General features: G+C 44.7%; 2 protein-coding genes and 1 long non-coding RNA gene across 3 annotated transcripts; 2 read left to right on the top strand and 1 right to left on the bottom strand.

Moving 5' to 3' along the window:
• Positions 1 to 70,558: 70,558 nt before the first annotated feature.
• Positions 70,559 to 79,999, bottom strand: LOC144889870 (uncharacterized). Its single transcript, XM_078771073.1, has 3 exons — positions 79,872 to 79,999; positions 73,022 to 73,156; positions 70,559 to 72,890 (listed from the first exon to the last, which is right to left on the bottom strand). The coding sequence occupies exon 3, from the start codon at positions 72,871 to 72,873 to the stop codon at positions 72,109 to 72,111; it is 765 nt and encodes a 254-aa protein (XP_078627199.1). The 5' UTR covers positions 72,874 to 72,890; positions 73,022 to 73,156; positions 79,872 to 79,999; the 3' UTR covers positions 70,559 to 72,108.
• A 29,357-nt stretch (positions 80,000 to 109,356) lies between these two features.
• LOC137418207 (E3 ubiquitin/ISG15 ligase TRIM25-like) lies at positions 109,357 to 165,265 on the top strand. The gene is made up of 8 exons (XM_078770655.1): positions 109,357 to 109,415; positions 111,771 to 112,475; positions 116,054 to 116,149; positions 118,362 to 118,595; positions 119,554 to 119,576; positions 128,473 to 128,600; positions 159,050 to 159,109; positions 164,477 to 165,265. Exons 2-8 carry the CDS (start codon positions 111,816 to 111,818, stop codon positions 165,022 to 165,024), a joined length of 1,749 nt encoding a protein of 582 aa, XP_078626781.1. The 5' UTR covers positions 109,357 to 109,415; positions 111,771 to 111,815; the 3' UTR covers positions 165,025 to 165,265.
• A 15,856-nt stretch (positions 165,266 to 181,121) lies between these two features.
• Positions 181,122 to 192,270, top strand: LOC144889869 (uncharacterized). Its single transcript, XR_013622127.1, has 3 exons — positions 181,122 to 181,273; positions 182,222 to 182,244; positions 192,113 to 192,270. It is a non-coding gene; the product is annotated as an uncharacterized LOC144889869 (long non-coding RNA).
• The last annotated feature ends 96,088 nt before the right edge of the window (positions 192,271 to 288,358 follow it).

Here is a 288,358-nt window from a genome sequence, read left to right as displayed (position 1 = left end):
CAGTTCTGGGCCCCCTCCTCTTCATCCTTTACCTGTCCCCCCTCGGTCACTTAATCCGCCGTCATGGTCTCCAATTCCATGGCTTCGCCGATGACATCCAGCTTTTCATCTCCACCAAGTCCATCTCCACCGCCACCCACTCTATCCTGACAAACTGCATCGCTGAAATAAAATCCTGGCTTCAAATCAACTTCCTCAAACTTAACTGTGATAAATCTGAAATAATCATCATTGGCCCAAAAATGCCCATAAAATCCACCCATAACTTTTCCCTCAACATCGATGGTATCCCAGTATCCACCTCCCCTCACATCCGGAATCTTGGCATCATCTTTGACCAAACCCTCTCCTTCGACAAATGCAGTAAACAGATCACAAAGACAGCCTTCTTTCACATGAAAAACATCGCCCGTCTCCGTCCATCCCTCTCCTCAACGGCTGCAGAAACCCTCATCCACGCCTTCATCACCTCCCGTCTGGACTACTGCAACAGCCTCCTCTATGGTTCACCCTCAACAATCACCAATAAACTCCAATACATTCAGAACTCCGCTGCCCGTCTACACACCCATTCCCGGACCCATGACCACATCACCCCCGTCCTTTACAAGCTTCACTGGCTCCCAATCTCCCAGAGAATCCAGTACAAAATCCTCCTCTTGACCTACAAAGCCCTCCATAACCTGGCCCCATCCTACCTGGCTGACCTCCTCTCCAGACACCCTCCCACCCGCAACCTCCGCTCTGCTGGTACCAACCTCCTGACCACCCCCCATCCGGACCAAACTCAGATCCTGGGGGGACAGGGCCTTCTCCGTCGCTGCTCCCACCCTCTGGAACTCACTTCCTCACACCATCAGAGACTCCTCCTCACTCACCACATTCAAAACAGCACTCAAGACCCACCTGTTCAACACTGCATTCAACATTTAACCCACAGCATTTAACCCCTGACTATCGCTTCTCCTTCTCCCTCTTTTGTGCTTTGAATATTTCCCTATTGATTCTTGTCTTTTTGAAATTGTTTTTATGTTTTGCTATGCATTATGTTTTGCACTCTGTCAAAGCGTCTTTGGGCTTCCTGAAAAGCGCTATATAAAATAAATGAATTATTATTATTATTATAATAATCGATATAGGTATTCGGTTTTGTTTACGTGTTTCGCAATTACTCGCAATTAATTTCGGAGAACACAAATTATTCGGTGTCACCGATGGACTCAACAGATTGGAAGTGATCTGGTTGATGGGTGTTAAGCTTTGGGGGTGTAATGAAGTTGTGATCCGGTGCTTGGCTGATAGGGATTGGTAAGGATTCAGAACTGTGGGCAGGTGTGCACAGCTCATTGGGGGTATATGGGGGTCTGGTGGTTTTGATGCTTCTTGGAGGCAAGGGCTTGGGCTCTGTGGAAGGCAGCTTGCAACTCGTCAGTCCACAAAACCCTGTCCAGTGTGGCATCCAGTCACATCGTCATCCAAGGGTGATAGCAGCAATGTTGAGCAGCCAGAACCAAGGATAACAAGGATAACACGAGCCAGAACCTTTTATGCCCCAATAAAGGATCTCATTCCTCTGACCTTCTCAGGAGCCGAGCACGTGGAGAGTATCCACGCAATGTGAGCTGGCCTGGATAGTACTCTTCGACCAGATCCAGCCCAAGATGATAGTGCTCTTCTGGCATATAACAGTATTTGGAGCAGAAAGGCGGAGTCGATATTTATACAGGGCATTATGTGCAAGTGGGTAACTTATGTGCAAGTCTGGTTTCACCAACGATTTGAAGTGGGGAAGACCCATCTGCCTGATGAGCGTACTGTGCACTGTTCTAAATCTTGGCTCCTAAGTTGCTTGCAGTGGATGCGCGAATCAGGTTACCCGTGGCACCACTATCGATGGTATCTCGGGTTGTGTGGTGGCCATCGAAGGTGTCTAGATATGGAGATGGGCAGACCTGAGCACGTAGGGAAGTGCGCGGTTCTGGGTAACTTACGTCAACAACACCTTTGACCACATGGGCATTTGTTAGGTCTCCAAACTCGTTGTCTGACTCTTCCAATATGCCAGCCACTCGGCGTGCTCTTGCAATACACCGACAATCTCGTTCGGGGAGATGAGGACATTCACTGAGGAAATTACTATAATCAGCACGACGCACTTGTTTGCAAAGGGGACAGGACTTCACAACTTTGTTGGGGAGAGTCCCCGAAAGGACTTGCCTGGGATTTGGCGATGGGAATAATGTCTGGCGGGGGACTTGCGGTCGACACGTTGACATACGCATGGACTTTGCATCTTCAGCAGTGAGGAGCTCATTTAATAGTGAGTCGAGCACCTGTGATATCTCCAGCTTCATAACGTTGTTTGACAAGTCTGGGGAGCCCACTGTGGACAAGAGGAAGCCATGTGAGCACAACAAAGGTCTCTAATGAGGGAGATAGCTCCTCATCTTCAGATATGACCTTGTCATGGTGGGAAGTGCCACCATCCTCTCGGAGCAAGTTATCCTCCACAAATGCCATCAGGCACTGGTGCAAATCTTCATGGCACTCCTTGGGGTTATGGCATATCGCTGCAAAGTCAATAAAGTTTGCACCCGTCGACTGGAATCCAAAATATTGTCGAATCGACTGCCATGTGTTGGCTACAGATGTGGAGTTTCGGACTATAGTGTTACGGGATATCACAGAGCAGTAGTTTGCAATTTGACCAAGCATAAGTTCCAGAATGGTAGTTTTCTGCTGGGCAGTTCGACGCTGCTCAGCGGGGATATTGCCATCATCATCGTCGTCTACGAAAGGGGAACGCTCTGCTCTTCTTCTCCCAGGTGACACCCTCAGTGTTGAAGGAAGCAAAGGTGGGATCGAGCGATAAAATACAAAGAAAATTGTGTCTCCAATTTTCAAAATAAATCACCGTTTCAGTTTTGCTGATTGACCATTAAATAATGTCGATGTTCGTCAGTGTATGACTGCGGTTAACCTATAATGCACTGTAAACTGAATAACATTGACGTTCAGGCCCTTTGGGATACTCGTTCCCAAGTAAGCAAAGCAAGCAGAGACTGGCTACAAGATAACTTGCCACCGTTTTAACACGAGTCCTACAGAAATCCTACAGGATGGATTGTGATTAAAGGCTGAAAATGGAAGCCCCATTCCATTTGAAGGATGTTTTGAAGCAGAGTTTAAGCTTAAAAACGGTTTAAAAATAGACCCAATAATTGGATTAAACGTAATTTCAGAGTTGATGGTTAGATATAGTAGTACCAATGGAGTCATTTTTTTCTTTGTTTCCAGAACTGAGCCGATCACAAATATATACAGTCAACCAGACTGTGCAGAATCGATAGGAGGAACCAGTTTCCATATGTTCAGGCCGTCACCATACTCAAATTCTTCCTGGGAAAACAACAAATATCCCTCATGTTCGTTCTCATCCAGGAAAGAAATTGGAATTTGAAGGAGGTGGATTTAAGATAGATGAACGGGGGAAGAAAAGATTAAGGTTTTGGATGGGGAAAGATATGAGATGGTGCTGAACATCTGTTTTAAAGACGTGGAGGGAGGAGTGGGATTGAAAAGAGTGTGGAGTGTGGAAGTTTGTTCCACAGGTGGAAAAAGAGGCATGAAAGAGTGAAAGTGAGCAGAGAGTCTTGATTGTGGTAGTTTCACAAGAAGAGGCTTACTGCACGCAGACCTTGTGCAGCCTGCGGGAATATTTGGGATGCAGAGGGTGCAAAGCCGAAGAGGAGTCGAAAGAAGACAGAATGACCACCAACCTGCCTGTTGTGAGAGAGTGAAAGGCCCTCATAATCAGATTCATCATGGGAGGTACCAACAATCATAAAAGATTTGGTTTCCACAGCATGAAGCTGCACGAGGTATGACGCAGGAACACCAGCCAAAAGGGAAGAGCTGTACTCCCACAAACTGCAGATGAAAGCTTTGTCAGGGCAGCTCAGCAGTGTCAAGGCAGAACATTACAGGATGGAGAATGCCCAGTTGGCGACTGACTTTGGAGTTCAGCTTAGACATGTGGCTTTCTCAGGAAGGTCACAGCAGATAGTGAAACCCAAAAGCTTCAGTAACAGAACTTATTCAGAGGATTGTTGAGAAACTAGATGTAAGGGTCTTCCAGATGGTCTTTTCAGAGAGACAAGGTGAGAGTGTAAGATTTGTCATGATTGAAAGACATGTTCGATGTGAATGTCCAGCTAGTAATTATTGTCCAAGTGTGCAGAGAGTTAAGACGCTGCTTTTTGTCCGGAACCGTCGATCTGAGGGATGAGCGATGGAACGGCAGAAAGTGAAGTCATAAACAAAAAGATAAAGATTTTCCAGAGAGTCAGAAAGCTCACTGATGAAGATTAGAAAAAGCACATGTCCCAGAACACTGCCTTGAGGAACTCCAGCTTGGTCAGGAAAAGGAGATGAGAGAATTGATGAGAGAGAGATGAGGAGAGGGAGGGGGTGAGTTTCCCTCTTTGTTCATGTATTCCTTCCATTAACAATGCATTGCCATTGATGTTGAGAAAAATGTGGAAGCACCCAGCTGTGTGGCCTTCCACGTTGGGACATGTGCAACTGAGCTGCTTGGAAGCAATCAGTGATGGCATGCAGTGCAGTCATGCCATGATGGTAAATGTCATGCAAGGCTTTCAACTGTTTTGGTGAACAACTCTCGATTTGATCAGGATTACATATGAGGATATGGACAGCTCCAAACTCCCCAAAGACAGACAATAGATCATAATGTGCCATGTTATGTTCACAACTAGATGGTGTTCATAGAATACTTACCCTGTGCAGTCAACTTGGTATCAGCCAACTCTTCTATTTTTGAACGTTTCTTTTTTTTTTTATCCAATATGGCTGCCAGACCACGTGAGCGAAGACATCATAAATATATATTCTCTAAATAATTGTTGCATAGATCATGCTCAATTAAATTTCAAACTGATCAGACTAAGCATTGTCCCTGTCGAATTATGACGTCATAATTATGACACCAATGAGGTCATCGTTAACAACACCTATTCCCCATATGGAGTTATTGACAATGAGCCACGTTTAATTTTTTTAAATGTTGACACGTCACACACTTCACTTTACTGAATTGCAGACACAAATGTTATATTTTCGTCAAAAATCGTCAGAATTTCGCCAAATCCGTTCTGGTCATGTGTTAGTATCCCTCAGCGATTGACAAATCTGAAATCACAATTATATTTGAGGTCAAACTGACCCCATGAGGTCGCTTCGTACTTTGCCTGCTCGTCATGTGCAGTGTGATAATTAATTCCATGCCCAGTAGAGAGGACTCTTCTTCTTCAGGCAAAAAACAACTTCTGGCTTCCAGTCCGTCCAACCAATCATCTTGAAATTTTGCACACATGTTCCAATTCATTACCTCTACTATAATTAGTTTCACGTCGATCAATGAAGCGGTTCAAGAGTTATAATTTTTAAAATATTTTCGTTTAAGTATTTATGTATTTATATCTGCCAAACCACGTCACCTATCGCAAATTCCAAAAGGTCATTTTAGCAGACTGAGATGTTGAACACATCTGTGAAGTTTCCCCTCGATAGGATCAAAAGTGAGGGAGGAGCGAGGTTTTAAAAGTTTATTTTTAAAAACGTCATAACTCCGAAACCATGTGACGCATGACGTCATGCACGCTGACCTTTTTGTTCGTCATGGGTATGCCATTCTGCCTGCAAACTTTGGCCTCGATCTGTTCAGTCGTTTTGGAGAAAATTTAATTTTAATGGTTTTTCAGGCTTTTCACTCAAAACAATATGGCGTCCGAACTATGTGACCTACGTCATTATAATTTTATTTCTGCATAAATTTATACCGAGAAGATGCTTAAGAAATTTCATCCTGATCGGATAAAGTTTTTTTACTTGTCAAATTATGTCATAACAGCAGCACCGTTATCATGCACCGCTTCCCTGTCAAACGTTATCATTCACATATTATATTCCGCATGGAGAGTTCTTTACAATGAGACCTGTCTCAAATATTTATGTGCAGCGGTTTTTGAGATATGGAGGTGCAACGTTTTTTGGTTTTTCCAAGATGGCGCCCATACCACATGACCTGTGACATCATAATATACACTAAAATATTCTGCAGGAGGAATCCCTCCTTTCGCAACAATTTCATGTCAATCGGACCAACGGTTGCAAAGAAAATGAAATTTTAAAATGCAGACACGCACGTACGTATGTGACGTACCCGAATGCTTAACCCTGCCTTTCGCTTCGCGAGCACAGGGTAACAAGCATTCTGAGTATTGTGCTGCAATACATGTCCCCTACCGGCAGTATGTCATCCGGGAAACTGTTGGGGAAATTATCAAAGTTCAAAGTGCCATAACTTTGTCAAAAATGACCGAAACGTCGTGAATTTCGAACTTGATCTGTAACTTATCATGAGGAAACCATGTACCAAGTTTGAAATCATTAGCGTTAAGAGTTTAGAAAAAAAGTCCGGACAACTGTTATTTGCGTGACGGACTGACAGACTGACAGACTGACAGACTGACAGACGGAGGGACGGAGTGCAAACCTATAGTCCCGTCCGATGTACACCAGTAGGGGACAAATAACACAAACACTGCATTTGTGCTTTCAGGACCTCTCTTTATTGCGAAACCCTTCACAAATCCAAGTTTCATGACAAACATAAGCAGAAGTCTTCTTCTGATAAACAATTTTACAACAAGGGTGTTCTCCCCATATCATGACATGACAATGAAACATGGACTACAGCAAAGTTTGAGTAAAATTTGATGTAAAAACTGCGATGGAAAGATGCCATCTGAGCATAACCAGAAAGGGACAAGAAAAACAACAAAATCAGATTGAAAACAAAATTCCTAAACACTGGTCACAATCAAAAAACTCAAATGGAACTTGGCTGGAGACATGGCAAGGACAAATACAAGAATTACAAACTGGCAACCTCAGGATGATGCTGAAAGAAGCATGATGAGATGCAAGATCAGATTGAGAGATTAAGTTAAGTTACCATTTGAGTTCTTGGTTTCAAATTTTCAACAGTTCTCTATCATGAGAAAATGGAGAAGCAAATTAACAAATTTTACATATTTTTTAAGCTGTAATTTTCTTTAAACTTAGTTTGAGGACGCACAATGGGTTAGAATTTTGAGATTATTGTTGTCTTCTGGCACCAGTGTGCAGACATTCTGGTGACACCCAATGTAACGTTTGGGGTAACAGCTGGTTGTCAGGGGTTACAGATGGTTCTCTGAGACATTGTGCTGACAAGGTATATGCTGAAAGGAACTTATGCTTTCATGACAGCTTTCACCTTACTGGTTCACTGAATACCTTGCTGACTGCTGAGGATCCCTTACAAGGTGGGAACATATTGTAACGATTTTGAGAAGTGTGTAACGAATTTGAGAAGTGTAACGGTTTTGGAGGAGGTGTAACGAATGTGGAAACGTTACAATGTGAACGTTACAAAAGTATGGTAACATCCTCGTAATGTAAATAATGGTCGCAGCCGTCGTCCTAGTTAATTCCATGAAACTTACACGCAGGTCACGATATATCTTTTAAATAGTGTATTTCCTTATTCCATGTAGGCTAAATATGTGTTTCCCACTAGATTGACTTTGCATTGTATCAAACAAAATAAACGTAGGCCCTTCCAATTTCCCCAAAACCTCCCTTCCAATTGCCTTCCGCATTTTGGGCGGTTTTCTTCAACCGCCATTGCCCATGTGCTTTGAGTCGGAGAAGAAAGGCGTGTCTCCACCTCGTCATAAGAGGGAAGGAGTGAACCGGCCCTAAAAGCCAATCAGCACCGCGGTGAGCGACCCGGTAGGCGTGCCCTCGGAGCCGGTGGCTTGATTTCGCCCGAGGTGATAAAAGCGACTGTAAGGGACTGCTTTATGAGATGACTTGAGAGATGACCCTGGGAGATGAGCAAAGAGGCTGCAGAAGAGGAGCGGTGAGATGCGAAACGCTCCAAGCCAAAGAGGAGAGGTACTCGGCAAGGAAACCAGCTTTGTAGAGACGCGCTGAAAGGAGGGAGACGGCTCCACCCCAAGAAGAGGAGCAGGTGTGCCGAACCAGCGCGTGACGTCTACCGCAGCGGATACACGACGGAGGGTTTCCCGCCAAAACCGCGAGGAATTGCGAGCTGCGGCCTCCCGACTTTGCCTCCCTCTCAAGCAATCCACCTCAAGCCCTACCTGCCTGCATTATCCCCTGTGTAAGTGTGAACGTCCTGTCCTGCTCGTTGTCTTGGGGCTAAGTAAAAATGAATAGTGTAAGTTAACGATTCGCTGTGTTACTGCTTCTTCCATCCATTGCTGTGTGTGTATAATAAATCTGTTCTTCCTCCGTATTCTTCTTCTTCTTCTTTTTTCATTCTCTTTCGGTCGCTTTAGAGATTTCCCGATTGAATATCTGTGGGGCGATCTGGTCAACGTCGGGTGGAATCGGGTTTTAATCGGGGAGTAACTGTTCGGACACGGTTAAATACACCACCGCTCGGTCAATATAACATCTAAAACCCGCGTCTGTAACATTTGGTTGTCAGGAGTTGGATTCGAACCTGGGACTAAATTTATTTAGCCCAAATTTTGGACACCAATTGTGTTAGTACAGTAACAATTTGTGTCGAGGAGTTGGATTCGGACCTGGGACTATATTTGTTAGGCCCAAATTTTGGAACACCAATTGTACTATTAGAGTAACAATTGGTGTCGAGGAGGGAGATCGGACCCGAAATCGGACCCGAAGCGCGCTTAACGCGCTCAAAATTACAAGCTGCCGAAATTTATTTTGTTTTATAAAGCAAAGCCCGAATTTTGAGATCGCGCCATGGACAATCAAGGCGATCGGATGTGGGTGGGAGAGATAGACAGGGTGGAATCGACCCAGGACCTCGGGGAAATGTAAGTGGGGAAAATGGTGGAGGAGAGTAAAGAAGGTGTGGTTGAGGGGGTATCAGGTGCACAAAATGGCGCTCTCGCGCACGTGGTTACAGCGGCACCAAATTTTGCCGCGCCCGTGACCGTAGTATTGTTGGATTCGAACCTTGTGCTACAAATGGAGGCCCTCATGCTAAAAATGGAAAGCAGAATTATGGGGCAAATGGGGGTAATGGGAAACCAAATGGGGGTAATGAGGGACGAAAGGAGGGCTAACTGTGAGCGATGGGGAAACCAAATTGAAGCAATAACCAACAGAATGGGTGACCGCATGCAAAAATGTGGGGAGACCATGGATCGCATGGTGGGCGAAAGGGTCCCAGGGGTGCACAAGGAAGTAACGCGGGTCGAGAAGTGCCGGTTGAGCGAAGCGGAGGAAAGCACGGGTACAATGACGGGGGTAGAAATCGCGACACGGGGTTTGGAAAAGCCGGCGACCGCTGAGGTGGAGGAGGGTGTTTTTTTAAAGCCAACGGTCGCCGAGGTTAATAAAGAAAAAGCAGTGCTGGGAATTAAAATTGAAGAGATGACGGAGGTAGCCCGGGAATTGCAGGGAGAAATGGATTATGTACAAAGTCCCTGCTCACATCACGATGCTGTGCTTAACCCGAATGGAAGTTTGCAGGTTCGCGTGGAGAAAAGGATCCCCCAGGTGAGTCGTGCTGTTGTGTATTGTGCGGGGAGATTTTGTAAGAGGATGTTTGGCGACAAAAGAATTGTCGCGCGATTGGGATCGATATGGCACCCGGGCGTTGGTGAAGGGTCCCGTGTGAGTGGAAATGGCACGCGTGGGAGAAAAAAGTGTGCGTCGGCGAGTGGGTGTGCTATAAAGTGTGGGAGTGAAACCGAGTGCGAGCGAGAATGCACGTCGGGGTGTACGGAGTGTGACACGAATAGTGAGTTGGTGATGGCGCAGGTGCGAGAGGGCACATCGGAGCGCGAGTGTGAAACTGAGTGCGAGCAAGAATGCACGTCGGGGTGTACGGAGTGTGACACGAATAGTGAGTTGGTGATGGCACAGGTGCGAGAGGGCACATCGGAGCGCGAGTGTGAAAACGAGTGCGAGCGAGAATGCACGTGGGGGTGTACGGAGAGTGACACGAATAGTGAGTTGGTGATGGCGCAGGTGCGAGAGGGCACATCGGAGCGCGAGTGTGAAACCGAGTGCGAGCGAGAATGCACGTCGGGGTGTACGGAGTGTGACACGAATAGTGAGTTGGTGATGGCGCAGGTGCGAGAGGGCACATCGGAGCGCGAGTGTGAAACCGAGTGCGAGCGAGAATGCACGTCGGGGTGTACGGAGTGTGACACGAATAGTGAGTTGGTGATGGCGCAGGTGCGAGAGGGCACATCGGAGCGCGAGTGTGAAACCGAGTGTGAGCGAGAATGCACGTCGGGGTGTAAGGAGTGTGACACGAATAGTGAGTTGGTGATGGCGCAGGTGCGAGAGGGCACATCGGAGCGCGAGTGTGAAACCGAGTGCGAGCGAGAATGCACGTCGGGGTGTACGGAGTGTGACACGAATAGTGAGTTGGTGATGGCGCAGGTGCGAGAGGGCACATCGGAGCGCGAGTGTGAAACCGAGTGCGAGCGAGAATGCACGTCGGGGTGTACGAAGTGTGACACGGAGAGTAAGGTGGTGGTGGAACGTGTGCGAGGAAGCACACCTGAGTTGGTCATGGCGCGGGTGTGGGAGAGCCCATGTGAGCGCGTTAGTGGGTGGATGCAAGAGTGCACGCCCATGGTGAGTGTTACGGAGGACGTAACGGAGGAGAGGTGTGGACCAAAGTGTGCGCGAGAGGTGTGGTGTGTAACAGGGAGAGCGTTGGTGGAATGTACGGACGGCGTTGGAACGCCAGGTTTTGTGAGGGTGAAAGGGGTAGCGTATGCTTGTAAGCATGCAAGTAAAGCACCGATGGTAACCGGTTTAGTGGTTAGAGCGACGGATAGCCGATGCGAGCACTCGGTGCGAGGGGTGCTTGGTTGGGTGCAGGGCCCGGCGCGGATCGATGCTGCGTCGCTTCTCTTCGAAGCGTCATTGCCGATTCGGGCTTGGCCCCGCCCCGCACGGTCGAGTCCGGGCTTTGCCGGGTGAGGCGACCGGTCCGGTTCAAGGGCGAGTCGGAGGAGGCGGAACGGTGCCCCCTCGTGGGGACGGGGTTCCGACCGGGGGAGATTGAGCCATCGGGCCCGGGACCGCAAGGTGCCGTGCCGAGATGGTGCGTGGAGCCTCGGTCCAACCAAACCACCTCCCTTGAACCGAAAGCCGGACGGATTCAACCTGCAGGCAACCAAACCACCCGAATTCATTGCTCGGCTTTACGAAGCCGAGTTTAATGATGTCATGACGCACCGAGGCTAGGATATAGCGGACTGTGATGATGGTGATCGTGATAGTGATAGTGATTTAAAACGAAATTTAGAAAAGTGAGTAGAATTGGCAGTAAATGGAAAATTTTTGAATTGGTTGGAATCTGGACGAACAAAATTGATAGTGAGAGACCCCCGATGTGGAGGGATGGCAAATCCACCATCCCTCACAGACGTGGGGCAAAGGAGCTATAGTCTATGGGGTGTATGGCAGTGAAAACTAGCCCGGGTGGGTTAGGATATTGATAGGGCCCTAGCGAAGATGACATTAGGTAACGTTAAGTTTAGTTAGTGAGTGATACCTGTAGTGGGGACGCAGGTAGATTAGTGTGGATTATAATGACGTGGGAGCGCAATAGTTTAAAGGGACGACTGGGAAGCGCAAATTTCAGAGGGGTGTAGTTAGCTGAGATGATGCCGTGTGTGTGAGGATTGAACAGGTGAGAATGGAACAGGTGTGATTGCACAGGTGTGCAACTGAACAGGTGTGTGGAGCAGTGTATCAGGGAGTAGTGGTGATTGCGTGTTGTGTTGACCAAAAGGTCCAGGAAGAAAGGAGGGTGCAGGTGGCACCAGGTGTGAGGGCACAGGTGTGCAACAATAGGTGTATGTGGCTGTGTGGAATAAATGGTAGTGTGGAATATCTGGAGTATTGGAATGGATGGTCGTGGAGTGAGAATGGTGGAAATTGTGGAGTGGAGTGGATGGTGCGAAGGTGTGAATGGGGGAAGAGTGGACCCCAATCACGGATACCCGGGGCGGGTAGTGTGGAAGAGTAACTCAGCGTAACTTATTAATTGGCACTGGTAACTTATTAATTAACCTGGTAACAAAGCAAATACATTTTACATGCAAACTCTGTGAAGGACGAGTTTGTAAATGAGTTAGGAATGTGCACGAACATGATAATCTCTTGAAACACCTGGTCACAGCCCCAGGCTGGAGCACCCCCCTATTGTTTGATAAATGGAACTCACAACAGGGGGGGCTAGCTGGCGCCAGTAAGGCGACCAGAACGTCAGCGGAGAAGAGATTACGAGTTCAGCGGACAGAGGATTAAGTCGAGTTGGTCCATATAAGCGGGAGCTGCGGCTGGAGTCGAGAGGACTTGCTACGTGAAGCGCTGACCGAACGGGAGTGTCGGATGAACGAGAAGGACCAGCGAAAAGAGTTAACCTGATCCATTATATTATGCGGTATCATTTTGGTAATATGGAATGAAGTGAATAATAAACTAGACCTTTTGTAACCTGTGTCCGGTCATTGGAGTCCTGTGAGTCCCCCACTACAAATTCCCTGACAATCTTGGAGGCACCGCTGACATCAACTGGACACAAACAAGTCTTTAAAAGGTGAGTGTGTCTTGTTTGGTCCAATATGATTTACGAACTTGGAAGTTATGGGTACATACATGGGGGAGCAGGTGGTCTGGGGCTTCTTTGCGCACCGATGCCGCGATATAGGTGGCGTGAGCCATCACGAATGGGATTTCGATAAACGACTGTAGCAATTTATTCGTTTTTTTTTCTAAATGATTTCTGTAAATACGTATTTTTGCGCTGGTTATTAAAGGGCCTTGCTGTGACCTGGAAGCGGACGGAGCAAGTGTGCACCTTGCGACCGCTTGCTTCCAGGACGTGTAAGGCCGGTACACTCGTTTACCCACCCGCACACGGATAAAGTACTACTTTTTTTTTTGCACTTGTTCGAAGCACTTGACTTGATCGGCGCTCGGCGAGCGACAGGGAACCGGGAAACGGAATTATATTTATATATATATATATTTCCAATATGGTACACCGGCCACAACGATTTTAGCGATTATCCGAGTTTTTTTTAACGATTTCTGTAAATACGTATTTTTCCTGCGCTGTGTAATTCTTCTGACACGCGCCACGAAGAAACGCACCACTGATGTGCATGAAGCGACTTGTTTGCCGGTTCGGTAAGGTCCGTCCGTACACGTGTACAATCGTGTACACCCGTTTTAAATAAATATTTTTTTTCAGTTTTCCCGCCATGCCTATAAATTCATGACAGACAACCCCCCCTCATGCCGGTCCAGAATTATGATGAAAAATGGCGATTGAGAAAAAAAATTGCATCAAATTTTGTCCAGGTCCATCAAGAAGCCTTTGAGACATGCTTCACGGTTGAATAAAAAACCACCGTTTAGAGTACTTCTTTTTTTGTTCAAAGCACTCGACTTGGAGCCAGCGACTTGCTCGGCGGGGGATATAATTTTAGATATATATATAGTATGGGCATGCCCTAGTGAGAGATAATTACAGGAAATGGTGTTTGTGAGTAACAACCACCCTCTGGTCGAGGCTCATAGAAGGGGTGATGCTTACTGATTCGGCACGCTTACAATAGGTGTTAATGGTGGGATGTCAGAGGTTTTGGTGTGGGTTAATGTTCACACTGTTTTGGAACTTGCTGTTGGAACTTGTTGTTGGAACTTGCTGTTGGAACTTGCTGTTGGAACTTGTTGTTGGAACTTGCTGTTGGAACTTGTTGTTGGAACTTGTTGGAACTTGTTGTTGGAACTTGTTGTTGGAACTTGTTGTTGGAACTTGTTGTTGGAACTTGTTGGAACTTGTTGTTGGAACTTGTTGTTGGAACTTGTTGTTGGAACTTGCTGTTGGCACTTGTTGGAACTTGTTGGAACTTGTTGTTGGAACTTGTTGTTGGAACTTGCTGTTGGAACTTGTTGGAACTTGTTGGAACTTGTTGTTGGAACTTGTTGTTGGAACTTGTTGGAACTTGTTGTTGGAACTTGTTGTTGGAACTTGTTGTTGGAACTTGTTGTTGGAACTTGCTGTTGGAACTTGTTGTTGGAACTTGCTGTTGGAACTTGTTGTTGGAACTTGTTGGAACTTGTTGGAACTTGTTGTTGGAACTTGTTGTTGGAACTTGTTGGAACTTGTTGTTGGAACTTGTTGTTGGAACTTGTTGTTGGAACTTGTTGTTGGAACTTGCTGTTGGAACTTGTTGTTGGAACTTGCTGTTGGAACTTGCTGTTGGAACTTGTTGTTGGAACTTGTTGTTGGAACTTGCTGTTGGAACTTGCTGTTGGAACTTGTTGGAACTTGTTGTTGGAACTTGTTGTTGGAACTTGTTGGAACTTGTTGTTGGAACTTGTTGTTGGAACTTGTTGTTGGAACTTGCTGTTGGCACTTGTTGGAACTTGTTGGAACTTGTTGTTGGAACTTGTTGTTGGAACTTGCTGTTGGCACTTGTTGGAACTTGTTGGAACTTGTTGTTGGAACTTGCTGTTGGAACTTGCTGTTGGAACTTGTTGGAACTTGTTGTTGGAACTTGCTGTTGGAACTTGTTGGAACTTGTTGTTGGAACTTGTTGTTGGAACTTGCTGTTGGCACTTGTTGGAACTTGTTGGAACTTGTTGTTGGAACTTGTTGTTGGAACTTGCTGTTGGAACTTGCTGTTGGAACTTGTTGTTGGAACTTGCTGTTGGAACTTGTTGTTGGAACTTGTTGGAACTTGTTGGAACTTGTTGTTGGAACTTGTTGTTGGAACTTGTTGGAACTTGTTGTTGGAACTTGTTGTTGGAACTTGTTGTTGGAACTTGTTGTTGGAACTTGCTGTTGGAACTTGTTGTTGGAACTTGCTGTTGGAACTTGCTGTTGGAACTTGTTGTTGGAACTTGTTGTTGGAACTTGCTGTTGGAACTTGCTGTTGGAACTTGTTGGAACTTGTTGTTGGAACTTGCTGTTGGAACTTGTTGGAACTTGTTGTTGGAACTTGCTGTTGGAACTTGTTGTTGGAACTTGCTGTTGGAACTTGTTGTTGGAACTTGTTGGAACTTGTTGGAACTTGCTGTTGGAACTTGCTGTTGGAACTTGTTGGAACTTGTTGTTGGAACTTGCTGTTGGAACTTGTTGGAACTTGTTGTTGGAACTTGTTGTTGGAACTTGCTGTTGGCACTTGTTGGAACTTGTTGGAACTTGTTGTTGGAACTTGTTGTTGGAACTTGCTGTTGGAACTTGCTGTTGGAACTTGTTGTTGGAACTTGTTGTTGGAACTTGCTGTTGGAACTTGTTGTTGGAACTTGTTGGAACTTGTTGTTGGAACTTGCTGTTGGAACTTGTTGGAACTTGTTGTTGGAACTTGTTGTTGGAACTTGCTGTTGGCACTTGTTGGAACTTGTTGGAACTTGTTGTTGGAACTTGCTGTTGGAACTTGCTGTTGGAACTTGTTGGAACTTGTTGTTGGAACTTGCTGTTGGAACTTGTTGGAACTTGTTGTTGGAACTTGTTGTTGGAACTTGCTGTTGGCACTTGTTGGAACTTGTTGGAACTTGTTGTTGGAACTTGTTGTTGGAACTTGCTGTTGGAACTTGCTGTTGGAACTTGTTGTTGGAACTTGTTGTTGGAACTTGCTGTTGGAACTTGTTGTTGGAACTTGTTGGAACTTGTTGTTGGAACTTGTTGTTGGAACTTGCTGTTGGCACTTGTTGGAACTTGTTGGAACTTGTTGTTGGAACTTGTTGTTGGAACTTGCTGTTGGAACTTGCTGTTGGAACTTGTTGTTGGAACTTGTTGTTGGAACTTGCTGTTGGAACTTGTTGTTGGAACTTGTTGGAACTTGTTGTTGGAACTTGCTGTTGGAACTTGTTGGAACTTGTTGTTGGAACTTGTTGTTGGAACTTGCTGTTGGCACTTGTTGGAACTTGTTGGAACTTGTTGTTGGAACTTGCTGTTGGAACTTGCTGTTGGAACTTGTTGGAACTTGTTGTTGGAACTTGCTGTTGGAACTTGTTGGAACTTGTTGTTGGAACTTGTTGTTGGAACTTGCTGTTGGCACTTGTTGGAACTTGTTGGAACTTGTTGTTGGAACTTGTTGTTGGAACTTGCTGTTGGAACTTGCTGTTGGAACTTGTTGTTGGAACTTGTTGTTGGAACTTGCTGTTGGAACTTGTTGTTGGAACTTGTTGGAACTTGTTGTTGGAACTTGCTGTTGGAACTTGCTGTTGGAACTTGTTGGAACTTGTTGTTGGAACTTGCTGTTGGAACTTGTTGTTGGAACTTGTTGTTGGAACTTGTTGTTGGAACCCGTACTTATTTAATTAATTACATTTCTTATTACATTACAGTAATTACATTACAGTAATTACCTGAGGTAATTACAGTAATTACAGTTCCGGTAATTACAGTAATTACAGTAATCATTACAGTAATTGCAGTAATCTTATTACAGTAATTACATTACATTAACTCAGGCACCTTTTGAGTAAGGAAGCTGATATTTGGACATGACACTGACCAAGTGATGTGGCTGTCAAGGAAAATATTGATTTATTGATTAATCATTTAATAAATTAACTCGTTGATTTATAAATGACTTATTTAATTAAAATTCCTGAGAGATACATCTTCGGATGAAATACTTGCAGATTGGTTATGCTATGAGCCAATTCATTAAGGAAAATATTTTGTGATGGCCATATTGGCAATTTCGTGGCCATATTCGTGGCAACTCAGTTAGTGCCACTGCACCTTTAAAATGCATCCCTGCGTTCATTTTTCGATCGATTGAGTTGAAATTTTGAACAATCGGATCTGGACTGTCGTTGTTAACGACTCTAGCACGCACTCGTCCAATCAGGATGGAGCGGTATGGTCCCCGGATCATCACTGCCCGCAGTTTTAATTAATTTTACTTTTTCTCTTGGTCATATAATTTTGAAGACATGCGTGTCATGATAGAGGAAATGTTTGTTCTGTTGAACGGAATAAATGTTGTTTATTTGTGTGGGAGTGTATTTTTGTGTATTTCTTGTGTATTTTGGATATATTTTCACGACTAATTCCAGTTAACATCCTGCAACATTTGCTCGTTTGCTGGCCGAGTCGAAATTGCGTTGAGTTTCTATGGCATGCGCCATTAAAAGCGCTGTGTAATGGTTGAGCTCCTTTTATTTCGGTTTGGTCATGCGGATGAGCAAACAAAGTGACAAATGCTGTGGATGGAGCAGTAGAAGCGATGTTTTTTTAATGGAAACGATGTAATGAGTAATTAAAAGTGGGAGGGGGCAACACCACGCATACCTCTTTTAAGGTGTGTATAAACCCTGGAATATTTCAGCAATCAATACAATGCTGAAACTATGTAAGTTAAGTTAATGAGTAATTTACTGAGTAATTTAATGAGTAATTTAATGAGTAATTTAATGAGTAATTTAACGAATAATTTAATGAGTAATTTAATGAGTAATTTAATGAGTAATTTAACGAATAATTTAATGAGTAATTTAATGAGTAATTTAATGAGTAATTTAATAAGTAATTTAATAAGTAATTTAATGAGGAATTTAATGAGGAATTAAAAGTGGGAGGGGGCAACACCACGCATACCTCTTTTAAGGTGTGTATAAACCCTGGAATAAACGTGGGAGGGGGCAACACCACGCATACCTCTTTTAAGGTATGTATAAACCCTGGAATATTTCAGCAATCAATACGATGCTGAAATGATGTAATTTACTGTGTAAGAGGGTCGACCTTGGGTTTGTTTGGGTTTGTTGTTTATTTTGTGGATGTGTATTTTTTGTGTATTTTGGATATATTTTCACGACTAATTCCAGTTAACATCCTGCAAAATTTGCTCGTTTTCTGGCTGAGTCGAAATTGCGTTGAGTTTCTATGGCATGCGCCATTAAAAGCGCTGTGTAATGGTTGAGCTCCCTTTATTTCGTTTTGGTCATGCGGATGAGCAAACAAAATGACGAATGCTGCGGCTGGAGCAGTGGAAGCGATTTTTGAATTGTTCAATGATTATTCGATATTGTTATGACTTATTGTCAATAGGTATACTGAGTGGCCATGAGGTAGCCTGTTGCTATGTACAGTTTTATTCTATTGTTGATTATACCACATAATTGTGGTGATAAAGGAAATGTTCGTTTTAAATAGATGATTATGATATGACCATGACTATAAAATCATGATGATTATTATGAATGATATCATAGGGTTCAAATGCAGAATGATTGCATGAACTTGGGAAAGAACTTTCAAGCCCTATGGGATAAATTGGGTGTTACAAGCAATGGAGCTTCAAAATTTAGCATGATTGAAGGAATTTTACAGTCTTATTTCAGTAGTTTTACGAAATTTAAATTGCCAAGAGATTTTGGGTACTATTAAAGGAAAAAATGATGAGATATTTTTTCCAATGAACTTTAATATCTGCCATCCATTTTGGCTGTCTCACGAATGAAGGATGAGTTGCCTTTAGTGGTTGCAAAGAAAATTTGTGGAGACCAGGCAAAATGGGGAAATATGTCAGATATGACCCTAGGACAGGACGGTGATTCATCAATTGACATGAGGTACGAACCAGAGGTGACGACCGATGAGTCGATCTCAGTCAATGGATGGACCTGTCCTGACATCATTGGGGAAAGGGCTTATGCAAGGAGTCATTCAAAATGATTAATTTGATTTATTGATGAATATTGATGAATTAATTGAAATTGAATAATTGATTGAATTGTTAATTGATTGAATCTAATTGATTGAATTTAATTGCATAAATTGAACTGAATAAATTGAATTGAATATATTGATTGTTTGATTGATGAAAATGCGGTCTCAAGAAAGAAGCTTTGATATCTTTGCGAGATATTATCAATGTGGAGACAACCTGGGAAAATTGAGCAAGGTGGTGAGTTTATATACAGATATGTATGTGCGGTTACCATTGTGTGATTTCCCCATCAAACAGAGCGGACACCTGAGGATTCACCCACTTCATACTGACCCTCCGGCTCATCTGCAAATACTGATCTGTGAGATTGGATTGTGCAAAAGCCACAGCTGAGGGAGATTCTCTGGAAATCACCGTGCGAACAGGTGGAGAGATCCTTCCTGGAGGTACGAGTGAAGCTTTAGAGGAACCTGGAACAAGCTACAACACATCCAACGCTACTTTGATAAAAGGCAGAATGGGAAATGGAGCCTGCAAGAATACACAAGGACAACCAGAAATTCCACAAAAAGGTACTTGTACACATCATATGTACGACCGTTATGGTGCCGAAGCTATAAGGCAGGTCGAGAATTGGTATTTGTGGACAAAGGGACATGATGAGGAGTTTCCAAGAGATGGTACATTTGAGCGAAGTCGATTGGAAAGATTGGAACAAAGATTGAAAGCCAGGAAGAGACAGAATCTAACGGTAGACTGGCTTGCATTCCATCTTTGGGATGGTGAATCCAGACAACGGGAACAGCAAGAACGGATAACGGATCTAGAACTTAAAATAAAAAGGATACAGGATACAGTGGAGGAGACAAATGCACAACTGCCCTCGAAATTAGGAATGAAAGTGACAGTTGTCCCATCAGATTTCCAGTTGTCTCCCCAAAAAGGACGGTACAGAGAATTTTTTCGTGTTTCAGGAGATAACGAGAGATTGCAGTGGCAACTCAGGGATGTAGAGATGCAGCCCAGCAATACAAGTGCACAGGTGCACAGATCAGACAACGACAGAAACCGGTGTTTCAAGTGTGGACGGATGGGACATTGGAAAAGAGGATGTCCGTATACCAAAAGGAAGACAAGTTAATAGGGTAAACCAAGATCAAGGGTACCAGTGCTGACCGATACCTCAGACAATGATTAGGCCTTCATTGCGACAAATCCCAAATGACGATTGGCCTCAACAAATTAGATTACTGGACAAACATGAATAACTGTCGATGATTCTTGGGTCTGAAAAGTTTTCGGAGCAAGAATTATTCATTTTTCTTTTGCTTGTAAGCAAATTAGTAATTAATTGATCAAATGCCAAAATTGGATCTTCTATTTTGGGCACAGCAATTTTAAATTTACAAAGTTTGGAACAATTGCGTTGCAATTGTTGGCAAACCAAGTAACAAGAGTCACATGATGATCAGGTGGGAATTTCGGACTATTGTTCCGCACAATTGATAGGTCAATGGTCGACTGACATGCAAATGGGTGTGTAGTCAAAATTTGGATAGATTATTGTGAAGGCAGAAAGGGTAATTTCAATTTGACATCATAAAGGTTTTCTAAGAATGGACTTTTGGTTCATTTGTCTATAAGCATTTTGAATTTGATTGACAAATTTTATGAAATTGAAATAAAATTGACACCCATCTGATCTGTAAATAATGGTTCCAACGCAAACAAATATGCATAATGCATGTGTGTGTGTATTTTTGTGTATCAATCTTACAAGATTGTTGACACCGACAGTGTGCCTGTCTGGAAATGGATAGTTATATGTGGATGGGATTGGGATATGTGGATGGGATTGAATATCCAGAGAATCCGTAAAATAAAATAGAAATATAATTTGATTATGAACATTATCTCTTTTGTCAAGGGAAATGGAATATAAAAAATTTGATGTGCTGGGTTATGAGCAGCCATTAATTAATAGTAAAATTGTGAGTAATTTTGGGATTCCATTTTTGATAGAATGTATATGAGAATAACATCTATTTATGGATATGAGCTTCATAAAAGGAAATGAGGAAGTACAAAATCATCCAAATTTGGGAGAGGTCTTACACTGACTTCCCAGAATACTCTGCTCATGGATTTTATATATATAAACTTGAATTTTATCAGCATATAAATTGTGCTGTATGTATGGATGTGTTTTAGGCATAGATGATATGGGAAAAGAGTAAAGAAAATTTTGCTGGTTTGAACTATTGTGGGTTTTTCAGTTCTGGAGTTTAAACAAAGTCACTGGTTAACAGATGAGAAAGGATAGTAAATAAATTATTCTCTGCTGGGCAAATTAAGTACGATATTACTAAGACTTATGAGAGCTATTGTTCCGCCTTACAGCAGTGGAAAATTATTGGAAAAAATTAGATCCAACATAATGAATCTATAAAAGAATGTGATAGGGATAATATCCTCAATTTGTACTAATTATTTGATTGTGGGTAAAGGAATTAAGTCATCGTAGTGGATTGTTAACAGCAGCCTGAAAATGTCCTGAGAGTGTGCATCCATGTAATCAGAAATCCCAGATTTGTTTTTACAAACAACATTTTGGTAGAGGTCTTGTGTGGAACACTTCCTTGGTAGATAAAAACGGTACTGCATGCTGGCAGCCACTTTTGCGGCCAGTTAGGCCAAACAAATTGAGAGGAAATTGTAGTTAAATACGTAAGTTACACATGGCTATTTGTAAAAAAAGGAAATTTGTTGAGATGGGAAACATTTTTCGAAGGTTTATTAAAGTGTTATAATATGACATGTGGCAAGGCAAACTATTGGATGGGAAAATTAGATCTGGCTATAGAATAAATTTATTGACCCCTTGAAGTTAATCCTTCGAATCATTGTTTCACTGGCATTTTTGTTCAAATTGGAAATAGTTTGGTAGAGCTTTGGTTAAAACCTTTGGTTGCGGTATCTTGGAACGAATTGATAAACCATAGGAGATTGATAAGAATAGAAACAAATATGGACCCAAAATAGAAAGTTGGATTCATGCCTCTCATTGCAAGCAAGCACATGGGGCTAAGGTGGACGATCCCACAGAAAATGAGGCTGCACCTAGCAGCCCAGCAGAACATTCAGTGGTAGAAAAATGATAGTCATGCTTTACAGTCATTTGAATTACATTTTAACACCCCTTGCATTGATAAACATTACATTTTCAACATGTGATATTCCTACTTGGAATAGTGACATTTATTTGCCTACATGACATACAATTACCTGCTGATATTAATACAGCATGAGTGAAAAAATGTATCACAACTACACTCATGACCAGGGGATTGAGTTCAACCCCGGGAGATAGGGGGATCAGGGTAAGACAAATAATCTGATTATGTTACATATTAAGGGATTTTCTTTATTTACCTTTTAGGAAGCTTGTTAGTTTGGTATATAATGTTAAATGTCATCGACATATAACTATGTCATAGATATGAATATATACAAGGAGTAGCAGACTTGTTTGTTGGTTTAGTAGTTATATTGGCAATTGTTTTAGTGGTGGCTTGCTTGAAAGCCTTAGTGACGGTGTGTTTGAATAAGGTAACCAACAACACGATGATAACACATGAAGTGACAAATGAGGAAAGAAATGTGGAACCAGAAAAGGAAGACTTTTATGGCGACATAAACAGTAGAATTAAGATAATGGCATAACGACAATGTTATGAGTTGTGTCAATTACAATATCAATGAACTCATATCACCACGAGTGACACACTGTTAAAAAAAAAAAAAGAAAAAAAAAAGAGGGAAAATAAAAAGTGGAGAGGAATTATGGTAATAATACATTATGCTTAATTTGTTGGTTTGGGAAAATTGTTGTTGGGAATTAGGTATTCCCGTTTGTGATTGTAATCATATACAATGCTATTCTTAGTTTAGTAATAAAATACATACCTGATTGAATATTATTTGTGTGACGCATATAAATGAATATAACTTTTTGTGTGAAGGAAAAACAACAAATTGTTGAATGTGAAACTGTCGGAAGATATACATGATTATGCTGATTTCATGGTAAGATGTACCCTATCTGATTCAGTGTGTGCGGAAAGCAGATTCAGATATGACTGAGCATAAGGATAAGACGAGATCACATTTTGGAGGGATTGCTAACGGAATTGGGAAGAAGTTCGAGAAAGAAAATTTGTGGCTAAAAAAAAATGAAGTTAATCGTGGCATACACCCTCTTTCTCAAAGAATAATAATAATAATAATAATTCATTTATTTTGTATAGCGCTTTTCCAGAAGCCCAAAGGCGCTTTGACAGAGTGGCAAACATAATGCATTACAATACATAAAAACATAATGCATGCATGATGCATAATGCAAACATAATGCATAACAATACATGAAAACAACAATTGCAAAAATACAAGAATCAATAGGGAAATATTTAAAGCAAAAGGAGGGAGAAGGAGAAGAGATAGTCAGGGGTTAAATGCTGTGGGTTGAATGTTGAATGCAGTGTTGAACAGGTGGGTCTTTAGTGATGTTTTGAATGTGGTGAGTGAGGAGGAGTCTCTGATGGTGTGAGGTAGTGAGTTCCAGAGGGTGGGAGCAGCGATGGAGAAGGCCCTGTCCCCCCAGGATCTGAATTTGGTCCGGATGGAGGGGGTCAGGAGGTTGGTACCAGCAGAGCGGAGGTTGCGGGTGGGAGTGTGTCTGGAGAGGAGGTCAGCCAGGTAGGATGGGGCCAGGTTATGGAGGGCTTTGTATGTCAAGAGGAGGATTTTGTACTGGATTCTCTGGGGGATGGGGAGCCAGTGAAGCTTGTAAAGGACGGGGGTGATGTGGTCACGGGTCCGGGAATGGGTGAGTAGACGGGCAGCGGAGTTCTGAATGTATTGGAGTTTATTGGTGATTTTTGAGGGTGAACCATAGAGGAGGCTATTGCAGTAGTCCAGACGGGAGGTGATGAAGGCGTGGATGAGGGTTTCTGCAGCCGTGGAGGAGAGGGATGAGCGGAGACGGGCAATGTTTTTCAGGTGAAAGAAGGCTGACTTTGTGATCTGTTTAGTGTATTTGTCGAAGGAAAGGGTTTGGTCAAAGATGACGCCAAGATTCCGGATGTGAGGGGAGGTGGATACTGGGATACCGTCGATGTTGAGGGCAAAGTTATGGGTGGATTTTGTGAGCGTTTTTGGGCCAATGATGATTATTTCAGATTTATCACAGTTAAGCTTGAGGAAGTTGATTTGAAGCCAGGATTTTATTTCAGTGATGCAGTTTGTCAGGATAGAGTGGGTGTCGGTGGAGATGGACTTGGTGGAGATGAAAAGCTGGATGTCATCGGCGAAGCAGTGGAATTGGAGACCATGACGGCGGATTAAGTGACCGAGCGGGGACAGATAAAGGATGAAGAGGAGGGGGCCAAGAACTGAACCTTGGGGGACACCTTGGGGGAGGGGAGCAGTGGGGGATTTGCAGTTATTGATGGAGATGAACTGGCATCTGTCAGAGAGGTATGATTTAATCCAAGAGAGGGCAGTGCCGGTAACGTTAAAGGTGGATTCAAGTCGGGTGAGGAGGATAGTGTGATCGATGGTGTCAAAGGCAGCGCTGAGGTCGAGGAGGACGAGAATGTTGAGGTTGCCAGCGTCAGAGGAGAGGAGAAGGTCATTGGTGATTTTGAGGAGAGCAGTTTCAGTACTGTGGTTGGACCGGAATCCGGATTGGAATGTTTCATACAGGTTATTGGCAGAGAGATGATGTTTGAGTTGAGTGGCTACAGCGCGTTCCAAAACTTTTGACAGAAAGGGTAGGTTGGAGATGGGTCTGAAGTTGTTTAGGGTGTCAGGGTTTAGACCAGGTTTTTTTAGAATGGGGGTAACAGCAGCAATTTTGAGGGAAGGTGGGACGATGCCTGTAGACAGGGAGGAGTTTATTGTTGCAATGATAAGTGGAGAGAGAGCAGGGAGGGAGGCTTTGACAAAGCTGGAGGGGATGGGGTCAAGAGTGCAGGTGGCAGTTTTCATTCCTATGAGGAGTTCAGAGAGGTCAGTAGGGGAGATTGGGGAGAACCGAGACAGGGGATGGCAGGACAAGGGGGGGCAGGTGGTTGGAGGGGGAGCGGGTGCGGCGGTGGTCAAGCTGTTGTAGATGTTGTCAATTTTGCGTTGGAAGAAAGAGAGGAAGGAGATGCAGTTGTCTACTGTGAATGACTGGGTGGTGGGGTTCAGGGGGCGGAGGAGTTTGTTTATTGTCGAGAAGAGTGCTTTTGGGTTTCCGGAGCCAGAGTGGATAATTTGAGAGTAGTAGGCAGAGCGGGCGCGGGAGAGGGCATCTTTGTAGTGTTGTAGGTGGTCCTTGTAGGCTTGGGAGTGAACTGTGAGACCCGTTTTATTGCGGAGTCTTTCAAGTTGGCGAGCACGAGCTTTCATCAGGTGGAGTTCAGGGGTAAACCAGGGAGCAGAATGGGTGAAAGAAACTGTTTTGGTTTTTACAGGCGCAAGCTGGTCAAGGCAGGAGGAGAGAGTGTGGTTGTAGTAGTCAGTGAGGTCGGAAGGGGTGTGGAGGTCAATGAAGGGAGAAGTGGACATTTTTTCAGAGAGGGTGGATGAGAATGAGGTAGGTGAAAGAGCGTTTAGCTTACGGAAGTTGATTGTGCGATAATGCCTTGGTGTTGGGGCGGGGATGTTGATGGTCAGAGTGATGGCTAAGTGGTCAGAGAGGGTGAGGTCGGAGCCATAGAGATGGTGCAAATTTAATCCAGTGGAGCAGACAAGGTCCAAAATGTGACCACGGATATGGGTAGGAAAGTCGACATGTTGAGTGAGGTTAAAGCAGGTGAGTAAATCAGTGAAGTCAGTGGTTATTGTGGAGTCAGTGGAGTCCATGTGGATATTGAAATCACCAAGGAGGAGGATTGAGGGGGAGAGGGAACATAGCTGGGTCAGAAAGTAGGAGAAGTCAGACAGGAATGATGGGTGTGGTTTGGGAGGGCGGTAGACGACAGCCATGACTGACTGCGTGCGACCATAGAGTTTTAAAGCCAGGTGTTCAAATGATGGAGCAGATGAGATGGAGATGAGGTTGGTCTTGATGTCTTGACGGTGGATAACGGCAATTCCACCACCTCGGCCCTCCGAGCGTGGTTTATTGACGTAGGAATATCCATTGGGTGTGGTGAGGTTGAGCGTGTAGTAGTCCAGAGGTTGTTGCCAGGTTTCGGTGAGACAGAGAAAGTCCAGTTTGTTATCCAGGATGTATTCGTTCAGGATGAGGCATTTGTTGTTGAGGGACCGGGTGTTGAACAGGGTGAGCTTGATGTTGTTTTGAACAGCAGGGATGAATTCAGGTGATTTAGCCAGGGTTCGTAGGCAGGAGGTGCGATCGTGTGATGGTAGAATGATGAAGACATTCTCCCGTGTAACTTGGAGATGAATGCTTACCTTCACCAAGGAAATTTATGTGACCATTTGCCGGGATCACACTGCAACATATGAAAGAAAGGCGATCACTTACTCTTGTTCGAAGACTTCGAACATTCACCACATCAGAAGTTGCAGGACAACGACATTTTACCTGCAACCTCTGTGAAATGCGGGGACATATGTTAATTACTTCACCAACGTCCGGGGAACCAGCATGGAGCTGCAAAAACGGCTGTGCCCTTGTCACAACAGCTGTGCACGATTCTGCTGGTTGCTCCTGGTAAGGACCATGAATGACCTGAACACCATGGTCCCAACATCAGTGTGGATGCATCCGGCATCCCTGTTCCACATCTTGCTGGCCAATCATGGTTCACAGCAAAAAGTGGCAAGAATGCTACATGGAGAGAAGGGTCAGTCTATGACTCCGCAGTGTTACCACAACAGCGAAATCCTACACGAAGTAGTGCAGGAGCTATGAAGACATTAGGAGAAAATGTTTCATACCTGGATTCAAACACAAGTGATCAGCCCTTCCTTTCAAACAAAGTCAACATTTGTGTGGAGGCAAACGTTTTTGCCAGATGGTGCAGATGCTTTACAAAACTTGAAAATGAAGTGAAATTGTTGTATCTTGGTGATGGTGAAGTGTTGTTTTGAAAATATATTTGTGATGCAAATGCAATAGATTGAACAATATGGAAGGAGTCAATGACCAACGAAATGTTTTGTGATTCTTGCAGGATGACGGTGTATGCCTAAGAGAATTTGATTACCAAAGTTATGATTATTTACTTATACTTGTAATGATGTTTACTTGCAGTGATTGATTATTTACTTATACTTGTAATGATGTTTACTTGTAGTGATTGATTGTTTACTTATATTGATGTTTAGATTAATGGTTAATATAAACAAAAAAAACAAAAAGATGAGGGAATTGTGGAAGAGTAACTCAGCGTAACTTATTAATTGGCACTGGTAACTTATTAATTAACCTGGTAACAAAGCAAATACATTTTACATGCAAACTCTGTGAAGGACGAGTTTGTAAATGAGTTAGGAATGTGCACGAACATGATAATCTCTTGAAACACCTGGTCACAGCCCCAGGCTGGAGCACCCCCCTATTGTTTGATAAATGGAACTCACCACAGGGGGGGCTAGCTGGCGCCAGGAAGGCGACCAGAAACGTCAGCGGAGAAGAGATTACGAGTTCAGCGGACAGAGGATTAAGTCGAGTTGGTCCATATAAGCGGGAGCTGCGGCTGGAGTCGAGAGGACTTGCTACGTGAAGCGCTGACCGAACGGGAGTGTCGGATGAACGAGAAGGACCAGCGAAAAGAGTTAACCTGATCCATTATATTATGCGGTATCATTTTGGTAATATGGAATGAAGTGAATAATAAACTAGACCTTTTGTAACCTGTGTCCGGTCATTGGAGTCCTGTGAGTCCCCCACTACAAATTCCCTGACAGTAGTGTAAGTGTTAGGTAGAGGGTACAGGTAAATTGTGGTTGGATATTGGCATCTGTGGTGCGGGTGACAGAATGGTATTTGGATGGGTGCATTAGTGTTGTGGAAATGGCTGGGCGTGTAGCCTGTTAGTGTGTGTAGTTGTTTGGGCGCTCCACCACTGTGAGGATGTCGGCCAGGTGAGGCCGCAGGTGGGCTCTGGGAGCCGGTAGTAGTTGTTGTGGATGGGGCCCGAGGATCCGGAGGACGGACCCGGGTAGCCCAGTGCCCGAGGGCACCATGGGGTGACAGAGCCAGGAGAGGGGCTGTCCCCAGTTAGTTAGGTTAGGGTGAGGAGCTAGGTAAGCTCGGGTGGCAACTACAGTGGTGGAGGTGTGCAGGTGGGTAGACCTGTTGGGAGAGCTAGACGTCGCAGCCCAGAAATTGTGCGAGGGCACCGGGAGATGAATCGGGGGAGTGAGACCCCAAATTGAGAGGCACCACAGTTTGGTCAATGGGAATTGGTTTTTAGAACCCATAGTGTAAGTTGGCCAATGGATTGGCAGGGAGAGACCCCGGGTAGTGTAAAGTGTGTTAAAGTCATTTAGAGGATAGTTAGGATGAAGGATCTCCTCGCACCATCTGCATCCACTCACCTGAAGTGACAGGTACTCCACACCATGCCATGTTTTGATTATTTTTTATGATGCAAATGTTTGGATTGTGAGACGCATCATGACATGGGTGTGACATTGTGCGTAATTCCATCTCTCCCTCCTCATGAGTATTGATGATGAATTGGTGATGGCAAATTTTGAAGTAGAGGGATTGTGGTGACGAAGTTGGTATAGGGGAAATATGGGGAAGACGTGACAGTAGTGACGAATTGGTAATGTGTAAATTTTGTACATATGGGGTAAGGGCAAGGGCAAGGGCAAGGGTAGGGTAGGTGACCGGGGGGTGACGTATGGTAGGGACGAGCTTTCTCACTTCGCCCTCCGTACGCATTTCACCTTGCATTGCCTTATTGACGTGTACCCTTGTGACCTTACCCCTCGCTCAATTGTCTTTCTTTTGTCTCCCACATGACCTGTGCGCCATTGGGTGCCGATGGGAGCGTGCGTGAGGTGGCCATTGTGCGCCCGAGATTCCCAGAACCAGCATGCATTGCGTTGATGTACCACTGTATGGACCGCTGTTCTGCGGCCAAGTACCACTTGATGGACCCCAGGTTCTGGGGCAGGGCACCTCTGTTGGAGACCGGCCATAGTGGCCAGGGAATCTTGCTTGCGGACCTCGGTAAGGTGGCACCTATGCCAAACAGGTGGACCACCCTTAGTTGGCCCCTGAGGCCCTAAATAAAAACGAACACAAGTTGTGCTTTTTATTATGTCCAAATAGGCCGCATGAAGCCAGAAGACGTCGGGAAGAACATCGGCCCAGCAGAGAAAGAGAAGACCACCACCAGTTGTTTTGTTGTGTTTATTATGAACCATGGTGACTGCGCACCGAGTGGTGCTTTTGGTGCTTTGTGGTGCTTTTGGTGCTTTGTGGTGTTTGGTGCTTTTGGGTGCTTTGGTGGTATTGGTACTGGTGCATCGATGCAATGCGTGCTGTCTCCTCCCTCCCAACAGGAATTTCTTTCTCTTGTTCCCTAAAAAGAAGAAAAAAAACAAAAAGAACACAGGTCCTGGGTTGCGTTGTAAATAAGAAATCACGTCATTGTAAATAATGCTCCCCACCGTAAATGTATAGTTTGCGAATAATTCCGTAATTCGGTTAGCTGTGGGCTTGTGTCTGTTAGACAGGGTGCAATGCAATAGGGGGACATACTTATTTGTGTTTTAAAATTGTCACACTCAGGGTCAGGTTAATTGTAGAGGGAATTACACCTACGTGTCACACTAAGTTAAAGTTTAATAGGCCCGAGAACGGGCCTGAAGAAAGGAGGGTGCAGTGTAACGATTTTGAGAAGTGTGTAACGAATTTGAGAAGTGTAATGGTTTTGGAGGAGGTGTAACGAATGTGGAAACGTTACAATGTGAACGTTACAAAAGTATGGTAACATCCTCGTAATGTAAATAATGGTCGCAGCCGTCGTCCTAGTTAATTCCATGAAACTTACACGCAGGTCATGATATATCTTTTAAATAGTGTATTTCCTTATTCCATGTAGGCTAAATATGTGTTTCCCACTAGATTGACTTTGCATTGTATCAAACAAAATAAGCGTAGGCCCTTCCAATTTCCCCAAAACCTCCCTTCCAATTGCCTTCCGCATTTTGGGCGGTTTTCTTCAACCGCCATTGCCCATGTGCTTTGAGTCGGAGAAGAAAGGCGTGTCTCCACCTCGTCATAAGAGGGAAGGAGTGAACCGGCCCTAACAGCCAATCAGCACCGCGGTGAGCGACCCGGTAGGCGTGCCCTCGGAGCCGGCGGCTTAATTCCGCCCGAGGTGATAAAAGCGACTGTAAGGGACTGCTTTATGTGATGACTTGAGAGATGACCCTGGGAGATGAGCAAAGAGGCTGCAGAAGAGGAGCGGTGAGATGTGAAATGCTCCAAGCCAAAGAGGAGAGGTACTCGGCAAGGAAACCAGCTTTGGAGAGACGCGCTGAAAGGAGGGAGACGGCTCCACCCCAAGAAGAGGAGCAGGTGTGCCGAACCAGCGCGTGACGTCTACCGCAGCGGATACACGACAGAGGGTTTCCCGCCAAAACCGCGAGGAATTGCGAGCTGCGGCCTCCCGACTTTGCCTCTCTCTCAAGCAATCCACCTCAAGCCCTACCTGCCTGCATTATCCCCTGTGTAAGTGTGAACGTCCTGTCCTGCTCGTTGTCTTGGGGCTAAGTAAAAATGAATAGTGTAAGTTAACGATTCGCTGTGTTACTGCTTCTTCCATCCATTGCTGTGTGTGTATAATAAATCTGTTCTTCCTCCGTATTCTTCTTCTTCTTCTTTTTTCATTCTCTTTCGGTCGCTTTAGAGATTTCCCGATTGAATATCTGTGGGGCGATCTGGTCAACGTCGGGTGGAATCGGGTTTTAATCGGGGAGTAACTGTTCGGACGTGGTTAAATACACCACTGCTCAGTCAATATAACATCCAAAACCCGCGTCTGTAACAATATAATCAAGTATGGGTAAAAAAACTTTTCCCACAATATTTGTTTGGCATTTCAGATTTCAGTTCTTTTGCATGGATCTTCATATGCATTTTCAAACTGACTTTTTGAGAGAAACCTTTATCACATATCGAGCATTTGTGAGGACGCTCTCCTGTATGGATCATCATATGTAATTTCCAACTGTCTTTTTAAGAGAAACCTTTGTCACATATCGAGCATTTGTAAGGTTGTGCTCCTGTATGGATCCTCATATGTAATTTCAAATTGTTGCTATGAGAGAAACCTTTATCACATATCGAGCATTTGTAAGGTTGTGCTCCTGTGTGGATCCTCATATGTAATTTCAAATTGCCTTTATGAGAGAAACCTTTATCACATACCGAGCATTTGTAAGGTTGTTCTCCTGTATGGATCCTCATATGTGATTTCAAATTGTTGCTATGAGAGAAACCTTCATCACATATCGAGCATTTGTAAGGTTGTTCTCCTGTATGGATCCTCATATGTAATTTAAAATGGCCTTTTTGAGAGCAACCTTTATTACATATCGAGCATTTGTATGGTTGCTCTCCTGTATGGATATTCACATGTAATTTCAAATTGACGCTATGAGAGAAACATTTATCACATATCGAGCATTTGTAAGGACGTCCTCCTGTATGGATCCTCATATGTAATTTCAAACTGCCGCTACGAGAGAAACCTTTATCACATATTGAGCATTTGTAAGGTCGTCTGCTGTATGGATCCTCATAAGCAATTTAAAATCGCCTTTTTGAGAGAAAACTTCATCACATATCGAGCATTTGTAAGGTCGTTCTTCTGTATGGATCCTCATATGTAATCTCAATTGGCCTTTTTGAGAGAAACTTTTATCACACAGCAAGCATTTGTAAGGTCGCTCTCCTGTGTGGATCCGCATATGTGATTTGAAATGGCCTTTTCAAAAGAAACCTTTGTCACATATCGAGCATTTGTAAGGTTGTCCTCCTGTGTGGATCCTCATATGTAATTTAAAATTGCCTTTGTGAGAGAAACCTTTATCACATATCGAGCATTTGTAAGGTTGTTCTCCTGTATGGATCCTCATATGTAATTTCGAGAGAAACCTTCATCACATATCGAGCATTTGTAAGGTCGACTTCTGTATGGATCCTCATATGTAATCTCAATTGGCCTGTTTGAGAGAAACTTTTATCACACAGCAAGCATTTGTAAGGTCGCTCTCCTGTGTGGATCCGCATATGTGATTTGAAATGGCCTTTTCAAGAGAAACCTTTGTCACATATCGAGCATTTGTAAGGTTGTCCTCCTGTGTGGATCCTCATATGTAATTTCAAATTGCCTTTGTGAGAGAAACCTTTATCACATATCGAGCATTGGTAAGGTTGTTCTCCTGTATGGATCCTCATATGTTATTTCAAATTGTTGCTATGAGAGAAACCTTCATCACATATCGAGCATTTGTAAGGTTGTTCTCCTGTATGGGATCCTCATATGTAATATAAAATGGCCTTTTTGAGAGCAACCTTTATCACATATCGAGCATTTGTATGGTTGCTCTCCTGTATGGATCCTCATATGTAAATTCAATGTGCTTTTTTGAGAGAAACCTTTATCACATATCGAACATTTTTAAGGTTGTTCTCCTGTATGGATCCTCATATGCAATTTCAAACTGCTGCTAAAAGAGAAACCTTGATCACATATTGAGCATTTGTAAGGTCGCTCTCCTGTGTGGATCCTAATTTCAAATGCCTTTTTGAGAGAAACCTTTATCACATATCGAGCATTTGTGAGGACGCTCTCCTGTATGGATCTTCACATGTAATTTCAAATTGCCGCTATGAGAGAAACATTTATCACATATCGAGCATTTGTAAGGACGTCCTCCTGTATGGATCCTCATATGTAATTTCAAACTGCCGCTACGAGAGAAACCTTTATCACATATTGAGCATTTGTATTGTCGCTCTCTTGTATGGATCCTCATAAGCAATTTAAAATCGCCTTTTCGAGAGAAACCTTCATCACATATCGAGCATTTGTAAGGTCGTTCGTCTGTATGGATCCTCATTTGTAATTTCAATTGGCCTTTTTGAGAGAAACTTTTATCACACAGCAAGCATTTGTAAGGTCGCTCTCCTGTGTGGATCCGCATATGTGATTTGAAATAGCCTTTTCAAGAGAAACCTTTATCACATATCGAGCATTTGTGGGGTCGCTCTCCTGTATGGATCCTCATATGTGACTTCAAATGGCCTTTTCGAGAGAAACCTTTATCACATATCGCGCATTTGTGAGGTCACTTTCCTGTATGGATCTTCATATGTTTATTCAAATTGCTTTTTGTCAAGAAACCTTTATCACAGACAGAGTACTTGTGGTGGTGCTTTCAAGTGTGGATCCTCATGTGTATTTTGATGCAACTCATTGAAGCAAAATCCATTCTGCACACATTACACTGAAAACGTATTCCCCTTTCTACAACCTTTTTGTATTTGTTTAATTTAATATTAATCTTGGTGTTGTGAGGCCCAGACTTGCACTTGTATTTTATAGGAAGTGATTCTTGATTTCATGATTGTTTCTTCAAAAAAGGCTTCTTCCTCCCTGTCAAGCTGTGACTGGACCTTATTTGTCCCATATTACTTCTGGATTGTTCTACAGAAAGAAAAAACACATTTTTTTGGTCAAAATCAAAATGCTAAATATTTAACATTTCCGAAAATTATATATTTTTTCAACACAAAATATTTTATGTTAATTTTTTACATTTCCACTCACCAGTTGCAAAAAAGGAAGCACTTCCATTTGTCATGTGAATATCATCTGTACCTTCTTTCGCAGATGCAGATTTTAAATCTTCTGTGACAGATGAATTGTTGTTGTGTTGCCTGCCTTCCACACTTACAGGATAGACATCACCTGTGTACAAATAAGTCATTTTTTTAAGAGGAAAATGAGATATTATATAAAAAAAGAAAATAAAAAAGATATAAAAAAAGAAAGAACCATATTGAGATTTCATTGAACATGTTATACCTTGGAATTATGTATACTTAAATTAAAATATAATAATGAATTTACAGATTGTTAAAAAAAAAAATTCCGCATGTTAAGCGCTATCGAAACGGTCTTCTACATCACCAATATTACCACCCTATTTAACATGTCCAAGTACTGCTAAACTGGAGGTTAGTGGAAGTAACAAGAAGGCGATTTGTGTTTAACAGTGTTTAAGTATTTAATTCAATTAAAATATAATAAAGACTGTAAAATTCATCAAAAAGATTCTGTAATTGACTGGCATTAGAAGTGTCTCAAAATTTCCTTTCACAAAGCTCGGAACAAGTGTGTGTCTACCCTCAGGAGAGCCAGGAAATAATATCTATCGACTTTCAAGACTCTCAAGACCTGAAGGGACAAGATTGGGATTGAATAGAGTGTGGGAGTTTGTTCCAGAGGTGGGAGAAAAGAGGAATGAAAGAGCGAAGGTGAGCAGAGAGTCTTGCAGGACTTTTGATTTGTAGTTAACATGGGATGGGGAACATCGTACAGATGCGTTAGGAGTGCTTGAATAAGCTCAAGAGGAGGAAGAAGAGGACAGTGATAGGGCAGTTCACCGACGTGCATCGAGAATCTTCGAGAATAGATGTAATCCTCTAAAGAATTGAATTGAATGATGAATTTGAACATGTCTTTCAATCCTGAGAAATCTCACACTCTTACTCTGCCTCTCCGAAAATACGGAATGGACAACCCTCCCTTCTATTTCTCAACAATCCCCACCCATAAGTTCTGTCACTCAAGCTCTTGGGTCTCACAATCTGCCATGATATTTCCTGGGAACACCACATTTTCAAGCTGGCCTCCAAAGCCAGTGGCCGACTGAGCATCCTCCGTCGTGTGAAGTCCTTCCTTTGCACACCTCAGCTCCTCACGACATACAAGGCTTTCATCCGCAGCTCAATGGAATACTGTTCTCCCCTCTGCGATGGTGCTCGTGCCTCACGCCGAGCTCGGCTTCACGCTGTTGAAACCAAACCTTTCAGAATCAATGGAATCTCCCGTGATGAAGCCAACTCCGAGGGCCTTTCACTTACTCACCACAGGCAGGTTGGTGGTCTTTCTGTCTTCTACCAACTCCTCTCCGGCCTTGCACCCCCAGCTCTCTCTGGGCTCTGTCCCCCAAATATTCTTACAGGTTGGTCAAGATCTGCCAGCAACCCTCTTATGAGTAAACTGCCAAAACCAAGACTCTATATCCACCTTCACTCTTTCAATTCCTCTTTTCTCCTGCTTCTGGAACGAACTCCCTCACTCTCTTCAAAACCACTCCTCCCTCTCGGTCTTTAAAACAGCTGTTCATCACCATCTCTTATCTTTCCCCATCCAAAACCTTGATCTTTTCTATCCCCTTTAATTCACCCCAGATCCACTTTTTTGAAATACCAACTTCTTTCCTGGACGTCATAGCTCTCCCACCGCCCACCCTCCACATTCCCATGCCTCTCCCCCCCCCCCAAGCCCTCTCCCTCCTATAGATCTCCAGATGTCCCTGTTCTCTACTGTTGTATTTGTGTGCTTCCCTCTCTCTCCCAATCTTGTCTCCCGCTCCCTTTGTTATATGTTTCATGTGACAGTTTGTTTCTTTGTGATTAATGTTAGCTCTGACATGAGCCTCGATCTTGTACACAAAAAAAATAAAAAATAAAAATAATAATAATATGGCAAGATTTAATTTGTCCAGCATTACAGAATCTCAAAAGGAATCATTTTGCTCGCTGCTGAAACTTGTGTGATATCACCTGGATCAACCGACAGTCACGTGAAAAAGTAAGTACACCCCATGTAAAGTTTTGATTTTTTCAACATATTTCAACATACAGCTATTTGATCTTCATTTCAACAATATTGATAGATGAAGGTGATATAATAGAACAAATATCATGAAACATTTACATTTTGTAGTCCATTGTATAATTGAAATAAACATGAATTCAAATTTCACATGTGGAAAAAGTAAGTACACCCTTTGCTCTAATAGGTGATATTGCCCCCTTTGGCAGACAACCTCAAGCAGGCGTTTCTTATAACTGTCTACCAGTCTCTGATATCGAATGGGAGAAATTTTTGCCCACTCCTCCATGCAGAATTCTTTCAGCTGTGCGATGTTTGAGGGGTTTCTTGCATGCACAGCTCATTTCAAATCCCCCCACAACATCTCGATGGGATTTAGATCCGGGCTTTGACTTGGCCATTCCAGAACCCTCCATTTCTTTCTTTTCAGCCATTCCTTGGTGGATTTACTGGTATGTTTAGGGTCATTGTCATGTTGCTAGGTCCACCTTCGGTTGAGCTTCAACTTTCGGACAGATGGCCTCACATTATCCTCAAGCACCCTCTGGTACAATGAAGAATCTATAGTGGATTCTATGATGGTGAATGCCCAGGCCCTGATGCATCAAAGCTGCCCCAAACCATAATATTCCGACCACAATGCTTTACAGTTGGTATCAGGTTGTTGTGGTCAAATACTGTCTTTGGTTTTCCCAAAACATGTCTTCTGGTACTGTGGCCAAATAGCTCTACCTTTGACTCATCTGTCCAGAGCACATTGTTCCAGAAGTGCTGGTCTTTGCCGAGGTGTTCATTGGCAAACTTTAGTCGTGCACTGATGTTCTTTCTGGACAGCACAGGTTTCCTCCTGGCATACCTCCCATGTAGATCAAATTTGTGCAGCCTCTTTCTAATGGTCGACTCGTGTTCTTTGACATCAACAGTGGCAAGAGCTACCTGTAGGTCCCGTGTTGACATTCTGGGGTACTTAGAGAATTCTTTCAGCATCTTGCGGTCTGTTCTCGAGCTGAACCTGCTGGGGCGGCCTGGCCTGAACAAGTTGGCAGTTGTTTGGCATCTTCTCTACTTGTAGATGATCTTCCGGACAGTCGAATGATTGATTTCAAATTGTTTGGAGATCTTTTTAAACCCCTTCCCAGACTCGAAGGCATCTATAACCTTCTTTCTGAAGGCCTCAGAGAGCTCTTTTCATCTAGGCATGGTGACGCTGCACACTTCAACAACAAAGAGCAAACCAAACTAAATGTCTGGGGTTTAAATAAGACAGGCTCCTCCAGGATCCTCTCTAACGATGTTCTAATCATTTGCACCTGAGCTGGTGCACCTGATTCTAATTTTAGGTATTTGAAGTAGTGATAAATATAGGGGTGTACTTACTTTTTCCACATGCGAAATTTGCATTTGTTTATTTAAATTATACAATGGACTACAAAATGTAAATGTTTCATGATAGTTGTTATATTATATCACCTTTATCTATCAATATTGTTGAAATGAAGATCAAATAGCTGTATTTTTTTTTTTTTTTTTTTTGTATACTGAATCGAGGCTCGTGAAAGAGCTGACATTTACTTCACAAACAAATCAACCAGACAAACAAAATATATAAAAAGAGAGAGCGGAAGACAAGAGAAGGGCAAGCACACAAACACTTGAGAGCACACAACCTTTAAGAGCAGGGAGATGTGTGGGAGGGAGAGAACTTGGGGGGAGGAGGCGTGGGAAGTGGGGGGCGGGGGGGGGGTGGGAGAAGTATAAAACACAAGGACACCAAGGACTTCCAGGACAGAAGTTGGTATTTCAAAAAAGTGGAATTGGGGTGAAATTAGCCGGGATAGAAAAGATCAAGGTTTTGGATGGGTGAAGATATGAGATGGTGGTGAACAGCTGTTTTAAAGACCTGGAGGGTGGAGTGGGATTGAAGAGAGTGAGGGAGTTTGTTCCAGAGGCGGGAGAAAAGAGTAATGAAGGAGTGAAGGTGAGCAGAGAGTCTTGATTTTGGCAGTTTAACCATAGGAGGGTTGCAGGCAGATCTTGGGCGACCTGCAAGAATATTTGCGGGACAGAGCCCAGAGAGAGCTGGGGGGACAAGGCCAGAGAGGAGTCGGTAGAAGACGGAAAGACCACCAACCTGCCTGCGGTGAGTGAGTGAGAGGCCCTTGGAGTTATCTTCATCGCGGGAGATTCCAATGATCTGAATGCTTTGCTTTCAACAGCGTCAAGACGAGCTAGGTGTGAGGCAGGAGCACCAGCCCAGAGGGGAGAGCAGTATTCCATTGAGCTGCGGATGAAAGCCTTGTATGTGGTGAGGAGCTCAGGTGTGCCAAGGAAGGACTTCGCACGACGGAGGATGCCAAGTCGGCGACTGGCTTTGGAGGCCAGCTTGGAAATGTGGTTTTTGCAAGAACGATCATGGCAGATAGTGAGACCCAAAAGTTTGAGTGACAGAACTTCGTGGAGAGGATTATTCAGAAAGTGGATGGGAGGGTTGTCCAGTCGGTCTTTTCGGAGAGACATCGTAAGAGTGTGAGATTTGTCAGGATTGAAAGACATGTTCCACTTGTTTGCCCAGTCTGTGATTTTGTCCAGGTCTGCAGAGAATGCGGAGGCTGCAGACTGCCGATCTGAGGGATGTAGAATGGAGCGACAGAGAGTAGAGTCATCAGCAAAGAGATAGAGAGGATTTTCAAGAGAGTCAGAGAGATCATTGATGAAGACCAGAAAAAGCACAGGGCCCAGAACACTGCCTTGGGGAACTCCAGCCTGAACAGGAAGAGGAGATGAGAAACCCATTCAGGGCCACACGTTGACTACGACTAGAGAGGAAGTCTGCCAGCCATGCGTGGAGATTTCCATGGATACCAACAGAGGAGAGTTTGGTGAGCAGAGCGGGGTGCCAGACCGTATCGAAGGCACGTGATATGTCAAGGGACACAGCTCTAATTTCCTGTTTGGCATTGAGGACCTCCATCCATTGTTGAGAAAGCAGAAGCAGCATGTCCAGAGTAGAGTGACCAGGTCTGAAACCACATTGATGATCAGAGATCAAGCCATTGGAGAAGAGGTAAGATTTCATATCTGAAGCAATGATGGATTCCATGACTTTGCTGATAATTGGGAGAAGGCTGATTGGTCTGTAGTTGCTGGGATCTGTTTTTGCACCTTTTTTGTGCAAAGCGGTGATGTTGGCAGATTTCCAAGCAGATGGCAGATGACCTTGAGCAAAAGAGAGGGTGAAGAGAACAGAGAGAAGGAGTGAAAGAGCGGAAGAACAAGATTTTAGGACCCGTGGGCTGATGCGGTCAGGTCCAGTTGCAGAATCAGAGTCGAGGGTTGACAGAAACTTTTCCACCTTGTCAGGAGGAAAGGACACAGAGTCCAGTAGCAGCTGGGTACGACTGGGTACGGTGGGTACAGAGAGGGATGGGTTTGGGACACAAGATTTAGAGGCAAACACAGAGTTGAGGCATTCAGCTTTTTCACGTGCGGAGTCAGCCGTGTGGCCGTTTGAGGTGAGGGAGGGGATGGAGGGACTTCAATTGTCACCATGCCAGTATGTTGAAATATGTTGAAAAAGTCAAAACTTTACATGGGGTGTACTTACGTTTTCACGTGTCTGTATGACGAGGAGCAATGTGCTGAATCCCCTAATAATTGTCTGTGATGCTGCAATCCTATGCAAGTGCATCATTTGCATTGGATGATCGAGATATGTGCGGTGTGTCACAGGCTAATCAGATGTTTCGACACGAACAACTAATTGGCTATTTATCTCCATTCACTAATTGCTATATGGGCGGGCGGATTAGCTGTATGCGTTCAACGATATTTTTGACAGGGTTTAAGGTTTACACGTGTATTGGCAAGATGCTCACTTAGTGCTATTCATAAATTCAGCCCTAAATGGTAATTTTGTAGTTTTCTGCTCACCAGTTGCAGAACAGGCAGCACTGCCATTTGTCAAAGAAACATCTGACTCTTCCTTTGCAGAAGCACATCTCAAAGCTTCTGAGATGGAAGAATCGTTGTTGCTTTGTGTGCATTTCACTTTCACAGGATAGACATCACCTGCATGCAATTTAGTGTCAGTCTTTTGCAGGACACAAAGTTTAAAACTTCCAAATATAATTCATGTCAAGAAGACATTTATTCAGCCGAGGAAAAGGATGATCTAAATATCACAGAATCACTACACCATTACAGTATGTTTGGCCCACGTCTTTACTGCAACCTCTTCCCAGGACATGTATCAAAATAAGACATTGATAATTAGACAGCGAGCACCAAAACTTACGAGGAAGCTACTTTTCCAATGCCTTTTTTGAAAATACCCCATTTGATGTGGCATAGTCTGTTATATAGTGTTGGTGCTGCTGAAACAGTTTCTTGTTGAGGGCCAGTCTGGGTATTATGCCATCACCATGTCACCAACATTTAGCCAATCACAGCCATTATCTACTCAGGTTGAGATAATGACATGAGGGATAGATATCTGCAATATGAAAGCTAAATGTTTAATTCTTTTTGAAATATCGTGAACACAAAAATACATGGACAGATGATCGCTCATTCAGTTCATTATACAGTAATATAGTAACAAAATAATTACAGCATATATAATAAAAACAAAAATGCGTCGGTTGATGGTAAAAAACAATGAAACTTTTTTCTGCCTTTTTTTTCTGAACGTCTCCGATCTCCGATCTCCGTCTCCTCGACCTTGTCCGAGGGGCAGAAAAAAAATGTTTAATTGGTTTTTACCATCAACTGATGCCTTTTTTGTTTCTACTATATTGGCTACTAGCAAGAGTACCTGGCGTTGCTGGGGAGGGGGAGGGAGGAGGCAGGAGAGGCAGGAGGGTGTGGAAGGTAGTGGGGGGAGTGGAAGGGGGAGGGGTGCGAGAGGTGAGGGAAGAGGGAGGGGAGAGGGAGGTGAAAGATATACCACATATACATCTTTCAGGGGGGTGGGGGGGTGGCTTTGACAGGCACCTCCGTTTTGGGGGAGGGGAATGAGAAGGAGAAAAGTTTTACCCGTGCAAAGAGTGCTTTAACCTTAGTGTTGCCCAGGTAAAAAAAGGAATTTGTAATGCCCTCCAACCTCAGTGTTGCCCAGGTAAAAAAAAAAGAAAAGGAAATTGTAATACCCTCTGCCACCATCACCAGGTGGCGCTACACGGTACAAATTTACAAAGATAATTTACGCCCCTCTCCCGGTCTTTCACAACTCCACATGAGGCAGTGGCCACATAGCCTATGTTACCCCCAGACAAAGTTGTATTTGTATTTATACCCCGAGTAAAGTATATCAGCGTTTATAGCTGGAGTTCCTAGCATTGCTCAATGGAAAATGAAACATTAACATATTTGAAATGAGAGCAAACATAATGGAAAAGCAATTACATCAAAGTCAGAATCCATCACAAATATCAAATCATCATTTTGTAGCGGCTACCACTGGGTTTATACAATCGCCTTGCACCTACCAAGGACGCGGAGCGATCACCATGCCGGGCTCGTCCAGGACGCCCGGCCACGCCCCCTCTCGCCTTTCCCGGGCAAACGCTCCGGGATAATGTGTGTATATATATTGCTGCCCGATAAACGGGCTTTTCAGAGTACCCGAGTTGTTTGGTGACAATAAAGAAACTCGGACGAATTCCAGCTTTTTGTCGCGTCCATTCTTCCGACTACATGGGAGTACAGCTCCTTCATTGGTGACCTACTGACATGGACACGGCAGTTGCCCTTAAACTGCCTACCTTCTGGGAGGCTCACGCGGCGGTTTGGTTTGCCCAGGCGGACTCCCTGTTCGCCCTGCGAGGCATCACGGCCGACGACACCCGCTTCCACCATGTGGTAGCAGCGCTCGGTTCAGCCACCGCGGCCCGCGCCCTGAGCCTCCTCGGTTCCCGCCAGCCGCTGACAAATACGGCGCGATTAAAAAGCTCCTCCTCGACGCTTTCGCCCTCCCATCGGCGGAACGCGCATGGCGCCTGCTCAACCTGCCCGAGCTCGGCGACACGCGCCCGTCCGAGCGAATGGACTACATGCTTTCGCTGCTCAGCGAGCACTCTCCGGCATTCCTGTTCCGGGAGCTGTTCCTCCGTCAGCTGCCTAGCCCGGTACGCCTCGCCCTGGCAAGCACGACGATCACGGATCCCCGCGCCCTCGCCAGGGAAGCCGACAAGATCTCCGCGGCAGGCCAACGCATTGCAGCAGCGACCTGGGGCCCACCGCCGTCCGACGCAACACCCATGACGCCCGAGCACCTGGCACGGTCGACGACCGAACTGCCGACGCAATTGGCGGCCGCAACGCCTAGCCGACCACCTCCAGCACGATGACCGGGGCCTCCACCTGACCAAGCGTGGTGGTACTATCATGCCAGGTTCGGACAGAAGGCCTGGACATGCCGACCCGCATGCACCTTCGGCAGGCCGGGAAACGGCCGGGCCGGCATTCCTTACCAGCCATGAGCGCCGGCCACACGGGCAACTTACTTTTCATCATGGACAAAGCGTCCGGACGGCGCTTCCTGTGCGACACCGGCACCCAACTGAGCATCATACCTGCCTCTGATCAGGACAGGCAGTCCGCGGTTTGCGGCCCCTCCTTGGTTGCAGCCAACGGATCGGCCATCCGCACATTCGACCTGCGCAACGTCACCCTCTGCTTCGGCGGCCAACGCTTTACTTGGACGTTTGTAACCGCAAACGTGCCCATGGCTCGGCCAGGCGCCGACTTCCTCTGCGCACACGGACTGCTGGTGGACGTCCAATGGTGTCGCCTCATCAACGCCGAGACCTTCAGCTCCCTGGGATGCACATTGAGCAGCTCCGCTCCGACCGGGCTGGCATGCGCCCTCCCAGCGGCAAACGAGTTTGCTTGCCTGCTCACGGAGTTCCCGTCGCTCACGCGGCCGACGTTTTCGGCCATCGCAGTATGACATGGGATCGAGCACCACATACCAACCACGGGCCCGCCGGTCTATGCCAGAGCCCGCCGCCTCGACCCAGCCAAGCTCGCCATGGCCAAGCCGAGTTCGACGCTTTGGAACACCTCGGCATCGTGCGGCGCTCCGATAGTGCATGGGCTTCGCCACTACACATCGTCCCAAAGCCAGGGGGCGGCTGGCGCCCATGTGGCGACTACCGCCGCCTTAACGATGCTACCACCCCCGACAGGTATCCGATCCCGCACATCCAAGACTTCTCCACCCGTCTGGCAGGACGGGTCATTTTTTCAAAAATCGATCTCATACGGGCATATCACCAGGTACCTGTCAGGGCGGCCGACGTCCATAAAATGGCCGTCATCATGCCGTTCGGCTTATTCGAATTCCTACAGATGCCGTTTGGCCTCAAGAACGCGGCTCAGGCGTTCCAGCGCTTGATGGACGGCATGCTGCGTGACCTGCCGTTCCTCTTCGTTTACCTGGACGACATCCTCGTCGCCAGCACGTCCCGGGCCGAGCATCTCCTCCACCTCCGAACACTGTTCGGGCGCCTCAGCGAGCAAGGCCTCATCGTCAACCCAGCCAAATGCCACTTAGGCACGACGGCCGTTGATTTTTTGGGCCACCACATCACCAAGAACGGGGCCGTGCCGCTGCCAACCAAGGTCGAGGCCATCACCACGTTTCTACGTCCCCGCTCCATAAAGGCCCTGCAGGAATTACTGGGAATGGTGAATTTCTATCACCGCTTCGTGCCCCGCGCTGCTCAACTCATGCGGCCCCTCTATGAAGCCCTCCGGGGCAAGCCGGCCAAGCACGACATCGTCTGGTCCGCAGCAATGGACGCGGCCTTCCAAAGCTCAAAGCGGGCCCTCGCCGACGCAACACTGCTCGCTCACCCGGTGCTCAACGCTCCCATCGCCCTCACCATGGATGCCTCCGACTACGCGGTGGGCGCCGGACATGAGCAATGGGTGAACGGGGTTTGGCAGCCACTCGCTTTTTTCAGCCGGCAGCTCCGGCCGAACAAGCTCAAATGCAGCACGTTTGACCGTGAGCTCCTCGGTCTACACCTGGCCGTTCGCCATTTCCGCCACCTCCTGGAGGGCCGACCCTTCACGGCGTTCGTCGACCACAAGCCGTTGGTTTACGCAATGGCCAAGGTCACGGAGCCATGGTCAGCCCGCCAACAGCGCCACCACTCCGCCGTGTCGGAGTTTACCACGGACATCCGGCACGTCGCCGGCAAAAACAACGCCGTGGCCGACTGTCTTTCTCGGGCCAGCGCGAACGCGGTCCACCTTGGCGTGGACTTCGCGCTTATGGCGGCGGACCAAACCACCGACACCATGGTGCAAGCCCTCCGGGCGGCGGACATGGGCCTCCGCCTGGCCAACAGCCCCTTCGCGGACACTGTCCTGCTCTGTGACGTCTCCCAAGGCCAGCCACGCCCCATCGTGCCCTCATTACCTGGCAACGCCGCATCTTCACCTCACTCCATGGCCTTTCCCACCCAGGCCGGAAAGCTTCCCAGAAGCTGGTGTCGGCGCGATTCGTCTGGCACGGCCTTCGATGGGACGTCCGCGATTGGACCAGCACCTGCACAGCCTGCCAACAGGCCAAGGTCCACCGACACACCCAGGCCCCGCTGGCACCTTTCACCGTGCCCGAACGACGTTTCGACCACATCAGCGTGGATCTGGTGGGCCCCTCCCCCCATCACGGGGGTTCACACACCTGCTCACCATGGTGGACAGGACCACCAGGTGGACGGAGGCCGTTCCCCTAGTCTCCACCACCACCGCCGACGTGGCGCAGGCTTTCATTGCCACCTGGGTCGCCTGCTTCGGTGCACCGGCGGACATCTCATCGGACCGTGGACCGCAGTTCACCTCCGAGCTGCGGGGCGCAGTCACCCACAACCTGGGGGTCAAGCTCCACCGTACTACGGCCTACCACCCCCAAGCCAACGGGTTGTGTGAGCGATTCCACCGCTCCATGAAGGCCGCGCTCATGGCCGGCCTTCAAGACGGCGGTTGGGCCGACCGGCTGCCGTGGGTCCTTTTGGGCCTCCGCACGGCCCCCCAAGGAGGACCTCCGGGCATCCACCACCGAGCTTGTCTACGGCCAGGCGCTACGCGTCCCCGGCGAATTCGTGCCCGACGCTACCTATCCCTGGTCCGCAGCTCACCAGCGCTCAGACCTCCAGGAGGCCACCCGACGGTTTGCCCCCGTGCCAACATCCCACCACGGTGACCCCCAGTCTTACGTCCCCCCAGCGCTTCGCACAGCGGAGTACGTTTTTGTGCGTCATGACGCACATCGGGGGCCACTATGGCCACCGTACGACGGGCCCTTCCGTGTCCTGGGACGGGACGACAAGTCGTTCTTCAGCGACATCGGCGGCAGGTCGGACCAGATTGCGGTGGACCGCCTCAAGCCGGCGCACGTGGACATCGACCAACCGCCATGGTTGGCCCTTCCGCCACGGCGAGGCCGCCCCCCGTCCACGGTGCCCCCCACTCGACTGCCCACCACCACACCGGACCCCCCCCCCCCCCATGACCCGCCAGGGGTCACTTCGGCCGGGTCATCAGGACCCCCCTCAAATTGACCCTGCTGGTGCAAGTCGATTCTGGGGGGACGTGTGTAGCGGCTACCGCTGGGTTTACACAATCGCCTTGCACCTACCAAGGACGCGGAGCGATCACCATGCCGGGCTCGTCCAGGACACCCGGACAGGCCCGCGCTCAACTTGCCAGGCCTCGGCCGGGATGCCCGGGCATGCCTGGGCACGCCAGGCCACGCCCGCTCTCGCCTTTCCCAGGCAAACGCTCCGGGATAATGTGTGTATATATATTGCTGCCCGATAAACGGGCTTTTCAGAGTACCCGAGTTGTTTGGTGACAATAAAGAAACTCGGACGAATTCCAGCTTTTTGTCGCGTCCATTCTTCCGACTACGTGGGAGCACAGCTCCTTCAATTTCACCTTTTTGTTGAATATATGCTGGTGAATGTGCCGTCCATCACGTTTCTGATTTAAGTATGATACGGTTCAGGAAGAAGAAGAAGCCTTACTACCAACTTCGTACACTTCTGGAATTGTTTGATTTATTTGTGTTCAAATGTGTGCGAATTGTTTTGTATTTATTTATGGGAATGTGTACTTGTATATCATTATAACTGTCATTAAGCAAAAAGGCTTAGGCACTATTAGGCTATGAGCCGAGGGGTCGGCCATGCTCAATCAGAGGGAGGATGGCTAACAGTTATTTTTGGCAAGGCCAAGGTCCCTAGTGCTGAAAAAAAGTGATAGCAGTGTGAAACTCTTAGCCGTATCTGTGTTATCATCACATTTGTCAGATCACCCATTTATCGCTTTTCGGGTCATTTTTCCTGCTTAAGATTTAGGGGGTGGGGTTAGTTTTTTGGCTCTCAAATAATATCACGTGTATATATCAGCTAGTGTGGTATATCAGGTAAAAGGTTATTGAATTACCTTTCAAATGGTGTATAGAAAGTGCCTGTGTGATCTATAGTAACCTCTTTATGATTATTAAAACATAATTATTTCCACCAACTCTCAAAACTTCATCACAAAATCCCCAATTTTAGGAACAAAATAGGCAAAAATCAAAAGGTATGTAAAAGGTATGTTTCGATTTGAGACACACATACAGTATAATTAGAGTCAATATCCTCACACATATGATCATGATGTGCTATGAAATTCAATGCAATATGTGTAGACATGCTAATACGAATGTTGTCATCAATGTCAATATTTTCATTATATTTTATGTGATTTGCAACCATGACAGCGGTGCACGACATCTAATGTATTTCTCTTTGTAGATTTGTTGGTGCAGAATACATTTTTAAGCAACTATAGCAACTGATGCTAATTTGTAGTAGTGGTGGTGGTGGTGGTCTCATTCGATATTATGTGTCTTTCCAGGTGAGACGGTGGTGGTGATATTGGTGGTGGTGAAACAGAGTGTACTGCAGATAGACAATTGAACAAATACTTGCAATGGAGATTGCGATCACTCAGAAAGTTCCCAAGGACGTTTGTATCATTCATAAGCTATCGTTAGATGTCAAACCAGAAGATCCGCTCATAAGCCCTCAAACATTCGATTCGTGGACTACATTGCTGGATGCGGCCAAAATACGGAACCATGCACCCATTCTCGACCTTGCTCAGTCGCTGCCAGAGAAGGAGATTCCCCGAGTATTCTACCACAGGCAGTGCAGGAGCGTGTTCACCATGAAGCGAGATTTGGAAGCACTGAAACGAAAAGCTGAATCCAATTTAACCGACGATGCTGCTGCAACATGTTCAGCGAGCAAGAGACAAGCCAGAAGGGCATCTTCGGAATCATGCATCTATGAACCGGATTGTATATTCTGTGGAAAGACCAAGTGGTGCAAGGGAACGTCATCCCGTGAAAAGTTGAGCAAGGCTGTTGATCTGAGAGCAGATGAAACACTGCGAAACAGCGCCGTGCGTAAATGTGACACGAAAATCATGGCTGCCACAAGTAGAGACATTGTGGCAGCTGAAGCACGATACCATTTCTCTTGCTACAGAAGTTACACGAGACCAAGCACTAAAGATGCACATGACAGAAACACGGCCGCCACAAACGAATCTGACTACACTGAAGAAGAAGCATACAATGAGTTGCTAGTATACATCCGGAACCATATAATCCCGAATAAGGAAATTGTTAGGATGACAACGCTGATAGAGCACCTACAATCGATAATGACATCAAGAGGGTTGCATGGGATAAGAACTGCTACAAGAAAAAACCTCGCACGGAAACTGGAAACTGATCTTGGAAATAGCGTTCACATCTTTCAAGACAAAAGTGGTAAAACTGATTGTCGTACCTGATAATGTAACACTACAAGATGCTGTCAAAGAAATACAAACACTTAAACAACAACTGAGCATTTGGAAAGGGAAATCATCAAACATGTCCAAAGTCATTGATCAGACATCGACACACATCAGATCGATGATAAGGAAGGATAACAAACCAACTCCATGGCCCTATCATCCAGCCGACGTCGACAATGACTCTTTCGTCGTTCCCGTCTATCTCCAGCGCTTTATGCTTGGCCTCTTGACTGGAGATCCGGAAAACGAGCTTCCATCAAACAGGGTCATCATGCTGATGCAATCTTTCAGCCAGGACATTATCTATGCAGTGAGCTGTGGACAACAAAAGCCTCCGAAACACATGTTGCTCCCATATGCAGTTAAGACTCTCACAGGGAACGTAGAACTAATTCGCACATTGAACCATCTTGGACATGCAATATCCTACACTCAACTGGAGGAAAATGACACTGCACTATGTCTTCAAAAACTTGCAGCAAACCTAAATGAGCAAACAGTCCTACCAAGCAGCATCCAGCCGTATGTATTCACAAACTTGGCATTGGACAACATTGATAGACTGGAAGAGACGCTGACCGGGAAAGGAACAACACATCGAGTCAATGGCATTGCAGTGCAGGCCAAAATGTATGGACCACACCTTCCAAAGGAGCCACTTCTGAAGATCGAGAAGCTCAAGCAAAGAACAGTCTGCATAACAGAAGAAACACTGCCTGTCTACATTGCAGGTGAACGTGTTGGGCCTCATCCACTACAAACATTATCAACAGCTGCAGCGGAAAACAAGATGGCTATGGAAGTTGCTCAAATCAAGAATCTTCTTTGGGACATTGCCCGTCAGGTGGACCCAGTAACACAAAAAACACCAAGTTGGACAGGATTCAACATCACCGTCAGGGCATCTATCAGCGTCTCTCAGGATATTGTTAGATATATGCCTACAATAAATGCACCAGCTACAGAGATGTCCACAGTCGCAGAAATATTGAAGCAGTCTGAAAGCGTCCGACAGATCCTACACTTGCAGGATATCGTCGACGTCATGGATCAGGCCCTGTATGCTAAGGCTGCCGAGATCGTCTGGAAACACACAGACACATATGCTAACATCGTACTTCGCCTCGGCACGTTCCACACAATCTGCAATGTGATGTCGATTCTTGGTGCTCGTTTCCAAGATGCTGGTCTTAGAGACTTTTGCATGTTCGGCAGAAGACGATGAAGAAGACGACGACGATGACGAGGATAACTTCTGAATTGTAGAACTGTATGGAGAAAGATCATGTACCTATGTGTAACAAATATGGTGTACGCTGAATTGATAACTCGTGTACTTTATGGTATGATGTCTATAAATATATGTTGCTTAAATAGAAAGTACATTGTTTTCCTTTGGTTTACTTTATGTATAGCTGGTAATATAAGAGAACCATACAACACTACAAGACTAAAAACGTTTGCATGAATATGATGTAAATTATCTCGCCAAGTTAGGGTACATCAGGATACATACATATACATGGAGTAGGTTAATCATCACATGCATCATACGTCTGTGGTATATTCAAGAACACCACATACAGTTTGGTCATAATGCCTTCATATTTTTAGAATTAGACATTTCTGACACCAATTTCAGTACTTTTTGGCCTATATATGGCTGACATCCCAATATTATATATACTATTTTTAGACCAATAATGGTATAAAACTATATACATGCTGTCGGTCAAAAATCGTAAAATGTAAATCAATATATCATAAGAGCGGAAAGATATACATTTATGGATTTTAGGTCATGGTTACAGAAACTACTGTATATTGGATTTTCTCATCTTTATCAAGGTGTATGATATTTAAGGCCCAAATTTGACTTTAATCATACTGTGTGTTTCTCAAATTCAAAAATTCATTTAATATCCGCCAAACTGAATTTTTGCCTAATTTTGTTTTCATTGGGGATTTTGTGATAAATTTTTGAGGGTTGGCGGAAATAAATATGTTTTAATGATCATAAAGAGGTTACTATATATCACACAGGCACTTTCTATACATCATGTGAAAGATAATTCAATTACCTTTCACCTGGTATACAACACTAACTGATACATATAGGAGATATTATTTGAAAGCCCCAAAACGAACCCTACCCCCTAAATCTTAGGCGGAAAAATTACCGAAAGCGTTATTGGGGTGGTCTGACAAATGTGATGATAACACAGATACGGCTAAGAGTTTCACACTGCTATCACATTTTTTTCAGCACTAGGGTCCCTGGCCTTGCCAAAAATAACTGTTAGCCATCCTCTCTCTGATTGAGCATAATGTCGAAAATTTGAGGGTCTGGCTCATAGCCTAAAGGTATGCGGCTTTCTCTCTCTTAACGTTCATAATGTGCTGGAGTTCAGGAGAAATCGCCGGCGCAGTCCGATGCAGTTGGTCGCTCTCGGCGCAGCTCGTAATCTTGGCGGATCTCTCCGTATTTCTGCATATCTCTTATCTCGAGCTCTCTCCGTGCAGTCCTTTTTCAGGGCTTCGTGCTCGCGCTTATATCATGCGTGTTAAAAATCAAGCCACCTTCATAGGGCTACGCCCACTAGCGAGCTTACCTCAGCCCTGGTAGGTCGGCGAGTGCTCGCTGGCTCCACCTTTGATGATGAGCCGACGGGGGGGCCATACCTCCTCCCTGTGCTCTGCCCTTCTTCGCCAGCCTGACCGCGTGCGCAATGGCGATTTGATGCAGTGAACGCTGCTAGCAAGCAAAGTGCTAAGGCGTGTAACAGCATGAGAGAGACAACCCCCGCCTGTAGGTGCGCATGATGGAGAGAGAGAGAGAGAGAGAGAGAGAGAGAGAGAGACAGAGACAGAGAGAGAGGGGGAGAGAGAGAGAGGGGGAGAGAGAGAGAGGGGGAGAGAGGGAGAGAGGGAGAGAGGGAGAGAGGGAGAGAGGGAGAGAGGGAGAGAGGGAGAGAGAGAAAAAAAAAAATGGACCTATCTTAATTAATTAAATGCAACGCAGAGTCAAACTATTGGAAACAGAGCCTTGCCTGAAACACATACTAATGAAATAACTAGAGAAGTTCCTATGGTGCCCTAAGTGTTGTATATGGACTAATTATGGTGCGACCTTTAACCTATTGTAGATGGGAATATTTACAGGGAATTATTTACAATGGATTATTATTTACAAGTGCCAGTTATAAAAACCGTAACACGGCACCCTCCCTTTCTCCAGGTCCATCCCGGGCCATTTCACAAGGGATATCTTTTACAATTATGTGTGACACTTAGGTGTAGTTACCCTCTCGTATTAACCTCACCCTGAGTGTGACATTTTTAAAACTATATATGTCCTGCCTGCTGCATTGCATTCTACCTGGCAGACTCACGCCCACAGACTAACCGAATTGCGGAATTATTTTGAAACTAAACATACAGCTGGTGGGGAGCATTATTTACAAAGACACTACTATTAATTTGATTATTTACAAACTACACGCAGGACCTGTCTTTTGGGAAGGCAAAAGCAGATGTTTTTGATAGGAGGAAAGGTCATGCACTGCACTGTACCGATACACCATACCCACATGCACAGAAATGCACAATCAAATAATAAGGTGCACTAAAAAAAACACAAAAATCACCACCATGCACGAAAAGCACCAATAAGCACCACCATAAGTACAGTCATACATTTTTCAAAAATAAACTGGCGTCTTCTCAGCTGGGCCGATGGCTGCTGGGCCGATGTTTCTTGGCGCCTTGATGTTCTTTCTTGCGGCCTATTTAACCAATAAAAAAGGGCACAAACCGCATCCACTTTTTTTAAATTACGGCCAGCAGGGGCCAACTAAGGTGGTCCACATGCTTGGCATAGGTGCCACCTTGACCGTGGTCCACAAGCAAGTTGCTGGCAGCAATGGCTCGCGCCAGCAGAGGGGCCAGGCCACAGAACGTGTGGTCCATATATGGTGGGCTTGGCCACAGAACGTGTGGTCCATAGGTGGTGTACCAGTCCAGGCAGGCAAGCAGCAAGGGTGCATGCGCACAACTTCGGCACCTGCACACTTTCCCCTCGGCACACAAATACCACGGTCCATGAGTGGTGAAGGAAGACAAAGCACTTCCATTGAGGACTTCCATTTCCGTTTCTGTTGAGGACTTCCGTTTCCGGTCTAACTGGCGAGGTTTCGTTTATTCGCAGCTCTCCATGCTCTCCATCGAAATCGAAGTTAAGTAATTGGTCCCATTTGTATTTTCGTTATAACTGTATTTATTTTATGGTGTATGTACGACTGTACGTATATTGTGTCCCGACGAAGATTTTCGGTGCAAATCTTTCATACCTGTATTGAAAATCGTGTTAATTCGTGTCGTGTCTTGAGGCCTTGTACAGTGTACACTGTACAACCTTGAGGCTTTGATTTTCTCTCAGCGGTCCGTCGTTTGTGATCCAATAACTTTCGTTCTCTGTTTTCCCAGTCTTTTCACCCCATTAGGCTATGAGCCAGACCCTCAAATTTTCGACATTATGCTCAATCAGAGGGAGGATGGCTAACAGTTATTTTTGGCAAGGCCAGGGACCCTAGTGCTGAAAAAAATGTGATAGCAGTGTGAAACTCTTAGCCGTATCTGTGTTATCATCACATTTGTCAGACCACCCCAATAACGCTTTCGGTAATTTTTCCGCCTAAGATTTAGGGGGTAGGGTTCGTTTTGGGGCTTTCAAATAATATCTCCTATATGTATCAGTTAGTGTTGTATACCAGGTGAAAGGTAATTGAATTATCTTTCACATGATGTATAGAAAGTGCCTGTGTGATATATAGTAACCTCTTTATGATCATTAAAACATATTTATTTCCGCCAACCCTCAAAAATTTATCACAAAATCCCTAATGAAAACAAAATTAGGCAAAAATTCAGTTTGGCGGATATTAAATGAATTTTTGAATTTGAGAAACACACAGTATGATTAAAGTCAAATTTGGGCCTTAAATATCATACACCTTGATAAAGATGAGAAAATCCAATATACAGTAGTTTCTGTAACCATGACCTAAAATCCATAAATGTATATCTTTCCGCTCTTATGATATTGTTACAGACGCGGTTGTGGATGTTAGTTTACCTAGCGGTTTGGTATGACCGCGTCTGCACAGTTTACCCGATTATGCTCGAACGTTGACTAAGTCGCGCTATGCTAAATCAATGATGGAAAAGACACAACGGCTGGATTAAAATGACACGACACCAAGGGTTCAGTTCTCAAGACCTCCGGAGGAGGTTATATTAGGGCGGAAGGTCAGATTACAACGACAAGAGGGACAGCATAGAAAGGCAGGCACTTAGACACAGTCTTATCTAGCCCCGACAGACGACAGATAAACGGGACAAAACTGACTCACACGGGGATTGATGGCAAGGAGGGGCAGGTCTTCGATGGCTCAAGGTGCACCTTGGCTCAGGGGCAAAATCGACCCGGTCCAGTCCAAAGATACGGGAGGTCTCACTCAGCGCTGGAAGGTCACGTTCTTTCTCCAAGCTGGGGGCGCATCTGACCTCACATCCGGTAAGTGGCCGCGTATATCCGGCGGGGAGTGACACGCCCTCGGCTCGTTAGCTCCGCCCCAGATGGAATCGGCCCGTTGCTTCTCATTGGGTGCGTGCGGGGGGTTACCGGCTCCGCCCTTGACGAGGGGCTGACAGGGAGCCCCTTCGTGGTAACCCCGTCGGAGCGCATGGTCAATGGCGGCTAACCGAGCCGGTGTGAGGACGCACACTCCCCCGCGCCGCGCCGCCCCCATTCTCCTCTGTTGTTGTAGTTGTAGTTGTAGTTGTTGTTGTTGTTGTTGTTGTTTCATGGGGAAGATGGGAGGAGGTAAGGGGAGGTCCTAAACTCACTACTGGTGCCATACGATCACATTCTGGTGCAACGAAGAGTCAGAATTAATGGAAACGAGTCCTTAACTGACATAGACTAAGAATAACTAGCAAGATGTCCTATAGTTGTCTACGTGAGATGCGGTGAACCTGGGCACGACATTTAATGGGGGAAAAAGGGGAAGGTCGGTTCTACAGAGTGTTATTTACAGGCAATGGGACTAGGGAATGGGGGATTGGGGATAGTTGGGGAGTATTGGGGAAATAGGGGAGTATTTACAAGCGGATATTGAGGCCAAATGCCATATCCGCAACATTGCACCCTTCTCTACCCTCGGGGCGTCCCGACCCGATAAATTTTTACCTATTTTAGTGTGGCACTCAGATGTAGTTCCCTCTACTATTAACTCTACCCTGAGTGCGACAGTTTTACAGATGTTCACAAATGAGTAAATATGTCCCCCTGCGACGTTGCACCCTTCTCCTCACAGAAACACACCCACAGGATAACCGAATTGCGGAAAGAATTCGCAAACTAAACATACAGCTGGTAGGGAGCATTATTTACACAAGACTACGCTGATATTTACACTACGATCCAGGACCTGTTTTTGGAGGAACACATGCAGATGTTATGCATAGAGAGAGCACGCATGCCAGCATCGATAAACCAACCCACGAGTGCTCTGTGGCCTTATGGCCTTTAATAATGTGCAGAGCACCCCTTCCAAGCATCAAAAGCACCACCCCATAACACAGTCAGCACCATCCGGTGCACCAATAAAGTGTTTATAAATCACCGGTGGTGTCGCAGCCGGCCGATGTTCTGCCGCTGGTCTTGCCTTCGTGTGGTGCACTTGGTGTTCTTGCCTCTTTCAAAAAAATAAAGAAAGGCGCCAACCGCGTCCAATTCTGTATTGTGGCCATCAGGGGGCCAACTATAAGTGGTTCACCTTGTATGGCATAGGTGCCACGTTGACCCATAGGTCCATCAACGGGTGGTGCTTGCCCGCAAAAGAACTGCGGTCCATTGTGGGTGGCCACCAAAATTGCGGTCCATATGATGTATCGATCCAGGCAGCAAGCAGCGAAAGTGCAGGCCCACAACTGCGTAGCCAGCACCTCTCTCTCCTCTCTCTCTACCCCAAAGCCAGATCCTCGGAGGTGGGAGACAAAAGAAGCAGACAAGTGAGTAAGGTGGTAAGGGCTCAAAAGTGCACGCAATACAAGATGATGCACACTGGGGGCACATGGGAACCAGGTGAGACAGGTACGTTCCTATCGTACGCCCCCCCCCCACCAGGTAACCTACATGGCCCCTCCCTTACCCCTTACTGTATCCACAAAACACAACACTACCCATAAACATCTATTTTACTAATCAACAACCATCCCTACTGTCTTCCCCGTTCCTCCCATATACCAAATTCGTCTTCTCTCCCTCCTAACCAATCAAATTTGCCATTTTCAACTTTCATCAAAATTTGCCATCTCCAACTCAACATCATAATTTGCTATCACCAATTCATCATCAGTCCCTCCTAGGGAGGGAGAGATGGAATCACCCCAATGTCTCATCCACGTCGTGATGCGTCTCACAAATCCTCACAGCAATTCTCATTTCCTGCACCAAAACAAAGAAAACACAGGTGTGGAGTCATCATCATCACCACAGGTAAGTGGCTGCGTATGGTGCGACAGGTTCATCAATCCTAACTATTTCCTAAATGACTTTAACAACTTTACACTACCCGGGGTCTTTCTCCGGCCAAACCATTGGCCCTCTTACACTATGGCTTCTAAAAACCAATTCCCATTGGCCAAACTGTGGTGCTTTTCAATTTGGGGTCTCACTCCCCCGATTCATCTCCCGGTGCCCTCGCACAATTTCTGGGCTGTGGCGTGTACCTCTCCCAGTGGGTCTACCCACCTGCACACCTCCACCACTGCAGTTGCCTCCGAGCTTACCTGCTCCTTACCCTAACCTATCTACCTGGGGAAGGCCCTCTGGCGCTCTCCCCACTCGGTGCCCTCTCTGGCACTGGGCTACCCGGGTCCGTCCTCCGGATCCTCGGGCCCCATCCACAACTCTACCGGCTCCCAGAGCCCACCTGCGGCCTCACCTGGCCGACATCCTCACAGTGGTGGAGTGCCCAACCAACTACACACACTAACAGGCTACACGCCCAGCCATTTCCACAACACTAATGCACCCATCCACAATACCATTCTGCAACCGCACCACAAATGCCAATATCCAACCACAATTTACCTATACCCTCTATCTAACACTTACACTACCCGCCCCGGGTACTCGTGAAAGGGGTCCACTCTTCCCCCATTCACACCTTCGCACCATGCACACCACTCCATACCACTTACTCCCACTCTCTCCACACACCTGTACTTGCACACCTGTGCTCTCACTCTTGGTGCCGCCTGCACCCTTCTCTCCCCAAGCGCATTCGCGCTGATCCACAACACTCACTACTCACACACTGCTCCACACACCTGTTCAGTTCTCACACAGCATCATCTCATCTAACTACTCCCCTCTGAAACTTGCGCTTCCCTGTCGTCCCTTTAAACTATTGCGCTCCCCCGTCATTATCATCCATACTAATCTACCTGCGTCCCCACTACAGGTATCAGTCACTAACTAAACTTAACGTTACCTAATGTCATCTTCGCTAGATCCCTACCAATATCCTAACCCACCCGGGCTAGTTTTCACTGCCATCAACCCCATAAGCTATAGCGCATTTGCCCCACCATGGGCAGGGTGGCAGGGATGCCACCCTTACCCACCGGGCCCATCGCTCATCAATCCCCCAGTCCTCTGGCACTAATAAGCCCCCCTTATTCAGAGGTACTGGGTCCCGCCTCGGCATCTAAAGCCGAGGCAATCCACGGGGGCGCCTGCTCGCCGGTGTAAGGTCTTATCCGGTCGGCGTGGACGATCCGAGGGAGGGCTCATGGCCCCATTTTGATCTTAATGACCACGTCACAGATTTGCGACAGGACGACTCCTGGGCCTTGCCAGGGGGAGGTGAGCTTTGGGCACCTTCCCTTCCGCCTCCGGGGATTAAAGAACCAAATCTTCATCCCCGGAGCGTATTGACTCCCCTGGCTCCGGTCGTCGTACCTGCGCTTCATCTTTTCCTCCGCCAAATGGAGTTGGCGGCGGGCGAAGGCATGGACTAGCTCCATGCCTTCCTCTAGGTGACGTGCGTACCCCTCCCTCGGCGGGTTAACCACTGTGTCTGGCACGGGACCGCATAGCAAGTCGGCGGGAGCCCGTAACTCCCGCCCATACATAAGCAACGCTGGACTGCATGCGGTGGCCCCGTGCTGGCTGGTTCGGTAGGCCATAAGCAAATAAGGGAGATGTTCGTCCCAGTCATCCTGACGGGTGGCGGTGAACAGTGCCAGTTGTTGGATTAGAGTTCGGTTAAATCTTTCCACCATCCCGTCAGATTGAGGTCTTAAAGGCGTTGTTCTGGTTTTCCGAATTGACAGGAGACTGCACACATCTTTTAGCAATTTGCTCTCAAAATTTCGTCCCTGGTCGGTGTGCAACTCCTGTGGAATCCCATGCCGGCACACAAATCCTTCCACGAAGGCCTGCGCTACCACCCCTGCTTCTTGGTTGGGGAGGGCGTAGGCCTTCGTGGAAGGATTTGTGTGCCGGCATGGGATTCCACAGGATGCCGGCATGGGATTCCACAGATTTGTGTGCCGGCATGGGATTCCACATGGGATCCCACTCCTGACACCAATTGTTACAGACGCGGTTGTGGATGTTAGTTTACCGAGCGGTTTGGTATGACCGCGTCTGCACAGTTTACCCGATTATGCTCGAACGTTGACTAAGTCGCGCTATGCTAAATCAATGATGGAAAAGACACAACGGCTGGATTAAAATGACACGACACCAAGGGTTCAGTTCTCAAGACCTCCGGAGGAGGTTATATTAGGGTGGAAGGTCAGATTACAACGACAAGAGGGACAGCATAGAAAGGCAGGCACTTAGACACAGTCTTATCTAGCCCCGACAGACGACAGATAAACGGGACAAAACTGACTCACACGGGGATTGATGGCAAGGAGGGGCAGGTCTTCGATGGCTCAAGGTGCACCTTGGCTCAGGGGCAAAATCGACCCGGTCCAGTCCAAAGATACGGGAGGTCTCACTCAGCGCTGGAAGGTCACGTTCTTTCTCCAAGCTGGGGGCGCATCTGACCTCACATCCGGTAAGTGGCCGCGTATATCCGGCGGGGAGTGACACGCCCTCGGCTCGTTAGCTCCGCCCCAGATGGAATCGGCCCGTTCCTTCTCATTGGGTGCGTGCGGGGGGTTACCGGCTCCGCCCTTGACGAGGGGCTGACAGGGAGCCCCTTCGTGGTAACCCCGTCGGAGCGCATGGTCAATGGCGGCTAACCGAGCCGGTGTGAGGACGCACACTCCCCCGCGCCGCGCCGCCCCCATTCTCCTCTGTTGTTGTAGTTGTAGTTGTTGTTGTTGTTGTTGTTGTTTCATGGGGAAGATGGGAGGAGGTAAGGGGAGGTCCTAAACTCACTACTGGTGCCATACGATCACATTCTGGTGCAACGAAGAGTCAGAATTAATGGAAACGAGTCCTTAACTGACATAGACTAAGAATAACTAGCAAGATGTCCTATAGTTGTCTACGTGAGATGCGGTGAACCTGGGCACGACATTTAATGGGGGAAAAAGGGGAAGGTCGGTTCTACAGAGTGTTATTTACAGGCAATGGGACTAGGGAATGGGGGATTGGGGATAGTTGGGGAGTATTGGGGAAATAGGGGAGTATTTACAAGCGGATATTGAGGCCAAATGCCATATCCGCAACAATATATTGATTTACATTTTACGATTTTTGACCGACAACATGTATATAGTTTTATACCATTATTGGTCTAAAAATAGTATATATAATATTGGGATGTCAGCCATATATAGGCCAAAAAGTACTGAAATTGGTGTCAGAAATGTCTAATTCTAAAAATATGAAGGCATTATGACCAAACTGTATGTGGTGTTCTTGAATATACCACAGACGTATGATGCATGTGATGATTAACCTACTCCATGTACATGTATGTATCCTGATGTACCCTAACTTGGCGAGATAATTTACATCATATTCATGCAAACGTTTTTAGTCTTGTAGTGTTGTATGGTTCTCTTATATTACCAGCTATACATAAAGTAAACCAAAGGAAAACAATGTACTTTCTATTTAAGCAACATATATTTATAGACATCATACCATAAAGTACACGAGTTATCAATTCAGCGTACACCATATTTGTTACACATATGTACATGATCTTTCTCCATACAGTTCTACAATTCAGAAGTTATCCTCGTCATCGTCGTCGTCTTCTTCATCGTCTTCTGCCGAACATGCAAAAGTCTCTAAGACCAGCATCTTGGAAACGAGCACCAAGAATCGACATCACATTGCAGATTGTGTGGAACGTGCCGAGGCGAAGTACGATGTTAGCATATGTGTCTGTGTGTTTCCAGACGATCTCGGCAGCCTTAGCATACAGGGCCTGATCCATGACGACGACGATGTCCTGCAAGTGTAGGATCTGTCGGACGCTTTCAGACTGCTTCAATATTTCTGCGACTGTGGACATCTCTGTAGCTGGTGCATTTATTGTAGGCATATATCTAACAATATCCTGAGAGACGCTGATAGATGCCCTGACGGTGATGTTGAATCCTGTCCAACTTGGTGTTTTTTGTGTTACTGGGTCCACCTGATGGGCAATGACCCAAAGAAGATTCTTGATTTGAGCAACTTCCATAGCCATCTTGTTTTCCGCTGCAGCTGTTGATAATGTGTGTAGTGGATGAGTCCCAACACGTTCACCTGCAATGTAGACAGGCAGTGTTTCTTCTGTTATGCAGACTGTTCTTTGCTTGAGCTTCTCGATCTTCGGAAGTGGCTCCTTTGGAAGGTGTGGTCCATACATTTTGGCCTGCACTGCAATGCCATTGACTCGATGTGTTGTTCCTTTAGTCCTTGAGCCAGACCAAAAGTAATGCTCCGGCGGGGGGAGTAATTCTCATTATGATTTTCCATTAGACCAATGTCTCAAGTGTCAGAAAAGGTGTGATGGACATCTGAGAACGGTAGCTTAGTGCCCGGATGGACGCCATCTTTGAAACCACCCAGCTCGAAAATGCCCATTTGGTGGGGTACATTGTTGCACGTGTATCTGGACTTCTATACTAGCTATCGATGTGCGGTTGACGACTAAATATACGTCCGATGTGTACCGTCTAAATAAAAAATAATATGAAGCATTTTGTTTTAGATTAATTATTATAAAAATCAATTATCGAAAAAAAATCATATATTTTTCAATATTTTATTATTAGACTTGTACTTTTTTTAGTGAAACAACACTGGTATGATTTTCCAAATTATGCATTGTGCTACACCGTTTATCTGTCTATAAAAATAACTCAAAAACTAAAACATATCATCCACCACGAGTTTACAACAAATAAATGTAAAGAGGCATAAAATGACTTAGGCCGCCGCTGGCATTATCTATTCTGACGATAACGCAAGTTAGGAATGTCGTACGGAGAGGATTTTAACACCATACGATATCTAATAAGCAGGCGGAAATTGTTACATAGGAAATCTGCACTTTGGTGGCCATCTTGGATTTCAAAATGGCCGCCAATTATATTAATTATTCATTACTAGAGTTTGGAAAGACGTATGGAGCTGATTTTAACACCATACGATGTATATTCCTAATAAGCAAGCGGAGGTATCATTGAACATGTCATGTTTTAGTCAAATAACACCGGTATGATCTTCCAAATTATACATTTTGCTAAACCGTTTATCTGTCTATAAAGATTTTCAGGCAATTTGGCCTGCATTATAATAGAGAACAACATATGCTATACAATATACAGTGCACACAAAGTTAATCATCAGAGTCGCCATCAGAGTCATTGGCATCCTGAGCCATGATAGCATCATCCTGCACCATGTTGGAGCATCCCTGCAGCTTACACACAACAGTGCACTTCAACCCATTCAGTATGCAGGAGCAATCTGACGGTCGACACGTCCTTCTGCATGTGCATGAGATGAGATTCAAGACGACATCTGGAGCTGGTAGACCCGCCATCCATCGGATTGTGAGCGAACCGCCATCATCGAGTTCCCAACCATGTCCTGCTGATGGTGTTGGGACGTCTGGTAGGTTTTCAAGGCTGCGTCGCCAGATAGCCGCCTGATAGTTGGCCCTAAGCGTATGCTGCATCAAGGAGTCTTCACAAGGCGGCAATTGTCCAGATTCGATCTGGCCCTTCTTTGCACAGAACATGTGATAACGGAGCGAATTAACACCGACGATCTTCGTGTTCTTGGCGTACAGCTGACACGTGAAGGCCTGAATGCTATTGAAGACGTCTGTTGGTACATTCCACGAAGATCCCAGATCTGTGAATGCTTGAAGATACAGCTCATTCGCTTGCACAAGCTTCAAAGCCTTTATCTTTCCTTGGCTAGCCAGAGCACTCACAGTGTCACACCCGCTCCATGCATGAAGCCCTGGCAATGCACTGCAAACTCCAGACCCCAATACCGCAGCCAACTTTCCAACGTCGATCATTCTGACTCGAACCTTTGTTCCTCGTCTGATGAAGAGCTGACTATCGATGGTTCTGCTGAGATGAAGACTGATGATCAGAACGTCGGTGTCATCTGCCACTAAGATGATCGTCTTGTAGTGGGTAGCGGCGTGCTTTGCGTGGAGAAACATACGCGTGTCTGCTTCCTCGTGGCTACATTCGAGTGCTTGCACCAACTTCCACCTATCGCGGGTCAGTACCAGACATTTTTCACCACAGGTGACATACAGTGTTCTGTTGCCTAGCTTTTCGCGATTTGTTTCATGTTTCCACGACTCCGCCAGAAACACAACCAGTTTCTCCTTTGTCTGGCTGCAAGCAAGGAGACGCCGCCAGTTCATGATTTTGTGTGCGGGTCTGATCTCGCTGAAACTGATGCCTTCATTTGAACCGCGGTTCACACGCTCAGCTGCTTTGATGGATTCTTCTGTGTATGTGTCAAAGACAACATCGATGCACTCACTGCCTTGACCAGCGTGAAGCGCTGCAGCAAGGATGCGGTCAGATAGTTCTTCGAACGTGTCGTTCTCGCCATGCATCTTTTGTATGAGAGCCATCGCATCAATTATTGTTGCACTTCGCTTGTCAACGTTCTCGGCTGGTTCCACAAGACCTTCCATGTGTTTCGCAAGTGCAGCTTTGTTCGTTTTTTTCATTGACCCATCAACGTTTGCCAAAGACCATGGTAACGGCCCTAGTGGGTGACAAAGGACAAGTTGCATGTCGAGGTTCCTTGTCTTGGCGATGAGTATCATGGTGGCAAACAGTTGTCTGTCAGCTCTCGGGACGATCTCCTTGTTTGTGCCCTTCACAACTTTCTGCTTGATCTTACCAAAGGTCTTCAAGTTTAGCTTGTTCAATGTGTCATGAAAGCCTGTTCCCTCTTCAAGACGTTTCTGGAAGCTTTGATACGCCGCTTCCCCCTTTTGCAGGGCGTTGAGTAGGTCATTAGAAACGTCCTCCCTCGCAGCCGCTCCGGTAGATATACTGAGAAGACATGACGGATCATCGGCGAATGGATTGGTCCAGTCATTTTCCAGTAGATCACAGATAGCTGTGACGCCAGACTCATCACGTTTGATGCGAGAAGTAGACAAGTCAGGGTGCTTGGCGTGAGATGTGTCACTGCCATTCACAAGGATAGTTTCTCGTAGTTGCCTCAGTGCAGTAGCCCGATTTTCTGCAGTTAGATAGTATCGTGACACAGCCCCTTGTCGAAGACTAAAACCTCGTGTTCCTCCAGCTGTTTGCGTATCTTTGTTTACTGTTTCTTCTGTTGTCTGATCAACAGCGATTCTGGCAAATGGATTCCCTGGTCTAAGCTGTACGGAGAAGTAGCCTTGATTGAAATGCCTGTACAACTCGGGGCATGTTTCGTGGAGTTGCGTCATCTGTGCATAGTACACTGGTAGATATCTAGCATAGTTCACCTTGTTCATTGCGAAACACCAAGGGATCACTCTTCTGACACAAGCCAAGTGAAGCATCCAGTTGCCTTCTCTATCCGCACGAATCAACCCCAGCAGGGTCTCTACCATATCAATATACATCATCCAGAAGCGAGCCAGGTCTCCATGTTTGGTTCGCAGAAAATGTAGGTATTTCGCGAACATGTCAAAGCTCTGTACACATGAATCATCATCGAGAGCAGCAGCGAGAGTCTCGTGGCAAACATCCTCCTTGATGCTGCGAATTTTGAGGTCAGTGCTTCGAATCTGGGGTTCCTTGTCAGGATGATTGCTTTCTATCCACACCTGGAAGCCCTTCCAAATGATGCGCATTAGTGCCTCGTACATCAACTTGTGGAGTCGCACAGCACGGTTGTATTGCTTGCCTTCCAGAACCCTGTTGATGGAACCTTCAGCGATTACTCCTGACTCAACAGCTACATCCCGAAGGCCTGCATCTCCAAACATTTTCCCAATGCTCGACATGAAGTTACAGATGGTATGGAAGTTCCCCATCATGAGCACGATTCTTCCATATCGATCGACATCTTTCCATGCTATTTCGGTCGCCTTAGCAAATAGTGCCTGGTCTAGCACCACCGGTATACGCTCAAGCTGAAGTGATGACATGATGTTCAGAGCTTCTCTGAGGATTTCTTGCACTGTTGCCATATCTGTGGCAGGCGCGTTTATAGTCGGCAGGTAGCCAACTACATCTTCCGTCACCTGAACACGATCTCTAGTCATGATGTTGAAACCAGTCCACAAACTGATTGTCTGGTCGCATGGTTCCAGCATGCGAGTCATAATCCATACGTGATTTCGGCGCTGCGCAAGGGATGTTGCGCCTGCAAGAGTGTCAGAAAGATCTGCAGGCTTGATTGCAGGTGGGCCCTCGCGTTTCCCACCGCTGTATATTGGAAGTAAATCGCTGGATGACGGGATAGATCGCTTCTTATCTGCTTTGGATACTGCCGATGGAGGTTGGGGCGGCAAACACGACTGCGACTTCGGTTGGACGATGATACCGTTGACGCGATGCGATGTTCCGCCACCACTCAGCGATTCCTCTAGCCTGTCGATGTTATCGAATGCTAATACAGTCGGGACCGAAGGGTGCACATGTGACGGAAGTGGTACTGTATCTTTCTCCACACTTGCTAATTTGTCTATGCATAGCGCTGTCTCGATTTCTTCCAGAACTGTGTACGAACATCCGTGCCCGAGTCGATTCAATATTCTGATGACCTCTGTATTACCGGTGAGCGTTTTCATGACCCACGGAAGTAGGACATGCTTCGATGTTCTGATGGTACCCCGGTGTACAGCATTGATGATATCTTGAGCCATCGACCATACCAGTGTGTCGGCACGCGCAGAGCTACCCCCACTCCCGCAAATCAAAGTATGCAGAAATACACGAAGAGAATCTGGTATCTTCACGTAATCTGAAGTGAGTTCTGCTGGCTGAGGCAGCCAACGTTCATTGTAATGAGCATCTTTGATCTGGTGTCGCAGTGAAGTAGCTGCACGCACAATGTTACTTTCACCGTCCGTTCGTTCAAATGCTTTCACTTCTGCTTTCAGGTTTACGCACTCTGCAGCAATCTCTCGCTTTGTCAGATTATCGGGCATCAAGTATACACGGTGTTTCACATTGAAGAAGATGAGCGATTCTCCAAACTCTCTTTGTAATGTGCACTGCAGATTCTTCTTGATGGAGTCACGAACATCAACTGAAAATGTATCTGAAGACAGGATATCTGTTGCAACATCAACTATTGGAACAATCCTCGGGTTCAAGAACAAGTCAGTGCGAATGAAATTGAATATACATCGTATCATTTCTTTTTTCTCGATATTATCTTCAATGTCAGTTTCTACTTGAGGTTTTTGGGGCCGTGTGTAGTTTCTATAGCAGGAGAAGTGGTAGTGAGCCTCAGCTGCAACCATATCTCGTGTAGTCAATGCCAAAACTCTCTCATCATTGCGAGCTGTCGCAGCATCTCTTATTGTCTTATCTGCTCGAAGTTCAACAGCCAAGACAACTGTTTCACGGGTACGACTGCCTTTTATGAATTTTGAAGCACGCTGGCAAAAAATGCATTTATCATCGTAGACCGTTGAAGTTGATCCTGTCTCTTCCCGTGATGATCGCCGTCGCACCGCATCGCCAGTATCAACTGAAGAACTTCTAGCTGCATTGGTCAAAGTAGCAAGGTGGTTTTTGTGAGTGAAGTCTGATCTACAAGCCCTATGGTATAATATTGGAATATTAGGAAGTTCAACTGCGCCTTCTTGGACTAGCTTTAGAATTGGATAAAAGTTTCTAACTGCGGCTGCGTCACACAATGTCTTCCAAGAACTGTTGCCCGCTGCCTTGCTTAGTTCAGAGAGTGGCGACTTCTTGCTGCACAGGATGCACGTTCCGGACTCAGGTTCAATCTTCGCCCGTTTCGCCTCGACACCGGCCATCTCAGCTGAAAGAACAAAAAGACTGACGTTAGATTACTCCGATATCCGAAAAGCTCGCCAGCTTACATAGACATACTCATCCAAGTCAGTGAACATGTTAGATGGCGCCACAATACAACTCTATAATAGAGTTGTATGTGGCGCCATCTAACATGTTCACTTTTAGTTCTTAAGCCACCCACCTCCCCCCCCCCCCCCCCCCCCTCAGAAATTAATCAGGTCACCGCAACAAATCTCAGACTGAGATATAGAATATAGAATATAGATATAGAATAGACTGACGTCACTTTCGGCACTGGGTTCTGTGGGTTGATTATCGGCGGGAAATTCCAACTGACATAGTTTCGGTTTGTGGAAAGTGCATGCCTTTTCATATATTTTTTGTGTACACTCGTGGTGGATGATATGTTTTAGTTTTTGAGTTATTTTTATAGACAGATAAACGGTGTAGCACAATGCATAATTTGGAAAATCATACCAGTGTTGTTTCACTAAAAAAAGTACAAGTCTAATAATAAAATATTGAAAAATATATGATTTTTTTTCGATAATTGATTTTTATAATAATTAATCTAAAACAAAATGCTTCATATTATTTTTTATTTAGACGGTACACATCGGACGTATATTTAGTCGTCAACCGCACATCGATAGCTAGTATAGAAGTCCAGATACACGTGCAACAATGTACCCCACCAAATGGGCATTTTCGAGCTGGGTGGTTTTAAAGATGGCGTCCATCCGGGCACTAAGCTACCGTTCTCAGATGTCCATCACACCTTTTCTGACACTTGAGACATTGGTCTAATGGAAAATCATAATGAGAATTACTCCCCCCGCCGGAGCATTCACTTCAAAATATGGCCGGTTGGCTCAAGGACTACTTTCCCGGTCAGCGTCTCTTCCAGTCTATCAATGTTATCCCATGCCAAGTTTGTGAATACATACGGCTGGATGCTGCTTGGTAGGACTGTTTGCTCATTTAGGTTTGCTGCAAGTTTTTGAAGACATAGTGCAGTGTCATTTTCCTCCAGTTGAGTGTAGGATATTGCATGTCCAAGATGGTTCAATGTGCGAATTAGTTCTACGTTCCCTGTGAGAGTCTTAACTGCATATGGGAGCAACATGTGTTTCGGAGGCTTTTGTTGTCCACAGCTCACTGCATAGATAATGTCCTGGCTGAAAGATTGCATCAGCATGATGACCCTGTTTGATGGAAGCTCGTTTTCCGGATCTCCAGTCAAGAGGCCAAGCATAAAGCGCTGGAGATAGACGGGAACGACGAAAGAGTCATTGTCGACGTCGGCTGGATGATAGGGCCATGGAGTTGGTTTGTTATCCTTCCTTATCATCGATCTGATGTGTGTCGATGTCTGATCAATGACTTTGGACATGTTTGATGATTTCCCTTTCCAAATGCTCAGTTGTTGTTTAAGTGTTTGTATTTCTTTGACAGCATCTTGTAGTGTTACATTATCAGGTACGACAATCAGTTTTACCACTTTTGTCTTGAAAGATGTGAACGCTATTTCCAAGATCAGTTTCCAGTTTCCGTGCGAGGTTTTTTCTTGTAGCAGTTCTTATCCCATGCAACCCTCTTGATGTCATTATCGATTGTAGGTGCTCTACCAGCGTTGTCATCCTAACAATTTCCTTATTCGGGATTATATGGTTCCGGATGTATACTAGCAACTCATTGTATGCTTCTTCTTCAGTGTAGTCAGATTCGTTTGTGGCGGCCGTGTTTCTGTCATGTGCATCTTTAGTGCTTGGTCTCGTGTAACTTCTGTAGCAAGAGAAATGGTATCGTGCTTCAGCTGCCACAATGTCTCTACTTGTGGCAGCCATGATTTTCGTGTCACATTTACGCACGGCGCTGTTTCGCAGTGTTTCATCTGCTCTCAGATCAACAGCCTTGCTCAACTTTTCACGGGATGACGTTCCCTTGCACCACTTGGTCTTTCCACAGAATATACAATCCGGTTCATAGATGCGTGATTCCGAAGATGCCCTTCTGGCTTGTCTCTTGCTCGCTGAACATGTTGCAGCAGCATCGTCGGTTAAATTGGATTCAGCTTTTCGTTTCAGTGCTTCCAAATCTCGCTTCATGGTGAACACGCTCCTGCACTGCCTGTGGTAGAATACTCGGGGAATCTCCTTCTCTGGCAGCGACTGAGCAAGGTCGAGAATGGGTGCATGGTTCCGTATTTTGGCCGCATCCAGCAATGTAGTCCACGAATCGAATGTTTGAGGGCTTATGAGCGGATCTTCTGGTTTGACATCTAACGATAGCTTATGAATGATACAAACGTCCTTGGGAACTTTCTGAGTGATCGCAATCTCCATTGCAAGTATTTGTTCAATTGTCTATCTGCAGTACACTCTGTTTCACCACCACCAATATCACCACCACTGTCTCACCTGGAAAGACACATAATATCGAATGAGACCACCACCACCACCACTACTACAAATTAGCATCAGTTGCTATAGTTGCTTAAAAATGTATTCTGCACCAACAAATCTACAAAGAGAAATACATTAGATGTCGTGCACCGCTGTCATGGTTGCAAATCACATCTATCTATAATTCCAGTAATCTCTGTGTGTATGTGTGTGTGTCTGTGTGTGTGTGTGTGTGTGTGTCTGTGTGTGTGTGTGTGTGTTTGTCTGTGACCGCTGTTTCTCGACAACCACGGGTCCGATCTAATTGAAACTTGCCAGATATATTGCTGGGGACCCGAGGATGTGCCTTTTCAAGGTTTGAAATTAATCGGACAAGTGGTTCCCAAGGTATGGTCACCGTACTCGCAAGCCGTTCGCTTTGGCTTTGCGAATGGACCAAACCATTTCATGTAAATAGAGGGGGGGGGGGGGGTTCTGTGGTCGTTACTGCCACGTGGTTTCAAAGTTGCCAATGGACCAAACCATTTCATGTAAATAGAGGGGGGGGGGGGGTTCTGTGGTCGTTACTGCCACGTGGTTTCAAAGTTTTTTTTTGTTGTTGTTGTTTGCACGCATGTTTTTTTGCACGCACGTACGGGACCAAACCCGTATGGACCAAACCATTTAATGTAATTAGAGGAGGGGGATATAATTTTAGATATATATATAGTACGGGCACGCCCTAGTAAAATATAATGAAAATATTGACATTGATGACAACATTCGTATTAGCATGTCTACACATATTGCATTGAATTTCATAGCACATCATGATCATATGTGTGAGGATATTGACTCTAATTATACTGTATGTGTGTCTCAAATCGAAACATACCTTTTACATACCTTTTGTTTTTGCCTATTTTGTTCCTAAAATTGGGGATTTTGTGATGAAGTTTTGAGAGTTGGTGGAAATAATTATGTTTTAATAATCATAAAGAGGTTACTATAGATCACACAGGCACTTTCTATACATCATTTGAAAGGTAATTCAATAACCTTTTACCTGATATACCACACTAGCTGATATATACACGTGATATTATTTGAGAGCCAAAAACACTAACCCCACCCCCTAAATCTTAAGCGGGAAAAATGACCCGAAAAGCGATAAATGGGTGATCTGACAAATGTGATGATAACACAGATACGGCTAAGAGTTTCACACTGCTATCACTTTTTTTTCAGCACTAGGGACCTTGGCCTTGCCAAAAATAACTGTTAGCCATCCTCCCTCTGATTGAGCATGGTCGACCCCTCGGCTCATAGCCTACTTCCCCAACATATGAACCCCGCTAAGTAAGGTCCGCTCGCGTGCAACAATATAGGAGCAGCGCTATCTGCCGGGTTTTGCCGGGGAGCTGGAACGTGGATCGGGACCGGAGTGGAGCTTGGATCGGAGCCGGAGCCCAAGTCGTCCTTCTGCTTGGACCTTCCTTCCCTGACACCATTACTCCTTTTGTTTAAGTCTGTTTATGTTGTCCTGGGCGTGCTAATTAAGACTGTATAAGGTTGCCCTGTCTGCTTCTTCTTCTTCTTTGTACATTCCCTTCTTTCGTTTCCTCTTCTAATTGTACCAATTGTTAATAAATTGCCCTGTTCTTTCTGTTTTCTCCTTATTCGATCGTCTCCGTCTTTTCTCTCCATTGAGTACCTGTGGCCCGATTTGGAACCGCTTTAATCAGGTTTAGTCCTTTTATTAATGGCTCGGGCTGCGGCTTGCTAAACCGCTTGGCAATTACCATCATATCCGTGGTTCGAGAGGGAATTATCTCCCTGCTTTGCGGAGAGATTGGCACGCAGGTATTTGGGACCTCCATTGACCAATAACCCTGGCCAATCTTGACCGCAGAGGAGCGTTATAGTTTCCAGGATCGGGGGATGGCCAGCTTAAAGGACAAGGGGATTAACCCCCCCCCCCCTTGGTAACGGGAGTGCAGACCCCGAATCCGCAACAATATTTTTCCAGTTTCGGAAACAGCAGAACACATTTGAGATGGTAACTAATGATTGACATTCAATAATAATGTGAAGTGATGGGATTTACGTGTATGGCGAAGACTATATGTTAATTTTGCATATTTTTTCTCTAATTAGGTCATTTGCTTATTAATTTGCATATTGCAAACATCTGAGAGGCCAAATGACAAAACAAATGTCATAATCAATGTTCCTTGTGAAATTTGCCACGTTTTGGTGCCAAGGTCGATATACTTTGAATGAAGTATGGTCACTGTAAAGACGTTTGAATTTTGACCTTGAGTCAAGGTCACTAAAGGTCAACAGAAAAAAAACCATTTATAGTGGTTGCCCAAAATCAACATGAACTGCACACGAGCTTGAAAATGAGCACCCCCGCCCCCCCCCCCCCCCACTATATAGTTTCATTATTTTAATTCTGATTAGAATTAGAATTATTCCGATTACAATTATTCAAATAATATCTGACTCTACAGTGGCATGTAGCAAAGTATAGAAAAGAAGAGACATTCCATAGCTTGTGGAAAATGCTAAACAATAGAAAAGAAGAAAGATTCAAACAATATTGTATGCATGCCAGACTACCCTTGTGTTCTTCGGAGGATCCAATTAATGCTCTTGAAAGGTTCATATATCTGTTTCTGAAAATTTCTTTTTTAGTTTTTGGAATAATTATTACTACTTGGTCTGGTCAATGGCCAAATAGACTTGAATCTCAACCTTTTGGGGAGTGGAGGTGAGGGAAGGGTCCGTGCCCCTCTTCTTTTCTTTGTAAGTCTGTGTTCAAATGTATGCCCTCAATTGAAGAAGCTTCAACATTGATGTTGAGAAAAATGTGGCAGCAACCAGCTGTGTGGCCATCCACATTGGGACCTGTGTAACTGAGCTGCTTGGCAGCAATCATTGATGACATGAAGTGCAGTTATGTCATGGTGGTAAATCCATGCAAGGTTTTCAACTGGTTTGATGAGGATTACTTTTGGGGAATATGGACAACTCCAAACTCTCCACTGATTGATAAATTGATCATAATGTGCCATTATATATTCACAATAACACAGACAGTGCATTTGTGCTTTGAGGACTTCTCTTTATTGTGAAATTCTTCACAAATTCAAGTTTCATGAAAAATATAGGCAGGAGTCTTCTTCTGATAAACAATTTTACAACAAGGGTTTTCTCACCACATCACACATGGCAATGAAACATGGACTACCGCAAAGATTGAGTAAAAATTGATGTTCAAACTGCCATGGAAAGATGCCATCTGAGCACAACCAAAAGGGACAAGAAAAACAACTAAATCAGATAGAAAACAAAATTCCTAAACACTGGTAACAATCAAAAAACTCAAATGGAACTTGGCTGGATTCATGGCAAGGACAGACAAGAATTACAATCTAAGAATGAAAGGAAGACCCTGAAAGAAGCACGATGAAATCCAAGATCAGATTGAGGGATTAAGTTCTGTTACCATTTGAGTTTTTGGCATCAATGTTTCAACAATTCTCTATTCTGAGAATACAGAGAACCAAATTAATAAATTTTACTTAAACTTAGTTTGAGGACACAGATGGTGTTAGCATTTTGAGATTCTTCTTGCCCTCTGACACCAATTTGCAGTCATTGTTGTGCATATTCTGGTGAGAGATAGCCGTATGGCTTTCATCAGAGGTTTGGGGTGCCGGCTGATTGTTAAGGGTTACAGATGGTACTCTGTGAAGTTGTGATTACAAGGTATATGCAGAAAGGGCTGTATGCTTTCACGACAGCTTTCTCCTTCCTGGTTCACTGAATACCTACTGCTGAAACCTACTGCTGAGGATCGCTTTCAAGGGGGGCACGTACAACCCAGTGTGGGTAATGCAATGTGAATTTAACAAACCTCTCTCAGCAAAACGTTTCCTGCAGTCAGAGCACTTTTTATATGAGTACTTCAGCATGGGTTGCACTATAGAAGATCAAGATCCGTTTCCTTGGTTCAAATAAAATCCTTGTCACAAATAGAACATTTGTAAAAACGCTCTCATTGGTTGTTATCTCCATTGGCAGGTTTTAGGAGGTGGGAAGCAGTTCTTCCAGAACTCAAAATCTCCACCTCCTTTTTTGGTAAATAATAATTATTCATGAACCAGATTGTGAAACTTCATTCTCATAGCTTTGTTCCAAGGGCTCGTTTTAGAATACTCAATGATCCTCTGACAGCATCCACCTATCGCTTGTTTGTCGTGATATTCCCCAGAATGATTTTTAAGAACTCAGTTAGGGTTTTCTTGATCATCCAGATTCCCTGTTGCTCCGACTATTACTGGTACAATTTCAGGTTTCTTCAATTTCGAAATCCTCTTGATCTCATTTTTCATAACATGGTATTTCAGATTTCAGCTCTCCTGCATGAATCATCACATGCATTTTCAAATGGCCTTCACGAGAGAAACCTCCATCACATATCGAGCATTTATAAGGATGCTCTCCTGCATGGATCTATTTGAAACCGTGTATGGATCTATATGGATCCTGTATGGATCCTGTATGGATCATGTATGGATCCTGTATGCCTTTTCGAGAGAAACCTTTATCACATATCGAGCATTTATAAGGATGCTCTCCTGCATGGATCTATTTGAAACCATGTATGGATCCTGTATGCCTTTTCAAATGGCCTTTCCGAGAGAAACCTTTATCACATATCGAGCATTTGTAAGGATGCTGTCCCAAATGGATCATCATGTGCTCTTTCAAATTGCAGTTTTGAGAGAACCCCTTATCACATTCCAAACATTTGTGAGGTCGCTCTCCTGTATGGATCCTCAAATGTAATTTCAAATGGCCTTTTTGAGAAAAACCTTTATCACATATCGTGCATTTGTGAGGTTGCCCTCCTGTATGTATCCTCATATGTGATTTCAAACTGAAGTTATGAGAGAAACCTTTATCACATATCGAGCATTTGTAAGGTCGCTCTCCTGTATGGATCCTCATATGCGATTGCAAATAGCCTTTTCGAGAGAAACCTTTATCACATATCGTGCATTTGTAAGGTTGCTCTCCTGTATGGAGCCTCATATGCCTTTTCAAACTGCCGTTTCGAGAAAAACCTTTATCACATATCGAGCACTTGTGAAGATGTTTTCTAGTGTGGGTTCTCATGTGTATTTTGATGTTACTCATTGAAGCAAAATCCATTCTGCACACCTTACACTTGTTACACATTTGCCTTTCTCGAACTTTTTTGTGTTTGTTTAATTTAATATTAATCTTGGTGTTGCAAGGCCCAGACATGCACCTGTATTTTAGAGGAAATGAGTCTTGATCTGGTGATTGTTTCTTCAGGAGAGGCTTCTTCCTCACTGACAAGCTGCAACTGGGCCATATTTGTCCCATATTACTTCTGGATTGTTCTACCGAAACAAAGAACACATTATATTTTTTTGTCAAAATCAAAATGCAAAATATTTAAAACATTTCCAAAAATTGCACATTTTCTACACATAAAAGATTCTATGTTAATTTTTTTTACATTTACACTCACCAGTTGCAAAACATAAAGCATTTCCGTTTGTCAGGTGAATATCCTCTGAACCTTCGTTTGCAGAAACACAGTTTGAATCTTCTGTGACAGATGAATTGTTGTTGTGTTGTCTGCCTTCCACAGGATGGACCTCAGCTGCGTACAAATCAGCGTCAGTCTTTTGCAGGGAAATGAGATTGACAACCATCTTGAGAGTTCATAGAACATGTCAAGCAATGGAATGTACACTTCAATATAAATATAATAATGAAGTTAAAGATTGTTAAAAAGAAAAATTCCAGATGTGAAGCGCTATTGAAGCAGTCTCCCACATTACCCTATTTCACATGTCTTGGTACTGCTCAACTGTAGGTTAGTGGAAGTAACAAGAAGGCGATTTGAGTTCAACAGTGTCCATGTATTTAAATCCAATTTAAATAAAATAAAGATTGTAAAATTCATCCATAAATTTTTCTGGAATTTACTGATGTTAAAAATTTCTCAAAATTTCCTTTCACAAAGCTCTGATCAAGTTTGTGTCTACTATCAGGAGTGCCAGCAAATAATATCTCTCCCTCCTCCAAGTCCTGGTGGCAACTGGTCAAATCTGTTTCTGGTGTTTGTTCCCCTTCCATCTCCTCCCTTACCTCAAATGGCTACACACCTGACGCTGCACGTGAAAAAGCTAAATGTCTCAACTCTTTGCCTCAAAATCTTGTGTCCCAAACCCATAGCTCTCTGTACCCACCTTAACCAGTGGAACCCAGCTGCTCCTGGACTCTGTGTGCAGCTGGGTTCTGGACCAGATGGCATCAGCCCACATGGCCTAAAATTCTGCTGTGCTGCTCTATCTCACCCTCTCTCTGTTCTCCTCACCTTTTCTTTTACTCAAGGTCATCTGCCATCTGCTTGGAAATTAGACAACATTACTGCTTTACATAAAAAAGGTGCAAAAACAGATCCCTGCAGCTACAGACCAATCAGCCAACTCACAATCATCAGCAAGGTCATGGAATCCATCATCTCTTCTGATATTAAATCTACCTATTCTCTAATGGATTGATCTCTGATCATCATTTTGGATCAAGCCCATGCCACTCTAATCTGGACATGCTGCTTCTCCTGACTGAACAATGGATGGAGGTCCTTTCAATGCGAAACAGGAACTCAGAGCCGTCTCCTTTGACATATTTCATGCCTGCGATATGGTCATTGTCAAGCACCCCGCCCTGATCATGAAACTCTCCTCTTATCGTATTTTTGTTGTTGTTGTATACAGACAGGATCGAGGCTCGTGAAAGAGCTAACATTTATCACACCAAAAATCAAACAGACACACAAAGTATATAATAAGGGGAGCGGTAGACAAGATGGGGAGAGAAGGGGAAGCACACAAACACAACATTTGAGAGCAGGGACATCGGGAGATCTGTGGGAGGGCTTGGGGGGGAGGAGTTGTGGGAAAGGGGGGGTGGAGGGGTGGGAGAAGAAGAAAACACAAGGACACCACAAGGACTTCCAGGAAGGAAGTTGGTATTTCAAAAAAGTGAATCTGGGGTGAAATTAGCAGGGGTAGAAAAGATTCTGGTTTTGGATGGAGGAAGATAAGAGATGGTGGTGAACAGCTGTTTTAAAGACCTGGAGGGAGGAGTGGGATTGAAGAGCGTGAGGTAGTTTGTTCCATAGCCTGGAGAAAAGAGGAATGAAGGAGTGAAGGTGAGCAGAGAGTCTTGATTTTGGCAGTTTAACCATAAGAGGGTTGCAGGCAGATCTTGTGTGGCCTGAAGGAATATTTGGGGGACAGAGCACAGAAGGTGCTGGGGGAGCTAGGCCGGAGAGGAGTCGGTAGAAGAGAGAAAGACCATCAACCTGCCTGCGGTGAGCTAGTGAAAGGCCATCAGAATCGGCTTCATCGTGGGAGATACCAATAATTCTGAAAGCTTCAGTTTTTACAGCGTGAAACCGAGCTAGGTGTGAGGAAGGAGCACCAACCCAGAAGGGAGAGCAGTCCTCCGTCAGGCTGCAGATGAAAGTTTGTATGTGGTGAGGAACTCAAAGGTGCGAAGGAAGGACTGCACACGACGGAGGATGCCCAGTCGGCGACATGCTTTGTCGGCCAGCATGGAAATGTGGTTTTCCCAGGAAAGCTCATGGCTGTTGGTGATACCCAAATGCTTGAGTGACAGAACTTCTTCCGCAGAGAGTGAAGTCAAAAAACATCTTTCCTTTTGTCAGGAAAGATCTGAGAAAAGTCCACAGAGAGTGAAGAGGATGCCGCCTGCCGATCTCAGTGTTGAGATATGGAGTGGCAGAGAGTGGAGTCATCAGTAAAGAGATAGAGTATTTTCCAGATTCGGAGAGATCATTGATGAAGACCAGAAAGCACAGGGCCCAGAACTCTTCCTTGAGTAACTCCAGCCTGCACAGGAAGGGGAGATGAGAGAATTCCATTCAGGATCATACACTACTCACAATAAGTTAGGGATAATGGCAAGTTCTTCAGTGTGGTTGATTTTGTGTATTAATTATGTTGAAAAAAGTTGTTGGTCCTAATTCTATGGTTATTAATGAGTGTGAAAAAACACAGCATTCTTGATTTCAATATTTATTGGTTACAACAAATCACGTCATATGGGTGATACCCCCAAAACCACAAATTCAGGATTTCAGTAGCGTGTGTTCCCACCATTCGCAGCGATCACCGCTTGACACCGACTCCTCATACTCCTCACCAGCCTCATGATGTTGATCTGCGGAAGTGCGTTTCACTCCTCCACCAGCACCACGCGGTGTTCAGCTAGGTCACGTGGTTGGTCCCAGACATGCTCGATTGGGCTCAGGTTGGGTGACAAGGCCAGGCACTCCATGTGAGGAACACCGACTTCCTGAAGACGAGCTGTGACAACTCTGGCTCGGTGACGAGGCATGTTGTCATCCATGAAGATGAAATCTGGGGTACGTTGAGTGTACTGGGGGATGATGATGGGGTCTATGATTTCCCGCAGGTAAGAACGGCCAGTAACTGTCCCATCTTCAAACACCAGTTCCATTTTTGCACTGACTGGTTATGCCTGCCCAGATTGTTATGCCACCTCCTCCAAAGCAGTTCCTCAGGGCCATGTTGACCTTGGCGTACCGTTCACTTCGCAAATCCAGGGACGTCGGCGGCCATCTTTTCTGTGCAGGTGATCCGGGATTCATCAGTGAACAGGACGGAGGACCACTGCTGCATGGTCCACGTGATGTGATCTTGTGCCCACTGCAAACGGTTAACACGGTGTCTTGCCGTCAGTGGCGTCACCTGCAATGGACGTCTAGCATTCAACCAAAAGCAGTGGAGTCTGTTGCGAATGGTTTGTCTGGACACCATGGTACCCCTGGCCTCTCGCAAACGTGATTGAAGCTGCGGAGTGCTCACATCTCGGTGCCGGAGAGTGTAGGTCCTCAGGTACTGGTCGTTGTTCCGATCGGTGACACGTGGAGCTCCACTCCTGGGTCAATTCCGAATGCTGCCAGTGGCTGTATGCTTCGTAGCCAGCCTGCTGATGACACTCTGTGACTCGCCAAATTCGACGGCGACATCAGACTGCCCACTGCCAACACACAGGCGGGCTATGGCTAGGTGGCGCTCCTCATCTGTTAAGCGACGTCGTGTATGCATTGTTGGTCGAATGGTGTACTGGGCAATATTCCTCAACAATACCTGTCTTTATAACCCCAGATATGGACAAATGTATGCTGTTTTGACCATGATTGTGAATTTGAGTTTTTGAGTATTGACCCCCATAGTACAAACAAAGTGTACAGTGAGCACATTTCATACAGAACACAAAACAAGGTGATTCCATAGCCCACATACAATGGTCTGCCTATCCCAAAAATCAGTGAAGTGAAACACACACCCCTATAAAAAAAAATCAACTCACTCCCACAATATCCCTAACTTATTGTGAGTAGTGTACATTGACTGCAACTGAAGAGGAAGTCCGCCAGCCATGCAAGGAGATTTCCATGGATACAATTCGAGGAGACTTTGGTGAGCAGGGTGGGGTGCCAGACCATATCGAGGGCACAATATATGTCAAGGGAGACGGCTCTGATTTCCTGTTTGGCATTGAGGACATCCGTCAATTGTTTGAGACAGCAAGCACCATGTCGAGAGTAGAGTAGCCTGGTCTGAATCCAAATTGATTCATCAAAGATCAAGCCAATGGAGATGAGGAAGGATTTACTAGAAGATGCGATGATGGATTCCATGACCTTGCTGATGTTTGGGAGTAGGCTGATTGGTCTGTAGTTGCAGGGATCTGTTTTTGCACCTTTTTGTGTAAAGCGTTAATGTTGGCTGATTTCCAAGCAGATGGCAGATTGCAGATGACCTTGAGCAAAAGAGAAGGTGAAGAGAACAGAGAGAGGATGTGATAGAGTGGCAGGGCAGGATTTTCGGATCCGTGAGCTGATGCCATCTGGTCCAGTTGCAGAATCAGAGTCGAGGTTTGACAGAAACTTCACCTTGTCGGGAAAGAAGGATACAGAGTCCAGGAGCAAGTGATTACGACTGGTTAAGGTGGGTACAGAGAGCGAGGGTTTGGGAGACAAGATTTTGAGGCAAACACAGAGGCATTCAGCGTTTTCACGTGTGGTGTCAGCTGTGTAGTCGTTTGAGGTAAGGGAGAAGATGGAAGGGGAACAAACAACAAAAACAGATTTGGCTAGACGCCACCAGGATTTGGAGGAGGGAGACACTCCTGAGGTGTGGTGGAGTGAGGGCAGTGCAGGGAGAGTGAGGAATAGAGTTCTGATATGGAGAGCAATTCTGCCACCAGGACGAGGCTCAGGTCTATCGTACCAGAGGAGGGAGGAATCAGGAGAGCTACTAAGGAGTCAGAGACATCTTGAAGGAGGAAAGTTTCTGTGAAGCAGATCAAGTCTGGTTTGTTAGAAGCAACGTGTATGGAGAGATCTGTCAGGTATGAGTGAATACCGCAGATGTTTCAGGTCAATACCATTAAAGAAGAAGACCTCGACATGTACGCTGGAATATGCGGTATTCTGAATTCAAAAGATTAAGGGCTGAATTTACGAAAGGTGTTGAAGAATTAGACGTGTGTAAAAACGCTAATGTGTGATGATCACCAGTTCAAAGTTAGTCGCCAATCGCGAAAGAGTGATTATCTGATGCGCTATCTAAACCTAATCAGAAGCGTTTAAATAACAACAAAACTTTAAATGTTGGCAAGTGCATGTTTAAGAGTGTGTTGAAGGACTTGAAGCAAGCATTGCAGGACTTGTGATTGGTAGTTAACATGGGATGGTGAATAACGTATAGATGTGTTAGGAGTGCTTGAATTCGCTCAAGAGGAGGAAGAAGCGGGTAGTAATAGGGAAGTTCACCGACGTGCATTGAGATTATTTTAGGATAGATACAATCCTCTGAAGAAATGTGGCAATATTAAATTTGTCCAGCCTTTCAGACTCTCAAAGCAATCATTTTGATCGCTGCTGAATCTTGTGTAAGATCAACTGGATCAACCTAATCCATCTCAACAATTGTCTGTGACGCTGCGATTCGATACAATTGCATCATTGAAATTGGATGTTCGAGATATGTTCGACGTGTCACAGGCTAATCAGATGTTTCTACACGTACAACTAATTGGCTGTTTATCTCCCTTCACAAATTGCGATCTGGACCGGCGGATTATGTGTGCACGTCCTAAGATATTTACGTCCGCCACCAAAGGTGGATGGAGGTTATGTTTTCACCCCTGTACGTTTGTCTGTCTGTTTGTCTGTCTGTGAACAAGATATCTCAAAAACTTATTGACGGATTTGGACGATATTTGGGAGAGGTAGTTTATGTGACAAGGACGAAATGATTAGATTTTGGTGAAGATCCGGATTCGGATCCGGCTAGTAGTATTTTAAAAGTGATTCTTTACCATTGGGAGATGGGACCCAAAACGATATATAGCACGATATCTCAAAAAGTTATGAACGGATTTGGACGAAACTTGGAGCACAGGTTGTGTGTGTTTCAAGGACTAATTGATTCGATTTTGGTGAAGATCTGAATATGGATTCAGATACGAGAATAATTTGATTTTAAGGTGGTGGTGGTGGTGGTGGTGGTTCGGTGTACAGCCACACTGCTGCTGGTTGCATCATTTTCAGTGGGTGCATCTGCCGCTGATGCAATGCCTCTCTATAACCAGTTATCTGGTACTCATTTTGCCGACCTCGGAAGGATGATAGGCTGAGTCAACCCCAACTGGCGTTAATTCAACGGGATTCAAACTCAGGACGTTAGGATCCCAAGCCTTCCACCCTAACCATTTGGCCAACACCAGGTGATGACTTTTAAGTGATTCTTCACCATCGAGTGATTGGGCTAAAACCGATATATTGCACGATATTTCAAAAACTTATGGACTGATTTGGATGAAACTTGGTGGACAGGTTGTATGTGTTACAAGGACTAATGGTTTCGATTTTGGTGAAGATCTGAATATGGATTCGGATACGAAGTTTATTTAATTTTTATGCGATTCTTCACCATTGAGAGATCGGGTAAAAAGTGATATACAACATAATATTTCAAAAAGTTATGGACGAGTTATGACTAAACTTGGTGGACGAGCTGGTTAGGTGACAAGACCAAGCTGAAAAGATTTTGGTTCAGGTCCGAATCCAGATCCGGCCTATCAGTGGGATACAAAACAAACTGTTCAGCCTGGCGGAGGAATGCGCTCTGCAGAGTGCTGTTCTAGTTTTGACAGCACTTAAGGTTTACACGTTTGTTTGCAAGATGCTCACTAAGTGCCTTTCGCAAATTCAGCCCTAAATGGTAATTTTGTAGGTTTCTGCTCACCAGTTGCAGAACAGGCAGCACTGCTATTTGTCAAAGGAACATCTGACTCTTCCTTTGCAGAAGCACATCTCAAAGCTTCTGAGACGGAAGAATCGTTGTTGTTTTGTGTGCATTCCACTTTCACAGGATAGACATCACCTGCATGCAATTTAGTGTCAGTCTTTTGCAGGACACAAAGTTAAAAACCTCCAAATATAAATCATGTCAATAGGACATTTATTCAGTCGAAGAAAAGGATGATCTAAATATCACAGAATCACTACACCGTTATAGTATATTTGGTCCACGTCTTTACTGCAACCTCCTCCCAGCACATGTATCAAAATAAGACATTGCTAATTAGCCAGCTCCAAAACTTATGAGGAAGCTACTTCTTATGAGTGTAAGAGCAACACATAAAACACAAAGACATAAACAGAAAATACATAAAACATATAATAAAAGGATTGGGAAACAAGACGGGAAGAGAGATGGAAGCACACCAACAATAAATAACAGTGACAGTGGTAGATCTGTGAAAGGGAGAGGGGAGAGGGTTTGGTGTTGGGGGGGGGGGGGGGGGGGGAGTAGAAAAACAAATGGACACTACAAGGACTTTCAGGAAAAAAAACGGAATTTGAAAGAGGTGGATTTGGGTTGTATTAACGGGGGTAGAAAAGACCATGGTTTTGGATGGGGGAAGATAAGAGATGGTGGATAAGAGGAGATAAAAGATGGTGGACAAGAGAAGATAAGAGATGGTGGATAAGAGAACATAAGACATGGTGGATAAGAGAAGATGAGAGATGGTGGATCCTTGGCACACCTGAGCTCCTCACCACATACAAGGCTTTCATCTGCAGCTCAATGGAATACTGTTCTCCCCTCTGGGCCGGTGCACCTGCCTCACACCTAGCTCTGCTTCACGCTGTTGAAACCAAAGCTTTCAGAATCATTGGAATCTCCCGCGATGAAGCTAACTCCGAGCGCCTTTAACTCACTCACCGGAGGCAAGTTGGTGGTCTTACTGTCTTCTACCGACTCCTCTCCGGCCTTGCTCCCCCAGCTCACTCTGTGCTCTGTTCCCCATATATTCCGAAGGGTCGCACAAGATTTGCCAGGAACCCTCTTATGGTTAAACTGCCAAAATCAAGGCTCTCTGCTCACCTTCACTCTTTCATTCCTCTTTTCTCCCGCCTCTGGAACAAACCCCCCACTCCCTTCAATCCCACTCCTCCCTCCAGGTCTTTAAAACAGCTGTTCACCACCATCTCCTATCTTCCCCTATCCAAAACCTTTATCTTTTCTACCCCTGCTAATTCACCCCAGATCCACTTTTTTGAAATTCCAACCTCTTTCCTGGATGTCCTTGCAGTATGCATGTGTTTTATACCTCTCCCACATCCCCCCAAGCCCTCTCCCTCCCACAGACCTCTCGATGTCCCTGCTCTCAAATGTTGTGTTTGTGTCCTTCCCCCTCTCTCCCCATCTAGTCTACCGCTCCCCTTATTATATGTTTTATATGTCGGTTTGACGTTTTGTGTGATTAATGTTAGCTCTTTCACGAGCCTCGATCTTGTATACGAAAAAGAAAAAAAGAAAAGAGATGGTAGATAAGAGAAGATACAACATGGTGGAAAAGAGAAGATAACTGCACATAGATGGTCGATGTGCAAACTGCAGTTACTGAAATTTAGTTAATTACAACTCAATCCTTGATTTAGATTTAAATAAGCATTTCAGAATTAAATAAGTCTTTTCTTTAGAAGAAAGACAAAATTGTTGTTGGGAAAAAAAATCCACATTTTTGCTTTGATGGACCAGTTGGAGTATTGGGGTTGGAGTTTGTTTTCAAATGAAAGTTTTTTTGTTAAAAGATGGCGACAAGTTCCACAAGGAATGACCCAATATTAAATTTTGAGGGTCTCCTTTCCATTTTGACCCTGATGCTAAATCCTGGGGCATGAACCGGAAGTTAGAGAAAAAGCTTATATATTTAATGTGTCCCCCAATGCTGATTGCATATACAAGGTTACATAAAAAATGTTTTAAAATGTGCCTATAATTACATTTTTTGGTATTCTACCTTTTGGTATTCCATTTTTAGCTCACCTGGAACAAAGTTCAGTGAAGCTTATGCAATGGGCACGTCGTCCGTCCATCAAGCAGTCTGTCAGTCCATCCATAAACACATGAAACTTCTTCTCCAAAACCACGAATGGGATTGCGAGCAAATTTGGCACAAATTATATTTTGTTGTGTTGTGACTAAAGTTTGTTCACGGCCTTAAAAAAAATAATCAGGGTCTTAGGGGGTCTTCCAGGGGTCAAAGTGGATCCAGGTTTGACCGCCCAAAATAGCAATTTGCTTTTTCCTTTGAAGCAACATACACTATTTCAATGAAACTTGATCACAACCTTCATCACACCCATGATGTACCGAAGTTTGTTTACGGCACTATGAAAATCGAAGTGTGAGGGGGTCTATGGGCGGTCAAAGTGGGTCCAGGTTTGACCCCCCAAAATAGATGTTTACTTTCTTCTCTGAAACTAGACACGCGATTTTGATGAAACTTGACCACAACCGTCATCATCCGTGATGTACCAAAGTTTGTTCACGGCATTAAAACAAACATAGGAGCAATACACCTGGCACACACCTGGTAGAATAAACAGTATACTGCACCGACTAAGGTTATTTTAAACCAATTTCAATGGTTGCTAGAAGACAGGGCAGCATGAAGAATCAAACTGACATAATCATAAGACTTTAAACAAACCCGAAAAAATACCTATTTTGGGGGGCAAAGCCCCTCTACCCCCAACCCCATATACCTCCTAAGACCCCAATGTTTCTAATGCCTTGAACAAACATTGGTACATCATGCGTGATTAAGGTTGTGGTCAGGTTGCATCAAAATCGTGTCTATAGTTTATGAGAAGAAAGCATATACCTATTTTTGGGGGAGCCTCCTCCCCTCCCCATAAACCTCCAAAGGGGCAGATTTTTTTAATGCCGTGAAAAAACTTCGGTACATCTCGGGTAATGAAGGTTGTGGTCAAGTTTCTTCAAAATCGTGTGTGTAGTTTCAGAGGAAATTGCAAATTCCTATTTCGGGGGGTTAAACCTGATCCACTTTGACCCTGGTAGACCCCCTTCGACACCGACTTTTTTTTAATGCCGTGAACAAACTTTAGTCACAACACAACAAAGATCATTTCTGCCAAATTTTGTCGCAATCCCATCAGTGGTTTTGGAAAAAAGGTTTCAAGTGTTTATGTACTGACGGAAGGACTGACTGACTGACTGACTGACTGACAACGCGCCATCGCATAAGCTCCACTGAACTTCGTTCCAGGTGAGCTAAAAAAAAACCGGGCCATGAGGTGATCTACAGAGTGCAGGGGCGGGGGGGATTGCCCCCAAAATAGGTAATTGCTTTCGTGTAAGAAACTGCACATGCAATTCCAATGAAACTTGACCACAAAGTTCCGTTCATCACCTGTGATGTACCAACATTTGTTTGCCGGCATTTAAAAAAAACCAATCGGGGTCTAAGGTACATTTGGCATGTTGCCCCTCCCCCTGCCCCCACCCCAAAGTAGTTATTTGCTCTTTTCTCTGAAACTACATGCACAATTTCAATGAAACCTCACCACAACCTTAATCACTGATGATGTTCCAATTATTTATTTAAGGCAGGGGTTCTTAACCTGTGGTCCATGGACCCTTTTGGGGTCCGTGGATGGGCTTCAGGGGATCCATGAACCAGGCGCATAAAAATTATTTATAATTTATTTTCGCTATCTTTTTATAAAAAGTTTTATTTTTTGTCTATGTACAGGATGTTATGTACTTATTATTTCTTGCTGAAGACTAGTAGATCTGTAAGGTAGGTTGAAATGGGATGATACTGAGTGTACAGTCAGGTAATATACAGTCGTCATCGTCGTGAAGTTATGACTTCCAGAATAGTTCCGGTCGATATAAATTGAAGAAAATGGCCCCTGCCCCAGATTTTCGCGCTGGCCGCTGGACCTCGTGTTTACAGTTTGGTATCATCGTTTGCATGACCCGCCACCCAGTGCCACTCCATAATCAAGTGCTTATTTCTCACTTTCCACGGCTTGTCATGACTCAGGAATCTTCTCATATACTGATGAGTGATGAGGTTTAAAACTTTACAGTGTCTTCAGATCCATGTTTTTTATCCTATATAATTATACTGTATATTCAATTACCCATCAATATAATTTTTCAATTTACCTGCGTCGCAGGTGGATGTGATGTGATGTGATGTAGATCACAGACCAGTCACGCACTGGCTCTGATTTTCCTTTCCCGCTTGCCATGTTTTTATCTGCATTTATTTTCTACATTACAATATATTGTCTATCTTTCATCCATATTTTCATAGATAAATGATGCATGACACTGTGAATATAAATATTGGGGTACCATGTTTTTCTCCATTTCTTTCCATTCGAAGATATTTACATCCCCCATACCCGGGTATTATCATGAATTCGGAGTAGAATCAGTGAGCTTGTCTCATATTTCAGGGGACTCTATCTTAATGTATGCTCATATTGACATATCATGTACCAACCACCCAGGTTTAGTGAACAATTCCTTTGAGCATGCCCTTGTTGTTGCCTTTTGACCGAGTCACGAAAAATGTGTTTTTGTTTTGTTTTGTGTGTATTTTTTGTTTAATTTGCACAATTTGGATGCATTTCATTTTATTCAGAAAATGGTCATTGATTTTTGCATGAAAAAAGTGAGATATATTCTTTGTAAAGATTTTTTTTTTAATTCTGATTAGGACGGTTTGTGAAGGAAATAATTTTCCAATGCAATAAAATGTATTCATTGTATGCAAAATTTTGTGTTTATGTGCTTATGTACATTTTCTGGGGAGGGGTCCATAGCTTTCACCAGATTCTAAAAGGGGGCCATGACTCAAAAAAGGTAAAGAACCCCTGGTTCAAGGCATTAGAATAATTGAGGTCTGTGAAGGTATGCGGGGTGGGAGGAGGGGAAGGGCTGCCTCTCAAATAGGTATTTTTTTCTTTGTTTGTTTGAAGTCTTATGATTATGTTAGTATAATTATACATGCTGCCCTGTCTTCTTGCAACCATTGAAACTGGTTTAAAATACCTTTTGTCAGTGTAATATGGCATGTTGCCCCTCCCTGGTGGCTTGTTCCATCAGGTGAGCGCCAGGGGTATTGACCTATTTTTGGTAATGTACCCAGGGTGTGGGGTCAAAATAATTCTGAATACTCTTGCACCTTATTGCCAGGTGGTGATCATAACAACAAAGTACGTGAATTTTTACACAACCGTTCAGGAGGAGACAGCATGATTGACAGACAAACGAATGGTCAGAGCTGATCACAATATGACTACGATGAAGGTTCTTCATATTTTTCAAAAAGCGTGAGATAACAAGGATAAACCTTTCATGGCTAAAGAGAGGTGACAAACTACTTTCTGAATGCAGATAACTTAAATGCACCGTTAAACACGGAACACCATGTAGTCCATGGGCTGGGGTGGTTTCTGTGTGACTTTTATTTGCCCTAAGTTTCTCTTCATATTATTGAAGTGGACCATGTGGGACATCAAAAAAGTGAGGGTTGACATCTGGGAGCCTGGTCGGATTTGAGAAAATTACGTCACAATATCAAGCTTTTGCGTTCATGAGGCGACCAAAAATTTGGGGTAGGGGAAACTAAAATGCTTATAACGCCACAACCATACATGATATAACTGCAAACTACCATTCAAAATATTTGTTTTTATTCACTCTACATGTGACAATATGTAATTATCTGATTATTATGCAAATTTGCTGTCCAGAGGTCAAAAGGTCGTGGAAATCGGGGGTTGCTTAAAATCTGACCCACCGGAAGAAAAATGTGAGTTACAGGCTGCCTGTACTACTTGAGAATGTTTGCTGGCTGTCAGAGGTTGCCAAGACGTATCTCTATCACATGATATGCATTGTATAAAAATTAACCCTTTTGTAACGTAAACATCAACTTTGATAAATGGTGCTATTTCAGAAAAGCTGATTTTCCTTTGCAGCGGAAGACACATGCCACAAAATAAAGTAATCGAACATTTTCATCAGTATGAATATGATCTACCACCAACTACTTATTTCTTTAAGCCTAAATATCACTTAATTTACTAATTTCTTACAACATTCCCATGTCGCTAACCCACTAAGTCCTAAAACAACCACCTGTAGAGGGGGGGGGGGGGGGGGCGGGGGTTCGGAACATCCTTAGTCCATTCAGCAAAAATAAACTGCTGAATTTGCTCAGTTTTAGTAACAGTCTAGGTTTTTATATCCAAATGAAGGTATACTGCTGACTGTAGTCACTATTCCAAATCATGCCAATTTGATAATTGGAGAAGGAATACATGTAGATGCCAGGAGTACATTTCCACGCAGCTGTAAGTGTCACATATGAGTTCTGTTCGGTTTTAGATACAACCAGCTGTATTTTTACAGCAAACATTCTCGTCTCCCATACCTTGGCACTTGCAGAACTTGCAACAATGCAGGTCACTCTTTCGACATGCACATCTCTCTGTCGCACATTTCAAGCAAGTACAGTGCACAGCATATTCCTCGGCAATGGGTCTGATGGCCTTATCTGGATGGAGAAGTTCATCTTCCTCTTCAAATCCGTATAGGAGAGGATTCAACTCAGTCGTATTTGCAGAGAGAATTGATGTCATCACATATGTAGCATAATATGCCCTTAGAATATGGGCCTTTATGGCATGGCTTGTAGGTGGCAACTTCTCGAGTGGGGTTTTGCTGTGGTGATAATTATGATCCCTGAGTTCATCCATTGTTGTGCAGGTAGTTCCATTCTTTAGGACTTTCACTAGATATGATTCTGCTCTCTCAACTTCATCGTCAGAAGGTCCATTTTGGCTACAACCAAATCCTTGAAGGTAGTCTAATGGGTTTGCTTTAAGGGCCGCTTGCTTTGTGCCAACCTTGCTGGTGTAATCACACCCAGTGAGCGTATGCACAGTGGGAAGGACTTTGCATAGGTCAGGCCCTTAATATGACGCAAGAGAATGTATTGGAATATATTTGGTAGAGTTTCCACTGCCAGCTTTCAACCACAGTTCATAAAGGCCCTTTTCATGCAGTACATCCCAGTAAAAGAGCAACAGCACAAATACATCAGTGTCTGGGGATAACACCACAAGTCGTTGTATTCCGTGCTCCACAGCATGTAAGGCGTGGGGTATAATTCGTGTATCTGCTTCCTCTATATCAATGCAGAGTTCTGGAATGTCCCTGCAATAGCCATCACACAGGAAAGACATGGGACTTCGACAGATTCACTTGAAAAGCCACTCACAAATACCTTCAGGCTTGAAGGGGTCTCTCGCGCGTGCTTTATGGCTGTCTGGTGCAGTAAAATCTCAAGATTATGCTTGTTCCTGTTAGCTGGCCAGAACCGCTCCATCTGAACTGGTAAAGGTGTATCTTCACTGACTGCATTCAGTTCAATCAGGGAGATGGTTTCTCGTCGCTTTCTTTCCGAGTTTTTGATTGAAATGTCAAAGTATGAATCAAAGATATAATCTATTCGATCAGCTCCCTTTGCAAATCTCTGTATGTAGGCTACAATGCCTCCACTAAATTCACCGAAGTTAGTAAATTCTTTGGCAGTCATCTTCCTTACATTAGCCATGACATCCGCTATATACCCAACCTGCATGTCTTTTGAATCATCCAGAACATCAATTGAATGTTTCTTTGCAATCTCATTCATCAGGTCACTTTTGTTGTTCTTTGACATAAGACCCTGGCTGTCAAAAAGCGAAGAAGATGACGTCAAGTCATATTCTAGAAGGTCTGTCATGGATCTCCCTCGGGCATGGGCAATTTCAATGACACGCTGCCTATGTTTATCTTCCCTCTGTGTTTGTGACTTTCCTGAAGCCTCTTGTCGTTTTGGGAGTGCGCGGATACTCTTGAAAGTTTTCAGATTTGTTCTGTGAATGGTCCGAAATATTTGAGCCGACTGTTCAACAAACCGTTCTTTACGTAGTTTCTCATAGGCTGCGGTCCCAATTGCTTTTACCTGAAGCAGCTGATTCCGGATTTCGTCAGTCATTACTTCCTGTGTCATTATATTGTGAAGTATTTGCTGTGTGGCATCTTTCCTGAAAGGATTCTCCTTGTTTTCAATAACAGTTAGAATTGCTTGGACGTTTCTTTCCCCGGTTTCAGTCTCATATTTGCTGAAGGAGTTGTTTACATCTTGCTGGTACTGGGTTGTAACTCCACTTAGTTCTCTGAAAAGATTACTAATTGCCAGCATCTCATGGTAGATTGTGTCCCACATTGCAACGTATTTCTTCTTCTTTTTGCTGCCTATTATCCCCGAGGTGCCTTTCTTGGACCTATTTATCGTTTGCTCTAGCGCCATGTCTGCTCCAGTTGCTCTAAAAGTCCCACGTGTCCTCTCTATGGCAAATTTGCCCTCTTGGAATGCTATGTGGATCTCAGGTGCTGTTTGTGGGAGTTTGCGCATGTCCTCAAGATAGAGGGAACCCCACCTGATGTAGTTGGTTGAGTCAAAAGCCATGAAAATTGGAAGCAATGCTTGCACAGTCTGAAGATGTAAATCCCAATTTCCTTCCCTGTCACTTCTGATGAGGTTTCCAAATGAGTCGCAAGTGTGATAAATGTGTCCCAATATTTGAAGGTTTCACTGCATTTTCCTGCTTCGTTTCTGAAGTCATCAAAAGCACAAAGTAGCTGCTGAGTTGACGTTTTTGATCCTTCCAGAATGCTCACACTCTCATCAAATGACTTGATAGCAACTGCTGCTTTGAATGCCACTACATTTTCTAGGTGCTCACTGTATTTTGTTGCATTGCCTTCCTGTTCAAAGAATTCCTTCCATTCCAGCCGACATAATGCTTCTTTTAGGAGCTGCATCCCCTTGAGTGACCTTGAGTAGTTTCTGGCTTCTCGTACCGAGTCAACAACATTGACACCAAACACACAACTTTCTACAAGAATATTCTCAGCCCCGCTTTCTTTCAGATATTTTCCTAAACAGCCTAGTACAACCTTCGCCATATGAAATGAACCAAGACATATGATGATGTTGCTGAACTCATCTGGGCGAATAAGTTGTATTTCCCGCGCTATATGATAAATGCCTTCGTCGCACGTGACTGGTAGTACCAACTGATCAATGTTGCACAGAACACCCTGGAGGTTTTTCATTGCGGTATAAACAGTGTCATACTGGGTAACAGGGTATTGTAGTATGGGTAGAAAAGCAATTCGTTTCCGACTGATTTCATCTGGAGAGCAAACCGAGTTTGTTACACTCCAGGATGGCATTGTCTGGTTCTGAGGCCGGATTTTAACTGTGTACAACGGGTGAGCATCAAGATCTAGTCTGGCAAGTAACCATGCAACATCCTTTGCCCTTACAGCATCCAGTAAATCATTATTCACAGGAATTGGATCAGTGGCAACTTGGTAATTGGCTGGTAGATTTGGCTTTTTTGCAGGTTTGTAAAATTTCTGCAGTTCCTGGCACTTAAGATCTACCTTGAATGCCTTCTCACCATGTTGAATGGTTGTTTCTGAAACTTTTGGTTTGGCAGGTTGGAGTTCTCCATCCTCCTGGAACAACACGGTCACAGTATCATGGCTGCCTCCGATCCCTGATAACGTTGCTTCTTCGTGATCGAAGTTATCGAAGGCAGCCATGGTAAACTGTAATGGCACAAAATCACTGGGGAATGGAACTCCATCTTCGCAAGATTCAACAATGAATGAGGCCAGAGCAGTGTGATTATGCATCACTTCATGATAGCTTGTGCACAACCCAAAGCGATTAAAGCTTGTGATTAGGGTAGCACTTTTACAAGTTTCATACACTGCCTGACTATTCAGCATATGAAGCGGTGTTCTCCTTCTTCCATTGTGCAAGTTGTAAAACATGATTTGGAACAGTGCCAGCATTTGTCTGCATTTCGATGACGACACATCAGACTCTGCTTCGCTTGTCTCCTCTGCATTATCCCCCACACCGACTACCTTACATGAAGAAGCAAATGACTCAGCATCAAAATTATACAAAATGGAAAAGAAACTTAACAGCGGTTCAGGGATCTTTATACTCTCCCAAGCAGTTTTCAAGTCATTCATATCGCAAAACCGATCCTGAAGATCAAAGTCATACTCTAAAAGACACTGTCTTATGCTTTCTGCACACTGACGGATAGGGTCATTAGCGCGAATTGTCTCAGCCATATGCTGGACATTGACATCTTTGCCAAAAAACATCACAGACTTATTGGCCTCTTTAGGCACAGAGAATCTAATTCTATCTCCAAAGTGATTAAGTAAGAGTACATTTACTTCCTTGTTAGTTACTCTTTTACATGACGTAATTTCACGGTCCACACAGTCTCTTACAAAGCTTTGTTCATAACCAAAGCCTTGATTTATCCCAATCTCTATGTCCTTCACTACTTGTTCCCATGCTTGTTGCTTGTGAGTCACAGGTTTTTCTGTTTGTCCTTTCTCAAATATACGCTCATAGTTCAGCAAATAACTTTTAATACACAAATTGTGGCAATATAAGTCGGCACCAAATACTGCACGAACACTTTGTATGTCACAAGTGCGAGTGCAAACATCATCCTGAAAGCTTACGGTTGCCTCCAATAATTTACTGGCCCTGTCACACTCTGATATGCGGTATTTCTGATGCACCCCATGGTGCTTCTTGTATCCACAAATGACACATGACAACTCCCTCATGTCCGGTACATTGGAAGGGCCAGGTCTCGGCGAGATGCTTGAGCGAGAGCGGCGTGATGATGCCTCACGACTGACTTCTTCACTGCCACTAGAAGTGGAGGCGGAAGCTTTACTGATATTTTCCAACGATTTTTTGTGAGTGTAAGCTTTGTAACACAGATTGTCCATATGATAGACAAATTCTTCATCTTCAAGGGTGCGAAGTCTTTTGGCAACATGGTCATTTGGCAACATTTTTTTTTTTGTATACAAGATCGAGGCTTGTGAAAGTGGGAACATTAATCACACAGAAAGACAAACAGACACAAAAAACAAATAACATCGGGAGTGGTAGACAAGATGGGGAGAGAGGGGGAAGGACACAAACACAACATTTGAGAGCAGGGACCGAGAGACATGGAGACATCGAGAGAACTGTGGGAGGGAGAGGGCTTTGGGGAGGAGGCATGGGAAGGGGGGGGGGTGGGAGAGGTATAAAACATATGGACACTGCCAGGACTTCCAGGAAAGAAGTTGGAATTTCAAACAAGGTGGATCTGGGGTGAATTAGTGGGGGTAGAAAAGATCAAGGTTTTGGATGGGGGAAGATAAGAGATGGTGGTGAACAGCTGTTTTAAAGACCTGGAGGGAGGAGTGTGATTGAACTGAGTGTGGGAGTTTGTTCCAGAGGCGGGAGAAAAAAGGAATGAAAGAGTGAAGGTGAGCAGAGAGCCGAGATTTCGGCAGTTTAACCATCAGAGGGTGGCTGGCAGATCTTGTGCGACCTGTAGGAATATTTGGGGGACAGAGCACAGAGAGAACTGGGGGAGCAAGGCCGGAGAGGAGTCGGTAGAGACAGAAAGACCACCTACCTGCCTGCGGTGAGTGAGTGAAAGGCCCTCAGAGATAGCTTCATCGCGGGAGATTCCAATGATTCTGAAAGCTTTGGATTCAACAGCGTGAAGCCGAGCCAGGTGTGAGGCAGGAGCACCAGCCCATAGGGGAGAACAGTATTCCATTGAGCTGCGGATGAAAGCCTTGTATATGGTGAGGAGCTCAGGTGTGCCTCGGAAGGACTTCACACGACGGAGGATGCCCAGTCGGTGACTGGCTTTGGAGGCCAGCTTGGAAATGTGGTTTTCCCAAGAAAGATCATGGCAGATAGTGAGACCCAAAAGCATGAGCGACAGAACTTCTTGGAGAGGATTGTTGAGAAAGTAGATGGGAGGGTTGTCCAGTCGATCTTTTCGGAGAGACATAGTAAGAGTGTGAGATTTGTCAGGATTGAAAGACATGTTCCACTTGTTTGACCAGTCTGTGATTTTGTCCAGGTCTTCAGAGAGTGAGGAGGCTGCAGACTGCCGATCTGAGGGAAGAGGAATGGAGCGGCAGAGAGTGGAGTCATCAGCAAAGAGATAGAGAGGATTTTCCAGAGAGTCGGAGAGATCATTGATAAAGACCAGAAAAAGCACAGGGCCCAGCAAACTGCCTTGGGGAACTCCAGCCTGAACAGGAAGGGGAGATGAGAGAAATCCATTCAGGGCCACATGTTGACTACGACCAGAGAGGAAGTCCGCAAGCCATGCATGGAGATTTCCATGGATACCATAGGAGGAGAGTTTTGTGAGCAGAGCTGGGTGCCAGACCGTATCGAAGGCACGTGATATGTCAAGGGAGACAGCTCTGATTTCCTGTTTGGCATTGAGGACCTCCATCCATTGTTGAGACAGCAGAAGCAGCATGTCCAGAGTAGAGTGACCTGGTCTGAAACCAAATTGATGATCAGAGATCAAGCCATTGGAGAAGAGGAAAGATTTCATATCCGAAGCAATGAAGGATTCCATGACTTTGCTGATAATTGGGAGCAGGCTGATTGGTCTGTAGTTGCAAGGATCTGTTTTTGCACCTTTTTGTGTAAAGCGGTAATGTTTGCTGATTTCCAGGATGCTGGCAGATGACCTTGAGCAAAAGATAGGGTGAAAAGAACAGAGAGAGGGTGAAATAGAGCGGCAGAGCAGGATTTTAGGACCTGTGGGCTGATGCCGTCTGGTCCAGTTGCAGAATCAGAGTCGAGGTTTGACAAAAACTCCTCCACCTTGTCAGGAGAGAAGGACACAGAGTCCAGGAGCAGTTGGGTTCGACTGGGAAAGGTGGGAACAGAGAGAGATGGGTTTGGGACTAAGGATTTTGAGGCAAACACAGAGTTGAGGCATCCAGCTTTGTCACGTGCGATGTCAACTGTGTGGCCATTTGAGGTAAGGGAGGGGATGGAGGGGGAACAAACACCAGAAACGGATTTGACCAGACGCCACCAGGATTGGAGGAAGGAGACAGGTTTGAGAGTTCATTCTTGAGTGTGGAGAGATAGTGCTTCCTGGCATTCCTGAGGGTAGACACACACTTGTTCCGAGCTTGGTGGAAGGAACTGAGATTGCCTTCAGTTGGATTAGCCTTCCAAGAGGCAAAGGCAAGTTGTTTCAGGGCAACTGCCTCACCACAAGATTCAGTGTACAATGGACGGGAGGAAGGGTAAGACAACTGAAGGCGAGATGGGATAAATCTGTGCATGAGGGAGATCAGTTTGCTTTGGAAGAATTCCCAGGAAGAATTGATGTCAGAGGCAGTGGAGATGGGAGACCAATCCAGACGATTGATGGCTGCTTGATGACCGTCCCATTCGGCCTGAGTGAAATGCCAGACTCGTCGACGCTGAGGAGGCTCTCTGAGAATGGCCAGAGAGATGTCCACTTTGACAAGCACATGATCATAAGAACCGATTGGAGCAGAAGAAGAGCAGCAGACATTAGCAGGGAAGTTTGTCATAACCAAAAGGATTTGATTCATAACCATAACAAAAAGGAGCCTTCTCCTAATTATCAGAAAAGTCATGGATTCCATCATTGCTTCAGATATGAAATCTTTCCTATTCTCCAATGGCTTGATCTCTGATCATCAATTTGGTTTCAGACCTGGTCACTCTACTCTGGACATGCTGCTTCTGCTTTCTCAACAATGGATGGAGGTCCTCAATGCCAAACAGGAAATTAGAGCTGTCTCCCTTGACATATCACATGCCTTCGATATGGTCTGGCACAACGCTCTGCTCACCAAACGCTCTTCTTTTGGTATCCATGGAAATATCCATGCATGGCTGGCGGACTTCCTCTCTAGTCGTAGTCAACGTGTGGCCCTGAATGGGTTTCTCTCATCTCCTCTTCCTGTTCAGGCTGGAGTTACCCAAGGCAGTGTTCTGGGCCCTGTGCTTTTTCTGGTCTTCATCAATGATCTCTCTGATTCTCTTGAAAATCCTCTCTATCTCTTTGCTGATGACTCTACTCTCTGTCGCTCCATTCTTCATCCCTCAGATCGGCAGTCTGCAGCCTCCTCACTCTCTGCAGACCTGGACAAAATCACAGACTGCGCAAACAAGTGGAACATGTCTTTCAATCCTGACAAATCTCACACTCTTACGATGTCTCTCTGAAAAGACCGACTGGACAATCCTCCCATCCACTTTCTGAATAATCCTCTCCAAGAAGTTCTGTCACTCAAGCTTTTGGGTCTCACTATCTGCCATGATCTTTCCTGGGAAAACCACATTTCAAATCTGGCCTCCAAAGCCAGTCACCGACTGGGCATCCTCCGTCGTGCGAAGTCCTTCCTTGGCACACCTGAGCTCCTCAACACAAAGAAGGCTTTCATCCACAGCTCAATGGAATTCTGCTCTCCCCTCTGGGCTGGTGCTCCTGCCTCACACCTAGCTCGTCTTCATGCTGTTGAAATAAAAACATTCAGAATCATTGAAATCTCCTGCGATGAAGCTAACTCCAAGGGCCTCTCACTCACTCACCACAGGCAGGTTGGTGGTCTTTCCGTCTTCTACCCACTCCTCTCTGGCCTTGCCCCCCCCCCCCAGCTCTCTCTGGACTCTGTCCCACAAATTTTCCTACAGGTCGCACAAGATCTGCCTGCAAACCTCTTATGATTAAACTGCCAAAGTCAAGACTCTCTGCTCACCTTCACTCCTTCATTACTCTTTTCTCCCGCCTCTGGAACAAACTCCCTCACTCTCTTCAATCCCACTCCACCCTCCAGGTTTTTAAAACAGCTGTTCACCACCATCTCTTATCTTCCCCCATCCAAAACCTTGATCTTTTCTACCCCCGCTAATTTCACCCCAATTCCACCTTTTTGAAATACCAACATCCGTCCTGGATGTCCTTGGTATCCTTGTGTTTTATACTTCTTCCCCCCCCCCCCTTCCCACGCCTCCCCCCCCCACAAGCCCTCTCCCTCCCACACATCTCCCTGCTCTCAAATGTTGTGTTTGTGTGCTTCCCCTTCTCTCCCCATCTCGTCTTCTGCTCCCTCTTTTTATATATTTTGTTTGTCTGGTTGATTTGTTTGTGAAGTAAATGTTAGCTCTTTCATGAGCCTCGATTCAGTATACAAAAAAAAAAAAAAAAAAAAACACTAGCAATCTTATTATGCACAGGGGATTACTGTCCCTCATGTACCACAAATATTTGACGATTTGCAAGGAAGTCAGAGATTGTATCAAGCAATTCTCCAGAAATGCCATTTGATTTCAGCCTTGAGACGTCGAGAGCAACAACCCTGGCTTTTCCACAATGATCCAAAACCCCATTCCACATGTTCAGTGATTAGGGATAGCACACCACCAGAAGACCTTGACCGTCTAAAGCCATACTGAACATCAGTTAGAAGGTTGTGGGTTTCTAGATGAGTCATGAATTGTTGTTTTATCAAGAGTAATTCAAGGATAATATATGAATGAATGAATGAATGAATGAAATGAATGAATAAATATTTATTTGTATTTTATATTATTTATATGATATATTATTTATTTTAAAATATTCATATATATTTAAATCATTCATGCCTTTCATTCATTCATTCATTCATTCCATATAGAAAGCTCTATCTCATTCATCACAACAGCGAGAAATTTAAACTATTTACCGTGATACATACAAGTTTATACATTTTTTATACTACACATTTTTTTTTACTACATCTTCAGTGGTAAAATAGAGAGTGTTTGCATATAAATTCCATTCAGAACTGTCGGGAAATTAAAAAGCAAAATAATTATTCTACTGTGTTTGCTGAAAAAGGAGGGAGCGTCGGCGAATTATCGCTGGCACCCTGACCAAATTTATTTGATAGGGAAAGTGTAAAACCACAGAATGGTAAATCATTTTGGTATAGTTTTAATAAAGGTGCTGTAATTATTTATTTATGACTGAGGGAGATATAGTTAGATATGGTGCTTTGAAATATGGTGTTGGATTCGGTCTTCACAAATGATAAATTTATTATGTACAATGTCGAATAATGATTCAGTAAATGTCATTACGTTATGTCTTTAAAATATATTCAAATAGATATCTACAATGTTTTTTACTGAGTTCAATAAGTAAGTTATAGAAAAATATTGTTTTCAAGGTAAAATACTTAACTGGTTTGCAACTTCCATTGTGTTTGATAAAAACGAATCTCCATCTTCACAATGCTCTGCATTTTAAATGTTTGCTTACAATTAAGGTGAAATAATGTGTACGTGACCTGTGGGGATGGGATCCACATGTACCTTTCTTTCTAAACACTTGCTTCGCATGCAAGTTAATCTTATGACTGGTTTTTAAAGTCTTGAAAATTGTGTATGGAACTATCAAAAGATTGTATGCAGTCTTGTTTTTTTTTTAAAGAGCCATGTAGAAAAACATTCGGGGATAGGTGCCTGTGGATTGATGCATTGGTAAATTGGATAGGGACTTCCTCATTGCATACAAGTTTGCTCCAGTAGGGGAGCTATCTCCGGCATTTTGAGTTTTAAAAAACTGTCAGGAGTTCCCCGGAATTCTTTTTCAAAGGCAATAATTAAAATTATAGACATCTACTGAATTATCAGGATAGTAATGCTCAAATTCTGTGAAACAATAATATTAAAGATGAATGAATTACGGAGAGCATGCAGGTTTGAAATTATAACCTCATGTGCTCGCAAAACTCATTCGGTATTTCTAAATTTCTATTTAGAAATATGATGAGTAAAAGATATATCCACTTATTTCTTCGAAGGTTTGAAAAAGCTTTACATTGAAATAGTCAGTGAATGCCTTTCATATGTCCTTAAAGTCTCCAAGCATAATTGGGGGAGTTTTGGCTCCGCAGAGTCTGGTGCGAACAAAGGAAGAACAGATGTTCCTCATCAAGGATATTTTAATATGCAGACCTAATCGAACTCACTCAGCCGGAAGTCTGCCCAACCCAACATTTCACTCGACCTATCAAATTGCACTTCCCCATTTCTCTATCCCTCCCACCCATATTTCATTCGACCAATCCCCACTGCTCTATCCCTCCCACCCATATTTGGTTCAAACTAGAGTCCCTGTATAAAGTGAGTTGCGCCATGCGCTGACCCGAGATTTCTGGTCACGTGATTTTGTGGCGCCATTTTGTGTCTAACTTCACCGTGCGTGAACGTCAGCTTGGTACGGGAATGTTGTTTATTGCCAAACAAAATGACTGGTTGTTCTGCTTTTGGTTGTTCAAACCAATCTGGGAAATATAAGATGTATAGATTTCCAAGTGATAAAGTCAGAAGACAAATTTGGGAAGCGAAAGTCAGACGAAAGAGCTGGAAAGCGATCGACTCCTCGAGACTCTGCCAGGTAGGCCCACGCCGCTTGATGATCGATGTTCAAAAGCAATTCTATCTGCTCGGTTTTTTTTGGTTGTCTGTCCGTTGAAAACCCTTTTATAAAGGGAAGTGATTTGTGTTTGTTTATAATCTTCAAGGAGCTGACCAAAAATGCATTTCCGTGGGAAGAACCCTGCTCAATTTTTTTCGGGTAGTCCTAGCGGACCGCATATTGTCATTGATTGATGAAATGTCCCGGTACAGTGACATTGCCTGGTCTGCGGTTGGGTAGTCTGCGGGCAATGTCACTGTACTTTTTCAGAGGGAATTAATTTTGATTTTATAGGGGTGGGAAACCCATGGTCCGTTTTGTTTTCAGTTGTCTGTCCGTCCATTCAAAACTTATTCCGAGGCAAGTTATTTTTTTGGTTTAAAATCTTTAGCCTAATCGGCAATCATAAAAGCAATTTTAGGGGGGGACCTGCTCAATTTTTTTGCGGGTTGTGCAGCCATCCATACGTCCAAAATTTGACGAGTTATTGTTTGCTTTGTACAGTGCTCATGCGTCTTGTGGCATATTTGCTCAAATATTTCCCACCCCGGGATTTATGGCCAAATTGTAGTGATGGAAGATTTTGCACATTGGACAATCCCTATATATTTAACCTGGTGACAGCGATCGTTCCCAAAACATACAATATTTCTAGGTGATTAATGCAGTAAAACAGGTGTATTTGTTGGCAGGTGTAACAGGTGTACTTGTGAGGAGTGAACGGAGTAGTGATGGTGTCTCACTTGTGAGGAGTGAACAGAGTAGTGATGAGTCTCACTTGTGAGGAGTGAACGGAGTAGTGATGAGTCTCACTTGTGAGGAGTGAACGGAGTAGTGATGAGTTTCACTTGTGAGGAGTGAACGTAGTGGGATGAAGTGTTGGTCTGGTCAGAGTGTTGTATTACGGGCAGAGTTTTCTTACGGTCTGAATGTATGAATCATGTTCTGTACTGAATGTATGAACCAAGTTTTGTACTGAATGTTTACTGTGTTGGCCTCATCGTGTTCCTGGTGAAATTAAACAAGTTATGGTGAATACGACGTCTTATCTGTGCTTTTCCATATCTGTTCGACTAGACGAACCGTGCACACTGCAGGTATTTTTAAAAAGTTTTTTCTCTGTTTAATTACGGCTTGGCGCAGTCGAAAATTAAGTGTTAATTAAGTCGCCAGCTATGAAACATATTAATCGATCAGGCAATATCCATCAGAGTTCTGGGCAAGGGTGTAGTAATAAATGAACGTTTCAATCTTACTAGATGCCGATGACGTTTTCCTTATGTCAGAGACAGAAGCTGACTTGCAGCTTGTTAAATCATTACAATGGAAATTGAATATAAATGTCGATAAAACTAAAGTTGTACACTATAGAAATATGGCAATACCACGTGCAGAATTTGTTTTAAGTGTGTTAGACTATATGTCGGCTGGAAGTCCTACACCGGAATTGCTCTCGGCACCCTTTAAAAAATATTGGATATGCCCACACTCCTTTCTAAAAGTTGTTAAAATTCAGAGAACGACAGCATTGGTTTGTCTTACTTATAATGTTAGCTCTTATATGCAGTGTTGGCTTGTAATATGCATTGCCATACCACTTTTAATATCACCACACAGCTCTTTTTCACGGCAATAGCTGAGTTTTTGACAAAACAAATATCACATGTATGTAATAATAAGACTAAATATGTGTAGTAATTTTTTTTTTAGCAGGTTTAGAATATATCACCCCATATCGCGAATGTACATGTATATCTAATCCGACACACTTAGACACAAAATGGCGTCCAAATTTGAGTTGACACAACTCTCTATATACAGGGACTCTAAATTGGGCCATGAAGGCTTGCATTTGGACCACGCCCATTGGTGCCACGGGCATGGCCCCCGCAACCACGTGTGAGCCGCCATTTTGTGTCCCTCCAACCACGTGCGCGAGGGCGCCATTTTGTGCACCTGATATCCCCGCAACCACTTCACCATTGCTCTCCTCCTCCATTTCCTCCCTCTGGTCGTGGGTTACCCCTAACCCCTCTTCTAATTCCCCCACCGGCATCCTGTCGCCTTGATCATCCATGGCACAATTTTCAAATTTGGGATTTTAAAATTAAATTTGGCCGCTCGAAATTTTGAGCGCGCTATTCGCGCTCCAGGTCCGAATCCCACTCCTGACACCAATTGTTACAGACCCCAACGTCGGCCCCTTCCCCTTACCAAGGGGGGATTAATTCCCTCACTTATGACTGACCGACGTGGTCCAGGGGGTATGACATCACGCCCGGTCGGCGCTGGGTAGGGTATTAGGCCCAACCGTCCTATGACCTAAATACCAGCGCCTCCTGGTACGCAAGGAAATATTCCCCGCTCACGGCCGCAGTGTAATGGATGATTTGCGCCGAGCGAAGCGAACTGCGGTGTGAGCCCTTTTCCAAGACTAGACCCGATTTATATTCATTGGCCGAATCGCACCATGTACCCTCAATATAGAAACCTCTAAAGCGACCGAACGAGCATGAAGAAGAAGACAAGGTAGGAAGAACAGATATTTATTATTTACAACAAACCAAAGAAAGAAGAAGAAACGAAGGTAATTTAAAGAAGAAGCAGACACAGTGCACCACTAGCTTACCTATACAAGCTTATTTAACCCCAAGACAACATGAAAGACAGACGGCAATCACACTTACATGGGGGATGAAGGCAGGAACGAATCACAGGAGGTGGATGACCGGAGCACGGTCGGGCCGGGAGGGGGCAGCCGCCGTTCCTTCGCGGCCACGTCAGCACCGCCATCAAAGCCCAAGCTGCGGTCGTGCAAGCTGCTGCGGTTCGAACTGCGGCGGTGGCAAAGCTGCACGGTCAAAGCTCCGCTGGTTCAAGCTGACCCTGCGCACCGCTGCGTCACGTGCTTTCCAATCACTTCTCTCTCACATGCGCCGCGTGCTCTCCAATAACCTATCTCTCTCGGTTCTCTCTCTCCCCTCTCTCTTTCGGGATGTCCCACCGCGGTTATATCTGCCACACCCTCAAACCTTCGCGAACCTCCTCGATGGTTCTCTCCACGCCCTCTCAAAGCCAAACCCCTCGTTCTTGGTTGGTCGGCAAGGGCTGGCATACTCCTCCCTCCATTGACGAGGGCGGAGACACGCCTTTCTTCTCTGAGCTCACCTCGTGGCTAATGGAGTCAAAGGCGCTGACCATCAGCCAAAACCGTAGTGGCGAATGCAGTTGGCAATAGATGACAAAAGGGGCTCTATCTTATTTAATTGATGCAACGCAATGAACTAGTGGACCACAGAGCCTTATACTGACATATAGTAAGGACATAACTAGTGAGGGAAACTTATGATTGGCTACGTGTGTGCGATGGCTTAACTAAGGACGACCTTTGATCTTTACACTAGGTAGGGTGATATTTACAACACGTTCTACATCCAATTACACACACAATTCCCAAATCCGTTACAATATCTTAAACACTTCTTATTGAGTTCATTTCACAAATATCTTCGCGGTTTTATTAGAATTTGTCAAAATATCGCCGAACAAGCAAAATCAGTTTTGTCAAAACCACAAACCGGAAATGACGTTTGCGAAGTAACCCAGTTTTTCGTTCTTAAAGCCTTGTTTGCTTCGTGACGATCAGAACATCGCTTTGTTTTGATTACGTTCAGTTGGAATCATGCCCAGTTGGTTGATAATGATTGATTATGAAGTGGGTGGATATGTGTGTATGTGGGAAGGGGGTGGGGGGTTGGGGGTTGGGGTGTGCGCATGGAAGGGGGCAGATGTGCGTGTGTGTATGTGTGGAGGTGGGGGGTGTGTGTGTGTGTGTGTATGTGTGTGTGGGGGGGGGTGGGGGTGTGTGGGGTGTGTGGGGGGTGGGGGGGAGGGGAATGTGCGTTTATTCCCCTCCCCCCCATGATTGTATAAACTTATTGTATAAACAAGATCAAACTGGAACTATCTAGTAATATAAGTTACCGTTACAGTGCTTGGTGGGTTAATTGACATTGCTGGCAACACAAATGCAAATTGTGGTCATTTGGAGAATACAATTATGGCATATATGTGTATCTAGAGTCATTTCATTAGAACATAAAGAAGCATTTGTGTCGTCCGGTAAAAAATAATCGCGGTCAAAACGGCCATTTTGTAAAATGGCCGCCATGGCTACCATAGGACGTTTTCGCGGTGGGTCCACATCTGGAATTATTCATTGGATTATTATATATGACTGTGCCAAATTTCATGCTTGTACGTCTAAACCCACAATTCCTATGATGGATACACCTATCTGCCTGACTATTACAAGTTAAACGAAACTAAAGAATTAATTACATGTAAAACCTTGAAGGAGCCGGTGCTCCTGCATGAGATGGACGAAGTGACGGACAAGACACAAACTCGTCCGAGAAGCTTTTTATTGTAAACTCAACTCGGGAACTCTGAAAGCCCGTTTATCGGGTTCGCATGTATATATCAAACCAAAAAGCATGCTTTTCAACCAAAGCCACGCCTCTCAGGCGAGGCACGCTTTGGTGGTCATGTGACCGACAGGTGCAAGTAATTATAACCGCTGTGCCGTGGTGTGTCCGCCGGTTACGTCACCAGCGGGGGCAAGGCGATTCTGTCGCTGGTCTCGATCTTTGGGGGACCCATGGGTCGCTACACACGCCCCCCCAGAATCGACTTGGTCCAGGAAGGTCAATCTGAGGGGGTCCGGATGACCCGCCCGAAACGACCCCTGGCTGGTCGGGGGGGGGGGGGTCCGGTGTGGTGGCGGGTGGCCGGACGGGGGGGGGTGCAGTGGATGGGGGGCGGCCACGCCGTGGTGGGAGAGCCAGCTGTGGTGGCTGGTCGACGTCCATGTGGGCCGGCTTGTGGCGGTCCACCGAAATTCGGTCCGCCCGGCCGCCAATGCAGACGACAAAAGACTTGTTGTCCCATCGTAGGACGCGGAAGGGTCCGACGTATGGTGGCCGGAGCGGCCCCCAGTGCATGTCGTGCCGCAAAAAGAGGTACTCTGCTGTGCGGAGTGCTGGGGGGGACGTAGGAGTGGGGGTCGCCATGGCAGGACGTTGGCACCGGGGTGAAACGTTTGGCGGCCTCCTGGAAGTCAGTGCGCTGGCGCGCGGCGGACCAGGGGCTGGTGGCGTCAGGCACGAACTCGCCCGGGACTCGGAGAGTTTGGCCATACACCAGCTCGGCGGTGGACGCCTGGAGGTCCTCCTTGGGGGCCGTGCGGAGGCCCAAAAGGACCCATGGGAGCCGGTCGGCCCACCCGTCGTCCTGGAGGCCGGCCATGAGTGCGGCTTTCATGGAGCGGTGTAACCGCTCGCACAACCCGTTGGCTTGGGGGTGGTAGGCCGTGGTGCAGTGCAGAATGACTCCCAACGTGTGGGCGACCGCGCCCCAAAGTTCGGACCTGAACTGTGGGCCGCGGTCGGACGAGATGTCCACCGGTGCGCCGAAGCGCGCGACCCAGGTGGTGATGAACGCCTGCGCCACGTCGGCGGCGGTGGTGGAGGTGAGGGGCATGGCCTCCGGCCACCTGGTGGTCCTGTCCACCATGGTGAGCAGGTGGGTGAACCCCCGCGATGGGGGAAGGGGACCCACCAGGTCCACGTGGACGTGGTCGAAACGCCGTTCGGGCACAGTGAAAGGAGCCAGCGGAGCCTGGGTGTGACGGTGGACCTTGGCCCGCTGGCAGGCTGTGCAGGCGTTGGCCCAGTTGCGGACGTCCCGTCGCAACCCGTGCCAGATGAAGCGTGCCGACACCAGCTTCTGGGACGCCTTCCGGCCTGGGTGCGAGGCCGTGGAGGGAAGCAAAAATACGATGCCGCCAGGAGAACCGCACGACAGGGCGCGGTCGGCCTTGGGAGACATCGCAAAGCAGGACCGTGCCCACGAAGGGGACGTCAGCAAAGCGGAGGCCCGTGTCTGCCACCCTGAGCGCCTGCACCGTGCCGTCGGTGGCCTGGTCCATCGCCATCAGGGCGAAATCCACGCCGAGGTGGACGGCGCTGGTGCCGGCCCGAGAAAGGCAGGCAGCCACGGCGTTGTCCTTTCCGGCAACGTGCCGGATGTCCGTGGTGTATTCCGACACGGCGGAGAGGTGGCGCTGCTGGCGGGCCGACCACGGCTCCGTGACCTTGGCCATTGCGAAAATCAATGGCTTGTGGTCGACAAAGGCCGTGAACGGGCGGCTCTCCAGGAGGTGGCGAAAATGGCGGACGGCCAGGTACAGCCCGAGGAGCTCGTGGTCGAACGTGCTGTAATTCAGCTCGTTGGGTAGGAGTTGCCGGCTAAAGAACGTGAGCGGCTGCCAGGCCCCGTTCACCCATTGTTCATGGACCGCGCCCATGGCGTAGTCGGAGGCATCCGTGGTGAGGGCGATGGGAGCATGGGGTACCGGGTGGGCCAGCAGCGTTGCGTCGGCGAGGGCCCGTTTCGCGCCGGCAAATGCAGCGTCCATGTCCGTGGACCAGACGACGTCGCGCTTCGCCGGCTGGCCGCGAAGGGCGGTGTACAAGGGCCGCATGAGTTGCGCCGCTCGGGGCACGAAGCGGTGATAAAAGTTCACCATCCCGAGGAACTCCTGCAGCGCCTTGACGGAGCGGGGGCACGCGAAAGCGGCGATGGCCTCGACTTTGGCCGGTAGCGGTACGGCGCCGTTCCGGGTGATGAGGTGGCCCAAAAAGTCGATTGTCGCCGCACCAAAGTGACATTTGGCCGGGTTGACAATGAAGCCGTGCTCGCGGAGGCGGCCGAACAGCGTCCAGAGGTGGAGGAGGTGCTCGGCTCTGGACGTGCTGGCGACGAGGATGTCATCCAGGTAGGTGAAGAGGAACGGCAAGTTGCACAGCACGCCGTCCATCAGGCGCTGGAACGCCTGTGCCACGTTTGAGGCCAAAGGGCATCTGGAGGAATTCAAAGAGGCCAAAAGGTGTAATAACGGCTGTCTTTGGGATGTCGGTCGGGCGGACGGGCACCTGGTGGTACCTCCGAATCAGGTCCACTTTTGAAAAAATGGTCCGCCCCGTCAACCGGGCGGAAAAATCCTGGATAGGCGGTGGTAGTACCTGTCGGGGGTAGTGGCGTCGTTGAGGCGGTGGTAGTCGCCGCATGGCCGCCATCCACCCCCTGGCTTCGGGACGATGTGCAGCGGCGAGGCCCAGGCGCTGTCGGAGCGCCGCATGATGCCGAGGCGCTCCAGCACAGCGAACTCGGCCTTGGCGGGGTCGAGACGGCGAGCTCGGGCATACACCAGCGGGCCCGTAGTGGGGATGTGATGCTCGATGCCGTGATGCACCGCGACGGCCGAAAACGTCAGTCGTGTGAGGGCCGGGAACTCCACGAGGAGACGCGCGAAGTTGTCCGCCACCGGGAGGATGCAGGAAAGCTCGGTGGGCACGGAACGGCTCAAGACGCACGCCATCGAGCTGAAAGTTTCGGCGTTGATGAGACACCGGCGTTTCACGTCGACCAATAGCCCATGGGTGCAAAGGAAATCAGCCCTGAGCAAAGCCATGGGGACGTCCGCTGTCACGAACTCCCAGCGAAAGAGCTACCTGCCGAAGTGGAGGGCGACGGTACGTGGGCCAAAGGTGCGGATGGTGGAGCCGTTGGCCGCGATTAAGGAGGGGCCGCAAATGGCAGCCCGCCTGTCCTCCACCGAAGCGGGAATGATGCTCAGCTGAGCGCCGGTGTCGCAGAGAAAACACCGCCCCGACGCTTGGTCCGCGATGAATAGCAGGCTTCCGGAACGGCCGGCGCTCATGGCTGGTAGTGAGCACCGGCCCGACCGTTTCCCGACCTGCCGAACGTGCAAGGGGGTCGACATGATCGGGCCTGCCGCCCGAACCTGGCGTGGAAATAACACCAGGCCGGGTCTGGCAGGGGCGCCGGTCGACGCGTCGGGACTGGGCGACGCGGCGGCGCCGCCGCCAGTTGTGCCGGCTCGGCGGCCTCCGGGAAGGGAGCTGCGTCGCAGGCGTCAGGCAGGTGGGTGGGAAACTGCACCGCGGGCGCCGACTGGGCGGCGGGCGGGCTCCCGGAAGCCACCCTGATGAGCTGGCTCGCCGCTCTGATGAGCTGGCTTGCCGAATAAACCTTGTCGGCCTCCCTGGTGAGGTCGCGGGGTTCCGCGATGGTCGTGCTGGCCAGAGCGACCCGTACCCGGGCCGGGAGCTGGCGGAGAAAAAGCTCTCGGAAAAGGAAATCCGAGGGGTGCTCGCCGAGCAACGCGAGCATGTAGTCCATACGCTCGGATGGGCGCGTGTCGCCGAGCTCAGCAGGGTCGAGCAGGCGTCGGGCACGTTCAGACGGGGGGAGGGCGAAAGCGCCCAGAAGAAGTGCCTTGATGGTGTCGAACTTGCCGTCAGCGGGCGGGCTTTGGAGGAGGCTCAGGCAGCGGTCGGGGAGCCGAGCGCGGTGACCACGTAATGGTACTTAGTGGCGTCCTCCGTAATGCCACGCAGGGCGAACTTGGAGTCCGCCTGAGCGAACCAGACGGCGGCATGTGCTTCCCAGAAAGTGGGCAGTTTGAGGGACACTGCCGTGTCCATCGCGTGTCGTAAAGGAGCCGGTGAAGGAGCCGCTGCTCCTGCATGAGACGGACGAAGTGACGGCCAAGACACAAACTCGTCCGAGAAGATATTTATTGTAAACTCAACTCGGGAACTCTGAAAGCCCGTTTATCGGGTTCGCATGAATATATCAAACCAAAAAGCATGCTTTTCAACCAAAGCCACGCGTCTCAGGCGAGGCACGCTTTGGTGGTCATGTGACCGCCAGGTGCAAGTAATTATAACGTCGGCACAGCTGTTCGCCCGCCGGGCACGCTTTGGTGGTCACGTGACCGACAGGTGCAAGTAATTATAACCGCGGTGCCGTGGTGTCCCCGCCGGTTATGTCACCGGCTGGGGCAAGGCGATTCTGTCGCTGGTATCGAGCTTTGGGGGGACCCATGGGTCGCTACAACCTCAAATATAGTTTACCTTTTGACCTGCAACAAATGTGCGATGCAATATGTTGGTGCATTGATGGGTTGACTGACTGCCTGGACGCAACTGAGGTTGTGGATCTACTGGTGTACCATCTATTGATGTGGATCCATGATCGAGGTTGTGGATCCGCCGTTTGGAGAGGTCCTGGGTTGAAAGGATTGAAACCACGAGGAAGAACGGTGCCCAGCTGATGATCCATGCAGTCGGGAAACTAGTCAGTTGCTTCCGGGTTGCCGTTCTTGCTTTAGGTAAGGAAACTATGTTTTGAGGTTTAGAATTTAAATAAAGTTGAATATGGGATGTTGAGAAATTAACATCATTCACAACAATCCTTTAAATTATTTCTATTTAAGTTTAGGAACAACCGATACTGTACGTGTGTGTGTGTGTGTGTGTGTGTGTGTGTGTGTGTGTGTGTGTGTGTGTGTGTGTGTGTGTGTGTGTGTGTGTGTGTGTGTGTGTGTGTGTGTGTGTGTGAATAAAAGAGAGATAGGATTGTGAGAAACAGAAATGAAAAAACGAGATGTTTGTCTGTCCCCCTTCATAACGGTCGGCTTTAAAGGCTTTGATTAGTGCTTTTGGAGGGAATTTAAGGGGGGGTTAAATGGGATATCTTTTAACACGAATGTGTTAACCGGTTAAAAGAACTAAAATACTGAGAACCCAAAAGACCCCAAGCACCCAAACAACCCCATGGACCCAAATGAGAAAGAGGACCCAAAATACCCCAAGGACTCTGAAGATCCAAAAGACTGAAAAGACCCAATAGACCCAAAATACCCTTAGACCCAAAATTTTGGGAAGACCCAAAAGACCCAAACACCCAAAATACCTGAAGACCCAAAATACCTGAAGACCCAAAATACCCTATAGACTGTTAAACACCCAAAATATAGACTTGGTCTTTTCGTCGTGGTCCCCCTGTGCTGTCTTTCCCTCATGGTCCCCCTGTGCTGTCTTTCCCTCGTGGTCCCCCTGTGCTGTCTTTCCCTCGCGGTCCCCCTGTGCTGTCTTTCCCTCGTGGTCCCCCTGTGCTGTCTTTCCCTCGTGGTCCCCCTGTGCTGTCTTTCCCTCGCAGTCCCCCTGTGCTGTCTTTCCCTCGTGGTCCCCCAGTACTCTTTCCCTCGTGGTCCCCCTGTGCTGTCTTTCCCTTGTGGTCCCCCTGTGCTGTCTTTACCTCACGGTCCCCCTGTGCTGTCTTTCCCTCGCGGTCCCCTGTGCTGTCTTTCCCTCGCGGTCCCCCTGTGCTGTCTTTCCCTCGCGGTCCCCCTGTGCTGTCTTTCCCTCGCGGTCCCCCTGTGCTGTCTTTCCCTCGCGGTCCCCCTGTGCTGTCTTTCCCTCGCGGTCCCCCTGTGCTGTCTTTCCCTCGCGGTCCCCCTGTGCTGTCTTTCCCTCACGGTCCCCTGTGCTGTCTTTCCCTCATGGTCCCCCTGTGCTGTCTTTCCCTCGCGGTCCCCCTGTGCTGTCTTTCCGTCGTGGTCCCCCTGTGCTGTCTTTCCGTAGAGGTCCCCCTGTGCTGTCTTTCCGTCGTGGTCCCCCTGTGCTGTCTTTCCGTCGTGGTCCCCCTGTGCTGTCTTTCCCTCGTGGTCCCCCTGTACTGTCTTTCCCTCGCGGTCCCCTGTGCTGTCTTTCCCTCGTGGTCCCCCTGTGCTGTCTTTCCCTCGCTCTTGTCAGCTCTTTCACGAGCCTCGATTCAGTATACAAAAAAAAAAAAAAAAAAAAAAAGACTGAAAAAGACCCTGTCGACACAATGGACCCAAAAGACCCAAAAGACCCCGAGGATCCAAAAGACCCCGAGGATCCAAAAGCCCTCGAGGATCCAAAAGACCCCGAGGAACCAAAAGACCCATACAACCTCAAGGATCCAAACGACAAAGAGGACCCAGAAGGACCCAGAAGACCCCAATGACTCTGAAGACCCAAAATACCCCAAAGACCCAAAAGACTGAAAAGTCCCTGAAGATCCCGAACACCAAAAATACCCAGAAGACCCAATAGACCCTAAACACCAAAAAGACCCCGAACACCAAAAAGACCCAGAAGACCCAAAAGACCCCAAACACCAAAAATACCCCGAACACCAAAAATACCCCGAACACCAAAAATACCCCGAACACCAAAAACCTCCCCTCCTCTCCTCCTCCCCTCGCCTCCTCTCCTCCCCTCCTCCCCTCCCCTCCTCCCCCCTCCACTCCCCTCCACTCCCCTCCACTCCCCTCCTCCCCTTCCACTCCTCTCCTCCTCCCCTCCTCCCCTCCTCCCCTACTCCCCTCCTCTCCTCCTCCCCTCCCCTCCTCCCCTCGCCTCCTCTCCTCCCCTCCTCCCCTCCCCTCCTCCCCCCCTCCACTCCCCTCCACTCCCCTCCACTCCCCTCCCCTCCTCCCCTTCCCCCCTCCCTTCCCCTCCTCCCCTTCCCCCCTCCCTTCCCCCCTCCCCTCCCCCCTCCCCTCTCGCCTCCCCCCTCCCCCCTCCCCTCACCCCTCCCCCCTCCCCTCTCCCCTCCCCCTCCCCTCCTCCACTCTCCTCCTCTCCTCCTCCCCTTCTCCTCCTCCCGTTCTCCAACTCCTCCTCCTCCTCCTCCTCCTCCTCCTCCTCCTCCTCCTCGAACATCGATCGGAGAAATCCGTGGATCGGGATTCAGGAATGATGTTTGTTTTGATAAATGATAACGAGATGAGAACGAGATTGTTTATTAAACGGGATAATCAGAGATAACGGTTTTAAAATAAATGTTATCACATGAAAGGGTTTAAACCCCCGCGGAATGTTCCCTCATTCGGTTATTCATTCACAAGAAAATAAACTGAGGGTGAAAAACAAGTTGAAAAATCCAGCTTATGTTATTAAAATAATCACGTGACCTGCTGGGAGACTCGAATGTGCGGGAGATCACACGTTCATTCTACGAGTCTGCGTCATCACGTGTTCATGACGTCACTGAACGAGGCTCCACCCCCTATGACATCAGTTCGCGGAAGTTTTTACGCGATTCAAAATCTTCATCAGCAGGAGAGGTAACGTGTCCGTACTCGTACCCGGGTTAAGGAGTTATCAAGTTATTAATGAGAAATGTTGACCAATGATCGTGTTTGTTTCACTCTGGTAATGAAGGAGTGTGTGGAGAGTGCGATCGGGAAGATCCGTGTGGTTTCGGCAGGATGATGTCAGTTTTCGGGAGTGAGAGGCAGACAGAGGTGCAGGTTCATTAGTTTCATCACCGTTAGATCGATGGAGGTTTTGTTTTCATGTCTGTTTATCTATTTGTGAACAAGATATCTGAAAGAGTTGTGGACGGACACGGACGAAACATGGTGGAGACGCTGGGTGTGGGACACGGACGAAACATGGTGGAGACGCTGGGTGTGGGACACGGACGAAACATGGTGGAGACGCTGGGTGTGGGACACGGACGAAACATGGTGGAGACGCTGGTGTGGGACACGGACGATTTTATTTTTATACCAAGTCGAGGCTCATGTAAACATGCTAACATATGGAACAAAAAATAAAGGGAGCGAGAGGGGGGTGAGGGGAAGTACAATAACAGTGGAAAACAAGAATATCGGGAGATTTGTGGAAGAGAGAGGGAGGGCTGGGTGCGACGTTAAAGGTTCGAATCCGGTAAACGTTTGAATCAGTTAACGTTTCGAATCTAAGAAACGTTTGAATCTGTTGAAGGTTTGAATCTGTTAAAGGTTCCAATCCGGTAAAGGTTCGAATCGGTTAAAGGTTCGAATCCGGTAAACGTTTGAATCGGTCAACGGTTCGAATCCAATAAATGTTTGAATCTGTTGAAGGCTTGAATCCGTTAAAGGTTCCAATCCGGTAAAGGTTCGAATCGGGTAAAGGTTCGAATCGGGTAAAGGTTCGAATCAGTTAAAGGTTCGAATCGGGTAAAGGTTCGAATCAGTTAAAGGTTCGAATCCGGTAAACGTTTGAATCGGTTAATGGTTTGAATCCGGTAAACGTTTGAATCGGTTAATGGTTCGAATCCGGTAAACGTTTGAATCGGTTAAAGGTTCGAATCACGCAAACGTTTGAATCGGTTAAAGGTTCGAATCCGGTAAACGTTTGAATTGGTTAAAGGTTCGAATTCCGTACACGTTTGAACCGGTTAAAGATTCGAATCCGTAAATGTTTGAATCTGTTAAAGGTTCGATTTCGGTAAACGTTTGAATCGGTTAAAGGTTCAAATCCGGTAAACGTTTGAATAGGTTAAAGGTTCAAATCCGGTAAACGTTTGAATCGGTTAAAGGTTCGAATCGGGTAAACGTTTGAATCGGTCAATGGTTCAAATCCGGTAAATGGTTGAATTGGGTAATGGTTCGAATCCGGTAAACGTTTGAATCGGTTAAAGGTTCGAATCCGGTAAACGTTTCAATCGGTTAATGGTTCGAATCCGGTACACGTTTGAATCGGTTAATGGTTCGAATCCGGTAAACGTTTGAATCGGTGAAAGGTTTGAATCCAGTAAACGTACATGGGATAAAAAAGATGGACTCTACAAGGGATTTTAGGGGAAAAAAAACACGGAATTTGAAGGAGGTGGGTTTGAGGAAGGTTAACGGGGGTAGAAAAGATCAAGGTTTCGGATGGGGGAAGATAAGAGATGGTGGTGAACACCTGTTTTGCAGACCCGGAGGGAGGAGTGGGACTAGTTATACTAGTTATGCTAGTTATACTAGTTATACACCAAAACAAACAACAAAAACGACCGGGAAAGACTTATCTTTGAGGAAGTTGGTAGAGGTGAAAATCGCACATCCACAGCTCAGAGACTGGAACCGGAAGTGATGATACCAGGTGAACCTTTCAAACTTCGTTTTACGAAAACTCCCAATGAGTGATGGATCAGATGTTTCACTCATGAAATGTCATTATAATCTCTGTTTATGTGTTTGTCGACACTAGTACATTGTCATGAGACACCTGGCACTCTGTTGTGTTACCTGTTTGTGATGATCGAGTGCACCTTCTGATGATCTTCTTATCCAGTTTGTCATTTCATTTAATACCCTGAATGATTATTCCGAATGTTAAATCTCGGGGATTGTTCTTTATGTGAATACTCAAGGAAAATCCCATCAAATGATGGATTCACCCATTCAACACAACACACAGGATTACAGTAAATACAAAGTTATCGACTACATCCAACAAATTATTTGCAATAAATAATGCAGTTCAATAAATAAGACTCTCTGGGGAAGATTAGCGGTAACAGGAGAAATTTGTCAACACATTCCATATTGGAATGAGAGCGTTGTAATTTCAGCATGCAACATTAATTATTTACATATATATATATATATACATATACTTCCTCTTCCATTACTCAGATATTTCTAATTTTCAATCTCCATTTGCAGGTTTCAATTCAACCCTGCTTCGCACTCTTCTCTCACCCCAAGGAAATGGCTTCTTCTTCTGCTTCTTCTTCTTCTTCTTCTTCTGCTTCTTCTTCTTCTTCTTCTTCTTCTGATATTGGAGTTATTTTGAATGAACTCACATGCCCAGTGTGCTTTGAACTCTACAAGGAGCCCATTTGTTTGCCATGTGGCCACTCATTTTGTCGTGTGTGTATCGAGAAATCCTGGGAGAACAGGGAAGAAGAGACAGGTTGTGTTTGTCCAAATTGCCGTGAGATTTTTCCACAAAAACCAAAGCTCAAGAAGAATGTGATCATTGCCAACTTGGTAGAAAATATGAAGTTGAAAAAGGGAAAGTTTGGATTGGAGGTACGAGTTACAGAACATGGTGATGTGAATGTTAAGGAAGGAATGAAATCAGGGGGCAGTGAGAGTTTCTGTGAGGTTTGTAATCGAGAGGCAGCCAAGAGGTGTGTACCTTGTGGGATCCTCTGCTGTGAGAAACACCTGAAGCCTCATCAACAGAAAGGGCACAAACTGGTGGATTCTGGAGTGAAGATTGAGGAACTAAGATGCATTGAGCACAGAAAGCCAATCCAACTCTATTGTAAGGATGATGGGAGCTTGATGTGCCTCACGTGCACAGGTGGACAACATCGGGACCACGACGTTGTTGCTTTGGAGATTGCTCATGCTGAACTGAAGGTGAGGAAATCAGTGAAAAAAATAGTTATTGTATGTATTATATCCATACTATTTTGGTTATTTCCGTGAAATAAGCTCATAGAATGTGTCCAGTTGCCCAGCCGTCCGTCCCTGTGTATATATGTACGTCCATCAACATTTGACTAAAATATCTCCTCACAAACTACCCGACCAATTATGGATCTAATTTGTAACGATTTATCAGGCCAGCAAGGTCCCACCCATTGTGCTCATCATCTGTATGAGTGCCCCTTTAAAGGAGGTAAAAAGGTTCTGACTTAAATATTGGTATTTTATTTAAAAATCATCTCAGAAATCATGAGACAGATCCCGACCAAACTTGCCAAGAGGCATCGGGACCATGCCCTTAACCATAGGTTGTGCTCCTTATGGGAAATCTCACCTGGAAAGGGGGCCATGGGCCCCTCCCAAATCCATCAATTTCACGAAACCATCTCCAAAACTACCTAAACCATTATGGACCAAATTTGGTACAACGCATCAGGGCCTGTTGCTAGAATCTCAAATAAGCCTGTCCTGTGGTTAAACTGCATATCCGGAGCATTAAATGTATCCACTGGAAAGGTTCCAGCAAGTAGGCCCTGGAAATTAATGTTATGTTTATAGGGTTATCTAGAAATGCCATACCACAGGGCAATGAAATACCATAGGGCCAGGTAGACTTGTATAGATTACCATGCTCCGTATGTCGCAATGAAGAAGATGTTCCTATTCCAACACACAACAACATGCATTTTAAAGGCCATTTTCCCTACGAGAGTGGGGGTTCGCCTTGCGGTCCCCATGATGATCTTCTCCATTTTGTGCTATTTTCTGCATCTCTCCTTGTTAACCCCCTTGCCCGCATTTCTTCTTCCACCATCTTTAGCCAAGTCTTTCTCGGTCTTCCCCGTCCTCTACTTCCTTCTACATTCATTTCCATCACTCTTCTCAACCAGTCACTTTCATCCTTCCTCAACACATGACCAAACCATCTCAACCTGTTCCTCTTCACAGCATCAATCACAGGCTCTATTCCCATCATTTTCCCAATTCATCATTTGTCTTCCTCTCTCTCAACGATACTCCGCGCATCCATCGAACCATTCGCATTTCCACCCTTTCCAACCTTCGTTGCTGCTCTACGTTCATTGCCCATGTCTCGCTCCCATAAATCACAACACTTCTCACACATGCAGTATACACCTTTCCCTTCAGCATCAACGACACTCCCCTCATCATCAGCACGCCACTCAGTTCCTGAAACTTCTTCCATGCACATCTCACTCGAGCAACCGTTGCCGAGTCTGATCCACCTTCTCCATTCAGCATGTCTCCGAGGTAGCAAAATCTTTTCACACCTTCCAGCTTCACGCCATCTCCAAGATCCAAATCAAAATTTCCTCCATCTGCAGCTCCCTCTGTGCACACCTTACATTTGAATGTAGCTGCCACACTGGTTAATGACCCTCTCAGACCACCACATTTTTGATGAACCCACTCAGCGCACATTGTACATTGAATGGAGTTCACTCCGACACCCTTCCTACACACAGCACAGGGCCACTTCCCAGTTCTTTCCACCTCACCACATGCTTTACCACTTGCCATCACCTTCGTCTTTCCGATATTCACCTTCAGACCTTTTGTCTCCATACATTCCTTCCACTTGTTCATATTTTCCTTCAGTCCATCCATGTTCCTCATGACACACTAAAAACATACGCTACACCTAATATAAACAGTAAATGAAAACCAACCAGAACAGGACATTAAACAATACCACTGGCGCTGTCAACTGCCACATCACAACATCACGCAGGCAGGTCCGTGAGGCCACACCCTGAAGAGCAGTGATTGGTCTGGTATTGTCGAGTGATGAGAGGGACTCGCTGATGGGAGCAGGCAGAGATGTCATCGCGATGACATCAACCTTGAGAACGAAAGAACGGGGTCCAGACATTTGTCCCTCTCTTGGTCCTGGCTTTGGTCATAGGCGGTCACGTTTTACCTGTGTGGTCGCCTGTGAGGAGATCGGTGAAAGCTTTTTAGGTGCCTTTTGGGAGCTTTGCAAGTGAAAGGGAGGAGTTTTTGACAGCTGTGTTGTTCTTCGGATGCAGAAGGGGCCCCGAGCGAGCGAAGGAGGTCGTGCTATCTGCTTGCCTCGCACCGGTGGCTACGAAGGGTGCGGTGTCACCGCCATCTTGTGTGCTTCCCATGGGGTGCCTTCAAGCTTCGATGACCACCAAGCTCCCAAAGTGCTCGTGGAGACCAGAGCTGAGTGCTGGCAGAAACATTAGTTATTTTTAGCTGCGACGAGCAGCTCCATGAGAGGACTGCGTTGTTGTTGTTCTTGTTCTTGTTGTTGTTGATGTTGGGGTACCTTTTTGAACAGCACATGCGCATACATGATACACAACGCGCATGCGTGCGTTATTGCAACGGATATCCTCATGATTCTACACGTCGCAGCTGGTGACCACACTGTGGTCTTTTTCTCTTGGTATTTTATCATTCCTCTTGTCTGTATACGAGTCCGTAGGGAGGGTCCCTCAATTAGAATTTTAGTTTTACCGTGCATTATTTTGTTACCGACATTTCTTTCAATAAAGCCTGTATTTTTGCATTATAATTCCGTGTCGGGTTTGAGTTGATTATGACAGGTTCAAAGACGTCCAGTGGGACCCATGAAGGTAAGAGCTTTGTTACCCATCACTGCCCTTATCCCTCCCCCGCACGTATTCACACCGCCATTAGATTGAACGCCTTGGAGTAAAAGCTAAATCGGCTATCCGTCCCCAGGGGTGCTCACCCCGGGAACGCGTCAGTAAGGTCTAATGGGATTGTGCTCCTCATCCGGATCTGTCCCCTGTAAGAGGCTGAAAAGGGGGTTTTGCTTCTGTTTAACATGAGGTAATGTCGCTGATCCGTCTTCTCTCTTTCATATAATTTTAATATATCGTATTTTTCAAATTCCATCTGCAGAATGGGGCATGGGGAAATAACCGTCAGTCCCCCACGGCAACCTCCCCAGCCATCTACTGTCAAGACAGCTGAGAAACAGTTTTAGTGATTAATGTCATCCTGGGACTTTTTCTCGTACAGCTCTAGAGTTAAAGAGAAGAGATGATTTAAAAATTTTAATAAAATTCCCATCAAATTAACTGTGCTCCTTATCACAAATGTATATTCCATCTCTATATATAGTTGTATTTTCTGTCTGTTTGTCCACCAAAAGAATCGGCCCAACCGGTAGTAACCCCATAATATTGCATACAAATCCTCTTGGCAAATGGAGATGCAAGAAAACATTTTCAAACCTACAGGTTAGGGGTTTCGGGGTGGGGGGGGGGGGCGGGGGTGGGGGGGAAGATCCCAATTCTCTCGATGTAAATGTGTATCGTATAGCACCACACGGTGTTAGCCCGTATTACAAATCATCTTGTATCTTCTAAATTCCTTCCACACAAGGTGTGGTTCCCTCTGCTAGTATTTATATAACTTTGTGCAGGGTGTTCCTTTTTAATCCACCACCGGTTCACGATTCTTCACTTCTGTTGTTTCTTTATTCTGTGCAGGGTGTTTTGGCTGCAAAGTATCCTCAAGTGTTACAGTCAATGGAGAGCGTTGCATCCCAACTACGGCATGTTCAGGAAGAGGAAGCGCAAACAGAGGTGGGAATCACCAATAAGTCATCGTTGTTTTGTGAAGGGATGTACGATGATGTCCTTCCTGCTGTCCTTTCTTCCTTCCATGTGTGCGTCAGTTATCAATGTTTTTTTTGTTTTTTTTCCAACGATAACTGGAGAACCACTCATGGGGTTTTCACCAAACTTGGCACAAGTACGGATTGAAATTCAAAATATAAACTGATGGTATTTTTGGGTTCAACAGGTGAAAGTCTCATTTTACAGACCATGAGTCGAGTTACAAACATCAAATGTTGTTACTCTTCTCCTTCTCTGTCTTCTTCTCTTTCTCCCTCTCCCTTCTGTGACTTTTAATTTTTATGGCGTAGCCCATAGAGTAAAGCCGTATAGAACAGTGTTTGTCTGTCCGTATGTATGTATGTACGTCCCCTCAAACGTATACCAATCAGAGCTGAGGGTCTGGTCACATGAAAAGGTGAAGTGATTACGTCTGTCGTCATTACAGCGGTACGTGGCTAACTCATCACACATTTTGACTCCAATTTCGTTCAGGCCAAATATATCATTGAAACGTTTTGCAGTTTTATTTTTAGTTTATTTTAATTCATATTTAAATTTAGCAAACGTTGGAGTTCCAATGGTTCAATATGAATTCATCATGAATGTCCAGACACCTTGAGCTCCCTGCATTGGAGGGTTCAGTGCTGGGTTCTGCCTCTGAGGCCTACTTGGTTATGCAGTGACCGATCCTCTGATGGTGTCGGTGCCGGCGAGGTGCACCCTGCCTCCCATGCCAGCATGGACTGTGTGCACCTTGCTGCATCTGATTTTATTATTGTTATCAAAATGCAGTATTTGTAAATTGACTGTAATTTAGGCTTTTGGCTTATATTATTGCATTGTTATTACTAGCAACGGGACCCGCCCTAAGGGTGGGGTTTCAATTGGGAAGCCCAAATGAAAAGGCAAAATATCAGAAATTGAAGGCTTTTCAAAATTTTAAACGATTCATATAAACATCCGTTAAATCATATCACACGCAAATCTTCAAAATCTAAACAGTACATGGCACCCATTTTGAAAAAAAGATTGAATTCTGCAAAACGGAAGTGGCCGCTACACATCTTTCTCAGTCGCACGTTTATGTGTGAAGGGTGCGTGCCGAATCTAACACAGAAGCGGCCGCTTCACCTGTTTCTCAGTCGCTTTTCACACGCTGCCAAGTTAATTTGGAACCACATGTTTATATAGGAAGAGTTCGTCAGGAGTCAATCTACTCTCTCCTGTTTCGTAGAATTTCAACAAAAGCTACATCACTGTTCATATCGGTAAATATTATTCCATCATGTTTGAAAAAACTGGAAAATTGGGAAAAAATTCGAAAAACAATATAGCCTATTTTACTCCAAGGGGTTCCAGGATTTCCCACCCAAAATTTTGTTGCGATCGGTTCAGCCGTTTTTGCGTTACCTTCGAACGGACGTATGGACATTTGGTGAATTATAGTAAGATTATTATAATATTATTATTGCGGGGAAAAATGGACTCTAAACGGTGGTTATACAGCAGTATTGTTTTCTTAATAATAATAATAATAGCATTAATACTAATAATATAGTAAATATAATCGTAACACTGCAATCCTTTTGTCGTTATTGCAAAGTTTCTAGATTGAAGCGGTATATGGTTGGTTCATTGTAACTCGAAACATAAAATAAACAAAGCAGTGTCTCAATGCAAAAAATTATATAATACCTACATTATTTGCTAACTGGTATCCCCACCGAGGTCATATTATCCTCTTCAACTAAAGTATCAAATAAGCCCGGCGATGCCACTGATAGACTTTCGGTCTTGTTTATTCAACCTTTGAGATGAAACGTAACAGCGAGTTTACATCTAACATGGACAGAGGCATATCCATCAACACATTTGCTTTGAATTATATTTTCTAGTTTCACTTTTATCCTCCATGTGCATCAATTTTGAAAATAAATAAATTGCAACCCTGAAATGTTATTTCGGACTTATTGGATGTTGAAATTTCCTATTGGATTCCTGCACTCAAAAATATTTTCAGATAAGAGTGCCCACTTCATTTTACCTTCAAAACCCACTCCTGGTACCAGTGATCTGATCTTATCAGCCATAATCCATTATACCTTTTGTTAATTTCTACATTTTCTCTGAAAGTTTCTTATTGATTTTTGAATAATCAAACAATGATTCCTCCCAGAACTCCAGCAGAAATGCTGAGGACAGTTTGGAGGAGAAGCGGAGGTTGGTGTGCCAATTTGTGAATGAATCTGTGGATCTGATGAAGAGTGAAATCAACAAGAGGAAAATGGAGAAGCTTTCTCTTCTTGGGAAGCAGAGGGAGAAACTGGAGCAGCAGATGGAGGATCTACGTCAAGGAAAATCTATGATGGACGCAGCATTCCAGGATCTGGAGGTCGTTTATTTTTTACAGGTGTGGTTTATCATAAACTTATTATAAAAGTTTTAATGTTTAAAATATACTGTTTGGGGGGGGGGGGGGGGGTTGTCACTATTCAAGTATAAGCCTTGAGTTGAGACCTTGTTACATGTCACGATTGATGGTAAAGGTGCAGTATATGATGCAATGGTTCAAAAATGATAAATGAAATGGACTAGAAAGGTGAGTGAATGCATTTCCAGGTGTGTTTATGTCATCATGAAGTGAGATTTAGGTTTTATCACAATGAAGGTTTGGGATGAGAGTGAGTTCATGTCATGGTCTCCAAAGCAGTGATACAGCATGACTACCTGGACACTGTTGAGGGTTTCTATCATTCCATTCATGGATTTTATCCAAGTGATGCTCATTTGGACCTCCAGGTACCATGGCATCATGGCTTTCATCATGTGCTGGATCATTCGTGAATGTTTTGATTTATCCAGGTAGTCAAAGTTACCTGTACGTAACCACCTTGATAACGTTAGCATGAATTATGGTCAAACAACCTCTTCACATACTTTGTTCCTGAACGATTCAATGTTATTCATGTGAATACTGTTCGGGTTACAGATTTACCTTATCAGGTGTTTTCACCAAAGGGAAGTGAAGTACTATTTCAAAATTAAAATCAAATTTATATTTTCCTTACCAAATTGAGAACGTCTTTCTTTGTTACCCCATGCACGAGAAGCCTCCATCTCCTAAACTGTGACTAAACGTCGTCTTATTGCAGTGTATATGGTGATGTACAAGATTGCTTCAGTAACACTAAACACCTGGATATTTTTAATGACGATCTTTAAAATCACTATTTTATTAAAATTGAAGAACGTAATTGAACACTGCGTGGGGTGTCATGTTCTGTGAACTCTCTAATATTTAATAAATAAAAACAAACATTCATTCATTCAAATATCTTGATCTCATTCTTTGTTTTCTTCCTTTTCAGGGTTCCAAGGACCTGCTAAAAAGGTGAGACTGCATTGGTATCCAACACATTATCAGCACATCCTGATGTTTTTGACCCAATCGTGTTTTAAACATTTACATATATTTACTAAATAATAAAATGAGACAAAATAAAGGGAGACTTTGAGAAATGAGGATGAGGGAAAGAATGAGGATGAGGGATAGAATGAGGGTTAGGAAAAGAATGAGGGTTTGGGAAAGAATGAGGGTTAGGGAAAGAATGAGGGTTAGGGAAAGAATGAGGGTTAGGGAAAGAATGAGGGTTAGGGAAAGAATGAGGGTTAGGGAAAGAATGAGGATTAGGGAAAGAATGAGGATGAGGGAAAGAATGATGGTGAGGGAAAGAATGATGGTGAGGGAAAGAATGAGTGGGAGAGAAGGACACATGGGGTGAACAAGATGTAACTGATTCAGGTTACTCAGTTGTCCTCATGAACTAGATTATTTTCCTCCCGCGATTTCCTTCCCCATTTATGATCTATAAATGAACAGTTTTGGGTTAATTTAGGGAGGAGGGTCATTATAAAGTTCATTTGTGTTATTAATTGGACACAAACTTTAAAAAGCTCCTTAAATCCTCATTGATCCTCATTTGAGTTTATCTTGTTTTCATTCCTTTCTGTCCTTTTATTTATTCTTTCCCATCCTCATCAACTTAAAACTATTGACTTCTAATTTGTTGAGATCTATTTAGAGGGGTCAATATACGAAAAAAAAACTCACCTAACCCCCAAAACATTGATACAAAAGGTTTTTCAATGGATTCTGGTACCATTGGGTAGGCTAAATAACATACTAAAAATCTAATAACATCTGACTTCCGGAAAGGGGTCATTTTCAAGATGGCGTCCAAGATGGCCGCCGGGAGCTTAAAATGGCCATATCTCAATTATTATTCAACCTAGAAAGGTGGTTTTGGTGTCTAACCCTAGGTTTTAGGGCCCAAGGAATCCAATTGAAACAATAAAATTACCATCAGTTAATTATTTATTGACAAGTCCAAGATGGCATCCCAAGGTGACATCCTGATCCACTAAAATGGCTCTGTCGAATAGTAGTCAACCTAGAGAGATTTTTTCAGTGTGTATACCTTTGTTTAAGGCACCAAGGAAATCATCAAAATTACTTAAATAAGCACAAAGTAATCAGGTAATCCAGTAAGCCAGGTTTACCAGCCCATTAGGCATTTGTTGTCTTATACAGTTAGTCTCTATTCATCGTCATCCTCCGACTCCTCTGGAAGAAACTTGTTATGTGGATTGTCACATTCTTCAAGTTGGCACGGTCCACAGGCAGTAGTACATGGTAGTCCATATCGTCTACAAGAGCAGCGGAGTGTCTTGCAGGCAGTGGAGCAGTTACAATGAATGACCTTCAAGAGACTGTCTGGAGCAGCGTTCATTCTTGACATAAGTGGGACAAACTGATTATCCTGCAGGCTCCACCCCCTTTCATGGCATCCATACCCTCTTCTTTTCCCATCCACACCATGATCTGGTAGTACGCTCTACGACAGTGAAGTTTGGTAGCAGATTCAGTTGGGGGCAGACGTTCGGGTGTTACAAAAGACGAAGCAGAGACAACCTTCTTGCTGAAGGTGTTATATCGCATTGTTGCAAGGGAATCTTTGCACTTGCCACCAAAGAGGATAGCCATTACTCGGCATCCAAGGTCATCGATCACCTCTGTGGTCTGGTTTGGGATGGTGAATGTGTTGGCACAAGACCGAAGGATGGGTCTCCTTTTACAAGCTTCTGGAAAACAGTCTTTTTGCCAACACCAAAAATCCGAGAGGTCGTGTCACAACCAGTCATGGCATGGATGAATATCAACTGAGAACACATGTCATGTCCGAGGATTTCTTTTAGACGGTTGATGTCATACACTTTAAAACTGCCATCAGCTTTGGACTTGTCTGATCTGAAATAAAGGCTCTTACTGTCTCCCTGCACATAGTAAAGGAGTAAGACAAGGAGATCAGTATCTTCTCCAATCAGTGTTGTGGTGTGTAGAAGAGATGCCTCCACTGCAGCCTTTACTATATCTACATCAGCATCTCCAGGTGCATTGACCACAGTGCAATACCTTTCTCTCAGTTCATCACTTATCATCCCGATCAGTCTCTGTTTATTGATATCTCTTGACAGGACCTCCTCCTTCTTGCCTGAGCACTTTGTCTCAGCAGTGAAGCTGACAATGGGATGAATATTGTGTCCTCTTCTCTGATGCTGTTGTCTTTAATGGACGGCCCTTCCTCATAGCCATCAAAGACAATGGTCGTAGCTGAACCATAATGCTGGATGGTGAAGTCAGCATATGACTGCGCTATTTCACCATAGCTTTCTCCACTCTTCCATGGTATTCTGTGAAGGAGTGAACCTCCATCAAGGACGTGGATCTCCGTTTCTGGTACAGAATCTAGGATGGCATCACTTGCATGATCACAGATTGCGTGAGCTAGTTGTGGCTTATCAGCCTTTCGGAAGACGTTTCTGGCTTCAAAGAGGGCAGGAGGGAAAGGACTGAGCTCATAACTCATAACCTCCTGCAATGATAGCTCTCCAGTTTGGGAGACTACCAGGAAACATTGAAAAAGAAGTGCAAAAAAATGCAAAAATATGGATTTTGTTTATGCATACATGTACCACATAATATACTTATTCCTTTTGAGATGAAAATAAATTGTTTGTCAGATTTTTCAGTCCCCCCCCCCTCCCCAATATAAAATAGTCTGTCCCTTGCCATAACCTCTCAAGCTTTGTACAAACCTTTGTCTGTAATGATCACTGAATACTGTGGACTGGAGTCACAGGTGGCAGTGGTGTAGACACAGTAAACTCTTATCTCCAATCTGAAACACACACTTGGTTCATTAGCTGGTGAGTCGGAGGATGACGATGAATAGCGACTAACTGTATTAGACAACAAATGCCTAATGGGCTGGTAAACCTGGCTTACTGGATTACCTGATTACTTTGTGCTTATTTAAGTAATTTTGATGATTTCCTGGGTGCCTTAAACCTAGGTATACACACTGAAAAAATCTCTCTAGGTTGACTACTATTCGACAGAGCCATTTTTGTGGATCAGGATGTCACCTTGGGATGCCATGTTGGACATGTCAATAAATAATTAACTGATGGTAATTTTATTGATTCAATTGGATTCCTTGGGCCCTAAAACCTAGGATTAGACACAAAAACCACCTTTCTAGGTTGAATAATAATTGAGATATGGCCATTTTAAGCTCCTGGCGGCCATCTTGGACGCCATCTTGAAAATGACCCCTTTTCGGAAGTCAGATGTTACTATATTTTTAGTATGTTATTTAGCATGCCCAAATGGTACCAGAATCCATTGAAAAACCTTTTGTATCAATTTTTTGGGGGTTCAACCATATATTGACCCCTCTAGTTGTGTTCATTGATAAACTCGAAGTCTTGAACATCTTTGAATATTCTGTTCTGCTAATTTGCTCGTATTCCACTCGGTCTTATTGATTCTTCTCTCCATGTCCATCCATGATCTCTGCTCACCTTCTTCTTCAACTGCTCTTTCTATTTATTCCTCATTCCCTTCCAAACCATTTCTAAAGATAATTCATAAAACACCTTACCCCACACTGTCTTGAGAAAAGGGCATGGAAGGGTCTTTTCAACTCTTGGTTTGCGTTTCCGAGCACGATCTATATATATTTTTGTCTGGACCTCGATATTTTCCAAGGTTGAAAGCATGAATGGCAAATTTGATTGGTCAATATAGCGGAAATTTGCGTTTCTCCAAATACTGCTAAACTGGAGGTTTTTGGAAGTGCTAACAAAGGGATTTGTGTTCTTGTGTTCAAAATATAAAACACAAGCTGAAGAACCCGGCGTTGCTCAGAGAAATTCAAAGTAATATGAATATTGATATATAATAATATGTATATTGACATATAATGCAGTGCCAATTTGATTCATACAGCTGCAAGAAGAAGCAAATGTATTTTATTTGCCAGATGTAGGGTGCCCCTTTATAGGAACTTTACTGGAGCATTTCCTGGTTCCTCCAAAGAACACAAGGGTAGTCCAGCATGCACACGAGATTTTTTCAGAATGTCCCTTCTTTACTATAATTTTCCGCTTAGCACATACCATATAGAGGGGCCTTTTCTATGCTCCTGGCATTTTCCCCAAGAATAAACGACCGGTCAAAAGTTTTAGAACACCTCAATTTTTCAAGTTTTTTTTTGAAATTTACGCACTTTCATGTCTCAATGTACTATGAGATTAAGCATAGAACAAATAAATAATTGGAGATAAAAAAGAAGTCATGAAATCATTTGGTTTAACCAAATTTAATTGAAATTTTTTTACTCAGCAAAGTCACCACCTTTTGCAGATATAACCGCCGAACACAGTCGTGGCATTCTTTCTACAATGGAAATCAAATATAGTTCAGGAAGTTCTTCCCAACACTGTTGCAGAAGTTCCCACAAATGTGTTGCACTTGTAGGTTGCTTTGCTTTCACCCTTCTGTCCAGTTCATCCCAAACCAGCTCGATGGGGTTTAAGTCTGGAGACTGTGCTGGCCATTCCATGATTTGAAGCCAACCGTCTTGTTCTTTTCCTCGAAGGTAGTTTTGACATAGCCTGGAGGTGTGTTTAGGGTCTTTATCTTGCTGTAGGCTGAACCCCTGACCAACTAGGCGCATGCCAGAGGGTATTGCATGGCACTGCAAAATGCTGTGGTAGCCCTTTTGGTTCAGGGTGCCAGTCACTCTGTGCAAGGTGCCGACTGGATCCAGCAAAAGAGCCCCAGACCATCATGCTTCCTCCTCCATGTTTGACAGTTGGTGTGACACACTGAGGAACCATCCTTTTGCCTATTCGACGGTGTACAAAACCCTGCGTGATGAAGCAAAGATTTCAAATTTTTTGATTCATCGGTCCACAAGACCTTCTTCCACTTTTCCAGTCTTCACTAGTCCACTGGCAGTGCTTCATGGCCCAGGCCTGCCTCTTTTTCTTATTTTGCCATCTTAGCAATGGCTTTCTTACTGCCACTCAACCTGTCAAACCTGCAGCTCGAAGTCTGGTCTTCACAGTTGAAACTGAGACTTGCTTACTTTGACCAGTGTTAAGCTGTGCTTGAAGCTGTTGTCCTGTGACCCGCCTATCACGGAAGCTCTTGACTCTCAGAAACTTGTCTTCTGATTCTGTTGTGGCTTTGGGTCTGCCAGACCTCTTCCTGTCAGAGTTTCCTCCAGTTTCCAAGTGCCTTTTGATGGTGCAGGAAACTGGAACTCACTGACACCTTGGCTTTCTTTGCAATTTCTTTGCAATGATTCCATGATTTCTTTTTTATCTCCAATTGTTTATTTGTTCTATGCTTAATTTCAGAGTACATTGAGACATTAAACTGCATAAATTTCAATAAAAACTGGTAAGATTGAGGTGTTCTAAAACTTTTGACCGGTGGTGCACTTGTTATCTTCCCACTCATCAACTTTCACAATGAACATCCCACCCAACAAACATTACAGAGTCAGAGAAAATAAACAATTTCTTACATATGGTATCATAGGTATGCAAGTGTCATCCATGCACGGAACATGATACACTGTCAAACAGTACAGGACAAATGCTTTAGTAGATGGTATACATCAACATGAATAACAAAGAGATTGATCTACAATGGACATGGTTTATAACATTTGAACCTGGATACATGAATTGCAAGGAGTTTGATGGACAATGGACAAAAACATGGTTTACAGTCATGTGAAAAAGTAAGTACACCCCATTTAAAGTTTTGACTTTTTCAACATATTTCAATACACAGCTATTTGATCTTCATTTCAACAATATTGATAGATAAAGGTGATATAATATAACAAATATCATGAAACATTTACATTTTGTAGCACATTGTATGATTTAAATGAACATAAATGCAAATTTTGCATGTGGAAAAAGTAAGTACACCCCATGTAAAGCTTTGACTTTTTCAACATATTTCAACACACAGCTATTTGATCTTCATTTCAACAGTATTGAAAGATAAAGGTGATATAATATAACAAATATCATGAAACATTTACATTTTGTAGTCCATTGTATAATTTAAATGTACATCAATGCAAATTTCGCATGTGGAAAAAGTAAGTACACCCTTGGCTCTAATCGGTGGTATTTCCCCCTTTGGCAGAAACAGCCTCAAGTAGACATTTCTTATAACTGTCTACCAGTCTCTGACATCGACTGGGAGAAATTTTTGCCCACTCCTCCATGCAGAATTCTTTCAGCTGTGCGATGTTTGAGAGGTTTCTTGCATGCACAGCTTGTTTCAAATCCCCCCACAACATCTCTGGGATTTAGATCCGGGCTTTGACTTGGCCATTCCAGAACCCTCCATTTCTTTCTTTTCAGCCATTCCTTGGTGGACTTACTGGTATGTTTAGGGTCATTGTCATGTTGCAAGGTCCAGGTTCAGTTGAGCTTCAACTTCCCAACAGATGGCCTCACATTATCCTCAAGCACCCCCTGGTACAATGAAGAATTCATAGTGGATTCTATGATGGTGAGCTGCCCTGGTCCTGATGCAGCAAAGCTGCACCAAACCATAACATTTCCACCACCATGCTTTACAGTTGGTATCAGGTTCTTGTGGTCAAATGCTGCCTTTGGTTTTCGCCAAACATGTCTTCTGGTACTGTGGCCAAATAGCTCTGCCTTTGACTCATCTGTCCAGAGCACATTGTTCCAGAAGTGCTGGTCTTTGCCTAGGTGTTCATTGGCAAACTTTAGTCTCGCCCTGATGTTCTTTCTGGACAGCAAAGGTTTCCTCCTGGCACACCTCCCATGTAGATCAAATTTGTGCAACCTCTTTCTAATGGTAGACTCGTGCAATTTGAAATCAACAGTGGCAAGAGCTACCTGTGGGTCCCGTGATGACATTCTGGTGTTCTTGAAGACTTCTTTCAGCATCTTGCGGTCTGCTTGCGGGCTGAACATGCTGGGGCGGCCTGGCCTGAACAAGTTGGCAGTTGTTTGGAATTTTCTCCATTTGTAGATGATCTTCCGGACAGTCGAATAATTGATTTTAAATTGTTTGGAGATCCTTTTAAATCCCTTCGCAGACTCGTAGGCATCTATAACCTTCTTTCTGAAGGCCTCAGAGAGCTCTTTTAATCTAGGCATGGTGACACCGCACACTTCAACAACAAAGAGCAAACCAAACTTAATGTCTGAGGTTTAAATAAGACAGGTTCCTCCAAGATCCTCTCTCACGATGTTCTAATCATTTGCTCCTGAGCTGGTGCACCTGATTCTAATTTTAGGTATTTGAAGTAGTGATAAATTGCGGGGTGTACTTACTTTTTCCACATGTGAAATTTGCATTTACGTTCATTTAAATTAGACAATGGACTACAAAATGTAAATGTTTCCTGATATTTGTTATACTAGGGCATGCCCGTACTATATCTATATCTAAAATTATATCCCCCCCTCTATTTACATGAAATGGTTTGGTCCATGAAATGTTTTGGTCCATTCGCAACGCCAAAGCGAACGGCGAACGCTTTACATGAAATGGTTTGGTCCATGAAATGCTTTGGTCCATTCGCAACGCCAAAGCGAACGGCGAACGGCTTGCGAGTACAGTGACAATCCCCCCCCCCCCCCTCATTTACATGAAACATGACATGAAATTTGTCCGTTTAATTAGTTTTAAAACATAGTTTAACGCCAACATATGGCATGCACGTACCCGTACTATCCGTAATGGCGCACGCTCTCACAGGAGCTCCGGAAGGTCGTATATCGCAGTTACGATGAATCGCAAATTAGTTTTTATTAGTTTTATTATTAGTTTTAAAACATAGTTTAACGCCAACATAGCGCCAACATAGTTTGCAAACGTGAAATAAATGAATACGCTCTCAAATGTGCCATCCGAGGCAGAGTGTGTTCGCCACGTTCGGCACACGCGATAGCTCGCTGCTCTCTGATTGGTTGAATCGTTTTTTGGACATAGCTCGGTAAGTAATTGTCCGATTAATATGAAACCTTGAAAAGGCACATCCTCGGGTCCCCAGCAATATACCTGGCAAGTTTAAAGTATATCGGACCCGTGGTTGTCGAGAAACAGCGGTCACAGACAAACAAACACACAGAGATTACTGGAATTATAGATAGATTATATCACCTTTATCGATCAATATTGTTGAAATGAAGATCAAATAGCTGTATGTTGAAATATGTTGAAAAAGTCAAAACTTTACATGGAGGTACTTACTTTTTTACATGACTGTATAACATTTGAACCAGGATTCTCTGCATCTTGTCCGAGGACCTCAGATGGGAACACGAACAGATGGTAACAAACATTACTTCTGAGAATGGTGTTGTCCCAAGTCCCACCACAAACACCTTGTTGGATTATTCTCATCTATGTCTTCTCTCTGCAGACAGACGGTTTTCTATCCCATCACTTCGGGACATGGCCTTTGTTCTGTCCATCTTCTGCCAGGAAGCCGAGTCCATGACCAACTGACTCACCAAATCTGCTTCTTGCCTCATGCTCTTCATCTCATCTTTCAATCATCTCATTCATCATTGATTTATTCTTTCTCCAACGCACACCTCATTCTCTACAACCCTCACCGACACTCTCTTTCCATACTGTTCATCGTTTTTTTCCTACGTGTTTACTTTATTCTGGATTCGGCTCCTCGAGAATCTCGACTTCTGAATAAAAATACAAATTAATACAAAAATTCACTCGATCTATTTTCTATTTTTAATTATTTACAACTCTTTTGCAGATAACTTGTTTTGATATGTAAAAATGTATTATTCCAACAATATTCTCTCCAATAATTTCTAAAACTGATGTTTTTCCTTTTTATTCCAAGGCTCGAGACCATGTCAGACTTTAAATCCTTGAAGAGAACACCGCTCCCAGTTCTGGACTTCTCCAAGGAGGAGAAGAACTTGGACGGGCTCATCATGCTCAATAAGAACTTCCTGGAGAAGATACAGAGTGAGTGACACAAACTGGACATTTTATAAAGAAAATAATAAGGGAACACAAAACGTGGCACAAATATGAAAGAGAAACGGGAAGAGAGAGAACGGCACTCATGGGAGAGTATACCTCCACCAGGTGAACACTTTACGTTTTGTATCCCAGAGTAGACAAGGCAATCACAATACAGAATCGCATTTAATCAAAATCATCCATCCACAATTTTTTGACATATCCTGCTATATATCGTTTTTGGCCCTATGTCCCAATGGTGAAGAATCACTTAATAAATTCTACTCGCTGAATCCGAAGCCGGATCTTCACCAAAATCTAATCATTTCATCGCTGTCACATACGCTACAGCTCGGCCAAATTTTGTTTGAATCCGTCCACAACTTTATTGAGATATTTTGTTCACAAACGGACAGACAGACAGACAGACAGGGGTGAAAACATAACCTCCATTCACCGTTGAAGATTCTAGAAAAGGAACAAATGATAATATTTTTATTATGTTCCAAATCATGGCTCATGATGAGTGAGGTTACAGAGGGCAAAACGCAAACATGGTTTCAGTGGGGAAACAGGTGTACACAACAGGTAAATGCAACAAGCAAGGTATCCAACAAACAGGAGAAAACTAAAGATGGGAGGGGAGGAAATATCGGAAACCACGGTGCTTGGGAGAGGTGGGGTTCACAAGGGCAGAAATATTTACAGGTAGTGATGGGAGATGTCACAATATGTTGGTGTAACACGTAGTTGAAGTTCCTGGAAGGAAAATTTGGATTGAATCGTCTCCAGAAAGCAGTTCCACAAATCAGATAAAATATCAGATATTTGCACTAAGTCGAGATTTTGGGAGTTTGATCAGAAGGAATTACTGTAAGAAGGGATTCATCCTCGATATATTAGAGATGGTCGGAGATCGAAGAGAGCATAGGGATCAAGAATGGAGGAAATGGGGTAAAAAAAAATCACACAAACAACAGGCATGAAGAACTAATGTAACATGTTAGATGGGGAGTAGTGTAATAATGTTGTTTCTGGGACACCTCCGTTTAACATGGGAAATCCCTATCTAATGTCATTTACCCCCTTGTCTTTTTCAAAAATCATAAACACCTCTATTTCTCCCACCCTCATCTTTATGAACCTTTTGTCTGTAGTACCTATCCTTAATGTTGTTCATTAGACCACTCAAACACTACAAATATTTGTTTTCTCTTATAGACCTATCATCCTTCTTCTACATATCATCTGGCAGATTAATCTTTGACCCACTCAAACATTGACCCATTCACTTCCATATTAATTCTTTCCCTCCCTCATTGCCCCTAAAGACCTCTATTTCTCTCACCCTGTTCTTTACGAACCTTCTAACCTTTTGACATGTTATCCTTATTCATTAGACCACTTAAACACCTGTGATCCTTCTGACCTTATGAACCTTTTAACCTTTTACTCTTAATATCATCTGGTGAATATAACCCACTCAAACAACGACCCTACAAATATTTGTTTATGCGTGGGAAATAATTTAATTCTCTTGCCACTCTCTTCACCATCTAATATATTAACAAAAAATATGTTTGAGTTTGGTTCTTTATTAAGATATTTTAACTGAGCTAAGATAAAATGGTAAACCTCCCTCAATGTTCTTATTTGAGCGCCTCCAGTGCCACATACCATTTTTAAATTAAAGTATATATTTTCCTGACAACCATCAAAGTTTTCCGTCCACTCAAAAATATTTCCATCTTTTTTACCCAATTCACCGGTATTTAAATTAATTCTCTTATTTGTTTTGTGAACTTTTTTACCAGTTGCCTTTTCAATTATACCTATTTGATATTTTTCACATTCATTATGTTTTCCATTTATATACCAAGGTTGATTACACCTCCACTCTTTAGTCTGGTTGATACTTGGTTCTATCATTTATATAATAGTAAAAAAGGCGGCGTTAGCCCGTTAAAATCCCCAACCCCCCCCCCCCCCTTTTTTAACTTATCACTTATATATATCTTATCACTTATATATATCTTATCACTTATGTATATCTTATCACTTATATATATCTTATCACTTATATATATCTTATCACTTATATACTTATATAACCATAAGGGAGACTATCAATTCCATTTTCTAAAATAAACCTCTTATCATCAAAAGCCCCCAATGCTTTCTTATTTATCTCTTCTGAATATAATTGATGTTTATAACTTCTTATTCCATTAATCTTTCTAAACTCTTCTTTCTTTGTTGTTAAACAGTTATAATAATCCTTAAAGTTTATTGTTTCTTTAATAACATTTTTCTTTACACCTTTTAACTTCTTATCAGTCTTTTCAACGTTATTCACAATGTATTTATAAGCATAAGCCTTTGACCTCAATCCCACAAATTCACTCATAACATTTCCTCCTAATTCATCCTTGAACTTTCCAATCACCTTTTTATTTTTAGAAGAGAACAACTCACTCTCTGGACTGTAATTACTCGTGTCATAGATATTAATGTCTCTTTTCATGTCTGAATAAACATCGTTGGTATTAATTTTCAAAATAAAACTATCTGTATCCATATAAAGTAGATTAACATCATTTTGATATTTCTTCCTCAAGTTATTATAAAAGTAATCATACATTAATGACTTTGATAAATCAAGAATTGTTGTTCCAATATAAATAGGTTTGTTCATTTCAATACTCTCTTTAATCAAATGGATCGCACAAAAGTTCTCAGTAAAGACCTCAGCTCGAGTAAAACTCGGTCTATTAATTAATTTTGATGCTTGTTCCCAAGATGTTGATAGTCTGATATTTTGTCTTTTCCTCACATTCTCCATAGTCTTACCAAAGACCGCATTATTCATTAATTTATAAAAGTCTTTCTCAAAATCTGTTTTTGACTCTGTTCTTCTTTGTGTATTAAAATCAATGTACCCCTTTAACCAATGACTTTGATTGAACTTTAGAACCCTATGGATCTTCTCTACTCTTAGACCTTTTGATAAATATTGTCGCAAATTTCTTTGGTGTAGAACATAATTTTTCTTGTTATATAATGTAGTAAGTAATTTTTCTGTTGATTCACCTATATCAAACGATCGTTGATAATCACTCAACCATTCTTTCTTTGGACTTTCTTTCTCACAAGCAAATGGGAGATCTTTGTGTAGGTTATGGAGTTCCTCTGGATATTTTAAATCAATTTCAAAATAATAACCAACTTTTTCTTCATCCAATTCTTTTTGTGTAGAGATACATACATCTTGTAAAACGTTTTTGTAGTCTTTTTCCTTTACCCATCTAAGTTTTCCATAAGGAAGAGCCTGAGACATTGCCCAGCCATACAGGTTGTTCGCGTCATAGTACATCAAGTAAGAACTCTCTTTCGTTGGATCATAATTTGGAAGATATTTGTTATTTGCTTTTGCGTATCTACTCGAGCAGACTTGTGAAATTCCACCTCTTTTTGCCTTTTCAATCATCAAAAGCATATCAACATCGATTATCAAATCCAAATCTTGTTTTGTCATTTTCAACATCGCACTCCAGGCCAATCCAGGTGCTGTGTAGTAGTGAGCAGGATCCAATCCATATCCAGTGCGACAAACAGATCTAAAGGCTTCAAATACATCGGCCAATAAAAGCACATCAGTTTTGAGATACAAATCGTGATACTCGCCAAGATTCTTGATGTTATATTTTTCCCAAACATTTTGTGCGTGTACATAATCTTTATCAGATATATGACTATTATTTAATTTGTTATAGAAATTTTCTTTTGAAGGAAGTTGTGTTTCATTGAATCTCTCAAATGAGTCCATATAGTCATAGGGGTAAATTCCCTTTTGTGTTAGAAAATCTTTATCTAAAAAATACTCTGAAAGACATGGAAACTCTTTTAGATTTTGAACCAAGTTAACCAATGGACTTGCCATGAATTTAAATGTATCAAGAAATCTGATATGAGTAATAGGAGATGTGTGAATTGTTTTTGTGAATGAAATGTATTTCTGATCCGTGTTTGGAATTGCTGAGATACTTCCAGAAGTCTTTGAGAGTTCCTTGATAAATAGATGTGTATCATAATGAGCGTTGTTATGAAGAAAGACAGGAATGAAAGAGGGGAGTTGATAATTAATATTACAACTTTGATGAGCCGGACCTCTATATTTACCAGTGAGATGACAATGGTCTCTAACCTTTAGACCTTTACCAATTTTCTCCTCACAAATATGACAGACATTGTTTTTTATAAATTCCCTTTTTTCTTTACTTGTTAAGGACATTGGTTTATTGGTTTCTCTCATTATCTTGGTTAATCGAACACAGTCTTTTTCTAGTCGTTTTACAAACTCCTCTGGGGTATTTGAGCCTCTATACATCTCTAACTTGTTATATTTATCACCAACGGATGATTTGATATAATAACAAAAACCACAAGGAGTATGTTTTTGATATTTATTTGTGTATGATTCTTTTGGATCTTGAGAAGCAGTATCAATTTTTTCTAAAATACTTTCAAAATCAGCATATATAACAAATGGATGTTTGATCTTTTTATTTTCATCTTTGAATGTGATCTTTGAGCCTTCTTTAGGCATATTGATTACCGTTGATTTATGTTCGCCACAATAATTTGAATGTTTATCTAATCTTTCTTGTGAATTGAAGAAGTTAAGACAACGCAAACAAATATATATTTTATTTGTTCTCTTACAGACTTGTGGTTTTATTAATTTAGCAATATCTTTGATGTATGTATAATGTGAATTTTCGTCTGAATTAAAATATAGAAGATTAATATGAGTTTGTTTACAATTGTCAGAAAGCTTTAAAACCTGAATGTTGTTTGTTTCTGTTAGACCATAAACATTAACTGATAAATTATTCATCTTTTCAAATTTAGGAATATCATTTAAAGTCATCGGAAACTTTAGATCTTTCGTATTTAATGTATTCTCATATTTTTTATAATGAGATACTCTTTCATCATGAAAATGTGGAGGATGTAAGTGTGCTAAAATAGACCAGAGAAAACATTTATTGTCTTTATTTTTGATATTGATAACTGCTTTTCTATTTTTGATAACACTGGGTAAATCAATGTAAGAAGAAGCTTTTAGAGGATCTGATTTAAGAATATGAATGTCTATGTAAATAATTTTTCCTATATTGAATCCACTTCCTACGATTGAATTATCCACATCTTGCTCTTGTTTAATAAGTTCATCATAGACTCCTGATGTTTTAAAATCTTGATATGAAGATATAAAGTGTGGCTCAGTTCTCATGTATGGTGCATCTATAACTCCTTCATCCTTTGTCATTTCTAATTTTACTCCCATATAAAATTTAAGTGGTTTCATTTCCTTTAGTGTTTTTTCAATCAACGTTTGAACAGCAGGTTTAACTATTTCTACAGCATCAACTATAGACTCTGGTTCAGGAGGTTTGAAGTTAAAGACTCTTATTTTAATATGTCCTTTGAATGCTCCATCAGAGTTTTTAGTTGTGATAAAATTTGATAAATGTAGATTTGTTTTAAGATGTATTTTGAAGCCTTTCTTGAGGATATTTTTATTACATGTAGAACAGTGTTTTGTTTCAGGTGGAAGAGGGGAAAGTTTGTTTAAAATGTTGTATGTATGTTTTGCGGTGAGAATATGTTGTTTATAATATTTTACTTCCTTCTCGCAAGTATCACAATAAACCATATTTATAGCGTGAGAAAACGTGGTGTTTTATATATATCACTGTGCTTAAAATAAAACACTTTTGAGCTTTACAGCTCCGTTTTATATATATCGCTGTGCTTAAACTAAAACACTTTTTCACTCAGAATCATCTAAGTCATAACTATCACATGAATACTCAGAATCATACTCAGAGTCATCAATAAAGCTACTCTCATAACTATCATTTGAGCACAAACTATTAGTATCATAACTATCATCTGTGTTCAATGAAATACTATCATCACCATCGTCCAAGTTCAATGAAATACTATCATCACTATCGTCTGAGTTCAATGAAATAGTAAAATCTTCACTGCTGTATTGACTCATATTTAATTAGCAAGAAAAATATTCCCATCAATATCTATATACTTTCTTTCATTAACAGATTCAATCTCTACAATTTTTATATCAAAAGTTATCTTTAAATAATCTCTAACTATCATAGAACGAAATGACATTTCACCAGAAATATTAACATCATTCATTTTACTTAGATCTACACCCTTTGGATTATTAAAGAAAATACAAATGTCTCCTCTAGAATTATTAATGGTCTTATCATTCTTTTTCAAAGTATCGTGGTCAATCACTTTTTCAAGCTTTGAATAAATTGCCAGGAGTAGAGGAGAAACTTTTGTTAGATTTACTTTAATGGATGTCTTTCCAGGTATAGTTAGAGCTCTTCCTTTAAATGAAATAGAGGGGCTCATGTTATTTTCCATAACTGGTTTTACCCAAAAATTTCCATATTTATCTTTGTTCAATTTAACATCTTTGACATATTTTTCTATATCTTCCACCGAAGTAGAGATTGATTGAAATTTGTCTTTTGTGCTTTGAAACATTGTATTTATTAATGAATAAACTTGCGTTTAGTTTAAGTAAAAATTTACCACATAAATATGATAAGTTCTGAAGGATATTTAGAATTTCCAGACTCTCCATATGATAAATTAGAGAATTGTCCGGCTTGTGATAGAGTGGGGCTTAATGATGAGGATTCATATAAACAATGTATTTTCTGTGATTTAATTTTAATTAATGATAATAAGAAATATAAAAAAATATATAACTCTTTTAAATTAGAACCAAAAATGAATTACTTTACAAGATTAATAAGAGAGATGAATGTTAAGTATTGTGATGATAATACACCATTTCTTTCAAGGGAAGAGACTAATTGTATTGAGGAAATGTATAAGGGTTTAATGATATTTATTATTCAAAATAATTTTAATGGAAATGTTAATACAAGATACTATATAAATAAAATAATGGATTATTTTGAAATTAAACCCGAACTCAGGATAAAATATAGAGTTTCTCAAATAGCTCAAAAAAAGTTGGATAACTTGTTTTCCAAATATATAAATGAATGATTTTTTACCCGTTTGGGAAAATAAGATAAAATTTAATAACCATAAAAACATTCCAAATTCATTGAGATGTCTAATAGTTGGTTCAAGCGGATGTGGAAAAACCTGTTTACTTTTAAAGATGCTCCTTGGTTCTAATTTTTTAGATTATGATAATTTAATAATTTTTACAAAGTCAAGTTTTCAACCCGAGTATCAACTACTCTCACAGGGTTTTAATGCGGGTCTTAAAAAGGAAGACATTATCGGTTTATTTAAACTTCAAAACAAACTAAATGATTATAATATTGATGATATAATACAATTATTTTGTGATACACAGAAATCAAAATCGAAACCCATAACTTGTATTCTCAGTGATAATACGGATGATATACCTTCACCTCAAGATTTAGATAAATCAAAAAAGAACCTTGTCATCTTTGATGATTGTGTTAATGAGAGAAACCAAACAGTAATGGATAGCTACTATACAAGAGGGAGACATTCTTCTTGTAATTGTATATATCTTAGTCAATCATATTTTCAACTCCCTCGACGCTCAATAAGAAACAATGCCAATACTTTTATTTTATTTAAGTTAAATTCAATAGATGTAAATAATTTTTGGAGAGATAATTGCTCTACGTTATGTAGTAAAAAAGAATTTGAAAATTATATGAAACACACGATTGGAAAATATAAATATATTGTTGTGAAACAAGATGAGATACTAAATGATATTTTTCAATAAATAAATACAGAAAATGAATACTGAAGAAAGAGAAAGAAAGTTTAAGGAACATCAACAATTAGTTTCAAAAGTTGTTAAACAACAGGAAGAGATAAAGAAGAAACGGAGACAGAAACTAACTGGTGAAGAAGCCTTTGAAAGAAAACAAGAGAAATTCTTTAAACCACTTTTGAAAACTCAACACCCTACAGTTCCCACGGTAGAATTTACTCCGAAAAAACTTCAAATGCTCAAAGATTTTAGTCAGATAACAAAACAAGAACTTGGTGAATTAGAATATGATGACGAGGGATTATTTCGGAAACTTGAGGAGGTAAATCAACCCCCTAATTATGTTGTGGAAGCTCTTCAAAACAATGAATATTCGGCGGGTTCAAAAACCAGAGCAGGTCTCATTCCAACAGAAGAACCAGCAGTGTTTCATCTTGTGGAAGAAAAGGTATTGATATTTAATGATGAATTGATGTTCTTGAGTTCTACTCAACCAAATGTTAAATTAACTCCAAGATTAATGTTTCTTCTAACAAACCCCGGATTCAGCGGTTCAAAATATTTTGAGGAACCACTTGATATGGAAAGAGAGGAAGATAGGGTATATATTGAGTTGCTAAATGCACTTGATTATGGAGTTTCTGTTGCTGGTAAAAGTAAGAAGAATGAGAAGGAGAAACATATTATTGATGCTTTAAGTAAGCTTGGTTCGGGTGTTAGTTTTCTTCCAAATGACCCATCACAATTAGTTAATAGGCTATTATTGTTGTTAGGTAGTAAGAAGGCTGGAAACAACAATTGTTTTAATGAATCCTCAGCCATTTTAGATCAGTTGATGAACATGAAAATAATTAATAAATGTCAATACAAAGATATTTTATTAGATATTAAATAAGATGAGAAGCACAATTCTTAGTTTTAATTTCACAACGAGCGATTACACAGCTTCATTCCCTTACCCACTACAACTTGACCCCCTTACCTCATATGAGGCATCTTTGTTGTCAATGGAAACTTACAATACCCTTTTTAATATCACAGAGAAAAACAACAAGTTTAGTTATAATCCAGGAAGTGGATATAAAACTATAACCGTTTCACCTGGAGCTTACGAGATTTCTCAAATATCTTCAGAAGTCTCTCGCCTTATGAAAGAAAAAGGTGATGAACCAAAAAATATTGTAATAGATATTCAAAAACACACTTCAAAATCAACTATTAAACTTAAAAATAATTATAAAGTTGATTTCACGATTGAAAATTCGTTTAGAGAGCTATTGGGTTTCTCTTCAAAAAAGATTGAAAATAACGGGACGTTTTACAGTGATAATGTTATCCAAATATCCTCCGGTATAAATTCAGTATTAATTCATTGTGATTTGATTGATGGTGCTTATAACGATGGAATAAGAACAAATACAATATTTTCATTCAGTGCATACTCAACCCCGATTGGTTATAAATTTAATATGGAACCAAAAAATCTTGTCTATTTACCTGTGTCAGGAAAAACCATATACAGAGTAAATTTTAGGATAACCGACCAAGATAATCGTATGATATCCTTTAATGATGAAATTATATCCATCAGAATTCACCTACGTGAAGTTTTTCAATAAATAAATAATGGTTATTGTGAGAAAACACGAGTTGGGAAAATATAAAATAATTACAGGGGAGGGCATGTTCCTTTCACCAGACTATACAAGGTATGTGGGTAGAGGATACTATAAACCTAAGAGACAACGAGGTGTAGGTCATCAATTTCGAAATAAAGGAGATGGGATAATTGATACTCTAATGGGTATTGGTTCAACCATCCTTAAACATAAAGACCTAATTGGTTCAACTGCTTCTGCCGTGGGCTCCGTTGCGGGTGCTATAAAGAGTATAAAAGATGCTCAAAAGGAGTCTCATAAATTACAAGCAATCAAAGAAATAAAAAAAGGTAAAACTCAACTATCTTCACAAGAACGACAAAAAATCATTAAAATACTTGGGTCAGGGTTTCAACAATTTTAATGCTATATAAATACAAGTATGGAAGCGATTGATAGTATCTATGATTTGGATGATACGATTATCATTTCAAACTCCACTAAAAAGGAAGACTATTTTAAGGTAAATGCTATAACAGGAACAGACTGGAATTCAAACGGAACAAAAAGTTTTGAAATAAATAATCAACAAACTTACTTGAATATAGCTGATAGTTTCTTGCTGTGTAAATTTAAATTCACTAAGGCTGCGAATAATACTAATGCTACACTCGTAAATGATTTCTTCTGGAAAATGTTTGACAGTGTCCGCCTGTATATTGGAACACAAGAGGTTGAAGCGGTTGATTATGTCTCTGCTACATCTGAAATGATGAAATTTACACTATATTCGTTTAGTGATAGAATGGGTAAGGGAGCTGTTGAAGGTTTTATTCCTGATATGTCAACGGGTACAAACGCAGACCCTGGTTATAGTCAAAGGAAGTCAATGTATAATGATGAAACAAAAGCAGTGAATAGTTTTACCGTAGCAGTACCTCTTAAAGGTATATTTGGATTTTGCGATTATGATAAAGTTTTGTATGGTCTTAAAATTAGATTTCAACTACAAAGGAATGATAATGTAAATAGGTTGCTTTTTGGGGATGAAAATGCTTTTGGAGACAACAATAAATTTGTTATTAATGATTTGTGTTGGTATATCAGTGAATATACTCCTAATCTTAAAACGGAAGAGATGTTAAATAGAAGACTTAACTCAAAGAAACCGCTAAATGTATCATACCTTAAAAGAAGATGTCAACACGTTAAACTGGAACACACTACCTACACTTGGAATTTGGGTGTTCTTCAAGGAAAGCCACGATACCTCTGGCTCATTTTTAAAAAACCAGATGGAGAGGACGGTACTAATAAGAATAATGCGCTGAGTGATAATGCTAAGGTGAAACAACTTCGGGTTTCTCTTGATGGCACATTTTATCCGCGAGATAGATTGGAAATTGATTGGGAAAAAAATGATTATGCGGAAGCCTACAAGTCCTACCAAAAGGTGTGTGAAAGTAATGGTAATAATGATCCTATTTTGGATATGGTTGCATTTAAAGGTTTATATACAATCTACGCAATTGACCTGAGTTCTCAAAAGGAAACTATAAAGTCTAATCGAGTGGATACTTCTCTATACATTGAAAGAGGGGAGAGTGAAGAGGTTAATGCATATTGTTTGCTTTTGGAGGAAACAGAATTACAGATTAATACAGATAATGGTGTTATGATTAATATCACATAGGTTTTTTCTCATAAATAAATGGTTGGGGTATATGTTAATCAAATCAATCTTAATAAATTAACATCTTGTATTCAAAATCAAAAGCCTTGTATTATTAATGTTAATACAATTCAAAGAAAAGGAGCTGTAAGAATTGATGTTTTACTCACACACACACAAGTAAAAACACTAAATGATGTTGGATCACTTAAAATTAAAATGACGAAACCTATGTTAAAGAAATATTCAATAGATGAGTCAAGAGGAGGATTTCTCCCGTTTCTAATTCCTTTATTTGCTGGTTTAAGTGCGGCGGGAGCATTGACTGGTGGTATTTCAGCAGCGGTAAAAACTGCTAACGAAAGGAAGGCACAACTAAAAGCTCAAAAAGAATTGGAAAGACATAACAAGGAGTTGGAGAAACAAATTAGTGGAAGTGGTGTAATTGTAGATTTTGCTCAAAAACTTGAAAGTCTACCTGATAAAGCTAGATTGTTGGTTGGAGATATGCTTTCCTCTATCGCTCAAGCGGGTGTTAAACTAACTAAACGGGGTAATGGATTGTATCTTTCTCATAAATAAATGGATAAATGGTTTAAACAATTTGGAAAGAATACAACGTCAAATATAGAACTAGCCAAGTATTGTAAAACACTAAAAATTGATAATGTGGTTATTTGTATGAGAGATGAATTAACACATATAAATAAGAATACAAAGAATATTATTATGAATTTAGACACACAGAATGGTTCTCATTGGGTTTGTATTCATAATAGTCAGGATAAATATTATTTTGATAGTTATGGTATGCCACCACCTGTTGAAGTAATACAATTCTTACAGAATGGTGTTTATCAAACATTCCAAGTTCAAGAAATTAATTCTAAATGTTGTGGCCAATTATGTTTATATGTATTATTTCAACTCAACAATAATGAAAATTTTTATGATATCATTTTTTATCTAATATAAATGACCTATGTTGGAAAAGATGGTTCTATCTTTGGAAAATCCTCTCAGGATATTGATTTATCAAATTATTATACAAAGGCACAGGCTGAACGACAAAAATATAGTGTAAGTAAAAATATTAATATGAAGAATACTTATAAATTAATCAATTATCCAAACCCTACAGATGCGAATGACTTGATTAGATTCAGTGATTTATCACAATATATATCTTTAAAGAAAACAGCACGTTTTGTGAAACAAGTAAAATTTACAACCACAACACCTGGTTATACTGACCATACACCTTTCCTCATTGAATTTAACTACCTGCTTACAATTAAATTTTATAAAGAAGGACATTTAGTTAATATGCGAATTAATAAATGGGGGTATGATATGCCTGATTTAGGGTATAATTGGTCTTTTTCAATAAACATAGAAGACCTACATGATTTAAATCAGTCTCGTAAAGAAGAATATTATCCACTTGGTGAAGATAAGGATTTATGTGGAAGTACAATTAGTAAACAACAAATACGTGATTTTAAGAAAATAAAAATATATGATAGTATAGCGATGGTTCGCATGACAAAGAAGGAAGGTAATGAGATAAGGATAGAAAGCCGAGGAATACAAACCGATTTGGTAGTGGGAAGATGGGGTGGTATTACCTGTCATAATATTAATCTCACATATATTTCTGATACATAAATGGCAGGAAGAAGACTACAAGAGAATTATAATTTTTGTATTCAAGGATACCTACAAGAAAAGGGTGCTCGGTATTACATACCTTATGATTTGGAGCATATACATGGGAATTTTGTCATAAAAAACTGGCCTTATACTGATATTGTTAAACCCACAAATAGAGACTTGTTTAAAATATTAAATAAAAATGAACTTCTCAAAGTTATGAAATATAAAACTCTTTTAGAAATCGTCAACAAATCTTATTGGTATCCTATTATGAGAAAAATAATTATAGATACAAGAATATCTCAAAATCCAGATGAGTATATGTATAATATTCTTTGGGGTTCAAACTCAAGGGTAGCAAGGGATGAGGAAGGAGTTGAAGAAGAGAAGGAGGAAAGAGAGAAAAAGGAGAAGGAGGAAAGGGAGAGGGAGGAGAAGGAGGAGAGGGAGAAAAAGGAGGAGAAGGAGGAGAGGGAGAAAAAGGAGGAGAAGGAGGAAAGGGAGAAAAGGGAGAAGGAGGAAAGGGAGAAAAGGGAGAAAAAGGAGAAGGAGGAGAGGGAGAAAATGGAGGAGGAGGAGAGGGAGCAAAGAGAGAGGGAGGAAAAATATAAAAAGATGGAAATCACTGAGATTCATAAAAGATTGAGTGTATTAAAGCAAATAAATCAATCTCAACGCACCGAAGAGGAAATTAAAGAATTAACAACTCTTATGAAGATAATGGTTTCAAAAATAAGAACGTCAATGTCTTCAATTTCAGAGATTTAAACGAGAAAGTGGTGAAGAAGAAGAAGAAGAAGAAGGAAAAGATTATGTGATTGATGATGTTGGTGTCATTGACTTTAGTTAGTTTTTATTTGTAAATAAATGGAGGAGAGAGTGAAGGCATTCCTTAGGATTCTTTATGTTTTAAAAATAAAGATTGAAATGTATATGTTGAAAACCAAAAAGGTTTTGATACTCTGTCGGAATTTTTCTGATAAATAAATATGAGTTATTGTCTCAAATGTAAAAAGAAAACTAAATCTAAAAATATCTCTTATGTTAAAGCTAAAAATAATAGAGTTTATCAAAAAGGAATATGTCAAGTATGTGGCTCTAAAAAGTGCCAATTCATCTCTCCTAAAAGAGGAGGAGACATACAAAAGTTTCTGTCAGGAAGTAAATTTACAACAACTGGAATTCCAGGGGAATTACACCTTCCAGGGTATTCTTTCTGTGGTCCAGGAACAAACTTGGATAAAAGATTAGATGAGGCTGACAATCCTAAACCTTGGTCTAAACCTACAAATAGGGTTGACGAAGTGTGTATGAAGCATGATATTGCTTATGGGAAAACCACTACGTTGACTGAAAAACATAAAGCCGACAGCGAAATGTTGTATAATTTGTCTTTGATACAAAATCCAACGTTGAGAGAGAAAGTTGATAGGTTTATTGTGAGAAATTTGATAAATGCTAAATTGAAACTTGGTCTTGGTTATTCCTCAAAAAACTATTAGGCTCTAATGATGCCATCAAGACTGAGGAGCTTTTGGCTGAAGAATTACACAAACCTATAATCACAAAGTTTAAAAGAAGGAAGGTTTATTCTAAATACACTGACCACATATGGTCCGCTGATTTAATTGAATTGAATAATGACAGGGGATACAGGTATGCTTTAACCGTTATTGATTTGAGGAGTAGATTTGCCTGGGTTGTCCCTTTAAAAAATAAAAGGGGTGATACTTTAATGTTAGCCTTTAAGCTAATATTTGATCGGGATAAAAGGAAACCAAAGAAGTTATGGACTGATGAGGGAACAGAGTTCTATAACAAAATATTCATGAAATTTCTTAAGGGGAAGGGTATTAAATTATACAGCACCTTTAATGAAGGAAAGGCAGTTGTTATTGAGCGTTTTAATCGTACTTTAAAAGAGAAATTATATAAAAAATTCACACAACTCGGTTCTCAAAAATGGGTGTATTTAATTCAGGATATTGTAGATAATTACAATAATACAGTTCATTCATCAACACAATCAAAACCATCAGAAACATTTACAAAATTAGAATATGAAAAGGAGATTAATTTGAGAAAGCCCAAGTTTAAAGTTGGTGATATTGTAAGAATATACAAATGGAAAAGTCATTTTGAGAAAGGTTATACACAAAAATGGACTCGTGAATTATTTAAAATCATTGATGTAATGGATACAGTCCCTTGGACCTACAAATTATATGATTTAAATGGAGAAGAAATCTTGGGTTCATTTTACTCACAAGAATTACAAAAAACACAAGTAAGCAGCTAATACCCTTGAAAATAATAAATAAATAAATAAAATGTAATGGGGATACGTTTTTAAATCTGTGAACCCCAAACACAGAATCCCACAACTTTTTAGTTGGGGCTTAACTTTTGTGTGTGTATAATGGGGATACGTTTTTAAATCTGTGAACCCCAAACACAGAATCCCACAACTTTTTAGTTGGGGCTTAACTTTTGTGTGTGTATAATGGGGATACGTTTTTAAATCTGTGAACCCCAAACACAGAATCCCACAACTTTTTAGTTGGGGCTTAACTTTTGTGTGTGTATAATGGGGATACGTTTTTAAATCTGTGAACCCCAAACACAGAACCCCACAACTTTTTAGTTGGGGCTTAACTTTTGTGTGTGTATAATGGGGATACGTTTTTAAATCTGTGAACCCCAAACACAGAATCCCACAACTTTTTAGTTGGGGCTTAACTTTTGTGTGTGTGTGTATGTGCGAGTGAGTCATAATAATATACAAACCCTAACCCAACCCAAGCCCTAACCCAACCCCATCCCTAACCCAAACCCATCCCTAACCCAACCCATCCCTAACCCAACCCCATCCCTAACCCAACCCCATCCCTAACCCAACCCCATCCCTAACCCAACCCCATCCCTAACCCAACCCCATCCCTAACCCAACCCCAACCCTAACCCAACCCCATCCCTAACCCAACCCCATCCCTAACCCAACCCATCCCTAACCCTCACATTCAAAATCCCAACCCTAACCCAATCCCATCCCTAACCCAACCCCAACCCTAACCCTCACATTCAAAATCCCAACCCTAACCCAACCCATCCCTAACCCAACCCCATCCCTAACCCAACCCCATCCCTAACCCAACCCCAACCCTAACCCTCACATTCAAAATCCCAACCCTAACCCAACCCCATCCCTAACCCTCACATTCAAAATCCCACCCAAACCCTAACATAATCTTTCTTTTCTTCTTTTTTAAATACGTATTTCTTTTTTTTTTTTCCTCTTCTTCCAATTCTGTCTTTCAAGGCTTTTAAGTTTGAAGAAGTAGAAATGGGAAGAAAGAATTTTCCAGCATTTTCTTCCTCGAACTTTCTTGATATTGCTTAAATCAAGCGTCATTAAATAAAGAACATTGTTCATTGCTTTAGAATCCAAAGAGTCTCCAAGAGGAACCCCACAGGTAGAGTCTCCAAAATAAAACCAACTTTCCAAGTTCCCAAGGCATAACCACATTCCTGTTGAGCCTCCAAGATAGGTATCACATTCCGAGTTATCAAAACAAAACCCCCATTCAGAGTCTCCAAAACGAAACCAGTTTTCAAAGTCTCCAAGGTAAAACTCTTTTCCTAATTTTATGAAATTTAGTGAGTCTCCAAGGTAGGCTCCACAGTTAGAACCATCTAGGCAGACCTCATAATTAGTTTTTCCCAAATTTAGTGAGTCTCCAAGGTAGGCTCCACAGTTAGAACCATCTAGGCAAACCTCATAATTTGTTTTTCCCAAATTTAGTGAGTCTCCAAGGTAGGCTCCACAGTTAGAACCATCTAGGCAAACCTCATAATTTGTTTTTCCCAAATTTAGTGAGTCTCCAAGGTAGGCTCCACAGTTAGAACCATCTAGGCAAACCTCATAATTTGTTTTTCCCAAATTTAGTGAGTCTCCAAGGTAGGCTCCACAGTTAGAACCATCTAGGCAGACCTCATAATTTGTTTTTCCCAAATTTAGTGAGTCTCCAAGGTAGGCTCCACAGTTAGAACCATCTAGGCAAACCTCATAATTTGTTTTTCCCAAATTTAGTGAGTCTCCAAGGTAGGCTCCACAGTTAGAACCATCTAGGCAGACCTCATAATTTGTTTTTCCCAAATTTAGTGAGTCTCCAAGGTAGGCTCCACAGTTAGAACCATCTAGGCAAACCTCATAATTTGTTTTTCCCAAATTTAGTGAGTCTCCAAGGTAGGCTCCACAGTTAGAACCATCTAGGCAGACCTCATAATTAGTTTTTCCCAAATTTAGTGAGTCTCCAAGGTAGGCTCCACAGTTAGAACCATCTAGGCAAACCTCATAATTTGTTTTTCCCAAATTTAGTGAGTCTCCAAGGTAGGCTCCACAGTTAGAACCATCTAGGCAGACCTCATAATTTGTTTTTCCCAAATTTAGTGAGTCTCCAAGGTAGGCTCCACAGTTAGAACCATCTAGGCAAACCTCATAATTTGTTTTTCCCAAATTTAGTGAGTCTCCAAGGTAGGCTCCACAGTTAGAACCATCTAGGCAGACCTCATAATTAGTTTTTCCCAAATTTAGTGAGTCTCCAAGGTAGGCTCCACAGTTAGAACCATCTAGGCAAACCTCATAATTTGTTTTTCCCAAATTTAGTGAGTCTCCAAGGTATAACTCTTTGGCTGGGTCATCAAGGTAGAACTCGTTCAGTGGGTTTTGTTTTGATAACTCACAATAAGTATCATCATGGTAGAACTCTTTTTCAGGATTTTGTGGATCTCCAAGGTATAACTCTTTGGCTGGGTCATCAAGGTAGAACTCGTTCTGTGGGTCTTGGTTGTTCAAAAGATCTTCAAACAAAAAAATAACTTTATCCCAAGTTGTGTTAAAAGTAGAATTTTCATTTCGTAGCTCAGATACAATTTCCTCCATCGACAAGAGGTTCGAGTCCAGTTCATCAATCTGAAGGTTGAGCGCTACACAGGTAGTAGGACTCCAAGGAATAGCAAAGTTATCCCATTCCATTTCGGCATAGGAGTCCATTCTCAAGTGAAGCAGAAAGCGTGTTTGAAAAAGCCTGTGTGGTCGGTGCCTTTTATAAGAAGGGCTGGGTGTGTGTCATTTCCTGTGGAAATTCCCTGGGCGTGTCTTAACTGGAAATGATGTGATGGAAATTCCCTGAAAATGATGTTATGTATTACCTGGAAATGATACAATGCTGAAGAGTTTATAAAGTGGGTGGGACTTAGCAAAAGTGGGCGGAGCTTAGCAAAAGTGGGCGGGGTATAGCAAAAAGTGGGCGTGGCTTAACAAAAAGTGGGCGGGGCTTAGTAAAAGGTGGGCGTGGCTTACCAAAAAGTGGGCGGGGTTTTTCCAAAAAGTGGACGGAGCTTAACAAAAGGTGGGCAGAGCCTACCAAAAAGTGTGTGGCACTGGAGGCGCTCAAATAAGAACATTGAGGGAGGTTTACCATTTTATCTTAGCTCAGTTAAAATATCTTAATAAAGAACCAAACTCAAACATATTTTTTGTTAATATATTAGATGGTGAAGAGAGTGGCAAGAGAATTAAATTATTTCCCACGCATAAACAAATATTTGTAGGGTCGTTGTTTGAGTGGGTTATATTCACCAGATGATATTAAGAGTAAAAGGTTAAAAGGTCCATAAGGTCAGAAGGATCACAGGTGTTTAAGTGGTCTAATGAATAAGGATAACATGTCAAAAGGTTAGAAGGTTCGTAAAGAACAGGGTGAGAGAAATAGAGGTCTTTAGGGGCAATGAGGGAGGGAAAGAATTAATATGGAAGTGAATGGGTCAATGTTTGAGTGGGTCAAAGATTAATCTGCCAGATGATATGTAGAAGAAGGATGATAGGTCTATAAGAGAAAACAAATATTTGTAGTGTTTGAGTGGTCTAATGAACAACATTAAGGATAGGTACTACAGACAAAAGGTTCATAAAGATGAGGGTGGGAGAAATAGAGGTGTTTATGATTTTTGAAAAAGACAAGGGGGTAAATGACATTAGATAGGGATTTCCCATGTTAAACGGAGGTGTCCCAGAAACAACATTATTACACTACTATGGGGTGATGTAATAGACACGGGAAAACGGCGGTAAAACCCTGAATCAATTTATTTATACACCTTTAAATATTTATTCAAATTGAATCAATTATAAACTTTAACACAATAACACAAATCACCTTCATAATAATAATAATAATAATAATAATTCATTTATTTTGTATAGCGCTTTTCCAGAAGCCCAAAGGCGCTTTGACAGAGTGGCAAACATAATGCATAACAATACATGAAAACAACAATTGCAAAAAGACAAGAATCAATAGGGAAATATTTAAAGCAAAAGGAGGGAGAAGGAGAAGAGATGGTCAGGGGTTAAATGCTGTGGGTTGAATGTTGAATGCAGTGTTGAACAGGTGGGTCTTTAGTGATGTTTTGAATGTGGTGAGTGAGGAGGAGTCTCTGATGGTGTGAGGTAGTGAGTTCCAGAGGGTGGGAGCAGCGATGGAGAAGGCCGTGTCCCCCCAGGATCTGAATTTGGTCCGGATGGAGGGGGTCAGGAGGTTGGTACCAGCAGAGCGGAGGTTGCGGGTGGGAGTGTGTCTGGAGAGGAGGTCAGCCAGGTTATGGAGGGCTTTGTATGTCAAGAGGAGGATTTTGTACTGGATTCTCTGGGGGATGGGGAGCCAGTGAAGCTTGTAAAGGACGGGGGTGATGTGGTCACGGGTCCGGGAATGGGTGAGTAGACGGGCAGCGGAGTTCTGAATGTATTGGAGTTTATTGGTGATTTTTGAGGGTGAACCATAGAGGAGGCTATTGCAGTAGTCCAGACGGGAGGTGATGAAGGCGTGGATGAGGGTTTCTGCAGCCGTGGAGGAGAGGGATGAGCGGAGACGGGCAATGTTTTTCAGGTGAAAGAAGGCTGACTTTGTGATCTGTTTAGTGTATTTGTCGAAGGAAAGGGTTTGGTCAAAGATGACGCCAAGATTCCGGATGTGAGGGGAGGTGGATACTGGGATACCGTCGATGTTGAGGGCAAAGTTATGGGTGGATTTTGTGAGCGTTGTTGGGCCAATGATGATTATTTCAGATTTATCACAGTTAAGCTTGAGGAAGTTGATTTGAAGCCAGGATTTTATTTCAGTGATGCAGTTTGTCAGGATAGAGTGGGTGTCGGTGGAGACGGACTTGGTGGAGATGAAAAGCTGGATGTCATCGGCGAAGCAGTGGAATTGGAGACCATGACGGCGGATTAAGTGACCGAGCGGGGACATGTAAAGGATGAAAGGAGGGGGCCAATAACTGAACCTTGGGGGACACCTTGGGGGAGGGGAGCAGTGGGGGATTTGCAGTTATTGATGGAGATGAACTGGCATCTGTCAGAGAGGTATGATTTAATCCAAGAGAGGGCAGTGCCGGTAACGTTAAAGGTGGATTCAAGTCGGGTGAGGAGGATAGTGTGATCGATGGTGTCAAAGGCAGCGCTGAGGTCGAGGAGGACGAGAATGTTGAGGTTGCCAGCGTCAGAGGAGAGGAGAAGGTCGTTGGTGATTTTGAGGAGAGCAGTTTCAGTACTGTGGTTGGACCGGAATCCGGATTGGAATGTTTCATACAGGTTATTGGCAGAGAGATGATGTTTGAGTTGAGTGGCTACAGCGCGTTCCAAAACTTTTGACAGAAAAGGGTAGGTTGGAGATGGGTCTGAAGTTGTTTAGGGTGTCAGGGTTTAGACCAGGTTTTTTTAGAATGGGGGTAACAGCAGCAATTTTGAGGGAAGGTGGGACGATGCCTGTAGACAGGGAGGAGTTTATTGTTGCAATGATAAGTGGAGAGAGAGCAGAGAGGGAGGCTTTGACAAAGCTGGAGGGGATGGGGTCAAGAGTGCAGGTGGCAGTTTTCATTCCTATGAGGAGTTCAGAGAGGTCAGTAGGGGAGATTGGGGAGAACCGAGACAGGGGATGGCAGGACAAGGGGGGGCAGGTGGTTGGAGGGGAAGCAGGTGCGGCGGTGGTCAAGCTGTTGTAGATGTTGTCAATTTTGCGTTGGAAGAAAGAGAGGAAGGAGATGCAGTTGTCTACTGTGAATGACTGGGTGGTGGTGTTCAGGGGGCGGAGGAGTTTGTTTATTGTCGAGAAGAGTGCTTTTGGGTTTCCGGAGCCAGAGTGGATAATTTGAGAGTAGTAGGCAGAGCGGGCGCGGGAGAGGGCATCTTTGTAGTGTTGTAGGTGGTCCTTGTAGGCTTGGGAGTGAACTGTGAGACCCGTTTTATTGCGGAGTCTTTCAAGTTGGCGAGCACGAGTTTTCATCAGGTGGAGTTCAGGGGTAAACCAGGGAGCAGAATGGGTGAAAGAAACTGTTTTGGTTTTTACAGGCGCAAGCTGGTCAAGGCAGGAGGAGAGAGTGTGGTTGTAGTAGTCAGTGAGGTCGGAAGGGGTGTGGAGGTCAATGAAGGGAGAAGTGGACATTTTTTCAGAGAGGGTGGATGAGAATGAGGTAGGTGAAAGAGCGTTTAGCTTACGGAAGTTGATTGTGCGATAATGCCTTGGTGTTGGGGCGGGGATGTTGATGGTCAGAGTGATGGCTAAGTGGTCAGAGAGGGTGAGGTCAGAGCCATAGAGATGGTGCAAATTTAATCCAGTGGAGCAGACAAGATCCAAAATGTGACCACGGATATGGGTAGGAAAGTCGACATGTTGAGTGAGGTTAAAGCAGGTGAGTAAATCAGTGAAGTCAGTGGTTATTGTGGAGTCAGTGGAGTCCATGTGGATATTGAAATCACCGAGGAGGAGGATTGAGGGGGAGAGGGAACATAGCTGGGTCAGAAAGTAGGAGAAGTCAGACAGGAATGATGGGTGTGGTTTGGGAGGATAATACCTCCAAGAACCATGATATATGTCGACATCTAGCAAGAGATTTATTTTGGTCATGACCCCGAAGCCCTTCTATAAAGAGGGAAATAAAATGGAAGAAAAAGGAAAGAATGAAAAGGAGGAAATATGGAATTTTAAATAATCTGTAAATGGAGCGAAGAAGAAGAAGAACCCTGTTCCCGTTTCCCTTCACTTCCAAAGATTTCTCAAGTTGTTCTGATCCAGCTCCACCTTCTCCGGATGCTCCACCAGCCCCTCTGTGGAAATTATTAGAGAAGAACAAAAACTACAAGATGTGAAATTTTCTTGTTTCATGCTTTTGAAGATTGTTTTTATCTTTCAGCCAAATATCTAAACATGTACAGATACATTCAATGTACACCTCCCCCCCCCCCCATGCCAAATAAATATATCGTAGATGCGCAGTACTGCATAAGTGTACTTTGTGAAACCCATCCATGGAAACAATCATCATGGGGTCATCGGCCCCACAAATATCAATATCGCTGATGATGATGATGATGATGATGAGAGGGAGTGCCACCTGAGAGGGTGAAGAAGAGGCCACCGATATGCTTCTGTCAGATGCCGAGTGACGCTGTGGTCTATGGTGATCAATAAAGCCTCCATCTCCTCAACTGTGACTCACCGTCGTCTTAGTACAGTGTAGTCGTGTTCGTACAGTGGAGTCGTGCTAGTACAGTGGAGTCGTGCTAGCACAGTGGAGTCGTGCTAGTACAGTGGAGTCGTGCTAGTACAGTGGAGTCGTGCTAGTACAGTGGAGTCGTGCTAGTACAGTGGAGTCGTGCTAGTACAGTGGAGTCGTGCTAGTACAGTGGAGTCGTGCTAGTACAGTGGTCATGATAGTGCAGTGGTCTCGTGCTAGTACAGTGGTGTCGTGCTGGTACAGTGGAGTCGTGCTGGTACAGTGGAGTCGTGCTGGTACAGTGGAGTCGTGCTGGTACAGTGGCGTCGTGCTGGTACAGTGGCGTCGTGCTGGTACAGTGGCGTCGTGCTGGTACAGTGGCGTCATGCTGGTACAGTGGAGTCGTGCTAGTACAGTGGAGTCGTGCTAGTACAGTGGAGTCGTGCTGGTACGGTGGAGTCGTGCTGGTACGGTGGAGTCGTGCTGGTACGGTGGAGTCGTGCTGGTACGGTGGAGTCGTGCTGGTACGGTGGAGTCGTGCTGGTACGGTGGAGTCGTGCTGGTACGGTGGAGTCGTGCTGGTACGGTGGAGTCGTGCTGGTACGGTGGAGCCGTGCTGGTACGGTGGAGCCGTGCTGGTACGGTGGCGCCGTGCTGGTACGGTGGCGCCGTGCTGGTACGGTGGCGCCGTGCTGGTACGGTGGCGCCGTGTTGGTACACTGTCGCCGTGTTGGTACGGTGTCGCCGTGTTGGTACGGTGTCGCCGTGTTGGTACGGTGGCGCCGTGTTAGTACGGTGCCGTCGTGTTAGTACGGTGTCGCCGTGTTAGTGCAGTGTCGTCGTGTTAGTACTGTGTCGTCGTGTTAGTACAGTGTCGTCGTGTTAGTACAGTGTAGTCATGTTCGTATAGTGCTGTGTGTTCGTACAGTGTTGTGTGTTCGTACAGTGCAGTCGTGCTAGTACAGTGTCGTTTTGAACTTCCAGATTTTAAAAATGATCTTTAAATTGTTTATATTATTAAAATTGAAGTAAATACTTGAACACTGCATGGAGTATCTTGTTCTATGAACTTTTAAGTTTGTCAAGTAATGATTTGGAATGATGGAGGATACACCGTCTGGAGCTTGATTTGGAGGCCATTTTGATTTGCATTTGCTGTTTGTCCCACCTAAAATTTCGTTTTAATTTTTTCCTTTCCGAAAAGGTTGGAATTCCAGCATGGATTCAGGAAATCAAAGTATTGTGATTGGAAAAATCGGTGATGAAGCGAATGAGGAACTAAAATATGTTCTACTCCGGAAATATAAATTTCCAGGAAATAACTTTCTTACATTCCACGTATTCCCTCTGCTTCTGAAGCTGGATGGAGGTTGTATTTTCACCCTTGTCGATGTGTCTGTCTCTGTCATGTTTGTCTGTGAGCAGGATATCTCAAAAAGTTGTGGATGGATTCGGACGGAATTTTGTGGATAGGTTGAGTGTGTGACAAGGACGAATTCATCCGATTTGGTGAAGATCCGAATCCAGATCCGGAACAGAGAATTTTTAACTGATTCCTCATCATTGAGAGTTGGGGCCAAAAACGATATACTGCATAACACGATATTTCAAAAAGTTGTGAATGGGTGAATGGGTTATGAATGGGTTATGACAAAACTTGGTGAATGAGTTGGTTGGGTACGACAATAACAACCTGATTCGACTTTGGTTCAGGTCTGGATCCAGATCCGGTCTTCAGGGGATACAAAACATAAACTGTTCAGCCTGGTGGAGGTATGTGCTCTACCAGGTGCCGTGCTAGTTAATTTTGTTATAATAAAGAAACATGGACCAGAAATAGAAGACAAACATAATTTAAATACTTTTTCATAAATTGTTAAATTCATAACATGAAATCCACAAAGTTGTGATCCGGGATGGAGGGGGACCGGCCCGTGAGGAAGAGAAATCTTATTTTGTGGCGAAAACAAACATTTTACAGGTGAATGAGGTCAATAGTTGAGATTGTGAAGACTCAGGACATGAACTTGGTGTTTGTGCAAAATTTAACATCCAAGTCGATGTTACTGATCATTCATTCATTCATTGTTTTATTCTTCTCATGAACTGTAATTGTAAAGGTTTGTAAAAGTGGAGAATCTTTGTGTAAAAGTTGTTAAAATGAATTCTGTACAGTAAAGTGTTCACGGAACATCACAAACGAAGCAGAAACTTTTGGTTAATATTTCCAGGTGTTGTACATGAAACACACACACTGATTACACAGTGATGCGTCACGTGGAAACATATCAGGTGAATGAGTTGTTCTCACTTCCATCTTCAAATAATTTATTCATTCTTATGATAAAAACAACTGATCAATGAACATTATGAAAGGCTGGACAAAATAATTCAGTCATTTCCATTTTGGATCGATCAACCATTGGGTCAATCCAGGGAAACTTAAAGAAAAATAGGACCGCGGGTCCTGAAGCTCACCTGGATCAGGAGCAACAGTCGCTCAACCCCCCAAAGACCCTCTCAGACTGATTTGTTTAATGCTGTGAACAAACTTTGGTACATCATGGGTGATGAAGGTTGTGATCAAGTTTTTCAAAATTGTGTGTGTAGTTTTGGAGAAGAGATGAAATACCTATTTTGTGGGGTCAAAACCCCCGTAGTTCCCCTTATTGAGCACAGATTTTGATGTGATTAATTCACCTTCATCAGGCATCAGATATGAAGCTCATGTCCAAACTTAGTGTTTGGTTCAAGCGATAATGACTGAAATGTTTGCAGACCCAATCCCTCACTCCCTCACTCACTCCCTCACTCACTCCCTCACTCACGCCCTCACTCCCTCCCTCACTCACTCCCTCCCTCACTCCCTCCCTCACTCACTCACTCCCTCACTCACTTACCTATGGACAATGCTCGATCGCATAAGCTCACCGCGCTAAAGTCCAAGTGAGCTAAAAATACTGAGTTGGTAAAGGGAATTTTAAAATCTATAATTTTTCACAGGTGCACTGACCTATCACAGAGTGATCAACAGATTAATTTCACCAAGAACGATCTCACATCAACATAAATCATTCACATGTACCTAAAATCATTCACATGCATATTGAATCATTCACATGTACCTTGAATAATCGACATGTTCCTTGAATCATTCACATGTTTCTCGAATCAATCACTTGTTCCTGGAATCATGTGATGTTCAATTCCAGTGAAGAACGAAAGTTTCATTCTATCTTGTGGAGAAAACGAATTAGCGATCACTCATTTTTAGTACTGTAGCGGCTGCTGCTGGGTTTACACAATCGCCTTGCACCTACCAAGGACGCGGAGCGATCACCATGCCGGGCTCGTCCAGGACGCCCGGGCAGGCCCGCTCTCAACTTGCCAGGCCTCGGCCGGGACGCCCGGGCATGCCCGGGGACGCCCGGCCATGCCCGGGGACGCCCGGCCATGCCCGGGGACGCCCGGCCATGCCTGTTCTCGACTTGCCAGGCCGCGTCCGGGATGCCCGGGCATGCCCGCCCTCGAATTGCCAGGCGGCGGCCAGGACGCTCGGCCACGCCCCCTCTCGCCTTTCCCGGGCAAACGCTCCGGGATAATGTGTGTATATATATTGCTGCCCGATAAACGGGCTTTTCAGAGTACCCGAGTTGTTTTGTGACAATAAAGAAACTCGGACGAATTCCAGCTGTTTGTCGCGTCCATTCTTCCGATTGACGTGGGAGCACGGCTCCTACATTGGTGACCTACTGACATGGACACGGCAGTTGCCCTCAAACTGCCTACCTTCTGGGAGGCTCACGCGGTGGTTTGGTTCGCCCAGGCGGTCTCCCTGTTCGCCCTGCAAGGCATCACGGCCGACGACACCCGCTTCCACCATGTGGTAGCAGCGCTCGGTTCAGCCACCGCAGCCCGCGCCCTGAGCCTCCTCGAGAGCCCGCCAGCCGTTGAAAAATATGGCGCAATTAAAAAGCTCCTCCTCGACGCTTTCGCCTTCTCATCGGTGGAACGCGCACGGCGCCTGCTCGACCTGCCCGAGCTCGGCGACACGCGCCCGTCCGAGCGAATGGACTACATGCTTTCGCTGCTCGGCGAGCACTCTCCGGCATTCCTGTTCCGGGAGCTGTTCCTCCATCAGCTGCCTAGCCCGGTACGCCTCGCCCTGGCGAGCACGATGATCACGGATCCCCGCGCCTTCGCCAGGGAAGCCGACAAGATCTCCGTGGCAGGCCAACGCATTGCAGCAGCGACCTGGGGCCCACCGCCGTCCGACGCAACGCCCATGGCGCCCGAGCACCCGGCACGGTCGAGGACTGAACTGCCGACGCAATTGGCGGCCACTACGCCAAGCCGACCACCTCCAGCACGATGACCGGGGCCTCCACCTGACCAAGCATGGTGTTACTATCATGCCAGGTTCGGACAGAAGGCCCGGACATGCCGACCCCTGTGCACCTTCGACAGGCCGGGAAACGCCCGGGCCGGCGTTCATTACCAGCCAGGAGCGCCGGCCACACGGGCAACTTACTTTTCATCATGGACAAAGCGTCCGGACGGCGCTTCCTGTGCGACACCGGCGCCCAACTGAGCGTCATACCTGCCTCTGATCAGGACAGGCAGTCCGCGGTTTGTGGCCCCTCCTTGGTTGCGGCCAACGGATTGGCCATCCGCACCTTCGGCCCGCGCAACGTCACCCTCTGCTTCGGCGGCCAACGCTTTACTTGGACGTTTGTAACCGCAAGCGTGCCCATGGCTCTGCTAGGCGCCGACTTCCTCTGCGCACACGGACTGCTGGTGGACGTCCAACGGCGTCGCCTCATCAACGCCGAAACCTTCAGCTCCCTGGTATGCACATTGAGCAGCTCCGCTCCGACCGAGCTGGCATGCGCCCTCCCGGCGGCGAACGAGTTTGCTTGCCTGCTCACGGAGTTCCCGGCCCTCACGCGGCCGACGTTTTCGGCCGTCGCGGTATGACATGGGATCGAGCTCCACATACCAACCACGGGCCCGCCGGTCTACGCCAGAGCCCGCCGCCTCGACCCAGCCAAGCTCGCCGTGGCCAAAGCCGAGTTCGATGCTTTGGAACACCTCGGCATTGTGCGGCGCTCCGATAGCGCGTGGGCTTCGCCACTACACATCCACTACACACTTCGCCACAACCAGGGGGCGGCCGGCGCCCATATGGCGACTACCGCCACCTTAACGACGCTACCACCCCTGACAGGTATCTGATCCCACACATCCAAGACTTCTCCGCCCGTCTGCCAGGATGGGTCATTTATTCAAAAATCGATCTAATACGGGGATATCATCACGCCGTTCGGCTTGTTCGAATTCCTGCGGATGCCGTTTGGCCTCAATAATGCGGCTCAGGCGTTCCAGCGCTTGATGGACGGCGTGCTGCATGACCTGCCGTTCCTCTTCGTTTACCTGGACGACATCCTCGTCGCCAGCACGTCCCGGGCCGAGCACCTCCTCCACCTCCGAACACTGTTCGGGCGCCTCAGCGAGCACGGCCTCATCGTCATCCCGGCCAAATGCCACTTCGGCACGACGGCCGTTGATTTTTTGGGCCACCACATCACCAAGAACGGGGCCGTGCCGCTGCCAACCAAGGTCGAGGCCATCACCACGTTTCCGCGTCCCCGCTCCATAAAGGCCCTGCAGGAATTCCTGGGAATGGTGAATTTCTATCACCGCTTCGTGCCCCGCGCTGCTCAACTCATGCGGCCCCTCTACAAAGCCCTCCGGGGCAAGCCGGCCAAGCACGACGTCGTCTGTTCCGCAGCAATGGACGCGGCCTTCAACAGCTCAAAGCGGGCCCTCGCCGACGCAACACTGCTCGCTCACCCGGTGCTCAACGCTCCCATCGCCCTCACCACGGATGCCTCCAACTACGCGGTGGGCGCCGTACATGAGCAATGGGTGAATGGGGTTTGGCAGCCACTCGCTTTTTTCAGCCGGCAGCTCCGGCCGAACGAGCTCAAATATAGCACGTTTGACCGTGAGCTCCTTGGTCTACACCTGGCCGTTCGCCATTTCCGCCACCTCCTGGAGGGCCGACCCTTCACGGCGTTCGTCGACCACAAGCCGTTGGTTTACGCAATGGCCAAGGTCACGGAGCCGTGGTCGGCCCGCCAACAGCGCCACCTCTCCGCCGTGTCTGAGTTTACCACAGACATCCGGCACGTCGTCGGCAAAGACAACGCCGTGGCCGACTGTCTTTCTCGGGACAGCGCGAACGCGGTCCACCTCGGCGTGGACTTCGCGCTTATGGCGGCGGACCAAACCACCGACACCACAGTGCAAGCCCTCCGGGCGGCGGACACGGGCCTCCGCTTGGCCGACATCCCCTTCGCGGACACTGTCCTGCTCTGCGACGTCTCCCAAGGCCAGCCTCGCCCCATCGTGCCCATTACCTGGCAACGCCGTATCTTCGCCTCCCTCCATGGCCTTTCCCACCCGGGCCGGAAAGCTTCCCAGAGGCTGGTGTCGGCGCGATTCGTCTGGCACGGCCTTCGACGGGACGTCCGCGATTGGACCAGCACCTGCACAGCCTGCCAACAGGCCAAGGTCCACCGACACACCCAGGCCCCGCTGGCACCTTTCACCCTGCCCGAACGACGTTTCAACCACGTCAATGTGGACCTGGTGGGCCCCCTCCCCCCATCACTGGGGTTCACACACCTGCTCACCATGGTGAACAGGACCACCAGGTGGCCGGAGGCCGTTCCCCTCATCTCCACCACCACCGCCGACGTGGCGCAGGCTTTCATCGCCACCTGGGTCGCCCGCTTCGGCGCACCGGGGACATCTCGTTGGACCGCGGACCGCAGTTCAGCTCCGAGCTGTGGGGCGCGGTCGCCCGCAACCTGGGGGTCAAGCTTCACCGTACTACGGTCTACCACTCCCAAGCCAACGGGTTGTGCAAGCAATTCCACCTCTCCATGAAGGCCGCGCTCATGGCCGGCCTTCAGGACGGCGGTTGGGCCGACCGACTTCCGTGGGTCCTTTTGGGCCTCCGCACGGCCCCCAAGGAGGACCTCCGGGCATCCACCGCCGAGCTTGTCTACGGCCAGGCGCAACGCATCCCGGGCGAATTCGTGCCCGACACTACCAGTCCCTGGTCCGCAGCTCACCAGCGCTCGGACCTCCAGGAGGCCGCCCGACGGTTTGCCCCTGTGCCAACGTCCCACCATGGTGACCCCCAGTCCTACATCCCCCACAGCGCTTCGCACAGCGGAGTACGGTTTTGTGCGTCATGACGCACATCGGGGGCCACTCCGGTCGCCGTACGACGGACCCTTCCGGGTCCTGCGACGGGACGACAAGTTGTTCGTCATCGACATCGGCGGCAGGTCGGACCGGATTGCGGTGGACCGCCTCAAGCCGGCGCACGTGGACATCGACCAACCGCCATGGTTGGCCCTTCCGCCACGGCGAGGCCGCCCCCCGTCCACGGTGCCCCCCACTCGACTGCCCACCACCACACCGGACCCCCCCCCCCACGACCCGCCAGGGGTCGCTTCGGCCGGGTCATCAGGACCCCCCTTAAATCGACCCTGCCGGTGCAAGTCGATTCTGGGGGGACGTGTGTAGCGGCTACCGCTGGGTTTACACAATCGCCTTGCACCTACCAAGGACGCGGAGTGATCACCATGCCGGGCATGGCCGGGCGTGCCCGGGCAGGCTCGCCCTCGACTTGCCAGGCGGCGGCCAGGACGCCCGGCCACGCCCCGTCTCGCCTTTCCCGGGCAAACGCTCCGGGATAATGTGTGTATATATATTGCTGCCCGATAAACGGGCTTTTCAGAGTACCCGAGTTGTTTTGTGACAATGAAGAAACTCGGACGAATTCCAGCTTTTTTCGCGTCCATTCTTCCGATTGACGTGGGAGCACAGCTCCTACAGTACATTAGAGGGAAGTGTAACAACAATGTTGTGAAATTTCCTTCATTCATCAATTAAAATTATATTTTATTTAATCCAAAATGGAGGTTCCATTTCTCTTCCCCCATATTTGTTGTGCTTAGATTTTTCGTTAAAAGATAAAATAAATGTTCATAAACATAAAAACAATAGAAATTCACATGTTGTAATTTTTGTTAACCTTTAATCATTTCCACAGAAGGACCGGTGGAGCATCCGGAGAAGGTGGAGCTGGATCAGAACAACTTGAGAAAACTTTGTAAGTGAAGGGAAATGGGGAGGGGGTTCTTCTTCTTCCTTCCATTTACAGATTATTTAAAATTCGGTATTTTCTTCTTTTCATTCTTTCCTTTTTCTTCTGTTTCATTTCCCTATTTATATTTTCCTTCACTCTATTCGACTTAGTTATTTTCCAACTCGATTTTCCCTCTTGTCAAGTGTCACAAAACCCAAGGTTTGTTTAATTGAACGATGTCCAACAAGGAGGAGGGGATATTCCAAACTTGTGTTTGCTGATTAAAGGCCTTTCTTCATCCCCATCCTGTCCTCCCTCCTCTCTCATCCCCCATCCTGTCCTCCCTCCTCTCTCTCCCTCCATCTCCCCCACTACCCCATCCCCCTCTCTCCTCCCCTCTATCTTCGCCATGACCCCATCCTCCTCTCTCTCTCCCCATCTTTCTCCCCCACTGCCCCATCCACCTCTCTCTCCCCAACTACCCCGTCCCCCTCTCTCTCTTCCCCACTACCCCATCCCCCTATCTCTCTCCCCCTCTTTCTCCCCACTGCCCTATCCACCTCTCTCTCCCTTCCCCACTACCCTGTCCCCCTCTCTCTCCCCCACTACCCCATCCCCCTCTCTCTCTTCCCCACTACCCCATCCCCTCTCTCTCTTCCCCACTACCCTATCCCCCTCTCTCTTCCCCACTACCCTATCCCCCTCTCTCTCCCCCACTACCCCATCCCCTCTCTCTCTCTTCCCCACTTCCCCATCCCCTCTCCCTTCCCCACTACCCCATTCCCGTCTTTCTCTCGTCTTCCCCTTCTCATCAACGATGTAATCAGAACAAGATCTTTCTTGACAAATCCTGGTTCGTTCTCAAACATAATCAGATATAAATTGCTCGTTCATCCCAGATAAAATTTACAATCCTGAAGGAATTTGTAAGATATTTCCCAATCTCTCACATAAACATCTTACATCAACAAACATTGTGGAATCATATATCTTTAATAATAAAAAGGTGTGTGTGTGTGTGTGTGTGTGTGTGTGTGTGTGTGTGTGTGTGTGTGTGTGTGTGTGTGTGTGTGTGTGTGTGTGTGTGTGTGTGTGTGTGTGTGTGTGTGTGTGTGTGTGTGTGTGTGTGTGTGTGTGTGTGTGTGTGTGTGTCCGGCCGGCCATCCCCATCTCCTCCATAACTCCAAAACCATGAAACGTAGCACCCCCAAACTTTGCATACATACTTCTCCACCTCCAAGGGATTACATGAAGGAAAACTGTGTGTTTGTGTTTTTAAGATAATTTACACTAGCAGGCTTATCTTTGGTCAGCCTGCGTTCAGGTCGCTCAGCTTGGGGTCTTAATTCCCCCCATTTTGTCCACTCAATTCAAGTATGCTCTGCGTCAGAACAGATCGTGTAATAAAGCTTGCTTGAGTGCTTGAGCTGCTTGGTAAGCACTCTCCAAGCAGTTTGGTAAGCACTCTCCAAGCAGCTTGGTATGAACTCTCCAAGCAGCTTGGTATGCACTCTCCCAGCAGCTTGGTAATGGATGGAACACCCCTGCTCCCTCCTCAGATTGAGTCTATTTTATTTAGTTCTTTCCTTTCAAGGGTAAAAATATGGGCAACACCTCTGGCGCTCACCTGGTAGAATAACCAGTATACTGCACTGACTAAAAGTATTTTAAACCAATTACAATGGTTGCCAGAAGACAGGGCAGCAGGTAGAATCATACTGACATAATCAATAGACTTCAAACAAACAAAAACATACCTATTTTGGGATCTACTCCCACACACCTCCTTTTCTCATGCCTTGAACAAACATTTGTACATCACGTGTGGCGAAGGTTGTGGGGGAGTTTCATCGAAATAGTGTTTGTCGTTTCAGGGGAAAAAGCAAATACCTATTTTGGGGGGAAATCTGGCTCCACGCAGACCCCCTGACACCCCGTTTTTTTCATTGTCGTGAACAAACTTTACTCACAACATCACAAATATCATTTGTGCCAAATTTGGTCAAAATCCCATCAGCGGTTTTGCAGAAGAAGTTGCAAGTGTTTACAGACAGACGGACGGACGCCGCGCCATCGCACAAGCTCACCTGAACTTTGTTCCAGGTGAGCTAAAAAGTACGTATATCAACGAACAAATCAGCCCATCCCTCCCCCCCCCCCCCCCCCCGTGCCTCGCCTTTGTTGTGCTATTTTATTTTCCCCCTTTTTGTGTGATCTGCTTTCATTATACGACGTCACTTCCACATAAGTAGATACATCTACATATACGACTCACAATAAGTTAGGGATATTGTGGGAGTGAGAGGGATATTGTGGGAGTGAGAGGGATATTGTGGGAGTGAGAGGGATATTGTGGGAGTGAGCTTATTTTTTTTATAGGGCTTAGGGTTAGGGTGTTGAAATTGTGTGGGAATGAGATGGATATTGTGGGAGTGAGAGGGATATTGTGGGAGTGAGAGGGATATTGTGGGAGTGAGAGGGATATTGTGGGAGTGAGAGGGATATTGTGGGAGTGAGAGGGATATTGTGGGAGTGAGAGGGATATTGTGGGAGTGAGAGGGATATTGTGGGAGTGAGAGGGATATTGTGGGAGTGAGAGGGATATTGTGGGAGTGAGAGGGATATTGTGGGAGTGAGCTTATTTTTTTTATAGGGCTTAGGGTTAGGGTGTTGAAATTGTGTGGGAATGAGATGGATATTGTGGGAGTGAGAGGGATATTGTGGGAGTGAGTTAATTTTTTTATAGGGGTTAGGGTTAGGGTATTGAAATTGTGTGGGAGTGAGAGGGATATTGTGGGAGTGAGTTTATTTTTTTTATTGGGGTTAGGGTTCGGGTATTGAAATCAAGAATGCTGTGTTTTTTCACACTCGTTAATAACCATAGAATTAGGACCAACAACTTTTTTCAACATAATTAATACACAAAACCAACCACACCGAAGAACCTGCCAATATCCCTAACTTATTGTGAGTAGTTTATATATACACCATTGTCTGTCCGCCATTGTTCCTTATCCCCGGCCACATCTTTTTAGTTACAATCTCCAGACTCAGGGTACAAACACACCTTTATGAAGGGGAGAGGGTAACATCGGCAATGTGTCCATGGCATCACTTGTGGGTGTGAGCGGAAGGGTGGGGGGGAGGTGATATCGGCAATGTGGCCACGGCATCAAGATGAAGTGTGGGGTCTGGTGGGAAGGCATAAACACTATGTAAATGTGTGGTGGCAGAGGTTATTACAATTTCTCTATTTACCTGGGCAACGCTGATGTTAAAGCTCTGTTTGCATGGGTAAATTTGTTCTCCTTTCCTTCTCCCCCAAATTGAGTGTCCTTGTAAAAGCTCCCCCCCCCCCCCAAAATATATGCAGTACATCCATTCCCCTCTCCCCTCTCCACTCCTCTTTCCTCTCCACCTCCCCTCTCCCCCTCCCCTCTCCCCTTCCCCCTTTCCCTTCCTCCTCCCTCCCCTTCCCCCTGCCCTCCTCCCCCCACCCCTTCCCCCTGCCCTCCTCCCCCCACCGCTCCCTCCATTCTCTTCCTCCTCCCTCTCCCCTTTCTCCCCCCTTTCTCCTCTTCCCTCCTCCTTCCCCTTCTAGCAGCAAAAGACATGATGACTAATTGGTCCATCAGTGAAGCGACAGGTCGACTCTTCCAGTATAAAAATAACGTCCATCGACCTCGTGTTGGATTTCCATCATGTTGGTTCGAGCTTTGCATTTCATACTCAACGAGAAACTTCTTCTTCATTCTCGGAAAACATCACAGGGAAACGATCTGCTTCTGATAAATCTTCTTCTTCAAACTTGGAAAACATTACAGAGAAACTATCTGCTTCTGATAAATCTTCTTCTTTTCAAACTTGGAAAATATTACATGAAACGATCTGCTTCTGATAAATCTTCTTCAAACTTGAAAAACATTACAGAGAAACGATCTGCTTCTGATAAATCTTCTTCTTCAAATTGGAAAAACATTACAGAGAAACTCAGCCATTATCATTCTTCTTCTTCTGGAGAATCGGCGTAAACCAAGCACAGGCCCTTCCCCTTCCTCTTCTTCTTCATCTTATTCTTCCAAGCAGAATGGAGAAACTCAGCTGTCAGTAGATTGCTAAACATCTATCTTATATCTATATTAGAAAAGGGGTGGGAGGTGTTGCCCACCCCTTTGGAGGGTGGAGCGTGGCAACCCCTCCCACCCTGGGCAACCCCTCCCACCCTGGGCAACCCCTCCCACCCCGGGACAACCCCTCCCACCCCGGGGCAACCCCTCCCACCCCGGGGCATCCCCTCCCACCCCCCACCCCGTAGATCCCGAAAGGAGCAGATTTTTTTTATTGCCGTGAATAAACTCAGGTACATCATGGGGGATGAAGGTTGTGGTGAAGTTTCATCGAAATCGTTTGTGTAGTTTGAGAAAAAGCAAATTTCTATTTTGGGGGTTAAACCTGGATCCACTTGACCCTCGGTAAACCCCTTCGACGGCGAGTTTTTTTAGTGCCTTGAACAAACTTTAGTCACAACACAACAAATATTATTTGTGCCAAATTTGGTCGTCAGCGGTTTTGGAGAGGAAGTTTCAAGTGTTTACGGACGGGCGGACGGACGGACGGACGACGCGTCTTCGCATAAGCTCACCTGAACTTTGTTCCAGGTGAGATAAATATACGTGTAAAACAATCAACGTCGAGTGCTAAAACCACTTGGTTTCCATGGTGATACGGTGGCTCGCTTCATGGAGACATCTCCGGAATGGGAAAGCAAATGGAGGATGAAAGTAACAGGACAAGCACGATGTCTGAGAGGTATCCACACTCGCTCTAAGGTGTCTAACCTGGGTTTGAATCCCGACCGAGATATAAACTGTCATCCCGGTGTTTCACAGGTGCAGAGTGACCCATCAATGTGTGTTGACCTGTTAAACAGTGTCCCACCTGCAGGATTTTCATTTCCCCTCCCCTCCCCCATCTTCAACCTCTGACCCCTCTCCCCTCAACCTCTGCCGCCCTTCAACCTCTCTCCTCTCCTCATCCTCTCTCCTCTCTCTCACAGATCTCCTCCCTCGTCTTCTCCCCTCCCGATCCACTACCCCTCGAAGTTGTTCTCGGTGAAATAAATAAATAAATAATGTAAGTTGTTCATTGCGAAATAAATAAAGTTGTTAAATCGAAAAGTGAATAAACAAATAAAGTTGTTGATCGTGAAGTGAATAAACAAATAAAGTTGTTAAATCGAAAGGTGAATAAACAAATAAAGTTGTTGATCGTGAAGTGAATTAACAAAACAATTGTTGTAATAAGAGTTTTTTTTTGTGATAAAGAGATTAATGTGTTTGTGTTTTTGTCCGTTTGTCTAACAATGTCCGTGACCCCGTGTCGTGTCCGCAGATGGACGGACCCCGAGTCTGGACCCAAACTCTGCACATCGACGGATCAAGATCTCCGGTGATCTCAGGACGGCGACTCGAACCGGGACCGGGAATCAGTACCCAGAACATCCTGATCGGTTTGATTATTGGTCACAAGTTGTTTCCTGTGATTGTTTCTCCTCAGGTCGTCATTACTGGGAGGTCGATGTGGGGTCGAGTTATTGGTGCAGAATCGGAATCTGTTTAAACTCCATGGGGAGAAAAGGGGGAAAGAGCGGGTTGGGAGGGAATCCCGAGTCTTGGTGTTTAGATAACGAATGTAATAACGAATTCTCCGCATATCACAACGATCAATGTACCGACCTGTCCATCCCGGGGGATCATGAACGGTTTGGGTTCTTCTTGGATTGCGAGGCGGGAGAGTTGACGTGTTTCGGGGACTCGCGGGTCCTGCACGTGTTCAGGGGGAACTTCATGGACCCCGTTAAACCCGCTATTGGGGTTTGGGATGATGGTGGTTCCGTTCATTTTGTACATTTCGTGAAACAAACTTTCATCACGAACTGATCCGGTTATTTTGGGTTCAAATCAATCAAATCATATACCAGTTCATGACGATGTGATTTACCTGTTCATGACGATGTGATTTACCTGTTCATGAAGATGTGATTTACCTGTTCATGACGATGTGATTTACCTGTTCATGACGATGTGATTTACCTGTTCATGACGAAGTGATTTACCTGTTCATGACGATGTGATTACTGATTAATGTTTATATTATAATAAAGTTTATATAATTTAATAAGTTCATTCTTTATCTTATTTAATGTGAAATGAACTTTAACCCGAACTCTTCACGCTCCTCAGATGCAATAGATTCTTCTTCTTCTTCACACGTGTCATTGAATGGGATGTTTGAGTGAAGAAAGTCCGTCCAGGTAGATGAAACCCTTTGTGTTTACCTGGAATGGAGCACCGGCGTTAATCGTGAAGGTGACAATGGGTTTGGATTGGATCACAGGTAGAATGTGGAACCCTGGATGGAATGAACAGAACGTTCATCAGGCATCGCGAATCACACCTTTCGAAACATGGTCAGGTGACCTTTTGGGTGTTACTCTCTTTTGATCCGATGAATGGTTCACACCCGAAGCTTCAGGTTGTCATTGTTTCCCACGGGGGATTTAATCTTCATCTTCGTGCAAATCTCTTCCATCCAATCAAAACACAGCGATAAAATCACCATCAAATAACCGGTATAGTGACGTCACTAAGTTAATTTAGCGTCATCAGATGAATGCAAATTCCAGAAAAGGTTTCACATCAAGTACTGTGATTAACAATTCATATTCACCTGGCGGGAGGTAAACCGTGATCATACAGGTGGTGCCCTCAGGACGACATTGCACTCCGGGAGGGGCAGGTTGGAGTTCACCCTCGAATTTTTCCAATTGGGGGAAACGACCCTACAACTTTTGGAAGTGAGGACTTCGATCTCGCTATACCTGGATATTTAAACAAAGAACAGGTAAACACCTTCATGTTAAACATTCACCAATTCACTTCTCTTTTTAATTTTACACGTCGACGCAATTGAATGTTGATATTACAACCTGAATGACGAATCTTCCCAGATATTACGTTTGTATCGTGAGTGAAAAACCTGCGATAAAACATGTACAAAACGTGCTTTGTGACGTCACAATAGGGAACAATGTGCAGTGGAATTGAAAACAAGGGTGTTTCACAGGTAGGATGATCCATCAATGTGCGGTATGGGGCTCATCCCGGTGTTTCCCATGTAGGATGATCCATCAACGTGTGGTATGGGGCTCATCACAGTGTTTCACAGGTAGGATGATCCATCATGGGCAGGAGGGGGCTCATCTTGGTGTTTCACAGGTAGGATGATCCATCAATGTGTGGTAGGGGGCTCATCATGGTCTTTCACAGGTAGGATGATCCATCAATGCATGGTATATGGGGCTCATCCCGGTGTTTCACAGGTAGGATGATCCATCAGTGTGCCATAGGGGCTCATCATGGTGTTTCACAGGTAGGATGATCCATCAATGCGTGGTAGGGGGCTCATCCCGGTGTTTCACAGGTAGGATGATCCATCAATGCGCGATAGGGGCTCATCATGGTGTTTCACAGGTAGGATGACCCATCAACGCGCGGTCGGGGGCTCATCCCGGTGTTTCACAGGTAGGATGATCCATCAATGTGCGGTAGGGGCTCATCTGGGTGTTTCACAGGTAGGATGATCCATCAATGTGCGGTAGGGGCTCATCCCGGTGTTTCACAGGTGGGATGATCCATCAATGCGAGTACCGTCCCTCGGATGAACGTTAAACGGGAATCCCGTCTCCCGACAATAGTTGTTGAACGGTAAAGATCCCAAGGTATCCTTCATGAAGAGCAGGTGAGCTATCGCCGGCATCCTGAACAAATTACAGAACAAATCCACCGTAACCTGCACAGGTCCCTGCACTCAGTCAATGACGCTACCCCGACACCTTGTGCCGCATTCAAAGGAAGAAGAAGAATCCATGATTAAACACCATACCTGGTTCTGTTCTGAAGCCTCGTCAGTCCAAACACCAATGAACTTACCGCTAGTTCCACTCACAGTGAAATGTACCTGTTGGAATTCTGTACCTATATCTGGTGGTAGATGCTTCTTCATCACCGTCAGGTATTGTGGGATGCCTGCCACATGTTTACTGTGTCCAGTCGATATCAGGTGTGGCAGCATGTTTATACCTCAAGGTGCTGTTCCCACCTGCCAGCTCTTTCAGCTTCCACACACCTTTTTAGTACGAGGACCATTTTGATGGACGCAAGACACATTGGTATCTCTTGGTTCTTGTACAAGTTTCCGGCCGCACAAGGAACGACTTTGCTGTCGATCTCTCAATGTTAGACCACGCACCTAAGTCTGGAAGTGCTGAATTCCTGTCCATGGAGCTCTCCATCTGTTTTGATTCATGGTCCTGACGTAACAGCTTTCAACACCTCATCATCGTTACCTGAATGTTGGTAGATGTTGTGGGTGGTGCCATGCGTTGTTGTACCTTCCCGTGTGTGTTCATGGAAGTCCAGGTTATCAATGGCACTTTGAGTGAATTTTCCACCTTTAAGGTTTGTGGGAATCAAGAGCTCATCTTGATCCTGGTCCACCTGAGTAGTCCGTGACATGGACGCGAAACATCTCTGGCTCGTTGATACCTGACGATATTGATAAAACGGTTCAATATTTTAACTTCTTCTTTACTCCTGGTTTGTTTCAAGATGTAAAATGCCAGTGGGGATACCTGCTACAGGTGCACAAATACCTTGATCCATAGGGGAAGGCGGGGCAAGTTGAGCCAGTTTTTGTTCTTGGAATGTTAGGACTGAACTTACTGATGATCTTGCACAAATGAGTATCTTGCCTTCTAATTTAATCCTTGGGAAACATTTTGTAGCTAGTTCTTACTTTCTATCCCCACACTGAAAGTCACTGTGACCTTTGAAAAAACGGAGGCCAAATGGCTCAACTTGCCCCACCTGAGGGGTAAGTTGATCCAACCTCTGGGGTAAGTTGTACCACATAGGGGTAAGTTGATCATTGCCCCAAATAAAGATAACTAAAGTAGAACACCATTGTTTTGCCAGAAAAATATTTAATGTTGTAAAGTTCTACAACACTGAACGAAATGCTTCACCCAGTGTGGTGCATTGTCATTTCTCGTGCATCCCCATCTGCGGATCCGCAAACGGGTCAGACCCATCGGCCGATGGGCCCGATCCACAGATGGGTTCCAACACAGTCACTCTCATAGAAAAACAAGATTGTCAACTGTGGTAAGAAAAGTCAACTCAATCCACCTGTCACAGTTTCAAGTCACAATTAAACAAAAAGTATCCCAAATAGTTGATCATTGCCCCAAATAAAGATAACTGAAGTACAAAAATTGGTCTGCCTGAAAAATATTTAATGTACTTGTTACAACACTGAACGAAATATTTACATGTACCTTGTGTTCATGGTTATAATTCAATGTGGCAGCTGGATTGTGTTTGCAAGTGAAAGGGAGGAGTTTTTGGCAGCTGTGTTGTTCTTCAGAGGTGGAGGGGGCCGCGAGCGAGCTGAAGGAGGTCGTGGTATCTGCTTGCCTCGCGCCAGTGGCTACTAAGGGCTTGGTGCCACCGCCATCTTGTGCGCTTCCCATGGGGTGCCTTCAAGCTTCAATGACCACCAAGCTCCCAAAGTGCTCATCGAGACCAGAGCTGAGTGCTGGCAGAAACATTAATTATTTCATGCAAACATGCAGCTCCAGGAGAGGACCACGTTGTTGTTGTTGTTGTTGTTGTTGTTGTTGGGTTACCTTTTTGAACAGCGCATGCGCATACATGATACACAATGTGCATGCGCGCATGATTGCAACAGATATCCTCATGATTCTACACGTTGCAGCTGGTGACCACACTGTGGTCATTTTTCTCTTGTTATTTTATCATTCCCCTTGTCTGTATACGAGTCCGTATGGAGGGTCCCTCAATTAGAATTTTAGTTTTACCGTGCATTATTTTGTTACCGACATTTCTTTCAATAAAGCCTGTATTTTTGCATTATAATTCCGTGTCAGGTTTGAGTTGATTATCACAGGTTCAAAGACGTCCAGTGGGACCCATGAAGGTAAGAGCTTCGTTACCCATCACTGCCCTCATCCCCCGCGCGTATTCACACCGCCATTAGATTGAATGCCTTGGTGTAAAAGCTCAATCCGCTATCCGTCCCCAGGGGTGCTCACCCCGGGAACGCAACAGTAAGGTCTCATGGGATTTTGCTCCTCATCCGGATCTGTCCCCTGAAAGAGGCTGAAAAGGGGTTTTTGCTTCTGTTGAACACGAGGTAATGTCGCTGATCCGACTTCTCTCTTTCATATAATTTTAATATATCGTATTTTTCAAATTCCATCTGCAGAATGGGGCATGGGGGAAATAACCATCAGTCCCCCACGGAACCCTCCCCAGCCATCTAATGTCAAGACAGCTGAGAAACAGTTTTAGTGATTAATGTCATCCTGGGACTTTTTCTCGTACAGCTCTGGAGTTAAAGAGAAGAGATGATTTCAAAATTTTAATAAAATTCCCATCACATTAACTGTGCTCCTTATCACAAATGTATATTCCCTCTCTATATATAGTTGTATTTTCTGTCTGTTTGTCCACCAAAAGAATCTGCCCAACCGGTAGTAACCCCATAATATTGCATACAAATCCTCTTGGCAAATGGAGATGCAAGAAAACATTTTCAAACCTACAGGTTAGGGGTTTCGGGGTGGGGGGGGGGGGCGGGGGTGGGGGGGAAGACCCCAATTCTCTCTATGTAAATGTGTATCGTATAGCACCACCCAGTGTTAGCCCGTATTACAAATCATCTTGCATCTTCTAAATTCCTTCCACACAAGGTGCGGTTAGCTCTGCTAGTATTTATATAATTTTGTGCAGGATGTTCCTTTTTAATCCACCACCGGTTCACGATTCTTCACTTCTGTTGTTTCTTTATTCTGTGCAGGATGTTTTGGCTGCAAAGTATCCTCATGTGTCACAGTCAATGGAGAGCGTTGCATCCCAACTACGGCATGTTCAGGAAGAGGAGGCGCAAACAGAGGTGGGAATCACCAATAAGTCATCGTTGTTTTGTGAAGGGATGTACGATGATGTCCTTCCTGCTGTCCTTTCTTCCTTCCGTGTGTGCGTCAGTTATCAATCTTTTTTTTCTTTTTTTTCCAACGATAACTGGAGAACCACTGAAGGGGTTTTAACCAAACTTGGCACAAGTACGGATTGAAATTCAAAAGATAAACTGATGGTATTTTTGGGTTCAACAGGTGAAAGTCTCATTTTACAGACCACGAGTCGAGTTACAAACATCAAATGTTGTTACTCTTCTCCTTCTCTGTCTTCTTCTCTTTCTCTCTCTCCCTACTGTGACTTTTAATTTTTATGGCGTAGCCCATAGAGCAAAGCCGTATAGAACAGTGTTTGCCCGTCCATATGTATGCATGTACGTCCCCTCAAACGTATACCAATGAGAGCTGAGGATCTGGTCACATGAAAAGGTGAAGTGATTACGTCTGACGTCATTACGGCGGTATGTGGCTAACTCCTCACACATTTTGACTCCAATTTCGTTCAGGCCGAACATATCATTGAAACGTTTTGCAGTTTTGTTTTTAGTTTATTTTAACTTATATTTAAATTTAGCAGACGTTGGAGTTCCAATGCTTCAATATGAATTCATCATGACTGTCCAGACACCTTGAGCTCCCTGCATTGTACGGTTCGGTGCTGGGTTCTGCCTCTGAGGCCTACTTGGTTTTGCAGTGACCGATCCTCTGATGGTGTCGGTGCCGGCGAGGTGCACCCTCCCTCCCATGCCAGCATGGACTGTGTGCACCTTGCTGCATCTGATGTTATTATTGTTATCAAAATGCAGTATTTGTAAATTGACTGTAATTTAACCTTTTGGCTTATATTATTGCATTAATATAAGACTGTAATCTTAAATTACAGTTAAATCAATGAAATTGTCTGAAAAATGGCCTCTAAAGGTGGGTTTTTTTTTTTTTGCATTATTATTACTAGCAACGGGACCACCCTAAGGGCGGGGCTTCAATTGGGAAGCCCAAATGAAAAGGCAAAATATCAGAAATTTAAGGCTTTTTTTTATTTTAAACGATTCATATAAACATCCGTTCAATCATATCACACACAAATCTTCAAAATCTAAACAGTACATGGCGCCCATTTTGAAAAAAAGATTGAATTCTGCAAAACGGAAGTGGCCGCTACACGTCTTTCTCAGTCGCACGGTTATGTGTGAAGAGTGCGCGCCAAATCTAATGGAAGCAGCCGCTTCACCTGTTTCTCAGTCGCTTTTCACACGCTGCCAAGTTACTTTGGAACCGCATGTTTATATAGGAAGAGTTCATCAGAAGTCGATCTACTCTCTCCTGGTACATAGAATTTCAACAAAAGCCAAATCATTGTTCATATCGGTAAATATTATTCCATCGTGTTTGAAAAAACTGGAAAATTGGGAAAAAAATTGGAAAAACAATATAGCCTATTTTACTCCAAGGGGTCCCAGGATTACCCACCCAAAATTTCGTTGCGATCGGTTCAGCCGTTTTTGCGGTACCTTCAAACAGACGGACGGACATTTGGTGAATTATAGTAAGATTATTATTATACAGCAGTATTGTTTTTTAATAATAATAATAATAATAATAATAATAGCATTAATACTAATAATATAGTAAATATAATCGTAACACTGCAATCCTTTTGTCGTTATTGCAAAGTTTCTAGATTGAAGCGATGTATGGTTGGTTCATTGTAACTCGAAACATAAAATAAACAAAGCAGTGTCTCAATGCTTCTGCTTCCGGTCTTGCTGGCGAGGTTTCGTTTATTCGCAGCTCTCCACGCTCTCAATCAAAATCGAAGTTAAGTAATTGTTCCCATTTGTATTTTCGTTATAACTGTATTTATTTGATGGTGTTGTACGTATAGAGTGTCCCGAGGAAGATTTTCGGTGCAAATCTTTCATACCTGTATAGAAAATCGTGTTAATTCGTGTCTTGTCTTTTGAGGCCTTGTACAGTGTCCAACCTTGAGGCTTTGTTTTTCTCTCAGCGGTTCTCGTTTGTGCTCCAATAACTTTCGTTCTCTGTTTTCCCAGTCTTTTCACCCCATAGCCTACTTCTTTGTTTAAAATCTCAACAACAAAAAAAACAAAAAAAAACATTTCCTTCTCTGTTCTTATTTGTTGTTCTCATTCGTTTATTCGTTCTTATACGTTCATTCGTTCTTCGACCACGTGTTTCTCCCCCATTTCCCCATATAGTTTTCACTGTTAAACTTTAAAATGTTGACACTTTCCCCTCAAGTTCTGTATTCCGTCGTATATTATAACACCGTTTTCTTCTTCTTCTTTAAAAGGTAGCTTTCGACTTGCTCACCAAATCTATTCATCCCCAAAAAAATATCCATCTCTTACAGTGCCTCTTTTCTACATTCCCTAAACTATCCTGCACTCCATCCTCCCTCCAGCGTCCTTAAACGTATTTTTGACTCGAAGGTCACAAGAAGCTCATTTTGCAATAAATGTTCGTTTCCCATTAATAGTACACTTTCTAAAATCCAATCTCACCCCTCCCCTCCAAATCTTCCCCATAACCCCTCCCCTCCAAATCTTCCCCATCACCCCTCCCCTCCAAATCTTCCCCATCACCCATCCCTTTCAAATCTTCCCCTTGCCCCTCCCCTCCAAATCCTCCCCATCACCCATCCCTTTCAAATCTCCCCCCTTGCCCCTTCCCTCCTAAACTCCCCCCACACTCTCCCCTCCAAGACTCCCCCTCACCCCTCCCCTCCTAGACTCCCCCCTCACCTCTCCCCTCCAAATCTCCCCCATATCCCATCCCTTTCAAACCCCTCCCCTTGTCCCTTCCCTCCTAAACTCCCCCCTCACCCCTCCCTTTCAAATCTCCCCACCCTCATTTCTTCTGAATTTACCCCCTCTCACTCTCCCTCCTCAAAGCGTCCTCCCCGCTTCTTCCCCCTTCCAACTCTCACCTCCATCTCCCCCAACCTTCTGCCTCGCTTTTCCCCCTCCTCAAATAACACCTCATTGTGCCTCACCCAATCACCATCAAACCTTTTGTCCGCCCCATCCTTCCCTTTCTCCGAGCTATTCTGAAATCTCTGACACACCTTCAACAGCTCTCCCTACCTCTTCCACCTCTTCCACATCTTACCCTACCCCTCCTCCCCCCTGTTCTGTATCTGATGCTCCCCCTTCCTCTTCATTAACGGTATGGACCTCAAACATCCGGGGCCTTCGTTCAAACTTAACTGATCTCTCCATACAGGTTGCTTCTGTCAAACCAGACGTGATCTGCTTAACAGAAACTTTCCTCCTTTATGATGTCTCTGATTCCATAGTATCTCTCCCGGGCTACTCCCTCCTCCGGTATGATAGACCTGAGCCTCGTCCTGGAGGCGGGGTTGCTATCTTTATCAAAAACTCTCTTCCTCACTCGCCCTGCACTGCACTCTCTCCACCTCACCCCCAGGAATACCTCTGGCTACGGCTTCCCCTTCGCTCCCACCTCTTGTTCATATGTGTGTTGTACCGTCCACCAAACAGTGATGACTCCATCTACATCTCGCTGTCTGATAATATGGACCAACTTCTATCTACTCATCCCAACTCTCTCTTCCTCATATGTGGTGATTACAACTGTCATCATACCAGGTGGCTGGGTGTGGGTACCTCTCTCACCAGCCATGGCTCCTCAGCAAAGGACTTCTGCGACTCACTGGGACTGACACAATCTGTCAATTTCCCGACCCGGATCTCAGTCAACGGAACATCTTCTCTTCTGGACTTGGTTATGACTAACTTCCCTGAAAATGTCTGCTGCTCTTCTTCTGCTCCAATCGGATCATCTGATCATGTCCTTGTTAAAGTGGACATCTCTCTGACCATCCTCAGGGAGCCTGCTCAGCGTCAACGAGTCTGGCATTTCACTCAGGCCAACTGGCACGGTCTTCAAGCAGCCATCAATCATCTGGACTGGTCTCCCATCTCTACCACTGTTGTGGAAAACCAATCAGGTCCACACAACTTTAGTCCAACGGGTTGGTTTAATTGCATTTAGATCATGACATCATCCTGTAAAGTAGGAAATACAATTCAGTATACGATGTGACATAACATGGGACCATTCATAACATTCAATGCAAGCAAGCTGGATATTCTATGCAGGCGTACCGTTAGCGAGTCTACTAGATGTAACGTGTCACAGGAGAAGTCTCGGAGCTCCGTCTGCAGCAGCGGGTCTTATAGTCACGCCCCTAGTGGTGTCAACTAGCATCACCCCGGGTTCAGTACGAATACGATTTCACTACATTCTCCCCCCGTCAGAAATATACGGCAGCGCGGCTAAAAGCGAGTGAGCGTCAGCACGAATAGGGTGCGGAACATCAGTCGACCCAACCGTATCGGCCCGGGCGGCGAATTTCTCTGCCAGCACGCGTCCGAAATTCCCCGGGTACGGCATCACGTATCCCTGTGTCCCCAGCGTCGGAGGCGCCAACAGGGTCGGGTGACGAAGGGGGTAACTCCAAGTCGCCGGGCCCAGGTAGTCCCGGCGAGGGGAGGGTCGGTAGACTGTCGGCGATGGGAGCGTCGGGAGAGGCCATAGTCTCATAGATGGGTTCGATCGGTTCGTCCGATTCCCTACTTAGGTCGTCGACCCCGCAAGGGGCAAGGTGACGGACGGAGACAGTAGTCTCACGGCCATCAGTCGTCATCACACGAGCATGCTCAGGATTAGCCTGGAGAATCTGCACTTTGTCCACTAGGGGGTCGTACTTGCTCGCGCGAACCGCCCGTTTAAGGTAGGCCGACCCGGGCCCAGCGAGCCAACTGGGCAAAGACCATATACACCCCGAGCTCCTGGGGTGGTGGAAAAGTCGCTCGTGGGGAGTTTGGTTGGTTGCCGTACTCAGGAGAGCCCTGATCGAGTTCAACGCCGCAGGTAGCGACCAAGCCCATTTATCGAGGCCCCGGCCGAGGGTCCGGAGGTGGAGCATGACGGCCCTCCAGATAATCCCGTTGAAGCGTTCGATCTGCCCATTAGCCTGGGGTCTGTACGGCGTGGTGTAACTTGAAGCAATGTTATTTTGGAGCAGATAGCCGCGCACCTCCTGAGACAAGAAGACCGCACCCCGGTCGGTATGGACATAGGCCGGGTAACCGAACATTGAGAACAAGTTCTGTAAGCATCGCATCACCATGGCAGCAGTCATGTCCGCGCACGTATAAGCAAAGGGGAATCGCGAGTACTCATCAACAATAGTGAGTAGGTAGCGAGAGCCGCTCGACACCGGCAATGGGCCCTTGAAATCCATCGCCAAGCGTTCCCACGGGCGTGTAGCCTTCACCAGAGTCCCCATGGGAGGGTTATAGAAACGCGGTTTGATTTCCGCGCAGATAGCGCAGTCGCGACAGATACGGCGGATATCGTCAATCGAGTATGGGAGATTCCCACACCGCACAAAATGAGCGAAACGCGTTACGCCGGGATGGCCCGCCGTGGCATGCAGCACCCGTAGGCCCTCCAAAGAGGTGATACCCGCACATGTAGCCGGTCGTGATAAGGCATCGGCGGCCTGGTTATCCTTCCCCGGGCGATATTTGATGGTGTAACAGAAGTCGGCGAGTTCGATACGCCAGCGAGTGATTTTCTCATTCTTAATGCGCTGGGCGTGTAAGGTGTCGTACATGAACGCAACGCTTTGCTGGTCCGTGATGATTTGGAAGCTCCGCCCGAGTAAGTACGGGCGCCATCGCCGAATAGACTCGACGATCGCATACGCTTCCTTTTCAACGGACGAGTGTCTCCGCTCAGCGGTGGTAAGAGTCCGTGAAAAGAAAGCCACGGGACGCCCCCCTTGGGAGAGGGTCGCCGCGATGGCCTGATCCGAGGCGTCACTTTCGAGGACGAACGAGCCGCTCTCGTCGATTGTCGCCACGGCGGCTTGGGCGATGTCGGCCTTAAGGCCTTCAAAGGCCGCCAAAGCGGCCGGATTCAGGGGGAAGGTGTCGCAGGCCACGAGGGGGCTAAGTTTCACGGAGAAACTTTGCACCCATTTGGAGTAATGGGCGAACAGCCCAAGGACGCGCTTCAGGGACGCCCGATCACAGGGAGGGGCCATGTCGAGCAAAGGTCGCAGACGCTCCTTATCCGGAGTGACAGAGCCATAGGTCACGGTGTACCCCAGAAGATCTATCGTGCGTAGGGAGTATTGGCACTTATCTTCGTTCATAGTTAAGTGATACCGCTGCGCGACCTCAAGGAAGCGCTTCAGATTAGCATCATGGTGCCCTTGGTCATATCCACAAACCGTAAGATTATCGAGGTAGACGAAAACATCGGTTAAGTGCTCCCGCGCAACGATGTCATCCATGGCCCTCTGGAAACAAGTGACCCCGTTCGTTACCCCAAAAGGCAATCGCGTAAATTGGTACAACCGCTGCCCCGACTCAAAGGCGGTATAGATACGATCCGCCCTAGAGATAGGGATCTGGTGGTACGCACTACGGAGATCGAGAGTGCTATAGACCGAATACTGGGACACCTGTTGCACTAGCGCATCCATCCCCGGAAGGGGGTAGGCATCCAGCTGTGTAAAGCGGTTACCACCAAACTCCATTACCAGACGTCCATGCAGCTTAAGAAAATCATGTCCTAACAGAATATCAGCACATAAAGCGGGTAAAACCATAAGGTGTACATCAGGGAAAACCCGTCCCTTTAGCACGAGTTTCAATCGGCATTCCCCCTTCGTGCTGAGTCGAAGCCCCTGGGAAGCCATGAAGATCCGTCTCGTAGACCTCCAGATCCGCCATCCATGCCTGAGCACAAGTCGCTGGTCAATGAAACTATCCATAGACCCTGTATCCACCAAAGCTCGAACACAATGGCCTTCGACCATGAGGGGAATAAGGGCTTGAGCCAGGCCAGACGAGGCTGCTGGGAGCGGGACTGAGCCCCCCGAATGGGTCAGACCAGCCTCGCGGGTGGATCCTACGCCAGCAGCAGTTTTGCGGTCGTGGCCGGAGTCTGCGTTGACCATGGGGAATCCATTAACGCCATCAGAGGGCTTTCCCAAGCATTCCGGTGTTTCGCGATTCAAAATCTGACAATTCTGACGGGAAAAGGCCTCCGTAGTATTTGAAATCGCCTTTTGACACTTTTGGCAGAAAAAGGCCTCCGTAGTATTCGAAATCGCCTTTTGACACTTTTGGCAGCAAAAGGCTTCCGTAGTATTTGGAATCGCCTTTGTCGGCGCGTGGGCCACCGTTAGCTCGTGGATGACATGAGGAGAACGTTCCGCTGGGGCTTGGCGAGGCTTCAAAGCCCCTTGCGTGGCCCGGAGTTTGGTCAAGGACACGTACTTCGTGCCCGATGGAGGATGAGACGGTGGTGGCTGTCCGGTGACGCCCACCAAGGACGTCTGAGCGCCCAGGGGCCCGCAGAGAGAGGCCCTCCCCTTCGAATTCGGGTAAGGCGCCGGGTTTCGGGCTCGGCTCTCGGGCTCCGCAATGAGCCCATTCAAGGTCGCCGCGCCCGCGCGACCGCAACTGCGCGAGTCAATGAGCCGCGAGCCGCGTGCCGTTTTCCTGCACACTCTCGCGTAATGTCCCTTTTGCGAGCACAAATGGCATATAGCGTCTCGTGCCGGACACACGACCCGGGCATGGCGTGTCCCCCCACAGAAAAAGCATGCGGCCCCGCCTAAGGCCTTGGGTCTGGTCGTAACGGCAGCCGTTAGGGCTGGGTCTTCCTCCGGAGCATCCCGGAGTTCCGCGAGTGGATCCGCGTCCTCGGCGGTAGCACTCTCTGGCCGGGCGTGTAGTGTGGTGCCCGCCAAGAGGCGCGTGCGATCATAGGTGTTCGATTGCATCTGCGCCTCAGTGTATACTGTCCCTTGCTCGAGTGCCGTAGCGAAGGTCAGGTCGGTCTTCTCTAAGAGTTTGAGCCTTAGTTCCTGGGAGGAGACCCCTGCAATGAAGGCATCTAAAAGACGATCATCCTGAGCCTGCGCGGGAGTCCGTGGCTCCCTGACGCTGTGCAGCATGAGCTGCCGGAGCTCCTGGGCATAGTGGTCCATCGCCTCGTTGGGTTGCTGACGTCGCATTTGCAGCAAATATCGTGCAGACACCGGGCTTTTTTCCTTTATGTACAGCCGTTTGAGCTCCGCGATGGAGAGGTCATACGTCGCGCATTGAGCGATAGAGTTGTACACCCGGTAGTCGATTTTTGAATGTAGTGTGGCTAGCTTCACGGCAGCAGTTGGCGCGGTCTCAGGCTCATCAAAAAGATTCTCCAGTGTTCTGAGCCAGTGCTTCAGTTGCAAGCCACCATCCGGGGCTTGCGGGTCGGCGCAGAAGACGGACACCGTCAGCGTCTTGTTGCCAGCCATGTCGGTAGATCTTAAATGCAATTAAGTGTTGTGGAAAACCAATCAGGTCCACACAACTTTAGTCCAACGGGTTGGTTTAATTGCATTTAGATCATGACATCATCCTGTAAAGTAGGAAATACAATTCAGTATACGATGTGACATAACATGGGACCATTCATAACATTCAATGCAAGCAAGCTGGATATTCTATGCAGGCATACCATTAGCGAGTCTACTAGATGTAACGTGTCACAGGAGAAGTCTCGGAGCTCCGTCTGCAGCAGCGGGTCTTATAGTCACGCCCCTAGTGGTGCCAACGAGCAACGAGCATCACCCCGGGTTCAGTGCGAATACGATTTCACTACAACCACCTCTGACATCAACTCATCCTGGGAATTCTTCCAAAGTAAATTGCTCTATCTCATGCACAGATTTATCCCATCTCGCCTTCAGTTGTCATACCCTTCCTCCCATCCATGGTACACGCAATCTTGTGGTGAGTCTGTTGCCCAGAAACAAATTGCCTTCGTCTCCTGGAAAGCAAATCCAACGGAAGGAAATCTCATTTCCTTTCACAAAGCCCGAAACAAGTGTGTGTCCACCCTCAGGAGAGCCAGGAAACAATATCTCTCCGTTCTCAAGACCAAACTCTCTTATCTGTCTCCCTCTTCCAAATCCTGGTGGCGTCTGGTCAAATCTGTTTCTGGTGTTTGTACCCCCTCCATCCCCTCCCTTATCTCAAACGGCTCCACAGCTGACACCGCACGTGAAAAAGCTGAATGCCTCAACTCTGCGTTTGACTCTAAATCTTGTGTCCCAAACCCATCCCTCTCTGTACCCACCGTACCCAGTCGTACCCAGCTGCTCCTGGACTCCGTGTCCTTTCCTCCCGACAAGGTGGAAAAGTTTCTGTCAACCCTCGACTCTGATTCTGCAACTGGACCTGACGGCATCAGCCCACGGGTCCTAAAATCCTGTTCTTCTGCTCTTTCACTCCCTCTCTCTGTTCTCTTCACCCTCTCTTTTGCTCAAGGTCAACTGCCATCTGCTTGGAAATCAGACAACATCACCGCTTTGCACAAAAAGGTGCAAAAACAGATCCCAGCAACTACAGACCAATCAGCCTTCTCCCAATTATCAGCAAACTCATGGAATCCATCATTGCTTCAGATATGAAATCTTTCCTCTTCTCCAATGGCTTGATCTCTGATCATCAATTTGGTTTCAGACCTGATCACTCTACTCTGGACATGCTGCTTCTGCTTTCTCAACAATGGATGGAGGTCCTTAATGCCAAACAGGAAATTAGAGCAGTCTCCCTTGACATATCACGTGCCTTCGATAGGGTCTGGCACCCCGCTCTGCTCACCAAACTCTCCTCTCTTGGTATCCATGGAAATCTCCACGCATGGCTGGCGGACTTCCTCTCTAGTTTTGGTCAACATGTGGCCCTGAATGGGTTTCTCTCATCTCCTCTTCCTGTTCAGGCTGGAGTTCCCCAAGGCAGTGTTCTGGGCCGTGTGCTTTTTCTGGTCTTCATCAATTATCTCTCTGACTCTCTTAAAAATCCTCTCTATCTCTTTGCTGATGACTCTACTCTCTGTCGCTCCATTCTTCATCCCTCAGATCGGGATGTATGTATGTATGTAATATATGTATGTATATAATATATGTATGTATGTATGTATGTATGTATATATATATATATATATATATATATATATATATATATATATATATATATGTATGTATGTATGTATGCATATATATATATATATATATATATATATATACATATATATATATATATATATATATATATATATATATATATATATATATATATATATATATATATACATACATACATACATACATGCATACATACATACATACATGCATACATATATTATATATATTAGCAAATAATGTAGGTAATATAATATATACATATATATAATATATATATATATATATATATATATATATATATATATATATATATATACATATATATATATATATATATATATATATATATATATAATTCTATTATATTACCTACATTATTTGCTAACTGGTATCCCCACCGAGGTCATACTATCCTCTTCAACTAAAGTATCAAATAAGCCCGGCTATGCCACTTATAGACTTTCGGACTTGTTTATTCAACCTTTGAGATGAAACGTAACAGCGGGTTTACATCTAACATGGACAGAGGCATATCCATCAACACATTTGCTTTGGATTATATTTTCTTGTTTCACTTTTATCCTCCATGTGCATCAATTTTGAAAATAAATAAATTGCAACCCTGAACTGTTAATTCGGACTTATTGGATGTTGCAATTTCCTATTGGATTCCTGCACTCAAAAATATTATCAGAGAAGAGTGCCCACTTCATTTTACCTTCAAAACCCACTCCTGGTACCAGTGATCTGATCCTATCAGCCATACTCCATTATACTTTTTGTTAATTTCTACATTTTCTATGAAAGTTTCTTATTGATTTTTGAATAATCAAACAATGATTCCTCCCAGAACTCCAGCAGAAATGCTGAGGACAGTTTGGAGGAGAAGCGGAGGTTGGTGTGCCAATTTGTGATTGAATCTGGGGATCTGATGAAGAGTGAAATCAACAAGAGGAAAATGGAGAAGCTTTCTCTTCTTGGGAAGCAGAGGGAGAAACTGGAGCAGCAGATGCAGGATCTACGTCAAGGAAAATCCACAATGGACGCAGCATTCCAGGATCTGGAGGCCATTTCTTTTCTACATGTGTGGTTTATTGTAAACGTATTACAAAAGTTTTAATGTTTAATATATACTGTTTGGGGGGAGTTTGTCACTATTCAAGTATAAGCCTTGAGTTGAGGCCTTGTTACATGTCACGATTGATGGTAAAGGTGCAGTATAAATGATTGTTCAAAAATGATTAATGAAAGGGACTAGAAAGGTGAGTGAATGCATTTCCAGGTGTGTTTATGTCATCATGAAGTGAGATTTAGGTTTTGTCACAATGAAGGTTTGGGATAAGAGTGAGTTCATGTCATGGTCTCCAAAGCAGTGATGCAGCACGACTACCTGGTCACTGTTGAGGGTTTCAATCATTTCATCCAAGGATTTTATCCAAGTGATGCTCACAGTGACCTCCAGGTACCATGACATCATGGCTTTCATCATGTGCTGAATCATTATTGAATGTTTTGATTTATCCAGGTAGTCAAAGTTACCTGTATGTAACCACCTGGAGAACGTTAGCATGAATTATGGTCAAACAACCTCTTCACATACTTTGTTCCTGAACGATTCAATGTTGTTCATGTGAATACTGTTCGGGTTACAGATTTACCTTATCGGGTGTTTTCACTAAAGGGAAGTGAAGTACTGTTTCAAAATTAAAATCAAATTGATCTATTCCTTTTCAAATTGAAAACATCTTTGGTTTATTACCCCATGCACGCGAAGCCTCCATCTCTTAAACTGTGACTCAATGCCGTCATATTGCAGTGTACATGGTGATGTTCAAGATTGCTTCAGTAACACTAAACACCTGGATATTTTTAATGACGATCTTTAAAATCACTATTTTATTAAAATTGAAGAACGTAATTGAACACTGCGTGGGGTATCGTGTTCTGTGAACTCTCGAGTATTTAATAAATAAAAACAAACATTCATTTATTCAAATATCTTGATCTCATTCTTTGTTTTCTTCCTTTTCAGGGTTCCAAGGACCTGCTAAAAAGGTGAGACTGCATTGGTATCCGACACGTTATCAGCACATCCTGATGTTTTTGACCCAATCGTGTTTCAAACATTTAAATATATTTACTAAATAATAAAATGAGACAAAATAAAGGGAGACTTTGAGAAATGAGGATGAGGGAAAGAATGAGGATGAGGGAAAGAATGAGGATGAGGGATAGAATGAGGGTTAGGAAAAGAATGAGGGTTTGGGAAAGAATGAGAGTTAGGGAAAGACTGAGGGCTAGGGAAAGAATGAGGGCTAGGGAAAGAATGAGGGTTAGGGAAAGAATGAGGGTTAGTGAAAAAATGAGGGTTAGTGAAAAAATGAGGGTTTGGTAAAGAATGAGGGTGAGGGAAAGAATGAGTGTGAGAGAAGGACACACGGGGTGAACAAGATGTAACTGATTCAGGTTACTCAGTTGTCCTCGTGAACTAGAGTATTTTCCTCCCGCGATTTCCTTCCCCATTTCTGATCTATACATGAACAGTTTTGGGTTAATTTAGGGAGGAGGGTCATTATAAAGTTCATTTGTGTTATTAATTTGGACACAAACTTTAAAAAGCTCCCTAAATCCTCATTGATCCTCATTTGAGTTTATCTTGTTTAGTTCATTCCTTTCTGTCCTTTTCTTTATTTTTTCCCATCCTCATCAATTTAAAACTATTGACTTCTAAATTGTCGAGATCTACTGTGTTCATTGATACACTCGAAGTCTCAAACATCCTTGAATATTCTGTTCTGCTAATTTGCCCGTGTTCCACTCGGTCTTATTGATTCTTCTCTCCATGTCCATCCATGATCTCTGCTCACCTTCTTCTTCAACTGCTCTTTCTATTTATAATAATAATAATAATAATGCATTTATTTTATATAGCGCTTTTCAGTAAGCCCAAAGACGCTTTGACAGAGTGCAAAACATAATGCATAGCAAAACATAAAAACAATTGCAAAAAAAGAAGAATCAATAGGGAAATATTCAAAGCACAAAGGAGGGAGAAGGAGAGGAGATAGTCAGGGGTTAGATGCTGTGGGTTAAATGTTGAATGCAGTGTTGAACAGGTGGGTCTTGAGTGATGTTTTGAATGTGGTGAGTGAGGAGGAGTCTCTGATGGTGTGAGGTAGCGAGTTCCAGAGGGTGGGAGCAGCGATAGAGAAGGCCCTGTCCCCCCAGGATCTAAATTTGGTCCGGATGGGGGGGGGGTCAGGAGGTTGGTACCAGCAGAGCGGAGGTTGCGGGTCGGAGTGTGTCTGGAGAGGAGGTCAGCCAGGTAGGGTGGGGCCAGGTTATGGAGGGCTTTGTAGGTCAAGAGGAGGATTTTGTACTGGATTCTCTGGGAGATGGGGAGCCAGTGAAGCTTGTAAAGGACGGGGGTGATGTGGTCACGGGTCCGGGAATGGGTGAGTAGACGGGCAGCGGAGTTCTGAATGTACTGGAGTTTATTGGTGATTGTTGAGGGTGAACCATAAAGGAGGCTATTGCAGTAGTCCAGACGGGAAGTGATGAAGGCGTGGATGAGGGTTTCTGCAGCCATGGAGGAGAGGGATGGATGGAGACGGGCGATGTTTTTCAGGTGAAAGAAGGCTGTCTTTGTGATCTGTTTAGTGTATTTGTCGAAGGAGAGGGTTTGGTCAAAGATGATGCCAAGATTCCGGATGTGAGGGGAGGTGGATACTGGGAAACCGTCGATGTTGAGGGCAAAGTTATGGGTGGACTTGGTGAGCGTTTTTGGGCCAATGATGATTATTTCAGATTTATCACAGTTAAGTTTGAGGAAGTTGATTTGAAGCCAGGATTTTATTTCAGTGATGCAGTTTGTCAGGATAGAGTGGGTGGCGGTGGAGATGGACTTGGTGGAGATGAAAAGCTGGATGTCATCAGCGAAGCAGTGGAATTGGAGACCATGACGGCGGATTAAGTGACCGAGGGGGGACAGGTAAAGGATGAAGAGGAGGGGGCCAAGAACTGAACATTGGGGGACACCTTGGGGGAGGGGAGCAGTGGGGGATTTGCAGTTATTGATGGAGATGAACTGACGTCTGTCAGAGAGGTATGATTTAATCCAAGAGAGGGCAGTGCCGGTAATGTTAAAGGTGGTTTCAAGTCGGGTGAGGAGGATGGTGTGATCGATGGTGTCAAAGGCGGCGCTGAGGTCGAGGAGGATGAGAATGTTGAGGTTGCCAGCGTCAGAGGAGAGGAGAAGGTCGTTGGTGATTTTGAGGAGAGCAGTTTCAGTACTGTGGCTGGAGCGGAATCCGGATTGGAATGTTTCATACAGGTTATTGGCAGAGAGGTGATGTTTGAGTTGAGTGGCTACAGCGCGTTCCAAAACCTTTGACGGAAAGGGTAGGTTGGAGATGGGTCTGAAGTTATTTAGGGTGTCAGGGTTTAGTCCAGGTTTTTTCAGAATGGGGGTAACAGCAGCAATTTTGAGGGATGGTGGGACAATGCCTGTAGACAGGGAGGAGTTTATTGTTGCAATGATAAGTGGAGAGAGAGCAGGAAGGGAGGCCTTGACAAAGCTGGAGGGGATGGGGTCAAGAGTGCAGGTGGCAGTTTTCATTCTGATGAGGAGTTCAGAGAGATCAGTAGGGGAGACTGGGGAGAATTGAGACAGGGGATGGCAGGATAAGGGGGGGCAGGTGCTTTGAGGGGGAGCGGGTGCGGCAGTGGTCAAGCTGTTGTAGATGTTTTCAATTTTGCGTTGGAAGAATGAAAGGAAGGAGATGCAGTTGTCTATTGTGAATGACTGGGTGGTGGTGTTCAGGGGGCTGAGGAGTTTGTTTATTGTAGAGAAGAGTGCTTTTGGGTTTCCGGAGCCAGAGTGGATAATTTGAGAGTAGTCGGCAGAGCGGGCGCGGGAGAGGGAATCTTTATAGTGTTGTATGTGGTCCTTGTAGGCCTGGGAGTGAACTGTGAGACCTGTTTTATTGCGGAGTCTTTCAAGTTGGCGAGCACGAGTTTTCATCAGGCAGAGTTCAGGGGTAAACCAGGGAGCAGAATGGGTGAAAGAAACTGTTTTGGTTTTTATAGGCGCAAGTTGGTCATGGCAGGAGGAGAGAGTGTGGTTGTAGTAGTCAGTGAGGTCAGAAGGGGTGTGGAGGTCAACGAAGGGAGAAGTGGACATTTTTTCAGAGAGGGTCGATGAGAATGAGGTAGGTGAAAGAGTGTTTAGCTTACGGAAGTTGATAGTGCGATAATGCCTTGGTGCTGGGGTGGGGATGTTGATGGTCAGAGTGATGGCTAGGTGGTCAGAGAGAGTGAGGTCGGAGCCAGAGGGATGGTGCAAAATTAGTCCAGTAGAGCAGACAAGGTCCAAAATGTGACCACGGTTATGGGTAGGAAAGTTGACATGTTGAGTGAGGTTAAAGCAGGTGAGTAAATCAGTGAAGTCAGTGGTTAGCGTGGAGTCAGTGGAGTCCATGTGGATATTGAAATCACCAAGGAGGAGGATTGAGGGGGAGAGGGAACATAGCTGGGTCAGAAAGTAGGAGAAGTCAGACAGGAATGATGGGTGTGGTTTGGGAGGGTGGTAGACAACAGCCATGACTGACTGTGTGTGACCAGAGAGTTTAAAAGCCAGGTGTTCAAATGATGGAGCAGATGAGATGGAGATGAGGTTGGTCTTGATGTCTTGTCGGTGAATAACGGCAATTCCACCACCTCGGCCCTCCGAGCGTGGTTTATTGATGTAAGAATATCCATTGGGTGTGGTGAGGTTGAGCATGTAGCAGTCCAGTGGTTGTTGCCAGGTCTCAGTGAGACAGAGAAAGTCCAGTTTATTTTCCAGGATGTAGTCGTTCAGGATGAGGCATTTGTTGTTGAGGGACCAGGTATTGAACAGGGTGAGCTTGATGTTGTTTTGTACGGCGGGTATGAATCCAGGTGATTTGGCCAGGGTTCGCAGACGGGAGGTGCGATTTTGTGCGTTGTTGTGACCAGGTGTGTTGGGACGATGAGTGGGAGTGCGCTGAGCCGACCAGAGGATGGGGATGGAGTGACCTGATTGTAAATAAACAAACTTACGACCGGAGCCACGGTGAATGTACCTGGGTCGACGCAGGAGTCCATTCGATTTGATTGCAGAGATGCATGATGGGGTGGAGCGGGTTTTAAGCAGGAGAAGCCTTGCGGCGGAGTACCGCAGAGCCATGCCAGCAGGAGCGAAGGGACGAGCACGAGGCCAAGGGTGAGGAGGCGAAACAATCGTCACAACCCACAGGAGTGGGCCCGAGGAAACAGCGAAGGAGCCGAGCAGGTGAAGCCACCTCGTTCCTCGTTCCTCGTTTATTCCTCGTTCCCTTCCAAACCATTTCTAAAGATAATTCATAAAACACCTTACCCCACACTGTCTTGAGAAAAGGGCATGGAAGGGTCTTTTCAACTCTTGGTTTGCGTTTCCGAGCACGATCTATATTTTTTTGGTCTGGACCTCGATATTTTCCAAAGTTGAAAGCGTGAACGGCAAATTTGATTGGTCAATATAGTGGAAATTTGCGTTTCTCCAAATACTGCTAAACTGGAGGTTTTTGGAAGTGCTAACAAAGAGATTTGTGTTCTTGTGTTCAAAATATAAAACACAAGCTGAAGAACCCGGCATTGCTCGGAGAAATTCAAAGTAATATGAATATTGATATATAATAATATGTATATTGACATATAATGCGGTGCCAATTTGATTCATACAGCTGCAAGAAGAAGCAAATGTATTTTATTTGCCAGATGTAGGGTGCCCCTTTATAGGAACTTTCTAGAGCATTTCTTGGTTCCTCCGAAGAACACAAGGGTAGTCCAGCATGCACACGAGATTTTTTCAGAATGTCCCTTCTTTACTATAATTTTCCGCATAGCACATACCATATAGAGGGGCCTTTTCTATGCTACTGGCATTTTCCCCAAGAATACACTAACGGTCGAAAGTTTTAGAACACTTCAAGTTTTTATTGAAATTTACGCACTTTAATGTCTCAATGTACTATGAGATTATGCATAGAACAAATAAATAATTGGAGATAAAAAAAAGAAATCATAGAATCATTTTGTTTCACAACATTTAATTGAAATTTTTTTACTCAGCAAAGTAGCCACCTTTTGCAGATATAACCGCTGAACACACTCGTGGCATTCTTTCTCCAATGGAAATCAAATATAGTTCGGGAAGTTCTTCCCAACATTGTTGAAGAAGTTCCCACAAATGTGTTGCACTTGAAGGTTGCTTTCTTTCACCCTTCTGTCCAGTTCATCCCAAACCAATTAGACCAATCAGCCTTCTCCCAATTATCAGCAAAGTCATGGCATCCATCATTGCTTCAGATATGAAATCTTTCCTCTTCTCCAATGGCTTGATCTCTGATCATCAATTTGGTTTCAGACCTGGTCACTCTACTCTGGACATGCTGCTTCTGCTTTCTCAACAATGGATGGAGGTCCTCAATGCCAAACAGGAAATTAGAGCTGTCTCCCTCGACATTTCACGTGCCTTCGATACGGTCTGGCACCCTGCTCTGCTCACCAAACACTCCTCCTTTGGTATCCATGGAAATCTCCACGCATGGCTGGCGGACTTCCTCTCTGGTCATAGTCAACGTGTGGCCCTGAATGGGTTTCTCTCATCTCCTCTTCCTGTTCAGGCTGGAGTTCCCCAAGGTAGTGTTCTGGGCCCTGTGCTTTTTCTGGTCTTCATCAATGATCTCTCTGACTCTCTTGAAAATCCTCTCTATCTCTTTGCTGACGACTCTACTCTCTGTCGCTCCATTCCTCATCCCTCAGATCGGCAGTCTGCAGCCTCCTCACTCTCTGCAGACCTGGACAAAATCACAGACTGGGCAAACAAATGGAACATGTCTTTCAATCCTGATAAATTTCACACTCTTACGATGTCTCTCCGAAAAGACTGACTGGACAACCCTCCCATCCACTTTCTGAATAATCCTCTCCAAGAAGTTCTGTCACTCAAGCTTTTGGGTCTCACTATTTGCCATGATCTTTCCTTGGAAAACCACATTTCAAATCTGGCCTCCAAAGCCAGTCGCCGACTGGGCATCCTCCGTCGTGCGAAGTCCTTCCTTGGCACACCTGAGCTCCTCACCACATACAAGGCTTTCATCCACAGCTCTATGGAATACTGCTCTCCCCTCTGGTCTGGTGCTCCTGCCTCACACCTAGCTCGTCTTCACGCTGTTGAAACCAAAGCGTTCAGAATCATTGGAATCTCCCACGATGAAGCTAACTCCAAGGGCCTTTCACTCACTCACCGCAGGCAGGTTGGTGGTCTTTCCGTCTTCTACCGACTCCTCTCTGGCCTTGCCCCCCCAGCTCTCTCTGGGCTCTGTCCCCCAAATATTCCTACGGGTCGCACAAGATCTGCCTGCAACCCTCTTATGGTTAAACTGCCAAAATCAAGACTTTCTGCTCATCTTCACTCCTTCATTCCTCTTTTCTCCCGCCTCTGGAACAAACTCACTCACTCTCTTCAATCCCACTACTCCCTCCAGGTCTTTAAAACAGCTGTTCACCACCATCTCTTATCCTCCCCCATCCAAAACCTTGATCTTTTCTACCCCCGCTAATTTCGGTCCCCTTATGTTTTATACCTCTCCTCCCCCCCCCCCCTCCCCCTTCCCACGCCTCCTCCCACCAAGCCCTCTCCCTCCCACACTTCTCCCTGCTCTCAAATGTTGTGGTTGTGTGCTTCCCCTTCTCTCCCCGTCTTGTCGTCCGCTCCCTCTTTTTGTGTGTTTTGTTTGTCTGGTTGATTTGTTTGTGAAATAAATGTTAGCTCTTCCACGAGCCTCGATTCAGTATAGAAAAAAAAACAAAAACAGCTCGATGGGGTTTAAGTCTGGAGACTGTGCTGGCCATTCCATGATTTGAATCCTTCCATCTTGTTCTTTTCCTCGAAGGTAGTTTTGACATAGCCTGGAGGTGTGTTTTGGGTCATTATCTTGCTGTAGGATGAACCCCTGACCAACTCGGCGTATACCAGAGGGTATTGCATGGCGATGCAAAATGCTGTGGTAGCCCTTTTGGTTCAGGGTGCCAGTCACTCTGTGCATCGCTGACTCTGGATACAGCGAAAGAGCCCCAGACTATCATGCTTCCTCCTCCATGTTTGACAGTTGGTGTCACACACTGAGGAACGATCCTTTTGCCTCTTCGGCGGTGTACAAAAACCCTGCGTGATGAACCAAAGATTTCAAATTTTGATTCATCGGTCCACAAGACCTTCCTTCACTTTTCCAGTCTTCAGTAGTCCACTGGCAGTGCTTCATGGCCCAGGGAAGCCTCTTTTTCTTATTTTGCCATCTTAGCAATGGCTTTCTTACTGCCACTCGACCTGTCAAACCTGCAGCTCGAAGTCTTCTCTTCACAGTTGAAACTGAGACTTGCTTACTTCGACCAGTGTTAAGCTGTGCTTGAAGCTGTTGTCCTGTGAGCCGCCTATCACGCAAGCTGTTGACTCTCAGAAACGTGTCTTCTGATTCTGTTGTGGCTTTGGCTCTGCCAGACTTCTTCCTGTCAGAGTTTCCTCCAGTTTCCAAGTGCCTTTTGATGGTGTAGGAATCTGTACTCACTGACACCTTGGCTTTCTTTGCAATTATTCCATGATTTCCTTTTTTTTTAAATCTCCAATTGTTTATTTGTTCTATTCTTAATTTCAGAGTACATTGAGACATTAAACTGTATAAATTTCAATAAAAACTGGTAAGATTGAGGTGTTCTAAAACTTTTGACCAGTGGTGGTGCACTTGTCATCTTCCCACTCATCAACTTTCACAATGAACATCCCACCCAAAAAACATTAGAGTCAGAGAAAATAAACAATTTCTTACATATGGTATCATAGGTATGCAAGTGTCATCCATGCAAGGAACATGATACACTGTCGAACAGTACAGAACAAATGCTTTAGTAGATGGTGTACATCAACATGAATTACAAAGAGATTGATCTACAATGGACAAAGACATGGTTTATAACATTTGAACCTGGATTCATGAATTAGAAGGAGATTGATGGACAATGGACAAAAACATGGTTTATAACATTTGAACCTGGATTCTCTGCATCTTGTCCGAGGAGCTCAGATGGGAACACGAACAGATGGTAACAAACATTACTTCTGAGAATGGTGTTGTCCCAAGTCCCACCACAAACACCTTGTTGGATTATTCTCACCTAGTCTTCTCTCTGCAGACAGACGGTTTTCTATCCCATCACTTCGGAACATGGCCTTTGTTCTGTCCATCTCCTGCTAGGAAGCCGAGTCCATGACCAACTGACTCTTCATCATTGATTTATTCTTTCCCCAACGCACACCTCATTCTCTCCAACCCTCACCGACACTCTTTCCATCCTGTTCATCGTTTTTTCCCTACCTGTTTACTTTATTCTCGATTCGGCTCCTCTAGAATCGAGACTTCTGAATAAAAATACAAATTAATACAAAAATTCACTCGATCTATTTTCTATTTTTAATTATTTACCATTCTTTTCCAGATTACTTGTTTTGATTTGTAAAAATGTATTATTTTAACAATATTGTTACTGTCGCGGTTAAGATGTTATATTGACCGAGCGGTGGTGTATTACCGCGACCTAGCACTAACAGTTCCCCCGATTCTTCCCCAACTCACCCGATTCACCCCAAACTTTGGCCGTATCGCACCGCAGCTGCCCAATCTGGAAAACTCTAAAACGACCGAATGCAAAGAGGAAAAGGAATAAGATGAGAAGACGGACAGAAGAGTAATTGGATTTATTATACACACAAGCAAAAAGAAAGCCGTCACGTTTATTTACAGATGAGATTAGATACACAGTGCAACACTAGCTTACCTACAGTCTTAATTAACCCAGGGACAGAACAAACAAAAGACAGACTCACGTACGCAAATGGATGGAAATTGCAGGCAGGAATGACAGGAGGTGGGTGGCTGGAGGAAGGCCCGGAGCTGGCTGGAGTTTGATCCCGCACGGGACGTCGGGCTGGACCTCGATGGCCGCCGATGCCACCGATCCTGTCGTGTGCGCGGGGTAGCGGGTCGGAGCTGCTTGGTGGAGCCAAGCCAACGCTGCTGGTGGGGGGTCTGGCGTGACGGGTTCTCTCGCGTGACGGGTTCTCTCTCTTACTAACTCCAGGACTCTTTGTAAGTCCAACTCTTCCTCACCACCGACAACTCAACGCAACCCCTCCACTCTATGCAAACACTGACCACCACTGACGACCAACCCAGCTCTGACCAAAAAAACCACACACTCCGCTCTTGTCGTAGCTCATCCCGTCAAAGCTCATCTCCTTTGGACACGCCCTGCCTTGGGTCATATAGGCCCCACCCCTCAACCTTTGCGAACCTCCCCGATCGCTCTTCCTCCGCCCTCTCTAGCCAAACCCCTGGCTCATGGTTGGTCGAGTGGGGCTGGCTCACTCCTCCCCTCTATGACGAGGTGGAGACACGCCTTTCTTCTCCGACCCTGCCTCGTGGTCAATGGCGGTAATTGGAGCGGAGGTAGTTTCTAATCGACGAAAAGGGGGAATGGAGGTTTTGGGAATGGGAATGAAGGGAATCTATCTCTTTCACTTGGTGCAATGGAGTACTTCTATTAATGGGAGACACAGCCTTATCCTAAAACACAGAATAAGATATAACTATTGAACAGGGGTATTCTATGATTGGCTGTGGTGTGGATGCTTTATGGACTAATTATGGGATGCCCTTTGACCTTTACACAGCTCCGGAGGCAGGAGGCGCAGAATAAACAATAATAATAATTCACACAATCAAAAAAATATACAGTCCTCATATCCGCAACAATATTCTCTCCTCCAATAATTTCTAAAACTGATGTTTTTCCTTTTTATTCCAAGGCTCGAGACCATGTCAGACTTTAAATCCGTGAAGAGGACACCGGTCCAAGTTCTGGACTTCTCGCAGGAGGAGAAGAACTTGGATGAGCTCATCACACTCAATAAGAACTTTCTTGAGAAGATACAGAGTGAGTGACACAAACTGGACATTTTATAAAGAAAATAATAAGGGAACACAAAACGTGGCATAAATATGAAAGAGAATCAGTAAGAGACTAGAACGGCACTCATGGGAGTGTATACCTCCGCCAGGTGAACACTTTGCGTTTTGTATCCCAGAGTAGACCAGGCAATCACAATACAGAATCACATTTAATCAAAATCATCCATCCACAACTTTTTGACATACCCTGCTATATATCGTTTTTGGCCCTATGTCCCAATGGTGAAGAATCACTTTAAAAATTCTACGAGCTGGATACGGATCCGGACTTTCACCAAAATTGAATCGATTCTTCCTTCTCATAAACACAACCGGTCCAACAAGTTTCGTCCAAATCTGTCCATAACGTTTTGAGATATCCTGCTATGTATCGTTTTTGGTGTTATCTCCCAATGGTGAAGAATCACTTAATAAATTCTACGAGCTGAATCCGGATCTTCACCAAAATCTAATCATTTCATCGCTGTCACACACGCTACAGCTCTGCCAAATTTTGTTTGAATCCGTCCGCAACTTTATTGAGATGTTTTGTTCACAAACGGACAGACAAACAGACAGACAAACAGACAGACAAACAGACAGACAAACAGACAGACATGGGTGAAACCATAACATCCATCCACCTTTCATGGCGAAGGTAAAGAAGAGGCCCAAGTGTATATCATTGAAGAACTCCGTGGCTGATAGGTCTCAATGAAGAATTAGAGATTTTTACAACTGTAAATTGTTGCCTATTAGCAAGACTAGCGTGACTCGGCACGCTCCGCACCCCTCATCAAGCATCGTTTCAGAGGGATAGGCATCTTTGATCATTTCAGTATCTTTTGCGTCTTCATGGTGTTTTGGGTCTTTAGGGTCTTTTGGATCCTCTGGGCCTTTAAAGGTATTTTGGGTTTTTTTTTTTTTTTGGGTCTTTGGGTTTTTTGGGGGTCTTCAGTGTCTTCAGGGGCTTTTGTTTACTCTGAGTCTTTAAGAGTCTTTGGGGTATTTTGGTTCTTCTGGGTAGTTAAGGGTCTTTGGGGTCTTCAGGGTGTTTTGGGTATTTCGGGTGTTTTGGGTCTTTGGGGTGTTTTGGGTCTTTGTGGTGTTTTGGGTCTTTGGGGTGTTTTGGGTCTTTGGGGTGTTTTGGGTCTTTGGGGTTTTCTGGGTCTTTGGGTTTTTTGGGGTCTTTTGGGTGTTTTGGGTCTTTGGGGTGTTTTGGGTCTTCAGGGTCTTTGGGGTCTGGGCACGCTCCAGTTACTTTTGGGTCTTCAAACCTTGCTCGGCTTCACGCGGTTGAAACCAAAGCATTCAGAATCATTGGTATCTCCGACGATGAAGCTGATTCTGAGGGCCTTTCTCTCTCTCTCACTGCAGACAGGTTGGTGGTCTTTTTGTCTTAAATTGACTCTTCTCTGGCCTCGCACCCCTGTTCTATCTGTGCTCTGTCCCCAAAATATCCCACAAACTCCCACACTCTCTTCAACCCCTCTTCTCCACCCAGGTTTTAAAAACAGCTGATCACCACCATCTCTTATCTTTGTGAGGCCATGTTGGACACTGCACAGTGGCACCATTATTGATCCAGGTGTGTTAGACCAAAGCGTTGGAGGCTGGGACAAAATATATAGGGTAGCAGGACCCCGTCTCCAACTAGCTAAGGGAGCGACGGCTCCATTATTGGGTTGCGGGGTTGTGGTCATAAAGTTGGGCAGTCTGGAGGTCAATGTGGTGGTTTGGGTGGCCGAGGTGTGCGACCAATGTCTTCTGGGATTGAGTTTCCTGGTGGAACACGACTGTCAACTACACCTTGGGCGAAGTCACATGTGGTTGGGTACTGAGAGGCTGCAATTGGTCAGAATGTGAGATGACGAGGAGGCGCAGGGGGCTTGGCTGGAGGTGACACACACTGTGATTGTGCTTCCCAAGTCCGATGCCACAGTAATGGCGTAGTTGGCAACAGATGCTCACCACATTGGCCAGGTTGGACGTTGTCCTCACAGTGGAGACGCCAGTATAGATGTTGTCCTCACAGGGGGCCAAATGATTAATGGTGGGTCGCATCCCCGTTGACACTTGTGGGCCTATGTTGGCAGTTCAGCTGTTCAACTTATCTGATAGCCCTCGCACGGTAAGGGACCGAGCTGTCGTAGCCAAGTGTAGTAGTGTAGTAGAGGTCACCGGAGAAGACGGATCCACATGCTTGCAAGTACAGCCAGACAAAGAGAGAAATTTGGGGATAATTGATTGGCCCAATGGGAAAAAGGGAAATTAGGAGTGGTGGATGATACTCTTGGACCCGACCAACCTGCGACGACCTGCACTTAAGGTAAGTGTCCTTCAATGTCCTTGATGTTTACTGTCCCAAGTGTTCGGTTCTTCTCAGAAATTGGGACATGGGTAATTAGAATGGGAGTGGGCGAGAGTGACCCAATCGTTGGTAAATGGATCGGTTTGGAAACCAGAATTGTGTTGTTGAGTTGATGTTTGTTATGTGTCAGGGTTGAGTTGTGTTTGGAGAGTGTATGTGGATTACAAGATGTATGCAGTCCATGGTAGTTAGGAACACAACCACCATTTTTGCACGACCAGTGTTTGAGAATTATTGAATGGCAGCGGGGGAGGGAATGACATGTTGGATTTTGTGGGTGGGGAAGGTGTGTGTATGTCAGCAGGAATAAATCAAGCTCTTGAGGAGCAGTGACTGTGCTGCAGAAACAAAGAGACATGCGGTCAGCCTGTTGGCCCCCTTCACTCATGAGGCCTGAGGGTATCTGGTGAGCTGGATCAGCGTCCAGAAAACGAGCCACATGTCCATACAGCCGCAGTTGACACTCATGGACCATGGAGTAAACAAATTTCATCTGAGTCTCTCTCAGCAACTACTCATTTGACACAAAGTATCACCAGCGATAGCCAAGGATTCTCCGAAGAGATTTGGTTCCGAAGTAGTTAAGGCTCATTCCCTGGCCCTTGGTAAGGGTCCAAGTCTCGCATCCGTAGTGAATGTGTGGAACTCAGAATGGAACCTCTTTGCATCGGTCATCAGTGATCAGTTGCTTTCAATGCTGAGTAGCACATGTGACAGAGAGTACTGTCCAAATGGAGCAGTGACCCACTTTGAGGTCATTTGTCGCCGGCAGCCAGTGGTGTCTGGAAATGGGGACCCAATGGCGGGGGTCTGTTTTGGCGACCAATGGCAGGGAGACCCTTGGCGGCCCAGGAGAGGCTAAGAGAGACCAGATGGTGCGGAGACCCTCCTCGACAGCGAGGGTGCCGTTTGGTTGTCAGGGACCGAATAGTTGAAGGGGGGGGGGGGGGGGGGAAGGGGGCAAGGGTGAAAAAGTCGTGAGTCGGGTGACTTCATTTTGGACTGCGGGCACCACAGCCTGAAGTGTCCCCACCATCTTGGTTGTTTGGTACCTTCCCGCTGCCTAATTGAGGATCACACATGTGTAATAACATTTAAGCCATGTATTTGCAAGGTTGGAATGAATGCTTTTGATTATTGGGGTTTATGTGTGAGTGTTTGGGGGAATGTCCACTGATCCATGTCACTAAACTCTACCAGAAGGACAATGCCCACGGGAATTTGGATTAGGTAAATTGTGATGGCTCCGCAGGTAACGTTGGGTATTGTGGCATCCACCGTGGAACACAGTTTTTATAAGGGGGCTGTATAAACGTTATTGAATTTTGGTTAAGGTTTGTTGATCAATGTAGATTTTTTTATCAAGGTACATTTAAGGCTTGTCGTCAAGGTAGATTTTTTGTGTGATTTCTGACATTTTCTACCCGCCCCAGGAGTTAGGAGCGAGGTTTTTCTCCAGTGATTTTTCCCCTATGTTTTTTTACATCGACAAGGACCGCCATGCAACTCCCTCAAAAAACAACAACAATAATCGACGTAACCGCTGACAGGACCCAAACATTTCCGATCGGGCTGGACCCCACCCCACAGGCCGGTTAGGTATGGGAGCATGCATCGGAGCAGCGCTTTGCCGCATCCACTCTCTGATTGTACTCCAGGGGCCTCCGTCTGGCCACACCCCAGGCCGACAACTGGTCCATCCCTATCTCCTTGAGATGTCGATCAACCTGCTGAAACAACGAGGCATGCTGTCAGCCCGTTGGCCCCCTTCACTCATGAGGCCTGAGGGTATCTGGTGAGCTGGATAAGCGTCCGGAAAACGAGCCACATGTCCATACAGCTGCAGTTGACACTCATGGACCATGGAGTAAACAAATTTCATCTGAGTCTCTCTCAGCAACTACTCATTGGACACAAAGTATCACCAGCGATAGCCAAGGATTCTCCGAAGAGATTTGGTTCCGAAGTAGTTAAGGCTCATTCCCTGGCCCTTGGTAAGGGTCCAAGTCTCGCATCCGTAGTGAATGTGTGGAACTCAGAATGGAACCTCTTTGCATCGGTCATCAGTGATCAGTTGCTTTCAATGCTGAGTAGCACCTGTGACAGAGAGGACTGTCCAAAGCCCACACGGATGAAGCTCAAATGCAGAAGACTCGCACTTTCGGAAGGATTTTTGCATCTTTTGACCCAATATAGGGAGAAGTAAAAGCTACTGAGTGGCTTGGTTGGCGACACTTTTGTTCAGTGCCATCAGCTGTAAGTTGCTTTGACAAACTTCTGGAAATGATTAATGAAAATAACCAATGGTTGTGTCTGCAAGCAGCATTAGAAAATGGAGTCATCCTTTCTGTAAATCACAGATGGTGTGTATTTGTCTCGCAAGTCCACCTTCAGTTCTGGGCCCATTACATCCAGACTTGCTACATCGGATCAGCATCACTCCAATTAGTGCATAAAGGTGTTGTTTTCTTTGCTGGTAGTGTCTGGGGAGGGGGAGTTATTTATGTGAATGTGTATGGTGTAGCGCCACTGCTGGTGGTGTAGTGTATTACAAGACCAGTGATGATGCACGTCGTTTCGCGATGCACGGATTTTTACCGTGTGTAGCATGGGTAGTTCTGCTTGTATCACGTAATGCACAAATGTCATACATCTGTTCCAACTAAGTTTCTCGAGTTTGCCACCACATTTACTACCTTTATGAAGTTTCATGTGATTTTCAGCATTCCAGAGAAGGGCGCATCAGCGAAAATAGAACTGCAAGAGCTGCTGAATGGGTGGAGAACATCTCCCCAATGCCGATGTGGAGCAAAGTTTTCATCAGATGCCAACCCATCCAACGACTTTCTGGAAGAAGTCAATGAGAATGATGAAGATGGAAACGTCACGTCTCGGTAAGTTCTTCTGATAACGAACAATAAAGGCACAATCTTATGTTTTGGTAATCATTTAAATCTTTAAATTTGTGATTGACAACAAAAAATGAATCCACATGAGCACATGTATTTCCTTTCTATATAATAGTCTTCGCACTTTTCATATTTTGTGCTTCTGTAATTATGACCCTTTCACATATCAGAGGTCGATCATGCAATGATGTATTTTTTGTTTCCGGAATGTATTGTTACTGTTCTGGGATCCGGAAGTTCAACAGATCTGTCCACGAGAATCCCCCTGTTGTTGTAGCTCCAACTAGAACGCCACTCAGTAGAGCGCATAGTCCCGCCATGGGTCAAGTTGGAATAGTACGATTTCACAAAAGTTTGAGGGAGTAGTTCAGTGACAACACAAGACAAGACAACACAAGACAGACACTGCACATATATTTATATATTGTTGAGGATTTGGGATTGTGTAATTTGGGATTTGTGTGATTTGCTGTAAATCTTGTTGTAAATATCACCCTCCGTAGTGTAAAGATCAAAGGTCGCCCTTAGTTAAGCCATCGCACACACGTAGCCAATCATAAGTTTCCCTCACTAGTTATGTCCTTAGTAAATGTCAGTATAAGGCTCTGTGGTCCACTAGTTCATTGCGTTGCATCAATTAAATCAGACAGATCCCCTTTCATGTCCCCAAAGCTTCCATTGCCAACTGCATTTGGGCGGTTTGCTGCAATTGCTGCCATTGAGCATGTGCTCTGGTTCGGAGAGGAAAGGCGTGTCTCCGCCCTCGTCATTGAAAGGAGGAGTGAGCCGGCCCTTGCCGACCAACCAAGAACGAGGGGTTTGGTTTGAGAGGGCGGAGAGAGAACGATCTAGGAGCTTCGTGAAGGTTCAAGGGTGTGGCCTATATAGCCCGCGGTGGGACGCCCCCACCGCAGATGACCGAGAGAGACAAGTCATTGGAGAGCACACGGTGCATGCGAGAGAAAAGTCATTGAAGAGCACGCGGCGCATGAGAGATAAGCCCTTGGAAAGCACGTGATGCAGCGGCACGCAGGATCAGCTTGAACCAGCGGAGCTTTGACCGCGCAGCTTGCACGACCACAGCTTGGGTTTTGACGGCGGTGCCGACATGGCCGCGAAAGAACGGCGGCTGCTCACTCCCGGCCCGACCATGCTCCAGTCCCCGCTGAACCTTCCTCTCCCTCCGGCCAGCCACCTCCTGCCATCCATTCCTGTCATCATCCCCCATGTAAGTGTGATTGTCGTCCGTCTTTCATGTTGTCTTGGGGTATAGGTAAGACCGTATAGTTAAGCTAGTGTTGCACTGTGTCTGCTTCTTCTTCTTCTTCCAGTTATTTTCTTATCCTTCCGTCTCCTCGGTTCTTTTGATGACTTGTAAATAATAGATAGTAATAAATTATATTGGTATTCCTTACCCTCGTTCTTCTTCTTCTTCATGCTCGTCCGGTCGCTTTAGAGGTTTCCAGATTGAGGGTACATGGCGAGATTCGGCCAAAGCACAGGAATCGGGTTTAGTCTTGGTAAACGGCTCACGCCGCAGTTCGCTTCGCTCGGCGCAAACCATCCATTACGCTGCGGCCGTGAGCGGAGGGTATTTCCTTGCGTTCCGGGAGGCGCTGGTATTTAGGTCATAGGACGGTTGGGCCTAATACCCTACCCAGCGCCGACCGGGCGTGACGTCATACCCGCGGGACCATGTCGGTCAGTCATAAACGAGGGGATTAATCCCCCCTTGGTAAGGGGAAGAGGCCGACGTTGGGGTCCGTAACAATATATTTAGAATATATAGAAGATTAAAAACACTTCACAGCCACAAAACACGAAATTAAAAACACCTCACAGGCCACGAAACACGAAATTAAAAACACTTCACAGCCACGAAACACGAAATTAAAAACACTTCACAGCCACGAAACACGAAATTAAAAACAGTTCACAGCCACAAAACACAAAATTAAAAACACTTCACAGCCACGAAACACGAAATTAAAAACACCTCACAGCCACGAAACACGAAATTAAAAACACCCCACAGCCACGAAACTAAAAACACTTCACAGCCACAAACCACGAAACTAAAAACACTTCACAGCCATGAAACACAAAATTAAAAACACTTCACAGCCACGAAACACGAAATTAAAAACACCTTACAGCCGCAAAACACGAAATAAAAAACACTTCACAGCCACGAAACACGAAATTAAAAACACTTCACAGCCACGAAACACGAAATTTAAAACACCTCACAGCCACGAAACACGAAATTAAAAACACCTCACAGCCACGAAACACGAAATTAAAAACACTTCACAGCCACAAACCACGAAATTAAAAACACTTCACAGCCACGAAACACGAAATTAAAAACACCTCACAGCCACAAACCACGAAATTAAAAACACTTCACAGCCACAAAACACGAAATTAAAAACACTTCACAGCCACAAACCATGAAATTAAAAACACTTCACAGCCACGAAACACGAAATTAAAAACACCTCACAGCCACAAAACACGAAATTAAAAACACCTCACAGCCACTAAACACGAAAATCAAAACACATCACAGCCACGAAACACGAAAATAAAAACACCTCACAGCCACAAAACACGAAATTTAAAAAACTTTACAGCCACAAAACATGAAATTAAAAACACCTCACAGCCACAAAACACAAAATTAAAAAAACTTCACAGCCACGAAACATGAAAATAAAAACACCTCACAGCCACAAAACATGAAATTAAAAACACCTCACACCCACAAAACATGAAATTAAAAACACCTCACATCCACAAAACACGAAATTAAAAACACCTCAGCCACAAAATTAAAAACACCTCACAGCCACGAAACACTAAATTAAAAACACCTCAGCCACGTAATTAAAAACAGCACAGCCAAGAAACCTCAGCCACGTAATTAAAAACACTCCACAGCCAAGAAACACGAAATTAAAAACACTTCACAGCCACGAAACACGAAATTAAAAACACCTCACAGCCACAAAACACGAAATTAAAAACACCTCACAGCCACGAAACACGAAATTAAAAACACCTCACAGCCACAAAACACGAAATTAAAAACACGTCACAGCCATGAAACACGAAATTAAAAACACTTCACCGCCACGAAATTAAAAACACTTCACAGCCACGAAATTAAAAACACTTCACAACCACAAAACATGAAATTAAAAACACCTCACAGCCACGAAACACGAAATTAAAAACACCTCACAGCCACGAAACACAAAATTAAAAACACTTCACAGCCACGAAACACGAAATTAAAAACACTTCACAGCCACGAAACACGAAATTAAAAACACCTCACAGCCACGAAACACGAAATTAAAAACACTTCACAGCCACAAACCACTAAATTAAAAACACTTCACAGCCACGAAACACTAAATTAAAAACACTTCACAGCCACGAAACACGAAATTAAAAACACCTTACAGCCGCAAAACACGAAATTAAAAACACTTCACAGCCACGAAACACGAAATTAAAAACACTTCACAGCCACAAAACATGAAATTAAAAACACCTCACAGCCATGAAACACGAAATTAAAAACACCTCACAGCCACGAAACACGAAATTAAAAACACTTCACAGCCACAAACCACGAAATTAAAAACACTTCACAGCCACGAAACACGAAATTAAAAACACTTCACAGCCACGAAACACGAAATTAAAAACACTTCACAGCCACAAACCACGAAATTAAAAACACTTCACAGCCACGAAACACGAAATTAAAAACACTTCACAGCCACGAAACACGAAATTAAAAACACTTCACAGCCACAAAACACGAAATTAAAAACACTTCACAGCCACAAACCACGAAATTAAAAACACTTCACAGCCACGAAACACGAAATTAAAAACACCTCACAGCCACAAAACATGAAATTAAAAACACCTCACAGCCACTAAACACGAAATGAAAAACACCTCACAGCCACAAAAAAAGAAATTAAAAAAAACTTCACAGCCACGAAACACGAAAATAAAAACACCTCACAGCCACAAAACACGAAATTAAAAAAACTTCACAGCCACAAAACATGAAATTAAAAACACCTCACAGCCACAAAACATGAAATTAAAAAAACTTCACAGCCACGAAACACGAAAATAAAAACACCTCACAGCCACAAAACACGAAATTAAAAAAAAATTCACAGCCACAAAACACAAAATTAAAAACACCTCACATCCACAAAACACGAAATTAAAAACACCTCAGCCACAAAATTAAAAACACCCCACAGCCACGAAACACGAAATTAAAAACACCTCACAGCCACAAAACACGAAATTAAAAACACCTCACATCCACAAAACACGAAATTAAAAACACCTCAGCCACAAAATTAAAAACACCTCAGCCACGTAATTAAAAACTTCACAGCCAAGAAACCTCAGCCACGTAATTAAAAACACTTCACAGCCAAGAAACACGAAATTAAAAACACTTCACAGCCACAAAACATGAAATTAAAAACACCGCACAGCCACAAAACACGAAATTAAAAACACCTCAAAGCCACAAAACACGAAATTAAAAACACCTCATAGCCACAAAACACGAAATTAAAAACACCTCACAGCCACAAAACACGAAATTAAAAACACCTCACAGCCACAAAACACTAAATTAAAAACACCTCACAGCCACAAAACATGAAATTAAAAACACTTCACAGCCACAAAACACGAAATTCAAAACACCTCACAGCCACGAAATTAAAAACACCTCACAGCCTCGTGATTTAAAAACACCTCACCATCACGTCATTTTACACCTGACCACCACATGATTCAAAACTACCACCACGTTATTAAAAACACTTCACAAGCACAGAAATAAAAGTTTCAGGGAGTAGTTCAGTGACAACAGACACTGCCCAGATATGTAGATATATCTATATTATAATAGCCGTAGATGATTTGTCTGTCTGTCTCTCTGTTGGGTGTCTGTCCGGGGTGTGGCTTACTCGGTTTGCAGAGTGGCTCCACCCATAGCTCCACCCATTCTGGGAGTGGCTTCATATAATTATAAACAAATATCCATCATTTTATTAACTCGCATAGCTTTGACGCCTGTTTTGTAGGCCCGTGGTGTCTTGCTCTCTCTCCCAGTTTTATTTCAAATCAAATTCGATATATCATTTCATTTTTCACAGTCGCTAACATAGTTTTAGACTCGGTTGAAAAAAAACGGGAAGAAAATCCAATGAAACTTGTCGTTTATACTTATAGAACGAAATGAATTCTCAAACGCCTGTAACTTCAAGGCCATTGAGTCTCTCTCACGCCTTTATCTCCAATATAACTCACCATCATGGTTTTAGACTCGGTGTCAGCAACGCGGGAAAACGCAGAGATATATTTTTAAAAATACACCATATCACCGCCCAACAGCCAACAAGTATCATACACCGCCCAACATTACACAGACGGCAACATTTCGACATTATCGCTTTTTCTTTAAACCGAGTGAACCGAGCCGAACCGAATAAACCGAGTGAATTCACCGTTTACCTTTGATGACAGTCGTCACAAAACGACATATATTTATTCGTTTTTATTTCATTCAACATTATTAGCCGGAAGTAAAATATGGTTCAGGAAATATATCACCGCCCAACAGCCAACAGTATCATACACCGCCCAACATGACACAGACGGCAACATTTCTACATTATCGCTTTTTCTTTAAACCGAGTGAAGCGAGCCGAACCGAATAAACCGAGTGAATTCACCGTTTGCTTTTGATGACAGTCGTCACAAAACGACGTATATTCCTTCGTTTTTATTTCATTCAACATTATTAGCCGGAAGTAAAATATGGTTCAGGAAATATATCACCGCCCAACAGCCAACAAGTATCATACACCGCCCAACATGACACAGACGGCAACATTTCTACATTATCGCTTTTGCTTTAAACCGAGTGAACCGAGCCGAACCGAATAAACCGAGTAAATTCACCGTTTATTTTTGATGACAGTCGTCACAAAACGACATATATTTATTCGTTTTTATTTCATTCAACATTATTAGCCGGAAGTAAAATATGGTTCAGGAAATTACCGAGAGATATTTCTTCGTTTTTTTATTCATTAGTTATTTGCGCATACACTTTAAATAGGTTTATTTGAAATGTTCAATTTTCACAATGTAATTTATTTGTCATTTGATGATACACTTCCTCTTGATACACTTGAACTTGATACGCTTTCGAGACACTTCCTCTTGACTCGTGACAATTCATGCGTTGCGTGGAAACTTCCATTTCCAAAATGAATGACAGTCGATGAAGAACGCAGACCTGAACAGGATGCAGCAAGAAAACGAATGAGAAGGGCGAACGAGTCCGTCGTCGAACGTCAATGCAGACTTGAACAGGATGCAGCCAGAAAACGAATGAGACGGGAGAACGAGTCCGTCGACGAACGTCAATGCAGACTTGAACAGGTTGCAGCAAGAAAACGAATGAGACAGGAGAACGAGACAGTTGAGGAACGTGAACACAGACTCGCACAGGATGCTGCTGCAACAACGATGAGGAGGGAGAACGAGACCCTCGACGAACGTGAACACAGACTCGCACAGGATGCTGCTGCAACAACAATGAGGAGGGAGAACGAGACAGTCGAGGAACATGAACACAGACTCACACAGGATGCTGCTGCAACAATGATGAGGAGGGAGAACGAGACAGTCGAGGAACATGAACACAGACTCGCACAGGATGCTGCTGCAACAATGATGAGGTGTGAGAACGAGACCGTCGATGAACGCCAACACAGATTCGCACGGCATGCTGAGCAACAAAGACGTTGGAGTGCTCAGCAAACATATACAACCGCAGCCATAATGAATCCGGCCGAAGTATCCGATAATATTGTCCAAGAGCATAAATGCGGTCCAATGACGTCACCATGTGTGTACTGTTCTGCACACCATTTCACAAATGAATCAACAGGACAAGGGGATGGATTTACACTGTGTTGTTCCAAGGGAAAAGTTAAATTGCCTCCACTATTTGCCGTACCTGCTCGACTGCAACAACTTTATCAGGGTGACGATGGAAAATGTCACAACTTCCGAGACAATATCCGGAATTACAATTCGGCATTAGCTTTTGCATCAATGGGTGCTCAGATCTCATCTCCTCCGGGAAATGGACCGTACTGTTTCAAAATCCACGGTCAAATTTACCATCGCTGTGGTCCATTACATCCATCACATGTACATGAACAAGCACAATTTGCACAATTATTTATTTTGGATACAGCTCAAGCTACAAAGGAACGTATGAATCGACCTGAGAATCACAGATGTTTGCAAGAATTGATGGCAGAACTGCACAACATACTATCTGACGTTAATCCTTATGTCACATGTTACAAGACTATGTTCGAGCGTGAACAGGAAGAAATCAGGAAAGCTGTCCTTGAAGATCGCCTCCCTTCTACCTTGGAAATGCATTTTCGTCGACTGTGTGCAGACGACCAAAGACGTTACAACATACCAACTGCTGATGAAATTGCTGCTGTCTTCGTTAGTGGACAAGATGGTGAACCACCTGCAAACAGGGATTTCCAGGTTCATTTGCATGACCAGGGCTTACACAATCTCTCTCCACTTTCCTCTCACATTGATCCCATGACATATCCCATTCTCTTTCCACATGACGAGCCTGGATGGATGATAAACATGCCTCACCAGCGACAGACTGCGGTTCGAAACAAGGTAACTCATCGTGAATTATATGCCTACCGACTGGCTATTCGAAATGAATTCAGCACTATCCATTCTTCGGGGAAATTGTTCCAGCAGTATGTTGTCGACGGATATTGCAAGGCAGAAGCAAATCGACTGCAATACTTCAAACAAAATCAGGAAACCCTTAGAGCCATGGAATACAGAGGACTACTGGACCACGTCCAGAACGTTGCTGCTGATAACCAACGTCCTGTCGGTCGTATCGTCATTTTGCCGTCGAGTTTTGCAGGGAGTCCAAGAGCTATGCAGCAGAACTACCAAGATGCTATGGCCATTGTTCGCAAATTCAGAAAACCAGATCTTTTCATCACGTTCATGTGTAATCCAAAATGGACAGAGATACAAGAAAACATCGGACAACACCAACGAGCTGAAGGCAGACCAGATTTAGTGGCACGCGTGTTTCATCTGAAATTAAAAGAGTTAATCGACGATATAACAAAGAAGCACGTGTTGGGCAAAGTACATGCATTTCTCTACGTCGTCGAGTATCACAAGCGTGGCCTACCGCATGCCCACATATTACTCATGCTGTGCCAAGAAGATAAAATTTGTACCGCTGAAGACATTGACAGAATTGTTTCCGCACAAATTCCTAATTCAAATGAGTCACCAGAGATCCATTCCTTGGTGAAGTCTCACATGATACATGGTCCGTGTGGCACTTTAAATCGCCATTCGATTTGTGTGAAAGATGGAGTGTGCAGTAAAGGCTTTCCAAAAGCGTATGCTGCAGAGACACTTGCGAGCATAGATGGCTATGCCCTTTACAAGCGTCCCCCAAATGGACCCACCATAACCGTTCATGGAACCGATGTTGATTGCCAATATGTGGTCCCATTCAATGCTTATTTACTGAAGAAGTACAGAGCACACATCAACATTGAGGTTTGCGCAAGCATAAAGAGTATAAAGTACTTATTTAAATATGTGTACAAGGGACATGACTGTGCCAGCATCGAAATTCGAGAGCGCGGGAGAGTGGAGGTGGACGAAATAAAGACCTATTTGGACTGCAAATATGTCAGTGCCCCAGAGGCAGCATGGAGATTGATGGAATTTGAAATGCACAAACAGTCCCATTCCATCACCAGACTTGCGGTACACTTACCTGAATTGCAGACTGTTGTGTTCAGGGATGGTAACGAGGAAGAAGCCATTGTACGACATAGGGGTACAACACTTACAGCTTGGTTTCAGTTAAACCAGAGAGACCCTGAGGCACGAAGTTATCTGTACCATGACATTCCAAAATATTACGTATTTGAAGATGGACGAAAGACATGGAAACTTCGACGCCGGGGCGGCAACAAGGTTATCGGACGCATGGTTTCGGCAAGCCCTATGGACATTGAGCGCGTTCATCTTCGTGTACTCCTGCTGCACTGCCCTGGTAAAACATCATTTGAAGATCTCAGAACCGTAGATGGAGCAGTTTGTGAAACATACAAGGATGCAGCCAGGAAATTACATTTAACAGAAGATGATACAGAATGGGACAGGTCCTTAGCTGATGCAGTTATCTTTGCCATGCCACAACAATTGAGATCTATTTTTGTGACCCTATGCATATTCTGTACACCAACAGACACGTCGGCACTGTGGGAAAAATATAAAAACGACCTTTGCGAAGATTTTCTGCACAGCGGCCATATCTTGGAACAAAGTATTTTCATGGCATTGCGAGAAATACAGTCCTTCCTCCTGAGACATGGACAGACCTTGGAAGCATTTCAGTTACCAGTACCTCCAGACACTGTTGAAGATCTTTCGAGCGATGATTATCGGTATGTACCGGGAGATGAAAATGAAAAAGGTGAAAACAACAGACAACTACTAAATGATGACCAAATCAAAATTGTAGATGAGGTCCTACAGGCTGTTCATTGTAGGGACCAGTACACAGGCAACCAGTTGTTTTTCGTTGATGGACCGAGCGGAAGTGGCAAGACCTCTCTCTATAATACGCTTCTGCACATCTTGCGAGGCCAGTGTCGTTTTGTTCTTACAATGGCGTACTCGGGCATTGCAGCAACATTGCTAGCAGGGGGCCGTGCATCGCACCATCGATTTAAATTGCCAGTGCCCATTTTGGAAAACTCCACATGCAACATATCACCTACGAGTAAAGATGCAGATACTCTAAGGAAGGCCAACCTATTCATTTGGGATGAAGCACCTATGGCTCCAGCATATGCTTTAGCGGCTGTTGATCGATGTCTCCGGGATGCAACCAGCAACAACATTCCTTTTGATGGAAAGGTCTTACTTCTTGGTGGGGACTTCAGGCAGGTTTTGCCCATTGTACCTCGCGCTGCACCTGCAGCAATCATCGCCACATGCATCAAGCGTAGCAAGTTGTGGCCAAAGTTCAAACAGCTGAACTTAAAATCAAACATGACAGCTAATGATGACGAAGAATTCTCAAAATGGTTACTGTCGGTTGGAAATGGGACTGTGGAAACAATTCCTGACTCAGATTTAATACGACTGCCTGATCGTATCTGTGTAGAAGACAACATTTCTTTAGCAGAGGCTGTTTTCGGTAATTTGAACGAAATCCATTCAAACTATGATGCGCTGGCACAATGAGCCGTGTTGTGTCCAAAGAATGAATCCACATTTGTGATCAACGATGAGATACTGGATGCATTTCCTGGGGAAGAAAAGACGTACTTCAGCGCTGATTCCATTGTCTGTGATGACCCTGAAGAGGCACTAAATTATCCTATGGAATTCCTAAATCAATTAACTCCTTCTGGAATGCCATTGCACAAACTTTGTCTCAAAGATGGTGCTGTCATCATGTTACTCCGTAACTTTGATCCGAAACAGGGACTGTGCAATGGTGCAAGATTGGTTGTTAAAAGATTGTTGCCAAACATAATAGATGGAGAAATAATTTCTGGCAGTCACAAAGGAACACGCACATTTATACCCAGGATTAGTATTGCACCTTCCGATACAACACTACCATTCATACTCAAACGCCATCAATTTCCAGTTCGTGTGGCATTCTCTTTCTCAATAAACAAGAGTCAAGGTCAAACATTACACAAAGTTGGGATTTACTTACCAGAACCCGTCTTCAGCCATGGCCAATTATATGTTGCATTGTTGCGTGCTAAACGATTTGAGGATGTCAAGGTAAAGGTAGTCAGTAATGGCCAACAGGGAAAAATTGATGGCCACAGTGGAATCTTCACCCGTAATGTTGTTTACCCGGAGGTCCTGCAGTGACACCATTCAGGCAACAAAAGGAGGGCACGAAGGAAAATAGTTAATTACTCCGACACGTTTAGGTGCGGTGATTGAAAAATCACTGGACCATTGTTGCTGTTTTGATGCTTTTTACTGCTGTTTTGATGCTTTCTCACTGCTGTTTTGATGCTTTTTCACTGCTGTTTTTTCACTGCTGTTCTGATGCTTTTTCACTGCTGTTTTGATGCTTTTTCACTGCTGTTTTGATGCTTTTTCACTGCTGTTTTGATGCTTTTTCACTGCTGTTTTGACACTTTCCACTGTTGTTTTGATAGTGTTTTGATGCTTTTTCACTGCTGTTTTGATGCTGTTTCACAGCTGTTCTGATGCTTTTTTGCCGTTTTTTTAAATATAAAAATCTCATTTAAAAAAAAATAATTCCAAAAAAATCTCACAATGATGACATATAATTCACCGAAAACGTTGAAGCAACCGCATAATATTACGGTGATGTTTAACTCTGAGTGAGAATAGTTCTAAATTTTAAAAACTTTCTTCTGATATTTGTGATTTATTTCAAACAAACTGTATTTCCCATCTACACGGGCATGTATTCCTATTAACGTTATGTAAAGTACATAAATTGTGTGGATTACATCATTTGTGGATGTGACCAATTGCCAGTAACCATTTTATATAACTGAATGTGCAGGTGCAGCATCTAACTCAATATGTCGAAATGTCACACACATCCATGCCCGTGGGATTCCCACGGGTGACCCCGCTAGTAGATAAATAAACCTGAAAATCGCAGAGCCATAATTATTTTTTGGTCTGGGAAGCCCATGCGAGGTTTCTTCTTCTTCAGCCTCTCACAACCCTGGGTGAATATGCAGTCTTTTTTTTTTAAAGTTCGAATTTTGCCAAATCTGTTTTATTTGTTTGTTAATATACCTCAGTCATTGACAAATCTGGAATTATAATTTTATTTGAGGTTCAAATTAACCCGGTACATTGTGTCAAACAATGCCTGCATGTCTGCACATGTGATAAATAATTAATCGTCCACAGTCAAAGACTTCTTCTTCACGCAATAACAACTTCCAGCTTCCAGACCGTACATCTAATCATCTTCAAATTTTGCACACTTGTTATTCTTCGTGACTTCTACTATAGTATGAAGTTTCACGTCGATCAATGAAGTGGTTCAAGAGATATAAATGTTTTTATTATTTGCATTTAATTAACGATATCTGCCAAACCACGTGACCTATCGCAAATTCCAAAAAGCCATTTTAGTAGAAAGATATGCTGAACAGATTTTTGAAGTTTCCCCTCGATTGGATCACAAATGAGGGAGGAGCTAGGTTTCAAATGATTGTGCTTAAAAATGTCATAACTCTGAAACCATATGATGCATGACGTCATGCTCGCTGACCTTTTTGTTCGTCCTGGGTATGCGATTCTGTCTGCAAAGATTGGCCTCGATCTGTTCAGGCATTTTGGAGAAAATAGGATTTTAGTGTTTTTCACTCAAAACAATATGGCGGCCGAACCACGTGACCTGTGACGTCATAATTACCATTAAAATATTCTGCAGACCGAGTCCCTCCTTTGGTAAAAAAAATTGCTCTCAATTGGTCCAAATATTGCCGAGAAAATGTTTTTTAAAGCAAAACAGAAAAAAAAAATTCCCCCAAAAATTCCCAAAAAAACTTCCTGGATCCGGAATAATTTCCGGAGCTTCACCAAAAATTAAACAATTCTTCCTTATCCCAAGTGAAATCATCCCACCAACTTTCATCCAAATCCGTTCAGAACTTTTCCAGATATCTTGTTCACAAACACATGAACACACACACACACACACACACACACACGGACACGAGCGAATGCATTACTCCCTAGCGGGAGTAATTACCGACTTGGTTAGAATTGGAAAACTCTGTTCAGCTATTCGAAAATATAGTACAAAGGTAACGATTGGATCAGCGCAGTATCGCCTGGCAGGAGCTTCTTTTCATTGCCCGGGTCATTTCGTGGGTGCCGTCAACTCCAGGGAACAGGGCTGCCTATTTTATGATGGACTTATTGGGAAACTCCAACTCTTTGAAAATAGACACAACATTGCATTTTAGAGAACATCGTGTTCGTCAGATTTTGACCGACAGTATGAAAAAAATACAAGTTTTTGCCTATTTTTCACTGTATTGTTGGATAATGACGAACTAAAATAGCTCACGATGTTTTTTTAAAACCAATTTCAGAGCTTTTCCAGTGTCAGTTTGAATGGTTTTTATTATTTATTTATTTCTTATGTTGGAGGCTGCAAGCATGGTCTGTATAGCCCTCATCAATGCCAGGCCTTAAATAAAAGAGTCGAAAAGTGTATGATGAAAAGTGTATGGTGTTAGTTTGTAAGAAAGAGAGATTAAAGCTAGCCCGTTAGATATCGTTTGAGTGAGACACAAAGTAAGAGCAGCAATCCTGACAAGGAGAGTGCAAGATGGTTCCGGGCACCACTTCAATGCTCCAAAGTCAATGTTCTAATTATTTGAGAGGGAGAGTTATATATTCGACAAGTCATATCTCTCGACTTCAAATAAAAATCTAAGACATCGTTTTTTGTTTTTTCTTATTTCGAACAATGTGGCCAAATTTCAGATGTGTGTGTGACAAATGATTTTGAAGAAATAAAGATTTTCCCTGTCAAATTTGTAATATCTGGTCACTCTCCAGTTTGTCTAAATAGTCAGTTTTGTGAAGATTCTTAAAATGTTCCTTGGGAGAATTATAAGCCAAATAATTATTATTCGGTGGATATTTTTAATAAAACGATTCAATGAACCTTTGAGCCGGTGTTCTTTGAGGAATAAGACCACTGATTTCCCTCTTCAGATCTGTGAACAAATCTAGGTTCAAAGCTAAATTTCGACATCCATGTGGATGCAACTGTCAAGATTGAAAAAAAAAAAAAAAAAAGAAAGAAAGAAAGATGCCCCCCCCCCCTTTTCCCGTGCCTCCTCCCCCCAAGTTATCTCCTTCCCCCATCCACAGATCCCGATGTACCTGTTCTCAACTGTTGTACTTGTGTGCTACCCCCTCTCTCCCCATATTGTCTCCCGCTCCCTTTATCTTATGTTTTATGTGTCAGTTTGTCTTTTTGTGATTAATGTTAGCTCTTACACGAGCCTCGATTTTGTATGCAAAAAAAAAAAAAATCTAACTCCACCAATGTCTCCCGGAATCAAAACTTCAGCCGATGCAACTGCAGAATAAAGAAGTCGACATTGACAACTTCCGTCTGACCAATCATGGAATATGCTGCAACAGCATGAGATCCCCACAATCATGGAAAATCAACAAGCTTGAGATGGTTCAGTGCAGAGGTGTTCGGTATGCCACCGGTAATTATGATTGCACCAGCAGTGTCACCGCCATGGTTGAAGAACTACAATGGCCCACCTTGGAGAGCAGACGACCCCAAAGCCATCTTGCCTTCATGTACCACATTCGCTACGACTGTGTGGACATCAGGGGAAGTGCATACCTCACTGGAGCATCCTCACACATCAGAGGACATGGATTCCACTTTATGATACTGCAGTAGGTATTCAGGTATCTGCCTCATCCTTCCTCTCCCACATCTGCAGGGATTTGAACCACCTGGAGTAGGACCCTAGCACTTCATCCTCCCTCGACACCTTCAAAACCGAGTTGTGGGGGCTATCCATATAATATCACATCTGGTTATTTTTATTTTTACTCGCACATGTACATATTTGCATGATTTGGTTGCATCAGCACTGTTACACACCTGCAAGCAACTGCAAAATTCTAGCAGAAAAAATAAACCGGACAACAGAATTTGCAGATGCCATATTCAGCAATTCTTTTTATACTCTGGCAGTAAAAGTTTCAAGTTGAAGCTCATGGGTGAGATAAGTAGACTGATGTTTTCTGAAAACAATTCATTACCCAGTGAAAAATCAAAAACATAATTGATTTTCTGAAAAATTCTATAATTTTGAAATAATTTTTGTTTTAATTTGTTAGCCATTATCGAATTAGACCATTGAACGTAGAGCAGCAACGAAGGCTGGAAAGGGTGGAAATGTGAATGGTTTGGTGGATGTGTGGAGTATTGTTGAGAGAGAGGAAGACAAATGATGAATTGTGAAAGATGATGGGAATAGAGCCTGTGATTGATGCTGTGAAGAGAAACAGTTTGGGATGGTTTGGTCATGTGTTGAGGATGGATGAAAGTGACTGGTTGAGAAGAGTGATGGAAATGAATGTAGAAGGAAGTAGAGGACGGGGAAGACAGAGAAAGACTTGGCGAAAGATGGTGGAAGAAGAAATGCGAGCAAGGGGGTTAACAAGGGGAGATGCAGAAAATAGGGCAAAATGGAGAAGATTATCATGGGGACCACAAGGCTAACCCCCGCTCTTGCAGGGAAAATGGCCTTAAAATGGTTGTTGTGTTGTTTTATCGAATTAGAACATTATTCGTTGACCTATTTAGCTGATTTGACTGTACCAAAAATCCTAAAAGCCTTGGTTTCTACAACATGAAGCCACACGAGGTATGAAGCAGGTGCACCAGCCCAGAGAGGAGAGCAATACTCCATCAAAATGCGGATGAAAGCTTTGTAGGTGCTGAGCAGCTCAGCGGTGCCAAGGAAGGACTTCACAGGATGGAGGATGCCCAGTTGGCAACTGGCTTTGGAGGCCAGTTTGGACCTGGGGCTTTCCCAGGAAAGATCACGGCAGATAATGAGAACCAAAAGCTTGAGTGACAGAACTTCTTCTGGAGGATTATTGAGAAAGTAGATGTGAGAGACAAGGTGACAGTGTGAGATTTGTCAGGATTGAAAGACATGTTCCATGTGTTTGACCAGCTTGTAATTTTATCCAAGTCTGCAGAGGCAAGAGGCTACTTTTTGGCCAGAACTGTCGATCTTAGGGATGAGGGATGGAACGGCAGAGGGTGGAATCATCAGCAAAAAGATGAGGATTTTACAGAGTCAGAAAGATCACTGATAAAGATTAGAAAAAGCACAGGGCCATGAACACTGTCTTGAAGAACTCCAGCCTGGTCAGGAAGAGGAGAGAATTCCATTTAGAACCACATGCTGACGACGACAGGAGAAAATCTGTGAGCCATGCATGGAGATTTCCATGGATTCCACAAGAGGAGAGATTGGTGAGCAGGGTGGGGTGCCCGACCTTATCGAAGGCATGAGATATGTCAAGGGAGGCAGCTCTGATTTCCGGTCTGACGTTGAGGACATCCGTCCATTGTTGAGACAGCCGAAGCAGCATGTCCAGAGTAGAGTGGCCTGGTCTGAATCCACATTGATGATCTAAGATTAAGCCAATGGAGAAGAAGAAGGATTTAATGTCAGAAGTGATTATGGATTCCATGACCTTGCTGATGATTGGGAGCAGGCTCATTGGTCTGTAATTTCAAGGATCTGTTTTTGGAATATATATATATATATATATATATATATATATATATATATATATATATATATATATATATATATATATATATATTAGGGTGGTGCTCAAAATAATTTCTTTTAAATATTTACTGGGACATGGCTTTATGTTGTTCCTTTTGCTCCACAATGAAAAGACACCAAATATGAAAGCAATCTGATTTTATTTAGGGGTGCCACATCAGCCTTCAAACTAAAGGTGTCTACAAAACTTTTCTATATATGGATCGAAAGCAAAACCAGAAGTTTGTTTTATGAAAATCCACCTTCCACTCACTTTCTTTGAATTCTAGCAAACACAAGTTACAATAGCTGCACAAATAGCACTATATTGCTATGAAAACTCAAATTCAATGATAACAATACAAATGTTCAGTTCATAAAATGAAGACACACCATATCACATAATATTAAAAAAAACCCAAATATAATGAGAAATGTAACTCCTATTTCTGGGCCTGTTTCACCACTGTTGCCTTCTTGGCATCGGGGTACATCTTCCTGTGAGCAGCAACAACTTGGAGCAGAGCTTGCTTTTGCTCTTCATCCTTTGTAAGGAGCTTATTGTAGTCTTGTATCAATGCGACACCCCTTTCTGCCCTGTCGTTCACCACGACTAAGCCACTGGCGGCTTTCTTTGTTTCCTGAAAGCTGGTTTCTTGCTCCCATGAACCAGGATCCTTATCCATCCAATCAGTTGGGGTCCCTAGGATGCTGAAGAAATGCTTGGTGTGTTTGTTATGAGGCCAGCGATTGACAGGGCGGTTCCTCGTTTGATAGCTGGTCTCTTTGGAGAGGGGTTTTCACCGTCATTTTTCAATGCTTCAATCATATTGATCTTGCTTTCTTTGTCAATTCCGGTGTCAAAGAATGCAAATGCCACTAGTACTGGGCTCATGTACCACGTGTGGCGGCCAAGTGCCTTCAAGGCTCCCATGCTACTGCTCTACAAATGGATGCCAAGTTGTGGACAGCCATTCGGTCACTTGTTTTCGTACGATCCAAAGAAGCTGCGACTTCAGGAGTGACAATGTTGATAGGCCTTCTTTTCTTGGGACGAGATATCCCACCATCAGATGATGAAGAACCAGCCTGTGCCGTGGTCTCAGAGTCAGAGTCTGAGTCTGTGACTTCCATAGCAGTAGCACCCTTCATGACCATTTCCTGTCTCTTATTTTCCTTCTCTGCCTTAGTCTTCTCCTTTTCTTCCCTTTCTTTCTTTCGCTTCGTTTTTGCTTCCAACACAGTGTCTACATATCCCATTGAAGCCTTCCTCTCTGAGAATTGATCGTGAAGAAACTTCCTGTCCTCGGGGTTGGTGATTATGGCCTCCGAATCTGCATGCCTAAGATCAAACGTCTTCTCCAAGGAGGCCTTGAAGGATGCTTCCTTTTTCTCTTGGGTCGCACCACCCCGCTTTGCACCTTTTTGGAGGCTCCTCCATTCTTCATATAGCCTCTCCAAACGATGGATGCAGTGCTGCTTCGTCGTTGTAGGTAGGTGAGCTTTTTCCCAGAACTTCACAACCTCTTCAATGGTGAGGGTTGCACTCTCCCGGGCAGTGCGATTCTCCTTCTTCAGGTGATGGAAAAACAGGACAAGAGATTGATGCACAGTCGGGAGCTTGGCACCTTTGATGGCATCTCCAGAAGTGGACCCAATGAGATACACATTATCCTGGCCCGAGTTTTCAATGAAACACTGGTACTAGCACATGCCATATCTGAAAAAATACGCAAGAATGTGGGTAAAATCCTGTTAATTCCTACTCCACAGGGTCACTCTCTACAAAAGAGCCACAGTCAATAAGTTAGGCCTACATATTACACACTAAAAAAGCGTACCCCTGACCCCTGGAACCTGTACAAAACATGCATGAAAGTTGCCCAGATAGTGATCATAGGAAGTCTCAAAACTGTATGTATAATATATTGTATATAACTATATATATAATGTATAATGTGTATTTATGTATATTTATTATTTAATGTATATTTTATGTATAAATTTAATGTATATTTAATTATAATGTATATATATTGTATAACTATATATTTATTTATTATATTTAAATTTTAATATATTATATTTATTTTTAATATATTATTTAATGTATTATATTTGTCTATATTTGTATAATTGTCTATCGTATAATTGTATATATAATGTATAATATAATATATATTATTATTATTTAATGTATATTTACTATATATTTATTTGTAATATTATATTTAATGTATATATATAATTATGTATTTATTTTGTGTATATACAGCCCAAAAAATGGGAATTCCTATTTTTGCATGGGGGAAAATTCATCACTGATGTGGCACCCCTAAATATTATTGGATTCCATTCAAATTTGGTGTGGTTTCCTTTGACACCAAAGGGAACAAATATAGACCATGTCCCGGAGAAAATGTGCATTTTGATTTTTTGAAGCCCACCCTAATATATATATATATATATATATATATATATATATATATATATATATATATATATATATTGGACAGGTGCTGTGTTATGGTTTTTAGAACCTTCACTCGTAAATTTTAATAAATGTTTCCCTTATAAATGATCCTCTGTAAATATCCCCATCAATTGGCTTTATTAAAGATCGCACCCTAGTTATAGTAAGGGCATTTTATGAGATATTTCACAAATCTGTTAACTAAATTGTTACCAAAAAATTTCTTCCCCAATATGTTTGTAAAGGTGTGTAATAACATGTGTTAAAATGTTGAAGTTCAACTCCCGTGGGAAACCCAGAAAAAAAGCTGTTGAATTCGGGTACCGAAAAATTATTTTCGAGAATTTTAATTTTTTTTAATCGGCCCTTAAGTAACTTATGAGGGGTCAAATAAGGGTTTTTCATGATTCTGAGTTGATTGTTAACATTTATATTTTCACTTTTACATTTACACACAAAGTAGCTTTTATTTCACATACATATATAATACTCGAGAGTTATTTCTCATTCACAATGTCAGAAGTTTCAACAGTCATTGTCTATGTCTTCTTCAGACTCAACAACATCATGACTGCAGTTTCTGCATGTAATGCCATTACAGACTCCACAGGCCGAGATGCACGTGACCCCATTCTTCTTGCAGCTGCATCGCCGGTTGCTGCAATCTCCATGACAATTACAGCTCGTGAACTGCAATAGCTCCTCAGGAGCCGTGGGGTCCAGTGTTGGAACTGGCTCATACCCATGCACACCTATTGTCCATCCATAGTCACTGGGGTTCAGAGACATGCTCTGTAGAAGGATCCAGTCCCGGGTCTGCAGGTAGGCACGGAGTGAATGTTGTGCAGCTGCACCCTCTGTTGGAGGTAGAGTCTCTGGTTTGATCACTCCTGCCGCTGCCTTCCTTGAGAACATGTTGTACCGAAATTCACCCAATGTAGTATCTCGTCCATGGTAAATGTACTTGAAAATCGCAATACCAGCCTGAATCACTGTTTCCTTGGTGGCTTCTGTGTCAAGGAAGATGTCGATGTACTCAGCCACGTCCCCTTCGCAAAACCTAAAAAAAAGCACCAGGTCTATGTCAAGTAAAGTATAATGTAAAACAGAAATAAAATTATTATTATTTTTAACATTTATACTATGATGACAATGATTATAATTATTATTATTATTAGTATTAGTATTATTTGCCGACGTAATAGTAGTATTATCATTATTACCTGGCAAATAGAGTTGTTTTCCCATGACCAGCGATTGCAGAAACCGTATCACACCCCGTGAAGGCGTGACAGAAGAGCAGGTAGCTCTTCTGTGTTTCGGAGAGAGATTCTTTGATCTTTCGGACGTCATAAGAGCCATTTGATGTGGTTAAGAAGAGTGGATGGTGGCTGTCTGAGCTATGGTGCACCAGCATTACCAGCACGTCTGCATCTTCTGCCTGCACCTGAAAATATAACATGTACAAAGCATAATGAACCGTTCAAGAACAGATTTAACTTTTCAACAGTGTGAATTCTCTTATTTTTTAATTACCCCATCCCCCCCCGGGCTCCATCCAATAGTTATACTAACTGAAGACACAAATGGTACTGACCTCAACAGAGCCATCTGAAGCAGCAGCCAATGCCTCTCTCACAATTGAAGTGTCAGCATCATTGTCACACTGCTCCACAGTGATGTGATGTTTTCGGAAGGTTGAAGAGAGAAGGTGGATGAGCTCACTCTTGTTATGAGTGTTGTCCAGAAACTTTGCTCTTGGGGTCCTGTTGGACATATCCGGTCGAATCTGGAGATTACAGCAGGAATGCTTGGTACGCCGGATGTGGTCGTGATCTTTTGGTGATCTGCTGTAGCCATCAAAGACCACAATGATCTTCTGGGAGCAGCGGCCCAGATACTGCACGTAGCTCAGGTAACTGTTGGCGATCTCCTGCCAGGTCTGACGTTGTTCCCACTTCACCATGTAGACAAGCCATCCGCCATCAATTACGAGGGTGCAGCAGGGTTGGTTAGTCAAGTCAAGTGGATCAGTTAACGCCTTCAGGCTTGTATTTGAAAAGTCTGCCTTGTTTGCCTTGTTCATCTTCTGATCTTTGTTGCTGAACAGGGACAATGGGAAGGGAGTCAGCTCATACTCTAAGCTTGTCTCAACTGTCATATCCCGCTGGGCGAAAATGATCAGTCGGTTGAACAACTTTAGTGAGTCAAGGTGAATCTTTTTCTCGTTGACCAAGGGAAATTTTCTTAGTGATGACAGGGCTTTTATCTTTGACTTGACATCCATGGTCGACGTCACTGACTGTCCATCCAGCTTGATCTGCATCTCCATCCCAACTTCAGCTGCTCTCTCAGCATTGACTGCGTCATCTCCAGTGCTTGTGAATCCTGTTGAGAAAGACACGAGCAACTCCTTGTCTCTATCGTTGTCGAATGGCTTGATCTCCTCAAACCATTTTAGGACAAGTTCAACTGCCTCTGCATCTCGCTTCATCTGTGTCTTGGCAAGGGTCTCTGTGGACTGGAACATGATAACTGACGTCCTCCTCCATCCGCCGGTTGACATCAGACAGGTGACTGAGGGTGAGCACCCAGCATTTGTGGCCAGAAAAACTGTTTCTCATTCTTCCTCTGCTCAGTCCAGCTTGTGACTTGGCTGCCTTCATTAATGTCTGCTCAATGCAAATGTCACACCATGTGCCGGACCACTCATGACTTGAGTAACGGACATCATGGTTCCCATGGGCAGTGAGACGTTCTAAGGTGTCTTTGTAAGCAGGCAAAGTTTCTAGTTCCTTCATGAGTTGACAGTACAGCCGTGCGCCCTTGGCATACTGATGATGGCCTGCAGCGGCAAAGATGTGAAGCATCTTGGTAACAATGCAGGACAGATGCCCATTGTGGTCTGCAAGTCGCTCGGTTCTGATAAAGACCTTGATCACATCTACCATGTGGTGGTACTCCACCCAGAGTGCAGGTGTTCTTCCTCCTTTTGCAAGTCGTTTGAAGGTTTCTTCAAACCTTTGCTCAAACACTGGCACTACTGGGTCTGACTGTCTGGCTCCCATCTTCCCATCAGCTACCTTCTCCATGAAGGTCTTCATGTCACCACGCTCCTCCTCAGTGAAGGCAAGTTTCATGATGTGTTGATAGATGGCTGCATCGATGAGGAGGTGAACACGGATTGCCTTGTCAAAACATCCTCCATCCATGATGTGGTTGGCTGTCGTACTTCCAGGATAGATCAACTGGATCACATCTGGTAGTCCAGAATCTTCCATGATGTTACCCATTGATCCAAGATAAGACTTCAGCAGGTGAAAACCACCCAACCTTGGAATGACGGGTAGATTTGCCTGCTTTATTATATTCACAGCCTTCAGCCAAATCGGAACATCAAAGGTCACTATAGCAACCCCAGCGCGCCGTATGCACTCTTTCAGAGTGGTGAAGATGGTGTTGAGGTCATTAGGGTCTCCTTCAATAACTGGGAGGAACTCGATCTGTGTGCTCTGCTTTGCATCATTAGCATGGATTCTCTTCATCCAGCCATTCCAGTTGGAGTGTGGGAACTCAGTATCGTTGGCTTTGATCACCCACCATGCTGCCCAGAGTGTGTCACCTGGAGTGAGGAGTGGCTGATCATGAGCCATGGAGGAGGAAAGCTCAGCGAGGGGGAGAAACATGATCGCGTTCGTTCCTATCTGTTTCCTGTTCGTAAATGGAATAATCTTTACTTCAGTTCCTCTCAGGATCTTAGCTTTGTCGAGTGCCTTCAACTTCACCCGGGGGAAAGCTGCTGTTGTCTGTGGATCTGGCAAAGGTGGTGCCGGAGAGGTGACTTCGATCCAACCCATTGAGTGAAAGGGAGTGTTTCCGTGAATAGAGACAATGTTTAAATCTATATTGTCTCCAACAAACTGAGTGACTGCATTGTTTGTTTCCCCAACCTCCATAAAGACCACCTGATCATTACTTGACAATTCACTTTCACTGGCTGGCACTTTGGCTGTCATCACTGATTGATCCTCAAGCGCAGCATCAACTGCAACCTCATCATTGATCTGTTCATCGGTTTCCTCCACAATGGTGTCAAGAGTGCCAGAAGTATCTGGAACATCATCTCCACTCCTACTATTAAGGAAGCAGTATTTGTAGTTTTGTGTCTCCATGTAAGACTCAGTGTATCCCAGCCGGTGGAACTTGTTGAGCATCCATTTTGACCCAAATCTATGATCAACTTGTATGGCAAGCCCCATTTGGTGTGGCAATACTCCAGACCGAGGACGACAGGCCTTAAAAAAATTCTGCCCCCAAACGGCAACTCTTTCGTCTGTCTTGACAATCGGTCTCAAGAACATCTGAAGGCTTGCAGGAACAAGTGTCAGCTGACAATCGATGTCAGTCATACTGTGTGTGGTGGGGTATGACTTTGGACCTAAATCAATCAAGGCAATATCATTGGATATGAACTTGAGTGCCATCTTTATGATCTGAGTCTTCTCATCTCCATGGTCAAGATTAGCATGATGCTCTCGCAGAATATTGTCGGTGCCATCTTTGAGACAGAGTACATCTGCCCTTCTTTCCTGTGTTGTGAAATACAAGGTGTCTTCGTATTTCTCTAGAAGTTTTATCTTTAGCCAATGCTTTGAATAAGAAAGGCTCTTCTCTGGTGACTGATCAAACTCCTGCAGCTTTTCATGGACTTGGTCCATGTTCATTACCCCATGCTCTAATTCTGAGTCTAACCATTCGCAGAATTCAATAAAAACTGCCTCTCGCTCCTCATCAATACTCCTCTGTCCTCTCTTCCTTTTTCCTTCCTCATCAGTCTTGGACAAACTGTCACCTCTCGCAAACATAAGTTTGCATCGCAAATGGTACAGTGTTTCTTCTGCTACCAAGTCGTTGATCCCTTCCTGGCGTCCAGTGACTTCAGTGCCCCAGTCATCCCCGCGACTCCGTGCTGTCTTCAGCAAGCTTGCCTTCAGTGTATCTGCAGTCAAATTATCTGGCACTCTGTATTTCTTTCTAGCTTGTGCTGGATTATTTTTGAAGAGCTGGGCTGGTTGGTTGCAAAGATGCATACATCCTTATACAGGAGGTCAACTGACTGTGATCTTCTAGAACTGCAGCCAGTTGATGAACTGAACTCACAAGTAGTGCGTCTTCTCTTCAACTTTGAAGACTCTTTCTCTGCCTTTGATGCTTGAGCTGACATCTTGGTGGTTGCAACAAAGTTGTTGTACAGATAATTTTTACACTTCTGGTGGTACCTCAGTTTTCCTTCCTTTTGAGCCTCCTTCATACGTTCCACAACAGTAACATTTTCGACAGTTTCTGCTTGTTTCAATAAAGTTGAGTATCCCTTTGGAGTTGCCTGTATGAGCCTTTCAGCTGGTGTATCCGAGCGTGCACAGATGAAGCAATTGAGCACAGGTGGAGTAACGTCTTCATCCATATTGCTAGACTCCATGTCCTGCAAAGTAGAAAATGAGATATATTTAGAAATTATTTTTCCACAAAGGAGTGTCTGTGGTGAAATATAAATGTTAACAATCAACTCAGAATCATGAAAAACCCTTATTTGACCCCTTATAAGTTACTTAAGGGCCGATTAAAAAAAATAAAAATTCTCGAAAATAATTTTTCGATACCCGAATTCAACAGCTTTTTTTCTGGGTTTCCCATGGGAGTTGACCTTCAAAATTTTAACACATGTTATTACACACCTTTACAAACATATTGGTGAAGAAATTTTTTGGTAACAATTTAGTTAACAGATTTTCATATGTTTCCCTTACTATTAGTCCATGTACAACACGTCGAGAACCATAGGACCTCTCTGTAGTTATTTCATTATTATGTTTTTCAGTTAAGGATCTGTTCCCAATAGTTGAATCTGCGTTGCATTAATCAAATAAGATAGGCCCCTTTCAATTTCCCCAATCATCTCTCCCGCTCATCAAAGTGCAGTAACAGTAGGATAGCGTTCGCTGCCGTTTGCCTTGGGCTGTTTGCTGGCACCAAGCCACCATTACGCACGTGGTCTCAAGCCGAGGAAAAAGGGGGCGGAACCACAAGAACAAGGTGTGGCACGTGAACTCATCATCAGAGGTGGAGCCAGCGAGCCCTTGCCGGCCAACCAGCGCCGAGGTGAGCCGAACGGTAGGCATGTCATCGGAGCCGGCGGCTTGATACAACAACGGACAATAAAAGCGGCTGCGAGGGACTGCTTCAACAGATGAGGTGAGAAGGAGTTCGGGTCGATGAGCTGGAGTGGAGCTGGGAGTGCGCCACGGACGGCTTTTGGTACGAGCTGCGCCTGGACTGCTGATGATAACGGACTGCGCAAGGGACCTTTGATGATACGAACCTTGTTCGAGAGAGAGAGAGAGAGAGAGAGAGAGAGAGAGCGTTAGCACGAGCCACATATTACGTACGCTGTATCCCAGTTTCCCCGATATATGTAACGTCCGCTCGCGGTCCACGATACACGCTCGCAGCCTGCCAGGGTTTCCCGCCATGACGCGAGTCCACTCCTGGAGCCGGACCTCGATGCCTACCATCTGCCTGGACCTTCTGCTCCTTCCAGCCATTCCCTGTCGTGTAAGTCTGTTTGATTGTCCGGGGTTATAATATAAGACTGTCTTAAGGCTGCCCTGTGTACCTTCTTCTTCTTCTCCTTGTAAATGCCCTTCTTTCGTTTCCTCTTCATTTCATGTACATAATTAATAAATATCTGGTATTCCTTTACTTTGGTTTCTTCTTCCCCCGATCGCTTTGGTCCTTTCCCGATTGAGTACCTGTGGCCCAATTTGGCCAACCGCTATGGTTGGGTTTAGTCTTTTGTTAACGGCCTGAGTCATGGCTCGCTTCACTCGGCGTGTACATTACAGCCGTGGCTCGGGCGGGGCTCATTTCCTCGCTTACCGGAAGGCGCTGGTCATTTGGTCATAGGAATAATTGGCCTACTACCCTATTCTGCACTGACCGGAAGTGGCATAATAGCTCCAGAACCGGCGGAGACAGCCAGCTGAACAGGACAAGGGGATTAACCCCCCCTTGCTAACGGGAGTGCCGTCCCCCAGATCCATAACAATATATATATGCAGATATATATATATTTTAGACTGTTCGTTATATCCTGGCTACATCGACTTGAATCTCAACCTTTTTTTGTGTGTGGGGGGAGGGGTTCGTTTCAACTTCACATCTGTGGTAGAAGCTATTCCCTCCATTAACATTGCATTACCATTGATGTTGAGAAAAATGTGGGAGCAACCAGTTGTGTGGCCTTCACATTGACACCTGGATAACTTCGCTGCTTGGCAGCAATCATCGATGGCATGAAGTGCAGTCATGTCATGATGGTAAGTGCGCTGCAAGGCTTTCATGTGGTTTGGTGAACAACTCCCGGTTTAATCAGGATTACTTTTCGGGATGTGGACAACTCCAAACTCTCAAATGACTAATAATTTATCATAATGTGCAATTACATATTCACAATCACACAGACACTGCATTTGTGCTTTGAGGACCTCTCTTTATTGTGAAACCCTTCACAAATACAAGTTTCATGAAAAACATAAGTAGAAGTCTTATTCTGATAAACAATTTTACAACATGGGTGTTCTCCGCATATCACACATGGCAATGAAACATGGACTACCACAAAGATCGAGTAAAAATTGATGTTCAAACAATGGAAAGTTGCCATATGAGCAAAACCAAAACGGGACAAGAAAAACAACGAAATCAGGCAGAAAACAAGATTCCTAAACACTGGTCACAATGAAAAAACTCAAATGGAACTTGGCTGTATACATGGCAAGTACGTAAACAAGAAATACAAACTGGAAAGCGAAAGAAGGCCTTGAAAGGAACACGATGAGATCCAAGATCAGATTGAGAGATTAAGTTCTGTTTCCATTTAAGTTTTTGGCATCAATTGTTCAACAATTCTTTATCATGAGAATATGAAGAACCAAATTAACAAGTTTTACATTTTTTTAAAGCTGTCATTTTATTTAAACTTAGTTTGAGGATGCAGATGGGGTGACAATTTTTTTGATTCTTGTTGCCTTCAGACTCAAGTTTGCAGTCATTGCTGTGGACATTCTGGTGACAGCAAGCTGTATGGCTTTCATCAAGGGGTTTGGGATCACGGCTGGTTGTCAGGGGTTGCAGATGGTACTCTGAGGAGTTGTGCTTTCAAGGTAGATGCCCAAAGGGATGGACGCTTTCACGATAGCTTTCTCCTTCCTGGTTCACTGAATACCTTGCCGACTGCTGAGGATCGCTCACAAGGGTGGCACAAACAACCCAGTGGCACCTTTTATGTGATTGCTCCAGCGTGGGTTGCAACATGGAAGGTCAAGCTCCGTTTCGAAATAAAATCCGCGTCACAAATATAACATTTTAGGCCATGGGCCGAGCCCTCAAATTCTTACTTTCCACGGTCTGCGTCAGAGAAGTACTTTACTTAAAATATTTTAATCAGCTGGAAGATTTCTAAGAACGTTTATGAATGTTCCATTTAAAAAACCAGCACATTTTTTCAATGTACTGTGTAGGTAATAAGGACGATACAATTACCCTTGCAGCAGGCAATGCTTCTGAAATAATGACGTCATTGTAAGCCTTACTCGACAAATTATGACGGTTGTAACACAGGCTCCACAAAATTAACCAATCACAGTCATCGTACAGTGTGTGCATGAACACGTTGTTGGGACATCGCAACATGGCGTGCTGCATGCACGTTGTGGACCAATGTGCAGATAAATCTAATTTCTATTTCGGACATAAGTTTGCAAAACTTTCGTGTAAGTGTTCATGAGTGGAAAAGCTTGGGAACTAGAGAAAGTACAATTGCCACCAAAACAAATTTAAACGATTACATTTGGAGCTTGTTTTGGCACCAGATCTTCTCGATGTTATTCCTAACTCCGTTGGATATCACTTTGCATGTTTTATGCGTTTCACTGACAAGACCAAGATTGGAACCAATTTGTCTACAGTCCTGCACACTACAAATTGCACAGGCCCACTCACTGCCCATCAGATGAAAACTTCACCACGTTTTAGCACTTGTATGTTGACAAACAGACGTACGTATGACCACTGCACTAACTTGTTGATGTGGAGATACTTACATGTTGTATGTCTTGGTTAAGCTTTTTATTTGTATCATCATGCGTAATGAACACAAAATTAATGACATTGTTTTGGCCTCTATAAATATACATATAGAATTTATGAAATTAACATATTGTAACATAAAGCTATTCATTGATTAGATCTCAATGCTATTTCCTCCATTTTCACTTTGTTGCTTTAATTATTTTTCAAATGCAGCTGCTACAACCAGTGAAATCCAGAAGCAAGAAGCTAAGCAGAGAGAGGAAGTAGCACCCAAGTTTCAACTTCTCCGACAGAAAGGACCTGACCGACATGCTGTACCATCTAGGGCTCTCACCTTTTGCCAGTCCAATGCATCATTTGCCGCAAAGAAAGGTACATCATCGAACACTTCAGCAAAAAATGGAAAGAAAGAAAAACTTATCCAGTGTGAAACAGTAACAGTGGGTAAGCTTGTGAATGCTGCAGAATTGCGCAAGGACGAGAGCATTTTATTGCATATACTTCGACAGGATCTTGTAGCGTTAGAACTTAGGCACCATTTAACTTTTTACCAGAGCTGCACAAGATTTCTAAATAGGAAAGAGAATGAAGAGGGTCTTGAAAAAAACCTCTATGAGGCAGAATACAAATACTTCTGTGTATCAGTCATAGAAGAAAGAATAACAAAGAAACGTGAAGTGCTGTGCTTGAAGAAATTAATATCTTCATTTAAGAAATGGGTATGTGAAGTAGAGGTGGTAGATATTGGATACAAATCCTTTTATCTAAAGAAGAGACTTCAAAAGACACACCCATTTCTGAAGATTTTGAGATCATCTCACAACAACAAGAGGGATTTAGTGATTGTGGAAGATTTGTCCACAGACGAGGTGTTAGAGGAGGTTGCTCTCCCACTCTCCTCTGATGTGAGCACAAATGAGACAGATGACTCGGACACAAACCAAGATGAAACCACATCTCATATGAATGCAGGGCATAACTATAGAGATCTTTACCATGCTGCACAATCACTGAAGAGGAGTATCATTGCAACTTGTGCCAATCCTCAGCTCATCTGGCCACCAACAGCAGCAGACATCAACATGGATGCTGCTGCTCGTGTTGTGCCGAATGAGTCATTGAACTTCATGGCATGGTCAACAGGAGCGTCCGATGAACTTCCTCAATAAATTGCACGTGTAAACGTTGGTGAAGATAGAAGTAAGAAGATTATTTCAACTTGCCAGGATATAATGAACATTGCATTCAATGGAAGGAGGCTCATGCCCAAGCACTCTGCGTTGGCTATGTCAGTTGGACAGATAACTTGATCTGCTCAGCTTATCAGGCTGTTGAATGGCCTGGGACATTGTACTTCCATTTCCCAGGTCCTTGAACACGATACAGCTCTGGCCCAACTTCAGATTCAGCGAGGAGAGCATTTCATACCTCCAAATATCCAGCCAAATATCCATGCAACGATTGCACGGGATAACAATGACTACGGTGAAGAAATATCTGGCAGAGGAACCACCCACAATACCAATGGTATAATAATTCAAAGGCAGGTATCCACTGATGACTCACTTGATGAAGCAATATCTGCGCAGAGAATGACGAAATGATCCCTGCAGCCACCATCAACCAACATGGAATTCTATCATGGAGGTCAAAGGAAAGGGGCCCAGAAATATGCTGAGAATGTCCAACTGGACTTGGAGAACCATATCCATGTCCAATACACTGCACAGAAAATCGATAGTGCATACTTTCTCACAAAGACGGCAAACCCGAATGAAAGTGTCTTACCTGGATGGACTGGTTTCAACACATTGTTTAAAAGAGGTGCTATTCCAACACAAACAAATATTGGCTACTTACCTGTCATAGATGCCAGTCCGACTCAGTTAAACACAGGGTACACGATCCGATGCCGCAGCCTTGCCAAAGCAGATGGGTTGGGACTCAGTAAGATTGTTGTCGTCATGGACCAGGCCATTTATTCAAAGGCTCAAAATATCCGATGGAACTTGTGCCAATCCTCAGCTGATCTGGCCACCCACAGTAGCAGACATCAACATGGATGCTGCTGCCAGTGTTGTGCTTAATGAGTCATTGAAGATGATGTTGTGCCTAATGACTATTGGAAAGCGATATTCTGATGCTGGCTTACAGGACATTATCATCGAGTCTGAAGTGATTGCTACTGGGTCTGTCGGGGGAGTAATAAGTGGCCATCATTAGAACAGGAGCAGAAGATCTCACAAATTACTTTGTGAAGCACTGCAACGACTCCGATGGCAGTCATACTTGGATACTGTATCAAAGAGGAGAGAAATGTCGCTTCCCAGCTTGCAATTCACCTGCAGAAGGCATTCCCAGCTGAATACTTTGACGACCGTGTCAACTCAAAGAAATTTCAGGAGCTTGTCAGTGGCTATGAGAACTTCATCATGGACAACCTGAATATTGAGACGTTCCACTTCTGGAGCATATATATTCCAATGGTTGATGACTTGCTTCTATTCATCAGGGCTACAAGGCAAGCCCGTTGGAACCTTCACCTGTCGAGCATCTGTTCCATTCCACCTTGGTTCTTTTCATATGACAGAATCAATAATGCAAGGTATCTGACATCATATTGGTTTGAGATGTGCTGCTTGAGACAGAGTCACCCTGACATCTATGCAGAGTTTCAAGCTGGGAATTTTGTTGCACAAACACAACAGAAGCATGGGTTTGCTCAAATTGGTTGTGACCAAATAATTGAGCAAACTGCAAACCGAGACTCCAAGACAAAAGGAGGAGTGACTGGATTCACACTCAAGAAGGGTGCAGTGCACAGATGGACATTATTAAAATATGAAAGAACTGCCATTATGAGAAATTGTCAGGAGATGGCGATGGTTTGTCGTGACACTCCATGTCGGGCCCGTGTTGACTTTGACAGAACATGAAAAGAGCGTGATGAGAAGGACATACAGAACATCATGGATACAATTCAAAATATGGTCAACCCTTTTGATCCTTCACTAGAATAAGACAAGCTGTTTTACATAACATCAGGTCAGCTTGCATCAGACCTGTCGCTGCAGACCTTCATGAGACTAAGGAAAAAGGTGAAGTTGCCTTCACAACATTCTGCCAGAAGAGACTTCAATCAAATGATATTGGTTTCCATGACACCATGACAAAGATGAAGCTGAAGACTTTCAAGGATACAGATAAGTCCACCATAACAAAAGTGAAGGGTAAAGAAATCGCCTTGATAGCTGACCAGGATCTGTCTGCAGGCTGATTGTTGTTGGTTCAGTGAGAAAGGTTGACGTCAAAGAGATGCTGGTTCATTCCTTGGGTCCATTTCATGCACCACTGGCAAACCATGACGGCTCTCCTGTGAAAAGCAACAAAGACAAACTCATGCACTTCCTGGAGGGATCAGTTGAGGAGATCCCATTTGGCTCAATGTGGGTATGGGATTCGATGGCACTCATCAGAGTCGTCAAACCACAGCCAACATTTGGACAGTTTGCTGATGAAATGTTGAAAGTCCTTGTGAAACAGACAAAGATGAACAAGTCCAAAGTTGTGCACTTTTGTTCCGGACAGATACATGTCTGGCAGCATAAAGAATGCTGAAAGAGGAAGACGAGCAGAGGGAGGGACCCAGATCAGTGAAATATTTTCTCCTGATCAGAGGACTCCAAAACAATGGTCCAAGTTTCGATCTTGTGGTGACAACAAGGAAAATCTGCTCCAGTTTCTGTTCAAACAGTGGTGCAAGACTGGGAAGCTGATTGATGACATCACAATTATTGTTGGACATTGCATTGAGTGTCATTCTATTGGAAAGCATGGCAATGATGAGGAAGTTTTGCAAATCCAAAGTCTGTTCTCAACACAAGAAGAAGCCGATACGAGACTTCTACTACACTCTTTGAACGCTGTAATAACAGTGATCACATCATCATCATGATCAGTCCAGACACCGATGTCTTGGTACTATGAGTGGCATTTTGCAAGGACATAGATGCAGAGGTCTACTTCCACACAGGCAGAGGAAGTAATACACGCACAATTGTTGTCTGTCACATAATTGACCATTTCAGGAAAGAAGTTTATTCTGCGTTAATAGGATTTCATTGTTTTACTGGATGCGACACTGAGTGCTTTGTATGGTAATAGTAAACCAAAATCTGCAAATATCTTCACCTCAAGTAAAGACCACTGATCCACGTTTGAAAAGCTTAGCATGACGTTTACAGCACCGCCATCCTTGCATGAAGACATCGAAGCATACACCTGTGAACTCTATGGGCAGAAGGGCTGTCGTGATGTAAATCAAGCAAGATGCAGAATGTTCAAGACTGGGAGCTGTGGAGAGAAAAGCTTGCCTCGAAACAGAGATTTCATGCACAAGCACATATTGCGAGCAAACTCCCAAGCCGCCATTCACAAAATGTGCCTTATCAGCAAACAAGAAATATCATCACCAAAGAACAATGGTTGGGATATTGATGATGGTTTGCTCACCATAGACTGGATGGGTCTTCCCCCAGCACCATCAGGTGCAATGGAACTTGCCCATTGCTCTTGCAAGAACACACAATGTACTCAAGGGGCGGTGCTCGTGTTTGCTCATCAAGCTTCCCTGTACTGATTTGTGTTCATCAAAATCTGTGCAAATCAGGCGTCTGTTCCTGACTTGATCAAGATTGAGGAAGAAATTGACACTCTGGAATCAGATGAAGAAGCTTAATTATTTCCTTATACTCTGTGGGTTTTTGTAACTTGAGTCCATTAGTCATTGATTTATTTTCATATTTTGTTACTGAATGCACAAATATGATTGACAGGTATGCATTATGTTATTGTATCAACAAAAATCTCTGCGTTTTTGTTCTTTTTTCTTCATTTTACAACAAAGGTTTTGCCACTTTCTATAGAATGGGATCATTTCCATTTGAAAATGAAAGATTAGTTCATACAAAATGTTGTATTTCAGATGAATGTAAGACTGAGAAATTATGCATTTCATTCCTAGTGAAAAGATTATACCTGTGTTTTCTTTTTGCCGAGAACAGTTTATACTGCAGGGTAAAACAAACTGAATGTAGTTTAAGAATGTGAACTTTTGTCCTGTAGGGACGGATTTTCATATGAAAAATTACAATGAATATGCATGCCAAGTACAATATCTATCCTTTCCCATTTATTATTGAACCAAATTATATGTGCAGTACTTAATGTGCACTAACTTGCCGATAGTCAGAGGAATTGGAGGAGTTGCATGTTTGTGTAATGATTCAGACTATGATGTCCTCAAACAAACTTGTTTACATCAAGACTTGTTATACGCAATATCATATGCATGTCAAAGAGAATATGTGAAACACTCGAGCCGTTGAAAAACTGAACATAAATGGTTTGTTTGAGTGGCTTTTGACATTATTTAGTGCTGTTTCAGATAGGGATGCACACAGCTTGAGAGAGAATGAGAGACAGAGGATGAATTAAGACTATGACAAATGTGACTTAAAATGAGTGCATGTGTGTGTCTGTATGGGTGTGCATGTGTGTGTGTGTGTGTGTGTGTGTGTGTGTGTGTGTGTGTGTGTGTGTGTGTGTGTGTGTGTGTGTGCACGTGTATGTGCGTGTGTTAAATGGAGAGAAAGGGGAAGGAAACAGGAAATATTTACAAGAAAGAAGAGTGAATGAGGATCATTTGGAATATAAAAAGAATGATATGGATGTGCACGTGTCATGTGTGTAAAAGTATATGTGTGTTTATGTGTGTCTGTGTGTCTGTATATCTCAAGAGGACAAAAATAGAGAATGGTAGTATGGGGATACCACACAAATATAAATACCCATTAAAGTATATGTGTGATAATTATTTCGATTTTTTTGAAATATTTTTCTTTAGTGCTTTATTTTTGTATTCCAAGTTATAAATATAGGGATGTGGGGTGGGATCACGAGTCCCCAAATTATACCAGTATGTTTCGAGCCTGGCTAGTCTAATTTACAGGGCAGATTTATACTTTTAGTGAATCAATTGATGCATATAAGCACTTTGTGAAATACTGGTTGCTAGGGATATTTTTACCATAGCAACGGACACCAATAGGAATTATGTATATGAAATAATCCACAAAATAATATCTGATAACATCAGATGATTTGCAAAATCATACATTTGCATGATCAGAGGATTGCAATGCTCAAAATCTCGATTTAGAAGCATCTATGCAACCGTTGCTAGGGAAAAGGAGTGTCCTCACCAACGGAGTTTAACTTCCTCTTTGTTTTTGGCCGTTGCTCATTATTGTGCAAATTTCGAACATGGGAACATTTCATTTATGGTTCATAATAATAATAATAATAATTCATTTATTTTGTATAGCGCTTTTCCAGAAGCCCAAAGGCGCTTTGACAGAGTGGCAAACATAATGCATAACAATACATGAAAACAACAATTTCAAAAAAGACAAGAATCAATAGGGAAATATTTAAAGCAAAAGGAGGGAGAAGGAGAAGAGATGGTCAGGGGTTAAATGCTGTGGGTTGAATGTTGAATGCAGTGTTGAACAGGTGGGTCTTTAGTGATGTTTTGAATGTGGTGAGTGAGGAGGAGTCTCTGATGGTGTGAGGTAGTGAGTTCCAGAGGGTGGGCGCAGCGATGGAGAAGGCCCTGTCCCCCCAGGATCTGAATTTGGTCCGGATGGAGGGGGTCAGGAGGTTTGTACCAGCAGAGCGGAGGTTGCGGGTGGGAGTGTGTCTGGAGAGGAGGTCAGCCAGGTAGGATGGGGCCAGGTTATGGAGGGCTTTGTATGTCAAGAGGAGGATTTTGTACTGGATTCTCTGGGGGATGGGGAGCCAGTGAAGCTTGTAAAGGACGGGGGTGATGTGGTCACGGGTCCGGGAATGGGTGAGTAGACGGGCAGCGGAGTTCTGAATGTATTGGAGTTTATTGGTGATTTTTGAGGGTGAACCATAGAGGAGGCTATTGCAGTAGTCCAGACGGGAGGTGATGAAGGCGTGGATGAGGGTTTCTGCAGCCGTGGAGGAGAGGGATGAGCGGAGACGGGCAATGTTTTTCAGGTGAAAGAAGGCTGACTTTGTGATCTGTTTAGTGTATTTGTCAAAGGAAAGGGTTTGGTCAAAGATGACGCCAAGATTCCGGATGTGAGGGGAGGTGGATACTGGGATACCGTCGATGTTGAGGGCAAAGTTATGGGTGGATTTTGTGAGCGTTTTTGGGCCAATGATGATTATTTCAGATTTATCACAGTTAAGCTTGAGGAAGTTGATTTGAAGCCAGGATTTTATTTCAGTGATGCAGTTTGTCAGGATAGAGTGGGTGTCGGTGGAGACGAACTTGGTGGAGATGAAAAGCTGGATGTCATCGGCGAAGCAGTGGAATTGGAGACCATGACGGCGGATTAAGTGACCGAGCGGGGACAGGTAAAGGATGAAGAGGAGGGGGCCAAGAACTGAACCTTGGGGGACACCTTGGGGGAGGGGAGCAGTGGGGGATTTGCAGTTATTGATGGAGATGAACTGGCATCTGTCATAGAGGTATGATTTAATCCAAGAGAGGGCAGTGCCGGTAACGTTAAAGGTGGATTCAAGTCGGGTGAGGAGGATAGTGTGATCGATGGTGTCAAAGGCAGCGCTGAGGTCGAGGAGGACGAGAATGTTGAGGTTGCCAGCGTCAGAGGAGAGGAGAAGGTCGTTGGTGATTTTGAGGAGAGCAGTTTCAGTACTGTGGTTGGACCGGAATCCGGATTGGAATGTTTCATACAGGTTATTGGCAGAGAGATGATGTTTGAGTTGAGTGGCTACAGCGCGTTCCAAAACTTTTGACAGAAAGGGTAGGTTGGAGATGGGTCTGAAGTTGTTTAGGGTGTCAGGGTTTAGACCAGGTTTTTTTAGAATGGGGGTAACAGCAGCAATTTTGAGGGAAGGTGGGACGATGCCTGTAGACAGGGAGGAGTTTATTGTTGCAATGATAAGTGGAGAGAGAGCAGGGAGGGAGGCTTTGACAAAGCTGGAGGGGATGGGGTCAAGAGTGCAGGTGGCAGTTTTCATTCCTATGAGGAGTTCAGAGAGGTCAGTAGGGGAGATTGGGGAGAACCGAGACAGGGGATGGCAGGACAAGGGGGGGCAGGTGGTTGGAGGGGGAGCGGGTGCGGCGGTGGTCAAGCTGTTGTAGATGTTGTCAATTTTGCGTTGGAAGAAAGAGAGGAAGGAGATGCAGTTGTCTACTGTGAATGACTGGGTGGTGGTGTTCAGGGGGCGGAGGAGTTTGTTTATTGTCGAGAAGAGTGCTTTTGGGTTTCCGGAGCCAGAGTGGATAATTTGAGAGTAGTAGGCAGAGCGGGCGCGGGAGAGGGCATCTTTGTAGTGTTGTAGGTGGTCCTTGTAGGCTTGGGAGTGAACTGTGAGACCCGTTTTATTGCGGAGTCTTTCAAGTTGGCGAGCACGAGTTTTCATCAGGTGGAGTTCAGGGGTAAACCAGGGAGCAGAATGGGTGAAAGAAACTGTTTTGGTTTTTACAGGCGCAAGCTGGTCAAGGCAGGAGGAGAGCGTGTGGTTGTAGTAGTCAGTGAGGTCAGAAGGGGTGTGGAGGTCAATGAAGGGAGAAGTGGACATTTTTTCAGAGAGGGTGGATGAGAATGAGGTAGGTGAAAGAGCGTTTAGATTACGGAAGTTGATTGTGCGATAATGCCTTGGTGTTGGGGCGGGGATGTTGATGGTCAGAGTGATGGCTAAGTGGTCAGAGAGGGTGAGGTCAGAGCCATAGAGATGGTGCAAATTTAATCCAGTGGAGCAGACAAGGTCCAAAATGTGACCACGGATATGGGTAGGAAAGTCGACATGTTGAGTGAGGTTAAAGCAGGTGAGTAAATCAGTGAAGTCAGTGGTTATTGTGGAGTCAGTGGAGTCCATGTGGATATTGAAATCACCAAGGAGGAGGATTGAGGGGGAGAGGGAACATAGCTGGGTCAGAAAGTAGGAGAAGTCAGACAGGAATGATGGGTGTGGTTTGGGAGGGCGGTAGACGACAGCCATGACTGACTGCGTGCGACCAGAGAGTTTTAAAGCCAGGTGTTCAAATGATGGAGCAGATGAGATGGAGATGAGGTTGGTCTTGATGTCTTGACGGTGGATAATGGCAATTCCACCACCTCGGCCCTCCGAGCGTGGTTTATTGACGTAGGAATATCCATTGGGTGTGGTGAGGTTAAGTGTGTAGTAGTCCAGAGGTTGTTGCCAGGTTTCGGTGAGACAGAGAAAGTCCAGTTTGTTATCCAGGATGTATTCGTTCAGGATGAGGCATTTGTTGTTGAGGGACCGGGTGTTGAACAGGGTGAGCTTGATGTTGTTTTGAACAGCAGGGATGAATTCAGGTGATTTAGCCAGGGTTTGTAGGCAGGAGGTGCGATCGTGTGCGTTGCTGTGACCAGGTGCGCTGGGACGAAGAGTGAGAGTGCGCTGAGCCGACCAGAGGACGGGGATGGAGTGACCTGATTGCAAATAAACAAACTTACGACCGGAGCCACGGTGAATGTACCTGGGTCGTCGGAGGAGTCCATTTGATTTGATGGCAGAGATGCATGATGGGGTGGAGCGGGTATTGAGCAGAAGAAGCCTTGCGGCGGAGTACCTCAGAGCCATGCCAGGCAGGAGCGAAGGGACGAGTACGAGGCCAAGGTCGAGGAGGCAAAGCGGCAAACGCAGCGGCAAACGACTGCAGCCGCTAATCAAGACCACAGCGGCAAACAGCCACCACCGCAAACAACGGGAGCGGGCCTGAGGAAACAGTGGAGGAGCCGGGCAGGCGAAGCCAGGAGCAGAGCCGGGACCGAGCAGAGGGCAGACCCAACGGTCAAAAATCCGCCACGACCACCAGAAAAGCAAACTATGTACAATGGCCCAGTCAGAGAAGCGGCGAACAAGTAACGCCAGCGTCCTCTCCAGACCGGACCGGAAGCGGAAGTGAGTCATATACACTTATTAAACATATCAAGCACATAGGCAGATACTTCTCATCATAGACCACAGAATTCGAAAACCAAGCAGAATTAGTGGACTCGGCCCATGGTCTATTTGTACGGATGCTCTCGTTGGTTGTTATCTCCACAGACCGGTTTTATTTAGAAGGTGGAAGGAAGTTCTCCCAGAACTCAAAATCCCCACCTCCTTTTTCGGTAAAGGATTCTTTTTCATGAACCAGTTTGTGAAACTTCGTTCTCATAGCAAGGTCCAAAGCTTTGGTCCCGTTTGGTCCTCATATGTAATTTCAAACTGTCTTCTCGAGAGAAACCTTTATCACATATCGAGCATTTATAAGATTGCTCTCCTGTATGGATCCTCAAATGTAATTTCAATTTGATGTTTTGAGGGAAACCTTTATCACATATTGAGCATTTGTAAGGTCGTCTCCTGTATGGATCCTCATATGTAATTTTAAATCGCCTTTTCGAGAGAAACCTTTATCACATATCGAGCATTTGTAAGGTCGCTCTCCTGTGTGGATCCTCATATGTAATTTCAAAGCGCCTTTTCGAGACAAACCTTTATCACATATCGTGCATTTGTAAGTTTGCTCTCCTGTATGGATCCTCACATGTGATTTCAAATGGCTGTTTTGAGAGAAACCTTTATCACATATCGAGCATTTGTGAGGGCGCTCTCCTGTATGGATTCTCATATGTAATTTCAAACTGCTTTTTCGAGAGAAACGTTTGTCACATATTGAGCATTTGTGAAGTCGCTCTCCTGAATAAATCCTCCTATGTTTCTTCAAATTGCTTTTTGTCAAGAAACCTTTATCACAGACAGAGCACTCAAGGGGGTGTTTTCCTGTATGAATCCTCATGTGTATTTTGATGTCATTCGTTGAAGCAAAATCCATTCTGCACACATTACACTTATAACGTATTCCCCTTTCTACAACCTTTTTGTGTTTGTTCAATTTAATATTAATCTTGGTGTTGTGAGGCCCAGACATGCACTTGTATTTTATAGGAAGTGAGTCTTGATTTCGTGATTTTTTCTTCAAAAAAGGCTTCTTCTTCACTGTCAAGCTGCGCCTGAACCTTATTTGTCCCTTATTTCTTCTGGATTGTTCTACAGAAAGAAAGAACACAACAATTTTCTTTTTTTTGGTCAAAATCAAAATGCTAAATATTTAACACTTTTGCAAAAATTTATATTTTCTCAACACAAAAGATCTCTTCTGCAAAGTTAATTTTTTACGTTTCCAGTCACCAGTTGCAAAACAGGCAGCACTTGCGTTTGTCATGTGAATATCATCTGAACCTTTCTTTGTCGAAGCACATTTTGAATCTTCTGTGACAGATGAATCATTGTTGTGTTGTCTGCCTTCCACATTTACAGGATAGACATCACCTGTGTACAAATCAGCGTCAGTAGTTTGGAGGGAAATGAGACTGAGATCCATCTTGAGAGATCATATAACATGTTACATCATGAAATGTACACTTCCATTTAAATATAAACAGAGGGGCAATACCCCCGGGCACTCATCTGGTAGAATAAAGCAGTATACTACACTGAATAAAGGTATTTTAAACAATATCCGGAAATTTTTAACCAATTTGAATGGATGCTGGTGGACAGGGCAGCATGTACATTGTACAATCATACAAACGTCAACATAAGACTTTAAACAAAGAAAAGAAAAATCAACCTCCATCCATCCCCCTCCCCCCCCCCCCCATCCCCACCCCACCAACCGCCAGAGACTACCTTAGACCCCATTTTCGTAAATGCTGGGAAAAAACGTTGGTACATCATGGGTGATGAACAGAATGTTGTGGTCAAGTTTTATTGGAATTAGATGTGTAGTTTCTGAGAAGAAAGCAAATACCTATTTTGGAGGGCAGACCCTGCCCCCTGCACAACCCCAAAGGGCAGATTTTTTTTAATGCCATGAACAAACTTTGGTACAGCACGGGTGGTGAAGGTTGTGGTCAAGTGTCATCAAAATTGTGTGTGTAGTTTCAGAGAATAAAGCACATATCTATTTTGGGGGTTCAAACCTGGACACACTTGCCCCCCCCCCCCCTACCATTGAGCCCCTTAGACTTCGATTTTCTACATGCCATGAACAAACATTGGTACATCAAAGGTGATGACGGTTGTGGTCGAGTTTCATCAAAATAGTGTTTGTAATTTCAGAGTCAAAAGCTAATTCCTATTTTGGGGGCGTTAAACGTGGACCCACTTTGACTCCCGGAAGACCCAATTTTTTAATGCCGTGAAAAACTTTAGTCACAAAGTAATCATATAATTTGTGCCAAGTTTCGTCACAATTCAGTCAGCGGTTGAGGAGAAAAAGTTACAAGTGTTTACGGAAAAATGGACGGATGGACGGACTGATGACGCACCATCACATAAGCTCTCCGGAAAATTGTTCCAGGTGAACTAATCATGAAGTTAAATATTGATAAAAATAAAAATTCCGGATGTTAAGCGCTATTGAAGCATGCTAACCTGAAGGTTAGTGGAAATAACAGGGCGGCGATTTGTGTTCAACAGTGTTTAAGTATTTAATTCAATTTCCATGAAATAAAGATTGAAAAATTATTTGAAACATTTTCTGGAATTTCTCGGACTCTCCCCGACCTCTGAACTAGCTTCGCGGCCTAACGGGATGTTAAGTAACGACTGACACCGACTGAGACCGCCAAACCTGGCAAGACAATTTATCTCAGCAGGTGATCATTCCATGGCATGAACAGGTAGGCAGCTTCTCCTCGGGGGCCCAACACGTTCAAACAGCAGCGATTGCTCTGGAGTTCCAGCTTTTAAACCGCTTCCGCACTAAATATTCTATCCTATGTAATTCCCCCTCTGTGGGAAAGTTCTGCGGCACATCTGGAACCTGCCAATGAATTTAAATGTTCGCACTCACATTCGGCGGATTCCCGACGGGAACCCGGACGTGTTCTCCACATCCACTGCTCGCGCTGCGGAACCCCCACAGACGTCATGCACATATGCGCAGCCCCGTAACCTTCACCACAACCACACCACTTCACCACAACGTGGTACATCCCCAAATCGCCTCAGGGCCCAGCGTACACAACTTACACACACCAGCCGTCTCACGCACACCATTTATTCACACGAACCACTCCACAGTCAATCTCACTCCATTCACACACATGGGTCTCTCCATGACAGTTCACACACAACTTTAGATATGAGCCTTTCCACGGAGATCCTGCAGCTGAATTTGCCAATTGTGCCGGATGCAGCATTTGTGCCGCACACACTCAGCCGCACACCATTTCTTGGGGATTATTTTTTCAATCATCTGCATACGGGCGTTTTGCCCGACACGGACCGTCAACACACAGTGACAAGGAGTGCCTTGAAATGTACCCTCCCTTGGACCGGTACGGATTACAAACCTGTTCTTTTTAATCCCCTGCGCACAGGATGAGAACATATTAACATTTAAAATATTTCCCGCTCGGTAACCTCACCCCTCCCCTCAGTCAAGCTAACGGTTACCCCCGTCTGAATCGATGCATGACCCGTACCCCCGCTCGTTCATGCACTCCACTCTGCACGCTCACGGCACACACTCCATTACTCTCAGGCTCGGCACTCCAAGGAACCCCGGCTTCTTTATTCCACCCAAGCTCGGCACACACCCTTTCACACCATGAATTTGCTCCAGTTCACACAGCCTCGCCTCGTCGTGATCCGCTTTGATCGCTCTTATCCTCTCCACCTGCACCTGTCATGTGCTATCCCGATCTTTACACATTGTTTCTACATATTCCATGATCTCCTCAACATTCTTTGCCCTCTCGCTTGTCTTCTTGTGCTTGAGATGACTTTAGTGTCTTCCAATATTTCTTTCATTTTCCGTTCTTTCGTCTCTAATCCTTCGTCCCATTTATTTTATCTTCTGTGTCCGGCCATTATGTCCCATTTTAAATTATTTTCTTACTTGCCAACATTTCCCTTTTTACATCCTTCCTGCTGTTCAAATCCAAATACAGAATCTAAGGGCATTTCTCGAGCTGCCCTTAGATCCTGTATTACTTCTGATTTGCTTCTTCAATTCTTTTTGCTCATCCACAGGTCATTGTACTCCCTGTTTAAGTCCATTAACCTCTTATTTTATCCCAATTATCTCCATCATTCTAGCCTCACCTGCTCCCATCTCGTTCTGGACACCATCCACATGCTCACTCACCTCTCTCAGTTTTGCGACTGTTGCAACAACCTCATTGCCCATAGCCTTCATATCAACCTTTACCTCTACCTGCTCTGCATGCATGTCATGCCTCATGCCAGCCACCTTGTCCCTCCTGCATTTTAATCATCACCTGTGCCATTAGTTGACTAATCAACAACATTATCTAGTCAAAGGCAACGGTGTCCCACTATTCTGTGTTATTGGTGCTGCCTTTTCCAGGGGCTGGTGGGGAAGTGAGGAGGTGGGGGAGGGGGGTTTGGGAGGGGGGGGCGGGAAGTGGGGAGGTGGCGGGGGTGTGGGGGGGGGTTGGGGAGGAGGGAGGGAGGGTTTGAGAGGGGGGAGGCTTGGGTCCTCAATCGTTATCGGCGCCTCTCCTGCGTCCCCTCCTGGTCCTTCTCCCACAATGTTACATTCATATACAGCTTCCTGGGCCAAGAGCTCCTCCATATCCATCTCAAGTAAGGCCACCAGGACCTGCTCACCTAAGCTTGCCTTTTTTTTGTATATAAGATCGAGGCTTGTGTAAGAGCGAACATTAAAGCCAAAACATATCAAATAAAACATAATGAAGGGAGCGGGAGACAAGATGGGGAGAGAGAGAGAGAGAGCGAAGCAAACAAGCAAAACAACAGTAGAGAACAGGGACATACAGAGATCTGTGGAAGAGAGAGGGCTGGGGGTGGGGAGGGAAGGGATGGTACAACATATAAAACAAATTGACACTACTAGGCATTTCAGGAATGAAGTCGGAGATTGAAAGAGGTGGATTTGGGGTGTATTAACGGGGGTAGAAAAGATCAAAGTTTTGGATGGGGGAAGATAATAGATGGTGGTGAACAGCAGTTTTAAAGACCTGGAGGGAGGAGTGGGATTGAAGAGAGTGTGGGAGTTTGTTCCAGACGCGGGAGAAAAGAGGAACGAAAGAGTGAAGGTGAGCAGAGAGTCTTGATTTTGGCAGATTTACTAGAAGAGGAATACAGGCAGACCATGTGCGTCCTGAAGGAATATTTGGGGGACAGAGCACAGACAGTGCTGGGGGACCTAGGCCAGATAGGAGATGGTAGAAGACAAAGACCACCAACAGAAAGACCACCAGTCTGTGGTGAGCGAGTGAAAGGCCATCAGTATCAGCTTCATCGCAGGAGATTTCAATGATTCTGAAAGCTCTGGTTTCGTCAGCGTGAAACCGAGCTAGGTGTTAGGAAAGGAGCACCAACCCAGAAGGGAGAGCAGTACTCCATCAAGCTGTGGATGAAAGCTTTGTATGTGGTGAGTGTAATGAAATCGTATTCGTATTTGTACTGAACCCGGGAGTGATGCTCGCTGCTCGCTGACGCCGCTAGGGGCGCGGGGCTATAAGACCCGCTGCTGCGGACGGGGCTCCGGGACTTCTCCTGTGACATGTTACATCTAAGTAGACTCGCTAACGGTACGCCAGCATAGAGTATTAAGCTTGCTTGCATTGAATGTTATGGATGATCCCATGTGATGCCAAATACTTATTCCTGTTGCATTCTCTGTGTTACAGAATGATGTCATGGTCTTAATGGAATTAAATCCACAGTTGGACTAAAGTTGTGTGGACCTCGTTGGTTTTCATAACACTTAATTCCATTAAGACCATGACATCATTCTGTAACACAGAGAATGCAACAGGAATAAGTATTTGGCATCACATGGGATCATCCATAACATTCAATGCAAGCAAGCTTAATACTCTATGCTGGCGTACCGTTAGCGAGTCTACTTAGATGTAACATGTCACAGGAGAAGTCCCGGAGCCCCGTCCGCAGCAGCGGGTCTTATAGCCCCGCGCCCCTAGCGGCGTCAGCGAGCAGCGAGCATCACTCCCGGGTTCAGTACAAATACGAATACGATTTCATTACATTCTCCCCCCCCCCCCCCCCCCGTTAAAATAATACTGCAGAGCGGCTAGAAGCGAGCAAGCGTCAGCACGAACAGGGTGCGGAAATAGCCCCGCACCCCTAGCGGCGTCAGCGAGCAGCGAGCATCACTCCCGTGTTCAGTACAAATACGAATACGATTTCATTACAGTGAGGAGATCAAAGGTGCCAAGGAAGGACGTCACACGATGGAGGATGCCCAGTCGGCAACAGTCTTTGGAGGCCAACTTAGAAAAGTGGTTTTCCCAGGAAAGATCATGGCAGATTGTGAGACCCAAAAGCTTGAGTGACAGATCTTCTTCGAGAGGATTGTTGAGAAAGTAAATGGGAGGGTTTTCCAGATGGTCTTTTTGGAGAGACTTTGTGAGAGTGAGAGATTTATCAGAATTAAAAGACATGTTCCACTTGTTTGACCAGTTTGTGATTTTGTCCAAGTCCGTTTGAAGTGAAGAGGATGCCACCTGCCGATCTCAGGGTTGAGATATGGAGTGGCAGAGAGTGGAGTCATCAGCAAAGACATTGAGACTGGGCGGATTTATGAATGGGCAAGCAGTGCAGTTGCCCAGGGGCCTCCACAACCAGGGGGCCTCCACAACCAGGGGGCCTCCACATATGGACGATCAGAAGAAGCTGCACTCTCACTGTCTGAAAATTTCGAGTTCAGAATTTTCTTCCAGTAATTGATCAGTTTCTGAGTTCATTGGAGCAAAGATTGGAAGCCTATGAAAACACCTGTTCTCTTTTCGGTTTCTTGCATAGACTGGAATCACTGGACTGCGATGAAATCGAAGCAGCTGCAGCAAAATTGGTTGCTGAGTACAAGTATGATCTAGATCAAACACTTGGTGTTGAACTTGTGCAGTTTTCAGCCTTCTTCACTCATTTACTGGAATACGAAGATGATAACATAGGGAGAGAACATTTCCTTTACAAACTGTTGATAGTCAGGGCCCTTAGGGATATTTTGGTTCAAATTCTTCCAAAAGCATCAAATTTGGCGCAGATGTTGCCCATGCCATACTCTTTCGATTTTTGATGGGCACCAAGGGCGGTATGATCCGGGGACCATACCGGTCCATCCCGCCATGTCACCTGATCTATGACGTCACAATTAGGTTATGCATCCAATCACATGGTGTACTATAAGTGGTCAAAGTTCAAAATGAAGGCAGGGATCCATTTTTAAGGTTTTCATAAAATCCAATATGGCCGCCAGGTTACATGACCTATGACGTCATCTTTATGAGGTATACAATCATGTATACATGAACCCGGATCATGATCACACAAAAATTAAACACAAGGATATGGAATACAATTCATAAAACATCAAAATCCGTACCTTTGTAATTAGACTGATGAACTGCATATGCCTGAAAATTAGGAAATAGGCATGTAAATATTTCCTCTAATTGTCAAAAATAAGGTCAGAGTTCGATTACCCAACCCAGAAACATAAAATGGTGAACCTCGGTAAATCTTGACCAAAAAACTAAAAAACCGACATGTTTGACTCAAAAATGACCTTTAAGATGACCTTGAGGGTTGACCTTGACCTCAAATCATCAAAATAACATCATAATTGGATTCCTCGACCTCGAAAACCCCTGAAAAGTGGTATCATACATGATTCCAACCCTTTTGCTTATTTAACTGATTTTCCTCTAATCCGGGTGGCGGCCATTTAGTATTTCGCCAATATGGGGCCCCCGGGGGGGGGGGGGGGCGCCCATTTGGCGCCCATCAAAAATCGAAAGAGTATGGCATGGGCAACATCTGGGCCAAATTTGGTGCTTTTGGAAGAATTTGAACCAAACGGCCCCAAAATATCCCTAAGGGCCCTGATTGTGATGGACAAGAAAGTTGCGGATACATTTCCAAATGTCGAGATAATGCTACGGATGTACAGTCACGTGAAAAAAGTAAGTATACCCCATGTAAAGTTTTGACATTTTCAACATATTTCAAAATACAGCTATTTGATCTTCATTTCAACAATATTGACAGATTAAGGTGATATAATATAACAAATATCATGAAACATTTACATTTTGTAGTCCATTGTATAATTTAAATAAACATAAATGCAAATTTCGCATGTGGAAAAAGTAAGTACAACCTTGGCTCTAATAGGTGGTATTGCCCCCTTTTGCAGAAACAACCTCAAGTAAGCGTTTCTTCTAACTGTCTACCAGTCTCTGACATCGACTGGGAGAAATTTTTTCCAACTCCTCCGTGCAGAATTCTTTCAGCTGTGCAATGTTTGAGGGGTTTCTTGCATGCACAGCTCATTTCAAATCCCCCCACAACATCTCGATGGGATTTCGATCCGGGCTTTGACTTGGCCATTCCAGAACCCTCCATTTCTTTATTTTCAGCCATTCCTTGGTGGATTTACTGGTATGTTTCGGGTCATTGTCATGTTGCAAGGTCCACCTTCGGTTGAGGTTCAACTTTCTGACAGATGGCCTCATATTATCCTCAAGCACCCTCTGGTACAATTAAGAATTCATAGTGGATTATATGATGGTGAGCTGCCCAGGCCCTGATGCAGCAAAGCTGCCCAAACCATAATATTTCCACCACCATGCTTTGCAGTTGGTATCAGGTTCTTGTGGTCAAATGATGTCTTTGGTTTTCACCAAACATGTCTTCTGGTACTGTGGCCAAATAACTCTACCTTTGACTCATCTGTCCAGAGCACATTCCTCCAGAAGTGCTGGTCTTTGCCTCGATGTTCATTGGCAAACTTTAGGCTTGCCCTGATGTTCTTTCTGGACAGCAAAGGTTTCCTCCAAGCACACCTCCCATGTAGATCCAATTTGTGCAGCCTCTTTCTTACGGTAGACTCGTGCACTTTGACATCAACAGTGGCAAGAGCTACCTGTTGGTCCCGTGATGACATTCTGGGGTTCTTCGAGACTTCTTTCAGCATCTTGCGGACTGCTCTCGGGCTGAACTTGCTGGGGCGGCCTGGCCTGAACAAGTTGGCAGTTGTTTGGAATCTTCTCCACTTGTAGATGATCTTCCGGACAGTCGAATGATTGATTTCAAATTGTTTGGAGATATTTTTAAATCCCTTCCCAAACTCGTAGGCATATATAACCTGCTTTCTGAAGGCCTCAGAGAGCTCGTTTGATCTCGGCATGGTGACGCCACAGACTTCAACAACAAAGAGCAAACCAAACTAAATATCTGAGGTTTAAATAAGACAGGTTCCTCCAAGAACTTTTTCAACGATGTTCTAATCATTTGCACCTGAGCTGGTGCACCTGATTCTAATTTTAGGTATTTGAAGTAGTGATAAATGTAGGGGTGTACTTACTTTTTCCACATGCGAAATTTGCATTCATGTTTATTTAAATTATTCAATGGACTACAAAATGTAAATGTTAAATGATATTTGTTATATTATATCACCTTTATCTATCAATATTGTTGAAATTAAGATCAAATAGCTGTATGTTGAAATATGTGGAAAAAGTCAAAACTTTACATGGGGTGTACTTACTTTTTCACGTGACTGTAGATGCGTTAGGAGTGCTTGAATAAGTTCAAGAGGAGGAAGAAGAGGGTAGTAATAGGGCAGTTCACCGACATGCATTGTGAATCTTCGAGGATAGATGCAATCCTCTGAAGAAATATGGCAATATTAAATTTGTCCAACGTTAGACTCTCAAAGGAATCATTTTGATCGCTGTTGAATCTTATGCAAGATCACGTGGATCAACCTACGATGAGAAGCAATGTGCTGAATCGCCTTTAACAATTCTCTGTGACACTGCGATTCTATTCAATTGCATCATTTAAATTGGATGTTCGAGACATGTGCGGTGTGTCACAGGCTAATCAGATGTTTCGACACGTACAACTAATTGGCTGTTTATCTCCCTTCACAAATTGCGATCTGGACGGGCGGATTATGCGTGCACGTGCAACAATATTTACCTCTGCCACCGAAGGTGAATGGAGGTTATGTTTTCACCCCTGTGCCTTTGTCTGTCTGTTTTGTCTGTCTGTGAACAAGATATCTCAAAAACTTATTGACGGATTTGGACGATATTTGGCAGAGGTAGTTTATGTGACAAGGACGAAATAATAAGACTTTGGTGAAGATCCGGATTCGGATCCGGCTCGTAGAATTTTAAAAGTGATTCTTTACCATCGGGAGATGCGACCAAAAACGATACATAGCAGGATATCTCAAAAAGATAAGAACGGATTTGGACGAAACTTGTGTGTAACAAGGACTAATTGATTCGATTTTGGTGAAGATCTAAATGTGGATTCGGATACGATAATCATTTAATTCTAAGGTGATGGTGGTGGTGGTGGTTCGGTGTACAGCCACACTGCTGCTGGTTGCATCATTTTCAGTGGGTGCGTCTGCCGCTGATGCAAGGCCTCTCTATAACCAGTTATCTGGTCCTCATTTTGCCGACCTCGGAAGGATGAAACAGGCTGAGCTCAACCCCACCTGGCGTTGATTCAAGGGGATTCAAACTCAGGACATTAGGATCCCAAGCCTTCCGCCCTAACCATTTGGCCAACACCAGGTGATGGTGTGTGTGTGTGTGTGTGTGTGTGTGTATGTGTGTGTATGTGTGTGTATGTGTGTGTATGTGTGTATATGTGTGTATATGTGTGTGTGTGTGTGTGTGTGTGTGTGTGTGTGTGTGTGTGTGTGTGTGTGTGTGTGTGTGTGTGTGTGTGTGTGTGTGTGTGTATGTGTGTGTGTGTGTTTTCAGGGGAGCTTATACAATGAATTTCTGAATGTCCTGAACCAGGTTCGCGGGAGCTTATGCAATGGCGCGTCATCCGTCTGTCAGGCAGTTAGGCAGTCCGTAAACACATGAAACTTCTTCTCCGAAACCACTAATGGGATTGCGAGCAAATTTGGCCCAAATGATATTTGTTGTATTGTGACTAAAGTTTGTTCACCGCATTAAAAATAAATCAAGGTCTAAGGTCTTCCAGGGGTCAAAGTGGATCCAGGTTTGATCCCCCAAAATAGTAATTTGCCTTTTCCTCTGAAGCTACAGACACTATTTCAATGAAGCTTGACCACAACCTTCATCACACTCATGATGTACCGAAGTTTATTTACGGCACAATGAAAATCGAAGTCAAAGGGGGTCTATGTGTGGTCAAAGTGGGTCCAGGATAGTGTGTGTAGTTTCACAGGAAAAAGCAAATTCCTAGATCCAGATTAGATCCAGATTTTTTTTAATGCCGTGAACAAACATTAGTCACAACACAACAAATATCAGTTGTGCCAAATTTGGTCGCAATCCCACAGTGGTTTCGGAAAAGAAGTTTCAAGTGTTTACGGACTGACGGACTGACGCACTGACAACGCTCCATCTCATAAGCTCCACTGAACTTCGTTCCAGGTGAGTTAAAAATACCGGCACATGAGGGGATCTACGGAGTGCGGGGGGTTGCCCCCAAAATAGGTACTTGCTTTCTTCGAAGAAACTGCACATGCAATTCCGATGAAACTTGACCACAACGTTCCGATCACCTGTGATGTACCAACATTTGTTGCTGGCATAAAAAAAAAAATCGGGGTCTTAGGTACAGTTGGCATGTTGCCGTCCCACACCCAAAGTAGGTATTTGCTTTTTTCTCCGAAACTACATGCACAATTACAATAAAACTTCACCACAACCTTAATCACCGATGATGTTCCAATGTTTATTTGAGGCATTAGAAGAATTGGGGTCTGAGGAGGTATATGGGGTGGGGGGGGGGGGGGAGGGTGGGGGTTGCCCCCCAAAATAGGTCTTTTTTTGTTTGTTTGTTTGAAGTCATCTGATTATGTCAGTATGATTCTACATGCTGCCCTGTCTCTCGCAACCTTTGAAACTGGTTTAAAATACCTTTTGTCAGTGTAATATGCTGTTTATTCCACAAGGTGAGTGCCAGGGGTATTGACCTATTTTTGGTAATGTACCCAGGTTGCGGGGTCAACATAATACTCAATACTCTTGCACCTTATTGCCAGGTGGTGATCATACCAACCAAGTATGTGAATTTTCACACAACCTTTCAGGAAGAGACAGCATGCTGACAGACATACGGATGGACAGAGCTGATTACAATACGACGACGATGAAGTGTCTTCATATTTTTCAAAAAGTGTGGAATAACAAGGATAAGCCTTCCATGGCTAAAGGGAGGTAACAATTTACTTCCTGCATGCAGATAACTTAAATGCATCGTTAAACATGGAAAACCTTGGAATTTAATGCAATTTCCAAAAAAGTAAAAAAAAATAGGGGAAATAGACACCGATTTTTCAAATGCCTGAGCAAACTTTGGTGCATCACGGGTGATGAAGGTTGTGGTCAAGTTTCATCGAAATCGTTCGTGTAGTTCTAATTTCGGGATTTGGGGGTGTCAAACCTGGACCCACTTTGACCCCTGGTGGACCCCCTGAGACCTCGATTATTTTTTCAATGCCCTGAACAAACTTGAGTTCCAACACACAAAATATAATCTTAGCCAAGTTTGGTCACAATCGCATCAGCAGTTTCAGAGAAGTTGCATGTGTTTATGGACAGACTGACGACGTGCCATGCCATAAGCTCCCCGGAAATATGTTCCAGGTGAGCTAAAATGTACCTTGTACCCTCCATTAAAAATCCATTAATATTAGACAATACAAAACTGCACCAAAACAGATTACACAAGTTAAAAGAATATAAAAAAAACAATGGCAGACGATCAAAATATTTGTTAACATGCGATGTTGCATTAAAAAAAGCTCACATACCAGACATGGCTCTTGATCCATCATCCTGAGAGCGGAGATTGCAGAAATCACTGAACCCGATTCCAGATAAACCAGGATCATTTTCCAGCTGCACATTTTGGGATCTGAAAATCTCCTCACAGGAACTGGAAAGTTCCGGAATAACATTCTCCAAGTTGACGAAAATACTTCCCAAAAGAGAAGAACCTGCAATCTGGACATCTTGCGCCTTCGAAAAAGAATTCATAAATTTAGAGAAGTCAGCATACAATGCAAATTGTAATTTCTCTTTGGAGAGAGAGAGGAGCTCGGTCCGCAATGCATCCGACTCGGTGCAAGCCCGAAAAACCTTCTGATTCTCAATTCCAAGCTTATCGATCACTGCTTGGGCTGTTTCTGCTCTCAGGCCTTGGAATTTGAGCCATTCCAAGAAGTTCTCCATTTCATCGATGACCTGCTAGGGATACAATGCTTATGTTAATCACAGAAAAATTATGCATGTTACTTTCTTCACTCTGTTTGGAATTTTTTGCGTTATTTCCGTTGTCAATCCAATCAATTATTGTCCAAAAATGTGGGCTTTTACATCCAGTTTGTTCACCGCTGTCCCATTTTGTAAGTTTTCTTCTCAATCAGCATCGAATGAATGAGTTTTTATATACAGAGACAAAAATAAACCCAGAGTAAACTATAGTAGGCACACAGCCGTAGTAATATATTGCTTTCTTGCATGACCTACAAAATGGGTGGACACGATTTTGGTATGAATTTATAGAAAATATTATAGGAAACATTCTGTCACTTTTCACACCAAAGATTTTGGTACGTTAATGAGTAATTTAGATTTTAATTAATTATTTACATGTTTAAAATGTGCGCGGATCCTCGAACGGAAAATCCCGGAAAATAACCAATCGGAAGACGTGTTCAATACATCATCGGCAATTGGCCAATGACAACCGCCATACCAGAACGGTGCGGTAATGCCTCGAGACAACATGGCGGCCTCCAGTGATGAGGACGTGTTGTCTTCGAGTGACGAAAATACTCAAGAAAAAGAGTGTTTTATGTGCATCTTCCCGTCCAAAAATTGCAAAATTGTCCAATTTTCAGACAAAACATGGTCCCGTTTTTTAGAATATGTCAACAAATGGAAGTCTTTGGATGGTCCTCAAGCAAAAATTGCGAGAGATTACGTTGCTCAACACTCGGCAGGATTCAGTGCAGATTCCAACACAGCGCTGTCGCCAGCAATACCACTTCACGGAGGATTCCATCAGCCGTGTTATGCACGCTTTACAGACTCCCAACGTGTTGAAAGGGTGATGAAAAGCATGAAAAAGAAAGCCGATGACTTAGCCTCTACGGGTAGGTTTAAAACTTGCACTTTATAAGGTTAAAATTTGTTAAAAATCAATTATTCTCCAATGTTCTTATATTACTGGTTTTATGTGTTTTCCACATTAATCTTTGTTTCTTTGTGTGTGTGTGTTTTCTTTTTTTCAGCTACCGTGTCCCAAGCTGATGTCGGTGGAGAAAAGGTTGAAGCAGAAAATACAAAACCAACAAAGAGACGGGCTCTTCGTTCCAGCTTTGGTAGACCTCCAGTGCCAGCAAGATCACAGCATGTTCTACCAAACATATGTATCCTATGCCAGAAAGAAAAAACGATAAGATGCAGATCCACCCGCAAGAGAAAAAAGGAACACCTCGTCACATGTTCAACCATAGATGCTGTCCATTTACAGCAAGCAGCAGAAGACAGTGGATATGTTTCACTTCTCATGCAGATTAAAGACAAGGATTGTGTGGCAATCGAAGTTAGGTACCACAACTCATGCTACATTGCTACAGGGACTTTACACGCTACCTGACCAGGCCAGCCAACACACAAACAGGAAGTGATAGTTCTTATTCAGAAGCATTTGAAGTTTTCAGCAAGCCAGTGAAAACTCTCATCATTGACAACAAAGAGATCATGAGACTTAAAAAAGTGAATGACTTATTCATCAAACAAATTAAGATAAGCCATGGAGTTGAGGCAAATTCATATAAGTCTGGATACTTGAAACACAGGTTATCAAAGAAATTTCCACAGCTATGTTTTATAACACCTCACATGAAATCACAAGGAGACATCGTCGATGTTAATGACATTTCTACAGCTACTCTTGTGGAAAAGCAGACAAACATTCAAGAAGCCATGCAAAGCACGAACCACAGTGAAATGGATTCCACAACAGATGACACAGAAGCACCATCACAAGCAGGCCACCAATCACAAATGGGCTATGTGTATACTGATCCAAATGCACTGCGCAATACTTAGATGACAGCATTAGATCTCAGGCAAACAATCAGAGAAGTCAAACCTACTATGCAATGGCCACCGACAGCAGAACATCTGAATTTGAAAGAGGCAGAAGCAATTGTGCCCTGCAGCCTATACAATTTTTTAGCATGGGCAGTTGGCGCATCTGACGAGCCAGACACGGAGAAGATGGTAGATGTATCTGCACCAATCCATAGAAAACTCCTGTCCATATCACAGAATATAATTTCTCTGGCTTCTAAAGGACGGAAACTGATGCCTAAGCATATGTCACTTGCTTTGACATGTCATGGGGACCGCAAGGCTAACATCACTCTTGCAGGGAAAATGGCCTTAAAATGCCTGTTGTTGTTGTTGTTGTTGTTGTATGACAGTGCGTCATCTATCAGGATCAGCCCAGTTGATAGGACTGTTAAATGGTTTGGGACACTCTGTTTCAAACTCTGTGATTTTAAATCATGATACAGCACTTGCTACACAAGAGGTTAGTCGCGGTGAAGATTCCCTTCCTTCCACCATACAGCCAGGGATTCCAATCACATTAGTATGGGATAACAATGACTTTGGAGAAGAAACGTTATCTGGACGTGGAACTACCCACAACACAAATGGCATTGTCGTCCAGAGTAATATCAGTCCAAGAACTAACCAATCTAGGTCCTCTAGCACTAAAGATCCAGCTGTGAAAAGAACAAGAAACAGGTCAATGCAGCCGCCAGTGGTGAATCTAGCGACATACTACGGGGGAAAAAGGAAAGTCCAGTGCCGTTTGCAGAGCATGTTTCACTCCTTCAGTCTGCTAATGCACCCTTGCTGCAAAATCCTATGAAGGTCGACCTAGCCTACTACATTACAAAATTCAGAACAGACAAGATCTTGCCCTCTTGGACTGGGTTCAACCAGCTCCTTTCCCAAGTTGAGGTTCCACCAAAGTCTGTAATAGGCTATTTACCTGTCATTGATGGGAGCCCCACAGAAATGGACACAGTCCTTACAATTCTGCAGAGAAGTGTCGAGATTGCCGATTAGCTAAGCTTGGAGACTGTTGTCGTTGTGAGGGATCAAGCAATCTATGCGAAGGCACAACTGATTAGGTGGAGAAATGCACAGTTTATGAAGAGGCTGGTCATACGACTTTGTGCTTTTCACACAGCTATGTCCTTTCTTGGTTGTTTGGGAAAGTGCTTTAGAGATGCTGGCCTTCAAGATATCGTGATAGAATCGGAGATTGTTGCGACAGGCTCGGTAAATGGGGTGATGACTGGTAAGCACTACAACAGAGCAGTCAGAGCTCACAAGCTGGTGGTGGAGGCAATGCATCAAATGCGACTCAATGCTTATCTGGACACCATTCCTGAAGAGGCAAACAGAGTAAAACAGCTGACGGCAGACTTGGCTCAAGCCTTCCCCAAACCTGAATATCAAAAATCTTGAATGGAGAAAGATTTCATCAGTTTGAGACATCTTACAGTCAATTCCTAGAAGCTTGCAACAAGAAGCAGACCTTTGGATTCTGGAGTTTGTATATTGAGATGGTAGAAGTTCTCCTGCTCTTCCTGAGAGGTACTCGTGAAGCAATTGGGAACTTCACTTGGGAAGTGTAAGACATATGCTACCATGGGTGTTTGCATATGACCCCCTCAATTATAGTACAGACTTGGCATTTGATATGGAATATATTTTTTTCCTTGACTTGGGTTTAATTTCTGAACTCGGAATATCAATCTGGTGAGTTTCTTTTATGCTTCGGTGATTTCTTTGTTAAAAGAACCATGTCAATGATTGTCTGTCGCAGCAAGAAGTCAATAACAGGATTATATCACAGGTGGCGTGACAAAATGTACGGACAGGTACATTTGACGATTGGCTTCACAATCGGGTATATAAGGGTTGTTGCGTTCTGTATTAGTGGAAAACAACTGCTGCACGTCTACAAAAGTTATTGCCGCTTCCCCTGGAGATGGTCCGTCAACTCGACAATGCTGTTTGTCATGGAGTGGTGGCTTTATGAAATTCCGGCATGAAACAGCGTGCTATTGCTTGGCAGTATGGCATCACTCAAGGTCAGGTGTCAAAGATCCTGAAACAAAATGCTCAGAGTGGTATCCCTACTCCAATACCGAGGCCAGGACGTCCCCACAGAACCACAAGGAGGGATAATCGCCAGCTGCACCGGTTAGTCTGCAATGGCCGTACCAAGTCAGCTAATCGGCTTTGGGCTGAGTGGCAGCAACTGACAAATGTGCCTGTATCCAGAAGGCTAGTCGACCAACGACTGGTTCCAGGAGGCTATCGTGCGAGGCGTCCCCTGAGAAAGCCACGTCTGACCAGACAACACAGCCAGCGCCGATTGCAGTGGGCCAGAGATCACCGTCAATGGCAGCCAGGACACTGGAATCACGTGATCTTCAGTGATGAGTCTAGATTTCTGGTCTATCGTCAAGTTGGCCGCGTCCGAGTGTGCAGACAAGTGCATGCAGCCGACAACGAAGATTGTATAGTGCCAAGAGTCCAAGCTGGAGGTGGTGGGGTGACCGTTTGGGCTGCTTTTCATGCAGGGGGCAAAACTGACCTGGTTGTTCTGAATGGAAATCTGAACCAGTTCAACCACAGGGCCATTCTGGAAGAAACATTGCTTCCATTTGTTCGTGCAGCCTTTCGAGGAAACTTTGTCTTCCAAGATGACAATGCACGGCCTCATCGTGCTCGCATGATCCAACACTTTCTTTTGCTGACCATGGTGTAGAGCATATGGAGTGACGTGCCATGTCCCCGGATATGAATCCGATAGAGAACTTGTGGGCAGAATTAACGCGTCAAATCGACCACTTGGACCAGCAGCCTGCCTCTGTGCGTGAATTGCAGCAGGCTATTGTAACTGTATGGCAAGCGATTCCTGTCCAAACCTTGGCAAATCTCGTGAACAGCATGCCTCAACGTTTACGTGCTCTCCTGAATGCTCGTGGGGGTTACACGAAGTACTGAACTATAATTTTACTGTCCGTAATCCCAGTCATAATTTAAGTTTTGTTTTTGTTAAAACAATTTTTTGGCTAATGTGCAAAATAAAGAGCTACTTCTGGAAAACGTACAGAAGTTGAACACAGTACTGTCCGTGAATTGAGTTCGATATCAGTTTACATCACTTTCGAGGATCAATTTATTTGCTTCAAAATGTCAAATGTGGTTTTTGTTTCTTTTAAAGGTCACATTAACAAAATCTAGAATAATTTCAACATAATTCCAATGAAATTTTGGTTCTAAGTCATCTTGAAAAGTAAGTTCACCCCCACAAAAAAATATTCCATATTAAATGCCAAGTCTGTAGATACCTTCCTGTGTACTGGCTTGAAATGTCTGATCTTGCAACTATCCACCCAACAATACATCAGCAATGTCTGGAAGGTGAGTTTGCTGTTCAGAGGAGCAATAATGCCTTCGCCAAACTTGCTTATGACCAAACTATTGAACAGACAGCAAACCTTGACTCAAAAACAAAAGGAGGTATGACAGGTTTTAGAACCAGTAAACGAACTGTAAACAGGTGGATATGGTCCCATCATGCAAGAGGCTTAATCGCTCGAGAATGTGAGGCCATGGCAGGCAAAGAAGAGCAGAGCACAACATGATCAGATCTCCTGCAAAGCCGTATCAAACGGGATAAGGCAGATGTTAAGAAAATTGTGGATACAACTAACAGTATGGTCAATCCTTTCGACTATGAACAAGATGAGCTGATACATATCATGTCAGGTGCAGTAGCGACACAAGATGTCCAAACTGATATGCAGACTGCGTATGAAAGGGGTGAAACAGATTTCACCAAGTTGTCCAGGGAGCATCTACAAACAGGAGAAGTGGACTTGTTGTCAGCATGAAACAAATGAAGCTGAAGACATTTACCAGTATGTCTAAGACTGTAAAACGCAGAGTACATGGAAAGGATGTCTCCCTGAAAGCCGACAGAAATCTGCTAGCAAGACTGGTCGTGATTGGACGGTACAGGAATATTAAACTGCAGGAGCTACTGACGTATTCCTTGGGTCCGTTACCACTCTCACTCGCAAATTCTCAAGGGTCTCTGGTCAAGACCAACAAAGCCAACATGCTCCATGCCCTTGAAAGTCAGCCAGAGAAGCCTCTAGCAGAAACTCCCATTATAGGTGGTGTGTATGTTGTGGATGGCATGGCTATGATACAGCAGTTAAACGTGAACAAGGTACCAGGCCAAATAACATTTCTCAGCCTTTCTCTTGCCATCTTGAGACGTCTTGTGAAAATGGCAAAAGCAAACAGATCACAAGAGATTCACTTTGTGACCGACACATACAGGCAAGTCTCCATTAAGAATGCGGAGAAGGCCAAGAGAGCAGAAAATGGCTCTCAGTTGATGCGAATTCATGGCCAGGCACTTCCTCAATAGTGGAAGAAGTTCCTCTCAAATGAAGAGAATAAGGAATTGCTAGTGGAGTATTTGGACAAGACATGGACTAAAGTTCCCACATCAGAATTGAGGGGAGTGAAGGTTTTCTTGGCACATGGAAGGATGTGCCATTCTTTCTCGCCAGGAAAGGAGGTGACTGATCAGGTGCTAAAAGTAGAGGAGCCACATCTCTGCTCCACACAGGAAGAAGCCGATACAAGGATGTATTTGCATGCAGCATGTGCAGCCTGTACCTATGCCGACGTCATCATTGTCAGTCCTGATACTGACGTCTTCATTATTGGTATAGCTGTTCAATCAATAGTTCCTACACATATGTATTTCCATACGGGGAGAGGAGTGAATTCGAGAACCATTGATCTGCAGTCTGTTCGTGATAGTATCGGAGATGATGTCAGCCAGGCATTAATAGGCCTACATTGCTTCACTGGGTGTGACAGCGTAAGCTCATTTTATGGCAAGGGAAAGAAGAAAGCCTTTAATCTTCTTCTTAAGGAGAGGGAGCTGTGCAATGCTTTGAAGGACCTTGGCGAGCATTTTGACAAACAGCTAGACTTAGTAGCAGCACTGGAGGTATTTGTTTGCAAATTGTATGGACAACACAGCGTCACAACCGTCAACGAGGCCAGGTACAACATGTTCCGACTAGCAAGGAAATCTGAAATCACAATGCCTCCAAACCAAGATGCTCTGAGGGAACACATCAAACAGGCCAACTACCAAGCAGGTATGTGCCTTCCATAACGTTTACAGTTTCATTGTAAGATATAATTTGTAAGACTTTGTGCAACATGTAAACCTGTCATAATTATGTGTAAAGTTAATCAGGTGCAAAAATAATACTATATTTTGGGAGTCAGTAAGGAAATAAATGCCTTGCTCATATCCTTTTGTTATTGTTTTTTAAACATCAAATCAACGATCAAATATTGTGAAAAAAACCAAAATATGATTTTGTGTTTAATTCAGAGAAATCTTATATTCCATGATCATAATGCATTTTACTATGTACACAAGGCTGAAAAAGGAATGAAGCAGATCTCATTATGAGGCAGACTCCACAATTTAATGTTACTGTTCAATACCTTCATTGCAGCATAACATAGCATTGGAAGGTAACAACTGAGGCTGAATTTTTTTTCATCTTTTCAATATTTTCAGGTATTTGCAAGAGGAGCCTACAACCAAATGCAGAGATACCCGTTCCTGATGGGCATGGGTGGAAGATGGAAAGCGGTGAGCTAGTCATTAACTGGATGAACCTTCCTCCTGCTCCAGACAGTGTTATGGAGTTAGTTTACTGCACTGGTAACTGCAAGAAAAGTAAATGTGGTGATATTGATACTTGTACCTGTCTTCAAAACAATGTTCCATGTTCAGATCTGTGCAAGTGTGCTCGAAATAACTTGCAATATCACTGGACACAATGACTTAGACGATGATAGTGAGGATAGTGATTCTGATGATGGCAGTGATGGGGAAGTAGAGGAACCTGACACAGAAAATGAATGAGTTTCGTGTGTGTGGTCCATTTTAGGCTCGGAAATTTAATACCAGGAACATGCAATTGATTCACAGAATGAAAAATTTCCTCACTGCTGTGAAGAATTATTTTGTGCTCATGGTCCAAAAGCATTTCTCATCTTGACAGATGGCATACTTGTATAAAGTGACATTAATATTAGATCACTGCAATTTAGGAAATACAATTTCATGCAAACCTTTGTGTCACTTATTTTTTTATATTTTTAAAATCAGAATCAATACATATTTATGTTAATACTATTTTCAACTCAATTACATACACTTTGTGTTGTTATTTGAACTCTAAATGTGTTTTTTTTAAATAACGTATACTTGATCTCTGATGACATTTTGGGCCAGCGGTTCTCCTTTATGTGCAACATTTACGCTTGTGAAAAAAAGTATGTTGCTCATGGTACTATAGCCTTTCATTTACCATCATGTTTGCGCCCACCCCAGAGGTAGGTCACTAAATCAAAAAACTAAAACGATATTGGTCTCTCGGCCCACAGTCTACTGGTCCTGTGACTATATCTGCTGAATAATTATTCTGCACTTATTTTGTCTATGCCCTTCATTATCTCAAACATATATCATATACCATCATAACCGCCTCATTTCTCATGCATGTTACAAGAAGGGGCATTCTTGGGGAAAATGCCAGGGCATAGAAAGTGCCCCTTTATAAGGTATGTGCCATGTGGCAAAGTATAGAAAAGAAGGGGCATTCCATAGCTTGTAGAAAATGCCAAACTGAAAATAAGGGACATTCAAAAATGTTTGTGTGCATGCTGGACTACTCGTGTTCTTAGAAGGAAGCAAGGAATGCTCTAGAAAAGTTGATATAAAAGGAGCACCCTACATCTTGCAAATAAAATACATTAACCTCTTCTTGTGTAAAGGTATTGTGTGTTTGTGTGGTCATGAGGTTGGAAATGAACTGTGATCGAGTTATTATTGTGATGTGTTTGGAAATGGGGATTTCACATGCAAGCGGGCCTTTTTGGTAACATCTTCTCTGGAAATATGTGGTGGAGAATTCGAATGGCACCCCTTTATTGGCCTAATGGATGAGGCATCAGACTTCCAAGCTGGGGATTGTGGGTTAAAGTCCCATTTGGTTTGAATTTTTTTTTCTTCTTTCTTTTTCAAATCTTTCATATAGTTTTGAATAAAGTCTTGCACAATGAACAAAATGCAGTTTTTAGCTGCGATGAGCAGCTCGATGAGGACCGTGTTGTTTGTGGGTGCCTTTTTGAAAAGTGCATGCGCATACACTCAGATGTGCGTTGGTATGAGGTAAGAACATTGCGGACTGAAGTCGCTATTTGTTTGAAGAAACCAGAATAAATTTAGCAACAAAGACAACATGAAAGTTTTCATATCAATCTCGTTTTACAGAACTTGACACAAATTAGGTGTAATTATTGAATAGCGCATGCGCATACACTCGGACGTGCGTTGGTATGAGGTAAGAACATCGCGGACTAAAATCGCGATTTGTTTGAAGAAACAAGAATAAATTTAACAACAAAGACAACATGAATGTTTTCATATCAATCTCGTTTCACAAAACTTGACACAAATTAGGTGTAATTAATATATATATTAATATATATATATATATATATATATATATATATATATATATATATATATATATATATATATATATATATATATATGCCGAGACCCGTTAATAGACTCCAGACTGAGAGAAGGTGCAACTGAGACATTTATTTGATTCGTCAGCACACAAGCTTGGTGGAGAGCAAAACACGTCGGACCGAAGCCCACAAAATGACCAACGCTCCAACAAGATGCTCTAAAATAATTCGGTCAAGCTCTCACTTTATAAAGGGAATATTGGGGTGTGGTTTTTAGCTCTCAAGACAAAGGAACGACAGAGTAGTCTCCAAGGTCATTAAAGGGTCAAACAACATGTTGACTACTTTCTAGAAACCTGTTTTTTGGGGGAGTTCAGCAAGTCGTAAAAATGTCAAACAGTGATATAACGCAGTCCTTTATGGGGGACTGGGAAAGATAGGTTGGTCTTCGCAGAGGGATTATATCATCAGGGTCTGGATTTACAAAGCATATAACTTTTTATAACAAGTTTCCAAAGGAATATTTCGACAGTAAGAGAACATGCCATCACAGTAACTTAATTCTTTGACAGGAAATATAATGGATAAGGTTTACAAAGCAACACATGAAAGTATTATGAGTATACAGAAATCAATCAAAAACAGAACATTTTCTTGTTTATACTTGGTAATAGGTCAAACGATAATAGAACACAAGGGGGGAAGGGGTCTCAAGCCCCGCATACCGTCCTCTTGGATCAAAGATACAACGCTATCTACGAGCCAAAAAAAGGGCCTTTATTAAATCAAGGTAGGGAGACAGTCAATGAAAATACCACGCGAATGCGGCCCAGTGGGCATGCCCCGCACCCAAAGCACCTCGCATAGCACCCAGCAGGACGATTCGCGTGTGTGTGGGTGCGTGTTAAGTGTGCTGGCCATAGAGACATGGCTATCCAATGGCGTGTCGGATCCACAACGAAAACGACTGGTCCCACAGGGGTCCACACTCGAGAAGGTCTCCCGACCCACCCTTTGGCCATGGAGGTGCAGCCGGGACCCTCCTCTAGCGAGAGCTCGCCCAAGTGTTCGCAGGCACAGTCCTTATGAATCTTCGGCGCTCAATCGATCTCCATGTTCATAAAGCCTTAAATGTGCGTTCTGCCGGGGAGTACATTTCAACATTAGTATCAAGTGGCTTAGACCTGCAGCCTAGACGGCCAGCGGTCAGAGCCTTACATTCCATAAAAAAGAGAGAGACTTCCTTTAAGTAGTCGTTTGCGTCTGCATGCGACATGTTGGGATCCAGGATAATCGGCTTCCTGGCAGGCTGGCCCAGCAATGCATCTGGGCGAGTCAAAATCCAGGGCTGGGACAGCAAGGGTTGAACTGCTGTGAGCTCGTGAGACATAAGTGACAAGAGAATTACTAGACTGGGCCCGTGAAAAGCAAGTCCACATCCGGATCCAAATTCAATTTTTCAGTATAATCAAAATCATTTTCAAAATCGTTATTGGCAACATTAAAATGGAAGAACATTCTTCAGACGCGGAGATCTCATCATTGCCGGAGCCGAGTCAAAATCCAGGGCTGGGACAGCAAGGGTTGAACTGCTGTGAGCTCGTGAGACATAAGTGACAAGAGAATTACTAGACTGGGCCCGTGAAAAGCAAGTCCACATCCGGATCCAAATTCAATTTTTCAGTATAATCAAAATCATTTTCAAAATCGTTATTGGCAACATTAAAATGGAAGAACATTCTTCAGACGCGGAGATCTCATCATTGCTGCTCAGTGACTCGTTCGGGTCATCGTTCCAGGGTCTGCAGGCCGCAGTCACGTCGACAGCCGGAGATTCATTTGGGTCCATCCTGTGGAACATTTGCTCACACATGCAAGGACTAAATCCTTGATTAGTATTCCTAACCCCCCTGCCCACCAATTGGCATTTAGTTACCTCATCTCTATTTATAGCTGCATTTCCTGCGTCATGTCTGGAAATTCAAATGTTATTTTTACTTTCACCAATTTCCGAAAATACCTTCCTTTCCGAGCAATAATTCAACTGATGTGATTCCAGCATACCTGGTGGAGTTCTGCTCACCTGGTCTGCAGAGCCGTGATCCAATCTGCACCAGCCCCAACCTGTGTTGTGGCAACCTAGCACAATTTGTTAAATAAAAGCCACAACTTTTCATTTGTCATCACACTCTTCCCAGTGCTGTCAGTCAGCTGTCAGTGCAGGCCAACCACCAACACTTCCTTATCACTAAGACAGCATTTCACAACCACTTTCCCTTATACCCTGCCTTACCATCAACTTTTTACAACCCTTTGTCCTTCCTTCTTCACACTCCCTCCCGAACCTTGCCTCCAGACACAACTCACATGAGTCTCGAAGGCCAACTCTGCCATCCTCATGCAGACAAACAGTTTAACAACACCTGTTACAGTGAATATTTTCCCCTGCTCCCTCCCCTTACTCAGGAGCCATCATTTTGATAAAATCATTTGAGAACACGTCCCAATGGCAATCCATCCTGCTCAGCCTTGCGTGCTCCGAACATAACACTGGATTCCAACCTCCTTCTGTGAACCTGCAACCCCCAACCACACGGGGTGCCAGCCACCCAGATCCCCAGCAACGCGTCCCAACCCCAACACAAGACCTCCACCACGAACAACACCTTCAGGTTGTGGTCGACATCTCACACCACACCACCTTCCAATAGAACATTCGTCCCAGACCACCCTTGGTCACCACAGGTGCACCCGGCACCCGAGCTCACCCGTTGTCATTTCACAGCCCTTCTTGGGGGGGGGGGGGGCATGCTCCACCATACAGCACCCACTTCAAACTATGTCCTTTTACGAGCATGCCTACTCCACCAAGCACCTCGGTACACACGTTCCTGCAGCCTTATTCACATAGTACATACGCACCCCTTCAAATGTCCCCGACAACCTCGGTCTTGGGGGGAGACGGTCGCAGTGCGTGGCATTCCCCTCACGTCACCTACGCCACCCTCGTTCCCCAGTCCACACGACAGCAGCCCTGTCACACGACAACATCTACACAGAAAGACCCATCAAAAAGACCCATCAAAAGTGCCCACTCCATCAAAATCCATCAAACCCATCAAAATTTTCTCAGGGCACACACCTGTCTCTTTGAAATCCATGTTTCAGAAATATAACTCCATGGCCTGCTAGACGACCAGACAGACATAGGGACACACATCGGTGAGTTATCGCCGGCATTCTCAACCATCTCCCTATTCCTGCCATAATTTTGGTGGTATATGTTGACAATCTGTGCATCCTATCCTTTTGACAATCTGTGCATCCTATCCATGGGTTGGCGGCCCTTCCTGTCCGCCCTTGCGTTGCCTCCAAATTCTTTATCTCTATCTATTTATCTCTCCAAATTCTTCCAAATTCTTTATCACCGAACCTGCGAATGTGAGGACACCTCGCATTTTCCAAATTCTCTACAAGAATTCCCTACAAGATTGTTTCAGCCTCTGGCCCATGGCTGTCCATGGCATGTCTACAATGGATCGCAATATCCCAATATAAATCCCATATAAATTGTAATCCCTCAACTTTCAACCAATTTTTACCACCAACAAACCACCATTAACCTCCCCCTATTATTTATTTATTTTTGTAAATAAACAAATAATAAAAATAACCTGGTCTATTTATAAAAATAGTGGAAATAAATATTGAAAATAAAAATAGAATAAATAAAATAGAAAAAAAATAAATAAATAAAGATAATACAATAGTTCTCATATGTCTTACCGTCCCCGTCTCATATGTCCAGTCCCCGTTGAAACTTACTAAAAATATCCACCAATATCCACCAATCCAATGCCAATATCCAATGCCAATATCCACCACCATTTACCTGTTCCCTCTACCTACCTTTAAGCTATCCTACCGGGTATTCGTGAAGGGGGTCCATCTTTCCCAACCACTTCCTTCACACCTGCTACTTCACGTTGTCCACCATACTCACTGAATTTTCATCAATTCTGAAATTCGTCTCATGAAAACACATCCCAGAGTCTAGTGTAACAGCCAGACAAACACATAGACACACAGAAGACTCCAGGGTCCCATCAAACTAGCTTGTCCCCAGATCCACAAAGCGAAACATGTAACTTTACTAAAATAATCACTTACTCATAACTAATACTCATACCACTAATTACTCATAATTACTTATGTAATTACTCATAATAACTCATAATTACTTACGTAATTACTCATAATAATACTTACTCAAAATAATGTAATATCCTAATCTTCACCCCCTATGCAAATTGAAGCACCCCGGACAACCCACAACCAATATCAACCACTGTAGCCGCCTTCCCGACTCCAGGCAGCCACACACAGCCATATACATCTCCACCCACGTCACACAAGACAACAGACAACAAGACAACAGGTGTGTCCACCACACAGAAACCTTTGGCAATGCAACAACCGAACCCCCAGCCAACCAACAACAAAACATCCAATCCATCTCCATGGCTCACCAAGCAGCCCATTGTCCCTGTCTATCTCTACAATAAACAAACTAAATAAACAAACAAATAAACAAACTCTACAACGTGAACAAACAACCTCAAATACAATTACGAACAAACTCCTCAGCGCCTGGATACCACCCACCATCAGTCCTTCACAGTAGAAAACTGCATCTCCTTCTTTTCATTCTTCCAAAGCAAAATTGACAACATCTACAACAACTTAATCACCACAAGTCGCTCCCCCTCAAGGTTCAGTTCTTGGCCCCTCCTCTTCATCCTGTACCTATCCCCCCTCGGTCACTTAATCCATCGTGCACCATGGCCAATGCACCATGGTCTCCAATTCCACTGCTTCACCGATGACATCCACTCTATCCTGATAAACTGCATAACTGAAATAAAATTCTGGCTTCAAATCACACCATCTTTGACCAAACCCTCTCTTTCGACGAATACACCAAACAGATCACAAAGACAGCCTTCTCTATGGTTCACCCTCGACCAATACGGTCAGAACTCCGCTGCCCGTCTACTCACCCATTCCCGGACCCGTGACCACATCACCCCCGTCATTATAACTGAAACTGGCTCCCCATTCCCCAGAGAATCCAGTACAAACTCCTCCTCTTGACCTACAAAGTCCTCCATAACTTGGCCCCATCCTACCTGACTGACCTCCTCTCCAGACACACTGTAACTCACAGACAGACAGACAGATAACAGAGGCGTATCACAAGCCCCAACAAAGGACATCACCTATTAAGACGTCCACCACAACAACTTACAAATTTCAGAAACCGATATTCTTCTATCCACAAATTACCGCCACAATTTCAGTTTTAACCAACAATATATTGTTCCTTTTTCCGATTTAACTTTTATATCAATTCGTTGAACTAACACCCAATAGATTGACTCAGCCTGTCGCCCTTTCAAGGCTAGCGAATTCACTCTGACCTCATTCCCATTCCAAATCATTCCCATGATCTCAAATCATTCTCAAACATAGGTCAAATGAACTTCAAAAAAAAGTCAAATTTCAAACGAAGAAAGGTGCATCTTGCCCTCTGCAAGAACTCCCGCCAAAATCCCACAGCCTCTCTTGGGAGGCGTGCTCTACCATCTCCGTGCCTGGAAAAATATCCTCCCAGGTACACACATTCCGCTCCCAAGCTTCGTTACACACCTGACCCCAGCACCCCTTGGCACAAGCCACACCACATGCCGACAGTTGAAACCTCGACTGTCCTCCTTCCATGGCTGAGCGTTCTACTGAAAACGCGACATTTCTGCTCAAATTATTGAACACAGATCTTGTTGGAATTTCCAATACTCTCCCTGCACCGCCTGTGAGGCAGTTTGTCCCACATTATCTGCCCTTAGAACCACATGCATTTTCATAACTAAATCTTACCACTATCGCTCGAATGCAAAGCCAAACGTCTTCATCCGGCGCATCGATCAACACAAATGCATCGATGCATCGTCCAGCTGCCATTCTGCATCACATCCATACCTCGATCTTGCAACTGCTATTCTCTATTTCATCCGCTCTAGACAACCTTATTTACCTCATTCAGAGATCACTCTGAATCTCATCATTCACACTGTACCTCATTGACTGTATGAACAAGACTTCCTGTTGGAACCGGAAATTCATTGTTCCCCTAAAATCCTGCATCCGACCACGCCAAATGTCTCATTTCATATACTTCGCGTTACATTACGTTTATTCTTTTCCAGTCCCCCTTATAATTCCATCTTAAACAACGTATTCCTTATCACAATGCATGGCATGTCGCAGGCGCCCACTATTCTGACATGGCTCACAGCACACTGCATAAAACACACACGAACGTCTCCCTGGCTCACCGACACCCAGCAAAGTCGCAATGACCCACAACCCCAATGCATTTGGGCACACATCCTCCGAGCAATCTCATAACAGTATTCTCCCCCTGTGCGGGACACATCCCCTCTGAGAGTAGGCAAGTTATCACCGGCTCTCTGAGCATATCCCATGCTCCGAACCCAATTCAACAAACTCAAAACCCCTACACTTATTCCCCATCCAACAACAACTGCCCAAAACCGAGAGCCCCCCATACAGCACACACGTGACTCGCGGCTCGCTCGGCTCCAGTCTCCATGCACAATGACTCTATGCCCAAGCTTCCATGCACCTCCATGGAGCCGCACGGCAGAAACCCACAGGCTCGTACCCTCGAATAGACGCTAAAATCGACAATGCACACGTCAAATGCACATGACAAAAATCCGATTTAAATTCAATTATGAGGTCGCCGATCGACCTGGCGCAACCAATTTCAACCCGGTGACGTCATGACGTTTTTTTGGTTCGTGCGCACTTTCGTGCTTCCACACAAATCCTAATGTGTGCTTCCACACAAATCCCAACTCCCGCCTCGCAGTTTCCTGTGAGGGCCGTTGCCGCGGCAACCAGCCTGCGCGCCGCTCTATTCGCGTTCACGGCGGGGTTTACCTCACGTCGGGACGTGAGTCTTTTCAAACGAGTTTGACAGCTGTCACAACAGTCCGCTGTCAAAACATTGAGCTGTCAACATAGTTAGCTGTCAATCAGCTGGTCATTAACTCATCCCTAGCTCATAATCATTGCAAAAAAACACAGGATCTCTGACCCTTGACCTCTCTGACCCAAAATGCACTACGTGACATCATCATCATCATCATCATCACCCCGTGACATAACATCATCCTAAAGGTGAGCTGCCTCAGGGATATACCAATACAAGAGTCGCTAATACACAATGTAATCGTTGATTGCATCTTCTCCTGTCACACTCTGTACCTGTCACACACCTTACCCAATGACACACACAATGAACATAAATGCACCCTTCTATGAAAGACATCCGCAAATACATCTACTCATTCATTCATTCATATACCAGTGTGAGTCTCCCAGATGTCGCGCGAACACCGGATCGACTCTAACCATGCGCCCTCAACTGAAACTCCCAGACAAAACTCCCATGTCTCCTGATGCAACGTATTTGAATCATACCACGTGACTGACAAACCGGCTCGCATTTCATGCGTTTCCTTATATCCGACCAACTTGACACTAACCGCGTACATTACAGCACACGTGGATTCATGCACACGCGTACCTTGTACAATCCTGTTCTACATCTTATGCAGCAATTCCCATTCATTCGTATTCGTATTCGTCTCATTTCATTCAGAGGAAAAGGGGATTTTTGGGACAAGGGGAGGAAAGGGGTGAGAAGGGTGAAGCAGGGGAAGGATGTGCAGAGGGGGGGGGGCTCGCTGCACATGGGGGAGGGGGGTGTTGCCTGAAGCCAAGGGACAGAGCTTAGGGCTTGGGGGGTAGGGGTTTGATCTACCTAACCCCTCCATGGGTCTTGATCTTCAACGAGCGACATTGGTCGCTCCCTGGCTCACTTATCTATCTTATTTCCTTAATTGCCTTATTCCCGCCTTATCCTGCACATGCCATTAGTTTGCCTACTTCTTCAGGCCATCGAGAGCCGAGAGGCTTGCCCACCTCACAGCCCTCTAGCCTAACTCCAGAGGTACGCCCACCTCATCTCTCTAACATAACTCCTGAAGAGGTTCGACCACCTCATCTCTACTTTCTGTGTGCTAAACATATCTTACCTGTCCAGGTAACCGCCAGGTAATCACTAATCAGGCAACCTTACTCCTTATTCCCGAGAGATCTCTCCCGCATATAGCTCCCTTCATATGCTAACCGTACCTTACTTTTTGCCGGCGTCCTTATGACGCTTCTAACCTCACTTTCGAAACCAATTTATTCCTTACCTCGTGCCCCCCTACTGGGGCACTTTTTCTCCCATCCCGTAACGTTACCCTGACGAATCCTATAAGCAGCCAGTTGCTCCGGAGCCCCAAAAACGGCTCGTTCTTAAATTTTGTTCGAGGATCAGGCTCGAAGCAGGGAACAGGCAAACGACACCGAGTGACAGAGTGAGTTCCAATTTAGCCTAACATCCCAGTCTATAACAAAATAAACCCAAGGCTCACCTCACCCAGACCGATCAAACCAGCTGGTGTTTTTTCCCACTCACTTGTGCCTGGAGCCGCATCCCGAGTCTGCCAGAGCTGATCCCACCGCTGCCACCATGTCGAGACCCGTTAATAGACTCCAGACTGAGAGAAGGTGCAACTGAGATATTTATTTGATTCGTCAGCACACAAGCTTGGTGGACAGCAAAACACGTCGGACCGAAGCCCACAAAATGACCAACGCTCCAACAAGATGCTCTAAAATAATTCGGTCAAGCTCTTACTTTATAAAGGGAATATTGGGGTGTGGTTTTAGCTCTCGAGACAAAGGAAAGACAGAGTAGTCTCCAATGTCATTAAAGGGTCAAACAACATGTTGACTACTTTCTAGAAACCAGATTTTTGGGGGAGTTCAGCAAGTCGTAAAAATGTCAAACATTAGTGATATAACGCAGTCCTTTAAGGGGGACTGGGAAAGATAGGTTGGTCTTCACAGAGGGATTATATCATCAGGGTCTGGATTTACAAAGCATATAACTTTTTATAACAAGTTTCCAAAGGAATACTTCGACAGTAAGAGAACATGCCATCACAGTAACTTAATTCTTTGACAGGAAATATAATGGATAAGGTTTACAAAGCAACACATACAAATTAGTTATTTTTGGTAATTGAGCAACATCTTTAGCCTAATACTGGGATAACAGGTTTCCAAAGAACATGAAAGTATTATGAGTATACAGAAATCAATCAAAACCAGAACATTTTCTTGTTTATACTTGGTAATAGGTCAAACGATAATAGAACACAAGGGGGGAAGGGGTCTCAAGCCCCGCATATATATATAATATATATATATATATATATATATATATATATATATATATATATATATATATATATATATATATATATATTGTTGTGGATATGAGAATGTTGTTGTTGTTTTTATTATTGTTGTGTAATGAATTGTTGTAAAATGTCACCCTCCTTCCTGCATTTGTTGTTGTATGAAGGTCAAATGGCGTTCCCATAGTTAATTCCATAAAACATACACGCAGGACACCATATATCCCTGTTCGGTAGTTATATCCTTATTATGTGTATTAGTGTAAGGCTGTGTCTTCAATTACCTTAATACTCCATTGCACCAAGTGAAATAAGAGTAGATTCCCTTCACATTCCCCTATAGTCCATTGCCAACTGCATTCCCCTATAGTCCATTGCCAACTGCACTGGGCGGTTTGTCAGGTTTGCTGCTGTGGGTTGTTTCATCCCAAGACTCCATTAGCCACGAGGTAGTCTCGGAGCCGAAGGTGGGAGGAGTCGGGCCAGCGCCGGGAACAAGGCGTGGCCTTGCCAACGGCTCCTCTAAGGGCTGGATCGGGAGCCTGCGCGAACAACCAGGGCCAAGGTGAGCTCACCGATGGGCGTGTCCTGGACACCAGCGGCTTGATCGCCTGAGGCGCTATAAAGAGCGCACGCGGAAGCCTTTGAAAAAAGAGAGAGAAGCAGAGCAAGAGAGGAAGAGAGGGAGTCAGAACGAACAAGTGCCAAGTGCCAAGCCTGAGAACAAGTGCAAGTACCGCAGCTTTAAACCACCACAGCTTTGAGCTTCGACGGCAGTTTTCATCTGTGGCTGCGAAGGAACGGCGGCTGCTAAATGTGCCGATCGACAAGGGGGCGGCGGCTGCTCACTCCCGGCCTGACCGTGCTCCAGTTCCAGTTGGACCATCCTCTCCCTCCAGCCATCCACCTCCTGCCATTCCTGTCATCATTCCCCGCGTGAGTCTGTCTTTGTTTGTTCTGTCCCTGGGTTAATTAAGACTGTAATAGTTAAGCTAAGTTTCACTGTGTCACCTTTCCTCTTCTGTATTTTATTTTATTATCCTTCCTTCTCCTTGGTTTCTTTCATTGTGTAAATAGTAGTAATAAATTATAGTAGCATTTCCAATCTTTTTGCCTTCATCTTCCTTTTCTTAACATCCGTGTCGCTTTTGTGATTTCCCTCATTGAAAAGCTGTGGAGCGATTTTGGCCAACGTTGCAGGAATCGGGTTAGTCGGGTTAACTGTTCGGGTGGGGTGCGGCGGCCATCCGCTCGGCAATTAACATCCTAGCCGCGTCCGTAACAACTGGTGTCAGGAGTGGGATTCGGACCTGAAGCGCTTAGCGTGCTCAAATTACGAGTGGCCCAAAAATTGTGTTTTATTTAAAATCCTAAATTTGAAAATTGTGCCATGGCTGGTCAAGGCGATCGGATGCAGGTGGGTGAGTTAGAGGGGGTAGAATCGACCCAGGACCTCGGAGAAATGTATGTGGGGGAGATGGAGGATAGCAATGGTGAAGTGGTTGAGGGGGTATCAGGCGCACAAAATGGCGCCCTCGTGCACGTGGGTATAGCGGCACAAAATTTAGCCGCGCCCGTGACCATAGCAGCACAGGTAGATTCGAACCTCTTTTTGCTGCAAATGGAGGCCCTTATGGCTAAAATGAATGAAATGGGGGGGCCAAATTGGAGCGATGGGGGGCCAAATGGGAGCAATGAGGGACGATACCAGTGCCCAAATTGGAAAGATTGACAATAAATTAGAGGGGTTAGACAATATATATGAGGGGTTAGACAATAAATTTGAAGGGGTTGGACAATAAATTTGAGGGGTTAGACAACGGGATAAAATTGGTAAAGAATGGGTTAACGGGGCTAGAAGACAAGATGGAAGACAAATTGGGGGAAGTAGGGGAGCAATCCGCCCGGGAAATTAAACAAATGGGAGAGCAGATAGAGGAGGTAAAAATCGGGTTAGACACTAAATTGGATGCTCAGGGGAATGAATTTGGACAGATGAGGGTGGCATCTACTAAAGAAATGGAGGAGATGGGGGAGGAAATAAGACGAGGTGTAAGCGAGGAGGTCTCGGGGGTACGCGAGGAGGTAAAGCGAGGTGAGAAGCGTATGGAGAAAGAGGTGAGAAATGGGACGGCCAAGTTACAAGGGGGCATAGAGGACCTGACACAGGGGGTGGAACAGCTGACAGTGGGACAAAGGGAGCTGAAGGATCAGGTACAAAAGAATACGGCTGTGATCGATGGGTTGAAGGCGACACAGAAGGAGATAAAGAGGGACGTAGCAGTAATAAAGAAGGAGTGTCAGACGGTACATGAGGGACTAACAACAAGGTTGGACGAGGTGACAGAGGCGATGGAGACGAAGGAACGGGAGGTGTGGACGAACATAGAAACGGTAAAGGTGGCATTAGAGGACGAAATTGAGGAGACGCACCGGGAAATCAAAGAGGTGAAGGAAAAATTAGAGGATGTGGAAGAGGGGATAATTGAAATTAAGAAGAGATGGAGGGAAACTAAGAAGGAGATAATGGAGGAAGTAATGGAATATGTACAAGGTCTGTGCTCAAATCATGATGGAGTGCTTGCTAACCAAATAAAGAGTTTGCAGGTGGCAGAGGAGGTGCGGAGATGAGGTGCCAAGGTGAGTGGCGATATACGCGGAAATGTATATGGTGTGAGGGGAGATTCAGTCGGCTTGGGGGTTGGTTTGGACCCGGTTGTTCGTGAGAGGCCGCTGGTAAAGTGTGCGACAAGTACGGAGTGTGAAGGAAGAGGTGTGCGAGGATGTCCGACTTTGGGGTGTGTAAGGAAAAAGTGCGCGCCGAGGAATGAGTGTGCTGTCGAGAGTGAGTTGGTCGTAGCGCGTGTGCGAGGGGCCACATGGAAGTGCGGGATGGTGAGTGTTAGAGGATGTAATGAGTGAATGCACACCTGTGGTGAGTGTTACGGAGGGTGTAACAGGAGAGTATGCGCAAGCGGATGCGCGAGAAAGGTGTATAACAGAGGAGTGTCTGGTTAAAGACTGCGCAGTTGAGAGTAAGGGTGAATGCGCGACTGAGGGTGGTGGTGAAAGTAGTGCGAGTGATACGGAGCACGAGTTTGTTATGTCAGGCGAGTGAGGATGTACACCTGGAATGGAAGGATGCACACCTGGAATGGTAAAGCGCGTATGGGAATGCATGCTGGAGTTAGTGGTGAAGCACGTGATTGGGTGTGCGAAGGAGAGCACACCCATGATTGTCACAGAGGATGTGACCCAGGAGGGGGTGCGAAGAGGTGTGTTGCTAAGGTGTGTGAACGACGAGTGTGTGCCAAGGTGTGCGGTGGTCAGGTGTGTGACGAAGTCTGTGAGCGCAAGAACAAGTGCAATAACGAGGTACGCGGGGTGTACGGGCGGTGTTGGAGCACCGAGCTCGGGGAGGATGAAAGGGGTCGCGTATGCATGTGAGCCTGCAGGTGAGGCATCGACGGTAACTGGGTTAGCGGTTAGATCGACGTTTAGCCAAAGCGGGCCCTCAGGGCATGCCGGGCCTCGCGTGCAGCGAGGACCAGCGGGGATCCGAACCGCGGCGGTTTCAAAAGAACCGCCGTACACGATCCACGCGGGGCCTCGCTCAGAACGGTCGCGTGCGTGCTCTGCTAGGCGGAACGGGCGGCCCGGTACGAAGGGTCGTCATGGCGATCTCTTTTGGTTGAGGCACTCCGGCAGGGCGAGATCGGGTCATCAGGTGGGGGACCGAAAGGCTCCGCGCCGAGATGGACCTTGGGATCTCGGGCCGAGTAGACCTCCTTCCCTGCACCGAATGCCGGACGGACCCAACCGCTGGCACCGAACAACCTGTGTTCATTGCTCGGCTGTGTGAAGCCGGGCTTTAGACAGGAATTGGCACACCGAGAGGCTCAAGTGAGTGGACGGTGATGATGATGATGATAGTGATTTGATACGAAATTAAAATAGTGGTAAAATGATTGGCAAATTTTTGATTTGTGGAATTTGGATGGGCCAAATTTATAGTGAGAGATGCCCCATGTGACGGGATGGCCAATCCACCATCCCTCACACGAGGGGGCAAAGGAGCACTAGCTATGGGGTTGGCAGTGAAAACTATCCCGGGAGGGTTAGGATATAGTGTGTAGGGACCTAGAAATTGACAATAGGTAACGTTAAGGTTAGGTAGCTACATTGGACCGGTAGCTGGGGACGTTGAGAGGGTAGTTGGATTATAATGACGAGGGAGCGCAATAATGTAAGGGGTGACGGGGAAGCGCGAGTTTTAGCAGGGCACCAGGTAGTTCAGATGATGCCGTGTGAGTGTTGGAAGTGTATGGTGAGAAGGTGATGGTGTGTTGTATTGAGCATGGATGTGTATGGAGCAGTGGATGAGTGAGTGATGCTGATGAGTGTTGTGGTGACCAAATGGTCCAGGGAGGAAGGAGGGTGCAGGTGGCACCAGGTGAGATTGCACAGGTGTGCAACAACAGGTGTATGGAGAATGGTTGTATGGAATAAATTGTGTGGAATACATGGAGTCTGAAATAAATGGAGTATTGGAATGGATGGTCGTGGAGTGAGTGTGGTGGAAACTGTGGTGTGGAGTGGATGGTGCGAAGATGTGAATGGGGGAAGAGTGGACCCCCATCACGAATACCCGGGGAGGGTAGTGTAAGTGTTAGGTAGAGGGTGCAGGTAAATTGTGGTTGGATATTGGCATCTGTGGTGCGGTGTGGAAGAATAGTGTTTGGATGGGTGCATTAGTGTTGTGGAAATGGCTGGGCGTGTAGCCTGTTAGTGTGTGTAGTTGGTTGGGCACTCCACCACTGTGAGGATGTCGGCCAGGTGAGGCCGCAGGTGGGCTCTGGGAGCTGGGAGAGTTGTGGATGGGGCCTGAGGATCCGGAGGACGGACCTGGGTAGCCCAGTGCCAGAGGGCACCGAGTGGGGTAAGCACCAAGGAGGGCCTTCCCCAGTTAGATAGGTTAGGGTGAGGAGCAGGTAAGCTCGGGTGGCAACTACAGTGGTGGAGGTGTGCAGGTGGGTAGGCCTGCTGGGAGAGCTACACGACCCAGTTCTGAAATTGTGCAAGGGCACCGGGAGATGAATCGGGGGAGTGAGACCCCAAATTGAGGAAGCACCACAGTTTGGTCAATGGAAATTTGGTTCTTAAAACCGCATAGAGTAAGAAGGCCAATGGTTTGGGAGGGAAAGACCCCGGGTAGTGTAAAGTGTATTAAAGTCATTTAGAGGATAGTTAGGATGGAAATCTCCTCGCACCATCTACATCCACTCACCTGAGGTGACGTAACTCCACACCATGCCATGTTTCATTATTTTGTTGTGCAAATGTTTGGAATGTGAGACGCATCATGACGTGGGTGTGACATTGTGCTTGATGTTCCATCTCTCCCTCCTTATTAGGATTGATGAGGAATTGGTGATGGGAAATTTTGGATTAGAGGGATTGATAACGAATTTGGTATCGGGGAAATGTGGGGAAGACGTGACAGTAGTGACGAATTTGTAAATGTGTAGTTTTGTAAATATGGGGTAAGGTCAAGGGTAGATTAGGTAACGGGGGGGGGGGGGGGGGGGTGACGTACGGTAGGGACGAGATTTCTCACCTAGCTCTCCGTACGCACCTCGTTTTGCATTACCTTGTTGGTGTGTACCCTTGTGACCTTACCCCTCGCTCATCTGTCTTTCCCCTCTTTTGTCTCCCTCCGAGGACTGTGCGCCACTGGGCGCCGAGGGGAGCGTGCGGGAGTCCGCCATTGTGCGCCCGGAACTCCCAGAACCAGCTGTCTGCATCGATGCACCACATTATGGACCACATGTCTGTGGCTGAGCACCACTTATGGACCCCATGGGTTGGGGCATGGCCCCTCTGCTGGAACCGGCCATGAGGGCCCGAGATCTTGCTGGCGGACCTCGGTCACAGGGCACCTATGCGGCACTGGTGAACCACACTTAGTCGGCCCACTGTGGGCCATAAATAAATCAAAAAGACAATGGACACGGGTTGTGCAACTTTTATTATTACAAATAGGCCGCCAGCAATGAAGGAAATACAACATCTGGAAGAACAAATAGCCAGCAGAGGGAGCCGAAGAGCAAGAGACCACCAGCAGGGTTTGGGTTTGTTTGGTTATTTTTTAGACAGGAACTATGATGACTGTGCACCAAAGGGTGCTTCGTGGTGTTTGATGGTGCTTTGGTGCGTTTTGGTGCTTTATGGTGCGTCGATGCAGGGCAGACTGTCTCCTCCCCCCCCCAACCCCCCCAGAAAGAACAATCACAGGTCCTGGGTTGCGTATTGTAAATAAAAGTAGCGTCATTGTAAATAATGCTCCCCACCGTCAATGTATAGTTTGAAGACAATTCCGCAATTCGGTTAGCTGTGGGCGCGAGTCTGTTAGGCAGGGTGCAATGGAGCAGCGGGACATATTTATTTGTGTTTTAAAACTGTCACACTCAGGGTCAGGTTAAAAGTTGAGGGAACTACACCTACGTGCCACACTAAGGTAAAAGTTAATAGGCCCGGGACGTGCCTAAGAGGAGGAGGGTGCAGTGTTGTGGATATGAGAATGTTTTTTTTATTTTTATTGTTGTGTAATGAATTGTTGTAAAATGTCACCCTCCTTCCTGCATTTGTTCTTGTATAAAGGTCAAAGGGCGTTCCCGTAGTTAATTCCATAAAACATACACGCAGGACACCATATATCCCTGTTCGGTAGTTATATCCTTATTATGTGTATTAGTGTAAGGCTGTGTCTTCCATTACCTTAATACTCCATTGCACCAAGTGAAATAAGAGTAGAATCCCTTCACATTCCCCTATAGTCCATTGCCAACTGCATTCCCCTATAGTCCATTGCCAACTGCACTGGGCGGTTTGTCAGGATTGCTGCTGTGGGTTGTTTCATCCCAAGACTCCATTAGCCACGAGGTAGTCTCGGAGCCGAAGGTGGGAGGAGTCGGCCCAGCACCGGGAACAAGGCGTGGCCTTGCCAACGCCTCCTCTAAGGGCGGGATCGGGAGCCCGTGCGACCAACCAGGGCCGAGGTGAGCTCACCGATGGGCGTGTCCTGGACACCAGTGGCTTGATCGCCTGAGGCGCTATAAAGAGCGCGCGCGGAAGCCTTTGAAAAAAGAGAGTGAAGCAGAGCAAGAGAGGAAGAGAGGGAGTCAGAGCGAACAAGTGCCAAGTGCCAAGCCTGAAAACAAGTGCAAGTACTGCAGCTTTAAACCACCACAGCTTTGAGCTTCGACGGCAGTTTTCGTCCGTGGCTGCAAAGGAATGGCGGCTGCTAAACGTGCCGATCGACAAGGGGGCGGCGGCTGCTCACTCCGGCCTGACCGTGCTCCAGTTCCTGGACCGTCCTCTCCCTCCAGCCATCCACCTCCTGCCATTCCTGTCATCATTCCCCGCGTGAGTCTGTCTTTGTTTGTTCTGTCCCTGGGTTAATTAAGACTGTAATAGTTAAGCTAAGTTTCACTGTGTCACCTTTCCTCTTCTGTATTTTATTTTATTATCCTTCCTTCTCCTTGGTTTCTTTCATTGTGTAAATAGTAGTAATAAATTATAGTAGCATTTCCAATCTTTTTGCCTTCGTCTTCCTTTTCTAAACATCCGTGTCGCTTTTGTGATTTCCCTCATTGAAAAGCTGCGGCACGATTTTGGCCAACGTTGCAGGAATCGGGTTAGTCGTGGTAACTGTTTGGGTGCGGCGGCCATCCGCTCGGCAATTAACATCCTAGCCGCGTCCGTAACAATATATATATATATATATATATATATATATATATATATATATATATATATATATATATATATATATGCAATATATATATGCAATCTATATATATATGCAATATATATATATATATATATATATATATATATATATATATATATATATATATATATATATATATATATATATATATATTGTTGTGCTTTTTAGAACCTTCACATGTAAATTTAGGAGTAAATTCCCTTATAAATAAACCCCTGTGTACATTTCCCCTTAATTGGCTGTTAATTGAAATAATCGCACCTTAGTTAGTCCATGTACAACACGTAGTGAATCATAGGATCTCTCTATAGTTATATCATTTTTCTGTGTTCCAGGTAAGGCCGTGTTCCCAACAGTTGAATCTGCGTTGCATCAATCAGATGAGATAGATCCCTTTGAATATCCCCATGGCCGCCTAAGTGCCAGTAAGGCGGCGTTCGCCGCTGTTGCTTTGGGTTGTTTTCAACGCCTCAAAACTCCATTGCCCACGAGGCCAGGATCGGAGAAGAAGGGCGTGGCCCCACCTCGTCATCAAAGGTGGAGCCAGAGAGCCCCTAACGATCAACCTGGAATCAGTGGGCATGGCTTGAGAGGGCGTGGACAGAAACATCTAGCAGGTTCGTGAGGGTTCCACGGGGGTGGATATAAAACCCTGGGTGCAAGGCCCCCAAAAGAGAGACACGGGAGGAGATTCAAGAGCCACGGTGAGAGGCAGATGAGCAAGGGCGCATGAGAAAGGAGCACCGGAGAGGGACGCGATACCAACCAGCACTGACGACCGGGTTTTCGCCAAAGCACCGGAGCGTGACGCTCACTTGGGCCACCAACGGCGTGCCGCGATTCCAGTACCTCCCTGCCCCCCAGTTCTTTGGACCATCTGCCCTTCTCATCCTTCCCGCCATTCCTGCCTGAGAACCCCATTAGTGTACATGAGTTTGTTCTGTTTGTCTTGTCCGGGGTATAAGTTAAGCCTGTATGAGCTTGCTCTGTGTATCTGCTTCTTCTTCTTCATCCTGTAAATTGCTTGCGTTCCTTCTTCTTTGGTTTTTGGTTGTGTATAATAATTAATAAATCCCTGTTCCTCCTTACTTTGGTTTCATTCTCGTGCGATTGCTTTAGTGATTTCCCCATTGAGTACCGGTGGCGCGATTTCGGCAGAACCACTTACAATCGGGTTTAGTCTTTTTCTGTTAACAGCCCGTGTCACGGCTCCCTTCGCTAAATCCATCAATTACGCAGCGGCATGGGCGGAAGTATTTCCTCGCGTACCGGAATGCGCAGGTATTTAGGTCAAAGGAAGGATTGGCCTACTACCCTATTCAGCGCTGACCGGGCGTGACGTCATACCCCCAGGACCGGTCGGACGGTCAGCTTAACAAGACAAGGGGATTAACCCCCACTTGCTGACGGGAGTGCCGTCCCCCGGATCCGTAACAATATATTTATATATATATATATATATATATATATATATATATATATTGTTGCGAATATGGAATTTGGCCTCCATATCCGCTTGTAAATATTCCCCTATTTCCCCAATACTCCCCAACTATCCCCAATCCCCCATTCCCTAGTCCCATTGTCTGTAAACAACAATCAGTAGAGCCGACCTTCCCCTTTTTCCCCCATTAAATGTCGTGCCCAGGTCCACCGCATCACACGTAGACAACTTTCGGACATCTTGCTAGTTATTCTTAGTCTATGTCAGTTAAGGACTCGTTTCCATTAATTATGACTCTTCGTTGCACCAGAATGTGATTATATGGCACCAGTAGTGAGTTTAGGACCTTTCCCATACCTCCTTCCATCTTCTTCCCCAAACAACAACAACAACAACAACTACAACTACAACTACAACTACAACAACAATTACAACAACAACGACGCTGCGCGGGGGGGAGTGTGCGTCCTCCCACCAGCTCGGTTAGCCGCCATGACCATGCGCTCCACGGGGTTACCACGAAGGGGCTGGCTGTCAGCTCCTCGTCAAGGGCGGAGCCTGGTAAACCCCCCGCACGCACCCAATGAGAAGCAACGTGCCGATTCCACGAGGCGGAGCTAATGAGCCGAGGGCGTGTCACTCCCCGCCGGATATACGAAGCGACTCACCGGATGTGAGGTCAGATGCGCCCCCAGCTTGAGACGACAAGACGCCACCTCGAGCGCTGTGAAACCTCCCGCATCTCTGGACCGGACCGGGTCGACCCTGTCCTTGAGCCAAGAGTGCACCTTGAGCCATCGATACCCGCTTTCCTTGCAATCAATCCCCGTGTGAGTCAGCCTTTTGTCCCGTTTATCTGTCGTCTGTTGGGAATAATATAAGAGTGTGTCTAAGTGCTTATCTTACTATGCTGTCCCTCTTGTAGTTGTAATCTAACCTTCCGTAACAATATAACCTCCTCCGGAGGTCTTGAGAACTGAACCCTGGTGTCGTGTCATTTGAATCCCAGCTGTGTGTCTTTTCCTTCATTGACCTAGCGTAGCGCGATTAGTCAACGTTCGGGTATAATCGGGTAACTTGTGCAGACGTGGTCATACCAAACCGCTCGGTAAATAACATCTAAGCCACGTCTGTAACAATTGGTGTCAGGAGTGGGATTCGAACCCGGGACTAAATTTATTAGGCCCAAATTTGTAACAATTAGAATCGATTCGGAGCGCGTTTCCCGCGCGAAATTATAACGGCGAAATTTGATTTTGTTATACGAAAATAAAAACCCGAATTTTGAAAGTCGCGCTATGGCGGATCAAGACAGCTGGGGTCCGGTAGGGGAGAGTGAGGCAGGGTCGGTCCAGGACCAAATTGAGGGACGGGAGGAGAGCGAAGCAGTGAGGGCGGCAGGGTCGCAAAATAGCGTTGTCATGCACGAGGTGGCCACGGCGTCCACGCCCGCGACCGTAGTGGCGCCACCGGTGGATTTGAACTTGTTTTTAATACAAATGAAGGCCCTTATGGCCCAGAATAGTGAGCGATTGGAGGGCCAAATAGGGGTAATGAGGGACGAAGCGAGGGCTCGGAGTGAGCAATTGGGGGTAATGGGAAACCAAATGGGGGTAATGAGGGACGAAGCGAGGGGTACCGGTGAGGGGTTAGACAATAATTTTAAGGAGTTAGACAAGAAATTTGGGAAGTTAGACAATCATTTTGAGGGGTTAGACAACGGGATAAAAGAGGTGAGAAATGGGTTAATGGGGGTAGAAAACAGAATGGCCGCTCAAGAGAATCAGATAGAGGGAGTGAAACATGGGTTAATGGGGGTAGAAAACAGAATGGCCGCTCAAGAGAATCAAATGGAAGGGATGCAAAAAGGGTTAGAGGGGTTAGAAAACACCATGGAAGGCAAATTGAGGGACATGAGGGACCAAGCGGAAAGGGAAGTTAACCAAATGGGGCAGCAGATAGAGGGGGTCAGAATGGGGGTAGAAGCCAAACTGGATGCTCACAGGGAGGAAATGGAGCAGATGAGGGTGGCATCTGGGCAGGAGATGCAAGTGATGGGAGAGGAGATCAGGAGAGGAGTGAGTGAGGAGGTCGGAGGAGTGCGCGAGGAGGTGAGGCACTGTAAGGAGCGCATGGAGAAAGAGGTGAGAAAGGGGACTGTAAAATTGCAAGGTGGTATAGAGGAGTTGACGCTGGGAGTAGAACAACTGACAGTGGGACAAAAGGAGTTGGGGGACCAGGTAAAGAAGAACACAGCGGTAATAGAGGGTTTAAAATCGACACAGAAGGAGATGAAAAAGGACGTAGGGGTAATTAAAAAAGAGTGTCAGACGGTACATGAGGACCTGACGAGGAAAATGGACAAGGTGGTAGAGGTGATGGAGGTTAAAGAGCGGGAGGTGCGGGAGCACATAGAAAAAAATAAAGTGGAGTTAGAGGAAGAACTTAAAGGGGCGCACGAAGAGATGAAGGAGGTGAAGCAGAAATTAGAAGAAGTGGAAGAAGGGGTGAGCGAAATTAAGAAGCGACGGAGAGAGGATAAGAAAGAGATAAAGGAGGAAGTAAAAGAATTGGTCCAAAGTCTGTGTTCGGATCGTGATGATGTGCTCATTAACCGGATGAGGGATTCGCAGGTGATGGAGGAGAAGCGAAGAGAAAGAGGACCCGGTGTAAGTGGTGACCAATATGGTCGTGCGTATGATGCGCCAGGGGATTTAATAAGCTTGGGGGTCGAGATAGACCCGGGTGTACGTGAGAGGCCGTTGGTGAAGTGTGCGACAGGTCTGGTGTGCGAAAGAGGAGGTGTGCGAGAAAGTCCGACTCTGGGGTGTGTGAGGAAAAAGTGTGTGCCAAGGAGTGAGGGTGCTGGCGAGAATGAGTCGGTCGTAGCGCGTGTGCGAGGGAGCACATGGAAGCGCGGTGTGGTGAGTGTTACAGAGGGTGTGACGGGAGAGTGTGCGCAAGAGTGTGCGCGAGAAAGGTGTGTAACGGACAGGTGCATGGGGAAAGAGTGCGCTGTCAAAGGCAAGGAAGAATGCACACCTGTGGTGAGTGTTACAGAGGGTGTAACGGGAGAGTGTGCGCGAGAAAGGTGTGTGACGGACAGGTGCATGAGGAAAGAGTGCGCTGTCAAGAGTAAGGGTGAGAGTAGTGAGGGTGACAAGGAGAGTGAGTTGGTTGTGACAGGTGAGCGAGGATGTACACCTGGGATGGAAGGATGCACACCTGGAATGGTAGAGCGTGAGTGGGAATGCACGCTGGAGTTGGTGGTGAGGCACGTGGTTGGGTGTGCGAATGAGAGCACACCTGTGATTGTCACAGAGGAGGTGACAGAGGAGGGGGCGCGAAGAGGTGTGTTAGTGAGGTGTGCGACCAACGAATGTGTGCCAAGGTGTTCGGTGGTCAGGTGTGTGACCAAGTCTGTGAGTGGAATGAGAGTACCTGGGTGTGTAAGGAAAGGTACGACGAGGAGCATGGAGACGGCTGGATGTGTGAGCAAGGAACGGGCTGCGGGGTGTAAGAATCCAGGTGAAGCATCGACGGTAACCAGGTTAGAGGTTAGGTCGACTTTTAGCCGAAGCGGGCCCTCGGTGCGTGCTGGGCCTCGCTTTGAACGGCCGCGTCCGTGCTCCACTAGGCGGAGCGGGCAGCCCGATAGAAAGGGTCGTCATGGCGACCACTTTTTGTTGAGGCAGTCCGGCAGGTCGAGATCGGGACATTGGATGGCTCCACGCCGAGGTGGTGCGTGGGATCTCGGCACGGGTAAGCCCCCGTCCCTGCACCGAGTGCCGGACGCATCCTGCCGCCGGCACAAAACAACCAGCATCCATTGCTTGGCTTTACGAAGCCGGGCTTTGGACAGGGATTGGCGCACCGAGAGGCATTAGTGAGTAGACTGGGTGATGAGGTTAGTGTTTTGGACCCAAAATTAGAGAAAAACAAAATTTGATGATTGGCAAGGGATTGGCAGTAGTGATTGGCAGATGATGGGCAGTGATTGGCAAATTTTTGATTTGTGGAAATTTGATGTGCAAGATTGGTAGTGAGCGATGGGCCCGGTGGGTAAGGCTGGCATCCCTGCCACCCTTCCCAAATGGGGGCAAAGGAGCAATAGATTATGGGGTGTATGGCAGTGAAAACTAGCCCGGGTGGGTTAGGTTATATGGATAGGGCCCTAGAAGATGACATTAGGTAACGTTAAGTTTAGTTAGTGTCTGATACCTGTAGTGGGGACGCAGGTAGATTAGTGTGGATGATAATGACGTGGGAGCGCAATAGTTTAAAGGGACGACTGGGAAGCGCAAGTTTCAGAAGGGAGTAGTTAGCTGAGATGATGCCGTGTTTGTGAGAATTGAACAGGTGTGATTGCACAGGTGTGCAACTGGACGGGTGTGTGGAGCAATGGATGAGTAGTGAGTGTGGTGGATCAGCGCGAAGGCGCTTGGGGAGAGAAGGGTGCAGGTGGCACCAGGTGGGAGAGCACAGGTGTGCAGGTACAGGTGTGTGGAGAGAGTTGGAGTAAGTGGTACGGAGTGGTGTGCATGGTGCGAAGGTGTGGATGGGGGAAGAGTGGACCCCTTTCACGAGTACCCGGGGCGGGTAGTGTAAGTGTTAGGTAGAGGGTACAGGTAAATTGTGGTTGGATATTGGCATTTGTGGTGCGGTTGCAGAATGGTGTTGTGGATGGGTGCATTAGTGTTGTGGAAATGGCTGGGCGTGTAGCCTGTTAGTGTGTGTAGTTGGTTGGGCACTCCACCACTGTGAGGATGTCGGCCAGGTGAGGCCGCAGGTGGGCTCTGGGAGCCGGTAGTTGTGAGTGGGTGCCTGAGGATCCCGGGTGTGGATCGGGCAGCCCAGTGCCAGAGAGGGCACCGAGTGGGGAGAGCGCCAGAGGGCCTTCCCCAGGTAGTTAGGTTAGGGTAAGGAGCAGGTAAGCTCGGAGGCAACTGCAGTGGTGGAGGTGTGCAGGTGGGTAGACCCACTGGGAGAGGTACACGCCACAGCCCAGAAATTGTGCGAGGGCACCGGGAGATGAATCGGGGGAGTGAGACCCCAAATTGAAAAGCACCACAGTTTGGCCAATGGGAATTGGTTTTTAGAACCCATAGTGTAAGAGGGCCAATGGTTTGGCCGGAGAAAGACCCCGGGTAGTGTAAAGTTGTTAAAGTCATTTAGGAAATAGTTAGGATTGATGAACCTGTCGCACCATACGCAGCCACTTACCTGTGGTGATGATGATGACTCCACACCTGTGTTTTCTTTGTTTTGTTGCAGGAAATGAGATTGCTGTGGATTTGTGAGACGCATCACGACGTGGATGAGACATTGGGGTGATTCCATCTCTCCCTCCCTAGGAGGGACTGATGATGAATTGGTGATAGCAAATTATGATGTTGAGTTGGAGATGGCAAATTTTGATGAAAGTTGAAAATGGCAAATTTGATTGGTTAGGAGGGAGAGAAGACGAATTTGGTATATGGGAGGAACGGGGAAGACAGTAGGGATGTTTGTTGATTTGTAAAGTAGATGTTTATGGGTAGTGTTGTGTTTTGTGGATACAGTAAGGGGTAAGGGAGGGGCCATGTAGGTTACCTGGTGGGGGGGGGGGGGCGTACGGTAGGAACGTACCTGTCTCACCTGGTTCCCATGTGCCCCCAGTGTGCATTCCCTTGCATTGCGTGCACTTTTGCGCCCTTACCACCTTACTCACTTGTGTGCTTCTTTTGTCTCCAACCTCCGAGGATCTGGCTTTGGGGTAGAGAGAGAGGAGAGAGAGGTGCTGGCTACGCAGTTGTGGGCCTGCACTTTCGCTGTTTGCTGCTTGGATCGATACACCATATGGACCGCAATGTTTGTGGCCACCCACAATGGACCGCAGCTCTTTTGCGGCCAAGCACCACCCGTGGAAGGACCTATGGGTCAACGTGGCACCTATGCCAAACAGGTGAACCACTAACAGTTGGCCCCCTGACGGCCACAATAAAGAAATGGACGCGGTTGGCGCCTTTCTTTATTTTGTTTAAAAGAAGTAAGAAGGCCAAGTGCACCACATGAAGGCAAGACCAGCGGCAGAACATCGGCCGGCTGCGACACCACCGGTGATTTGTAAACACTTTATTGGTGCACCGGATGGTGCTCACTGTGTGATGGGGTGGTGCTTGATTCTTGGAAGGGGTGCTCTGCACATTATTAAAGGCCGTAGGCCACAGAGCACTCGTGGGTTGGTGTATCGATGCTAGCATGCGTGCTCTCTCTATGCATAACATCTGCATGTGTTCCTCCAAAAACAGGTCCTGGATCGTAGTGTAAATGTCAGCGTAGTCTTGTGTAAATAATGCTCCCTACCGGCTGTATGTTTAGTTTGAGGATTCTTTCCGGATTCGGTTATCCTGTGGGTATGTTTCTGTGAGGAGAAGGGTGCAACGTCGCAGGGGGACATATTTACTCATTTGTGAATATCTGTAAAACTGTCGCACTCAGGGTAGAGTTAATAGTAGAGGGAACTACATTGCGTGCCACACTAAAGTAGGTAAAAATTTATCGGGTCGGGACGCCCCGAGGGTAGAGAAGGGTGCAATGTTGCGAATATGGAATTTGGCCTCCATATCCGCTTGTAAATATTCCCCTATTTCCCCAATACTCCCCAACTATCCCCAATCCCCCATTCCCTAGTCCCATTGTCTGTAAACAACAATCAGTAGAGCCGACCTTCCCCTTTTTCCCCCATTAAATGTCGTGCCCAGGTCCACCGCATCACACGTAGACAACTTTCGGACATCTTGCTAGTTATTCTTAGTCTATGTCAGTTAAGGACTCGTTTCCATTAATTATGACTCTTCGTTGCACCAGAATGTGATTATATGGCACCAGTAGTGAGTTTAGGACCTTTCCCATACCTCCTTCCATCTTCTTCCCCAAACAACAACAACAACAACAACTACAACTACAACTACAACTACAACAACAATTACAACAACAACGACGCTGCGCGGGGGGGAGTGTGCGTCCTCCCACCAGCTCGGTTAGCCGCCATGACCATGCGCTCCACGGGGTTACCACGAAGGGGCTGGCTGTCAGCTCCTCGTCAAGGGCGGAGCCTGGTAAACCCCCCGCACGCACCCAATGAGAAGCAACGTGCCGATTCCACAAGGCGGAGCTAACGAGCCGAGGGCGTGTCACTCCCCGCCGGATATACGAAGCGACTCACCGGATGTGAGGTCAGATGCGCCCCCAGCTTGAGACGACAAGACGCCACCTCGAGCGCTGTGAAACCTCCCGCATCTCTGGACCGGACCGGGTCGACCCTGTCCTTGAGCCAAGAGTGCACCTTGAGCCATCGATACCCGCTTTCCTTGCAATCAATCCCCGTGTGAGTCAGCCTTTTGTCCTGTTTATCTGTCGTCTGTTGGGAATAATATAAGAGTGTGTCTAAGTGCTTATCTTACTATGCTGTCCCTCTTGTAGTTGTAATCTAACCTTCCGTAACAATATAACCTCCTCCGGAGGTCTTGAGAACTGAACCCTGGTGTCGTGTCATTTGAATCCCAGCTGTGTGTCTTTTCCTTCATTGACCTAGCGTAGCGCGATTAGTCAACGTTCGGGTATAATCGGGTAACTTGTGCAGACGTGGTCATACCAAACCGCTCGGTAAATAACATCTAAGCCACGTCTGTAACAATATATATATATATAGTGTTGCGGAGATGAGGACTGTATTTTTTTTATTGTGTGCTGTATTATTATTATTATTGTTTATTCTGCGCCCCCCTACCTCCGGAGCTGTGTAAAGGTGAAAGGGCATCCCATAATTAGTCCACAAGCATACACGTCAGCCAAATAATAGAATACCCCTGTTGATAGTTATCTCTTATTCTGTGTTTTAGGGTAAGGCTGTGTCTCCCATTAATTGAAGTACTCCATTGCACCAGTGAAAGAGAATAGATCCCCTTTCATTCCCATCCCCAAAATCTCCTTTCCTTTCACATCCCCTTTCATCATTGCCAACCCTCGATTCTCAATTACCTCCCCTCCAATAACCGCCATTGAACATGTGCTCGAATCGGAGAAGAAAGGTGTGCCCGCCCGTCGTCATCAAGGGCGGAGCCAGAGGGTCGCGCGACCAACCAGGGCCGAGGTGAGCACCCCGATGGGCGTGTCCAAAAGGCCGGCGGCTTAATCGCCGGAGGCGCTATAAAAGGCGCACACAAGAAGCAAGAGAGAGAGTCGTGAGTTGGTCGTCAGTGGAGGAGTCAGTCAGTGGAGTCGGTGGTCAGCTGGTTGCGTTGGTTGCGGTGAGGAGTCGGTGGTGGTGGTCAGTTGGTTGCGTTGCTTGCGGTGAGGAGTCGGTGGTAAAGAGTGAGTGGACCAAGAACGAGTTGAGGGTTTGGACCAGACGAGTCGGACAAGGCCTGGCAAAGCACGCGACGTCCACAGCAGCCACAACAGCAGCATGGGGCCTGAACGGTGGCTGCTAAATGCGCCGGTTGTGCTGCAGGACCCCCCTTGGACCTTCCTCTCCCTCCAGGCATCCACCTCCTGCCATTCCATCCTTCTTGTGTACGTGAGTTTGTTCTGTTTGTTCTGTCCTGGGTTAATTACGTCTGTATAAGCTAGTATTTTCACTGTGTCACCTGCGTCTTATGTGCTTGTAAATAAACGTGACTGCTTTCTTTTTGCTTATGTGTGTAAATAGTCAATAAATTCAGTAGTATTTCCAACCTTTTTGTCCTCTTCTTCTTCTTCTTCTTCACATCCGTGTCGCCTTTGTCTTTTCCCTATTGAATAGCTGCGGTGCGATCCGGCCAACGTTTGGGTGGAATCGGGTGAGTCGGGGATCCTGTAACGGTCGCAGTTGGACCATCCGCTCGGCCCATCATAACATCTAAACCGTGATCAGTAACAATATATATATATACTAGCAGAAGTACCCGGCATTGCCGGGCGGGGGAGGGGAGGGGGAAGATGAGGGGAGGGGAACGGGGGGAGGGGAGGAGAGGGGGGGAGGGGAGAAGAGGGGGGGGGGAAGTACCCGACATACCGTGTATAAACGTGAGGGAGAAGAGGGGGGAGGGGGAGGTGGAGGGAGGGGGGAGGGGAGAAGAGGGGGGGAGGGGGAAAAGGGAGGGGGAGGGGGAAAAGGGAGGGGGAGGGGGAAAGGGGAGGGGGTAGGGTGGAGGGGGAAGGGAGGGGGAGGGGAGGACAGAGGGGGGAGGGGGAAGGGGGAGGGAATGGGAGGGCCAGTCAAAAATGACGTTGCAGTTCTCATGGTCGGAGAGCAGCACAGCAATCGCGACATCGTCCTGAATCTTCGCAACAGCACGAAGCGGATTTTGGAGACTCACCGATCCTGTGACGCCCTCCAGTACCGGCGTTGCCGGGCGGGGGAAGGGAGACCCGTACATTCCCAACCCGTACATTCGCCCTCTCGATTCAAGCTCACTCGGACAAAAGCCTCGCACAAATTACACCGTGAAGGCCCAATGGCCATGTCTATGCCACAAATCAAGTACGTGAGTGAGTCGGGCACACTGAATTGAAAATATATAGAACGCTCATACTCCGTGAAAAGTGAAGCTACAATATTTTTGAAAAATTTCATTGGTTGCTAGGAGACGGCAGCATGTAAAAACCGTTTGAATATTTGCAATACAGTTTGATCCAGAGGTAAGTGGTATGGTCTTGCTGGTTGGTGGACACGATGTGTAAGGGAAATTATTTTGGTGTCCTGTATCTGGTCGTGCTAGTTGGTGAACACGGTACATTTAAGGGAAATGATTTTCTGTCATTTTTATGAGTGGTTGCTTCTCCTTCCCCGTATTTTTGTTCATTTTATTGTTTTTTTCCACTCTCTTGAGTTGTGGGCCTTCCTTGAGTGGTATTACATTTATCATCATCATCATTGGAATGTCTGTTGTACGGACATCAAGTCCGTATCTTGACGCAGAGAGCATCAAGCACCACCTTTTTATACCAGGCAACGGCAACACACTAACGCAGACCTCGCTGGGCCCCGCCCACAGCGACCTCGCCCGGGCCCGCCCACAGCGACCTCGCTTGGTCCCGCCCACAGCGACCTTGCTCGGTCCCTCCCACAGCGGCATCACTCTGCCATACACGGCACTATCGATATATTATTCGTACAATGCCGGGTACTTCTGCTCGTTGAAAACAAATCTATGTGAAACATGCTAAATCATGATAAATGCTAATCATGCAGAAGTACCCGGCAAAAACGCAATCGCTCTGAAATACGTGCGAATGCGTAACTGAGTTAATGGCGGCAACGAACATCACGTGATCGCTCTGAGCGAATCAGCGCGCTGCTCTGCTTCCGGTCAGATTCCGGTCATACTATTTCACGCTGAGATAAAAATATGGTAAAAACATATTATGAAATAAATTTTTAGGTCAGCCATGTTCGTCCCAGGCTCAATGGCCATGTCTGTGCCAAATATCAAGTACGTGAGCCTCTCCGTTTAGGAGTCTATAGGTAACATTACACACACACACACACACACACAAACTGTGTTTTATATATATATATATATATATATATATATATATATAGATATATATATATACATACAGACTTGGCATTTAATATGGAATATTTTTTTTGTGGGGGTGAACTTACTTTTCAAGATGACTTAGAACCAAAAGTTCATTGGAATTATGTTGAAATTATTCTAGATTTTGTTAATGTGACCTTTAAAAGAAACAAAAACCACATTTGACATTTTGAAGCAAATAAATTGATCCTTGAAAGTGATGTAAACTGATATCGAACTCAATTCACGGACAGTACTGTGTTAAACTTCTGTACGTATTCCAGAAGTATCTCTTTATTTGGCACATTAGCCCAAAAATTTTTCAACAGAAACAAAATCTAAATTATGACTGGGATTACGCACAGTAAAATTACAGTTCAGTACCTCGTGTAACCCCAACGAGCATTCAGGAGAGCACGTACACGTCGAGGCATGCTGTTCACGAGATTTGCCAAGGTTTGGACAGGAATCGGTTGCCATGCAGTGACAATAGTCTGCTGCAATTCATGCACAGAGGTCGGCTGCTGGTCCAAGTTGTCGATTTGACGCGTTAATTCTGCCCACAAGTTCTCTATCGGATTCATATCCGGGGACATGGCAGGCCACTGCATATGTTCTACACCACGGTCAGCAAGAAAGTGTTGGATCATGCGAGCACGATGAGGCCATGCATTGTCATCTTGG

Source organism: Myxine glutinosa, chromosome 1 (genome assembly GCF_964187855.1).
Source record: "Myxine glutinosa chromosome 1, kmMyxGlut1.1, whole genome shotgun sequence".
In the NCBI taxonomy this organism is placed as follows: domain Eukaryota; kingdom Metazoa; phylum Chordata; class Myxini; order Myxiniformes; family Myxinidae; genus Myxine; species Myxine glutinosa.
The sequence above is the reverse complement of the archived record's forward strand: the minus strand, read 5'-3'. Positions and strand labels throughout refer to the sequence as shown.

What these genes read in the sequence shown, in the direction of transcription:
- LOC144889870 (XM_078771073.1), bottom strand. Translation starts at nt 72,873, where the DNA reads ATGGGACAAATATGGCCCAGTTGCAGCTTGTCAGTGAGGAAGAAGCCT.
- LOC137418207 (XM_078770655.1), top strand. Translation starts at nt 111,816, where the DNA reads ATGGCTTCTTCTTCTGCTTCTTCTTCTTCTTCTTCTTCTGCTTCTTCT. An exon ending in AAGAGGAAGCGCAAACAGAG is followed by an intron (nt 116,150 to 118,361) that starts GTGGGAATCACC and finishes GATTCCTCCCAG; the next exon opens with AACTCCAGCAGAAATGCTGA. An exon ending in TCCAAGGACCTGCTAAAAAG is followed by an intron (nt 119,577 to 128,472) that starts GTGAGACTGCAT and finishes TTTTATTCCAAG; the next exon opens with GCTCGAGACCATGTCAGACT.